A 237,081-nucleotide genomic window follows, 5' to 3' on the forward strand; every position below is an offset into this window, starting at 1 on the left:
TTAGAACAATACTTGATTTTGATTCATAAGACACTAGTGATAGAGTTAGTTCTGTGGTTCATTCTTTTTCATGTAGAAACATGCATATTAGATTTATCATGAATATTTCAGCCTCCAGGTTTGGCTTACTTATCTGCAAGACTGAATAGTTCTTTCTCTGACCTTCAGAGATCCCCAGCCCTTGAGAGCAAGTTAACCTCATCACCTCAGGCTAAGCTTGCTTTATATAGGGCCACACAGACACTCCTACAGTGACTTTCTCTGAGCTGACTGAAAGGAGCAGCTCTTGGCTTTCCTTCTGTAAGGAGACAACTTATATGAGGTTTTTCAGTGGTTCTTACTAGCCAAGTGAATGACAAAGAGATACCCCAACCAGCTTCCTATGAAGTTCATAAAGCTACTTTTATTTCAGGAAAAAAAAAAACAACCTAAAAACAAAGACCAATTGCAGCTTTCCAAGCTGGACTTCCTCTTAAATACATACCTTTATTTTTGTTGCCTTCTGCAACCATTAAGCACTGCCTTGCCTCCCTTAAAAAGAACTTTAATCTGCTAAGATCTTTCTCTTATGCAGTAGTAATGCTCTACATGAACCTGTTGACTGGGAGAGGAGACAGGCCAAACCCCCTCTCCCTCACACTTGTGCTTCTGTTCCCATCAGAATGGTTCCCTCAGTCTGGAATTGCTCAAAGGCGGCGGCTAGCAGGATAGGGTTAATGACAACAAATATGTGCAGCCCACTTACAAATGAATTGAACTCCTCGTAGAGTTACTAATTGTCAATGTCAGGAAGTAATTCAGTTTGCTCTGATTTCTCTGAAGAGGATTTTACTATGCTCTGCTCATCACTGCAGAGGCGTCTTTTCCTCCAGCAAGGAAAGAAAAGCAAATTACAATTTGATGGGAGAAATAGCTTGTCCTTCTAATGTCTTCTATACAGTTAGACTGCATCTTTGTCTTACTATCAACCCCCTTGGTGGTTGGATAAGGGAAAAAATACACATATGGAGAAGTAGTGTAGTGGAGAAGAGCTGGAAAGATGAAGTGCTGGAGACACTTAACAGAAGTAATTTAATATTTTTCCCACTTCATTTGTATCTCTGAAACAATGATCAGAAAAAGTTATTTACCTGTCCTCTTCTCCATCAGGGTGTCACTCTTACTACCTACAGTTATACAGGCCTTGCAAGTGATAGTTTACTGGAGAGATGTACAGGCTAGCTTGAAATAAGCTGGCTCAGGTTCTGAAAGTGTCCTCAGTATGTATGGACCTCAATGGTTAAATTCTGTGTCACCTACAAATATAAATCTAGAATAGCTTTACTGGAGTGAAAGGAGTCACATTGCTGTACATCTTTTATGTACCATTCGTGCTCCTGATGGAACTCCACCTACACTTTTATAGCTTCTCCTTGTTTAGAGACACCTTTCTAAATTTCTGTTGGTGTTTTAGGTTCCCAAGTAAACTTACTGGTTAAAAATGTGAATTATGGCTAAGAACAAAAAGAGAATGTTATTTAAAAGAAATGTGTGTGCCTGGGGCAATCCAGTCATTTCTTATCCTGCCACATCTCATCTACAAAACCTGGGAGAAACTCATTTTTCTGTATTGCTTTAATACCATGGTCTCCAAGCTGTGCCCTGTATTCTAAACTGGCACCTTTGTCACCTTCCCCCAAAGCAGGTGAGCTCAGTGAAGTGAGGTTCTCCTGCAGGCTCTGGTGGGAGCTTTGATGAAATCCATCCCTCTGTTTCTGGCTCGTGCCATGGGTGGCACTCTCAGGAGTCCAGGCTGGTCTGGAACTCCCTTGAGTGTGACTGTCAGGGCTCAGCTCATCCCAGGGCATTGCAGGGCTCTGCTCGGCCAGTGGTGCTCCCACAGCACCTGCACTACGCTATTGACAGAGAGGAACACACATTAGAGCTTGTATTTGTACACAGCAGAGCCTTCTATGTGCAGGACAAAGGTGCAAGTTCTACTACATGTCTTAGCCCTTAGTGAATGGCTCATTATCTAAGAAGTCTCACTCTGCTAAACGTTCACCTCCTTACTTGTTGGACGGATCCCTGGCTACTTTCCATCTTCTTTTTCTTGGAGATTGCTGGATTCCAGTGACACACCAGGCTGTCATTTTGGACACTGTAGTTCTTGTTACCAAGAAGCCAGTAGGTTTTCATTTTCCCTTTGCCCTGGGACAAGAAAAGGAGAGAGCAGAAAACAGCTATTTTCATGGGATATGAAGCAGAGCAGAGAATCACTATGGCCAGGGCTGCTACCTGTACTGCATTTGTTCTCTCTCCTTCTCTCATAAGTGGCAGCTGTTTGGGGAAAGAATTGTAATTTATATGCAGTTTGGGTGCTAATAATTCTTTCCGTTCAGAGAAAGGCATTTTGCTGGTCACTGGCAATGTTGCTAAGGGTTTAAAATCAGCCTTACACCCTATATATCTTGGTACCTGAATCCTAACACTTTCACCCATATTCATGTGGTTCCATGCAGGTGCAGACATAGCTGTATTTCAAAGCACACAGGAACACTTTTTTGTCAGTTAGGAGTAATGTATAGCCACTTCCAACTGAATTAGCAAAAGAACCTTGGGGCCGTGGTTAAAAATTGACTTGCAATTCACAGAAGAGCAATGGCCAAATCTATCATATCTCCTTCCGATCTCATTAAACACCTTTACTGTTGCAAAGTTACAGAAAAGCTGTTACCTTGACTTCAATTTCTCCTCTCAGTTCAATTTCATATGCATCGTCTGTGAGAAGGGCATCATATGTAGCAGAACTGATATGGATCTTCTGTGCTAGGATTCAGAAGAGAGCATTAGAAATGAATGATTCCCCTATTCCCAGAGACCACACACCAGCCCTCCTGCATTTATCAGCCCAGTGTTTCCACCTCTTCTTTGGAAAATGTCAGGTTGAGGAAGAAGCACAAAGAAGGGGAAGATGCCTTAAGCATTGGTTGAGGACTCTGTGACACTGCACACAGATGTGGGCTAAAACATAGAAGCAGTTAAGCAGGTTAACTGACGCACTGACACGACTGCACAGCGCTGCACTGGGTATATGCACAATGGCATTGTACAGCAGTAAAAATAGGTGGTATTGGTAGCAAAGGCAGTACAAAAGGCTGGACCAAGAAAACATGCACTGCCCTCTTCTATGTAGCTATGTTGTTTCTACCTAATGCCTTTGTGTTAAAGTCCTTAAAATCAAACTCAGCTTACCTTGTGCTATTTGGCTTTTGTCACCCTCTTTCTCCTCTTATTTCCAATCACTTTCCAGAAATGGCGTAAGGGATGTGACTCTACTTGCCCACATGAATACACAAGAGTTTGTCGTGCTTATTTGATAACAAGTGGATATACAGGGATAGTGCGGATTGCAGGTCATGCATGTGCTGGTTCTTTAGATCTATGGTAATTAGTTCTCTAGCCTGGTATATGCCACAGAGAATACTCCTTCTCCTGTACGAACCTTATTTCACACTTGGCCATGACCAATGTGGGGGGTGTTAGGGGTTTTCCTTTCACTGTAGTACTTAAGAGATGTAGAGTGCAGGTGTGAGCCCGACCGGTGCGTAAGGAACACACAGTTTGTGAACACACAGTCACTTACGCAAGCTGGTGGACTCCATGCGGGAGGCTGTGTTTACAGTGTCCCCAAAAAGGCAATAACGAGGCATTTTGTACCCCACAACTCCAGCTACACAGGGTCCTGAGAAAATACAAGGCAGAGAGACCCCGATAAGAAACAAGTGGAAAAAGGGCAGGGAGATGCCAAATGCAGACACCTTTGCTAGTCACTCTGGATCCTCAGAGAGCAATGGGAATTGGAAACACTCAGTGCATCTAGGGCCTGGCTGCACAGTATTTACTTAAGGAGAGAAGTCACGATTTGATTAGCTGAAGCTAATTGCTGCTGATATCACGGGAAGATGCATTTTGCCAATACTAAATTGTTTCACAGCCTTTTCCACACCAATACAAGCAGAAGTCATTTTACCCCACTGTTACTGCTGGAAGTGGGAGAAACGCTTATCCTGAGGTCCTGCAGGGAGACAAGGGCTTGTACAGAAATGCAGAATTATTTTCACACAATTAGACTGTGTTTATAGTCTCTTTCTCATGCCTCCACCTCAGCCCACGTACCTGTGTGTATCCCAGCCCGCAGCTGCAGTCTGCCCATTGGCATATGAGGGATCACAACCTGACGAACTGCTGCCACCAGATCCAGAGACATTTTGGCAATCTCGTCAGCATGTTTGGTGCCATTCCTCTCTGGCAGGCCGCTCACTACCATGTACGCGTCACCAATGGTTTCCACCTGATGGAAAGGGGCATGTGTCACTCAGTGGCAGGCACCAAGCTTTTCTTTCAAAAGGAGATCAGAATAAAATATATCTCAGCTGTCCACCACTTGCCAAGCTGCGGTGTAGTCCCTGTGCAATGGCAGGTCTTGGATTTCATGGCTTTTGGCCAGCTGGCCTGGCGTATTTAATATTCACTAGGGAACAAAGTAAGAAAGATTTCAGCAACTTCCAGATTCCTTGCCTGCAGGTTTGTACTTACCTTGTAAACATCGTAAGACTCAATCCTGCTGTCAAAGCAGATGTACAGATTGTTGAGCATCTCAACAACTTGCAAGGGAGTACAGGAGGCAGCAATGCTTGTGAACCCCACAATGTCCGAGAAAAAGATAGTCACCTGTCACAGGGAGAAGGAAAGTGTGAAGCTAAGGTCTCCAGGCAACAATGGCAGAGCCTTTGAAGAGTTTGGGGATTTGTGAAATTCTGAGCAGAACAGCCTAAGGCACAAGCTGCATATAGAACCAGTGTTGCAGAACTGAATAGATACAATCCTACATTAGCAAGCTTTAGCTCTGAATTGTTCTCTATTACTCTGACAGCTAAAATCATGCTTATCTCCGAAGTTTATCATCTGCACTTCTCTGAATACTTTGTGCTAGATGGGAGACTGAAAGTCAAATGCTTTGAATCTTGTGAGCAGTGATCAACAGACTTCTTACAGAAGCAGGGCCTGATTTTTCTTTTAAAGTGATTTTAAACTGTGGTAGAGATCAAAACTAGGTATCTGAACAAACTGCAAAATAAAAACTCAACTGCTGTCTCTGCTCTTGTTGAATTAGGAAATACTAACTAGATTTTGTTTCTCTTCAAATGATGTTTATCTTTGTTATGATTAAGTAATTTACAGAGAAATTAACTTTTTCAAAAAATCAAATTTATAAAAGAAAGAACAACAGAAACCATAATAAGTGAATTGAGGAAGGGAAATGTGAGTTATAGCTGTTGGCAAAAAATTAAGTGTTTCTTCTCTGTGCTGCCTGAACTGTGTGAGTGTTTAAACTAAAATTGCTCTTTTATTCGTCCTTGGTAATACCAATTAATCCAGAAGAGCCACCTTTTCACTCCCTGCCTTGGTTCAGCTACTTTTGATGTCATGGCTATTGTGAATTGTAATTAATTGTGCGATTACAGGTTGCTGTTTCGATAATGACACCTACAAATTAAATGCAAACATGTATTATTGTGTTTCACAGCTGAAAGTAACAGAGCATCCAGGGGAAAAAGAGTGAATAGAATTGCAATTACTGTAGCTTGAGGATTTTAGCTATGGGCTATGCAGCACAGCTGCTAAATTCAGCATTGACAGCAGCATGCATGCTGTGAGGCAGAGCTGTAAATACATGGGTGCCTGGCCAAACCCTGCCCTTGTTTTTACGTGAGCCAGCTTCGTTACAGTTAACACACTTGAGGCTACGAGATCATCTGTCCCCTTCGTCCTTCTCTAAGTCCCATGCTCTCTTTTCAGTTATGTTTATGGAATCATACTGACAAGTACAGACAGGGTTTGTCCTACATTGGTTTTTGGGGATTCTTCCCATTTTTCAAGGAGGAAACTAATTTCTTGCTCCTATGTACTCGCGATCTCATGATGTTGGCTGGCTTTCATGAGTAGGCTCTTAAACCTAAAGAAGACAACTTGCCAATATAGGATCTTTGACATCTAAAGCTACGCTTCTGGAAATGTCAGCTTTTCTTCCTTCCCCATCAGCCTAAGTGCTTCATGGCAGGTTGCACAGCTCTTTCCAAAACCCGTCATGAATATTTGGATTTCCATCCACACTCAACTATGGGTGCAAAACCAGGTTCCTCAAAACGGTGGCAAGGTAGGTGCTTTTTTAGGTGAATGCTTTATCCTTGGTGACAGCATCCTTTCCATTTGCTAACCTGATCATAGTTTTCTGCCTCAACTTTTTGGCATTTCCTTAGCTGCTTGGCCACAGATTTTGGCAACATCTGGTGTAAGAGGTCCTCAGCTAGCCGCCTCTCCCTTTTCAAGTCTTCTGTCTTTTTTTTGAGGTTCCTGGCATAATTGTGTATCCAATCTGTCATTTGCTTGAAGGATATCAGGATTATGGGGTAAATGAGGCAGGCTATCACTAACAAACTGATCTTAAGGCTCATTGTGGACAGGATTTCTGTAGATTTCTTGATGAGTTTTTCCTGTCCCTTCTGCAGTAGGCAGCTCTGTGCATAATGCAGTCCCTTTACCAAGGCTTCAATGGACACAAATTCATCTGAACCCAGGAATGGGATGAAAAAAGAGATTCCTTCATAGTGGGTGAAATGGAGTGATAGATTAACATTATCCATCCAGCACTTATGTACAATCTCCGATGAGAAGATAGCATAGTTCAGAATGGCAAAAAATTGATGCAATATTGTTTGAAAGCTTGTAGATGCTGGCATCCAATGAGCTTTAAGCATGGCTTCTCTTATTTGAAGGATGAGTTTAAAAGCTACTATGTCTGCCCAGTCAGGATTGTATCTCATAGTTTTGAGGTCTTCCTGGGGACTACTGAAACGCTCCAGCAGTTCAGAGATCACTCTGGATAGCACCTGCCTGCCTTCAGTATCCCCTGTGCTATTTAATTTTTGTCTCATGTCAAGGATGTAAAATCTGCAAATGGAGATTTTCTCCTTCTTGCATTGGCAATTCTCACAATACAGTTCTGCTTCACTTGCCTTACAGAGGGAGTTTAAATTCCCCAATAGCTGAGCATGAAACGATCTATTCCTCTTGTCTGTTGCTGGGAACAGCCAGCTGTGCCTTTCTTCCTGCAGGAGATAGATGAGGCGAACAGCCCAAAGGTTTTCACAGGAGGCAAGTTCCTGAAGGGCTTTCCCTGTGTTTCTCCATATTTCCAAGCTGTTGCTCAAATCAAAAGAAATGGCTCCAAGGAGGCTGCAGAGGGAGACCATGCATGCTGTCAAAATCCTTTGAACTGTTTTTCTACCACCACCATTGGAGGGGGGAGAACATCTAAAAAACCAAACAAATAAATAAATAAAGGTTTCCCTGGGGTGTTTCTCGCAGCTCCTGAAAACATAACTGGAACTATTAGTGATATTTAACAATTCACATGCATTTTGAAACAAAGTACAGGGAACATGCATTAGGTGAATGTTACTGAAAGACATATTTTATTATATTTTGTTCCACCTGACCTTTTATTTTAAAAGAAAAGGTGTAGTAAGGAGACTGTTTCCATGACTCACCCAGAGCTGCAAAAACACATGAATGAAATCATACAGTTTTTCTGTGAGTATTAAGACTGATAAAATCATTTGCTGTACTTTTTATTCTCTATGGTACTTCTATCCAAATCCTAAGGAAGCCCATAAAAAGATGGGTTACTTACTCCAGTGATCACAGACTGGAACTGTTGAATTTTTTTAATCAAACTTTTAGAATTTGTTCTTAATAGGAATTTGCAGATGATGAATAATTTGTGTTGATATGTTCAAATGAGCTCAGACGTTTCCACAATATTGTCTAAATATTTCAAAAGGAAAATTAATCAGATTTCAGTTTTGACAGAAGCATATGCATATCCAATTTTTACTGTTTGAGCTTCATGATTACCTTTTCTGTCCTTATCTTTTATGCTGCACATAACTGACATCCCTGCTCCATACAGCAAAGTAACATCTAGCAATTTTCATTTTCAGAACTATTAATCAATCATTTACAATCTTACATTAATAATACCCATGAAAACCACTCAGGATGTTATGATGAAGCTGGCAACTCCTGAATGACTGGGTAACCTTTATTTCCATGGATGAAGAACAAACCAGGGGACTGTGTTGCTGATCAGTCCATTCAGTTCAGTCCTTTTTTTTTTTTTTTTTCCTTTTTTCTTTTGCTCTGCTTAGTAGACGTGATTGAAAAAAGCCCTCCTCAGATCCTCTGCTCTTTCAGATAGGTGAAATTACATTTCTAACAAGATAAATAAAAACCCAGTAAAGCCTGCTATTTCTCAGCAGAGGCTGATATTAGGCAAAACAAGTTCCTGCTGAGCTCTTCGCAGCAGAATGGTGGTCAATGGTTGTAAAGTAGAAAAAAACAAAAGTACAGCCTCCAAAGTTGATAAACAGCCATGTTTTCTCTTATTTATTTAATACAATTTATGTTTAATAAAATATATATATTTATTTTCAATTCAAAGTTAACAACTGCAAAATGTCTGACTGAAAGAAATCGCAAGCCTAGAAAAATTTATTTCTGAACCCAGTTGCACTTATGTTCTCACAATGAACTTCCAATCTTTTCCTTGCTGTATCTACTGCTTACCTTTGAGTCACTTGTCCTCTGTTTTTAATCAATCATTTTACTCTTGAATATACCTAAATATGTGCCAGGAGGGAGAAGAAAAACACAACAAAAATCCACCTTGATTTTATACTGACTACCTTTTATTACAATGAAAGAAATATAAATAGGGGCTTTAATTTAGTACCAGGCTAAAAGGTGGTGATTCTGCTTGTGCTTTGCAAAAAATCCCCATCTGTTTCTGCGTGTCAGCCGACAGTGACAGTTCAGAGGTCTTCACCTGGCATCTGAATGACTTAAAAACGAGCAACAGGGACGTGAAGGAGATGGGTCTGCAGAGGTGTTGCTGGCAGTCGCTGCTGGATTTTACCCTTCCCCTTGCAAGGTCCCAAGATCACAGGGTGTTAAAAACCTCTCTATAAAAGCATTTTGCAGTGTTCCCACACTCACCTGCATGGACCTGCTTGCACCCGTGCTGCCTTCCCGCTGGGCATTGCCACTGCTTGCTCTGGTGAGTCCCGCTTGCAGACTTACGGGTCCCGACAGCTACCTGCTGCCTTCAGCCCCTGCCAGTGCCTCGCTTTCTCACCCCCTTGTTGCCCGGAGTTGTTCCTGTGGCTCTCTAACTCTTCCTACTGCCCAGCCTCTTCACAGCAGGCTCACATCTTCCCCCAGGTGAGGGTAGCAAGCCCCAGCCCAAGGCAGGGGAAAGGCTGTAAAAGGTCTCCAGCATTATCGCTAAATACAGGCTCTGGTCTTGACAATACCCGGGAAGAAGTGACAGGGACACGTGTTTTTCTTTCATCTTGTGAAAAATAGTGTTTATTGCGGTACGGTTAGGTATAATACTTGTGTTGTTAAAGGCATAATTTACCAGCTCTTTGTGATCAAAGGTGTCATGATTATGACTTTATTCAAACTGTTTTCCTTCTTGGCATCTATCATCCAGTTCTCTTTGGATTAGTTGGTTGCCATAACCTACAAAAATGTAAAACAAGTGAAAAATCAGATCGTGAGACCCAGGAATCTGTGGATAGTATATGTTGCATCCAAGATGCAGGAATTAAATAACTGAAATAAGATTTTTGCTTCACAGTCACTTTTTAGATTAAAGTTTATATTAAATTAAAAAAGTTTATATTAAATTAAAAATTGATGTTCCAGACTTGAGCAGCATGTGCTGCCTGCTAGGATGCAATTGCAACAGTCAGTATTATTGATGAATACAAAGTTGAGTAATTAATTCTGAAGTCATACCAGTAAAATCTTTATGACTGTACGTATAGCTCTAGTATAAAGGGAGAATGCATTCCTAAATATCAAGATTTATTTAAAAGTCAAAATAATTTGGATAATTATTTAAGAGGAGGATACTTTATTTTTGCTGCAGAGACTGCTTTTGCACTGGTAAGGGCTTGTCTACAGAAGTTACTTGTATGTAAAGCAGCATTTGAATCAAAGGTGATACAGCTCCCTGAGTAGGTGGCAGAAATCTCAATCAGAGAGAACATCAGAAATAGCTAAGTGACTCTATTCTCTAGCAGCAATACCTAGAACCTTACCTGCTCAATCCAGCTGTTATAACCAGAGACCCAAGTGAAGACAGAAGGCTTGTGATAATAGCTGCAGTCAAAAGCAGAGCCAAAGCTGATGGTACCATGTACTTCCCACCTGCCATCAGCACTTTGGCAGTTCACTGGGCCACCAGAGTCCCCCTGGGAGGAAGGGGGAACACAGTTAATGGCCGTCATAGTGTGAATAGCTCCTCCTTGTTTTGGTTTGGTTTTTTTTTAAGCTTTCCTTCCCATCAGGCCTGTTTGTGACTGAAACCAAGCTCTAAAAGCGGTGTTTTCTGGACTCACATTACAACTGCAGGTGACTCCATCCCCACTGGTGCAAGCTATGGTGGGTTTCACTGTGCTTCTCCACCAGCTAGGCTTGGAACAAGTTGCATAATCCACCACTAGCAAAAGGCCTTGCTGCAGGTCATCTGGAAGAGCTCCATTTCCTGGGAGGGAATAGAAACAAAGGAGTCATGGTACCAGCTGGCACTGAGGAAAGAACAAAACTGCATTGTGAAGTTTCTCCTGGGACCTGGGTACTCTCCTTCCAGGTAAGAAACTCCACAGGGGCTGTATTAAAGGAGAAGCTGTATAATCCATTCCTTAGCTCCATTCTTTTGTATTTATATTAAAAAAAAAAAAAAAAAAGGCCTTAACTGACTAACAATTTCCGTTCCATCTTAAAATGTCTCATTGTTAGAGGAATAAAGGGCTGCTCTTTGTTCAGGAGTTTGCAATTTACTTATCACTCTAGGAATTGCCTCTTGAGCCAAGCTGACACTTTTGCTGAAGTCTCTGAGATTTTATTCTCTTTACAACTATTCCCTTATGTGTCTCTTCAGTTATTCAGCAGAGTATGTTAGGATTAGCAAATTCATCAGCCTGCACAGTTAATATTTGTGTTACAATAGCTTCTAAAACCTTAGTACAGGGCCCTCTAGTGCATTACTGGCCCCATTACAAGCAAAATAAACTAGAAAGGCAGGGAAGAATACTGTGTGACTGAAGTGGGGCCTGATAAACTACCTCACTACATTGAGGTTGAGGGGATCTTGAGCACCATCAACAGCCTTTTTGCAATCGGTCTCAAAGGAGAAGTCAGTACTGAAAGATTTTGTTCCACAATTTTGCAAATGTCCAAGTACTTACTCTGCAGTCTTTCCCATTCTGTCACACAGCAGGCAGTGTTAGACGACAGGATGCTTCGTGCAGAATGGAGGCAGGCCAGCTTAATGTGGTCGCTTAAGGTGATGTGTTCAGTGAGTTTGATCAAAGCAATGTCATACCTGTGGTCAAATGCACACATTTGAGAGTGGGAAAGAGAAAGGGAAAGGTTTGCAAATAGATTAAGGCACACTAGCATGAATACTTAGCAGTTATACAGCACTTGGCCTATTCAAAAGAAATGCAAAGGAGCAAGGAGGCCAGTACATAAGCAGTGAAGATTCCTCCTCCCTCAAAGCAATGGGGAAATCCATGGACTGGAAGACTATTCCCTGCAGAACTGTCCACTTTCCTGCTGGCAGCTTTCTGGAAATTGCCTTTTACAGGTTCTTTTCACCAAAACCAAGCATATGTTAGGACTAACTCCGAGGACCTAAAAGTAGGTTTAAAAAAAGTCTGCAAGAGAGGTTTTGGTTTTTTTTTTAAATATAGACTGTGTTTGTACACAACATTTCAAGGTACAAATATGGGCTGTGATTTAATGTGGTACAAGTGAAGATCAGCCATCAGTCAAATGACCAATGTTATATAAAGCCTGTTTGAGAGGTTTCATTTTTCTGACAGATAATCAAATCAAGTTGGCTTAACCAAATCCTCATTTGTCAGCTGAGATACAACTCTTAGCCAATGCAACAATTTGATGTGGATTAACTGTATTTCAGTGTATTCAAGCTAAGTAAAATAACTTTGAAATTGCTAAAGGCTGAGAGCAGTTATGCTAATTGAGCCCCTATAATAAGAACAGAATAGCACAGAACTTAGTTACTGTCTTGAGAGAACTTTTTTATTAACTGCCTATGCTGTATCTCTTTCTGCTTTGTTGCAGAATGTCTGGTTTCACTAAAAAAGGAAAGTTGCTGTTAGATTTTAATTCATTTTTCCTTTAAAACTAATGCTGAAATTGGATACCTACCTGCAGCTGCCAGAGTCAACACAGCAAAGAGGACTCCAACCATGATGCTGGTTAGCTGTATGCTGCAGGCTCCGTTCTGCAAGCCATTTTAGATGTTATCATTTATCTCTGGGACACGTGACTTAAAATGCATTGCTATTCTGATACCAATGGAAAACTTGTGCAATTGTGGGATAATTTTTTATATGCACAAGTGCCTAAAAAAAACCCAGTTTAAATGAACCTTGGATCCAGGCTATATAAACAACTTGGTTAAAAAAAATTCCAACTGAGTTGCATATTATCTGCAGCAGCTGTTTGCTTTCCCATTGCCTTGAAAGTTCATCACAAAGGTGTTTTTGGAAGGAAAATGTTAAATGAATTATTCTAACACTTGGTGGTATGTCAGCAGTAACAGTGTCTGATATACTCAGGCAGTGATAGATTCAGACATGTCAGTGGGGTTGCATTAGACAATCTCCGGAAGCCCCCTCCCAGCTTTAATTATTGTATGACTCTACGATTGCTTGAAATTTTATTTCATTCTGGTTTGTTTTGTGACTGAATGGCAACTACCACTTTGTACTGACTGAAAACCTGTATCTTCTTTTCTAGATCAAGTTGTGTGTGTTTTAGCATGCCAACTTTCTTCAATAAAACAAACTGTAATCACTTTGAAGTGGAAGATGTTTCAAGCAACAGAAAGAACCAGCTGTCTGTGATGATGGAGAAACACTGGTGTAGTGCGGTGAGCCAGATTTAATTTCGTTCCTATTTACCTTTAATTGTTAGATCAGTAGCACATCCCTGGAAGAGAATAGGGTTCCTGTAGCATTGCAAATTAGCATTTTTACACCCCAAATCAGCATGCTGACCCGTGGTATAATGTAGTGTGTTTGTTAATGAAAAATGGCAAACCATTTTCACTGATAGGACAAACCAGGCAAGAGCTGGCATTTAGACCACTGCAGAGCTGCTGCCACAAAAGAAACTGTCCTAATTTATTACCAGACATTTGAGATCGATGAGTTGATATCAATACTTACCCTTGTGTCTCTTTCGTTTTTTTTCTTCTACTACTGGAATTTTCCATTCCCTGTCATGTTTCCATCTGCCTATGCTTCACCTGAAAAACTGTTACTGGTTATTTAAAAAACAAATTTCTCTATTGCATAAGCCAGGTCATGCATAGGGAGCAAACTTAATAGCATGGAAACAAATATCATAATGCCAGTTTTGTAAGCAGAGTTGCATTGTACATACAGACCAAACTAGAGGTTTCAAAAAAGCTGAAATAAATCTGTTGTCTAATGTCAGTATTAACAAGCAGCAAAATCCCTGATTTTTCATAGCTTCCATTCAGCAGTAGGTACTGATTTGGATGAAAGACGCCTGGAGCGCACATGTGGAAAGCAGAAATATATAATGCTTTGTTGTTTTGTCTGCTTCTCAAGAATGTATTATCCTACCCAAACAATAGTACTTGAGAAAGCTGCATTCTGAATTTCAAATGGAATAAACCAAACTCTGTTCTGGCATCTTGTATTTATTATCTGACAAAAGCATAAATCAGCATTAACTGAGTGCAGAATCGAGATTTTAAAATTTTTTTCCATTAATTAGTTGGCTCTCTTCTTAATATCTGAATTTACAAGTTAAACAACATACTATGCTTTTCAGGTTAACTTCCATGCCACTATCATTTTCATTGAATACCAACTAAAAATTAAGCAAAAATTTCGGATGTTCAGTTACTATTTCAACTTTCCTGTTTTATGGGTGTGCTCATAAACATGGAATTTTGTTTATTTTTTTAAGCATTTCTGCAATTTCACAAATATGACCTTCTGCTATCCTGCACACTAAAAACAGAAACCCTGTTCTTTCTTTCTTTTTCCCTTTCTTCTTTGTAAAGGAATTTTGAAACAGTTTTTATTATATGGGGGGAACGCTCATAAGAATTGTAACATTTTTAATGTAAAACACTCTCAAAGCTTTGGGTTTGTTTTTTTTGTTCCACTCCTGCTTTATGTAACGATTGCTTATCCATCTTTTCTAGGTCTGGTCTAAATAGTCTTTCTTGGACTCAGTGGGCATCATGCTGTTGGCAGTTCTGCAAGTGAACATCAAAAGGCTCAGCCTCCAGCTGATACCATGGTGGCTTGGAAACAGCACCCTGGAACCTCTTATCATCTTCATGCCAGATGTTTCACAGAAACTAAGCAGCTCATGGAACTTCAGTAAGAAAGAGCAGGAACTTCTGGTATGTTCTGTTAAAGCATAATAGCTAATCTCTCAATACACAATGTACTTAGTGTCCAGTTTATAACGTAGTCCATTGCCTCCCTACCTTTAGTTTATTCCCTTGTAGGGTAGTACTGTGCTAGACCAATTAGCAAGTGGAATGATCTGCAGCTAAGTAACAGACACTGAAATCTACTTTTCTGAGGAAGGTTTTTCATCTGAAACTAGACAGTAACCTATTTAAAAAATCAAAGTTAAATCTCTAGCTTTTCATTGGGACCACCAAATGTGCCAAATTCATTACTTGCTGAATGACCATTAAATCTGCTAATTGATTGCTCCCTGGATTTGTTTCTGTGTTCTTAAAACTAAAGCTTAGTCTGCATGCCTCAAGATGGAACAAGGTTATACAGAGCCAGGGAAATGGAGTTTAGCACCACCCTGTATGTTTGTGCCTCTTATTGTGCCTTCCAAATTGTCTGTTCCCAGCTTAGATCCATTTATGTATTATTTTCCACATTGTATTTCCTGTCAATCCAAGCACTTTTATAGTCAATACTGGCCACAGATGTAACATAAGGCTCCACTTCTTTTAACTGGGCGGGGAGCAAGGGGAGGAGAGAACAGGGACAAAAAAAACAACCAAACAAGAAAAACCAAACCAAAAACCACCAACCAGACTTTAGTGATCAGATTAGACTGAAAGATATTTATTTAGAAACAACAGCTTTGGTATTTTAAAACCAAATGACCTTTAAATCACTAGAAAGTGGGATATCTCCCCCCATAGCCAAAACAAATCAATGCACAAAGTCTCAATCTGCTTAGACTAGGAAACCTGCACATCAGCATTTCCAAGCATAAACCCAGAAAACAATTTCATTAAATTGGTTTTGCACTCTACAATAATAAAGGCTGAAAAACCTGTTACCAGCACTTGGATATCTACAGTTCAATTGACTGCCTTGTAACTGAAGTGGAGGCAAAATTATCAACATCCTCCCCCTCCCCCCAAGCAATAAATTAAAAAATGTATACCAGAAAGGAAGTTACACTAAAGTTTTCTAGTTAAGTTAACTCTCTGAAGGGAATCACCATACTTTATTTTCCTGTAAAATTAAAGAAAAAAAAAAATCAAAGTATCAAAGGACTTAGTCTATCTTCAAGTATTTTCACCAAATGGATTACTCTTAGGGAACTGAACAGCTTGCAAGAAAAAAGAAACATCTGTTACACAAGCTTCTGGGATAAACTCTTGAATAACCACACCTTCCAAGTCTCATTCCTCTCTTAACAAGGCACAAAAGGATTGTTGCTTTCAAAAGGTCCTTGTTCTCAGCTGCAAAATTGTCAGATGTCTTGTGCAAATGGAGGCTGAAAGCAGGACTAAGCTCACTTGGACACTGGGATGTTCCCATTCAATTAATGAAACAGGGTGTTATTTCAACGCCATCCATCTTGCTTACTGCTACAGAGATTTTGAGCTTCAGCTGGCTTCCACTTCATCCCTGTTTCTGTAATCAAGTTCTGTATCATCTTCATTTTAAGTAGGTCCAATTAAGACGAGGCAACAGACTTGTTTGCTCTACACTGCAAGGCTTTTTGCAGTGTCAAGAAGGAAGAGGTGTTGCATCAGCCCTGGTGTGTAGCTGTGAAGCTTCGCGGCATTTCAGAGACTAGTGTCAGGGACAGTTACCTGTAGTAATGGTTAACAAGTCATTTTGTAAAAGGCAGAAGGCAAGTCTTGTAGATGAAAAAGGCAACCAGATAGACAGCAGTGAAAAAAGGACATAATTTTATAATCTCAAGGACACATTTCAGGATGCATGTCAGGGCACAGCTGTATACACAGTAATTGAAATTACTTCCTGACCACTTCCTCCTTCTGCACTAAGGTTTTGATCGTGATCATAGGCTTATAACTGCAGTTGTCTTTGATATACATATCTATCCTACCTCTTCCTAGGTTAGTTTGTCGAGGCACAAGTACCTTGCACTCTCATTCTTTCCATGGATGACAGGTATTCAGACCTGCTTGGGATCAGGCCTGATTTCCAGTGCTCAACATTACAAATTGCCAAATCACTTTAAACACCCCTTACATACTGACTGTCAAGTTTGGTCCAGTACCTTCGGCCCAGCCTTAGCTATCTAAAATTGAATTTACTTTTATAATTTGGAAAAACAGGGCAATCTAAACCTAGAACTTTTCCTCCAACAGGGCTATTTAACTATGTCCTTTTTTATCTCCCCCCCCCCCCCCCCGCTTTTTTTTAATTTTATTTAAACACAAGCTACATTTAACTCTGTTCAACCCTAAGGAGGGATGCCTCTGAAGAATATGGCTAGCTCACACATCTTTCATTTCCACTCCGTATCAACACACAAACAGAAAGTACCAGTACTAAGAGCAGAAATCACTGTCTATTTTCTATTCTGTGCTAAGTTTTTACTAGCAACTAAGTTTTCTAAGGCAACTCAAAACAAGACTTTCAAATTCTTTACACCAAAGTGAGATGCAGTAGAGCTTGAAGTCAGAACCTCCAACTCACAGTAAAAAGCACTCGGTACTCTTCTTAACACAGCTATGTATTTTGTCTGAATGGGAGAAACGCTAACTCAGCACCTTCCCAAAATGATGGTGGTAGATGTGGTTTGACGGAGGACTGCACAGCATCTATAAATCTGTGAACACGTAGGAGTAGTCCGAACAAGTCAGCACCTTCACTTAAGAACACTAGCTTGCATTTGGGTGTTCTTGTATGACACATCACATGTTCAAACCAGGCAGACAAGCGTGCACGTCTCCCACACGGTAGTAAAGGCAAGTATAGCAGCCCACTCACAAGCATTCCAATACTGCATAACAAGAAACATCATCTCGTGACACAGCTGGAATTGTTGGCTTAAAAACAAGCAATGTCCTACACCAATGTGTGGAAAAAGGACTGTGCCCGCCTTGATCTGCAGCCTCACAAACGTTTAAGAAGGACAGATGTTGGATTTACCTTTTCTAACGTTTGTGAGCCCTACCGCTCCAACCCCTGCCCTAATCCTACTTCTTGCAAGAAGAGGTCACAGATCACTTAGTGCAAGAGAGACTGAAAATCCTCACAGTCCAAGACAGAACCTCCCTAGGCACAGCTGACAGAAAATCAGGTTGACAACACTCAGTGGACAGCAGCCAAAAGCAGCAGCCTTATACCTTACTCCTGAAGAGCGGCTTGGCTCCTGGCCCGCAATATTCATTGTAGATGAGTTTGAACAGAAACAAGTGAAACAATGTGATTAAGGAGGCCACGCTGAACCAGAACAGGAAGGGTAAGCCTGGGTATTGCTTGGCCATGTGCTCCTCATGAGCCAGAATAGCTTTTAGATGGAGCGTGTGTCTCAGGTCCTGCAAGTGGATCAAATCTGTTGATATATAAAGCAGTGGCGTGATGGGTTGAGTCACCATGACGGGGAATGTATGACCTCGTGCCTCTGAGGTCAGCTCCACAGGCTCATTCATACAGCCTGCCTCACAGGCATATAGTCTAACTGGCTTGTCTTGGAACTTCACAGACACATGCAAGAAGGGCTTTCCTTCAGCATCCAGCAGAACAGCTAGATTAATCAAGTCCTTGTTGTAATGGATCCCACGTAAGGAATAGCTGTTATGAAGTACATCAGGGTCAGCCTGAAACTGAAGATGGTTTTCTGTGAACTGCAGACCCCCAAAACTAAGCACCATTCCCTGCATAAGTCCATGGACTCCAGCTGCCACAAGACCCTTGCATCCCCGTTTCTGGAGAGTTAGCTTCCACAGGTCTGACAGTTGCAAGATCTGGGTGACACTGGTCAGCTTTGCTGGCCACAGGTTCTCTGCATGCATGGTCGCGTGGCCACTGAAGCAGTGGTCAGCATAGTTCAAGCTGGCTTCCATTTTTTCTCTGTCCTCACCACTAATGAGTGGATCTAGCAGAGGAGCTGGCATGCTTGATAGGACATAGTAGAGGGTCATGTTAACAGTCTCACTGGATGGTGTATGCAAATCTGTGATCTTTCTCATTTCAACCCCTGTAATAAAAGAAAACAACCAAGAGTCAGAGGATCACACACGAATATGATGCTAACTAGGAGAAAAAGAAGATCACATCCGCATGCCGTGGTTCAATACACAGGCATTCTTTGTAACATCTAAGAAACCTCTGCCTATAAAACACTGAAGTGCAAACGCTTCCTTGCATTTTCTTAGATGCTGTCTTTGCTACTTGAAGTTTGAAAGCCAAGCTCCTGCTAAAGGCAAAGCTCGTTTAACACGCGGATGCCTTATAGAGCTGTCACCATGACTCCGCAAGAATGATCTGTCAAAGGAACATTTATCTTTTTACTGGCTATAAAGTAGCAAGTTCTACCTTACTTGGGCAGCTGCTCTTTTATGCAAGGCCTTTAAAATCTTAAGAAAAAGCATCCTTGTAGGACAGTCCTTAACTTCCATGAAGAAAACTGTCCTTTATACTGTCACTAGAGGTCAACTCTATTTCCAACTTAGAGCTGATGTGCTGGGCAAATCAGCAAAGTTCCTGAAGACCAGCACATCCAGAGTTATGATTAGAAATGTTCTTCTACCATTTCCTTTATGCAGTAAGGAATAGTCCATTTTTGTAAAGGACGCTGGGTTCCAAACCAGGAACGCTGTTTTAATTATCCCATAATGTGCCTTCTGGCCCCTGAGAGAAACCCGTCAGGAAGAGTGGAGCCCCTGGAGACCTTACAGCAAGCGACCAGGTCACCGAGCTTTCAGCTGCCCTCTAAAGCAACCCTTCAGAAGTTGAGCATCACTCTCCTTACCCGAAATGAACAGGTCAGACCAGGTCTGTTGGTGCTCCTGGAAAAGATCTTCCACCCCCATCTGCATCACCTCCAGCATCTCCTTCTTGGCTGACTCCCTCAGCTTGCTGAAGGTCTCCTCCAGCCTGGAGACCTCGATGGGCTCCGAGGTGTACACCACAGAGAGCACGGTTTCGTCAAAGTGGGATTTGGGTGCCACCTGCACCCGGCTCACGAGCTTCTTGGCAGCCACCACCATAAGCACCACCTTGGGGCTCCCGGCCAGCAGCAGGCGACCGGAGGAGAGCAGGAACTGCCGCTCCTCCACCTTCTCCAGGCTGGTGGCGAAGCGGCCGCCCAGCGAGGGCGCAGAAGCCGGGGCCGAGGCCTCGAAGGCGGCCACCCGCTCGGTGGGGTTGGCGATGCGGATGCGCTGCAGGTAGAGATGCGGCCGGCTCCGGTGGGCCACCACCTCCTCCCGCACCGTCACGCAGTCCGCGGCGCCGGCCCCGGGCCCGGTCTGAACGCACCGCACCCTCCGCACGGCGCCGTCCCGCAACGCCGCCAGCGCCGCCCGCGCCTCGCCGCGCCCGCCCAGCGCCCTCAGCCGCACCAGCGCCGGGTACTCGGTGGCGAGCGCCGGGCCGCCGCCGGATCCCGCCGCCGACACCCAGAGGCGCCCGGCGGCCACGTCCAGCAGCAGGAAGCCGTTACCCGCCAGCGCCAGGCCCGGCCCCGGCCCGCCGCCGCCGCCCCCCGCCGCCTCCTCCGGCAGCGGCAGCGCATCGCCGCGCTCGGCCTGCGCCCGCCAGGCGCCCGTGGCCGCCTGCAGGCAGAGGGCGGCGGCGCCGCGGGGCTCGGTCCCCCGCCCCGCGCCCCGCCGCGCCCGCGCCGCCCCCAGGTACCAGTAGGCGACGAGCAGGAGGGCCAGCAGCAGCAGCAGCCGCCGCGCCCAGCTGCTGGAGAGCAGCCCCGGCAGCCCCTTCAGCCGCTGCTGCAGCCACATGGGCGGCGCGGGAGTCCCGTCCCGTCCCGTCCCGTCCCGCGGCCTAGCGGCGCCCACAGCGGCCGCTCCCCGGCCCCGACCTCGCCGCGGCGCAGCGACCCTCACGCCGCCATCATCGCCGCCGCCCGGAAGCGCCGCGCCGCGCCTTGCGGCAGCTCCGCCGCGCTTCGCGGCGTTTTGCGACAGCTCGGTCGTACCGCCCTCCCCTGAGGAGGTGCTTGGCGGGAAGCCACGGCCCGCCCACGGCTCCGGGCCTCCTCCTTCCCCGGCTCCGGGCCCCCGGCTCCGGCCCGCCGCTGCCCCTGCCCCGCTGCCGGCAGGGGGGGGGGCCGGGACGCCCCCGGCGCCGTAGCGGCGGGTGTCAGCCAGCAGCTCCAGCCTTAGGTCAGCACACGGCTGAGGTTTGGTCTCTGCCGCCCGGCTGACCGCACCGAGGGGAAAAAATAGTCTGGAGCGGGCCTGGAGGAGTTTTGCGTAATTCCAGTGGCATTTACTCCTGTTATCGTAGCAGAGCCGAGTGCGGGAAAGCAAGTTATACTCTACCAAACTTTATTCCACCGTGTACTAAATAGAGGAGCAAATTTTGTGGCGTGACTTCGATGTGCACATCGTGCCACGGAAAGCTTTGTACTCCCGTGCAGCTCTCCAAAGACAGTAGCGAGCCATGCAGGAACACTGTGAGCTAAAATCAAGTGTGAAATTCCTGACCAGATAGAGCCAGTGAACCAGCTTAGTGAAGGGGAGCAGACGAGGCACTTCCTTAACTTCTTCCTGCAAACGAGCTGATCGATTGGGCGGGGGGCACTGGAATCCGTAAAAACGGTGGGTGAGACCCTGTCCCTTGCACATTTCAGTGGGGATGCTGTTTTCTCAGACGGTCTGGTGTGTTTTAAGGCTGCTTTAAAAGCGGAGCTCCAATCGTTTCAGTTTTTAGGAAGTCGCTGCTTTGCTTGGAGCACGTGTTGCACGTACTCATTGGAACATCTGCATTGGCAGCTGCCTCTGTTTAAAAAGACAGGCAGCCGACTCCAGCCAGAGTGCACAAAGCAGTACAAACATAGAAACAGGAAAAAAAATATGCTTGCTGGGTTGGCATAGCTGCAGAATGCAAACAGAGCTGTCAAATATGGGCAGTCTGAGTACAGCAATATAAACAACGATGCATTCATGATTTCTCGCGTGCAAAACCCCTTTCATTTTAGAATGGAGAGGTTTAACTTTGTTAAAATGAGAAACTTGAAATTTCTAAAATTCTAGATTGAGTCACAGATCTCAGTCTCAGGTTTGAAGGTGAGGGCCTGAACACCTTTGCTGTGGCTCCAGGCTTAAAGTGTTGAGGCTGCTAAAGGTTGATCAGGGGCTTTGTCCAGGCCTGTAAAGCCTGAAGAATCTGAAGAAATCTAACATCAATATCTGTTTTATTTCTTTCTTTTTTTTTTTTCCTCTTTTTTTATTTAGTGAAACTGGCAGCTTTGCAAAAGGAAGTTTCCTGAAATCACTGTTTAGGGAGAACTAGTATTTCCTTGGATTGTTGCCTGTAGTACATCGTTTGAGCATGAGGACTATTCTGTTTGCCTGGTAATTATGAGGGAATTCCTGCTTCGGGGAGAGGGAATGGAAACAAAAGTGCTTTGAACACACTCAAGAATATTCTCAGTGAACAAACAAATAGTAATGGTAGTTTTTTGGGAGGGTGCTATTATGAAGCATGGAGAATATTAGTTAACTACAGTGTGGCCCTTCTAACGTGCTTATTTTTTTCTCCTCTGAGATCATACCTTCTTGATTTTATTTTGAAAATCTGAATCCTATAATATCGGTGATTTCTGTTAAAGAGGTGGTTTACTGACAGAAAATGGCAGACTTGGGCCTCAGAATTTTACACAGCCAATTTTTTTATTAAAACTGAACTCTGCATTGAGGGAGGCTTCTGTATTATCCTAATGCCTTTATGATGCCCTGTATGTTTCCAGCCGTGTATTCCATAGCCCCGGTCCAGCTGAGCGAAACATACTTCATTGAGGCATTGTGTTTCTTTGTTATCTCAATGTACGTGCCACACCATTGCTCAGCACACATCCTTCGCTTTTTGTGCCTCTGCTAAACCACTCAGTACTGCTCCTTTCTCCCAGACACCTTACCTTCGTATTGTAACGTGTGCTCCATGGGCCAAGCTCAGGTGTGGCTGAGGACTCAGTGCCTCTTTCAGTGATGGCTTCAGTAGTATACTGCAAGGTTTCTTTTCATCTACTTTATGTCTTACAGAATAGCACGTAACATTTATACAGCCCCTGTCATTCTGTGAGTTCTTTGCAGACAATTAAATTTTATTGTTCACACCTTACAAGAGAGAACATAAGTAGTCTCTTAATGTTGCTTTCAGTAATGGAAGCAAAGTTGGGTTTAATTATATACAGTGCCTAAGAAAATGGCACTGTAGCTTTTAGGTATTTGCTTCAGTAGTAACAATGTGTCGCTCAAGGCCTCACATAAGGTATGTGTCAGTGGTAGCTCCTCACCTGGTGTTCTGCAGGCTCAAAAGGGTTTCCCTGCATCTAAGTCTTAGATTCACTGCAGTATAAAAGTGACCCTAAACCCTTTTTTTTTTTTAAGTGTAATTTTATAAGACAGGTTTATTTTGCCCGTTCTCAAAGTTAGGCAGAATAAACTAGAAGATGCACGGGTAAGTCATCAGGGCTAGAGCAAGAAAACCCAGCGCAAGGACGAAGAGATAAATGTAAGACTTAAAGACATATATATGGCCAGAGAAAACCAGTTAGTATAGGAAGCAAGACCGCAGCAGATTTTGTGTTTGCCAAGGAAATACATGAGGTGAAATGACAGGTGGGAAGAAGGTATTTAATAAGGGCTTCCAGTTTCCGGAGCTGTGCATAATCCCTGTCTGTTTTGCTTTTTTTCACACTTAATGACTGTGTCAACCAGATGCAGCGCAGCACTAACTGAAGCTGGCCAGAAAGTGAGCCCCTTCCTCCTACACGTTTGCTTAACCCACGTTTCTTCCTCTGCAGATCCATTGCCCGGAGTCCCACGGCTGTGCTGTAACAGCCCCCCCGGCAGCAAGCCTTGCTGGACCCCGCACCCCAGGTAAAGTTGCTGCAGCTCCGGGATCAACCCCCACCGGCTTCGCGTCCCTGCCAAAGCCAGATGTTTCCTTGCTTTGCACAAGCCTCGGCCCCAGAGCTTCCTGCTCCCTCTCCCAGATCGGCCCCAGCTGCCTCCCCGCCTCTTGCGGGGGCCGGGGCCGCCCGGGAGGAGGAGCCGCCGCCTCCCCGCTTCCTCCGCCCGTCCCCGCCGGGCGGGTCTGGTGCGTGGCACAGGCTCCGGCAGCTCCGGAGCTTTCTAGAGCCGCCGTCCGCCGGGTCCCTGCGGAGCGGAGCGGCGCCCGGGTCCGTCCCGCAGGCAGCGGTCCCGGTCGGTATCGGCTCCCGGACCGGGATCCGGGCGGGGAAGTCGCCTCCATGGTGCCTCCGGCGGTGCTGCTGCCCTGGGTGGTGCTGGCGCTGCTCGGGGCGGAGGGCGGCGGTGCCTCCGAGCAGGAAGGTAAGGGGGGGTTCTGCTGCGGGGCAGAGGGTGGGGACCGGCAGCACGGGGAGCTGGTGGCCAGGCCGATGGACGGGCACGTCCGCGGTCGGGGCCACCACTGTCCTTAGCGCCCCGGTCCAGCTCAGAGGCATTTCCCGACCCGAGAGTAGTGCCCGCTGCAGAGCCCGAGCCCCTGGGCGGCATCTACTGCCTGCTGCCGAGTTCTGAGGCAGTGCACAGGCCGGCGTGGGTGTCCTCTGCACATGCTTCTTGGGCGCCTCAGTTACCAGACAGGCGCTCACAGCTCTGAGTTGTGTGAGACGAGCCTTGGACACCATTTCATCCCAATAAAGTGCTCGCAGTCCCTTGGGTAACATCCCACCTGGGTCAGCCCTTCCTGGTTTTGAACTGACACGGTTCAAGAGTTAGTTAACAGGCGGCATTTGATCCCAGAGCGGCCACACTGTGACCTGAGATCCGGGATGCTCCTGAAATAACATCAGTCTAGCCCCACATAAACAGTTGGTAGATGCTCTGAAGAGTAGTTGGTAGAGCAGTGGAGGATTAGGGCAGCCAGAGTGTCAGCCAGGCTGACAGAGAGGTTCACACACTGTCATTTTGCCAAGAAGTTTGGATAATTATCTCTCTCTTCATTACAGAAGTGGCAATTAAGAGGAGATTTCGTCTTCAGAATATTTCCCTTCACAATATGTGATTCTCATATAATTACCTTTACTATATATATTACTTAATAATAATAATACAGCTAATGTGTATCCATGGGAGTGTTGGAAGGGGAGTTCTTTAGCTGTAGTGGCATAACTAAAGCAAAATCTTTTCAGCATTTAGGATAACTATTAGACAAATACAAGTAAGAAATTAACTTCTGTGCTATCCTGCCTTCCTTACGCACCCCAAATCTTCCATGTTTTTAGTAAGGTTTTAGAGCGCACTAGAGATATAAAATTGCGTGCTAGGAAAAGAGAACAAGGTATGTTGGTTAGGAAGAGGGATTTGGAATTAACTGCTTTCTGAACACATCACTTCTGGCATGGCTCAAAGAAAAAATGCCTTACCTTTTCTGTGCCTCAGCTTCCCCAGAGTAACATGAGAATGATACCTACCTTCTCTCTTCTATGTTCTTTTACATCCCTGCAAAAGCTCTAAGCATAGTTATTTGTTGTTAATGGAATCTTTAAAAAAAACTTTCGTAAATGTAGATTTAATACAGAGATTATATTATCCACTATTAAATTGTGCACTGATTTTCTCTATTTGATCCTTGTATTAATGGTATTTTCTTGGACACTATCTTAACAGGAAGTGGCACAGTAAGATTTCCCAAAGCACAGCCTAGGGATAAATTCATTCCTTGTCCTAAAATGCAGCTGCAGCTGTGCTTTCCCTGTAGAGTCAGAGTGGAATTAAATAACTCTAAAATTTTTTGTGACTGATATCATCTTGTCACTGATTTTTACTGTTGGTACCCAGTCATTTCACTGCAATGTTGATATCAGAGTCCCTGTTCAGTGCTTTGTCCCTACAGGATCCTTTCCACCTATAGTGCTCAAAAACCCTCACAAAAGTGGTGCATGTCCTCTATTACAATTTTACAGATGGAAAAACAGAGGGATAGCAAGATTGACTCCATGTTCCATAGCAGAGCTAGCAGTACAGTCCAGCTCCCCTGGTTCCTACTCCATTGCTTGCTTCGTTAACCACGCTGTGTTTGTATTTTGCAGCCATACCATTATTAAATGTATTTGTACGATTTCTAATTGTCGGCATGGCCCAAGGGGTCTCTGGGCCCAGAAGGCCCAGCTTAATGGAATAGGCTACCCTTTCTACATAGGAAAAGTAACTGTGACATGAAAGTAGGGAAGCATAAATCTGCTTTTGGAGGTTTAAAATGCTGCATGTGATACTGAAATTAAAAGGGTTTACTGCTCTGTCTCTGGAAATACCTATCAGCTGCACCAATGTTCAGCAAAATCTCTGAGAAAGAGAAGAAAGGGTTAAAGGAGAAGGAGCGGAGGCAACATAGCTCAGCACAAGCTTCTAGTACTGGACTGAAGGAATGTCTCTTGGGATGGAAAGCTCTCGCTACTGCAGAGATTTCTCTGAACAGAAACTGAGCTTAATGTCTCTCACAGTCTTACCCCCACAGACCAGTAATGAGAGGGGAATCTGTAACTTGGAATTCTGCTGGGGAGGATAATTGTGCTGGCTTTTCCATGCTCCAGTGAGTTTGCACGGTGAAACCTTTTCTGTCTTAGAAATAGGACACCGCTTCCTGTTCATCCATGTGAGCCTTTAGCTCTCGCATCTTGTCCAGCAAACTTCTGGCACTCATATCATAAACAGTTTGTTGCTTTCTTGGGGTGACGGCATGAAAATGAGTTAGTGATTTATTTAATGTGAGATGCCTGAGAATTCAAGCTAAAATAATTGCACAGCAGTCAGGCTCTTTTCTTTCTTTCCTTCTTTTACCATTAACATATGCTTTCTCCTCTCCTTTCAGGTACTAGAATTTGATGTTTGTCTTTACATTCCTCTCTGGCAAGCCCACGTTTGCCACCCTCTTCATTGGCAGCATGATCTTCACCTTCTCAGAAACCATGAGCTCAAAGCTATCTAATAAAGCTGCCATGGTTTTCTGCATGCCGTCGTATGGCTAGAAACTTTAACGGCTTTAGCATATTCCTTGAGGAGATATCTATTTTACTAATTTGTTTGCACCCTCTGGCTGGACAGGACAAAAGGAACTGGAGCATGCTGGAGGAGCTGGATTAGGAATGCACTTTATACGTCTAAAAACCTGACTTTAAAAACTGCACAAATGCAGGATTCATGTTCTTTTATTCATCACTCCCTTTGCCTATCTGTGTGAATGTGTAAGAAATACAATTAGAGCTGACCTTCTATTGACTGTTCTCAATCTCTCCTCTCTTTTTATTCTGATGCAGGTAAAGGATTTTAGGGATTTCATTGGGAACATCCTCTTTCTTCCTACTTTGGAGTCTTACACTTGTTTTTTCACTTTTGGTGCCTTTTGGACTCCAGCTCCTAGATCCTTCCTCTCTAAGATCAGACAGAATATCAGTTTGGGTACACTAGTAAGATGCATCTGGTACATCCATTGAAAAAAATCATTGTTCCAAAAGAAGCCCGCTCAAGCCAAGAAAATGTGCTTTCAGTTTTTCCTGGTATTTTCTGATGTTAAAATCAAATGGCCAGGATTCGCATTTAAGCACTGTTGCCAGAGCCTATATAAATTCCTACTTAAGCAAAAGTGTTAGGGTGAAGTATAGCGTTTAATCATTACAATGAAGAAACCAGAGCTTCTGCATAAAAATCATATTCCAGTGGTAATATAGAGAAACTTCTGAGAGAGACCTTCAGGATTTAGCTTTGTCATTTTTAAGGGACTGGAAATGAAAAGCAAGTTTGGGAGGAGAATGTAAATGAAAATTATGGCAGAATTAAATTCACATTGTGTATGTCTGAAAAAATCTGGAAAACACCTCAGGAATGCAGTACAAAATTGGAGCAGCCATGGAGAGGGAATAAAAACATTCAGCCTAATTTTGGTCTTCCCTACACCCAGTCAATGCTGAGTGACAAAAAAGCAACTCTGTGGGGAACAGGAAGCCAATTACACTAAATGGCTGACTTCCAAATGGGCATTTTGTAGTAGTTCTATTTTTTATCTTCAAGTTTAATTTCCTTCACACTCTATGTGACAGAAGAGAATTGTAGCTTTCAATAGCAGGGCAAAAAAATCACTTAACACAATATATTTTCTTTTTCTAGCTCATAACTCAGGCAATGAAATTGTATCTTTACATAATCTCTCATTTTATACCCAGGACTGAGTTCTAATCTCTGCTGCAAAGGAAGTCCTGCTTTGCTGCAATTAGTTTTGGGTTCTTCAATCAAACCCTGAAATTTGTTGTTCTGTCCTGTGATAGTTCCTCCAGTAAAACACACTTTCATTTTCCCTCTACGAATCTTTGATGAGTTGGTGCCAAGAAAATCCAGGCAGCAAATAAGTAGGATTTGAAGCTGGTTTTCTTCCTGAGGTTGAAGCTTTGTGGGCAGTGAGAACACCTATAGTGCTTAACATTGTACAGTGTAGAGATAATTGAGTGAGGTGTAAGCAAGCTGTTTTCTTCTCAGCAGGATATGGTAGCTCCACAGCTAGACTACCTCCCTTGCCTGATTTAAAATGAACCTGAACATTTTTCAGTGTCATATAGAACAGACCTAACCTGTGTCCATGAACAGCAGTGACTGTTTGCACAAAAGTTGGGACTCCTGGATTCTATTGCTGGATTCATGATCAACTTAAAGAATGTACTGGGAAAGTAACTTTGCTTCTCAGTGGTTGGATTTTGACTTCCCTTTGTCAAATCTGTCAAGTACCTTTAAGACTATTGATCTCTACCTTGGCTCAGTATCTGATAGTAAAGCCTCTTCGTTAGGTGTGGTTGTGAAAACAATGCAAGTTGAATGTGTCTCTTTTGCTTTCTCCTGTATGCAGAAAACCTGCTGGTTCTTACTGTTGCCACCAAGCAGACTGAGGGATTCCAACGCTTTAGAAGATCAGCCCAGTTCTTCAACTACAAAGTCCAGGTGATGGCTAGCAGCCTCAGTAGTGGTTGGTCAAAGGGAATTTTGAACTGTGGAATGGGTAAGATTTAGCCACAAAGTGATTAAATAAAAGCTTAAGAGGGGACATACCTACTCAGCTGGCTGAAAAATCTTGTGACTGGGGCATTTCTGAAGCAGTGTCATTCCTTCCTGAGTGTTGGCTTGAGGTGAGATCCATAAGTTCTGCTCAAGGGAGCCCCATGGCACCTTTCCATCGCAATGCCAAAACACACAGTACAGAGTGTGCTGCTGTCCCTGTTGCTGAGAGTTACTGTGGTACATGTTACTCTGTCCATCCCAGAGAATGCTTCAAAGACTGGCATACCTAGTCCATCTGTCCTGATGCTGGTTTTTTCTGTTGTGATTTGCATTGGGAGTTATCAGGTCTAGCAAGGTTGTGGGTTCTGGTCCTTTCCTGTGAGTCTTCCTGGGAAAGTGACCTGTTCAGTAGACCCCGTGCCTTTTGTTCTTTAGGTGCTGGGGCTGGATGAGGAATGGCAGGGTGGAGATGACAAGAAGCCAGCAGGAGGTGGGCAGAAGGTCCGTCTCTTGAAATCAGCTTTGAAGCAGTATGTGGATAAGGAAGACCTGATCATCCTTTTCGTAGACAGGTAATGGGTTGGAAAATATTTGCCATGAACTGAATCATAAGGCTGTTTGGACAGGTTCTTACTAAGAAGAAATAAACTGTGAAGTAGATTGCTTTTGGAAGGTGTATCCAGATGTCCATTTTTTTTCCCCCTGAATTCTCTGCAGTTGCCTAAGAGTTGCTTAGAGCTGCATCCGTGGCAGCTGGGGAGGTCTGATCAGAATAGGCTGATTCCAACTCTTGCATAAAATTGATAGTGTTGTACCTGTATCTGCCAGGGTGGAATTTGGCTGCCTCTATCTGCAGAGAATGAGCAGACAATTTCTGTGGATCTAGGCAGGCCTTTCTTACCAGAACTCTTTGTTTTATAAGGTGAGGCAGGCTGCAACACAATCCTGAGAGCCAAGAATTAGTCTGCCAGAGAAATGTGAAGAGGGAAAAGGACGGTTTGGAGTCTCATTGTCTTTTCATATGCCCAGCAACAGGCAGGTCTGGGATCCCTGTATCTGTCTCTGGCTCCCATGGCAGAGAGATCATCTTTTGCAGCTTTGAGTGTCTACATGTGTTTAGAGAGGTCAGGAATGATTAATCTCTGGAATGAGCAACTTTTTCACTCACTAAAATGAGTTTGAAGTATGCAAATCCTCTTGCAGAAAATGTAAGTCTCATTCTGGGAGTGTCACCTGGTTATTAGTCAGTTCTACCCAGTACTGAAGAGACAGCGGCTGGAGTGCAGCATCCAGTGACTAGTGTCCAGTATAGGTTACTCCTGAAGATTTGCAGGGAGCTCAGTGGAGAGTTGCAGCAATGCCAAAATATGTAAAAAGCATGACCTGTGGGTTTGTTTAATCTAGAAAGGAATGGCAGCATAATTTTTCCTCCAATAAGTTAAAAATTGTTACAGTGAGAGCACCAGGGGTTCACAGTTCTAAATGGGGGCAAAACAAGAAGAGATCAGCTTGGAAGATTTGTTTTTGTCATCAGTGAAAACTTTGTAAAAATAAGAATGGGTGTAAGTTGCCCCAAGCCACTGTGGAATCTTCTGCAGTGGAAAGTAACATCTTCCATCCTGTGAATAAGATTGGACTTTAATTAGCTATAATTGTGACAAAAAATGTAATACTGTGAAGCAGAACTAAAAGAAAGGAATTCCTAAAGAATTAGCTGTTTCTAGAAACTTCACACTGACATGTTTTTCTGACTCCATTCCTTTTTGTCCCTTTCTTGTCTGTCTTTAGCTATGATGTACTCTTTGCTTCGGGCCCTGCAGAACTGCTGAAGAAGTTCAAACAAGCCAAGAGCAAGGTGGTCTTCTCAGCAGAGAACTACATCTATCCTGACAGAAAGTTGGAAGCCAAGTACCCTCAGGTGCGAGATGGAAAGCGCTTCCTGGGTTCTGGAGGTAAGATGCAGAACATCCTTTCAGCTGAGAACCTCTCTCAGCTTTTTCCTCCTATTAAAAGGCCTTTGGAAAAAGTAGCAAGGGACCAGGTTTGGAAAGCATCTTTATAGAAGATGGCGCAAATCGAAGTGTTGTGCATAACTGGCCGGAATGGAAAGATTAACAATGCTTCTGTCTTTTACCTGCAGGAGGGGACATAGCTATGAATTGCCTGTAGAAGGATAGGAACCTGCTCCCTATTCCTTCTCCCTTTTCAGTGAGACTTGTCATTCAGGGTGTGGGTATCTGAGCTTTTCTGATGCTGAAGATTACAGGTTTGATCCTGGTGTCATTCCATGTTGGGAAGTGCGGTCTAGACATGCCTTTGCTGAAAGCTGGTGTATCTCTGCAGTAACACAGGGTGGACTGAGACTGTGTGTGAAAGAAGTGAGAGTATGTGTATGCAGGAGTACTTCCCTTTTTTGGTTGTCTGGGTTGAAACACCTCTTCATACTTATTCCCACAGGCTTCATAGGTTATGCTCCAAACCTGAAGAAGCTTGTGGAGGAGTGGAAAGGACAGGATGATGACAGTGACCAGCTCTTCTATACGAATGTCTTCTTGGATCCAGAAAAAAGAGTAGGTGTAGCTAGATTTTGTGATTAGGAGGAGTCATCTGAGAAGCATTGCTGTTAATCCTCTATGCAGTATCCCTGTTGACAGTAAAAGAAGTTAATCACATACATATTGACTCTTAATTACTGCTCTGGCATCCTTACATGGAAAAGGCCAGTAGTATGTATAGTTACCCATTTCCATTCTGAAAATTTGCATTCCAGCCACTACCCCTTTGTTCAGTTATTAGCAGTTTTTATCTTTAAGCTTAAAATGTGAATGGGAAGATAGGTGTCTTAAAACAAGTCTGGAAACTCATACCAGTATCCGTATGTGCTGATGTTTAAAGCTATTGAGTGTGGCAGAACTAACCAGCCTCCTTCCGGGGGATGTGAAACCCAGACTTTAAGCACATTATCTTCCCTGCAGAGTACAGTGCTGACTTACAGATATCCAACCTAGCACTAAAGTACATTTTAAGTACAGGGGCAGATGAGACCCGAGCAGGTTTGAGGTGATGAAAGGGACAAAGGTTCACAGCCTTTTAGCCACTCTTGTGCCACAGGATAGGGACTGTAGACATCACAGTGGGTAGCCCTGCTGGAACAAAGAGGCTGCCACTGCCTTCAGCAAACACTTCCAGATCCTGGCCGACAAAATCTGCGTCAGCCTCTGTAGCATGCCACGTAACATCATACAGAAGCCTGGAATGGACCCTGGAAGCATCATTGCCATTCCAGCACCGTGTGGTGCACTGGCTGAATCATCCAGCCCACGGAGTGATTCTGCTTCTGTTGTCCCTGCCCAGTTCTGCATTACACAGTGCAGTCTGTCCCTGAGGGACACTTCTTAGCATGGGAGCTAAGAAGTCAAACTGTAACAGTGAAGTCAAGAGGAAACATTAGATATAGGAAACTGCTTTCAGACTGATTAGAGAAGGAGTTGCACTTTTTTACCAGCAGGACTGATAAAAAATTCAGAACAGCTGCACTTTTTTACTTCCCCAAATCTGATTATGGCCTGTGATATTTTGACATGACCAGTTCTTTTAATGTTCTCATCTGCAGTTCTGGTCCTGTGCCACACAAAGGCTGAGTAATTCCACTGACTTGGCATTCAGACAGCGGATGTTAGCACCCTGCTGTCCTTTCCAGTAATCAATCTTAATAGATGCCTGGAGGGACACCGAACTCTGTTAAGTCAGAGCTGGATTTTAGTTTGACAAAAACCCAGTCAGAGTGTGGCTTGCAGCAGGGGATAAAAACAAAGATTGCACAAGCTGGCCTTGCACCTTTACTGTGTTCTGGTTTGACACCGGTGTCTGGGACAACACTTGGGGTAACACTTGTCCTCTGGACAGATGGCAAGAAACCGTTGTCAGAGCAGATGTTTTTGCTATCTCGGCATTCCTGCATGTTATACATGGGTTTTATATGACTGTGCCGCAAGTGTACTTCATTAATATGCTGCGTATTATTATTGGCACACCCACAGCAGTTTTAAAATGTTTATTTGCATGGTTTTGCCTAATACAATATGTTTAAATTGTTTTAGAAAATGGCGAGTTGTCCCAGCTTCAAGTAAAAATGAGGGTTAGCTGGGAGTGGTTTAGATTTCAGAGCTTGGAGTGTATGGAAATGATTATAAGAATGTGATACAACTTTGCACAGCATAGGGTCTCTCACATGTAAAGAACTTGTGTTCTAATTAAGGTTATTTATCTCATTCTTTTAAAGGAAAGTATCAACATCAGTCTAGACCAAAGATGTTCTAATTAAGGTTATTTATCTCATTCTTTTAAAGGAAAGTATCAACATCAGTCTAGACCAAAGATGTTCTAATTAAGGTTATTTATCTCATTCTTTTAAAGGAAAGTATCAACATCAGTCTAGACCAAAGAAGCCGGATCTTCCAAAACCTAAATGGAGCATTAGGTGAGATGGAAGAAGGAAGCTCATTTCTCCTTGGAATGCAACTGCATGTTGACACCAGAAATAAAGTTGTGGCTGAGGGGATTAAATTTCAGAAATTCCTGTCCCTGCAGAATAAGCTTCAGTAAAAAGCCTCTGCCAGAGTTCTGAGCTTTATTTGCAATTCCACTGCGACCAGCTAGGTTCTCATTGCAATCCCCTCTTCACGTGGGGGAATGCAGGTCAGGTTTTCCATCTTACACCTCCTTGCCACTTTGATCTTCAAGCATGTCAGATTGCATTAGCCTTGGGGATTGAAACTGGGAGGGACTTTCAGTGCAAGTAGTAACACACAACCCTGCCTAGGGCTTGTCTGTCTTTCCGCTTCAGAACTGTGTCTGGAATGCCATAGAAGGTGAGATACAGCCAGATACTGCCTGTGAGCACTCACTGACCGTACCAGGCTTCTGATCTGACCTGCTGATTGATTGATTTTGCTAGTCCTGGCAAATGTGATTCACTTACTCTCCTGACACTACTGCCTAATGTTTTCAGTTTATAGTCTTGCACTACTCCATCTTTATTCCAGCCAGGTAAAAAATTATAATGGCAGTGTAGTTTTTGGCTCTTGTGCTCATTATAACAATGATAGACTGGAGCTTGGATCTGTACTAGTCTGTTTTCCAAAGGATTTTGTGTGGTTGTGTTGAGGAGACATCTTGGATGATCTCTGCCAGGAGGGTGGACTTTTGTCAGGGGTGAAAAAGAGAGGCAGCAGGTGCATAGAATGCTTAGGTGAGAAGGGCTGGAGTCCTCCCTGGCCATCAGTAGCTGTTCCTCCCTGCACAATTTGTCAATGCCAGTTTTGAAAGACTGTTTCAGTGTGGCTTCTGCCACTTCCTAGTAGAAGGCATATTTGTCAGCCCAGCAAGCTGCATTCTTTGTCTGACTTTCCAGCCATCCTCCTGTTACCTCATAGGATCATTCTGAACAGTTTTTCTCCTTTTCAGATGTGGTCTGTAGCCCTTAAACTGCTTGTGCATGGTTATCCGCATCCATGCTTTCATCTTTCAGCAGTTGTTCAGTAGAAATGAGGCATGGTGCTGCTAATTATCAATAAAAGCCTTCCTGTGATAACATGATGACAATGTCATTTCCAGATGAGGTAGTTCTGAAGTTTGAAAACTCACGAGTGAGAGCAAGAAACTTGTTATATGACACTCTGCCTGTGGTGATTCATGGAAATGGACCCACCAAGGTAAGTGGGCATCCTGAGAGAAAGATTTGGTATGTATTTGTTGCAAAGTGACCCTTTAGGCTAGAGTGTATCAAGTTACTGTCTTCCCATATATTGACTTTCCCTGTGTGCATTTATATTTGAGAAACAATAAGTGGTCCAGGTCCATAGCAGCAAGATGGGTCTGGCTCAAAGATCAGCATGTAGTTGGACTCTCGGGCTGTCATGCTTTTCAGATTCTTTAGTCCAAGAAAGGTAAACGAAGTTCTGATGAAAGGTGATCTTATACTGGGGGTGAATGCAAAGAAACTCCCCTGCCCTGTAACGTGTAACATGGCAAATTGCCTTTTGCAGCTGCAGCTAAACTACCTGGGAAACTACATTCCTCAAATATGGACGTTTGAGACCGGCTGCACTGTGTGTGATGAAGGTCTGCGAAGCCTCACAGGGTTCAAGGTAAGGCTGATGTCTGTTCAAAGCTCTCAAGACAAGTCTTGCAATTACTATGGGATCTTATGTGTCTGATGTGGTACATGAGCCGCGACTTCTCTCCTCTTCTCACTGAATGTAGGATGACGCATTGCCAATGATTCTGATTGGCATTTTCATCGAGCAGCCCACTCCATTCCTCTCCCAGTTTTTCTTGCGGCTTCGTAACCTTCATTACCCAAAGCAACGTATCCAGCTCTTTATTCACAACCACGTAAGTAAAGTTGTCCTGTGATGGTCTTGGCAAATGTGAGGAAAATGTTGCTCATCTGGTTTGGCATTTTCAAGAACAGGAGACTAAGCAGCCTGAGATGAGCCCATCTTATCTGTTTTTCTTTATTTTTCCTTTGGTATAGGAGCAACATCACTTGATGCAGGTGGAGTCTTTTGTTAAAGAGCATGGCAAAGAATATCTTGCTGTCAAAGTGATTGGACCAGATGATGAGGTGGAGAATGCTGAGGCGCGTAACTTGGGCATGTAAGTGAAGAGGCCATACATGATGGCTAGCAGAGTCAGCCTGTGTTCAAACTAAGGCAGTCTGTTTTTTCTGAGGATCATCACTGTCAAGTGGATGCTTCTCTTCTTTCAGTTGCCCTTTTCTTTCAATTTTGCTAGCATTAAGTCCCCATGCCCATTATATATTGGAAAAAAATCAGCTTCCGTACCAGCTCCCTTTCTCCAATTTCAGAAATGAAGTTCTCACTAGTCCTTTGCTCTGTTAGGATAGCCCGGTACCTCCCACCCTCATCAAGCAGTCTATATACCCAGTCATAGATCACAAAGAATTTGCACCTGTATCTCTGAAGAGGAGGACTGTAGTAGTAAAACTAAGAGCTAGTGGCAGAGTATCTCCCTGTCTGTGATCAGGAGGTGTGAGTTTGATCTCAGGTCTGGATTTGGGCCAACTGCAAATGGGAACCTCTTCAGTTTGAGCTGAGGGTACAGTTTGCTAAACGCGATTTTGGCTGTGTGTCAGTGTCTGCTATTGGATACTGAATCTGATGTGCTTGTACTATGCTAGCCCTCCGAGTTGTTACATTAAACTGAACTTTTCCGAGCACCCAGAAGGCAACCTTTAGACTACAAGGTGAAGGAATTCCTGGTCTTCTGTCCCTTGTCTTGCTCTGTTTTAGGAGGATTTTGGTGTGACTTTTCTTGTTCTCTGGCTATAGGGATTTGTGCAGAAAGGATCCTGACTGTGACTATTACTTCAGCCTGGATGCTGAGATAGTTCTGAAGAACACAGAGACTCTAAGAATCCTGATGGAACAGAACAAGTGAGTTCTTTGGTCTGAGCAATCCTTGCTGGTCATGTTTCGCACGAGGAATACAGTGAACTCTTTTATCACCGAGATGTATAAGGCACTAGGAGAACTGTGTCAGAGTTGGAATGTTAGACAAACACCTCTTATTTGGTCTTTTTTTTACTGTAGTTGTAATCCCTGGATTTTAGGCAGTGGATGTGAATCATCCCTAGTTTTGTCTTTATATAGTCGCTAGAACAAATCAGATTCTAAGAGACCTGCTGCAGGGTTCAGTTAGATAGGAGATTGTGACCATATTTGCCCTTTCTTATGTGGAATTTTATTCCAGCAGTTAACAGAAGCAGCAACTGTGTGAGGGAGGGGAAATCTAACTCTTACAGTCCTGTGATTTGTAAATCTTTTCCTTTTCTTCCTGTGGTAGCATCCTGTCCTGCAATTCCTTTTTATTTTGTGCTCGCAGGCTGGTGATTGCCCCACTGGTAAGCCGCCATGAGAAGTTGTGGTCAAATTTCTGGGGAGCGCTGAGCCCTGATGGATACTATGCCCGCTCAGAAGATTATGTGGATATTGTTCAAAGGCGGAGGGTGTGAGTATGCAAAGAGAGCTTCTTACTGATACAGTCCCTCAAATCTAAAGCTTGCTGCAGCACATTATCATCAAACTAGCTAATGTCAAATAACTAGAGCACAGCTGTCTTTGTGTACAGAAAAGGAAAAGAAGTCTGTACTCCTATTTGGAAGCTGCTCTATGTTCTCCCCTGAGCAGAGATGATAACGTACTTTGGACAGATTTTCTTATGATCAGAGTAAGGATTTGAGGGTACTGACTCCACTGAAACCACTTCATCTTACTCATGTCATGTTTTCCCACCTGTGGATTATAGTTAGTGTGATCCTTAAAATCCTGTAAAGTGCTGTTTAATCTTTATCAGATAGTCTTGATAAAATACCAGGTGATCCTTGAATGGAAGATTCACAAAATATAACTGTTGGTTCATTCATATTCTTGAGGGGCCCTCTTTTTTTTGAGGCCATTATGTGTGTGATAAATGCTGGAAATCAGCTTACGCACCTTTGGCTGGTTCAGGTTTTTTAAATCACTGGTAAAAAATATGTTGATCTCTCTGGGAAGAGATTCAAGCCATTAATTATGTCCCTAGCAAAAACACACAGTAGCAATTAATTGCTTGCTTTCACAGTGGACTAGCATTTGTGCAGCTTAAAAGCTCTGGACAATATAAGTGATTTTTTCTGGAATGACAATCCCTACTGGTATGGTTTCTCCCTACTGCTCTGAGTTGGCCCATTTAGGCAAGCCTGGCTGATACTGCAGTGCTGCCTGCCATCTCATCAAATCCAGCAGTTTCTGTCTTAGTGGTATTTCAAGTCTTACTCTTCTATCTCTGTGTTTCAGCGGGCTTTGGAACGTTCCCTACATCAGCAGCGTTTACATGGTGAAAGCCAAGGCTCTGCGATCAGAGCTTGATGAGGCAGATCTCTTCCACAGTGGCAAGCTGGATGCGGACATGGCTTTCTGCCACAACGTTCGGAATCAGGTCAGTCGAGGAGAGAGAGGCTGGCGGGGGAGAACTGCATGCCAGGGTGAGGTGACAAGATTAAGTAGTTTCAAGGCATTCAGCTCTGCCAGGGCATGGGACAGGATGAACTGGCATTATTCAATACTGTGTAGGCTTGGAACAGTGTGGGATTTCTATCTTGCTGTGAAACCGCACAGAGCCAGGGATCACTAAATGTAGATAACATTTTCGTTCTTGGGCCTATTCAGGGCTGTTCTAAATGGAATTGACAGGGTAGGAAGGAAGAACCTAATCTCACAGCAGCTGCTCTGCTCTGCTTCCAACCCTGGCTGACAAGAGGCACAGAATTACTGGCTCTGGCTATAACCTTTCAAAGTTCCTCATATCCAGCGTGGAAATTATACTGAGGGCCCACAGGAGAAAGAATGAGTAAATGAACAGCTTGGGCAGAGCCATCATCACTGGGGAACTGTCCAGTGCTTATATTTCATAGTGGCTCACAGAAATGTGAGGCCTGGAAACAAAGCTTGGTTGTTTCCCTCTGTCCTGCAGGGAGTCTTTATGTACCTGACAAATCGGCATCAGTTTGGACACATACTGTCCCTGGAGAATTATCAGACAACTCACCTGCACAATGACCTCTGGCAAATATTCAGCAATCCTGAGGTGAGATAACCTGCATGCACAGCAGGCTTTGCAGTGTGGCACGTGAAGATTTGATGACTAGCTTCACCAATAAGGAAGGTCCAGGCTTTGTAATAACGATGTCTCTCGGGTGGGATGAGGAGCGTAGTCATAGAATTTAAAGAGAGGGTGTTTATGTGATTTGCAACATCTGGATCTTCAAAGCCTGTGAAATACTGCTGCATGAGTGTCTGGCCTTTCATTGCCTCTTTAACCAGGCCCCACAGAAATGACTGGTTTGCTTATCTTTTAACTGCAGGACTGGAGAGAAAAGTACATCCATGAAAACTACACAGCAGCTCTGAAAGGAAAATTGGTAGAAGTGGTAAGGAAACATTGCTCTTATCCATCAGAATGGGAGATTAGCATCAGGACGATGCTTGTGTCATCACTATTGTCATTCTCAGGAATAAGCAGTTCAGCACAACCTTGTCTTTCAAATCCAGAGGAAACATGACCTTGAAAATATTTTTAGAGCCAAATCATCCTTCCAGAAGTACATCTCCAGCTCTCTTAAGTGGAAGTGGGCCACATAAATCAGAAGACAAATCTCTATCCTCAATATTTTCGTTACTTTCCACTTAAACTGACTCAATCTACAGTCAGTTTAGTCTTACTCCTTTTGCCTCAAGCACCTGTCCTTGTTCCTGCTATTCTCACCTGCCTACTCTCTGCAGCCCTGCCCAGATGTTTACTGGTTCCCCATATTCACTGACACTGCCTGTGATGAGCTGGTGGAAGAAATGGAACATTATGGCCAGTGGTCCACGGGTGACAACACGGTAAGAAAAAGCAGGAGCTTTTTGATTTCTGGGTCACACCATTATCCATGTGTAATTGGTGGCAGCAGGGCCTCCTGTAAGAAAGTGTTAGATCCCACAGTTAAACCAGGAAACTGGAGGCAGTACGATTTTGTTCCTGATTAACTCTGTGATTTTGCCCCTGTTTTTAATTGTGAAGTAATTTTTCTGAGTCCTCTTTACTGTCCTCTGAAGCTACAGCGTTCAGCCCTTCTGATGGTAATATTGTTTACCTTAAGTTTTAATTATTGTTTGAAATGAGTTTTCCATCCTGGAAATTCTGATAAATAAACGTCATATTGATTTGTAGTTACCAGAAATGAGTGCTTTTCATTCCTGAAGTCCAAGGTTCCCATCCTTATGGGTATTTTCATGATTCTATTTCAGGACAGCAGAATACAAGGAGGATATGAGAACGTCCCAACTATTGACATACACATGAACCAAATTGGCTTTGAAAGGGAATGGTACAAGTTTCTTCTGGACTATATTGCACCCATCACAGAGAAACTGTACCCAGGATACTATACCAAGGTATGTATACCCTAGCATCAAAACTCGTGGTCAGCTCAGCACCTGCTCCAGTTGCAACTTTGTGAAAAGACTGCTAGAGTCCTCTAGCAATACGCATACTATTTCCCAATATGGAGGAACTGACCCTGGAGTATGACGTAAGTATATGCATCAGAAAATATGCAATTTCCCAGTGACATTCTCCTGCCTTATTGTTGCCTTCCTCTCTTAGCAGTGGGATGCAATTTAAATATTACACCCTGCTCTGCAGCTCAGTAGCCATGGACTACTGTAGCCCTGTAACAGATGTGCACTTTGTTCTTCTCTCCTGCAGACTCAGTTTGAGCTCGCCTTTGTAGTTCGCTACAAACCTGACGAGCAGCCCTCTTTAATGCCCCATCATGATGCTTCCACCTTTACCATTAACATTGCTTTGAACCGAGTTGGAATAGACTATGAGGTAAGTGGTTGCGAGTGTGTCAAGAATGCAGTACAGCCTCTTGAGCAGTCCAGGCAGCTGAAAACCCTTTCCTTATCCATGTCTGGCTTCTTCACACTAAGGTTTGCAACTAATGACTGGGCTAGGGTAGAAAGAAGATTTTTTAATGCATCAGAACACAGGAGATTCCCCACGCACCTTCTCACGTTTTCAGAATGGCTGCCAGGAGAAGGCAGAGACCCTTTCCCTGAGGTGCTTTTACCAAGCTGATGTGTCTCTTGTTTTGTTTCCATCAGGGAGGAGGCTGCCGGTTTCTGCGCTACAATTGCTCCATTCGAGCTCCACGGAAAGGGTGGACCCTTATGCATCCAGGACGCCTGACCCACTATCATGAAGGTCTTCCAACCACCAAAGGGACCCGTTATATCGCAGTGTCCTTTCTTGATCCCTAGAGCCATGCTTCACAGGAAGGACCTTTCCCTGGCCCTGCTCACTGCTGACTTTGAGTGGAAACAGGGAATGCTGCTGAGAGTTTGTAAGGCATTGATCAAAGCTATTCGGATATTGATTTTTAATGATATTTTAAGACTCCACTACTGGAAGATCTCCCTCTCTGATACTGCAGGTAATATCTAGGAATATTGCTGTAGAATTTGGAAGGAGATTTTGTGCCTTCATTTTTGATTCTCCTCCTCATCCGCTGTTTCTTGGAAATGTGATTTACTTGAACCTTCACCGATTGGTTGACTTTACAAAAATGCTTTCTTGGACTGGAAATCCAGCTTTTTGGAGGCAAGTCACAAGCTCTCTCTCCAAGTAGCTGGAAGCCCATTTTCATCCACAGGATATACGAGACTGGACGTTAGACAATAATTCCTGGATACTATTCCAAATACCAACCAATCAGGGAGCTGACTCCAGGAGTCATAAACAGTTAAATGTCATACCAGATGAAACTCAGTAATAAGAGCCTGAAGATCATCTGATTCCTTACCTCTTTGCAGTCCTTGGAAGCATATCACAAAGTTCAAAGCAGCAGCAGTGGCAATATAGGTGCTTCCAGTTAGCTAAAGGAAGATCCGCTAATGATACTTTACCTCTGGGATTAGACTGAAGAGATGAACGGTAGCCTCTCTATCTTCTATTACTGCAGCTAAAAGGAGCATGCATACCCAGACAAATTCAGACCATGTTGGTATGCCTAGATCAGTCAGGAGGGCTTCACTGCTGAATTGTCTCTCTTCTATCCCATGTTAAGATTGTCAAAAACTCTAATCAATCTCTGGATAACAACCCAGAGGTCCCAGTGGTCTTTGGTGGCCTCATGGTAGTTCGCAGAGATTGTTTTGATAATCTTCTTTGCATCTAATTTGAATGAGCCATCAAAGAGCTCTTCTCTGGTACTTAGGGGAAATCATTATTCAGTGTTTCTATTATTTGAGATTCCAAACCAAAACACTCCACTGCCGACACTTCTCCGCTGGGGTCAAGGCTGGTAGAAATGAGTGGTTGGAAAGTGCTGAGATTGTGGTGAACTGGTAGCTGTAAAAATCTGTCTAGACTAGACCCATGGTTAGAGAGGGAAGGGGAGAAACCTTTTCTGCCGTTGCCTGTGAGATACCTGCTCTGCTTATCAGACACCGTTGAGCTCTGGGTCTGCCAGACTAGTATGTTTCACAAGCAGTAAATACACATCATGATTGTCCTTAGGAAAAAAAAATCTTCTTCTTAGTTCTCTGTGTTTCCAGGTTCTACGGTCTGTCAGGTGTAGAGCCCTGTCATCTAGGATGGGTCTTATTAGTGCAGGCAGAATAGCTTTAGACATGTAAATTCTGGGGGGGAACTTTATACAGTTTGAATGGACCTGAGGAAGGCGACACAGACCTTTTCCCGCTGCTTTCCATGTGCTTTACAGGTCTATTTCGAGGCTACACACTCACGCGTGCCCAAGGGAGAAAAATTCAGGCAGGGACAATCAGTTTGAAAAGTAAAACAGTAATAAACCTTGTTAGGTGAATTGCGGAACTATCTGTTACCAAATGAAGGGATGCGATAGGCCAATCGTTGAGAAGATGTCCAAAGGGTGTATGTATTTATTCAGCAGGTTGTTTGTTTTTTTTTTTCCACTTATTTTGTTGTGCCTTTCCCCTGCCCAGTGCGGTGATTGGAATTAACGAGGCGTCTGTCACACGCGATGTACCGTTTCAGCCAGGGGAACTCGCATTAAACCCTTGCCCCACCACGACGCCGTCAGTGCCTTTCATTGCTTGTGGGGCCGCCGGGGGCCGCGCTGCCCGCCCCCGCCTCCCGTGAGGCCTTTGCGGGGCGGTGCCCTCAGACTACCGCTCCCATGGTGCGGCGGGAGGGGGCCGGCCCGTCGCTCGGCGATGACACGCCGCGCTGTGCGCCTCCGTGGATGACGGTGCCGCGGGGGTAACATGGCGGCCGTGCGGGAGCGGTGGTGAAGGTGAGAGGTGGGGCGGTGACTGGCCATAGGGGAGGTGGGAGCCCCTCGAAGCCGGAGCGGACTCTCGGGGGTCGCCTCCCGGGCGGCAGGGACAGGGGCAGGGGAGGGGAGGACAGGACAGGACAGGACCCGCCGCGGCAGGGTCCTGCCGCCCCGCTGAGGTGCGCGCCGCCTTGTGGGAGCGGGAGAGGGGCGCTTCCCGCCCTTTGCGTCGCGCGCGCCGGCCATTACCTGGCCCGCCTGCCCCCTGAGGACTGAGGAGAAGGCGAGGGCGGCCGCTCGGAGCATCTGCCCAGTGCATCCCCCCGGCGCTGGGATGGCGGGGGAGCAGAGCCTGGCCGATCAGGGAGCTTGGCAGCGTGTGTCCCTCATCCCCTGGTCCCTCTGCCGCAGGGACGGGGACAGGCTGGACGTGGCGTCGCTGAAAGAGCTGCGGGACGGAGTCTCTCTAAGGCGAGGGAGAAGGCAGGAAAACTGCAGTCGTTCGTGTTCAAGAGGGACTCGAGCTGACCATGCCTCACTTGTGAAAACGTTACTCATCCTGAAAGTAAGCGGAGGAGTGATCGCTGGGGGCCTGTTTATTGGAAGGGAGAAGGAAAGATGTTTTGGGTTTTTTTTTATTTCTGATATATGAGTAATTTCTGATTGTAGAAAGTGGAATAATTTCCTTGTGAAGGAAAGAAGGTTGTTTTTAAAAATGTGTATTTATCTGGTTCTTGGTAGGATGCTTAGCTGGATAGCTGTTGGTGCTTGGTGAGCCACCTTTATTTACTGGATTTTTCCCTGTAGCGCAATGTCCCTGTTGTTTACTCGTTCCAAGTCAATAGTTGCAGTGAAGAAGGATAAAAGACACATGGCTGAGGTAAATGCTTCTCCGCTTAAGCATTTTGTCACTGCAAAGAAGAAGATCAATGGTATCTTTGAACAGCTGGCTGCATACATCAATGAGAGCTCCTCATTCCTGGAAGGTAAGCTGAACTCTTGAACTACAAGTGTGTAACAGTGGTTCGCCCACATACAATTCCCCCAAAGATTAAACCCCTCATTCAGTTAAATGGCGCTGCTAGACCTGTGCTTATTTATACATGCATGTCTGTTTATATATCATTTTTTAGAAGAAGAACAGAAAATGATTTTATTGAATTTGGGTGGAGTTCAGGGTTCATATTTTAAAGCTGACAAGTTCACACATGTTAGGAAACTGAGGTAGGTAGTGAGCTATGCTTGGTTTTTCTGTTGTTTGAGCGTTTTTTAATAACTTATGCAAGACCCTTTAGGTTTTTTTACTATAATTGTTTCAATATTCTTGCCTAGACATGTCATTGCTAGTGGCATGTAGCATATGCCAATAATTGGCTTTAACAGCTTAAGACACAGAGGTGATTTTTTTTTTTTTTTTTTGGAAGAGTGTTGGAGTGTTTGAGGTGTTGGCTGTGTTCCGTTTAAGGCAGTCCTAAGGATGAAAATGGTTATTAGACACATGAAAGAGACCAGCTGATAAATACTGATGCAAAATTGCCTCAGGGTGTAATTGCATGTGTCGAGACTACCCACATGGTGGGACACAGATAAACATTTAGTTATGTTTGTTACATCATGAAGAGGTGTTTCACCCAGTACTAAAGACAGATGACTTCTGGAATTCAAAGACATGATATATTTTGATTTTAGAAACACACAAGAACATAGAGCTTGATCCTGTCACCACAGAAGAGCAGGTGCTGGAAGTCAAAGGCTACCTGTCAAAAGTCAGTGGCATTAGTGAAGTGTTGGCAAGACGACACATGAAAGTTGCTTTTTTTGGAAGGTGAGTCACGTGCTTATGTTGCCTATGCTCCCCGCTCAGTAAAGCAACCGGCATCTTCAGGACTGTAGCCAGTAAAAAATATTTATAGAAACACTAGTGCTGTAGCTTTTGCTTGTAACATGCTTGTCCCTGGTACTAGTCCTCTTGTTTCCAATTTACAAATATTGTAGCACATAATTCTTTGATTTGGAAGAATTCTTCAAATAATAAAATAGGAAAGTCTTTCTGTAAGTTGCCTATGGCACCTAAATTGTTAATGCTTCTGATACTGCTTGGGTTTAGAGAACTTGCTTTCTGTAATATCAAAATGAGTATACCTGAATCTCAGAAGCCTAGCTATGCCATTCTTTAATCTGCCTTCAGGACAAGCAACGGGAAAAGCACTGTGATAAATGCCATGCTATGGGACAAAGTCCTTCCTTCAGGAATTGGACACACCACTAATTGTTTCTTGCGTGTAGAAGGGACAGATGGACATGAAGCTTTCCTGCTTACTGAAGGCTCAGAGGAAAAGAAGAGTGTTAAGGTACAATTTCCTTAACCGTAAGATAAAGGAGAAGAGCTCTTCAGAAGTGCCAGAGAAGGGAAGGAACAAGAAAATTAAAGTACTATGGATGAATTTCACAGTTAAGGATTTTAATCATTAAAGGAGTAGAGACAAAGAACAGGTTTTTGTTACATGTAGGAAGGGACGAATGGAGCAAGTTACAGGATGGAATTTGTTCATTTTATGAAAAAGATGATATGTTGTATTTGTTAGTGATAGCAGGGAACCAAAACGATGACTCAGGAATTTGTGAGCTCTGTATGACTGACAGAAGGCAGAGAGTTCCTGATAATTCCTCAGCAGCCTTTCTTGACAGGAAAATTTCTCAAAAACTCTCACTAGGCAGTTGCCTTTTGATTAGGAGACTCGAGCAAGTTTTATGTGGAAAATCTCCCAGGGAGAAAGTAATTTGGAATTGGGTTTTATCTTAAACTGTCTGTGAACAGCCCTGAAGGAGAGCTAATTGTGTTAATGGGTCTTAGCATACAGGAAATGTTATAAATTACCCATCTTTTTAATAGACAGTAAACCAGCTGGCTCATGCCCTTCATCAAGATGAACTTCTGAATGCTGGCAGCCTAGTCAGCGTAATGTGGCCCAATTCCAAATGTCCTCTCTTAAAGGATGACCTGGTGTTGATGGACAGGTGAGAAATACCTTTCTTTCCTTTCCTGCTTATCACAGATTAATCATAGAAATGCATTCAAATACAAATTTAACAAACATCAAGGAAATTGACCCTGTTCTAATCTATGACGGTGACTAAAGTCCTGTAGTTAGCAGTCAGAGTTCCTCTTGATTGGTACTTCCTTTTAGTCTGTACTCTGTTACCTCAGGAGAGTGTAGCTCAGACATGGGAAATTAATGCCCTGAAAAGGTGAAAGACATTTCTTACTAACTTTTTTAAATTCTATTTTTGCTGTTTCCACGGCATGGTAATGTCTCTTCTCTCTTTATTGCTAGCCCTGGCATTGATGTAACCACAGAGCTGGACAGTTGGATCGACAAGTTCTGTCTAGATGCTGACGTATTTGTTCTGGTGGCAAATTCTGAATCAACACTGATGCAAACTGTATGTTCAAGTCCACTTGTTCAGTGAGTTTGGCTAAAAGTTAAAAAATTTTGACATAGTAATCTTAAGAGGCTTTGTTCTGTTTTGCTTAGGAGAAGCAGTTCTTTCACAAGGTGAATGAACGTCTGTCTCGACCCAATATATTTATTTTAAATAACCGCTGGGATGCATCTGCCTCTGAACCAGAATACATGGAAGAGGTTTGTGATGTGTTTAAATTCCTTCTCTTTGCATGGATATTATAGAGTCCATTTTGACTGTGGTCCTTGTGGGTAGAATCATAGTGTTGTATGTGATTGTTTTACAGTTTGGATTTTTATTACCATAGTGTAGAGACTAGAGGGAGTATAGACTAGTGATCAGGACATGACTCTTGAAATTTCTGAGCTGGAAATCAAGAGTTTCACTGCAGCCTTTTGAAGTTAGATCACTCAGGTAACCTCTGGAAGATGCCATAAAACAGCAGTGTCTTTTCTTATTCTTTTGTATGGGTAGCTTACACCAGCAGAGGGCATCTGGTCTAACCTTTAAGAGATGGAGGGTAAAGTGGATTTAACTGCATGTGGGCTTTATCCTGTTTCTTCCTCAGGTGCGTCGACAACACATGGAGCGGTGTACCAGCTTCCTGGTAGATGAGCTGGGTGTTGTGGATCGAGCCCAGGCAGGGGATCGAATTTTCTTTGTGTCAGCGAAAGAAGTGCTGAATGCCAGGATTCAGAGGGCTCAAGGGATGCCAGAAGGAGGTGAGGAAAGCTAAAAGAAACTTTCCATTTCCTTATAGGGAAGAAAGTAGAGAATATATTGTTCTAACAAATGGATAAAGTTGGGGTGGGTCATATTATTAATAGAGCAGTCAAAAACTGGTGACTTGAAGCCAATGCAAACGTGCTGATAAAGGAAAACAGGAGCATTTCCTGATGTCCAACATCTGATTGCTTTCTTAAAATTTAAGTGGTTATTTTGTACTTTCCTTTTCTCAGGTGGAGCGTTGGCAGATGGATTTCAAGTAAGAATGTTTGAGTTTCAGAACTTCGAGAGAAGATTTGAGGTGAGCATTATGTGTACTAATCTTCTCTTTAGATTTCACTCCTGAAAGACTAGAGACTGGAGTTTGTAAACATGGAGTGGGACGATGTTTTGGAAATAGATTATATGGGAAGGAGAAGTTTTGTTAGTGTGCTTCTGCCTGCTGCTAATATTGGGCTGCCTTTTGTATACAGGAATGTATATCGCAGTCAGCAGTAAAAACAAAATTTGAGCAGCATACGGTGAGAGCAAAGCAGATTGCAGAAGATGTTCGTCTCATCATGGATTCTGTGCATATTGCTGCCCAGGAACAGCGGTGAGGAGAGCTGATGCTTGGTGCTTGCATAACTGAGGCTTGTATTCTGGGAGAAGGTTAAGGGAATATGAGCGTTTAAAATGCAAAGCAGACTACAGCATGTTTGGGAGTGGGAAGAACACGTACTGGTAGTCTTGCTGCTAGTGAATTGTGAAAGTATTGGGGGAAGAACCTCTCTTTTGTCCTGTGCTGTGTGTATGTAATGTATTGTAGATACTGACATGTTTTCTTCTTGGGCAGGAGAATCTGTTTTGTTTCTGAAATTCAAATTACATTTGTGGATCAAAAATGCCTTTGTCTGGCTTTTTGATGGGCACTTCTTTTTCACCAGAGTTTACTGTCTGGAAATGCGAGAGGAAAGACAGGAACGTTTAGGTTTTATTGACAAACAGCTGGAGCTCCTTACTCAAGACTACAAGCGGAAAATAAAACAGATCACAGAAGAAGTGGAGAGGCAGGTAAGGAGGAGTGGCTGCAGAAAAATAGATTGTCTGAAACAGCTACCAATATGGTGGGAGAAATGCAAAGTGCTGACAAAGGTTTGAAGTACTAGAAATGTGGGACCTAATGGATGGGAAAAGAAATGGTTTCAGAAGTCTCTTTTTTTTTCTTCTTTTTTTTTTTTTCTTTTCTTTTCTTTTCCCCTTGAGGTAATAAAATGAAAACTAGAATCCTTGGGGGAAGCTTTCAGAGAGACTCATATAAGATGCTTTAAAAAAACAATGAGACTTTGATTAATGTCTGAATTATTATTGCTACTATATTTCAGTCTTAAATGCTTTGTAAAGTACTAAAGTGTTTCAGATAAATTTCCTTATTATTTCAATCTAGAATAATGTCAGTCATCGTACTGTCCATAATAACATGCCATTTTTACTATTAAAAATGTGCAGAAAAGGCCTATTCATTTTTCAGAAGTCTTATATTGCCTCAGTCTTTTTCTGTCTGTGTTGTTATACAGAGCATAGATCTACATAATTCTCAGCCATCTTCTTTCTTTGCAAGTCACCAATATTGCATTTTGCAGTTGGCACACAATAGCTGCATGGCGCTACACAATCATAGTGCCTAGTGTTCAGTAGTGTTTGCTAAGAAATGCATGTCTTCAGTGGTGGTTTTCCATCTCTCCCTAGGACAGAATATATAGAAACTCTGTCCTGTGCTGTTTCCCTAGGTGTCAAATGCAATGGCAGAAGAAATCAGACGGCTTTCAGTATTGGTAGATGAATACCAAGCAGACTTCCATCCATCTCAAGTAGTTCTTAAAGTTTACAAGAGTGTAAGTGATGTTTGCTTCTTACAGGTTGCTTAAGCAATTTAAAGAGGCCTTTTTTTCGCTCTGAGTCAGTAATTATGCCAGCTCTTTGATGCTTAACATTCTTCCAACTAGGATATGTGCTAAGCTTTTCATATTGTGAGAGATCTTCTGTTAGAATGTCTCCTGCATTTGGATAGCTTCTGTAAAAAGTGAACATCTTAAAAAAACAAACAAACAAACAAAACCAAAAAGGGGGCGGGGGGAGAAGAAATAGGTTTTTTGGCTTTTTTAATAATCGCAGTGATAAATTCGTAATATAAATGATGTGTCACATTGTATAAATCAATCAGAACTTTTCCTAGACTACAGAGTACATGTGAGATATTTTGATTTGCTTTTTCCTCTCCTTCACTGAAGAAGGGGGGGGCAGAAAATGAAATTAATGTTAGAACATTGGACAGACAGAATGTGTGCTCCTGTTCTGGGAAGGTTTTTTTTAACTGGCAAGCTTTAGCACCTGCAGCCTACATCTTACGTATGTTTATTTTAAGCTTAATAACCCTTTCTTTGTTTGTCAGGAGCTGCATAAACACATTGAGGAAGGCCTGGGTCGTAACATGTCAGATCGTTGCTCCAATGCAATCACAGCTTCCCTGCAGACAATGCAGCAAGAAATGATAGGTCAGTTCAGCAGGCGGTATTTCCTTATATCTTTCCTTGAACTGTAATGCAGAATAACTAGGTAGATGTTCTGGGTTTCTCTTTAATCTGATGGCTGATGTGCAGCCGGCGTTGTCTTAGTTTCCATCTTGATCAGTAATGCTGTTGTGTAGAGGACTAGTTACTCCTGCTTTTTCCACTCCTGTGTCTGAACTCGTGCAGTGATTTGCTAATGAATGTATACAATCAGCTTAATCCTTGTGACAGAGAGGAACTGTGACTTTGGAAACTTGAGAGATTCTCAGACCAAGATCCTAATGAAATGTGAATGACTTGTAACTAGGTGCCTATCTGGATATAAGCTTTAACAGGAGTATGGTGCCTAAACACTTTTAGAACTGGCCTTCAGAGTCTGTTTTCCAAGCTATTGCTAAACTGTAAACTTCACCAGCTACCTGTAAGGATTTAGGAGGGTCCACAGAAAGATTTTGTTCTGAGTTGATCTGAAGAACTAAGAATTTAATAGTAATTCATGATGTATCTCTTGCTTTGCAACATGCTTGGCTTTAGGAAATTCCAGGTACTAAGAAAAATAGCTGTGGAGGATGGGATAACCACCCTAATTACAGAATACAAGTCCAATTAATTCTTGTGAACTCAATAGCCATTTTTTCAACATTTTTATTTTCTGTCTGTGCAGATGGGTTAAAACCCCTTCTCCCAGTCTCTTTGCGGGGCCAGATAGACATGTTAATTCCCCGCCAGTGCTTCATGCTCAGCTATGATCTGAACTGTGACAAGCTTTGTGCTGACTTCCAAGAGGACATAGAATTCCATTTCTCTCTTGGATGGACAATGCTGGTGAACAGGTTTTTGGGACCAAAGAATGGTCGTCGGGCCTTGATGGGCTATAATGACCAGGTAAGATAACACCTCATTGAGTGATCGGAGTAGATGAAATATTCATCGGTTCAGTGGCTGCTGAAGTTTTTTTGGTGGGAAGGGTAGCGGCTTGCCTTCTCTTATTCTGTTCTTTGTTTGTTTTCGTTTTGTTTTGTCACTGCTTTTCTAATTAGGTTCAACGCCCTTTAACACCAGCAAATCCCAGTCTGCCTCCTTTGCCTCAGGGCTCTATGACCCAGGAAGAGCTCATGGTGTCAATGGTGACTGGACTGGCCTCATTAACTTCCCGAACTTCCATGGGAATCATCGTGGTTGGTGGTGTGGTGCGTTGGCAATCTGAGCAGTATTTATATAAATAAAGTTGGAGCACTGACTTGAAAAGTGCTTGCGCTACTGGATCCTGTAGATGTTTGCTGTTCACAGATAGTGAAATACTTTCTTCTTTGATCTTCTATTTGAGTATAAATATTGAGCTTATTTTGCATAACATTAAGCTTGGAGCTGGTGTTGTAAATATAACCCTTCAAAGTGTGTTACAAAAGCATTAAATAGTCTCTCATTCTTCTGTGAGAATAAAAAAAAATTCAGTGTTTTTCTTTTCCCATTTACAGAGGAATCAGGACATAAATATCTACCAAGAGCCTTTGATCATGTGTATCTTCCTTCCTGGAAGGGGAGGAGAGCATGTAATTTGAGATACTATGCCTAATTTATTTCAGAGAAAATCAGCACTTGCTGCTTTTCTGTCTTTTGAAAATAATGAGTGTTTTGAATCTCAAATCTCCCCGAAATGTGGAGGCATAAGAGCTGTAACTGAAGTTGCATGGTAACTCTAGTTCCTGTTGCAGGAAGAATCTAAGTTTCTGTAGTGCCAGTTCCATACCTACACGCTATTCTAGTGTCACAGTGTCTAGGGGTGGATGATTTCTCAAAGGGGAGATGGTTGCTTAAAAATGTCTTTTACTTCAGAAACAGGGATTCTGTGAACCAGACGAAGTTTGTCTGCACTTGCAAATGTAATTTAAATGTGGTGGAAAGGTTAATTCATACAGAATCCGAGCAGTTTAGGTTAGGTATTTTTATTTTATAGACTGGACGTCAGTAGTAAGCTGTCTGACTAATGAAAGCACTTGCAAGTTAGGGTTACCTATCTGGCTTGTTTTCTTGTGCCTAGAATACGAGTGCAATGCTCTGGGCACCATTGTTAGGAGTTAGCATCATTCCTAGATGATGATTGTGTCATTTGTTTTTCCTTGTGCTTTTTCTAGGTCTGGAAGGCTGTGGGTTGGAGACTGATTGCTCTCTCTTTTGGCCTTTATGGGCTCCTTTATGTATATGAGCGCCTCACCTGGACCACAAAGGCGAAAGAGAGAGCTTTCAAACGGCAGTTTGTAGAGTATGCTGGTGAGAAATTGCAGCTCATCGTCAGTTACACGGGTTCCAACTGCAGCCATCAAGTCCAACAGTGAGTTGCCTATATTCAGCTAAAACCTTATCTAAATTCTGTTGTTTGTTGTTTTTTTTTTTTTAAATTATATTCCCTGTTTTAACAAGATAAGTCTGCATATTGAATTTCAGATTTAAAAATGTGTAACAATACATGTGTTTTAAAAGAATATTATGGGGTTTTGAATCACCAATGTAGTATTTGGGTGCTGTTAAGCATTAGCCTTAATGTACTTCCGTCTCTCAAATCAAATTGCTCTGATGCTCTGACGTATTCTTGTGCAGAAGTGGAAAGATGAACATCTGAGTCAGTATCATCATCACTATACAACAAAGAGTTTTATTCCTTGAATTTTGGTGCTTGATCTTACTTTTCGTCATAGCCAACTATTCTCCTTGTTCTATAGAGAGCTTGCTGGAACATTTGCTCATTTGTGTCAGCAAGTGGATGTCACACGGGAGAACCTTGAGCAGGAAATTTCTGCCATGAATAAAAAAATCGAAGTTCTGGATTCCTTGCAGAGCAAAGCAAAATTGCTCAGGTGAGACTTTATTATCCCATATACACAGACATTTGCGTACAATTGTTTTTCATGCAATTGCCCCAAGCTGTTCAGATTAGGGTGTACCTTTGAGTGCAGTCCTTGTTCAGTCATAGCATTTGATGTGCAGACGTCAGCATCTTTCCCTACCAGGTTGTGTTCCCTTTCATTATGTACTTTCCCATGTACTGTTGACAGTCATTTAAATCTTCTGTCTCACAAAACACCTTTTCCTTCTTGTTTTTGGTTTGTTGGAATTACAGTTCCTTTCCATTTATCAAAACATACAGTCCTCTAATCCTACAAACTCCTTCAGGTTATTATGAAATTATGCAAAAAGTCTCACCCTCGCCTTTGTACACAGTAGTCTGATGTTTTTCTTCACCCTGCAAAGGCCGTCAGGAAGAATTTTTCAAACATTCCTTATCTACACAATAAGATCACTGTGAAGTTGTGACCAAGATCTCGGTTTGAACCTCAAAGCCTAGGGACTGCTAGCAGGCAAGTCTTCCTGACCTGAGGAAGGGCAAGGAATGGTAGCAGCATTTTGGAAAGGACCTCTGGCATTCCTCTCTGTGCCTTGCTGTTTACTCGTTTTAGTCATGCTTCTTTCAGATTGGCTTGAGAAGAGCTATTTTACTCACCTGATGGAGACTTTCTGTCCTTGCAGGAATAAAGCGGGTTGGCTTGACAGTGAACTCAACATGTTCACACATCAATACCTGCAGCAAAGCAGATAGTGTGGGAAGAAGAGAAAAACAACGCTGTTTCCCTTCAGTGCTCTCTTAATTACTGCAGAGAACATGGTGGGTGATGGAATTCCCTAAAGGGAATGAGTGAAAACCTATTGCTATGTTTCCAGTTGCTGTGTGAACAACAGGATTCTGCTTCCCTGTTTTGTGTCCCACCTCTAAACACTAGCTGTTTATAACTCCTCTTTTTCCTTCTTGTGAGACCAGACTCCTTCAGAAGGAATGTGTGCTTCATACATTTATAGGGGGCTTTTTAAAGCAAAATCAAGTAGAGTAACAAATTTAAAACAAAACACCAAATGTATATCAGGTTAAAAGTTATTCTGACACCTCTTTATGGAGTCATTAATTTTACTACATGAAGATAGAACTTTTGACTTCCAAGCCCCAAGTTTATGTATGTGTGACAAGCAGCTGTGTCTAACACAGATCCTGTGCACACAGACGTAATGAGGGTTTCACAATGCATTTGTAGCCCATGCAGGCCTATCTTTTAGGATAATATTCTGTTATTGTAGAACATGACAGAGAATCACCGTGTCCCTTCATAGAAAGGTTTATTACTGTCAGTATATTTAAACCTATGAACAAAACTCAGTTCTCTTCCAGAGCAAGAGGGACTAAGATTTTTGCTTTGGTAAGCTTATTGTCTTTGGAGTTAGTTTCTTCCTCTTACAAGCTCTTTAATAATACAGTCTGGCCCATTTCATGTCATGGACAAATAGTTTGCCAAGACATAACTAGCTCCTGTGAAGGAGGTAGTGCTGATAATTTGGCAGCTTGTTGAGAAAGAAAAATAGGAAAGAAAAGCCAGTTGACAGAATGTAATGAACCGCCTTATGAAATAAGTTGATGAATGTGAGGTTTTTTTGGAAATGCACAGCTGTGTTTCTGGAAGCAGGCCTTTGGAATTCCATTACCACTATTTGGCCACAAGAACAGCATGCAGATTACAAACTGTAAGAGATTTTGCATCATGTAGAGTTCCCAAAGGCTGTTACAGTCCATGCAGTAATATGATTTGATATTGTTCCTCTTCTGTTAAAAGTATGAGAATGAACTGCCAAGTGCCGCTTCTCTGGGGCAGGGGGGAGACCTGTCCCTTGTGTTTCATGCCAGGGCAAGAATGGGTTAAGGCAACTTATTTTTTAAAGACATTCTTTATTTGCAAATAGATGAATTTAATCATTGAGTTTTGCCCTGAAGCAATTTTGAATTTGGAGTATAAGGTTTGGGAATTGTAAAGACTGGAGTCTCTTCCTGTTGGAATTGATAGAGGAGAAGTTCCCACTGATTTCAGTAGTACCAGGATTATGTTCCTATGTGGCAAAGTTTCTTTTCCACTTTGGTGGGTCAGTGTTTTGCCATGTGATGGGTATAGCCTTTCTGTTCCCCACAAAATATCTGAGGAATCCAGAATCGGATCCAGCAGTTCTGAAGTTAGTGACAACCTAAATCTGTTCAGCATCAGACTTCAGAGAATTTGGGCTGTCTTTGAGCAGGTCCTAGCTGAATTCAGGACTAGGAGGCAGTGGGGTGTTTTTTCTTATTAAAAATGAGACTTTTCACTTGAAAATGCTATCAGCTGGCCTTAGGATTTCTTGTTCATGCTAAGGTGTGAGTATATGTTGCTGTGACAAGTCTCCGGTTTCATGTGTCATGAAAGTTCCAGAAAGAAGCAGCTGCCTGATAATTGAGGGAATAAAAATAGTGAAATGTCAGTAAGTACTTTAGGCTGTGCTAAGCTTTGCAGTAAGACTTGAAGTTTCTTGATCATGTAGGAGCTGGCAGTGAGACTCTTGTTATATCCCTGGAATGCAGGAAGCAAACAAACCTTTCACTTCCAGTAGACAGCTTTGAATCCAACCCAAACTGAAAAGCCATTTTCATCAGAGGGCTTCATTGGCCGTGATTGGTTTCCTCAGGCAACCACCAGGACCTAAATATGGCTTGAGATCTGAGAATGAGTAAGAAAGAAATTTGAGTCCTTGCCTCTAGAAGTGTGTTCCCTGGGCTTGTGGTGAAGTATACTGGAATAAATGGAATCGTCCCCTGTTGCTCTGCTGTAGGTATGTGAATAAATTCGGATCTCTAGTCTCTCAGGCGAATTACATACACATGCATAATAGGCTATGGACTATGCTATTGAGTTAAAACATGAAGCACATCCCTAATACACCAGGAAATTGTCAGTTCTAGGTAGAGGGAGATGACAACGTACTACTGCTCAGCAGCTGTAGGCTACCTGAAATGCTGACCTTGCTTTTGAAGACGTGCGGTGTTAGCATCTCTTCAGCTGGCCTTTAGGGGAAATCTGATAAATGAGCTGATCTTTAAGCCAGTGTCTAATCTGTAAAGGAAAAAGAGATTGGTGCGTTCTTAGAATGTGGTGTCTTCCCAATGTGTGTGTTTCTGACACTGTTCAGATTTTGGTGATGTAGGCATTCTCACTGTATGCTGAAACCTAACCTATAGAACGGGGGAAAGAACCGCTTGAATTTTTTAAGAAGCAAAACCGCTAACATGGCAGGGAAGAATTTTTAAGTATGTGTGTAGCCCTTGTCCTTAGAAGCCTGAGTGATCACGAATCAAACTTTTAACAGAAGGCCTATGAGCTGGATTGCTCTTAAATAAAATACAGCTGTACTTCTTTAATTCAGAGTGGTGGAGGAATGAACGCTATCAGCAAGGAGGCTGTTCTCTTCTGATTTTCATAAAGAATGATAAACTAATCGTTAGAACACGTAATTCCAAAAACAATCTTCTCTGAACTCTTAAGAGTTAAAGAAGGTCAGCTAAATGCACTTTATCTTATTGCTGCTACTTATTTTTCTCATTGTGTTATGTTGGTGGAGCTCTTTGAAATACTCTTACCAGTGAGTTTTCTCTCTGCTGTATTTAAGGTGATAAATTTGCATGAATTATTCCTGTATCAATGCTGTAAACAATGGAAACCAAAATAAAAATGAATTGGAAAAATATTTCTCCTGATGTATACTGCGTGTCGTGATACAAAGTCTTCAAGTGTAAGTATAATATATTCAGATGATGATATGCTGCCGTGTTGTAGTAAATTGCATGTTTGAGAATAGTGACCTTTTATCTGTGTTCTTACTGTGGCAATTAACAAGGAGATCAGTGATACTGAATTATCTGATAGAAAGTTTGAGAGATTCCTTCTTAAGCTACACTAAAAATGTCAGTATTGAATCAGTGATTTCTTGAGAACATTGTAGCAAGTAATGGTCAGCAAATACTGCAGCAATAGACTGAACCTGTGGTGAACATCACATGGTGCCTCTTAGAAGAGAAAAGGGTAGCTTTCCCGTGATAAATTTCCAAAACGGCTTCCTTTTGGCTTCTTGGGGGAGTTGGGGGTACGCGGTCCGTTCAGACAATGAGCTGCGGCGATTTCAGGAACCCAAAAGGAGGAACTTGGAGGCCGCGTCCTGCCCTGCTCCAGCACCCTGCCTGGGCTTCGGGAGCGGCTCTCCCGCCTCCTCCGCGGCCCGGCCCGGGCCGGCTGCCGCCGCTGGGCGGCGCCTCGGGCCCCGCGCATGCCGGGAGCCGCGGGGCGGGCCCGTCCGCGGCGGGCGGCCGCTCGGCTGCGGGGACGGCCGGGCCGGGCCGGGCCGGGCCGGGGCCGCCCTGGGGAATCCCGGCGGGGGCTGGAGCGAGGGCGGGGATCTCCCAGCCGCGGGATCGCCTGGCGACCCGGCCGTTCGGAGCGGCGGGGTGCGGCGCAGGTGGGCCTGAAAACGCGGGGTCGGCGGGGGGAGAGCGCGGGGAGTTTGAACGCCCGCAGCGCTGGAGCCGCATGGCCTGGCGAGACCAGTTCTCTGTCGGCTGCCGGGCTGGTCTCTTGGAGGGGGGAGCGGAATTTTACAATGCTCGGGGCCGTCTTCCCTTCCTCGTGGGCATGGGAGAGCTGAACCAGCGCGTCTGCGCAGAAACGGCCCTGGAAAGCTCGGCTTAGGTGTTAGTCAACTTTCTTGCAGAGATGAGAGTTTTTAGCTCCCAAGACAACGTTATTTATTTTTAACTGCGAGAAGCTAAGCTCCTTTTCACAAAGGATTCAGACTAAAGCGGTTTCATAAGCTTGAGCCCCTGGGGTTGAGCATGAAGGACTAACAGCTTCTTGTAGATTATGCTGAGTGGATCTCATCTGGTAAAACCCTTCCAGAAAGTCCCTTGACTAATGTTATTTTCGGAGTATTTGCTTTCCGATGAGCAATGATGAGAGGATGCTGTTAGCTTTGTCCTGTGAATACTGTGAGAACTTCTGTTTTGTTCAAATGATCTCAAATTCAGTGCCTCAAGACTGGTATTTCTATTTTATGTTCAGTAGTGCACTTCTTGCTTATTCTTGTAACAAAAAGATATGCTGTAGTTTTTTCATTGTTAGCACTGCTCTTCGGTCGCCCCAGTGTTGTTGTACAGCATATGCATTCGATTCCTCCTGTCCAGTTGCCAAGGTAGCAGATGCAAAAACAAATCAGATGAGCTTTGGAGAAGGGCTTAGGGATCCTTTGGAAGAAAAGGTCCTAGAGAAGCACATAGTGTTCTTGAGAACACAGTTGAGCACTCTAGCCAAAAGCAAGGGGGGGGTTAGGTTTAGGGGTTTGTTTTGTTCTATTTAAAAAAAACACTTTCTGCAAATTTAGAGGAGCTTGTGATGTAAACATGTTGAACAGTGTGACAGCCTTCAAACTGAGCTTTATTTATTTATCTATTTATTTATTAACTCATTTTTCCCCCCTCTTGGAGTAAAATGGTAGTAACCCTTGGTGATTAATGTGTGGGATTGGAATTGTCTGAGCCCTAGTCCAGAGTCATAATTGAGCCTTTTGGAATATTCCCGCCTGGGGAATGTGGAGGACAGTTTTGACTCAATTTTTTTTTTTTTATGTAGTAAATACATTCGTATTCATTATTCATATTTTGAACTGATGAGCATCCTGGTATTATCACGATATAAATTTTGATGCTCAGAATGTTAAACCAGAATTAAATAATGTGGTCCTGAATATCAGCCTCTAAATCAAATGTCTCTTATTTGGCTTTTTTATGTGACTTTTTTCATGTTTATTGTTTCCTCTGTAAGAGTGCCTTGTCTCTATTCAGTGAGCTACCAGTTTCTGGGTGCAAAATATTTGACAGTACATCTGAGGGGAGAGAGGTATGCAGTGGTGCTAGTTCTTAGCATAAAGAGTTTTGAGACTGGCTGATTTCTCAGGAGCAATGATCAACATTCCAACAGCTGTAAGTGGTTTTTATGAAAAGTCCCCTGAAAGCGGTTTCTCATGAGTCTGTTTCTTTGCTTAATGCTTCCATTTATGTAGTTCACTCTTCTGGCTTTACAGGAAAATGTTTTCATAGAATGGACTTAGAGCACCTGAAGAGGCTACGTCAGGCCAACCAGGAACTTCTACAAAGGCTCAGAATGAAGCAGGAAGAGATCAGAAAAAGACTTCCCAGCAAGCCACTCTTTCCAGGATCTCTTCGTAATAGAACATCTACTGAAATATCTGTCCCTGTGGCCAAGAGAGGGGTATGTGTTGTGTCTGTGCTAGAAGTGCTGGCAAGCAAATGGGCCTTGTGTGATAGGCAGCAGCTCCGCCTATGAAGTCGTGTGGTAAAGGAGACATAGGGACATGGAGGAGCTGGTAGAAATTGGAATGTGGAATATGGAGTCTGTTAGAAAAGTAGCTAGACTTTGTTTATTGTTTATCCTGTGGTCTCCAATATGTTTTCCTTGCAAAGGGTTCAGACATCAGTTCCTGCCTAAGAAATGTAGGTTTCTTAATCTAAGATAGGAATGAACATTGTGGAACATAATCCTGTTATGTCTTCTAAGCACAAAGGCTGAAAGTTTAGCAATTCCTCAAATTGGGAAAAGCTGCATTTGGCTGGAAGTGGATCCCTTTCTTATCTTCTCCAACCACTTAACAATGTCTCATGAATAACACAAGGATATTGCTTTTTTCCCCAGAGGAATTTAAAGGGGTGAGCAGACTAGAATGAGAGGTTGATTTTTCTCTTACTGAGTGAAATGTCCTAATGAAAGGTAATTGTAAGCTGAATGATGCCATGTGGTATGAGAGTCTCTATCCTTACAGAAGGAAAGTCAGGTCAATGCTGTGATGTCTACAGCTGACCCTGCAATGTTGGTGTCTGTGGAACCCGGAGCTCACGCAGCCAGAGCAGCCCTCTGTTCATCTCTTAAACACAGCAGCAATGACAGAGGAGTACAGCAACAACAAGCGAAGATGCACGAAGCAGTAGGTTTGGATTCCAGCTTTCCTGGGAAAGAGAAGAATGTTATGCCAGTGTCTGCAATCATTATGTGTGGCAGAGAAACCTCCGGAGTGGATAGGGGTGGCTATGCTCGAGGAAGTCCAGAGAAAGAATCCTTCCTGCTGGGGCATGGAGAGAACAGGAAACAGTCCACTCTGCTACATGGTTTCCATGAGAAGAAACAGCTTAAGGGTCATCTGGACCCATCACTGAGCAGAATACAAAGTGAAGAGACCAGTAAGCAGCATGTGGTCATTAGAGAGCCCATAATCCCTAAATCAATATTGCTGACATCTCCGTCCAAAGAGTTGAAGGTAAATGGTGAAACCAATGCTTTGCTTATTTTTGTGAGTCAATAGAAGGATGGGGAGAAAGGGTCAGGAGAACATTACTTGCCCTGTTCCTACTGTGTGAATTGCAAATTGGGGTCAGAACTGTTCCTAGCCTTAGCAGCCAGGGGCTGTTGGCAGTTTGTTCAGGCCCTGCTTTCTTTAGCCCTTGAACCGAAGAAAACTTGAGCACTTCACTGTATGACTCCATGTCATTTGCACATGTGAGTCATATGCTCAGGGAGAAGAGCCTGGTGCAGTGCAGCTGCTACACAGATTGTTTCTTTAAGCATGAAGGGCAGGATATTGCCATGATCATCCTCCAAGGTAGCGCAGGTGGCCTGATGTTTGGGGATGTGTGATGCAGGGAAGTCAGCGTTTTGTTTAAAGCCCTGAAAAATACTGCCTTAGCCCAGGCAAGTCCCCTGCGTCCTCTCTCTGTTTTATGAATTGAGAAGACAACAGGCTGGTGAGCAAATTACTGGTAGAGGCATAGATAGAATCCAGCCTCAAACTAAGCCGCAGCTATCCCATCTGAACAGCCGCCAGTTGTCTCCTAAGCTGTACGTTTGAATGTCCTGCTAGATGTATAGGAAGTCTTTATGAATTGTTTTCTTCCCAGAAGGAAGCTGGTCATGTGACTTTTCAGTCTGACCCTGAAGACTATACCATACCTGTGAGCAGCTGGTCTGTGCGTCCTTTCCTGGGCTATGACTGGATTGCAGGTGAATCCCAAATCTGAAGCAAAGCTCTCAGCATGATGTGGTAATATAAAGAGTTAAAACACAGTTTATGACCCCTTTAAGTTGAGGTGTGACACAACTGCAGACCTAGAGCCCACATAGCAGGTCTCAGCAGAGGAGCTGCAGTTTTGTCAGGAGCCATTCCCTGTCCAAGCCAGAGGTGACCTGTGCTTCCCTGGAACAGTGAAGTGGCAGTGGTATGGGAATCCAGGCAGCAAACGGCAAAGCTGAGGGGATACCAAGTAGCCGAAATGAACAAATGCAGTAAGGGACACAAACCACGGAGTAAATCTCTGGCCTGACATGATGGCGTGTTCTTCTCATTATCCATTTTGGTGCTTCAGACCTTTGGTTGTTTTGACTGTTTTGTATGAGGCTTGCTTTGATGCCTTCCCAAATTTGGAAAATCCTTGAACTTTTCACTTTTCTTGGCGTTCTCAGGGCTCCTAGATACAAACTCTTCAGTAGTAGAAGAATCTGACCAATACTTTGCTGAGCTGCACGAGTTCCGACAGGCCAACAGAGAAGCGTGTGTTCATGAGCAGCACCTGGAGTAAGTGGGTGTGGGGGAAGGGCTGAAGCAGCAATGTATGCCTTTAGAGTAGTGAGAAGTATAGTCTGATTGGAGTGGGAAATTGTAAGAGTGGCTTTGTAGGCCTTTATTTATCTCCCACTCAGAAATGTATGCTTGGAAAAGGTGGGGCTGTTCACAGGGCCTGACCCGTCACTAACTGATTCGTTTGCATGTTTCTTTAGGCCTGAGGCTTTGGATGCCATAGTTCCTGAACAAGAACCAGATTTGATAACCAGTTTGCATAAGTGTAAGATCAGATTTCTTCCTAATCCACTTTCAGATAACTGAGCAGTCTTTGCCTGTCATTCTGAGAGTGCCCCACATCATGCAAGATAAGGAAGAATGTGTTACTTTTAGCTGCAGCTTCTGAACCAGATTCAAATTCCTACTCCAAAGATACTCGAGTCTTCTAGGGATCCTCTCTCAATCAGTGTCATATGATTTTGTCAGGGTTTCTTGTAGTTGGCTAATGTTCTCTTTTTAAGTTGAGGAGGTTCAAGTTTTGGTTTTGCTTTTTAGGAACTTATTTGGGGACTGGAAATGTAAAAGTGAAATATTTCAGGAAAAGCAGCTCTTTCTATAGAATGCATGTGTGGCCCTGTGGTAGAACACAGCTTTGTTGATTGGGTTGAGGAACCTTCTGACAGACTAGAAATACCATGATGGTTTGTTACTCTGTGGCAGGTGTTTACTGTTATCGATTAAACCAGCGCCTCTTCACTGTCCCTGTGGATTCAGAATCTGCCTGCCCCGTGTGTAAGATCCCACGTACTCAGCAGCCTGCAGAGACACTGGAAGAGCCAGCCTATGTCAGGTAGATAAGAATTACTGCTTTGTAATATGCAGAACTCAAGGAAACAGTAGGGAAGAAAAAGCTGATCATGTAAGGGAGAAAACAGCATCAGAATAGCTCTGTAGAAGGTTGCTGTTCTCAGGACAGAGGTATCTTGCTTAAAAATTCCCTACTGATCTTTTCCATAAGCAGAAACATTTTGAAGTCAGTGAGAAATGCATGTTTATCTGAATTTGGTCCAGAATCTGAATGTACATGTTAAGTGTCTAATACCCTAATCCAAAACTGGTTTGCTTGGTTTGCTTTGGGATTAGACCCTGGATTCTGAGTGGGGAAGGCATGCAAATTTCCTCTGCGTTGTTGAAGGTGTAGGCAGTTACTTCCTTTGTGTGGTTGCAGGGTCAGCATTCCCAGGTCTATCCTTATGCCTGCCTACAAATACAAAGCCCATCGCAGGAAGAGCTTTGAACCAGCAGACAATCTAGCGTTACCTTCGGTAAGTTGCTGTCTTCTTGCTGATAATGACGGCACAGCCCAGGCTGGGCATTGTTTTACAGCACAAGAAGGAAAGAGAATCTGGGACTCATCCCCCTGGCAGGGTTTCCACTAAAATTTCTGATCTGCGTCTCTGAGATAACAAGAAAAAACATTGGTGTGTACTTCTGTGTTCATACTTTTATATAACTGGCATAAAGTATATGGACATATCTCCAAATGCTTTACACTGAGAAAAAGAAAGTGCCATATGGAGCTGTATACTTCTGGGGCATGATTCAGCTGACTTATTTCAGGCATTGACCTTTCAACACAATGAACCATACCTGGGAGTACCTGTTTCTTTCCACAAAAGTTAGGGAGTCTAAAACATAAGCTTTTGTGAAGTATTCACAGAGTATACGGGCCAGGCAAAATCAAGAGTGGCAAGGGTGGATTTAAAACTGTTTTTGTAGAGTTGGTCCTGTATTCCAGCCACTAGGCAATGCTGCAGGCAGTATTACTAATCAGATTTAGCCGTGGCGTAGAGATTTCCAGGGAAGAGGTAGGAAGAGGCCTGGTTTTGAGGTTTAGGGAACTGGATGAGTCAGTTGAGACAGGTTCAGAGAGGTCGGGTGCTTGAGCTCACAAAGCAGGAGTTCAGTCTAGAAATAATTAGCCACTGAAAGGTGGAAGAGGAGACAGCTAAGCAGTTTTGTTTCATTAGAGATTTCTTCTCTTTCCTGTTAGTCCTATAAAACTCCTCAAAACTTAATTAATTACTGGCTAAAACCTCCCTGTGCAGAAGTTACTATTTACAGCTAACAGGTGACAGTAGGTTAAAAAGGTAAAGCACTCCAGTGCAGCATTCCCATCTCTTTTCACAGCATTGCCTGGCTGGCTGGGAAAATGTCATCCCTTCCAGCAATCCCAGGCTCAGCAGTTTGGATCTGCGAGCTTCACTGGAAGAGAAGCCTTCTCACCATCCTCGCCTGGTAAGAATAGCCTGTTAAGAGTCCCTGGAGGTGCTGGGAATTGCACAGCTGGGAATTGCAATCCTGTCTCTCTAAAGGGCATAATAATCATCGATGGCTCAGCAAATGAGAATGCCTGGAAGATTATCTCCTTATCTCCACAGGGAAACACTTTCCTTCCGCTGCTGTGTAACCTAGTGTGCACAGACACAAAAAAGCAAATGGAGCTGGATAACAGGGAAAAGCCTGTTCAGCTTGCCAATCTTCATCAAAATGGGAAAAGTCACTTTGGCTTTCTTTGATTAATATCCTCTTTATTTGGATTCCAGAACTCGGTGTCCACAGTGTCAGGAAGAACCAGAACTGACCAGCCTCTGAACCTGACCCACTTGACACACTTCAGATTTAGCAGTGCTTCTCAGCAGAGGGAGCAAAACAAACCGGGACACTACAGAGCAGCTCCAAATTTAAATCCGACTGCCTCAACTCTCTGAACCACTGACATGATTGCCCTGGGGAAGGGAAGGGCATAGGGTGTGGAAACAACTCTATTTGGATAAAAATAAATCTTTGAACAGATTTTTCCTAGTTTTCATAGTCGTGCACATACGTGAGCAACCAATGCACGTATATGAGAGTTTGTACATTCAACTATGTTTTTTCACTTTTCTTTTTTGCCTTTTGCAGCTACTTCTAAGCAGATGCATGAGCTTTCCCTCCTAGGGCTGGATAAAGCGATGTGTACAGGATGACTAGTACTGTTACCACTAGGACAGCCGTAGCAACAGCGTTCATCTGCCGCCTCAACTAAATAAACCAGAAGTGTAATGTAAACTCTGAATGCCAGGGTGAGGAATTGGCCTGTGAATGGTCTGTTTCAGTGGAATGCATACAAATACGTTAATTTCCAAATGTTTGAAACATGACACATAATTTGCTAGTGCCTTAAACTTGAGTTACTCAATAATTTAGTTAAAACCAAAAAAATCCAGTTTATTTTCAGTGCAATGTCTGTAGCTACAGGGTGCATGACATCAGAATGATTATGAATGTGAAAAAGCATGTTAAAGTGAAATGAGATTTTATTCATCAAAAAGCTAGATAATGCCTTAAAATGTTTGCAAATTATGCTTGCCTCTGCTTTTCCAAGTTTTTTGGAGACAAACCAAAAAACATTCTGGAGTTTTTGAGTTGTACCAAAACAAAATAAGTTATATAGTGTGATTTGTTTGAACTTTATAGACTGATCTTGCTTTCCTTGTCTAAAACCAGTGAAACTGATGTTTTATTTTGCCTTGAATGAGCCTGAAACAGAAATTCCTGCCTCAAGTTTATTTCTGGGAGCTAATTTGACAGAAGGAATTGGATTTGCACCAATGATATTTTCAGCTTCTTGGCATTCACTGTTATTTATGTATCAAATACATTATTTATTAAATCAAAAGTACAAATAGAATTTTTTTTAAGCAAGGAAAGAAATATTGCTAGTTTATGAAATCTTAATGTAAGGCTTAGAATGGAAAATGAAAAGCATGACTGATTGGTTTAGATTTGGGTTGTGCATATGTAGGGTAAAGTGAATGGAATTGGTCACGTTATTTCCATTACTGAAAATACTAATTTTAAAATAAATTAATCCAGTGAATATAAAACACTAGCCACCAAATGTTATGCTAAATAGGGCAAATTCAATATTTTTACTACCTTGCCTTCAAACCCAAAACATTAGAAGTCATAAACCTCTTCTTAATTTATCCTGAAATAAATTACAGCAAGCCTGCTCCACTTCATAAATAGAGAAAATGAAGCACTGTAAGATTAAGTAACTTACGTGAGGTCTATCTGGTGAATGCAGGATGGAACCAATGTTCAACTCAAAATGTTTCTTGATAGCTAGGAATACATTCTACCTTTTACACTTGTGAAAGTATTGAAAGTGTGATTATGACTCTCTTCCTCCACTAGAAACAGATGAAAGAAGTCAGTGACACTGCACCTCTTTACCCAAGTTAACCTCAATTTGTCTCTTTGTTGGTTCTGGCCTGCTTGATCCTGCCCTCGTTTGCAAGCTGAAACAGGCTGAAAATGCTACCTCTTTATGGAACCCCTTTTTTTTTTTCTTTTTTTTATTAATTCTTCATCTCCTTCCATGTCTCTCCACTGCAAGGCTAAGCCTTACAATGCCAGATCTTGTCCAGAGTCGCAAATCTTTAGAAAAGGTTCTTTTTTCCATGTGTGCACTTCAAGCTAGCTTTAACTCTCCCTTCGTACGCTTCCTCTTGTGTTCTCACATCCCCTTTCAGGTGGAGCTTCTCGCAAATGCTCTATCTCAAAATACTCTTTTTTTTTCTTTTTTTTTTTTTTATCTGAGCTATCCCATGTACCCTTTTTGCTAATAAAAAAAAATACATTCCACTTTCACATTAGCAGAACTGATCTCAATTTCCATGTTAAAATATTGGCACCTTCGTTCACTTTCTTGTCTGAACTGGTATAGGGAATTGTTTCCTTTTTGTTTATTACACTTTCAGAGCAGAAAATCTGATTTGCTTATTAACTTAGAGAGTGACCTGATGGTTCTATGTTGGTTTTATACTTATGTCTCCATATCAGTGCAGAATAAGCTTATATCATGATCCTTTTTGCATAGGGAATTTAACCAGTGTACCCAGGTTTTCCAGCAGAGCTTAAGCAGACTGTATGTTTTGAAATTTCTACTCTGAGTAGTGCCCAGTTTAGTTTGTAGTTGATAATATACAGAAACAGATTTTTCTGCTGGCCAACTTGGTCTTTTTTTTTCCATTCATAATTATCAAAGATTTTGCAGTTGGAGCTTGGTTAATATTGTTGATACATGATCCCGAATTTGGTCTTGAACCTTTCGTTTATAGCTGCACTGTTTCTCTGGAAGAGAGACAGGAGGTCTGAAAGTGAGTAAACCGATATTTTTTTAATTAGGACACCTGGCCATGTACATGCATGGAGGCCTCATCTTCTAGTAAGAAGGTGATTCATGTATAGTCAAACGTCTGATTATAATCTCACTACAAGGTAGAGTTACAAAAAAGATGTTTGCTCTAATTTCACGTGACCCGCAGCTGAGGTAAACATGTGTACCCCTTTCATCTGTTTTCTCGCAATCACTCTGCTGAGGTCTCTAAGGCTAGGTGCCGAGCAGTGTGGCTGCTGATTGCATTCAAGATGTCAGTTACAAATCCTGGTTAGTTTAGTTTGAACAGCAGTAATGCAAGGAATAACAACAGAAAAGTCATTTCTAGAAAGTGAGGTCATGCTTTTTTATGAGAAACCCCCCCCCTTTTTTTTTTTTTTTTGGTACTGAATATGTGACGAAATCTCAATGCAGAAGATGGGCAAAGAAGTTTTATTGAGCCTGGAGTAATGATAAGTAACAGCCCTGCACAAGATGCATTTGAACCGTGTGCTGCAAGGAGTAGTTTGGGTGTGGATACATGAATGAGTTACGGTGTAATAACAAGGTTTTGCACAGTGGCTTTCTGTTGCAGTAAGTGTTAGGGAATCCAAGATAATACACCCATTCGTGTAGGAGGTGTCTGAGGTGTCACCTGGGAGTACACTGTAAGGAATACATCTATTTACTGGTTGAAAAATTGCATTTCGTCCAGTGTTAAAGCAGCTTCTGCACTTGGACTGTGGACTCTGCAGCAACCTGAGCAGTGATGGAGCCAGTGCTGGCATCTGCAATTCCAGGGGAGAACAGAGGGTGGGGGTAGTGTGTGTGGGATGTCGGGATTGTGGGTTAGGAAAACGAGAACGTTTTCAGGCCGGGGATTTCTGGAGAGGAGGTGAAGCAGAGGTAAGACTGTGGTAATATATAGTAGGAAGCCAGAGTGGTGACAGGTGTGTTAGGAGGAGGCAGAGGACATGAAATACTGGGACTGTAGGGAGGAGGGCTGGATTGGGAAAGTAGGAATGTAAGATGTGGGGTGGGGAGAGATCTTTGCTGATCTGGGGTTCAAAATGGTGTGGTAAGGATGAGTTCTGAATTGTGTACCAATATCTCCAGGGCTATGTCCTTGTCCACAAAATAATACAAATACTGAACTTTGTTGTGTAGGCATGGGGCTCTAGGATAGCTTGTCTCCTGTTCCTGGAGGTAGTCATGGTGCTGCATGGCCTGTGGCCAAGATTTAGGGAGATATGTCTCCCTAATGCCTGAGATGCACAGTGATCCGTAAGGAGAAAGAATTCTCTACAACAGTTGGTGAGGAAGGATTTGCTTATGCCTGGCTTTGTTCATATTGCCATTATATTAGAGACTAGATGTTTGTCGTAATGGTTTTAAGATGAAATTTTTTTTCCTTAATCAGCTAGGGGTGGGAATAGAGAACTCAAATGTGCCTATAGAAGGATGGCAGTGTATTCCCAACTGTATTCTGCAATGGGGCCTAAAATTCCTCTGGGAGAAGACAGGGATCCTTCATTCCAGTGTGTGAGTGATATGTGTGATTGTGGTTAAAGAATTTACTGGGAGAATAACGTATGTATTTGGCAAAATTAGAAGCTACTAATTTGCTTACACTTTGATGCCACTAGAAGTTGGAATAGCCAAAGTGAAGTCCAGCATTCTTGACTTGACCTGGATTTTTTTTTTTTCTTTTTTCCATTCATAGTACTTGGGAACATGCTGGCTTAGTCTGTGCAGCTGTGTCTTCTGTTAATGGCTGGCTCCAGTGTGTGTGCCCATTTGTGTTGGTTCTGTTTTGGTATGAGTGATGACTGCCTGATGCTTTGGTAGTAAAGCCTGTGGTTTAGTTCCCCTTTCTCACTATATTGCATGTATGTAACACTGATTCATAAGACGGGAAATCCAGCTTTGCTTAATTAAACAAATTGGAGACAGTAAATAATGTATTTGTGATTGGTTTTAACAGAGGAGTGTAGTTCAGCCTTTAAAACATAGCTCCGTCTGCTCCTTAGTAACAGTGTTAGACTGCCATTAGTGTTTTGTCTATTTGCTTCCTCTAGGATTATCATCAGATAGTTTTGGTGATGTTGCAAGAATTAATATCAAGAGTCTTGAATTAATGTAGTCCTGATTTATTCATTCTGTTTAATTATCAGCATGTCAAAGAATGACTGTCTCCAGAACCCTCAGGTGGAACGTCTGCATGTGATTGCTTTTTGACTGATTTGCAAACTTTGATTTTGGGGGCTTTCATCTCTTTGGAACTTGACTTTTCAAAGCCCAGAAGAATTTGTTTTCAGTGTGTCAAATCTGAAAATGCAAGAGAAATTCTGCCCCCTCTCTTCAGAGTTGAAAACCTCAATTTCACCCGTTTCCTGGGTAATGGCAGGCCAAATGTAAGGACTTGGTTTTCTGCTTCAGCTGGTGTATTCCAGTGGTTTCTGCAGAGCAAAAACATGCTGCTAGGAAGAGGAAAATAAGACCCTAAATTGTCAGAGTTGAGATGCTCAGCTATAGTCATAGAAAAAAGTTGAAAAAGCTGTGTCCTGAAAATCTTCCCATTTGTTTCTTTCACAAAAATTATTTAATATTTCCCATCTTTCTTATGTTTGTGTCAGCAAAGGAAAGCTCATCTTGCTTCTGTTAATAAATAAACTTTATAACTCTCAGCTTTTAGGTGAGGAGAACCAGAGTACCAAGAAACAGTATGAGTTACCCAAAAAGTCTGTGACAGTACTGGGAACTAATGACTCCCACTCTTGTGTTTTAACCACATGGCCAGTCTTCCCCAAACATCTTTATTTTCGATTTTGGATTAAAATGTATAGAAATGGAACTCTTGGTGCTTTTTCAATTTCCTTGTTTTATTTCCCAAGCATATACATAGAGCATATTTCCGTTGCAACAACAGCATTAACGATTGCATATCAGTGAATGTATGTAAAATATTTGCACAAAAGGTAGTTTACAAGGAAAACTCAGGCATATCTGCTTATTATTTTGAACTTAATAAGATTCTTCGCCCTTCCAGTAATAGAGATCCAGAGTTACTCTTTTGAATTCACTAGGGTTTGTTTGGATTTATATTTGTGTAAATGCAAGCACAATTTCTTGTTATTAGAAGGAAGTGAAATGCTCATAATTCCAGTAATCTTCTAAGAGGGTGTATTTATTCCCAAAGTAAAAAAAAAAAAAAAAAAAAAAGTTAATATAGGGAGTGTAGTAAGATCATAAGTAATTTCCAGTAAATGACAGCGTAGTGTTTCATCCTGAAACAGCTGATTTATTTGGGAACTGTTTACTGACTTACAGATGAACTTCATGGGTTAAATGCTTTGCTGAAATAACTGAACCTGGCTACAAAAGACCTGTCTGTCAGTTCACACATATAAAATATCTGAAAGTATGGCTTTTGTGAAATGCCAAAAGCTCTGCAAAAGCTTCTTTTAGCTCTGACTTTGCTTCTGTCCTATGCTTGAATCTCTCACTTCATAGTACAGTACCTTTCAGTGAAGTTTTCTTCAGCATCTTCTGCCAAGAGTTTACAGACTGGAATTCTTGAGTGCCTGAGTATACTTTCTGGTTTGATTCTGTTCACAGTTGAACAGCATCTTCCAAAAACTGTAGGTGAAAACTGGATCTGATGGGTTAGATTTTAGTTTTAACGAGTCTCAAATAATTAACACCTAGACTGGAGTACAAGAACACCATTAAAAATGCTCAGTCTGATACTCAAAATTTAAGAAATGCTAGCATTAAAATTTCTTTACACCTGCCCACTCCCTCTAACACTGTTTTTATTTACAGTATCCAATCAGTCCAAGCTTCCCTCACCAGTTGTCTTCCTCCCTAGCGAGCTGGTCTCCTTCCTCTCCAGTCCTAGTCGTGAGTTTCGTCTACTCTAAGCTTTTTGATCCCTTCAGTTGATTCCTTGTCCTCTGTATGAATTATATGGCACTTTCTTTCCAAAACTTCACTTTGAAGCTCTCCTTGAAAGCAAAGGAGATAGTCTTCCTCTTTTCAGTTCCAGTTCCTGGTCATATGCTGATGAGGAGAAATTGCTATAGAGAAAGTCTGGTTTTGCTTCTGAAACTCCTTGTGGGAATTCAGTGATGTGAAGATACTGCACAACAGGCAACTTTGGGAGCTGTGAGTGGCTGGAGAATGCTTAGGGAGAATGAATTTATTAGAGATCTCCCCACTGAAAATCAAATGCATTCACCATCAAGTTTGTGCAAGGTTTGGACTTTTATGAGACTTCAGGTTGGTCAGTTTTTGGCAGACTTTCATGGCTTCTCAAAAGGCACATTCCTGATGTAAGAGTTACGTTGTAGTAGGGGAGTTCAAGAATTCAGACTGAGGCAAATGTCTGCCTTGACAATGTTCTGCTTTAACACTTCAGAGTTTGACTGGCTTGTAATTAACTGAAAAACAAGATCTCTTAAGTGCCAGATAGAGCTCAAGACCAGACTCGTGAAGAAAAACTATGCAGTCAAAATTAAATAATGTAAACCTTGAACATATTTCTTTGACTATAACTTAACTATTTCAAGTAGTCTTTCTACATGGGGGGAATTACTGTGAAATAAAAAAGGTGTGAATTTACTGCAAACTGGCTGCTGCTTATTAGCTCACTGCCTGGACATACTGTAGGTTTAGAAACTTGCTAGCTAAAGGCAACTATGTGCTTAGTTTCTTACCTTTTACCAGTCCTTTTATGTAACTGATGGCTTTATAGAAGCCTTCCTGCACTTTCTGGTTAGGTAGTGGGAACCATGAGCTTTCTAGAACTCCAGACAAAGACTTTGACATGAGGTAAGACTGAGCTAAAGTCAAAGCTGGTGCTCCTGGATTAATTTGTATCAAAGGCTAGGGGTGGGGAGAGGGGCCCAAAACAAATAGTGCTGTTGTGGGTCATTTAGATTTACAATATGATTACTCCAACAAACGAGCAGCAGAGGAGACTTCTGCTTTAAATTAAACCAGTGCTAGGGAGGTGTGAAGAAAGGGCATGAAGGATCTTTAGAATGCGTCAGCCTTTGCATGATATTACCTGTCCAACCTTTATTACCTACCACTTTCTTTACAGCTGTAATGACCAAGTGGCTATCCTGTTTGGACCGTGGAAGATTCACCCTTAAGCCTTTCCATTTCTAGTAAGGTATGGGAGGAAGGGCATAATACAAATGACATTGAAATAATAACATCTTTGTCAAGAGCTTTTTCTATGGAGAGTGACGATGTGTAAATCTACCACTCTTCCAGAAGCTGTATTAAGAATTATGAAAGTACAGACATGATGTGATCTTTCTTCTAAGGTCGTCTCTCTCTCTCAGCCAGCCTGTGGGCATAGTAATTCTGTGATATGGTTTTGGTTTCTTTCATGGAAGCCAAGTCTTTCCTGAGAGCACGGAGTTCTCTGTCAGCTCTTCTCATTTTTCAGTCTGACTCAAAATGCACTTTAGTTTTGAAGCTGCTATGCACCAGAAAAAGACATTTTATACAGATTCTTTTTTTGTTACATTAGTTATTTTATCACTCTATATAAGGTAGTAGTATTAGTTGAGATAACAAAAACAGAGTTAAGAGATTTTGTTATCCACATCAACTTTGTATAAATGACATCTGTAAAAGAAATCTAATTGAAAATTAAGCCATGTCGTCATTATCATTAACATGCTCAGTCTGACACATTTTTAGCAGCTTAAATTTTTGTTTTGATCAAAGTTCTGAATGACTTAACCCAATCAAAAAGTGAATAAAATGACAGAAATATCATCATATCTTGTTTTGCATATAAACACTGAATCCAAATCTGTGGTAGCAGAAATGCATGGTTACACTTCCAGAAAATTTGACTTTTTAAGCTTAACAATACTAAGAGTAACTTTGCTGCTTCTGGAAGGCCAGAGTGTAGCATTGGCATATATTGTACTATTTAAACTGAGGATATGTTCAGGTGGAAGTAATTGGGATGAAAACTAGGGAACATGAATGGAATCAATGGGCTTTGTGTGTGGTGATTTATAGATCTTGGCTGAAGCAAGACTTTTTGCAGTAAGACTAATACCAGCTGAGAAGATTCTTTTTTCCCAGTACATACTCTGCTGTCTGGAGAACTCTTCCAATAGCTACGTTGTGGCTCAGAGTCAGCAAAAACAATTACTGTTGACAGCGTTTCTGAGCCACCCACAGTCAGGAATTAGCTGTTTCACAGAAATACTTTTTGATGTTATATTCTGTAATTAAAAAAAAAAAGTAACCTTATCATTGCTTGGGACCAGACCAGGATGCATCTCCTTCCTTTGGTTGTTCATTAATTGCCAAGAAATTTTCTGTGTTCAGCAAGAAGACAGCTGGTTGACACAAAAGTCCCAAGTTGCAAACAAACAAGAACTAGTCTGTTCTTTCATTTTAGATTGCTGGTTTGTGTATGTATGAAACTTTATATAAAGCAAGGAAGCTGATTTCTTTTTCTATTATTTTTACTAGAGAACAGAAACACCTAATGAGAATGTCCATCTACTGAAACTACAGTTACTGAAATGACTTGGGATTTCCCCTGTGTATTGGGATTTTATTATGACCTTAGCTCATTATAACCATTTTTTTTCCTGCTGGGAACTCTTGTTTTGAGACATTGCTACATTTCAACATGTATTCAGTAAGAGCTTCATAACATCTTCCTTGTTGTTCACAGTGGACAAATATACCAAAGTAAATTGCTAAATCTGTATAGCTCTGCAGACCATGTTATCAAGAGCACCTACAAGGTATTTAACATATAGCAGAGTGCTTTGATTGATGGGGCATAACTAAATGGATTGACAAGTATTTAACACTAAGAATAAGAGATGTGTACGTGCCAGAAAGTAAGTATCAGTACCAGAGTGGCATAGAGGGACAGAATTTTGCCAGTCTGTGACATACTTGGCATAAATGAGATTTTATTCCTTTTCAAACGTTCAGACAAGTTCAAGTCCAGCTACAGCTAGTACAAACTCTGCTTGCTTGCTAAGTGATGTTTCTCAATGAGATCACATTGTACCAGTGTTGCCCTCCCTCCTGTCTGTCCTCTTTGGGCTACTGAAAGATTTCCAGAGAAGTTCTGTTATGTTGGCTTCACTTCCAACGCCTAAAATCATTGGGTGCCTGAATGCTCTACCTGTGTGTTGTTACCATAGTGTCGCCTTCCAAGATCCCCAGGGAGAGAACTCTCCAAAGGCTAAAATGCATAAATAGATGGAGAGAGGTGTGAAGAAAGTCATTCTTGGTGACTACTTGCTTTCCTTCCTTTAACCGTGAGATTCTTTCTTTTTTATTAATTGCCTTCATTTTTCTTTTCTTTTTTAATTTGTTAAGAATTCCACCTTTTATTTGTACCCCCTGTAGTATGTAGCATGTATCCCAATGAGCACTGCCTTTGGTACTACTGAGACTCCTAGTGAAGTTTTACGGTCTGGTGGTGTTTCATCTAGCTAAGTAGCAAAAGTTCAGTGATTTTTCATCAGCATACTGCAATGCTCTAAATAGCAACACTGACAGACACTGAAATACAGATTTTAGACAAGGTTATTTTAATATGTGTCCTTTTAAATTTCATCGTCTCCTTTATCTGTTTGACAGATGTTTAGAGATGATACTTCTCTCAGTGGTTTTTTTCACCAATACAGCTAGATATATATTAACCGAACGTACATATTTAAAAACACAAGGAACCATGCCAAAAATACAATATGAGACTAAAATCAGCCACTTCAAAATTAGAAAATGTCATGAGTACTTTTGCTTAAGCATGTGTGTAACAATGCTACTTCTACAGTATTCTATTACTACTTTCTTTACTAGGCTGTCACTGTTAGCAGCACAATGAATAGGCCATGCTGAAGGAACATCTTGGGCATGTGTCAAAGAGACTTTCCCTCGTGGCTTAGCTGGGTCTCTGCATTCTTTTGCTCCAGGTATCAACCGACCTTTGAATAACTGCTGACTTACAGGACCTTCTCTGATCCCCTCTGATCCCAGCTCCATGCAACACACAGAGATGATCAGCACTGATCAGATACACAGTGTAAAAATTACCTAAGCATTAGCTAAGTTTGGCATTCACTACATTAGTTAAAATAGAAAATGCCAAGCAACCTTGTCTTTGGGCATTGCTACCTTTAACACCTAAACCAAAAGGAGATTCAGATGTTACACACAGATGTTTGTAATCAAATAAACATTATAAATAATAATAGCATGCTCATAGGGGCTTTCTCTTTTTTTCTGATAGACATTGTCCTCTGAAGGAAGAGCAAAGAAATAGGGGTTGTTTGTTTGCTGCTATTTGTTCTGCTTTTTGCCTTTTTTTTTTTTTTTTTTTTTTTAATATTAACATAGAGGATTATTTTCTAGGAAATATAGGCAACATTTAGAGAACAATAGTGTGGGTTTGTTATAAAACGGAGGTGCTTCTTCCAGTTACTAATAGGGCTTCTTTTGGAAAGCCCCTTTCATTGTATTTGAAATCAAAACACACAAAGTCTGAAATTAATGCATTCAGTTAAAAGTGCATGCAGCTTGGAACATTCCTATTAAACACAACTTCTTCATTCTTTTCATTGCTGTTGCTTTTATTAGAGACTTGTAATAGCACTGTGTGATGTAATAGGCTTTCCAAAAAGGCAGCAGCAACAATAAGCACTTTCCACTTCCCATCCTTTTAAATATCTACTTCAATCAAGAATGATTTTAAGAATATGAAGTTCTAAGAAGGATGGCAGCTGGGAAGCCCGGTTTCATTTTGGATGTGTGAGGTGGATTCTCTCTTCTGAGGAACACTGGTCTCCCACTGCAGCCTTTCCCTCAGTGAGAGTGTTACTAGAATCTTTCCTCTTTATCCAAGTCATCTCCTTCCATGAAACTTTGTAAAACTTAATGACATTGCATCCTCAGCCAAATTTGATTGACGTTATCCAATGGATTAAAAAATTATTGATACCATTCATTAAAAAGGAACTGACATACATATATATACAAAATGCTCAGTATGCTCATTTCAGTCTTATTTTTTCTGGAAAACAGGCCAGAAAACTCTCCCTGTTGCCAGTCCTGGGAAAGTCTTTTCACACATGAGTTTTTGTACTTGGATACTGAGGTTTTGTATCAGATACATTGACCTCAGCAGTATAACTTACAGAGGCTAAAACTTTCCAGGCTGTGTCTTACGTTGGTTCCTGTCGTTTTGCTAGAAAAATCTTAGGTAGGAGCTGATAAGGAAAAAAAAAAGCCAAACAGAGCTCACCAATTGCCCTGACTACTGTGTCATTTGAAACCACACTCATAAATTGGGAGAATTGCCTAGAGGCATATTATTACACAAGATTAATATGTTTTCTAGCCCATTATTTAATTAGGAAAAACAAGAATGTAATATTTGGACATTCAAATGCTTAGTTGTCTCTAGACCTTAAAGGCATACCAACAACAATCAGCTTTTATAGCTAAGAGAGCTTAGAAACTGAGAAGTAACCTGCCAGAGTGAAGAAAGGAGGTTAGATTTATGTGTCAAATACACAGTATGCAATGTTTTGAAAATGCCTGGGTTTTATAAGATGGTATTCTAGAGAAAGAAATAGAGGCAGTTAGTTAAAAGAGTTACAGCTTTGGGTTAAAGAAAATAGTTACATCATCCCAGGGTCCCTGTGGAATGCTCTCATACTTGGTACACTGTTCGGATAGTAGTGAGGTAGCTGTGGGTCTTTAATAAAATAATCAATTATCTGACTTTCAATCTGTTGTAATTTCTTTTGGTTTTCTTTTTGCTGATAAGGGTGAGAAGCAAAAAAACCATGGGTGTGAGAATTCAAATTCTCATTCTTTTCCTGAGCACCTCAGAGATGTTTTCAAGGCAGTCTGCTCTTTTTTGAAGTGGCTAACTTTTACTTTTGACAAAACTTTTAGGGCAGATAAGAAAGCTTCATGACACCTTAAACCAACTGAAATCTTTCCGGGCACCAGAGCCAAAAAACATTATCCAGAGTAACAAATGGAAGTGAGTGAAATGCAAGTAGCAGTCCAAGGGATGATTGTCAGCAACAGGAATTGATTTCAAGTGGGATTGGAGGAAAGAGGAGGATTCTCAAGAGGATGGTATGTTGATGTTTAAATGGCAATGTGTAAAGCCTAAACCTTCGTGGAGTCACCCTGGTTGGCTGTGAATTTTCAAAAACTCGTCCAAACAGGAGTAAAATGACTGTACTGAAAAAATGAGTGTTTGTTACTGGGAACTCTCTTGAGGCTTGGTTGCAGCTCTTGAGAGCGTGGTGGATGGATGGGGCAGGGCTTGGACTCCTGCCTGGCCAAGGCTTTGGGGTGGTGAAGTGCTCTCTGAGGGCAGACTAGATGACTAAGGAGCCTGCGTTTCTGCACAGCCAGCCATGTACCTTGGGTGACAACCTTGATGCGTGCAACTGACTCAGAAACCCGACAGCTCTGGGACTGGTGATTAACGCGGTTTTGTTTTGTTCTTTTTTTACTTTTCTTTTTTGGGCAGCCCCCCCCTCCTCCTTCCTTCTAAATTGTTTCCTCAGCTTGCTTGAGTCTCACAGCCTGTCTCCTGCTTGTCTTGAACAGCTGGAATGGCTCTGGACTGAATGAACAGACACGGAGCAAGACTGGGCTGGACCCTGGGAGGATCTCAGCCTCCAGGAGGAGCAAGCTGGTTGTCTAACCTGCGATGCTGGGAGCTAGGGAGATTTAACACCACTGCAGATGGCTGCCTGCAGCCTGGTACTAGGACTGTGGCTTCTGCTGCTTCTCCAGGATATCCAGACAGCCCCGCAGGTAAGGCAGGGTGGCATCAGGATCCTGCAGCCCCTTAGGACGCAGGAGCCTGGAGAGGTCTGGGGGCACACTGGGCTACAGGGCTATCGTGCCCATAGGCTGGATGCTGGGTAGTGGGTGTCCACAGAAATAGGCTTTGTGCAACACAGGTTGATAAAGGCATAAAGCAGACCTGTAAGGAGAGTTTGCCCTCTCTGGGAGCTTTGCAGGCAGGAGCAGGGGATACAGGCTATGATCTGCATCTTTTTGTTGGCATTGCTAGTGTTACTGCACCTCCACGCACATCAGAACTAGAGAATGAGGAAAGATTTGACAGGGTGGGGGACTGTTGTCGTTTCTTAGGGTGAGTGGCTTTTATTTTTGCCTGGATGGCCAGGTGCTCTGTGACAGGCACATTCCTTGCAGAGCTTGGTTTGGAGGGCTTCTGCTCACTCTGCTGATATGAGTCAGGGCTGGCAGATTGAAAGGTGTAAAGGCAAATAAAACAATAAAATACCTTCCTCTTTACAACCGCCCACCCCTCTGACACCGACTTCCTCATGAATGGGCTATTATTTCTGCATCAAATTGACTTAAGATAGATATAGCCCACTAGTCACACTCAGCTGATGCTGTAAATGCAAGGTAGCTCCCTGTTCAGATAGTATCATCTCTTGTGGGTTTGCTCCCCACCCCCCCCAGCCACTTACCCCCTCCTCCCTAGTGCATCACGTGGCAACAAGCCCTCAGCACCTGGCATAAATCCAGGTAATTTCCCTGCCTGACACTTACACACATACACAGGTCAGTTGCAGAGGCTCTTTGCACAGGTAAAGTAAAGTAGGTGAGTAATTGCTCACTGTGTTGGATCCTGAAATTGGCTATTTTCCCTTGCAGTGGATATATTGTAGCCTAAGACACTTGTCTGTACATTGTAAATGAATGATATAGCACATCACTTCAGTTGTCAGGAAATTTTTTACAAGAAACTGACTCTGATTAGATCTCTGAATATAACCAAGTCCTGCATCCTCTTCATAAACTTTTGAAAAAGATCCTCCTGGCTCTTTTTGTAAGAGTAGGAGTTTGCCCTTGTGTCTTTAGTTGTAAATTCCCCTCCCACATTACAAGTTTGCTTTATTTTTCCCTGGTTGTCTGTCCTGCCACTGTCTCCTTCCTGAAATATAGAAGGATCACTGTTGTTCTGTAGGATTGGAGTCTGTAGTCCTTACCCACCTGAGGAATACTTAGGAGGGCATTCAGATAAGCTTGCCTGGTTCTGCTGAATGCAAACTGCTTTAGGAGAAAGGCAATAGAAAAAAGATGGTATTTTTGCTCTTTGACATCACTTTTGGTGTTTTGCTCACAAAATGAGAGGTGCAGAGAGAAAATTTGGGTTTCTGATACTCATTGTCAACATTCAGACTTGCTGCAAAATCATCAGTTACCCGGAATAAATATGTAGATCTTGCTGGGATAAGCAACTGGCTTGTCATTGTCTTTCTGCATTGCCTCCATCACAGTAACCTTTGCTTTTACTGCTACAGGAGTACAAGTAGTACTGTTTAATGTGAACAAATTACAGCTTATCAGTCATATTTTAAACCATATTCCACCTCACTTGAGTCCACAGTTTGGGTTTTGTTTGTTTTAATACTCAGTTAACTCTCACCTGTTAATAATGTCTTTATGATCAAGCAGATGAAGATTGACTACTTGAAGTCTTAGATTATCAGCTTCTTTTGTACTGTCAGAATTTGGATAGAAGCTTGAAAGGGAGTCAACTGTTTTGCTACAGCATTAGTCAGTTCTAGAATAGCCAATGCTGGTAGAAGATTTTTTTTTTTACCGTAATATGCTTTCTTCCTGACTTACAGCTCATTTGTAGCAAGCTGATTTCTTACTCTGCCTCACCATCACTTTTTCTCTATGAGCTCAAAAGACCATAAATAAATGAGTCAAACCTTGTCCTGACTGAACTGCAGAGTAACCCACTGAATTCAGCACCATCTTTACATTACCATTATTTAAATTGGAATAGCAAACGTGTTTGTAGATACAAGGAAAGTGAGAAGAGCTACAAAAAGCCTATTTTCTAAAACAAATTCTCAAAAGCAAGCACTGAAAACCCCAAATGCTTTGTATCAAATATGTTTGCTTTATTTAATTGGTCCTTGATCTGCAACACTTTAAAAAAAGAAAAAAATAGTTGGCCTGATAGGTCAATTAAAGCACTAAGCCAAGGGATCCCTGGCCATCCTGTTACAGAGCAGTCTGAAGAGGATATGAGTTGTGGTCTTTTCCTTTGCAAGATGTATTCCAGCTCCTGCTAAATCAGAAACCTTTATTTGAAGTGCATGCAGGAAAAGATTAATGAAATTAAGTCTCTGTCTCCCTCCAGTTGAACAGTACACTGAATCCAATTTAAGAACTCCTTGTATTAGAGCAAAAAAAGATGCAAATTACTAGTCTGATATAGACTCATGGCTTGTTCAAATTTGTTCAAAAATGTGGACAGATTAACTTTTTGTGGCAGGCTTTCTGCTACACTGGCAATTGTTTACTACACCAGCTTAGCTTCTTGTTAGTTTAAATATTTATCTGTTCCTCTACAGCTGGCCTAAAGCAGCATTAACTCTGCATTGTGTCTTCATGTCCAATCCAGAACAAATCAATTCTCATACAGTGTACAGATGCAGAAGTAAGGTCTGTGAGGTTTCCCATTACAGCTGTGCCTGTCAGCAGAGACCTGTCACACAAAGGGAAGGCCCTGCTCCTGGCTACACAGTGCCACCAACTTTCTTGCACTGAATTTAGGGCAAGTGACTGTGCAGCCACAGGGTGAGTTGTTTCAGTGCAATAACCCCCTGAAAACCTACTTCACAAACTCAGAAAGCAGAGTTTTCGGTCAAGTGAACTCCTGGAACTGATTCATCATCTGGAAACACAATTGCTCCGTCTTAAACAATCAAGGAGTTAGAGGGGAAGGAAAATGTGGGTGCAGGCAAGAGAGGGGAAGTGGGATTGCACCCTTGGATGGCAAAGAGCCACAGGATTAGCATAGCTCTAATAGACACATATTCTCACTTTGCTAATCCATTCTTGGTACAGACCCATCCATTCAGAATTTCCTCAGAATGACAGGGAAGGACAAAGACCTACTGTCTACCACAGCTGGATTCCTCACCCTTACCCACCAATACTTCTGTGATCTTCCTTGAATTTTAAATGTTTTTTTATAATACATATTAATGAACAGAACTGTTAAGTACTAATGGACAATACTACAAGTCATTGGGATAAAATTGGTATTTCTTCATTGAGACTGGATTATCTTTTGGAGAGGGGACAGGCAAATGTACAACGTCTCCTCTTTTCTTCAGGAAACACTAGGAAATGATGCCTTAAAAAGTGAAATTGTGCTAGAATTTTGAATTTCCCTGGCAGAACCTGAGTTCTGTTTCTGTCTCTTGAGATTCAGACAAGACTGGATAAGGAGGAGGGACAGTCAAAAGATGAAAGAAAAATGCTTTGAATGTTAATTAAACAGGATTTTGAGGTTACTGCATTTCATTCTGTTCCTTGCAAAGATGAGGAGAGTTTGTTCTGTAAAACTTACTGGAGGTTTCCTTGATGAAGCAAAGCCCCATGCTAGTTACTGCTGGGTATGGATTATACCACACTCTTCAGTGTTTCTAGGCATTCCAGGAAGAAGAGGAGGGAATGGGGCAGAACCGAAAGTTCTTACACACCAATCCTTCCCTACAAAATAAGTAGTAAGTGGCAAATATGATGAAGTGAATCTTCTCTCACTGGCTAATTGACAATTTCTGTAAGCATACTGGAGCCAGGAGAAATGGCCAACACTGTAAGTGAAGAATTTCTTAGCACATTCTTTTTTGTGGGCCTTTACACACAGGCACTGTGGAATCAAGAAGGTGAACCCCCCACCCCAACACTCACAGCTGATGCTTTTTGGTAAGAAGGTGATAGTGTTGAGGTTTTGTAATACAAAGCTGAAACTTCTTCCTGTCTCCTTTGCTTTATCCCTTCCTTTCATTTCAAGAGCTATTTATGAGCAACTAGGACCTGCTAAGTCAAACCTTAACCTTCAGCTTCTGTCTAACAAAGAGTCTTAATTTAAAGTGGTTTTGCTCTGGAAAAATGAGTTTTATTAGCGATACTCACACAATCGTGAGTCAAAGTAATTAAGTTCCTATTTTTTTCTGAGACAGTGTTAAATTCATCCTAGAATGTATTAAAAAAGGATTCTTTGACTTAAGTTCATACTAACAAATGGGATAATGGCACAAGGCAGAAGACTTTCACTATATTGTAGTTAAACCTTATGTGTCTTATTCAATATTTTATAATGCTTGGTTTTATCCAAGCACTCACAACCAGAAATATATTAGAAATGTCTCAATGCTGAGATTTTTGTTGCCAATGAGAGCAGTAAGAGCACATACGCTTTTCCTTCCTGCTGTGTTCTTCTTGAGCCCTATTATGATAAAGTACCACTTCTTACGTGAATTTTTCCCTTCTCTCCTCACTGCCCTTGTGATACCCTCCTTTCTTTTAGGTGATCCCCGTTCTGATTAAGGCTTGACAAGAGGGACATTTTCTTTCAAAACTTCCACTGTTGGCTACCATCATCTCAGTCACAATACCGAAAGCCCAGTACATAGCAGGCTCCCACAGTTGCAGCCGTTGGTAACGCAGCTCAAAACAGGTCTCTGCAGCTCAAAACAGTATGTATCTGTGCTGGGGAGATCAATGCTGCTACTGTTGGTGGGAATTTTTCTCAGAATTTCCCTCATTTAAACAGGATCATTCTGTGCTGTCACCAGATTCCTTTGTAGGCACAGTGTTAGAAGACAACTAGCTTTTCCCCCGCCTGTTTTGATTACAAATAGTGTATGATGCCCTCCTGACCAAACTGCTTACCCAAGTTTTTGAGTGGAAAGATGCTTTTATGTTTCACTGGAAAAGCTAGAGAGAATGTAAACTGTAAGTTCTGCTGTAGCAGACTAACCTATCCTGGTAGCAGTTGTCCTCCCCTTAGCAATTGAACTGATAGTGTTGGCAGGATAAGAAGTGTTTACAGCACCATTGGTGACAGTTTGGGCAAGATTTGGTAAAAGCAAGCAAATATGAAGTTGAGGACCCAGTGGGACTGGAAGGACAGTATGTCCCATATGCCCTTACAGAGCCTGTCTGGGGTTCCCTGGTGCTACCACCTCAAAAATACCCATATATGTAGATAGACATTAGACCCAGTACAGCAAGGACTTTAAAGTAACACATCTGAGGCTGAGCAATGATAAAGCCAGGAACAGAACCACCAACCCTGAATATTAAACTACGGGGCCTTTTCCTGCCCTCTGCCTTGTGGTGGCCTCACTATCACATTGCTGTGGGTTTATACAGAGTTGAGCCTCAAGGTCCAAGCTCGGTGCTGGACTGCTCAGACAACAGGAGTTCACCCAAGTCATTTTGATATTTACCAGGTGAGGATTAGAAATCCAGCTTGTGTTCCAGCTGCAGTTTGTAGTAGGCTTACCACTATATAGAAATGGTAAGTTGCTATTCAAAATAGACATGTTGGTTCAATAGCCTTAATTTCTGAGAAGTTATGCACATATGTTGTTTCCATAATTCTCTGGAAATCTAATGTTTTTTTTGGCCAAGACACTGAAATATTTTTTTGCTTTTTAACAGTATTGGTTAACCAGCATTAAAATATTTCGTAACTCCAGCACTCAGTCATCATTCTGTCCAGGAACAGCAAGACAAATATGCATTAAGTATTTTGCAGTCCCTCCAAATTTGGATGGACTTGATGGCTGATGTCTAGACTGCTGCTGTTAAAAAGGAGTAGCCAATAGTTGAGGAAAAAAGAAACCCAAACACATCAATCATATCACTTGGACTCTTCTTGCACACTGAGATCTAAGATGACGGTCAAATCAAGAAAAAGCATAAGGTATCTTTCCAGAAGCACTGAGTCAGGAAGGGACTGGGACTGGAAAATACAAAATCTAGAATTCCCTGTGTTTCTTGGTGAATTGCTTCCAGTGATCCCTTCCTAATTAGAAATACTGAGCTCATCAAAATGAAAGATCAAACAAGCCAATATTTTATTGTAAACTTGCACCCTAATTTCCCTAAATGTAGATGAAATGTCAGAGATGGTATTTTACATGTGGGAAGAGTAGTTACAGATGGTGAAACCGAGGTCATTTACATGTTCAGTCATTGAGTGGGTAAATTACCTCAGTTCAGGCCTATTGCTACCCACTAATAAAGCACATTTTTGTTCCCTTTTCACTTTGGCAGGTTATCTTTTGTTTTAGTTAACTTACTACCCTGATATTCATTACACACAGACAGAAAAATGAAAACTATATTATCCTTGTATAGCTGACTTTCCTTCACCCTTTTCCCAAAAGTAGCCTAGTCAAACGTCTGCAGAAAATGACTCGCCACCATCATTTTATGGAAGACTTCTAAACATTTTAAGACCTTGGCCCTTCACCTTTGCTGTTTCCTCAAGGCATGTTCTTTGCTTTTAGGTGCCAATTTCACTCCCCTAAAAACTCATGGAAGTTTTGGTGGGTTCTTAGTGCAAGATTTTTTATTCCAGATGCATCAAAACTTGAAATTTAGCTTAGAAAACACCTTGCATAAGTTAAGAAGCAGAGCCCATATAATTTTTAGTGACACTTGCCTTTCCATACTGCCAGTTTTGCTTATGTAATTTATTTTGTGCTTGTAAGCCTGAAGTACTAGAGGTGTGGGGGCTTGGTTTATACTCAGGTCCTTACCTTAAAGTATGCTATCTACAAAGGGCCAACCTTTCTCTTTAGTTTAAAAGCAGAATTTTGCATCATTGCATTGCTGTTACAGGTCACATTAGGAATCAAACAGCTTTAGGATTTAGAGGGAAAACAATGACAAGAATGGGGAGATGATGACTGATGCTGAGCATTGATGTTTACATTATTTATCATTGAAAGGATCTGTAGTAAGTTTCATACTCGTGAAACACCTCTACTGAACAGGTGGCAACTCTTAAAGACATTTTGCAGGTAGCCACAGATTAGAAGCGGTGGGGTCTTCAGAAGGTGGTTTCACAGCCATAGAAATCGTGTCACGATTTGTTAAAATGACTTCTTTTTACAGCAGAGCACCTTGGACTTGGCTTAGTAAATAGTAAAGGTGGCTACAAAGCTGTGCTCCTAACCGGATACATGAAAGTAGCATTTGTTGTGAAGCTCCGGATGTCATGTGTTATGTAGCTGCCATCTTGTGGGGGAAAAAAAAAAAAAAATTGTCGAGTACTCTCCTATGTATGTTTTCATAATTTGTTTAGTATGTGTGCATAGTTCATGCAGTAATTTATCACAGCACTAGCATCAGGTCAAATTCATAATCAGAATTTGCATTGCTGTAACTAAGAGCAGAATCTAATCCTAAACTCCTGATTCCAATATTTTAGACAAGGTAACTTTTCAAAAAGCAGCCCTTCCCTCACACTTTTACACAGACGCTATTCCTTTATTTAAACCCCAAAAGAAACAATTAAATAAGCTGTAAGCTTATGTGCTTCATAAATCATTCAAGAAATTTGTTCCCACCTGGATTTAAAATTCAATATCATTTGCAGCCAGAGTTGGTTGCCTGGGAGAACCAGGAAGAGAAGATCAGGTTTTTGTGGTAACTTGCCATAGCTCTTACAGAGAAACTAATCCAGGATTACTTAGCTACCACCAGGATGCTGTTGTTTCTTAAATTTTCTTTATAAAACTAGTTAATTCACTTCATATCACTGAAGTGACTCCTGAATGACCCTTTGTCTAGTGACTGGTGTAGTGTCATTTCCTGTTATTCAATTTAGTTGCAGAGTGGCCGGCTGACAAGGGTGCATCTCCACACAGATGCAAGGAAATTCCACTTCCTTTTCCTACAATCTAGGGCTTCCTCTTCAGAAAAGAAAAATACAGGGTGCACATTTGTAAACTTGATTTGAGTCAGGCTGAGCAAGCAGACATCTGCTATTTCCTCTATACCATAAGCTAGAAAAAATGCTTTGTAGGGAGGTGTGTGGCCCAGTGGTTAGTGCAGAAATGTGTCAGGCAGGATTTCTCAGTTCTGTTACTGGAGCTTGATGAAATGTAATATTTTCAATATATTTCTATTTTTTGTCCTTTTGTTAATTTCCTCCTTGACTGAAAGTTCCTGTTTTCTGATGTAACATGGGCCAAGTTAAATAACTTCTGTGTTTTATGGTCCTGCCGTGAAAAGAACAGCGTATTACACAGGAGAATACGGCTGTGAAATTAGGTAGTAAGATTCTGCACTGCATACAGAGGCAGTAGGATACAGTAGGTATTATTTCAAAGGCCAATGGGAAATTCATCTGCAGAAAGTGAGATGTAGTTTTTCTGAAATATTTAACTGCTCTACCAGTATCATGTGGGAAAATCTCTGGGGAATCTGCTGATTGAATCTTAACAAAAGATTGTCATTTATACCTTCTAGCAAATACAGAAAATGAAATTCAGATAACATTTTTAGGGGATTATTAAGGGAGATGCCAAATTCAAAGATCAGATTTTCTCATCAGAAAACTGGTAGCAGCGTAATTTCCCAGAGTATGTAGTAGCCCTGCCATACAAAAATGAAGTCTTATTATATGCTTCTTGATACAATTCATAGCTGAGTCTCATTTTCTAAGCTAATATTAGTACTATTGTATGGGGGTTTTTTAGCTAAACAAGTATCATTATGCAGTCAAACCAAAGGTTGCTCCTGAAAACTGTCACTCACAATAGAAGTGGGCTTAGTTATTTGAATAAGGGCTTCATTGTGTGAGTATTTGCAGCATTCTTTTCAAGGCAAAAACCTCTTGTTCTCAGTGTAGGATTTGTCCCTAAATGATAAGTAAATTGGTTTATAATAAACACATCTTTAGGTTGCTAAATTCAAGCATTATGACTGCATAAATTAACTGTACTGTAAGACTGGTTTTCTGCAAACAAGAATTATCATTGTGGATTACAGCCAATCTAGCTAGATTTAGATGATGCTGATTATGACACCACCTCTTATTCCAGTGCACACAGAGCTGGAAATCTGTTATGGATGTTAGGGATTCTTTTTTTTTTTATTTTCTAAAAAATCCTTATCTCATATTAACATGGGATCATTTCAGGACAGTGATTTTTAGCCTTTTTTTAATTTACTAACTACTACAAGATTTCTAAAGGAGGCGCAGACTAACAGACAAGCTTTTCTTAGTGATCTTACTGATCCTGCAGCTAGGTTTCAAAGGGTGTTCAGAGCATTGGCTGAAAAACATTTTTGTAGGGCAATGCCACTACCCTTTTTATTATATGAAACAAGGAGTTAGTTTCTGAGTGCTGAAATGCTTGATACACAGGGTGGGCTACAATATTCCATTCCTAGATTTAAATGACTTTCGATAAAAGAGCCTGCTGAGTGAACATACATATTGAATTATTGCTAAATATACTGAATATTGCAATCTTTGCTTAAGCATATGGGCAACAGTAATTGAGTTGCTTTGGGGATACTTGAACTTTCAAAAAGCTGTAGGCTTTTCCTTACAGTCTGCAACTACCATCACTTGAGACAGATAGCGGGATCTGCTCTAATACAGAACTAATTGTTTTCTAACTGTGTCTTTTGTCTGTTTCAATTTCAAGACATCATTAACCCCATCTCATTCCTGTGATACACTTGAGAATTGGTTCTATGATGAAACTTCACAAAGCTGCTGTTACCAGTGTCCCTCAGGTCAGTATGTTTATAATTCAGTCAAATTAACACGGAGCCTTTCTTGTAGAGATATTAGGAACCATGTCTGTCTGCGGAATTGCACTTTGACCCTGAAGAAAAGTGCAATTTCATGAATCACTGTCTAGTGTGGATCCAGATGTGAACTTGTTCTCCACTGCCCTGCTCTTGTTCAGTCTACATGCAAACAATCTGTAAATTGCAAACAAGATAACTTGCTAGGATTTTTTATGTGTTTTTTATCGGTTAACTTGACACTCTGAAGTAGCTAGAAGTAGGCAGGTCTAAGAATTCATTTCAACTTGCCTCAGGGTGTGAAATAGTGCGGTGAAATTAGGCTAAATAAGTTTCTGATCAGAGACAAAAAACATAAAATGAAGGTGTGGAAAATCTGTCATTACCCTCATAGTCAAAACAGTTTAGAAAGTGTCTCATGAGAAAGGGAACAGCCCCTTGTCAGGGGACACAGTGAGCTTTGCTGGAAGCTAGTTATGACTCAGAGGCAGGTGAGCTCAGAAGCAGGAAACACCTTGGTGAAACAAGAGTTCTGGAAATGTCTGAAACTCCCCCAATTGGCCAAGAAAACCCTCAGTGGGTGGGGCATTTTATGGTACTTCACCATCATCAATCTCTACTTATAGAAATGTTTTCTTTTTATTTTTCTTTTTTTTAAAGGAAATTTTTGACATTTATTTGTGCTCTAATAATAAAGAGAGGTTTAGCACTTGGTTGCAAGCATTTGCATGCAGTTACATCCAAGTTCCCACTGGGACACCTCGTACTCCTGGCAATACCACTAGAATCATTCAGAAGTTGTGTAAGTAAACAGGACCAAGGGATGGGGAAACTGGTCCTGTAAAAGAAGAAAAGGGGCGGGGATCTGACTCTGAGCCAGTCCCAAGAAAAGCTCTTTTCTCCCTCAAAACCATACTTTGCAAAAGCTCCCACAGTGACAGATGTCAGTGAGGTCTTGTGAAAAGCAAAGATCTGATTTACATCTGGCTGTAATGAGCCACCAGTCTCAATCACTCCATCTCTGCTTATTCTTGAAACTCATTTTGTTGCCACCTGCTCATGTCAGTCTTGGACATCACGTCCTCCAGGGCCTCCTTCACAACAGAAACTCATAACAATGCTTTTCATTTTAATCTTCCACTACTCCTTCAAGCAATAACCTGTTCGTATCTGCTACTAACTCAGCTGCTCACTGCAAAGAAAGGGAAGCTTTTAGAAAAGTGCATTTAATCAAAGTGGAGCATCTTGAACTCTTGATGCAGCCTGGCTTTACTTTCGTTGGTGTTCCAGCCCACAGATGTACAGCTTTCAGTCTGAACACACACTGGCCCACATGCAAGCCATCCTCTGTTTTAAAGTTAATTTCAAGATAAACTTCAAACCAAACCTCAAAAGATCATTCTAATCAATTTCTACAGTTGCCACATCTCTTCTCATGTACTTAATTCTTGTGCAGGTAAAATGAGACTTCTGGTACCTGGGATACCAGAAGAAAATTTTCTTTCTGTTATCACAGAACAAAGTATTTCCCTCCTATCAAGGGGAGGAACAGAGATTTTCATGGGAAATAATGGTATATGCTAGAACAGCTCATGTTATGCAGAAGTTGGTATTCCACTTCAGTTCTGTTTATTCTGTTTATGTTTTTTTACCTTTTTTGTTTGATTGTTTTTTTGTTTTAGACTCTAAATCCAGCTCCACAAGATAGTGCTGCAGTCAACACTCAGGATAATTTCCCACCCACAGTTAACAGCATAGCCTCAGGAGTGAATGAATGCACATACTCATGAAAGAAAAACACTTAAAACACTTATTTCATCTACTTACTTTCAGTACCTTTTTCAGTACAGGTGATTGCAGCTGGTATTCCTACTGCTCAGGCTTTTATCTGGTCGTTGAGCTGTGAACACAATCTGTGGAGAACAGCACCAGAAGACACTGTTAGGCAAGCTTCAAAGTTACTGCACCTGGGGCACACATCCCCCAAGGGAGGGACCCGTGTGTACAGGAAATCTCAAATAACTGAAGTTAAAGCTTTTGAGTTATTGGGGGAGGAAGGGGGAAATGACATACACGGGCAGGTACACATGTGTGCAGCCCGAGTGCTGAGGTTCAGCAGTCAGCCCCCACTTTGAAAGGAACAGTCTCAGACAAGTAGTTTTGAGAAGGTGAGAGTGACGTGGTTTGGGCTTGTCTGGTGCTTTTTAGTAGGCCAAATACAGCACAGCTGTTTTTACCTGCACTCCTATATCATGCTTGCCAAAATGCAGAGTAGGTGAGTTATTTCCCTGCCAGGTTCTCCCTTCCTGTGGTTAACTCTTTGTGTTTTGGTGATGCAGGCTGGATGCTGAAACTGGGATTTGTTTCTCTCCTTCTGTTTTCCACATGTGAAACATTCAACTCTTCCTATCTTTACGTTGCTGCTTTAGCTTTTCCTTTGGTAGTTATTTCCACCTCCTGGCAAGGCCACGAGGTCACAGCTGACCACTGTGCCTTCTGATTTCTTTGGCACTATGGCCAGCGGTAGAATACCTCATCTGTTGCTTCAGGAACTGAAACATTAGGAATGCCTCTGTCCCAGCCTTTCCCACACTCCTAGCTGGTTATTGTACCTAGCTTGCTAGATGGATGCTTTTAAAAGCTGGTCACTAGACAATGATTATCAGATATAAAGTCATATAATAGCTTAGGTTTGGCAAAGGCTTCCAGAGGTCATCTAATTCAGCTAGCTGCTCAACTTCATGCATGCTGCATGTACACAGAAGGTTCAAGAGATCCAGGGTGGGTAGTGTGCCTACAAACTGTGAGCAATGAGTCCAGGTGAGTTGGAAGTGTTGAGCAGAGAAAGTGTATAGCTTATGCATCCAGCATCAGAAAGACATAGATATGTAATTTGATTTGTTTAAAGGAAAACAACTGGAAAATCAAACCATCTCACAACTGCCAAGGCAACTGTAAAATTAGTAGGACTGCTCAGAAAGCAACCTACTGCAAATCTGCTAGGGGTATGTAGGGCACAGCTCAAAAAGTACCTACCATCTTGTAACCTCCCATTCTGAACATGGGAGATGGGGTTGTCCCTGCATGAATCCATGTACACCTAGGCGATTCTGTCAGCTTTTGAAAGAAAAAGCGATGATTTAGGTAGCAAAGTATGAGGACTCGATTGCTATAGTCAAGAAGAAAACATGAAAAACAATTGCCTGGGAACTTAGTAGTGGCAGGAAAATATTGCCCTCACTGCAGACTTCGCGGTCTTTTCTAACTGTCAGCAAATGGTCCTATGTGCCCATTTTGCAGCAATCCATACTGACACTGATAATACTATGCATAGTGTTGCTGTAACAGGACAGCTGTGATCCCCTCACACTTGAACAGGAAAGACAAAAATGTGCTAGAGAAACCAAATGACAGGCACAAAGAGAAGATGACTGTGGTAGTGTGTCTAACAGGTAAATGAGCATACAAGAACACTTCAGGATGGTTGCCTCCAGTGATTCTGAACAGGTATCCTGCATATTTTTTTTTTCTTTCTCCAGGCTATGTTAAGAAGAAAGCATGTCCTAGGGACCCAGATGAAGACTGCATGAGATGTGGACCCGAACAATATGTGAATGAAGCATTCCAAAAGCCACGATGTGACGCTTGTGTATCATGCACAAAAGGTTTGCTTTCCCTCACACATACCTCACAGTTATATTCTCTCTCTGTATTTTATTTACACTTTGTTTATATTTTATTCAGTTAGAATTTCCAGCAGCAAAATTATCCATCCTTGGCTACTGATTTAGAGAGCCAAATGCTACCTTGCACATAATCAGTATCGCTTTCTGTGTGACCTGGGACTACCTAAAAATTCTCTCATCCAGTGCTATCCAAGTCTGATTTCTGCTTTCTGTCTTATATTACAAGCCATTGTCTACAGGCTTCTCCAATTATTCGTGACTTAAGTTGCCATCACGAAGAGTGCCAGCAGCCTGTTCTGCTTCCTGAGCCTTTGAACTGATGTTGCTCAGCTTTGGCCCCAAATCTACGTTTTCATTGCAGGGTGATCCTTTGTTACCACATCTGTTTCTTCCCCACAGAATCTGACCTTGTGGAAAAAGAGCCCTGCTCCTTCAATTCTAGCCGTGTGTGTGAGTGCCGACCAGGCCTGTTCTGTCAAACCCCTGTTCTGAACACCTGTATACGATGCCAGCAGCACACTCTTTGCAAGCCTGGTTTTGGAGTCAAAGTCAGAGGTAGGAATTCCTACCTGTCTAGCTTACCTTTTCTGATCTTGGCCATAGGCCTGGACCTGATGCATTTTGGTTGGTTGGTCCTCAGTCGTTATTTTTATTCAGGCACCTCAACGAATGATGTTACTTGTGAAGAGTGCCCTTCTGGGACCTTCTCTGATCAAAATTCCAGCACCGACATCTGCAAGCCCCACACAAAGTAAGTCCATAGTTCTTTAAAGTGACTAACTAAAGCTAATAGAGGACTAAAAGGGACACCTGTCCCTTCTGGTGCAAAGTATACAAATTTATCTTTGAGGCAATGGGATCGCTTTGGGCCTATGTGCAGAGTTTAGAAGGCCTGTTTTTATACCTGTTGCACAGCTCTGTACTGGAGGAAGGAAACCCTCTTGCCTCATTTTTAGTTTACTAAGTACAGCAGAATTACATACGCGTGTGAGTATCAGGTTTGCATCCAGGTCAAGAATTAATGCCACAGGGGTGAGAAGAAGGTTAATGACTTTTTCACTGAAAGCAATAAATGCAGGTGGTAGAAAAATGACCAAAGAGATGTTTGCCACGAGGAAAATACTCTTATCTTGTACCACGGCATTTTCCTCTAGCGCTGATACACTCTTCTTTTTCATTCCCTAGCTGTGCCAAGTTAAACAAAATAGCACTAAGCAAAGGAAATGCCACACATGATCAGGTTTGCCTGGACCGATTGCCCACCTACCTCACCTCAAGCACTTTGTCCGTGCGATTCAGCAATGAAACAAATAACTCTGACCTAAGGACGGTTGAAGAGAAGCTGGTGACCATGGGTAGTATCCTTTTAAGTGCCATAACAACTGAAAACCCTAGTTCAACTCCTGAGGAGAAAGCTCTGGCTGGCACTTTTCCCACCTCAGCCAAGGGGGAGACGACAATGGGAGGTAATAAAGATAAAGCATTTACTCTGCCTAGCATGTTTTATTTAGATATATCTTTGGTAAATGCAATTTTTATGTGGGAGCTTCCTGCAAATCCCCTATGACTTGTGAAATGACGTCCATGGATCTATGTCCAAACACACAGATCTACTAATAGTTCTCCCTCTGCCTTTTCTTAGCCTTTCCTGTGCTCCCTTTCCCTTTCTGTGCTGTAGGTCTAGTTCTTTGGGCAGTGGTTCTCTCTGTGATAGTGCTACTTGTGGGCATGCTGTTAATTTGGAAATGGAAGGTGTGCAAGAAGCGGATCCTCATCCTCAAAGGAAAGCGTGAGTTTTTAAAGCTGTAATACATAGCATGCTGTTTGATCTCCAAGTATATGCCAACTGGGAGCTCAAATATCCCAAAATTTTGTGGAGGTCATTGGGGAAGAGAATGTTCACTACTGCCTGGTGCAGGTGGGCCAGATAAGGGTTTTAGGCAAACAGTTCATGCAGCATGTTGGAGAACATGAGAGAAAGATTGAAGCAGCTGTGAATTTATGGAGGAAGATGCTACAAGCTGGGTGGGGAAAAGGTAACCAGTGGTTTCTTCTCTCAGCACAGACACTAATATTAAATGATACCTGAAGTGTTTTGTGAGTATTTGTTGGTTCCAGGAATGGGGTTGGACTTTGAGCATGAGAGGAAGAGTGATTTTTACTCACACCGACTCTCTGTAGCTTTGCCTAGAGTTACATGTGGGGTGTTCCTGTGGAACCACATTCCCTCTTTTATAGAAAGCATGATGTGCATGTTGTAGGTTGGTTGTAGGCCTGTGGGTGTGGTAAAGCTGTTAGAGCCTGTATGCTTCACAATGAGTTTTGCTAAATGAATGGTTTCTTTTATTAGCACATCTGCGTTCCATCACTTCACATAAATCCAGACTCAAATCTCAAGGTGAGTGACCGATGGATGAGGAATTGTAATCCATATGTCTAAAGAATAAGTGGATAGTTTTAATATGGAACTTTATTTTATGGAATTTTCTTTTAAAACGTGGAACTTTTTCATGTCAAACGTGTATCTCTGCTGACATGCAAAAAGCCAATCCTGTTGTCTGTCCTGCGCAGGCAGGTGATGCTCTGGATGTGACAAGCCACTAGATGGCACTTTTTTCCCACTGCATCTGAATGGTTGGGCGAGGTGTCAGTGCAGGGAGGCTTTTCTGGAAAAACACCCAATTAATTTCTGGGCACTCAAATGTGAGAGACGTGTTCCAAAACAAGTGGGTGTTAGCCATACCACCTGTACAGATCCCCTAGAGTACACACATTTTGCCCAAGTAACTAATCCCTCTCGGCACTTCCATTTCCATTGACTAATCTATTCTCTTCTGTTGTGTTAGATTCTCCTCATCACCACACATCAGAGCTTTTTATACTCATTTATTCAGGAATACAATTTAAAACCTCTTGTGTGCAGCTTAATTTTCTCAAAATGGAATTTTTTGCTTCCTTACTTGCCTTACACAGGAGGAACTGTTACTGTGCAGCATTATAGAGCTGATGCATTGAAAATAAAGGTGGCTGCATGTTAGGGTGAAATTAGATAGCAGGCCTGAGCCTGTCTAGCTTCATGGTACTACAGAAGGATGCCGTACACTCCCTTCTTCTCACCTCTCTTCTTTTCCCAGTGTTCCCTTTCTCCATCCTTGCATAAAATCCCATCCCCTTAATAGTCGTCTGACCACCACATGATAAACTAATCCAACTTGTTAATCCAGTAGAAAGTTATTAACTTTTTTTTACTTTTTTCTTTTTAATAAGCCTGTCTTCTGCTTGCCTGTCTTCTGCTTATCAAGAAGGTTTAATCAGTTCATCATTTCATTAGATGAATACTATCTGTGGTGTGGGGAGAGTGATAGTGGTGGCCACAAAGGGCTTTGAGGAGAGCAGGACCTCACAGTATTGGCAGCAACATGTTGCCGGTTCACCTCAGCCGTGTCATGTAAGTGTGCCCTCAGTGGTTGGGCAGTAGAGTAGTTTAGGACATGGCTAGGTGATCTTTCAGAGTAAATATTAACATTCTTGTGATTGCTGTGAATTTTCTTCTGATAATTTTTCCTCTTTCCATTGCAGGTTCTGATTTAGTGAACAAATGCGCAGTAAGTGTGAACAATATTCCAAAACAGATCACTTTCCATTCCAATGTAAATAATGATATTTTTAAATGTCCTGTTAAAGAGTGCCAGCCTTTTTGTTTGGACTTCCCTCTGCAACGCATCATCCCCTAGGTGCAGTGATGAGATGTACTAGGATTTGGTACTTTCACATCTTGGGCTGTTTAATGTGGTGTTAAATAATGTGATGCTGCCAGTCTTGCTTGTGAAGGGAGTATTTGATTTGCTTTTTTGCCATTCATGTTGCATTCTATGGGACAAGATCCAAAATCACAGGATGAACATGCCTTTTCTACCTTCTGGGAGAACTTTGTCTGTCCCATTTTATCTTACTGCTCCAGTCACACCAATAGGATTTGTACTCTTCTGCCTCCCTCCATGTTACCTTCCATCTTTGTAGGATTTGGCATGAGTGTAATATGGGTACACAGTGGGTATTGTTTGTCTGGAAGACTTTCCAGCAGGACCAGCTTCTGGTTTAACAGTATGGTTTGCATACGAACAAGGCAAACATCAGTCAATATGGTAACAACAGAAAGCAGTTCCTCAGCTGTTGAAATCATCATAGCTCTGTTTGATTCCCCCACTTTCAGTGAAATTACAGCAACTTTCATCCTCTGAGTCTTCACAGTTTATTGTCTATATCTGCTAAAACACTCTCTAGACTCTTCCTTTTTTTTTTTCAAATCAGTTTGCTTTTAAATGTTGCACATCTGCACATACAAAATACTACTTATTCTAATGAATCTGGTTGCAATCAGCTATCATAATTTCAATGTGTCACTGCTAATTCCTGAATTGTGGGGAGCTTGCACTCTTGCTTTCATAGTCAGTCAGACATGAGCAAGAGTTTTAAACTGCACATTTCAAAATCTTACTATGTTGTGGTTTGTTGTTTTTTTTTCCTTTTCCAACCTTGTGGAAACAGAAACAGAGCTAGGAACCATCAGAAATTTGTGATGCAGGACCGTTAGCCTCTCTCAGATTCTGGCTCCTCTTTTAAAGGACTGTTGGTAATTCATTCTTCACATAATAGCTAGTCTGAGCTTTTTTCTTCTACCTGAGGTTCTGCTGAGGCAATTCCATTTTGAAGTTCAGCCAGTTCAACCTCTGGCTTGTTTTGTTTTTCCATAGGAGTGTGGTAGGTCTTTGCAAAATCTAAGAGGAAGGTAAACCATATATTTTCAGTTTTGACTGTTTGACTCTCTCACCATATGATTACACATCTGTACGTGTTTGTCCTCTGATACTTATCTCACAACTAAATATGAAAAATATCTTGAAGTTCTTTCTGAGCAAATCCCTTAAAATTTTTACCTCCAGCATCTATCTTTCTTACTGATGTTATACTTTTTGCTGGAAAGTGCTACTGAGCTTCAGCCCCCCAGAATGCAGCTGTTACTATATTACAGGACAGCAGACTCTGCAACAGAGTATACAGTATAAGACTTGTGGCAAAAAGTCAACATAACAAATAAGTGGATTTACAAAGGTTCATCGGCATCTAAATTGCGGACAAGGCAGTGGAACTTAGTAAAGCATCCAAGCAGGTCCAGGAAACTGGATTTCAGTGGAAGTGAGGTATATTCTTGCAAATATAATAAAAAAATCTGTGAATTTAGCTTAGAAATGCTATTTTTAAATACGGCCTTAAGTGATGCAGGAACCTAGTTCAAAGAAACTTATGTTTCTATATCAGTTAGGCACTTTCAGATTTTTTAGTCCCTGTGACAGTGGTGCCATGAAGTACATTATGTTATTCTGACTCCAATAGAAGGATTCTGTAGACCTATTGCAATCTTCACAGTGTTGCTTTTACATTCACCCCACTCCTACTCTCCTCTTTGTATTGGCAGAAGATCATACTGACTACTGACAGCGGGCCAGAAGAGAAAGAGTTAATTGACAGAATCTTCCCTTTGGAAACCAACAATAACTTGGTCTCCAGCACAGAAAAAGCATATAGTCCTGAACTGAGTCTGACTGATGTGACACAGAGCAATGGAAATGCTCCAGATTGCCCTATCAATTCTCGAGTGAGAGACCACACAAATAATCGAATTGGTAAGTCTTGCTTTTTTTCTTTTTTCCTTTTGTCATTTCAGTATTTCAACCATGGGCGCATAATGTCATTCTGAGATTATTAGTAAGCTGCAAAGTGTCCAAAGTGTCTAACAAAGGTTGGGGCTGAATCTCCAGAACTTTTGAAACACAAATTCTGGTATATCTATTCATTTGAATATAATGCTTTCTTATTTTCACATTTGCCTTAGTCACTTATGAACCTGACAGAAAAATGCTCTTGTTCCTCTTTTTCATTGCAGAAGATGTAAATTTGCAGAAGAAATTTGAAATCCAAAATATGTCAGCTGGAAAATGACGCTGTAATACTTAATGACAGTTGTACTTCACATGTCTCAAGCTATCATTTTCTTCTCTTGGTTTCACCAGTAATAGCTTGAAATGTGTCTCCCATATGTTCCCATAAAGTCTTCGACCATGGCACAGGGTAGGAGATAAAGTCAGGCAAGCAAGCTTACTCACAGGGCGAGAATTGTTACCTGAGACACAGTCTACATGAGACATTCTGGCAATGTTTCCAAACCCCATTTTGAGGTTATTTGAAGGGTTTTTTTGGTATTACTAGAGCTGATCTTCCCTTACTAAATGCCCTTTCTGTTTTTTCTGTGAGTGATGGACTTGGGATGCTTGTGAGGATTTGACTTACCATACCCAAATATCTCCAAGCAATTGTGAACAATAACCTACACTGTCTGATCTGCAGCATATGTCTGAATAAAATGTAGTGATCCAAGCCATAGCAAGGGCCTTATTTACCTTTTGTAAAGGAGTAGGGTCAACAAGTTGGACACAAGGTTCAAGTCTAACCCAGAAAATTTTGTAGTTGATTCTCTGCTGGAAAGAAACTAATTTCTTTGCAGGTCCTAAGACCCCAGATAATTACCCAGAATTTCTGTATAGTGCTGATCCTTGCCCAAAGGCTACTTTTAATGCAGGTATTGTTGCTTCTTGAAACAGCAGGAGTATAAAACTTGGATTCTCCATATCTGTCTTCCCCAGATCCTGATTAATTGGTTCTTCTAACAGACTCTTGTGAACATCTTACTGCCTTTTCTAATTTGTCTTTCTCCTGTAGTCCTAGCTATAGTGCAGCTGCTTCATCACACGGGAGTTAGATCTACGTGATCTAAAATGCCCAGAGCCCCATTGACAGTGGTCCAAAACCAGACAGTGTAGTACAAAATGTGCAGGCCTTCTTTATCACTTAGTATATTCAGTGGTTTGATTTCAAAATTTAAAACGCCTTATAAATAAACAATGAAATAGACAACTTATAATGTGTGAATTCGAAAAGCTTTAGTGGGTTAGTGAATTCTGTGTTTTCACAGTGACAGGCTTGATCTGCATGCCTCTGATTAAAAAAAGAACAAGGGGGCGGGGGGATAAGAAAAACCGAGTACCAAATAAAAATTCTGCATGAAAAAGAACCATCTCTAGGGTCAGCAGTGATTGTTAACTGCGCTCAGCACTATGTTTTTTCCTTCCTCAGAAAAAATATACATCATGAAGGCCGACACTGTTATTGTGGGGTCCATTTCAGAAGTGCCTAGTGGCAAGAACTGTGCTGCTAGAGGATGTGAAAGTAGTGTTGATGCCCAGGAAAACGTGGAAGAGGAACTGGCAATGCACTATCCAGAGCAGGAAACAGAGTCTTTTCGAGGGAATGATGTAACGGTTCCTGTGGAAGAAGAGGGAAAGGAATTTCATCACCCCACCACTGCCACTGAAAAGTGATAACCCACTGAGAAGATGTGTGAAGCTACAGAAACATCCAGTGTGACACTAAGCCTGAATCTATGACAAGGGAGGTAAACACATAGTGCCTTAGATTACCTGAAAACTCAGGTAAAACATTGAAACACATTCAAACAAGGAGTGCTAGAACCTATTTTATCTAACAAATGGGAGGATCATCCAAACTGTTGGCCTTCATAGCTGACGTCAAATATTTCTCTTTCCCTCTCTCTCCCTGTATCGTGCTGGAAACAAATTTGAATCAAAGCTACAAAATTCAGAGCACATCTGGATGCCAACTCAAGTTTCACAACTTGCTTTCTCTGCATGAAGGAATGGATGGAAAACTATGTCTGATTACTTCTATTATCATATGAAAATTCTGGCCAGAATTCTGAGTTAAGCTTGAGACTCAGCCATGTTTCATATGTTGTGTCTATTCCAGTATTATCAGTACTTCCAATTTTGTCATATATTTTGCAACATCTGGTATTTTTCTTAAGGCCTCAATTCTTGAATGAAAATAATGACAATTTCAGTTTTACCTAACACAAACAGAACTCTTAAGTTTGTGGACTTCGCATTTCTTGAGGAAATAGGATGAAAAGGTGCCACACAGGCTCAGAAAACAGAAGGTAAATAAAACTAGTTGAAGTCCACTGTACTTTAGGCCATTCTTTCTAATTCTTGAAGTCTGGTTCATGTTTTTTGACTACTTCAAATCATCGGTAGGTGTACAAAATGGCCTCTTCTGGTGGAAGCCAAACTGGCTGAAAATTTGGATATTGGCTGAACTATGGGTTTAGCCCAGTGTGGAGTCTGTAAAAAGGGTAAAGAAGAAAATAAACTAGTTTTCTACAAAAAGGAAGGACTGAAAAACAGGCACAGCAGTTATTTCCTATAACATTGTTAATCTTTCCTTGTTTAGAATTGCTCATAATCATCAGGCTGATACTGATTTGCATATCTAGTCTTTAAAAAAAAATCCGTTTTGTGGTCAACTGGCTTGCATTATGCTGTTTCTCAATCTCTCACACTGCTTGTTTGATAACTGTAAGTGTAATAGTGCTGACTATATTTTTGCACAGGACAATGGAAAATTAACAAGATGACAAAGTGTGCCTTAACAGTCAAAAAAAGGAACCACAAAACCAATTACTTGCTTTGTAGTTTTACCCTGGACAGAGTACTGCAATAACAGCTGTGCAACTTCAGTGTCTTTTGTCTTAGAACACACAAAAGGAACATAAGGGCATAAAAAACACCTTGGGCCAGACGAGTAGTACAAGCCCAACATTTTATCTCCGACAGCCACAGTAAGAGATGCTATTTAGGAAGAGCACATAAGCCTGGTTAATATCTGCTGCTTGCATTCCTCATAGTTCTGCAACATCAGCTGTAATTGGATTAAGGATGTTAAAAGAGTTTGTCCTAGCCTTTAGCGTTCATTCATACTGCCATTAATTTTTCTTCTTTCTTTTGAATTTCCTGGTACAGTCTGCCTCCATTAAGCACCTGTGGCAACAGATTACAGGTAGTTACTTTTCACTGTGTAAAGAAGTACTTTTACCACCTTTAAACTGACCTCTTATCTCAGTGAGTGCCACTGGTTTTCCTGTATTACAGCATGTAGTGCAATACTGAGTTGCTTTTACGATTCTTGATTGTATCCTCCTCAGCCTCCAAGCTGAGTTCCCATCTTTTTACGTTTCTCATGTAAGTTAGATGCTCCACTGCGTTGGTCATTTTAGTTGTCCTCTTCCACATCTTCTCTAACTTCACTACATTCTTCTGGACATCTGGAGGCCAGAACCATGCACTGCACTGAAGAAGAGGGGTGGGCCAAGATTTTAAAGAGCGGCAAAATGATACTCTATATTTTGTTCTCAATACCTCTCCAGAATATGCCCACCATTTTATTTGCTTTTTTTTGGCTGCCCCTGCACACTAAGCAGATGATTTCAGAGAACCATCAAGAATGACTCCAAGATCACTTTTCTGAGCAATAGCTGCTAGATGCGAATTCAGCACCATGTACGCCTGGTTTAGATTATTTTTCCCTAAATGTATTGCCTTGTGTTTATCTATGTAGAAGCTCATTTGCCTCCTTTTTATGAGCTCCTTCTGGCTTTACTTGCCTCTATATGTCATGTAAGTACCTGGAGAATTTTAGTATTACTTTCATTGTGTGGGTGCTCTTTTCTCCAGATCATTGATGAAGATATTGAACAGAACTGGCCCCACCAATCCTCCCTGCTAACTGTTCTCTGTCCTGAAAAATTACCATTATGTTGTGCTCTTTCCTTCCTGCCTTTTAAACAGCCATAACTTTTGTATCCTGTAAACTTTTACCAAATCCATAAACTTACCTTTCCTCCAATCCTGTGACAACTTTGTTTTTCTACCACCTTAGGTGTGGAACCTTATCAAAGGCTTTTTGAAAATCTCCATGTAGTAGATCCACTGGATCTTGTTTATCCATTAAGCCTCGCAATATATGGGAAGCTTTTTACTCAAGATTTTGTGACTGAAGAAATACATCAAGAGAAATTCATACTTTTCTGGAACCGCAGCCCCAGAGATGAAGTGGGAGAATCTCAGCATTATGGGATCTAGTCACTGGCTTTCATCAATGGATAATCTACCTGTAGTATATTTGAAAACTGGTTGTCATTTCAAGTGTTGTAAGTTCCAGTATTTACTTCTTGAATTCTACTCTTCTCTGCAAGTCCAGAACATTTATTTTAATAATTTCTAAAAACAACTGCTGCCACTGTATATTTTAGTTTGTCTATTGACTCTTGCAAGAGAGGCAATTAGTGAATCCTTTCTGTGTACTTCTGTGTTTGTTCTTGTTTTGTTTCATTCAGAAGATAAGCTGCTTCTAATGCTCGCATTGAAATTTCTTTTGGCTGTCAGTATCGCCATGTCAGTGGCAGTTACGTGGGATGAAGAAGGAAACAGAATGAACATTTTTTTGTTTAAGTGCTTGTTGTGCAACAGAAGGTCAAGTCACCAAGTATTGACATAAAACAGCAAGGCAAGGAAGAAGAAAAAACTGTGTAGGACAAATACTTGTCACCCTTTCCTCACTTCCAGTCAGCTTAGTTCATTGTTTTCCAGTGCATGCGCTTCATTCTAGAAAAATACAGGAACTTCTATTTCATTTTAGAGAACGCTAATTTGTGTATCCACAAATTGTGAATAACCATGGTCACCTGGCTGTGATTGTTAAAGGATGTTCTGTAATGACAGCTAATTGTATATTTCAGCTCTGTATATAATCTTTTTTACTGGAACACCTTTCTAGATGAATCATGTGCATTGCAACCTGCTAGATGTATTATAGTTGGTTAGTTTAATAATGCTGGTAATCTTTGAATTAAAAATTGCATGGGTTTTAGACCATAGCCACACTTTTCTTGTCTGGTACGTAAATGTTTAATTGTTGGTAATTTCAGTACATGTATCAGTTGCAGAAAGAATGTTTTTGCAAGAGAGCCTTTCAAAACTTACGAAGCTATTAGTTGACTGGAGTTTTTTCTCAAGAGCAGAGCAGGTCTGAATTCACATTAAGGTCTCTCTGTACCATCCCGGCAGCGTGTACAAGACACGAGTGAACGTGGCGTGGCGTGGCGGAACGGTGGGTATCGCAGAATGCTAGAACGTTGCAAAAGGCAAGTTCACACTTTGGGGCTAACGGAGCATAACCACGACTAGAGAAACCCTTTACACACGCAGAGAGTCCCTTCTAAGATACCTGCAATAACTTTCGTGTCCGGCCAGCAGCCAACGCCGTTATCCACCCTGGGCAACCGTGGCGAGGCGGACCACTAAGGCAACTCGGCGCCGCCGCCCGCCCCGGGGCGGTGCCCCCCGCTCCCCGCCTCGACCTCCCGGGGCCCGGGCGGCCGCCAGCTCCGCTCCGCTCCGCCCCGCGCCCTCACTCGGCGGCGGGATGGGGCCGCGCTGGGCGCTCCTCGCCGCGCTCCTCCACGCCGCGGGCGGCCGGGTGAGTGCGGGGAGCCTGTTACGGGGCCGGGGGGGCAGGCGGGAGGCCCGTCCGTCCGCCGCTCTGCGGTACCGAGCGGCCTTTATCGCTGTAGTGGTTGCAAAGCGGGAGTGCGCCTGGTGTGCAAGGTGTAAGGCAAGTGGGCATCGTTCTGCTGTCACGCTTGCAAGTCCCGTGAGTTACCGGTCTCCCTCTGCTTGTACCGAACTCGGTGCTAGTTCTGCAGGGGCCTCAAGTCCCACTTCTAGACTTCTTCAAAGCTCGTCCTGCTCCCTTTGGCTATGTCGTTATTTCCTGGCTTCCCAAAGCAATGACTAATCGTTTTTCCTGGATTTTCATTGGAAATGTGTTGATTTTTCATGCTTGTTTGCATATTTGCAGAAACTGTGAAGGTCCTGGCAAGTGCAGAGTGTAAATCTGTATGTATTTTACACCGTTGTTTAAACAGGAAGTGCTTGTTGTGCTCTGCTGGATCCCTCAAACTATTCCCTATTTACATAGAAAAGCCCTTTAATTTACATCTAAGACCTGATGTGATGCAGCTGTGACTGTTCTCTTTTATATCCAGCTGTACCACTGTTTGCCAATGAATGCTTTTAACTGTTTAAACCAAAGAGCTCGATGGGGTCTTTTTGACTTTTTGTGTATGCTATACTGGTATATTGATAGCACTTTTCTACCGGATTTTAATGTGTCCTGAATTGTGACGATAAATACAGAAATGCTGCTGAGATGTCCAGGTCATTGCTTTTTAATGGGATGTGGATGTTGTTTACATGTTTATTTAATCATATTAATTTAGCCTTGATAAGATAAAGGCTCAGTGAAACCACATGAGGATGTCAGAGTGTATATTGAACCTGGAATTACATAATGGTCTTTTAAGGAGTACCAGGTGCTATACTGGGTTGATAATTAATTCTTGAAATTAATTCTTTTAACTTCTTCTCACTCATTTTGAATTCAGCCCTGGTTTATAAGGTGATACTATTTTGAATCTGATTTACTGAACACCTTGGAGCGGATAAAAGCAGATAAAGAAGGGAGAGTCTCAGGATTCTGGCAGACCTTACCACCAAAATTTAAGTGTGAAGTTTTGTCATGCTTTTTGCTGAACAAAGGGTTTTGATTTGAAAGGAATTAACTCTCCTCTCACCCTAAATATAATGATGGAAATCATGAAGAAAACTTTCAGCATCACTTTTCACTTTGTGACAAACCAAAGAAAAGTCCATATATAAATTAGAAAAAAAACCCTAGTACTTTCAGAAATACCACATCTGCCACAGAGCTGGAAAAAACCTGCCTCTTATATCAATTTTTAAAAGTGATCAGTTAAAGAAAACTTACTTGATTTTTGAGGGAGAGAAACTGGCAAAGCAATAGCTCTTGAGTGACGCTATTTCTTGGTTTTTTTTCTCATTCAGGTAAAATTACCTGAAAGCTTCTAGCCTCAGTCCCAGTGTTACTTACAGGAATTGAACATAATTTTTGCCATTTTGAACAACTTGGTCACTAGATATGTTTAATAGAAACTTTCTCAATAGCCTCAAACCGAAATAACTGTCCTTTGCAAAGCAGTGCAGTGTGCTCTGCAGTTTAGTTGCTGATGCGTGCAGAGAAGGTCATCCTCTGGATGCTCCTGAGTGGTTGTAGGGGAATGCTGCTGGTACATGGAAGGTGTGTTGATAAGCATGCATATACTCTGAACTGCAAAAGGATGAGCATAAGGGAAATCTTTTGGAAAAATCCCGAAATAAAACTGAGCAGACTGCTCAGATGTCCATGCTTTTTTTGTGGTCAGAGCTAGGAGGGCTGTGGGTGACCTGCAGCTTTGTTGTTGTACATATCCACACCTGTGGTTGTTGCATCAAAGTTCATGGTGACAGTCTTAACAGAGCATTGCAAAAGCCATCTGTGATACAAGCAACATCATCCCAGGAAAATAATTTGTTTCAAAATATTAGAGAAATGCCAATTCTGGCATTTGGCCTAGGTAGAAGACAGTTATACCCTCTGGCAGTGTGTTTGGCTGGTATACCTGGGGCATCTTGGGGAGGTTCTTCATCTACCATCTTTACACTTAGGGCTCACATAACTTCTCATTTCCTGCTCTGTTCTCAATGTTAGGTATCACCCTGTCTCCCTTAGATGCATCTTCTAGGATGTCTGCACGTAAGGTCAAACCTAATGTGGCCAATCCTGACTTGCCAATCCTTTCTTGGGAACTTGCTCATCACCTGCCCTTCTCTGACAGGTGGTGAGGATACAACCTGTCCTCCTGCCTCTCACGCCTGCAATCTGTTATTCCTCTTGCTTTCACACCTTGTTTGCCTGAGTATCTTTGATTTCCACAGGGAAACTGTAGATTTTAAGACCCATCAGCTTTGACAGTGCCTGTTACTGTAAGTGTCAGATCTTGATTTAGTGGATAATATCTTTTATTAGGACAACCTTTGGGAAAACAGACCAACTTTCGGATACATAAGCCTGAAGTTTTGAAACAGAAGAGCTGGTATTCCTGAAAATGTGTATGTTTTTCCAAATACAGATTCACATAATGGACCCGTAATTTTAGGTATTTGCAGGAAAGCAGCTTTAAAGAAGCTTTATGGTTTGACTATAGTTGGTGCAGCCTGATACAACTCTAGCTGATTTTGGCGAGACTTGCTGTTATCTGATAACTAATCTTCAACAGAATTATTTTTGTAAATTACCAGTTTAAATATTTTAAACAGAATTCTGTTTTTTCCTGTCTTCAGCAGGTTTGGTAGCTCAGCAAACGGTATTTTTTATCTTCAAGTCCTTTCCGTAGCAACAGATTTTTACATCAGAGTCCTTGGTGACTTCATTGTGGTTTCATATGCGTAAAGAACATTACACGCCAGACGTAGTTCCTGTTCAGACTCCTTTGTTTGACGGCTTAAGTTTGAAGAAGGCAACTGTATGAAAAAGAGACCAATAAAAATGTAGACATGTGAGTTAGGATTGAAATATATGCTTAAATATCTTTGTTTAAATGGCCTCCTTGAGTGAAAATGAATGTTATGTGAATGGATTAATATATATATTCATCCATTATATTAACATATTTTATTTCTATTATTGAAGATACTTAAATTTAATTACATATAAAGTCCAAGAATATAGGAACAAGCTGTAAGGCAGGAATTGAAGGAAATTAGGTTCATTATAATTAATATTCAGCACATAGGGAATGCATTACATTGTGACATGCTGTGAGTAGTTGAGACCTGGATTTCCTCGCCAATAGGTAGAGCCAGGTTGGTGCGTTGGATCAAGCCCTTCTAATTTGACAGAAGTCTGTATCCAAATCTTGTTCAGTAGTTCATGACTTGGGCTCAGCTCTGGTACAGACATGGGGGTCTCAGTTGTGGCTGGCGTCTGTATGACTGTGTGGGAGGGGACAGCCTGCAGGACCTTTCCCTTCCCTTGTGCTGCTCCACACAGCACAGATAACAACTGCAGGCCTGAAAAATCATGAGATACAGGCATGTTCTCTGCTAGTTTTGTCTTCCAGTGGGTAGGGTATTGGGAATCTTGGAAACAATTGTGCTTGTGCATACGTATTTAGAAGAGTCTGTACAAACCTCTCAATTGGTATGGAGACTGCTGTTAGCCCACTCCTCTCCAGTGACAAATTAGGTAACCTATCTACTGGATGTCTGTAGTACAGATGGGAAAATTATTCAAACAGAGCGGGGACTCTGGAGAGAGAGTCTTGAGTCATTGACTTTTTGCATCTTAAGTTATTGCTTAATACACAGGCATTGCAAAAATCTCCCTGGTGAGTTGGGTAGTCAAAGGCAAGCATGGTTTACCCATTTCTGTGCCAGAATATATTGCTTAATTTGATGTGCATAGAGCTAGACTAAATTTCATGTTTAATAATGTTTGTGCCTCTGCTGCTAGATAGATGAGGCATTTTACTTCTACTTGTACCTGTCAAATTAAAAGAAGTCTTCCAAAGTCTTCATTTTGTCTGTATAAATATCTTAAAAGTCTGCTGCCATTAGACGCTACTAACTAATCTGAGAAGTTCTAAGGCTATAATGCAAAAGATGCAACATCAGGTTAATTTTCCTTCACACAATCTGCTTACAGAAAATTGAATCACAGTAAAAGCAGAAGACAAAATAAGGACTTAGGAGAGATACAAACTAACAAAATAGAAAGATTGTGGAATAGAATCTGACCCCTACTCATCAGTCTTTCAGCCCAAAGTAGCCAATGGATCTGGATGTCAGGTACAAATATTGTGCTGCCCAGCCTGGACCTTAAAATTGGCGAGATGGCTAGAAAAAGTGTGGTCTTCTTGTAGCCAAGAAATCCAGGAGTTTTATACCTAGTAAGAGGCCTACACTTCCTACAAAGTAGCAGATTTGACTGCTGGCCTTGACAGCTTTGATTAAGCTAGTTTACATTGGAAGTAACTACTAGAATTAATGGCATCCTTCCAGTGCAAACAAAGCTGAGCTCGTGTGTGTATATAAATTGTACTTAAGCGAGTTACAAGTCCCTTTTAGTTTCCCATAATGTTCTTTGAGGATAATTGGCAAGAAATTGTCAATTGTATGTCATTGAGAGCCACAGCTCATCAGATAAAATTTCACGGAGATTGTATCAGACAGTAGAGATATCCTTTCAAGCACAACTTAAAAGACACAGATGTGAACCCATCAACCAAGAGGTTTTCCTGTGTCTTTAACTTGCAGGGCAGTATTTACAACAGACAATACAGAGGATGAGATAAGAACATTTTTTGCCAGGAAGCCTCACTAGCAGGATAATTTGTGATGCTGTGTATTATATTTGCTCCTTTTTTTTTTTCCTGTGTCTGCTCTTGCAGTGAAATTTTATGTTTTAAAAAGACTCAAGTGCTTGTTTTAATGAGGTTGATCATAGTGACTACAAAAATGTGATGACAACACTTGATCTTTCTTCTTTTAATAAACAAGAAAGTAACTTAAATGACTTTTGATGAGAGCAGAGCCCTTTTCTTCTCCTTTATCAGATTTTATTGTCAGCTCACATTTGCAAATGGTGTGGTTTATTGTGGCCCATCCTATGAGGGTATAATACCAAGTCCAGCATTAACAGTTATTACTGAACCTAGAAGGTATTGAAAAGCCTTGTTTTTATTTTTTAATTATTATGGTTATTATTCTTATTAATAATGATGAAACTGATAATGTTGAAGCCAGCCTTCTTGTTTTGCTTTAAAGTCTTCAATCCTTGTGCAAGCACCCTTTAAATAAGCCTTCTTAACTGGAAAGCAAAAATGGAGGCCAAAGTAGGTTTCGAAGATATTTGAGGCTGCAGCATGGTTCCTGCAAAACTGGGTTTCTTCTCATCAAAAGACAAAGAGCAGTGTTTGAAAAATGCAGCTTGTGCTCAGCAGCTGTTTCTTACTTCACCTACTCTAGTGTTTAAGATGGAGAATCTTTTTTTTTTTTTGTCATCCTTCCCCACCCCATCACGGTTTCTAGCCTGTTAAAAGCATCTTTACAAATTTGTTCTTCAGTTTGCAACCTGACTGTTTCTCATTGATCTGGCTGTGAGAGAATGGGAATGGTATTGGTGAAACCCATCCTCAGTCTCCCTGGTTTTGAATCTTTAACTCAACTGACTGATCAGAAGACATCAGAATTGTCCTGATGTCTGGTCAGTGTTACCAGCTTTCACAGTGTTTCAAATGGGAGTGGTGAAACTTCTACTTAAATAGTTTGCTTTCCTTTTTTCTTTTCTGCAATGAATACTGAAACTTAAGAAGGCCTTTCTCTGCCTTCACATTCTCAGGAAATGTTCTTTTTGACACTGACCATTGAGTAGATGGCTATACAGCTAGATAAGAGGTAAATATTTCATGATAAGCTGTATGAGAAAACATCGGGTTCCCTTTAAGCAATTGTTGAGAATGGGAAGTTTTAGTCTACTTTGTCAGTAATATGAAGACACAATAGATAATCAACATGTTTTTTCAGTAAGAAGGAAGGATGTTTTCATTACCGGCCTCCAAAGAGTTTGTTCCTGTTTTGATTTCTCTTTTTAATAATACTTTTAAAGTACTTCTCTAAATATGTGTAGATTATACATGGAGCAATCTCTTCAGACTGCAGAAAACTAAGCAGTGTCACATACTTTTTGAACAGCATCTTTCTGATCTAGCAGGAAACTCCTACGCTTGTACTACCTAACATTAGCCTTTTTCTTTTGAGTGAGTATATTTTTCCCTTTGAAAACAGACGGCAGGTCCTCAAATATTTTGACACTTGTTCATTGAAGTCATTGAGCTGTGCTGAGTGGTGTGAGTTGAAAATTAGGTGCACTGTATTTCATGACTTTCTTATGCATTTGACCTGCCATATGAGGTAGGTTTTTTATTTTCATTTAAGTCTTGTAGACAGTTGCTCCTTTTCAGAAGCAGCAGTGCAGTTTTTGGAGACATCATTTTCAAAACATAAGGCCTTTCTCATTCAGAAAGGAATCACAAAGTATCTGGAATGATAAAAGCCTTTTTTCCTTTCCTTTGGTGAAACAGTTCTAATGGTACAGGTTCTTTGACTGACGGGATGGGTTATCTTAGCTGGATATTGCATGGGTGTAAGCGAGGACGAAATGAACGTAAGCACAATAGAGAATTGAGCTTAGTGTCCTATGTCCTTTGCACCCCCTGATGAAAACAGAAAGATTCCTTGAAGCACTGCAGTAGTGCTAGACCCACAGCTCCCTCTTCCACCAGCTTGAGAGGCCCAAAGGAATTAATAAGTGGCAAAATCAATCTTTTTGTTTTCAAATAGGGCTCTAAATGTGTATAGGAAGTTGACCTACTGAGTAAGAAGGTATCATTTTTAACGTAGCCACTTTGCAGAAGATGCTTCTCCCCACAAACCAACAGTAAGAATTCAGGTTTCACTGGCGTTTTGTTAAAGGTTGTTTGAATCATGGCAACTGAGAATAGATACTTAGCCCTTTGGTTTGGGGGGGTGCAGTAGTGACCAGGTGTGATGCTAATCCCATAGTTCCATTGCATTCTTTTGAACGTAAAACCTGGAGAAGTCACTTTCATTGTGACAGATCTTTGAAAAACAGAGTAACTTCTAAATGATCTCAAGTAGCTTATAAGATGTGCATTCTCCTTCAACTTTTTGGCATCTGCTGCTTTCTGTTTCATCAGGCCTACATCAGTGCCTTGGGAAGGAAGGTGGTTATAATTGCACTGATCTTTAAGTCTGTGTCTCTTTTGAATGTCTACTTTAGGGTCAGAATGGACTTGTGACTCATGATTTCCCATTAATTTCTCCTAGGAATATTCATTGCCTTATACACCACAGTTTGCACAATGCAAAGATCCCAGCACTGAATTCTATGAGGAAGGACTTAATAAATGTTGCAGCCAGTGCCCTCCAGGTAGGTTATAATTCAAACTATTGCTTTACGCAGCCAAATTCAGTCAATTTTCAGATGAGTGTAGTACATTTTGTTTATTTATACATCTGAAGAGCATTGCATTTTTGCTGTTGTAATGCACTCTAGCTGGAAGACAATAAAATGCTGTCACTGGGTGGGCAGCTACAGATTCTGTCCTGTGACTTAGTGCATGTTTGCTTCTGCACAAACCCTGTTTTTAAAACAAGAATAAAGCAAGATGTCATTAGCAACATTTAAATGATATAATGACAAGACTAAAAATATCTGCAAAAAAGAGACATTGTTCATCAGAATTGGAATTCTCTTACAAGGTTAACCTGGCTGGGGCTTATCGGGAGGTAGGCTGATGAGCTCTTGTAAGCACAGTTTTCTGCTGAGCTCTTGTAAGCACAGCTTTGCGTGGTGTTTAAAGTATTAAAGTATTTTTAAGTGAACATTGAGCGGGGAGCAACAGCTCACTAAGGGAATTATAAAAATTAGAGAATACATGTCAGACCCAGCCCACTAATAACAAATATATTGTAAAACAGGGCATGAGGTAGAGCTTAGTTTCTGTACTTTGATAATATCACTTATATAAGGGGCTTTCCATTGGACAGGTTGATCTATAATTGCTCATTAAGGGAGTTTTGTTGTCTTTTACTGTAAATCAGACACTGCAGACCACTGTCAGAGACTGAGTACAAGACCACAGAAACTGTCTGCTTTGAGTTGTCATGTCTTGCACTCCAGTGATAATTATTAGTGATCTTTTGCTAGCAAAAATTGTTGACTGCAGAAAGGTGGGTGTGTGGGTTTGGTTTTTGGGGGGAGGTAGTAGTGCCATTTGGATATTTTAATAATAGAGTTTTTTTAACAAGTTGTAATTATTTTATTATATTAACCCAGCAAAAAACTGCCTTTTTTTCTCATTACATGCTGAGCAAACGAAATCTGTCTCCAAAAATGCTGAGTTGCAGTCAGAGACATCCGGAAGTTTAAGCAGGAAATCAGTATATGCTGAAGCAGCCACAGTTGATTGAATTAACCGAAAATGTCTAGGTAGATCTGTCAAACTTCCTTTGTTAAAAACACAACGAATGAAAGATGATAATTCATAGGTAAAACCTTTTTCTGTTGTGGTATGTACTGTTCAGTCTATTTCTCCTTAATTTTAATTTTTCAGAATAACAAACTGGACAAGTTGTAGGAAGTATAAAATCTTTATTTTTCTTATGATGAATTTGAATTTTTTTACTATAATTTCTCAAAAATTGAAGCCTAAATCATTAGCAGGATGTGGGAGGCAGAATTTTAAGCTTCAAGTAAGTACATGATAAAACAAAGTCTTTGGGAAGAATTCCTATGGCTTACCTCCAGGGCCCCTTCTTTTGGTGAACAAAGATTCTCCAAGTAGCTCCAAAGACTTTCTCAGTGTTACTCCTGCTTTCTGAGTATATTTTCCAGGATATTTCTGTACAGGATATGAGACATTAACTTTAATCATCATCTTCCTTTCAAGCAAGGGGGAAATGGCAACTGAGGTGTTTTCCTTTCTCCAAAATGGATATGTTGGAGCTCATATTTACTTATTTCCACCACTGCACTGAACCCTGTTGTTGGTGAGAAGCATTGGAGAAACTACCTTTGATAGCTTTTGATTTTGTCTGGAATGCCAGTAGCTTTAGAAACTTCTTGGTTTGATCTGTTAGGGCTGGCTGATGATCTTAGGGCTGGCTGAAGACGTGAAGGAAAAAGGGTGCGCTCATGTCCCTTCAGGTTGTTTGTGATAATACCTTATTATGCCTTCTTCACTTGGTGCCTGTAACGGTAGTAAGGGCCTCACCTAGACACGTCATTCCAGCACATGCCTGACGTATGGCCTGAAACACCATCCTGTGTTTCACCACAAAACACAGCTTCTGTGAGGGTAAAAAGTTTGGTTTATGTGCTGTGGTAGCTGCATCTAAGGATATGCTGAGGGGTTTTGTTCAGGACTGAGGCTGCCTTGTTTTGAACATAGCTGGAATTCACTGAACTGAATGTAGGAATAGGGGTCAAACATGAATAATGTAAAAGAAATCAGAGTTTCTCTCTATATACTCGCAGTCCTCCTTTAAATCAATACTTACTTGGTATATGTTACCAACCTGATAGCGGCAATGAGGGGAAGGTGTTTCTACAGCTAAGAATGAAACTTACCTTAAACAATTCCTAGTGTTCTTTTCCAATGAGATGTTTTCTCTGTTTTGTTTTGTTTGGGTTTTGTTGTTTTGTTTTTTTTTTTAATAGGTCAATATAAGGCAGAGAGCTGCAGTCACACTGCGGACACAAAGTGCAGTCCCTGTAGACCTAACACATATACAGCAATCTGGAATCGGTCTCCTCAGTGCTTTGCCTGCTCACCACCCTGCAGGAAAGGTAGGCTTGAATTATTAAAAAGGCCTTTGTGAGTTTAACAGCGTGCTCAAAGAGTACGCTTGGTTTAACCTAGTCTTTTCTCCTAAGAAAACTGGGAGGTTTTGTCTATCACTTGTATAGTCCCATTCTCATGCTTTTGGTCCTCACAAGATTTGGGTACAGGAATCAGGGAAAAGTCTTGCAGGGGGCCCTGCCTCTTTTTACTCCCCAAGTCCTAAAAATGTGACACCAATCTTTTATTCTTGGAAACTAAGGCACTGCATCACTAAAATAGATCCAAATGTCATCGGTAGAATAACTTCCTGCTTATACTCTCCAGCCAAGGGAGCTTAAGACCTGATTTACATAGGGTTAAATGGATAAATTACATTTCCAGCATCCAGTCATTTCTCAGTTTGTCTGCTGACAACAGCAAACACCAGTTGTGATATTCTTATATTTTTTATATTTTTTTATTTCTTCTGCAAAGCAGCATAGTCAGTGAGAGCATGCTGGTTCAGTTTGTTAAAGCAGCTTAACAGTTTGTAAGGTAGTACATTGGACCAACATCTGTACGTTGGTCTAATAGATCATGTGCATTAACAAATTCAGTCATACTGCTGCCCATCACTTCTAATGGAAACTGGTGTAGAAAATTATCTACTTGACTCACTGGCAAGTAAGTTTTAAGGATACAGTCTAAGTTGTTCAAAGGACCTTTGATCTCCTCTAAATAGATAATCCTACAAAGCTGGTTAATTACAGTATGAAAATGTCTGTAATAAGGTCTCCAATCACTTTAAATACAGTTGCATGATCTGCATAGACTGCAAATCTTAGTATGGCCCTCAGATACCGTACTGGTGAACACAGGTAACACAAATGTGCATATTTATGGTTACGATACAATATAATGCAACTGCAGGTACAGAGTTTCAAGTGTGCATTCTACAAATGCAAATTTCTGCTTTCCTAGAGAGAGAGAGGAAACTCTTCTGAAAATGTAGATGTTGGGGCATATAATATATTTGTTTTATGATGGTATACTAGCCAGAAGCTGCAAAATTGTCTTCAGTTTGTGGTATGTGAACTTCACCTCATATTCAGCTGAAACATTGCAGGCTATGATTTTAAATGTTGCTAATGACATCTTGCTTTATTCTTGTTTTAAAAACAGGATTTGTGCAGAATCAAACGTGCACTACGTCACAGGACAGAATCTGTAGCTGCCCACCCAATGAGTACTGCATTTCAAAAATATATGACTCCTGCAAAATATGTAAAGTGCATAAAAAATGTGGAAAAGGTTACCGAGTTTCCAGAAGAGGTAATTTAATTCTGAACACTCTACACACAAAATAGCTTTACTGTATGAAGAGGGTTATTTTTTGCATTAATAGTCCATAAATATTTCTGAATCTGCCTCCAACTCAGTAAATTACAGGAATATAGTCCTTTAATTCCCTACAGTTAAGCATTCTTTTTAGTGCAAGCATTATCTTAGCAAGTAGGCAGTAACTACAGCAACAGTATTCTCAAGAGGCATAACCAAAGGGACAACATGTTGCATTATTTTACTACCATATATCAGAAAGTTCCCCAATCCAACTTAATCTTCCTTTGTTTTGCTCTACTGTGTGATTTATTCTATACAAGTGACTCAGATTCGAGACCACTTAATTCCTCCTTACATCCTTGAAACAGGGCTTCAGGTTGAATTTTGGTTACAGTAAATAATGATGACTCTATGCTGTCCTGCAGAATTAATCTGTTTTTATTAGATGATGAAATTCACCACTCTGATAATGTAGCTGTCTCAAGATGATAAATAATATTCAAAGAGGTGGAACACTGAGTATTTTTAAGAAATTAAGAATCATTTGAAAATATACAGAACTCCAACAGAATGGAATAGGGGGTCAATCTGTCAGGGACTAGTGAAAAAGCTCAACGTTGTCTGCAGTACCACATTTTAGCCTTTTTGTGGATTTTTACAGTCTTTGAGAAAGATGGACTATCAAGGGCACGAAACTAACAGCCAATTAATCTTCTGATTTGTGTTCAGGTTGGGTGTTTCAAATTAATCTCTTATATGACAGTTAAAGACTGTATTTTGTGTACTGCCTCTGTATCACTTCCAGGATCTGTACTGCAGACCTTGATTATTCATTCTTGTTTCTCGCTAGATGACTAACTGGAGTTTTTCTATTTGTTTAAAGGGACAGATAGCACAGATACAGAATGTAAACCTTGTCCTCCTGGCACTTTTTCACATGAGGAATCTTACGATACCAGCTGTATACCACATACGGTGTAAGCCAGAGTTTCTGTCTAATAGCAACCTTAACTGTGCACAGGGTTGCTTTCTTTCCTAACTTCTCTTTTTGTTTCTTGCAGTTGTAAATCAGTGGCTATTCCAGGAAACAGAATGAATGACACTGTTTGCAGTGACTCAGGAACAGCAGTTGCCACAGTTCTACCTCACACTATTTTGAACCTGCTCCTGACCCAAAGCTCAGCTTCCAGCAAACCTGAAATAATAACTCGACCTGTCATTTTAAACTCTGTACCTGAAATGTCTCACATAATCGGTGAGCTACTAACTCATTTAAAGTCATTTTTGTCTGGCTAGGAAGCAAGTTTTTATTTAGTTCTCAGTTTCTTTCCAACACCTGTACCCAAACAGAACCTCAGAAGACCTGAATTAATTCAGTATGACAATGTTTGTAGTGAGTTGTATAATATTTACCTATGTATCTGTGCTACCCTAGTGCATTCTACAGTCCTTGTAATTCTGGAAAGATTTCTAAAAAGTCCCAAACTAGATTATACAAGGCATTTCCTGAGAATTGCTACTATGAAGGAGCTGGGAGAAGGTTGTATCTTAGATTCTGGACTAGGCAAACTTGACTTCTTCATAAACCTCCTGGTGAGAGGTCTTTGGAGACTTCTGGCAGCCTTTCCTGCGATGGGAAGTCCTTATAGCATGCAGAAGTGCACATGTATTCTCTCCTGTTCACAACCTATCCAGAAGGCATATATGTATAGGAGCATTCTGGGCTGTCTGGCCTTGTATTTAACAAACTGTTGCTAGCCTAAAGAGATGTCTTTTGTGACTGAGGCCAAAAGTCTGTCCTCACTTTTCAGGACAGGAAAATTCAATTTTATGAAGAGGTGGAGACTGAAATGCGACCTTGGTATCTGACAATAGAGGCATCAAATGTGAATGTCAGACACACCTGATACTTGTCAATTTAGTTTTTGTAGCCATGGACAGAAACTACAAAACTACCTCTTTCTAATTATGTCCTTTGTCAGATCAACCTGCTAAATAATTCATCTTTTTTATTTATTTTCAGGATCAGTAGCAGGTCCATTGTTATTGGTCCTGATAATCAGTATTTTGGGGTATTGTTTAGTCTCCAAAAAAAAAGGTAAGATTCATGAAGTGAAAACAAGCAGATATGTAAATATTGGGAAAAGTGTCATCTCATTTCCTTCCAAGTTGAGCCTAGTGGTTGACTGACATTAGTGTCTTAGAAGATGCTAGCTCTCTTTGAAGCTTTTCTTGTGGCTGGACATGGATGAAATATCACTAATGTGGAGGTTCTTTGGTGTCTAATAATGCATGAGTTAATTTACATTTTTTTTAAGGGGACAAGGAGATGATTTACAGGTTTCTGCCTCACTAGCCGGCAACCTATAGCTTCTTGAAACCCTGAGGAGCTTTTGACACCATTCCTCTGTTACATTGGGGTGAAACTGGCAAAAAGGTTCAACGGTCAATAGAAGAGAGACTAAGAGAAAACTCATGCAGATAAGCTTGATCATATAAGATTTGTGGCTACAGAAAAATAGAATTACAATAATACTCCAGGAATTCCGTATATATTTAGAGTAAAAATATTGTTATTAAATCACATGGGGTGAAATTAATCTCAGTACAGGGGTACAGTGAGGCAAATGTCCCATTCAAATCTCTCTTGTTCCTCAGATTTTAGATAATTGTCTAAACATACAACATCCTAGTGCAGTTGGACAACTGTACAACAGTTGTGCTCCTTCTGGAGCTTGTTAAATATTTTGTACTTCATCATTTAAATATTAGACATTATAAAATGTTATCATTAAACAGTCACGACCGTAGTTTATTGTCATCCATACCTTTTCTCACTGACACTATACTAGAAAAATTATTAATTCATGCAGAAGGTCCTCTTTGCTTGCTGGCTAAATTTGTCACCTTACAAAATTAATATACTGTAGCTTTCAACTAATGTAGTATTAGGTGTAGGTGTAATAAATGTACATTTTGAGTTTATTCCAGGAGCAGGGGATATCACTCAGACAAGTTAAGAGAGCAGCTTTTGCAATTGAAACAAATTTGGGTGCTAATGAACTGTCTTTCCTCACTTGCAGCCCTTGTATACTCTCCAACAAGAACAGAAGCAGATTCGGTGAGTGTCACTCCTTCCTTTCCATCTTTTCCATTTCTTTAAAAGTTATATAGAAATCATGCAGTCTTACGTAATTACAAGTAGCAGAAAACTGCACAGCAGAAAGACAACTGGAGTGAGAATAGGATGCTTTGGTCCCCAAGCTAGATGGCAAGATGTACCTTACATAACCCACATAATGTACCACCCTCACTTTATGTTAGGCTGTATTAGCAATAAAACAGAGGTGTGGTTCAGAAGACCAGATTTTTGAGCCTTTGTTCCCTAGGTAATCAGTGAAGTACTGTAGGTGCCTTCAGGAGACAGGTTCATTTTGTTGAATGCCTAATGAACTGGTACGAATTTTACTTACTATGCAATCACTACGCAAATGGCAATTATCTGTGGTTTCTTTAGCTGCCTAAGTACTGACCAGTTCTTTTTTAGTGTTTTCTAAAAAGACTAATGTTTTGCATTTCTCTGCAAATCTTCCAGCCTTTTTCCCCTACAGAAAAGCAGTGTGACAAAAAAGTAAGAAATACAGGATCGCAAAACTCCAGCAGTTCTGAACAGGAGGAACAACATCTCTTGGAAACTTCTGAGTCCAGCAGTAGCTCCCTGAATAATCCAACTGGATCTGCAAGAGTCAGTGTGAGAAGTAACAAGAACAATGAAAAGAAAGAAACAGAAGGATTTCAGCAGCAACATTCAGCTGCAGAAGGTTGTAAGCTTTACAGCGGAGACAGACACAACTCTGCGAGTTCAGGTAAGAATGTATCAGAATGATCCAGAACCTCTTGGATTTTGATTATCAATTATGAGTCTTTTTAGAAGAAGTTTACGTGGCAGGGTAAAAGATCAGACTCTTGTTCAGCAGAGAGAGTATTTAGTAACTTTTGAAAAGAAAAAGCGATTGTGTTAAGTTGTCAGCCTGAGACAGTAAAGAGCGTCCTCAATGGAGAAAGAGTTATTTGCAGACTAGGCAGATCAGTGTGATGGTAGGCAGTTATCTGTGAGTGTAAGAGCCAAAAGGAGCAGTAAGAAAAGAACATAATCAAAAGCATCTGAAATGCCAACAGATGGACAGGAAGTTGGCTGTTATCCAGGGCTCTGTATTAATTTTTATGGCTTTTTTATTTCTGGGATGACACGTGGATTTTATGGTACCAAAAAACCCCTAAAATGTTACAGAACCAACTCCACAAGCTTGCCTAAATTAAGTGAAGCAAGAAGATATTTAGTGTCTATTTTAACTTTTAAGTCAAAGAACTGGATAAAGACTCCAACTGTCCTTTTCTGGATTTCATTCTTCCATGTTTAATGTGTTTTCTGTTTATTTGACAGAACATTCTGGTAACGGAGGAACACAGGTGAATGTGACTTGTATTGTTAAAGTATGTAGTCCAGACTGCAGTTCCCAGTTGCCAGAACAGACTAGTTCAACTAGCATGGATTATGGAAACGCTCCCTATTATTCCCCAACAAGGGAAGAAATTCCCCTTTCAAAAGAAGAAAACCCCTTGAAAAAAGGAACTGAAATTAAGAGCTCAGTGGAAAACGAGGACAATTTGCTTCAAGACTTACTTTCAGAAGAAAAGAAGTTTCCTCTGGGTATTCAAGATGCGGGGATGAAAACCAGTTAAAGGAAATTGCAGATCATATACTGATTGACTAATAAAATTAGCCAAACAACGCCATATCTTCTGAAATAAACATTACCTTAAATGTAGCATTCCTGCAGAGACTTGAAATTTCAGACGAATATAGACACTGATGCTTTAGAGGTTTTTAATCTCGGCAGCTTTGAGAGTCAAAGGATGATCTTTGCATTTTAAAAAAATTTGAATGCTTTTTCTTTTAAACTGAATGGCCAACTCCTCCCTTTCTTGTGTGGTACCGCAGAGAGACCTTTACCAGATTTGAAAAGGAACATTTTTCTAACTTTATGCCATCGATTTATCTGCTGAAACTTCTTGTGATGATAATTTGGGTTCAGGTATGCCACCTGTCAAGAACATGTCTGTGACTAGCTCTTCTGGAGTTAATTTACTGGAGATAATTATCTGGAGTTAAAACAGGAGTTAAATTATCATTCATTTGATGCTAATGAATTATCCATTTTATTTCCTATCCCCTATCTTCATGGACATACTTTCCCTCATCCTCATGGATATTTCTTTTATTATTACAGTTTGCTTTTGCTCGTTATTGGACCAAACTTCTCAAATCAACTTCTTAAGTACATGGAGGAGCGCAACCTTTTACAGGAGCTTTTTTTAGTAGATTACAACTATTATGTCTAAACAATAGCATCTCATTAGCTGTACATAGTTCATTTTATTTTAGAAAAGAAAATCTAGATTAAATAGTTGTTATCTTAGAGTAGGAAGTAAGTTCCTTTTATTGACAAAGTTTGTCATCTTTGTGTCCTGGTTGATTTAATATAGTTTCCTGATTGATTCTGACCTCATTTTTGAGGTTAACCACAACCCCAAAATATTTTTCTCTATGTTCCAGTGAATATTAGAGAAGATCCATGTCAGATATGCCAGATAGCTCATGCCTATTGACCTCAGGAAAAGGACTCTCTCTGGATGATTGCATAGCATAATCTGTAGAACGTGGAATTGACTCAAACCTCAGAACCAGAAAATCCTGTTGTCCTTCACTTCCTGCGCGATGCTGAACATCCAGCCACCTCTTACAGAAAATGAGTAGAGGTTTTCTTTGAATCAAGTGGGAGTCTTTTGTTTTGGAAGTCAATCTTTAGGATCCCATTTCCCATAATTATATTTTATGTGTGTGACTTAACTGACAATTGTGGTGTCTGTATTCAACCAGAATTTGCAATATGGTGTCTGAGTTACATTTGAGTGAAGTCATACAGTAGGCATAACTTTTTTCTTTCATGCCGTGAGAACATACTGTTGGACTAGATGATCACTGTACTTCCCTTCCAACTGAACTATTCTATTCTACCTCAAGAGAAACTAAATCTAGTAGTTATTTCTGAGGCCTTAGATTGAAAAAGGGTATTTTGGAATGGCATTTATTCTACAGCTACAGGAGATACAGATTTTAAAAATACAAATTTTAAAATTCTACAAAAGCTATGAGGTTTACTAATATTATTTCTGGAATGGAGAACTGGCAAACAGGTCTTTAATTCTACTATGAGAAACCTGTTACAACCGTGTATTAAACTTGTACTTGAAGGTAGTTTTCAGAAAAGACTTTGAAAATGGGCACACTGGAACTATTACAAAACTGAAGGATTTAGGCAAGAAAAGAACCTAATTTTATACAGCGCTTTGAACCTCTTGCACTGTAGTATTTTCATGTCTTGTTTGTCAGGTCCCAGTATTGGGACCAGATTGAAGCAGCGGTGGAAGATTTTTGAAGAAGTTTCAAAAAGGTTAAAAAGGAAGATCCTGTTACAGCATTTAATTTACTGGGTTTTCAAATTACAGAGCTGCGTGATGGAATGAAAATCCAAGTTTTATGTTGAAGTGGGAAAGACACACTTGTATTTGCTTATAAAAAGTAAAAGAAAAAAAAAAAAAAAAAAGGCGCCTGCATTTTTGCAAGTACATGTATCTTCCAAGTTCCCTGACCTCTTCATTAAACAAAATTCTAATTTCTAGAATGGGTTCTTTCGTTCCATAGGTTAAGCTGCTGCTTTCCAAGCAATTTTATTTCCTCCTGACGACAGGAGGACGGATCCCCTGCAGCCTGCGCCTGAAGAGGACTCTCATCAACAACCACCACTCTTTCGCTTCAGCGTCGCCGAATGCGCTCATCGTCTTGGCCTCCAGCCTGGGCAAACCGGCCTTTGACGCTTTTACGAGCCCAAAAGCTGTGCTTACAGCCCCCTACTCGACGCCACGGCGGCTGTGAGACCCCCCCCCCCCGAGGATCCCGGCCCGGGCTCCAGTCACGCAGCCGCCGGCGGGACGTCCGCCCCCCCTCAGCGCCGCGCTCCGGGGCGGGGCGAGAGCGGGATGGCGCCGCCCCGGCCCGCCTCCGCCTCGACGAGGCGAGGGAGGCGCACATCGATAGCTCGGCGTTCCCCTACCCAGGCGTCCCTCCGTCGGTTGGCTCGGGATCGATTGGCGTGCGGCCCGCCGACCCCGCGCACCATCGAGGAGGCGGCCGCCACCGGGAGCCCAGGTGGGTATCGGCGGGCTGGGGGCGCGGGGCGGCGCTCGGGCCCCGGTCGCCCTTTCCTCCTGCGTCAGCCTGCGCTCCGAACTCGACCGCGGCTGCACGGCGCGGGCCCGGCCCTGAGGGGCCCCTCCCTGCCTCACGCCCCTCGCGGGGCTCCGCCCCGCCGTCCCGGCCCCCGGAGGGGGGCGACGGGCAGCCGCGCAGTCCCTTGTCCCTTACGCCTCGGGGCCGGGGCCGCGGAGGGGAGCGCGTCTCCCCCACTCCCCGCGTGGGGGCTCCGCCCTCAGCCTCGCGGCCGGGCCTCGAGGCTGCCCCTCAGCCGCCCGCCCTGCCTGGCGCCCGCCGTTTGCCCCCGGCCTCTCCGTGGCTTCCTCCGGGCTCTCTGCGGCCGCCTGCGGGCAAGGTGACCTTTCGCTTCGTCTCCGACACGCGTTGCGTGCCAACAGGTCTCCTCGCTTGCCTGTCTCCTCCTCCTCCTCCGCGCGATATCTTTGCTTGCGTGGAGGGAGAGTGTCCTGAAGGCTTCTCCCCGCCCTTTTTTTGTGTAACCGGGCGCTGAGTAAAATGCCCCCCTCCGCCCTGCACGGGCAGGCAACATCATCGCAGGTCGCTTCCCTCCTTGCCGCGCAGCTTTCGAGCTGCCCCTGGCACCGCTCTTCAGGGCCTGCCTCGTCCTCCCTGTTGGAAAAATTGCATCTTTTTCCAGAAAAAGTGAGCCAGCTTTGAGCGAGGTCCCGGTTTGGGCTTTGGTTCTCATCCTGATAAGCGCTTACTGTTCCTTTTTCACTGTGTATGTTAAGGAAATAAAAACTGGCATGGAAAAGGAGTGTCTTGTTTTTCTTTCCAGTGGCACGGCAGTGGACTAGAAAGTTACAAATGTGAAAGCTTTAAAACATTTGAAAGATTCCTACAATAGTTATTTACGTTCCACAAGCTTAGGTTAAGCAGGTGATTTACTTTATTTACAGTTCTTATGATGACTTGCATGGAATTGTTCATGCGCTGGAGGTTTTCAGTCACTGGGCTGCTAACCTGTTCCGTGCTTCTGAATGTTTCCTCAAGATCTTTCCTCTGATTTGGTTTCTAACAGCTGTAGATTTCTTTCTTTAATTTACTTTTTTTTTTCAGGGTAACATGACAAGAATTACTGTATTTGCTTTTGTTTGAAGTCTATCTTTCTTGACAATTTTACTAGAATAAAAACCTATAATATAAGTTATATATAATATATATTATATATATATAATATAAGGTGGTGGCAGCCCCATTTGTATGAATGCTTGGTCTTCATTATGTGGAGTACTACTATTGTTTTTGAAAAATGTTGAGAAATTTTACAAAGATAAAAATGTTAAATGTGTTTAACGTGAAGATATGCTTTATTCGCATGTAACTTCCCTGTGTTGTTTATGATTGTGTTTCATTCTGCATGACAGCTTAGTTTTACTGTTCAGCCTTTAGAAGAAGCCTTTTCTTATTTGCTTAGTTCTGGTTATTTTATTTAACTGTATTAGTTAAATGTTTTCACTAGCTTTTTTTTTTAAGAAATAAAGGCTTAAATGTGGGTGCCTAAAATCAAGCAAACCTAATTAGGGGAAAATGCTGAATCTTAATATAAAAATTAAAAGGTAACTCTTGAAGTAATTTTTTCATTTTTTTCTTCTATTGTCAGCTGTAAATAAGTCTGACATATCTTGCTTTTCTGCTCTGTAGAACTCAATCTTACATACACTGGTTTGGGGAGGTATGTGGGATTGGGAGACTTTTCTAAACACAAAACTAATACGTTTGCTGTGTTCTACCCACAAGATACGACCTGTGTGCTTTTTTTTCCTTACTGTAATAACATGCTCGATCCTGCCCTTCCAGAAGCTAATGATGGTTTTGCAATTCACTGGTTAAAAACTTGAACAGGGACTTAGGGGTTTTGATGGTCTGATTGCCACATAAGTTGAAACAGAAATGGCTGGAGAAGAGTATGAAGGGAAGCGCTTACATGTATGACCAGTGTTGCTTCTCTAATGTAGCTTTTGTTCCCTCCTTGATGCAGTAATCTGTGCTATCTCTTTGAAAACCCTATTAGAGTAACTGTTGATGAGCTATTTATGGGGCTTGTATCTTATTACTTCCCACACATACACTTTTCCCAAAAAAGGGATTTGGGTAGTGTGAGTTGTTTCACAGATGTTATGTAAGAATTCTACAGAAATACAGTTGAAGACTCTGGGCTGTCACTTCAGACCAGGCTTCCAAAACCAGAATGCTGGCAGCTTGGAAGAAAATACTGGCAGCAGAAGTTGAGGAGGCCAGTGCAAAACGGCTTCAGTCAACATGGAATTTTAGTCTTCTCTTTTCTGGAAGAGGATTGTAGATAGACCTTGCTGATTATTGCAACAGAATGTGGTGTTTTGATTAGAAAAAGGATGGAAAGATGAACTTAATTTGCAAATGGGAGTGGTCTGTAATCATCAGAGATCTATATGAAACTGATTTGAGGCTTAAATGGTATAGCAGAAAGCATTTTTTAAGGTAGAAATCAAGCTTAGTGTTTTTCTGCTTTTTAGATGGATTACAGTGATAGCAGTATGTCAGCTCTGCTGAGAGTGTGTATTTCAGATAATAATTCTCTTCATGTTTTTTCTTTCAGAGCGAGACTGTAATTATGGGACAGAAATCCAGAAAATGACAGAAAAACATTAGTTGCCCTCTTCTAGGACAGTCATGTTGGAAGGATTGGTAGCCTGGGTCCTCAACACCTATTTGGGGAAATATGTCAATAACCTGAACACAGACCAACTGTCAGTCGCTCTTCTAAAGGGTGAGGCTTTGTGGTATTTTCTGTAGGGTTTTCGTACTGTGATTTTAAAAAAAACAAAAGTGTTACGTTTTTGTAATAACTGGAAGGTGGAATAGAAACAATATCGTGTTTAATGTTTATACAAACCATTTTGATATAGAGTTTTGTGGTAGCACTTTACAGTGAATAGTAAATTCTCTTGTGTTCCTATCTTTGTTGCTTTTTATCAACACTGTTAAACCAATTTATATGAAACTTTCAAAAGTATGCTTAGCATATCTTATCGGCACGTTTAATTTATATAATATTTGAGTGTCATTTTTCTTGATACCGTTCAGTAACCTTTCTGTTGAGGGACTATGGCAGGAAGTATTCTGTAGTATTTACCTCTTAAGTTTTGGTGCTAGTAGTTACTGCCCTGTAATTAAGACTTCTGGTTTATGTCATGTTGTGTTCACGAGTCTTATAATTTTACAGAGTCTTCAGATCAATGCTTTCTAATTTACCTTTTGCTGCTATTTGCTATTTTTGGAGACAGTATTTTATAACACTTCAAAGCTTTTCTGTGCGTGCTTGTTGTAATATTGAGAAAATACTCAAAGTATCTCTTTTGAAAAGACAAAGAGTAGAAGCTTTCTCCTTGGTTACAAGAAAGTTCAGATCTAAAACCTTGCAGAAGATTGCTTCTAGATTACCTCCTCAAATAGTTTGAGCACATGTCATTGAAAAATTAACAAGTATGTTAAATAACCACTGCAATTGTAACAAAACTTGAAGCGGTAGGTGGCTGTTCTCATGAAATCCTATTTGATTTTTTTTTTCTTTGAAACATGGTGCTGGTCATTTTAGGCTTATAATGTTCAAGTTAGCGTTCTTTAACATAATTTTGTTTAACAGACTTGTCTCTTTTTCTGCTTTGCATAGGTGCTGTTGAATTGGAAAACTTGCCACTAAAGAAAGATGCCTTGAAGGAACTGGAATTACCATTTGAAGTAAAGGCAGGTTTGTATTTTGCTTGGGTGTGCAGGACAAATATGTATAAACAGGAAGTATTGCATATTTTAGAAGAACCTTTACCCATGAGTCAGAGGCTTGAAGAAATGAGGTAGCCTGGTTTTCAGGTAATCCAATTCTATTTGAGCTTGTTTGTTTCTTACACCGCTTTTTCTTTTACGTTTTCTAAGGATGATAAAGTATGTTTACGCAGGAATCTGATAGCATCTCTGTTCTGTATATCTAGGTTTTATTGGCAAAATAACACTACAGATACCTTTTTATCGCCCACATGTGGATCCATGGGTGATATCTGTCTCAAAACTACACTTAATTGGTGCACCAGAAAAAAAAGAAGATTTTGATGAGGAAAGGGAGAAGTCTCAAGAAAGAGAACACAAGAAAGCCCTTCTTCTAGCACTTGAAGAAAAATGGAAAGTGAGTCACGCTTTTCTGTCATGGTGAAGAAACCACTATGGGATAAGAAACTAAATTAAAATTTGATTCATACATGCTAACATAGTGCAATTTCTGTGCTACCCCGCCCCCATCATGCTGTGTGTCCCCTATATATTGGAGACACTGAAATGGGTTTACTTTCTCTTTCTCTCTGTTCACAGTAATTGCAGTGTAACAAGGTACATTGTTTCCTGACCAGTTGTTACAGTGGTGGTTAATGCTTGTCCCTGTTTTCTCTTTTAGAAAGAACGACAACAGAAAGGGGAATCTTACTGGTACTCAGTTACTGCATCTGTAGTCACAAGAATTGTAGAAAACATTGAAGTAAGTGTTTGCATTGTAGAGCTTTTCCCACTTGTTAAGAATTACCTGTGCCCACTGTGCTTCACATTATGTAGTCCTCAGAGAAGAAATAACGTAAATCAAAGCTAGATGTTTGGCAGAGGACAGTCCCTTTTCAGATTGAACCTTCTTAACTTCAGTCTTAAACTAGTCCTGATGGGGACTTCTGGAAAGGAAAAACCCTCCATCCTGCTTTTACCAAGGGGAAAACATCATTTTTTTTTGGTTTGTAACAGTAGGTGAATAATGTATTTGCATGAAATCTGATGGTTTTTGCTCGCATTTGAATATTTAGTTATAAACCCAGCAAAATACTGAATTGTTGATGAAGCAGAAGAGCATGATTTGTTTTGATAAAAAGACAATTTGTAAACAAAAAAAGTCAGAGTTTCTGCTGATCTATGATTTTGATTATTTGACTGTGTGTCATCTCTCAAGTTCTTTATTCTTTTTCTGCTATTACTAAAAATCTACCATGTGTCTCCTAAGTTTCAAAATGACTCAAAAATGTGGCTGTTGTTCTCTGTTGCTTTTCCTCTTTGGAAGTCCTAATGTAGTTAATGACATTTTAGCAACATTTACATCATTAATTATTTGTCTTTAAGAACCAGAAGCTTTCTACATATTCATTGCTAAAGTTTGTCTGCTCACCTCCATGAAAGGACTATCCTTCTTTTTTTCCTTGTGTGACTGTATTATTTGGTTGTGTTTCAACTCAATAGAGGCAATTCAGAAGCAAGGCACCTCAGACTACTTGCTTTTCCTGATATGTTTGAGAAGAATGTATTTGGTGCAGGAAAGGCGAGAGTATCTATACTTTCGGCAGTCCTGGACTCTACATTCTCTGAGAAGCCACAGTATCTTGGTGTTCTCAAAGGTTTTACCAATGTAAAATTAGTTTGGGTCACCTCGTATTGTTATTAGTTTGTCATTCTGGCCCATGCTGAAGATTCTAGTGCATAAAACAAATTGGAGTCTTTGGTTGGCAACTGCGTATTTGCCTTTAAAATGGAGAATAATAGTAGGGTAGCAAAATAAAGTACGCTGTCTTGTGAAAGTGACTAGTTGATTTTGGGGAGAAGGGCAGGGACTAGTGGTATCTGAGAAGAAGATAGAACCAGAGAGTACAAAATCAGAAGTGAGGAATAGGATTTCTATGAGATCTAAAGAACTACCAGAAATTTGTTGGAGAATTGCAGAAATTAAATATTAAATTGCTTCAGTATTAATGAATAGTACGGCTGTCCACTCTAATATAGTTGTCTCTAGTAATGTTTTTTTTTCTGTCTAGTTAAAAATTCAGGATGTACATTTGAGATTTGAAGATGGTGTCACAAATCCTTTGCAGCCATTTGCATTTGGCATATGCATCAAAAATGTATCCATGCAAAATGCGGTATTTGAACCAGTAAGTATAACTTTTTGTACAAGAACTCATGGCAGCTAAGATATGATGCTGTATTTTATGGGTGCTAGTAAATATTTAGTAAAACATATGGCATTTTAATAATCTTCTCGTTATTGTAATAAATTGATTCCGGGCATTTCATATTGTTTATTGAGTATGTAGAACTAAAAACTGCATGGCACATGTTGTGTGATCTTGACTTTATTCCACTTTTTCTACTTCAGGTGGAAAAGCTGATGCGGAAAAAACAGTTGGATGTTGCCGACTTCAGTATTTATTGGGATACTAACTGCACATTATTGGGTGACCTGCCTCCTGGTCAGCTACAGGTACAAGAGAGATATTTTTGCATATGAAAGAGACATTGTTGCTGTTAGTCTCCTTTCTATATTGCAGACCTAATTGACTTAGAAATTAATGGATCTTGGCTTTTAAGAGCAACAGAAGTTTATGGTTAAGAGTTTTTTTTTTTAATGGACTGGCATGCTAATAGAGTGTATTCTAGTATGTGAAACCAGTGCATCCTAATAAGTATTGTACACACATTTCTTATAGAATAAGTTTGCTTGTAACCCACAGGAAGCAATGGATAAGAGTATGGAGAGTCGTGATCATAACTACATCATGGAACCTGTATGCACTTCTGCTCTTCTTAAGAGAAATTGTTCTAAGGAGCCTTTAAGATCACGCCAGACTCCGCGGCTTGAGTGTGACATCCAGCTTGAGACTATACCCTTGAAGCTTTCACAGGTAAATACCAGCCATCTTCATTTAACTCTCAGTGTCTGAAACAGACTGTTGAGAAGCGGGGTAAATGAGGCCATCATGAGCTCTGTGCTATGAACTATGTTAGGCTGTGTTGGGTGTCCAAACTAGTTAGTGTTCAAGATTGCTTTGGTATCTGTATGCCATATTGTGCACTGCTTTATGGTCAGTTTCGAACAAAATGACTGATCAAAGAAGATACTACTTTATGTTTTGGTTATCTCAATGTCTACAGATTCAAATTGGTAGTTTGACATAGAGTGTATTTTTTCCTTCCCACGTGCTGCAACTGTTGTTTGTATGTCAGTGCTTCTGAAGATTCTGCTGGTAAAATGACATCTTGAATTATCTGTCTCTAAGAAAACAGTTGCTGATTCAAACAGCGAAATACCTGTAGAGGTCATAAAACTGGTAGTGTTTGTAACAGCTTAAATGCCAATTATTGTAGCATAAAATTAATACTTCATTAAAGATTTAGTTTTAAAAGCAACTGAAAGGGATATACTAAAGAAGTTGTTTAAAACCAAGCATTCCAAATTATTTAATTATTTTGCTGCAAGTGATTATTGCAAAAAAATTACATTCTTGTTTGTTTATTAGAGTAATAGGAGGGATGCGTATGGGTTTTTTTTAGTCTATAGAATGTACAATAGCAGCTGATTTTAGGTCGATAATCTGACATGGAAGGAGATTTCATTCTGTGTGTTTGTAAATGAAGTCTGTAAATTGAATGTCACACAGTAACTACTAGCTACTGGGAGAAGATCTGTGATACTAGAGAAGCAAATTATGATTAACATTAATCTTAACTCTGAAGCCATATGCAGGCCGTTGATGCAGATAAACTAAGCCTGTGGTTGGGTTTTTTGTTTGTTTTTCCTCCCCTTTGCTTTGGAAAGCGCTACAATATTGCCTAATTGATCTGTGTATTGTTTTACTAAAAGATGCAGTATCAGCAGATCATGGGATTTTTAAAGGAACTGGCTAGAAAGGAACGACAGCTTAAATTCAGGAAGTGGAGACCAAAGGTTACAGTAACAGAGAAGTAAGTAGATCTACATATGTGGTGGTGTTAATATGGTATTAAAAACTATACTAGGCAGACTAGAATGAAGACAAATATAAAAAGGTAGATAATAATCATATATTAGAGTTTCAGTTTTCATGTTTTGTTCCCCTACCTCATAAATCAGTTTTAAATGTTCAGATGTAATTCAAACTTAAAATAAAATTATTCTTACCCGAGGCTTTAAATCCTTCTTTCACAGCTTCCAAGAACTGAAATTAAGTTGGAGGTTCTATTCTCATGCACACACTGTGGTGGTCTGAATTTTTCTTTGTGGAAAAAGCTCCTGTTAAGTTTCTTTTATTGATAAATAAGAAAGATGGTGTCAGTTCAGACTAGGGGTCTACGTAACTCTGCATTTTGTTGTCTGTGCCTGATATAACAGCTATAATAAATCCCACTAAAGTGGTGGGGACTTTGCAGGGCACTGTTCTGCACAATTTGTAAAACTAGCCAATGTATGCTGTCTCTAATACTGATGTTTTTTCTGACCAGTTGCCCTCTGTTTTTTCACTGAACCTCTTGGACCATTCACCAGTTTGATAGGCATTTCTGTTTTTTTTTTTTTAAATACTGGTAACACAGTAATTTAAAAATGTTTCAGCTGCCGAGAATGGTGGATCTTTGCTTTGAATGCCAATCTTTCGGAGATCAGGGAGCAGAGACAACGTTCTACCTGGGAGTTTGCATTACATCGAGCCCAAGATGCAGTGTCTTACACTGACATGTATTATAGCAAGTTGAAGGGGGAGCCACTGTCTACTGCAGAGCAGGTATTTAGATTTGAGTTTTCTACAGTGTCGATTAATCATCTTATATTTGATTTGTTTCATCTTCTCAAATTTAAAATCTGTTCCAGTTTAGAAACATCTTTAGTTTTACTGCAGGCTGTTTTCACTGAACAGACTGTCTTTTGACCACAACTGAGTTTTTAATGCTTGAAACCTGGGGTTGTGGGAGGTGTGTGTGCGGCAGGATCTCCTTGTGTTTTGCTATGCAAAAAGCTGTCTTTTTTTTTTTTTTTTTTTTTTTTTTTTGAGCTGTAACTGGTTTTCACCAAAAATAGCATTAACTCTCATAGAATGCTCATGTCAGTCTGTGACATCTTTCTTAACTCGTGTTCTCTATAGACTCAGAAAGTATTTAAATATCAGAAGTGTGTCAGGTCACCCATATGGGTGGGTAGATAAGCGAGAAAAATTATGGCTAGTTGACAGTGTGTTTGGGGGTACTTTGTTGTTTTTTTGGTTTTGTTTTTCCACAGTTGATTTTAGGATTAATTTAGAAGGAATAATGAATCTGTGTCCTACTTCAGAAAGAAAAAATCCTGTGAACTATAATTAGCTGCTTTTTATCTTTAGGTGTTTTGGGACTTTTTGATAAATCAGTTCAGAGCACCATGTACCTCACCTGTATTAATTACAGGTGTGATTCTATTGATACTTTAAGTTGTATGTAATCCTCACTTGTGTCATATAGGCATGAACTGTAAGAGTAGGTCAATGTACTGGAAATTTTATAGTACCTGGTAAAGCAGGAGACTTACTGTCATATAGCTTGTGTTGTATTCAGCAGAGCTGTGAAATGTGACAAGGGCAATGCCAGTGAACTAGAAAAATGTCTCTTGCTTTCTTGTTCCATGATACATTTTTTAGACTTGGGTGAATCATAGGCTTCCACAAATAACGTCTTAATGAGTACAAAGACGACGACATGTCTAAGTAACTGAATACGAATACTACATTGTCCTAATTTATGCAGTTCATTTCCTCTACCTTCTTTGCTCCAGACAGAAGCTTTTTTTGCTCCTGGCTAAGCTAGGCATTCTGTTAAATCAGGTTATTTTCCATGGCTTAAATTTTGTGCTGCAAACTTTACTGCTGATGCATGATAGGAGGATATAGTTAAGCAAGGAATTTTTACCATTAAAAGTATTAAAATAATGTATTTTACATTGCATATAAACTTTGTTTGTAATACAGGGTAATGTCAGCATTATGGTTGCCTACGTGACTTCTGGTTATTTTCATGTGCTTAGGCACTTGGATACTATCATTAATGCCGTGTTAGTTTTCTCTATGAATCTCTAACTTAGTGCAAAGATGTTTGACATGTTTGTGAACAAGATGCTATATTCTTCTAGTGCAGTTACTTAACCTTTTTTGTCTTTTCAGGCAGAAATGCATCGTATTGAGGATGAGCAAACTTACGAAGAGTTGAAGATACTGTATGAGATAGTTCATGATAAATTTCATGACTTAGCTGAGGTGAGGAACATTCTGCATACAGGGTAATATATGGAATCTTTAAGTGAATTATTCTAAGGTATTGTGTTCTGTTCTGCTGGAGACTGTTGGCACGTATTTGCTTTGATTTAGAAGTGTGGCATTAATGCTAAAATTGCAAAACAGTGCTCAGTTCCTGCAGTTTTTACTGTTGTGACACTTGCACAGTGAAATCTTTTGCATAGTCATATGATGATCTTCCTCAATAGTATCCTTGCCAGAATTCCTAGGGCAAGTACTCTTCATCTTAAAAGCAGAGAGTGGAAATAAGGACCTATAATGAGTATCTTCCCAGAATAAATATATGGCAGAAGTGAGCCTCGTGTAAATGGCTTTCTGAGCACAGTTCATAAAATATGAACTAATCTCTGTAACGGTACAATGTCGTCTCTCCTTCAAATACAGTTGCTAAAATTTAGAGTTGTGTTTTAAGCTGTCAAATGACTTCTTATTTGGTTTAGTGTTTCTAGACCAGGATTTAAATAATGCCATACAGCTTCATTCATATATGAATATGCAGCAGGTAACTGATGATACGTTTGTATTTCTTTGCTGCTGCTCTCCTAATAGGCTAATTATTGGCTAGAAATATCACTGCTGGTATACTGAAGAGTGCTGAGTAAATACTAGATGGAATTGTATTCTTATTGTGATGGTTTTTGTACGCTTGTGATATTCTTAACCAGCGGTAATGTGTACATCTTCAATGTTCAAACATAGAGTGTTAAAGAGCCACTGCCCGATTCCCCTGGAGGTTCCCCTACAGCAGAATCTGCACATGCCAGTAGCACTGGAATGCTGCAGTATCTTCAGTCTTGGTTTCCTGGTTGGGGAGGTTGGTATGGATATGCTCAGCAAACATATGAAGGTGAACCTTTTGAAGGGCTGCTGCCAGACCCAAAGGAACAGTGGAATCCAGAAGACATACTAGGTACAGAAATATAGGGTTTTCTGTTTCTTTTTGAGGCTGTTAATGCTACCAGAGTTAGATACCTGGTAAAGGTGAACAGAAACAACTCTTTGGTTCTCCACTGTTAAAAGATTACCTGTGTCCGCTGATGTACCTAGGCAGCAGAGCCTGTGTAAAGCTTAATAACCTGTTAAAAAATCTCAATACCTGGTATACCCGCTCATTTCTAAAGCAATATATGGAATAGAGTTGCTTCCTCTATTATACATATTTATGGCAAAGAGCTTTGGGACTTTTTCTGTTCAGGTGGGTGGCGGTCATGTGGTGTGCTGTGGCTGGGTATAACATTAACAGTACTGAGTTGTTGGGGTCTTTGTAAATTTTGGGTTGCATTACCTTAGTTGAGATAGAAGAGTTCTACGGAATATTCAGTTTTGTTAAGGAAGAAGGTATCTCTGCTTTGTTTTCTGTTTCTATTTTTCTTCCCTAGAGCTGGGGAAATCTTTATTTTTAAATTCAGAGAAACTTTTTTGTTCTTCAGTAGCCTTCCAGAAACTTGACTTATTTAATGCATTGGTTTGTGGTTTTGGTTTTTTTAATTAGGTGCAGATGAATTTTTTGATCCTGCTGCAGATGCTTCTAGCATGAATACCTTTACAAAGAGAGATCATGTTTTTGCTAAGTTAAATCTACAGTTGCAGGGTGGCTCTTTCACTCTGTTGCATAAGGAGAAGAAGGTGGTGCATGCTGAGGAGACTGGTTTTATGCAGCTGGAGTTTTCAGGTATTATGTTAATTTCTGTTCTTTCCCCAAAAAGACCAGAGCTTTGTCCACCTTCAGACCTTTGATTTTTGTTTTTAATTCTTTAAATTACTGTACTGAAACAAAGTTCAAAATGAAAATACGAAAACAGCTTGCGGAAATTGATATATCACGTGAAAATAAGTTTCTCTTTTCAGATGTTGTGAGTGATTTCAACACAGAAATCTAATTTTAGGCATTGTTATGTGTGAAAGGAGGACAACCGTAGAAATACATGCTTCACAATCATTGTAATGCATTCCAAATTTCTGTGTTTAATTTTTTTATTAGAAATAAATATACATAAGCACTTCCAAAAGACTTGTTTGGACGGTACTTGTTATCTATAAAATTTAGATAAAACCTGTGCTGTGTACTAAAAGTATTTTATGTACTTGTATTCCAGGTGTAAAGATCCTAGCAGAATCCCTTCCTCGCAGAAATTCTTCACTTCTCAAAGTTCAGCTTGGTGGTCTTTTTCTGAGGGATTTGGCAACAGAAGGGACCATATTTCCTGTTCTTGTTTTCCCGAATCCTGTAAGTTAAAAAACACTCTTTAAGTAACTATGTATGATGCATAGTGTGTGTGAAAATAGTTGTGTTCCAAAACTCAACGCATGTTTTTCTTTGTTTGTGTCTTAGCCCAGAAAGAGAACACAAAAGTCTTGAAGAAAAATTTCCACTTGTTGAACTTACTTTTCCCCTGCCTTTCCAAACATCACTCGTAGAACTCTTCATTGTTTGCTCTGTATGCTTGTAACTTTAACATAACAGTTATATGTGTTGGGAAGAAGATAATTTTTTGAATTAGATTTGATTTTTGGAACAATCGGCATTGCTGCTTAATCAGCGATTGTTCTTTTTCATACAGCTTTTTGGTCCAAGTAAGGTTTTATTTCACCTGTGTACTGTTCTGCAGTTCAGACTTCAGTGTGTCTGCTACATGAGTAGATAGTGTTAGCTTCTTAGTCATACTTCCTTCTCTTGTTTGACTACATCAAGAAAAAAATGCATATAATAATCTTAGACTATACATGTAATTCACATATAAAGTGGTGATAAGACTAATACAGAAAAGACTTCTATGCTTGTATCAGGTGGCTTGGTTGATTTTATCTAAACAATCTTTTTCTTTTAAATTCTTATCAGCAAAAAGAGGTTGGCTGCGTGTCTTCCTTTGGGCTCCAGAGTTTGTCCTCAGAAATGACTAATCAGAACACTGGTAAAGATTTCATTTGATGATAACAAGCATATGAGAATTCCTACAAACGAGAAATTTCAAAACTGAGTGCCTAGAGTTTGAATTAATGCAAATGCTTTTTGCAAATAGTAATGATAAAATCATAGAAGCTTTGTTCAGACATAAGGGTGCATGCAAGTTGACTTTAAAGAAAGCGAGTAAGAAAAAAATGTATTTCAAGACAATGGGAGTTGGACTTGCTCTTTGTCTTGGTTTAAAAAAAGAAACAAATCGGTAGTTCAACATTAGGACTCCAGTTCTGAAAATGTTTTTGTATGTACAAACATGTTGAATTCTGTCAATTGTAGAAGTTGATCATATTACTTGCTTTTCTGTTACTGAAGAATTTTCAAACAGGTACTACTTTCCTAGTACTACCAATTAAAATTACTTATTAAATTCTTTGGGGTTTGTTTTTTGCTTTTGTCCATTTGCTTGTTTTGTGGTTTTTTTTACAATTGCTTTTTGTAACTTATTTTTCATTCAGTTGCAGATCCTGATGCCCCAGTGTTTGAGATGCTTTACGAAAGAAATCCAATCCACAGCAATTTTGAGAGGCGCCTGGAAGTCAGTACCAGACCTCTAAATATTATTTACAATCCACAAGCCATTAAGAAAGTAGCTGACTTCTTCTACAAGGGAAGGGTTCATACCTCAGGTTAACCTTTAATGTGTTTTTTTTGGTGGGGTTGGGGGTTTTTTTGGTGGTATTACATCTTTTCTTACCTTTGATTTTTATTTTCATTCTTAGAAATATGAAGCACTAATCAAAGAACCTCTGTTCTAAATTCAAATTAAGCAATACTCTGAGTCTCTTCTGGATTTTTTTTTTGTTTGTTTCTTTGTTTAATTGAATCAGGGATTTCATTTGGGCAGACTCCTGAAAATTCTACTTTAAAATTGCAAATTGCTGCTATACCACATGGTGGATGTTCATGCTGCCTACATTAAAATGCATAAATAAGAATGCCTGTTTCTGTAATCTGTCCTGGAAACTGATGGATAACAACAGGTTTTTTGAGAGAACAGTTAAAAGCAGAATATTTTCTAGAGTAACAATAGAGGAGAAATTGTGTTCTAATTCCTGCAGTATCTCTTCTGTTGGTTAAATTAAGTCAGACCTTTGTTACAGCTGCTTGAAGTACCTTGTTTTTTATATGCTGAACATGCTGGTTCCCTAAGCTTCTAAGGACAGCAAGATTTAGGTATCTAGTACCTGAGCCTGTAGCATTATAAAGTGACTACCTTTGCAGTTTTAGTTATTAAAAGTTCAGTATCTGAGGAGATGAGAGGTGAAAATAAGGAACATCAAAATGTTCTTAAAGTACCAATTCTTTTTCTGTTAATTTTGGCAAATACCAAAAGGTTTAAACTACCTAGCATAAAGGTATGGATGATACTTACCTTTTCTCACAAGGTGAGAATACTCCATATATGTTAGAGGTAAAGTTTAATACAAACCAAACAAACAAAAAAGGACTGTCTACACATTCCGCAAACTTCTTAACATTTATTCAGAATTTCTTTTGTTGCCATACTTACCACCTTTTCTGTCTCCCTCAAATTTAGTAACTCAGGTTGAAGGTCTGTCAAATAAAGGTCAGAAAAAGGTTTGGGAAGTGTTTTTTTTGGTGGGATTATTTGTTTTGTGCTTAGATGCTTCCTTTTTTCTGTGAAGCAGCCTGGTGTGTAGGTACAGCCAATGGCTTTCAATTGCTGTGTTTTACAGCCAAAATTTAAAATCGATCTTCTCTTTTTTTTTTTTTATTTTTCTGATTCAGTAATAGGTAAACAAAATTATACCTAGTCAGTTTTGTATCTCTTGTGCAGGTTTTGGATATCAATCTGAGTTAGAGGCAAGAGTGGCTGAAGCTGCCAGAAGACAATACAACAAGCTGAAAATGCAGACAAAAGCTGAAATCAGGCAAACTATTGATCGTTTACTAGTGGGAGACTTCATTGTAAGTTTTTTTCCCCAAAAATGTTTATGTAGGCTTTTTTTCCATGTGTTTTAGGACTTGAAGCTCTAAAGAGTGGGGGGGTTTTGTTGTTCGTTTGTGTGGTGTTCTTTTTAAGAAAGTGGGGAGTTTTACATGTGGTATTGTAGTATTTCTTTTGCTGTCAAACAATCCATTTTTGTGGTGCAGACCTGCTGTGATTAATGGCAGAATAGTATTCTGTTCTTGACTCTGTTCTGAGATGAGCTCATGACAACTTGTTGGCTCCAGTGTGCACTGGAGCACAGTTACATCAAACTTAATAAATTTGTGTGTAACTTATTTAAATATTTTCTAAATTAAAAAGTAGTTCCACGTTTATTTGTTTTCTGCTCATTCTTCAGCTTTCAAGTAATATTAGTATATGTATTAGTATCATTAACCCCTAGCTTTGGAGTTAGCTATATTGATGCAAGATAGTTTTATACTGTTGTCAGTGAAATGAAAAAATACTTGTTCTGAAAAGCTTGATGTTTGATAAAACAGTCTAGTGCATGTTGTATTTATGGATAGCCTTGAAAAGGATTTATCTGATCCAGTATCATGTAAAAGGTAGATGCCTTCTCAGGTATGCAGGTAGATTCACTCTCCTCAGCTTGGAGATGGGGAGTCCCTCTGGAGAGGGACTCATTGCATCTCTGTTAGCATGGGATGTTTCATCTACTGAAAGTGTCTCTTCATTGACTGTAATGGGAGTCTGTGGTTTAACAAACTACCAAACTGTAGTATGGCTGCAGTTTGTGAAAGTTAGCTCTTCAGTTGATAGAAGTGGCTAACTAGATTGATTTGTTTGACATGGCTTTTTTTGTAGGTGAGGGGAAATTATTTCTTATGGGCTATTATATCTTCTTTCTTAACTTCCAGGAAAACAGCAAAAGCTGGACCGTGTGCCTTGATATTTCTGCCCCTCAGGTGATCTTTCCTGATGATTTTAAATTTGTGGATCCAGTGTTAGTTGTTGTAGATCTGGGAAGAATATTACTTACTAATTCTCAAGGTATGACCTAGAATTATTGCAGCTTTCCTTTTCCTTCCACTTTCTCCCAGAAACTCTTTTGTCTGTGTAGAAAGTAGAGATGTCTTAAGATTATTTCCCCTATATATGCATAGAGTTTCACATAATAATTCTGCTATTATCAATAAATTTTTAATTAAGATTGATATACAGTTTTAAAAATAATTGGGGGGGTGCAGGGTTTTTTTTTGGTTTGTTGGGGATTATCTTTTTAAATTAAAGTCTCCCCTGTGGAATCTTGCACCTCTTGAAGGCTGTGAACAGGTGTGAAGCTAGTGTGTCAGGCACTTTACCATGGATATGATTTTGGCTTAGAGTAGTATAAGATTTAGCTGTGAAACATTTTTTGGGGACAGTGCTCCCAGTGAAAGTATGCTTTGAAGAAGCCCTCCAATTTTGGAGTCACATGGATCTCTGTTCTTAGCATATGTGTCTATAGCTAGCCAAATAAAAGTGAAAGGAAAATTGGTATTTGTTTGTATCACAAGATCATTGGTTCTTAAACAAATCATTGCTTCTTTCCTGTTCCACTAGGAAATCAATGCAGGATAATTAAAATTAAAGTACAGTGGAACTTGTAAATAAAATTAGACCTACTTAAAATCTAGCTGAACTGTATGGCGTGTGAGGATATGTTAAAAAAAATTGGAACAGATATCTATGTGGTATTCATTTCCTTTTTTAAGAAGTACAGCTGTAGGATGAGCTTTTTGTGGTGTATTGGAAAGTTGAGGTGTCAAGCCCAAAATTGTCTACAGCGCAATGTTTGTACTCTGGATGTCTTTGAATCATTTAATCTTTTCTAGCACCAACCAATCTGTGCAAGGTTTTACTAGCTTCCTTTTTAGTAAATTCTGCCTTACGGCAAACTAGAAAAAGAACACAAATTGTTTATGCAAGATTGATTTGTATTTTCCTGTGAAATTGAGGCATTGGTCTGTTTAGAGTAGCTTGAGCTTAAAAAAAAAATGGTAAAAAAGTACAGGAAAGTTTTGGGGGGTGTTTCAGCTTTGTAGAGTAGAAAAAATCCTTTTCTTATGATAATAAAATGAAAGTTAATATTAGGCAATAAAGTTAATTGGACAAAAACTTCTGATCATAAATATATTGTAGTTAAGTAGCTCTTATCTTTCAGTTGGTTTTGAGGATCAAAAGAATTGCATAGGCGGAGTAACGGATTTTTTTTTTTTTAATTTTTATTTTTTAAAGTAAATCTTGTAGTAATAGTAAGTGGGTTAAAAAAATTGAAACAATAGTGTCTTTTAATAGATTCTACAATAAATTGTGACTGACATCTGCATGCATGTAAAAGAAGTGTAGTAGATTTCCTGTTGAGGAAAAAAAAAGTGACAGTGGAAGGAGGCAAGGACAGTTACCAGATATACTTTGTGTTTAAAAAAAAAAATACAACTTCAGACAGGATGATCAGGTAATTGATGGGAAACATCCAAGGAGGGAGGAGAATACTTTTTATCTATTTGTTTCTTTACTATTATTTTTTTAATCCACAGAAGAATCTAAAAGGAGTGCAGATACTTTTTCTTCAGAAGTCAATGAATTGAGTGATGAGGAATATAAAACACCTCTTGCAACTCCTCCCAATACTCCACCACCAGAATCTAACACTAATAGTGGCATCAAAATGTCTGAATTTACTGGAGTAGAAATAAGTGAAGAGCAGCTACAAGCACACTTAATGAGTAAAAAAATGTATGAGAGATACACACTTTCATTTATGGACCTTCAGATCATGGTGGGCCGAGTGAAAGACAACTGGAAACACGTTCAGGATAGTGATGTGGGTCCAACTCATGTGGTAGAAAAATTCAATGTTCACCTGCAGTTGGAGCGCAGATTGATATATACGTCTGACCCAAAATACCCAGGAGCTGTCTTGTCTGGCACTCTGCCAGACTTGAAAATTCATATCAATGAAGACAAAATATCAGCTCTGAAGAACTGTTGTACGCAGCTGAGTACATCTGAAACTAAGTCTTCTGATGCCCTACATTTAGGGAAAGACAAGATTTTTGCAGAGGTAGACCAACTTGGCAGTTTGCATGATTCTGTAATGAATCTAACACAGAGTGTTGTAATGCTAGAGCAACATACCAGGGAAGTTCTTGTTGAATCTCAGCTGCTTTTGGCTGAATTCAAAGTAAACTGTATGCAGTTGGGTGTTGAAAGTAATGGACGATATATCTCTGTACTCAAGGTTTTTGGCACCAATGCCCATTTTGTGAAAAGGCCGTATGATGTAGAAGTGTCCCTGACTGTTCATGGCCTGCTACTGGTTGATACTATGCAAACATATGGAACAGATTTTGATCTTTTGATGGCTTCTCATAAGAATCTGAGTTTTGATGTGCCAACAGGAAGTCTTCGAGACAGCAGGGCTCAGTCCCCAGTTTATGGACCATACAATGCACGTCCCATTGATGTAGCTAGTTTGGCAGAGAGATGCACTACAGTGTCAAATAATTCATCTGGTAACAATGGAAAAGATCAAGAGTCCTTGATAAAATTAGAGTATCAGTTTGTGAGTGCGGAATGCCCATCAATGAATTTGGATAGCAGTCTGCAGGTGATCTCTGTACAGGTGAACAACCTGGATATCATCCTTAATCCAGAGACTATTGTTGAACTGATTGGTTTTCTCCAGAAATCTTTCCCAAAGGAGAAAGAAGATTCTAGTCCCCAGCCTTTAATAACTGACTTGGAAAGAGATTGGAGGGAAGAAGAAACCTTTCAGTCTACTTATGTACAGAATACAGAGGTAGCAGTTGATATTCACTGGTTAAATATACTCCTCCTCAGGACAGTTGGCATGACAAATGGAGAAAAATACGGCAGAAAAATTGCAACAGCCAGTATTGGTGGCACCAAAGTCAATGTCTCCATGTGTAGTAAATTTGATGTAAATGGCTCTCTTGGATACCTTCACCTTATGGACCTAACACAAGATAGTGTTAAGAACCAGTATGTTGTCAGCATAGGGAATACAGTAAGGTATGAAAATCTCATTGGTGATGTAGATTACTTTGAATCTTTATTCTTTAGGCTTGATGATGGAAATAGCCTTCCAGATGCTTTAAGTTTCACTTTCACAGAAAAGTCAAAAGAGGAATGTTCTCTCAACCTCAAAATGGCCTCCTTACACTACAACCACTCAGCTAAATTTTTGAAAGAACTGACTTTGTCAATGGATGAATTGGAAGAGAATTTCCGCAGCATGCTGAAAAGTGCAGCTTCAAAAGTTACTACAGTTTTGGCAACTAAAACTGCTGAATACAGTGAAATGGTATCTTTGTTTGATCCGACACCACGATCAAGAGATGTTGCCAACTTAGAAGATAATGAAGGCTATGCATTTGGATCACAACCTCTCAAAACGGATACTATTAAGCTTATATTAAATGTAAACATTGAATCACCGATTGTCGCAATACCTCGAAAGCCTGGTAGCTCTGAACTGCTTGTAGGTCATCTAGGACAAATATCTATTCAGAATTTCGTACCAGGAGAAGGTGAATCTACAAGTGATAGACTGCAAGTTGAAATTAAAGATATTAAAATGTATTCTTTAAATAGCAGTCAATTTATGAGCAAGAAGGAGCCTGCGAGTGAAATTCATCATGGGCTGCATTCTTCTTCAGGTCCTGCCAGTATTAATAGCCAGGAAGAATCCCATTTTACTCGTCATGACTTCTTTGAATCGTTACATAAAGGCCATGGTATGTTAATCAGGGAACTCTTAATTATTTTAATATGAGAAACAGATGGTACTAAAAACGTGTATTGACCTGAGTCTGATTGTATACTGTCTCACCCGTCCTCCTGAAATACTGCTCAATTTTAATTACGATGGACAAGTTATTTATATCCATTTTTAGTCTCCTAAGCAAAAACTGAATAGTGCCTTTCATGCAGAAATTTAACAAAACATAGCCCTATATACTTACTTTAGCAGGGCTAAGAGATTCTGGGCAAGTTAAGTAGCTACTATGTTATCTCTGCTGTACAGTCTTTATAGGATAATGAGTTCACTTATTATAATGTTGTTTTAATTTCACTTTCTTAACAGCTTTCCACATTCTGAATAACACCACCATCCAGTTTAAATTGGAAAAGATACCACTAGAGAGGGATTTGGATTTAACTTTTCCTCTGAGTAATGAAGACTTTGGAATATCAAGCATTATGAAGATTGAAGGGAAATTTGTGAACCCTCTTCAGGTATAGTAATGTAGTATTTCCACTACCAGTCTAGAAGTATTTCCCTGCATAGAATATAAGTATTTTTCAGGCAAATGTCTTCAGGTTTAACGTGTTGATAGTTTAGAAATTGGATCCTTATGCATGCGGTTAGAAGAGACAGTCTTAAGTCATAATAACAATGACCAAAATTTAACCTTGTTTTGGGGCATTTTAGACATCTTTATGAATTAGTTTAACTTTTACTTACCCTGAACACCTGTCACAGAAGGAAAAATAAAGGTGCCACTGTCCAAATATGTTTATTTGCAGTTCTAGTAGAAACTAAGAATTAAAATGCCATTATCTTGAAAAAAATCTCTGTAGTGGCAGAGATTTTAAGTAGAGCAAACTGAAACTTCTAAAGCTAAGGAGACAAGCAGTGATGGCCAAGTAGAAAGTTTTTTCCATATATTACTGTATAATCTCAGCATGGTAAATTAAGGCTAGTTTGTATGGTGAATTATTTTTAACTAACTCTGTGGATGCTTTTTGCCTAGGAATACAAGGTATCCTGTTCTAGGATCCTATCCTATATGTTTCCAGATTGTGTCAACTTACAGAGCTAATACAGAAGAATTGTTTTGCTTCAGCTTTGCATTGTACCTTGTTCTGGATTATTTTTTTTATTTGTGGGCAAACTTAAAATTTGTCTGGTTTGAAATTCCACGCTTTCCACTTGTGAGATATAGAATGTATGTACTGATCTTATTAACATAGAGAGCTCTAACGTGATGATTGTTTTGTGTTTTTTTTTTTACATTGTAGGTGGTGTTAGCAAAACATGTGTATGAACAAGTCCTTCAGACTCTGGATAATTTGATTTACAGTGAAGACTTGAACAAATTTCCAACCACTTCTGTATCTTCAACTTGCCATAGTTCTCCTTCAGCATCACTTCATAGTACAGGCACAGAATTCTCAAGTGAACGGAAGGAAAATGGCTTATTCAGCCATTCTAGTTTTAATTCTGTTCCAAACAAGTCATTAGCTATGAGGGAAACAAAATCTTTTACTCAGATACAAGCAAACTTTCATATCTCAGAGCTCCAAGTTCAGTTAAGTGGTGATCTTACACTTGGTGCACAAGGCCTTGTCAGCCTTAAGTTTCAGGATTTTGATGTTGAGTTTGCTAAAGATCATCCTCAGACTTTGTCTATTCAGATTGCCTTGCGTTCTCTGCTGATGGAAGATCTTCTGGAAAAAAACCCAGACTCTATGTATAAGAATCTCATGGTGTCCCGTGGAGCACCCAAGCCATCCAGTTTAGCACATAAGGAATATCTTTCACAGTCTTGTCCCTCGGTATCCAATGTAGAATATCCAGATATGCCACGTTCCCTGCCTTCCCATATGGAAGAAGCACCTAATGTCTTTCAGCTATACCAAAGACCAGTTTGTGCCTCCCGTAAGAAGCAAAAAGAAGATGCTGATTCTGAGTATCCTCTGACTCCACCTCCTTCTCCAACAGCAGACAGATCCAAGTTGCCCTGTGGAAAAAGTAACTTTGATGATTCATTAGTTCATATCAATATATTTCTAGTGGATAGGAAACATCCTGAATTTTCTTCTCACTATAACAAAATTAACCGTAGTGTAGATGTTGATTTTAATTGTCTAGATGTCTTAATAACTTTGCAAACTTGGGTAGTGATACTGGATTTCTTTGGGATTGGATCCACTGCTGATAACCATGCTATGAAGCTGCAACCTGAAGATACTCAGCAGACAATCAAATCAGAAATAAATACCTTGTCAGCTTCTCAAGCCCAAGAGCCTGTAAACACTAAGCTGGATCTGAAGGTATACTTGAGATGCAAAATAGTAATTGGATTGTCTGTCATAAAACGTCTGGTTTATAGAAACTTAAGGTGACATTTAAATCAAATGTTTTATATTCTAGTGAAGAATGCGCATAAATTCAGAAACAGTAGATTTAAAGCATGCGTAGATGTAGTTTAAAAAAAAAAGTGCAGAAGTCACAGAAAAGCAAAACATGTGCAAAATTATTGGCTCCCTTGCTCTGTGACCCTGCTTAGAGGCATGTATATCATTTGAAGGGACGCTGAAGTAGAATGCTCCGTGTTCATCCAATGGAGCTTGCACGGGTAGAGTTTGACAACCACGCCCCTGACCCCATCCAGTCTACTCTATGCCTGAGAGTCTAAGGAAAGTGTAAGTCTTCTGGGCAGTGACTGTTAGTTCCCTGGGATAATGCAGGGCACAGACTAAATGTCAGTGATCTCTTAAATGATAAGGTTGCTTCAATATTAAAGACTCGACATACTGAAATTGGCACTGTGCTGTTCTAGGTACTATGGAGTTTATTAAAAAAAAAAGTATATACTTTTATAAATATATATATACATATATGTCTATACATATATATGTATAAACATACATTTTTAAAAAAAAAATTACGTGCGTGTGTGTGTATGTATATATATATATATATATAGTCTTTGCTCAGAGGCCCTGCAGTCTAACGTAAAAATTACAAGTGCTGGAAGAGACAAGGACAAAGATAACAGTGCTAGGATTTGTTGATGACTTGATCATTCTAAGTTGTTTGGGAGACCCATTAATATTTTCCAAACAAGAAAGTAAAAAGTTTGGTTCCCTCCAATGTCTCCCAACCAGATAATTCTTGTTTGCTATTTATGTGTTACAGTGCAGTTGTCTTGAAAAAAACTAACAAGATGTTCCAGCTGTGAAGTCGTGGTGTTTAATACCAGCCTGTACCTTTTTTGTTTGACCAGGTCCATTCTTTATCATTAGTACTGAATAAGACAACTAGTGAGCTTGCTAAAGCCAGTGTGTCAAAACTTGCAGCTCACTTGGAAGTGATCGGTGAGTAGATTGGAGGGCTAAGGTTGTATGCCATTTAAAATAAAAGGAGGCGTGCACAGGAGTTGTGATTGGAAATGCTTTTAGTTTGGTGCTCATTGGTTTTTTTTGTGTGTTTCCTGGGCACGATACACATTCTTTTCCTACTGTTTCTTCCTCTGCTTTTTCAGGCTTGATTTTAAATACTTGCACCCCTCCCAGCTGTCAAACCATTGATCATTTTAGCTGAGATTGGCTAGGATTTTAATACTTCACTTTCACAGAGCAGAACAACAGTGTATATTACTGTTTTAGAGAAAAAAAGAGTTACATCTAAGTTTTCATAAATCAAACTGGTGTGAACACATTATGTATGTATGTAAAGCATAGAGTTATGTTTGGGTTAATACAGTCTTTGTAGCAGAAAGACATGATTTTCTTTGAATATGAGGTTTAATGTTGAAGTGAATGTGATTTATTTAATTACTTGTAATGAGTTTATCCCACTAATAGAAACTTCTGGGTTTTAGTAACTTACCTGTGTTTGAGGATCCTAATTGTCTGGTTTTTGTTTTGCAGAGGGAGATTTAGCCCTGCAAGGAAGTATTGGCAGTCTGTCCTTAAGTGATCTTACAGCTCATGGAGAATTTTACAGAGAACGTTTTACTACAAGTGGTGAAGAAGCACTCATTTTCCAAGTCTATAAGTATGAATTTAAACTTCTTGTTACTCCCTATTAGCACCATTAACTCCCCTCCCCCCCTAGAAAAATCAAACCCCAAAAAACCAAACCCACAGCTGTCAGGTCTGCATGATTCTGCTTTGGATGCTTGTGACTTAAATGAGACTTTGAACATTATCAGTCATAAACTTAGGATTTTTAACTTTTCTTTGTCCTGCAGTGTACATGGCTTATCACGAAAAATAGGTTTTTATTTCCCTCTGAAGCTGTTCTTGAAAGTATTTAGGTAATAGTTTGTTCCTAGATAAAATAGTAGTTGTTTTTTACAAGTTGGAATCGGTTTTCAATGGATGAAATAGATTTTCTGTTGCTCCTTAATTTTGGAATTAAGGGTTTGCTTTTGTCATAGTGTACTCTTGAAGTTCTTCTGCTTTGTGTAAAGCAATAGTTCTTAGCCTGTGATCTTTCATGGTTTTCCACCACTTCCTCCACCCACCAGAATTAAGCAGATTAGAAATTATCCAAGTAATGTTATGGAATTAATTTCAAATGTAACAGCACACTGATTCAGAGTTGAATCTATGTATTATCATGGAGTAGAGTACTTACCTTGTAAGCCACTGTTCAGATGTATAAAATCACCAGAGGTGTATCTGTTAAATGTAGCGATTAGAGGTATGTTCCAAATGTAGAATTTTCCTGTTTGCTTAATTAAAACTAAGTAGCACTTAAATATACGTAATTTAGAAACAATTAATATAAAACCAGTTTTTCATATCTATAATAGAAATAGTTTAAATTATATACTGTGAACATCAGTTAAATCCACTATACTATGATTTTGAATGCAAAAAAATGCATAGCAGTATTTGTAAAATGTAGCTAAGATAGCTAAATTTTTCTTTCAACCTTTATCACAGATATGGGAGGCCAGATCCATTGCTACAGAGGGAGTGTGATATTCGTGTCACTCTGCGAATGGCATCTGTTCAGTATGTGCATACTCAGCGTTTCCAGGCAGAGGTGGTGTCTTTCATCCAACATTTTACTCAGCTTCAGGATGTCTTGGGGCGGCAAAGAGCAGCAATTGAAGGACAAACAGTATGTCTGGGTTTTTATCTGTCTTTCCTAGCCTATTTTTGGAAGTTGAAATGCAGTATGAAATTTATATTAATGCATCAACTTAGTGAGTTGAAGTGATGGGAGGTTTTAGAGTACTGATGTTAATGGAGATGGTTCATCCTCATCTTCTAGTTAAAAGACCTTGTTTAGGACCATTCTGCTGCTATTTGAAAGTGTAGAATACCAAATTTGCACATTACTTAAAATGTTGGCACCTGGATCCTGCAGTATGCACTGATACAGGTGTTTTTCTATCTTTGTGATGCTGGACAAAAAGGGCTCAAGATTTTATCTTGCCTTTTTCTCCACAGTTCACCAGGTAGTTGTAACACCTGAATAAAGAGAACCAAGTGAGAAGTCCTTCTGTTCTACTCAGGTGTATGTCTTTGATTAATTATGATGGCTGGTAGACTGAGAAAATCAGATGCTGAACTTCTGCATGATAGGGTATATAAATAATTATGATAGTCATAGCCTATTTTGTACAAAACCTAATGTGGCAGTGATTAATATAGTTAATAGTAGTAGTCTTGTTTAAAAAGTTGCTTCTCATAATTGGAAGAAAGACAGTTAATGCATATGTTAAAAAGCTTCATTGTGCGTCAGTTAGGAAGTTTGAATCTGATTTTGAAACATCTGTTCTAAATGATATTTTTTTCCTTTTGTAAATAATTTTTCTCAAGTAATCTTTTCTTTAAGTAGTGAGCTGAGGAGTGTCTGTTATGCCTCTTAGTTCAGTGGTGACAGTATGCTTCACTCTTGATTGCTGCACCTGTTGCACAGGTGTGTGCTGTTTGCATCATAGTGCTTTTTTAACTAGCTTTTATTCTCTGCCTAAAACAAAAGTTCAAGTTGGTTTGGGGTTTTTTGGTATAAAATTTTATCACATCTTAATTTTGTAAATCAAGGAATAGTGTTCCTGAATACAGTACTAATCAATGTGAAGTAATTACCCACTTCCTGTATATATATATTTTTATTTTTTTTAATCAATTTTTGCTCTTCCCAGGTAAGAGATAAAGCACAGCGAGCTTCCCGAGTTCTCCTCGATATTGAGGCTGGCGCTCCTGTTCTTCTTATACCTGAAAGCTCAAGGTCTAATAGTCTTATTGTGGCTAATCTTGGAAAACTGAAAGTCAAGAACAGATTTCTGTTTGCGGGTATGCCGGGTACTTTTTCATTAAAGAACAAGGTAAGAACATTACTTCTTAATTTAGCAGCTTGTGGGTTTGCTAGTTCTTGTCCGTTTTATTGCTATATCAAAATGGTAAATGATTCTTAGATTTTACTTTATATATATACTTTGTACTACTAGTAGTGAAACAGTCCATGCCAGTGTGCTGGGTAATCTTAATTGGATCTGGCCTGTTGCTGATTGTATCCAGCTGCTCCCTTCTGTGCCTGCACCTGGGCTTGCTTTCTGAGACCTTCAGGGCACAGGGGAGATGGTTCCATGGAATTCACTAGAACTGGCTTTATTAGGAAGCAGGACCCAGCTGGGTACACACCTGAACATGGGAGTGTAACAGGCTTTCAGCTAAACCTGTTTGGTAGCTTCTTCAACTCTTCACCAAACAAAATTTCAACAGCGTGAGCAGAGGAAAATAGAGATTTGTATTGGCTGAGACTTGCTGGAACACACTGGAGAACAGGATTGGTTTTAGTATTTTCTTTTTCTTTTCTGCTCTTAATGAAACTGAGAGTGTGTAGTTGCTTTGAGTAGGTGAAACATAAAGAAAGGTTTCCAGTGAATGCTTGAACCTAAGGCTAGACGCAGGACAGGGAATAATAGCTGGTGTTGCTGTTGAGAGGTACAGCCACAAAATTTGGGGTAAGGAAGATCTGTCTTGGATGGCTTTCTATATCTAACCTATGCAACAAAATAGGTAGCTGTTCTGGGAACCCCCTAATGTCATTTCAAAGGGGGACAGAAATTAGGTGGACTAAATTACTGCAGCAGTTCTGTGGTGTGTCTGTTTACCTCCATCTGTTCCATATCTACTAGTATCTTTACTGTAAGTAAATACTGGACTGTAATATTGAGTTGTCTTCAGTACTCTAGTGTACTGACATATTGAAAGGTTTGTAAGTGGTTGATTCCTAAATTAATGTTAGAAGTTAAAAGAAAGGATGTGTGCATAGTAATTCTATTTCAACTTAAAAATGCTGTGTTCTGTAGCACTGTAGAAATTTGGGGGTTTGAGGTGGGGTTTGGGGTGTTTTGTTTTGTTTTGTTTTCATTTTTTCTCTGTCCTGTGTTTATTTTTGAGGATCGGATTTTACAAGGCTATGCGTACAAGGATCCAGGTTTTTTTGAGGTATTTCAGATCTTTATAGTAGTGTTCAGGTGCTCCTCATGCATTTAAAAAAAAAAAAAGGAAATTTTCTTATGGAATTTAGCACTTTAAAAGTTCCTTCACATGTTAAAAATGGCGTTTCTATTCTAAAGACTTTGCTGAATTCTGTAAGAATTGGAATTAAATTTGTTGTGGTGTGCTCTTCCTGCATGTCTGAGGAGCTGTTAATTTGGATTTATTGCATAAATTAATAGATTTATAGATGATGTGATGATTTCTCTTTGCATGTACTTTTCAGTCTTGTCTTTAACAGTTAAATGTTAATGTCTTCAAATTTTTAATCTTAAAATCCTTGATCATGGCTGCAACAAGTTTTTCTAATGAATACTATTTAAAAAACATGTAAGGCAAGTAAGATTAATTATTAAAACCAGAAAGGAAAGTTTATGGGTAAGGATTGTGTGGTGACATCAGAAGGTGAATACAGAAAGAAGGTGGGAAATGATAGTAACAATACTGCAGTCACAGGTAAAGTGAGTGGTCCCAGAGTAAGTGGCAAGTGGATCACTAAAGACAGATGGTTGTTACTTGCTAGGGCATGTGAAGCTGAGTAAAATTGAAACATAAGGTTAATAAATTTAAATCAGGACAGACTAAATTAACCTTAAAATTGGCTTTGGAGTATAAAGGTAGTGTGTAAACCTGTTCCACCAGACATATGTTTTTAGGAGAATAAATTCCTAATGTTGATGTGACTATTTTACTAGAGAATGGCTTTGCAGATTTTTGGTGCTAGACTGCATCATGAAGGTGGAAAAGCTCATAAGATTTCCACTGGATGTGTGGTGGTAGGGAAATGTCTAAAATGTTATACATCAATATAAATGAGCTTTTCTTTTTTCATCTGTGGGGATTTTAACAACAAGGGTAGAGATTTACTCTATCTTAAACTTAGGTACTGCAGAAAAATTTTGGGACACGTTTCGGTGTGATGACTGAACTATTTTAAGTGCGTAAAATGGTAACTTCATGTATAGAAGTGTTTGTTCACATATTCTAATATGAAGTTGCTGACATGATTGTGCAGAAATAACGGCATATGTTGTTTTCATCATCTGAAGATGTTCTGAAAAACAGCTTTAAATATTTAACAAACTTTATTCTACAGAAATGCTTGATATCTTGACAATCTTAACCCTCTATTTTGTATTAATTTCATTTACATGGGCTTTTTTTTGGTTTTATGCAAAACCCACTGGTTTTGAATTAATTTCTCTTTGAAAAGATTTCACAGCTTTTTTGAAAATGTTGCTGAAATAAACTTTTTAAAAAAGAAAATGTTTTAATCTGCTGTTAAGGTTATAGGAAAAAAGTTTAGCCGTCTTTCTACAGTAAAAGATACCGGTATTCAAATAAAATACTTAGTTTTTTGACAGGAATTTGCTGCAGCTTGAAACTTGGTGTATTGGTTCCTTAGAATTTAAATTAAAAATCTATTGTTAATTACACAATTACTTTCCTTAGCAGGATTCAGTTCAATTTTCATCTCCTTTGGGAACCCCGAAACACAGCATGAAGAAAACAACAAGTGCTGACGAATCAAAAGTAGTGATGGAAGGATTATTCATGAAAAAATCATCAGGAACAAACATTTCTAGGCTGAAGAGTGAGCCTGTGCTAAATACATTGAGTAAGCAACAAGGGCAACAATCAAAGCTACCTATTGTACCAAACCCTGACAGCCCTGGTATGTGATAAACAGTAGAAACCCCATATAGCTCTTCTTTTTCCTTGTAAAATAATGCAGTGCAATTTTGCTTCTATCTTACATGACACTGAAAAAGTAAGGATCTTGGTCTAAAGATTGTAGTTTTAAAAAAGAAATTACTTCTTAGTTTCAAGGTAGATTTTTGCAGCTGAGAGGATTAAGGAATTGTAGTTCAGTTTCTGCAATCCTGCAATTTGGGCGTGTTTTGAGATGCGTATTGCAGACGTATAAGGAGTATAGTTGGACTCATAACTAAGAGTTTACATATACCTGTGAATGAACTTGGCATTTGGTAGTTACAGATACTGATGAGTGTGAATAAAAAAAATAAAAAAAGAATCAGAATAACTTCCAGGAGAAACTAAATTCCTTTCTAAAGTAAGTTGCACTAGTTTTGTATAGATTCTTTTTTTTCTTTCTAAATGTGTTATCTCCTGTGCACTTGCAGAAGATCACATCTGCCTCTTAGACTGCATTGTGGTTGATCTGCAGGACATGGACATATTTGCTGCAGAAAGGCATCAGAGAGAGTATTCAAAGGCTGTGGAAGATACTGGTGCGGACTTGAGCTTTCCATCCTACTTCGTGAGGCAGACAGGAGGAAGCCTATTAACAGAACCTTTCAGACTGAAGTTACAAGTAGAGAGAAACTTGGACAAGTGAGTTTATCTGAACAGGATCACTTCATGCTGTCAGCCTAAAACCAGTGTTTTAGATGCCTTTTATTGTATCTTAAAAGTATTGTCTGCTGTGTTATAGTGTCTTGAAACACTGAGGTTTTTTCCTTTGTTGTAGAGAGCTAAGTCATGCAGTTGCAGACATATCAATACATGGCAATCTGTCATCAGTCCATTGCTCTCTGGATTTGTATAAGTATAAACTGATACGTGGACTGCTGGAGAACAACCTTGGGGAGCCTATAGAAGAGTTCATGCGGCCTTACGATTTGCAGGATCCAAGAATTCATGTAAGAGGAAGTACATGCAGTTGAAATTCTGTCTTGAAATATCTGGGGGTTTTGCTGATTAGGCTCATTATCTGTTATTTTCTTGTAGTTTACCAGGTGGACTGGTAGATTTAAAAAAAAAAAAAAAAAAAGAAAATTTAGGTAGACAAACAGTGAAGGAACCTTTTTGTCTGTAGATACTCCTGTGAATTCAGGTTAATCTTGGCAATACTGTTGCCCTTTCAGGTGTGGCTTGCTTTTATGCTTCATGTTTCTGAGATTCTAATCTTAGAAGAGACAATGTGAGAGACCGCCATCATTGCTTGTATTTGTTAGTTCGTTTTACGTCTGCTGAAATATATATGTGGGGAAAAAGTTAACAAATCCATGAAAACTTCTTTTTTTTTTTCCTGAAGTATTTATGCTGAGCTGCTATTGCAGTGTATTTATTGGTACATTAATAAGCTTAAGATATTTGCATTTGAATTGAGCTTTTTGGAGGGACTTGAAGGTTATCACGTAATCATGTGCAGGGCGATGATTCCTTTCCCATGGTGTCTATGGCATTCCTAAAGACTTATGAGATTGTGGAATGTGTATTACTTTGTGTTAAAAGCCCTCTTTTTGTCCTATAAATCTAAAAGAACAACTTCAGTAATAAAAGCTTTACAGCAGAGCTGAGCCTTTTTTTTTTTTGAGCAGGTTCTCAAGTATCACCTATTTGGCTATTGTCAAATACTATCCTTTCAGGAAGAGTGTGGGCAGCACCTGAAAATAATCAATATTTATCCTTATTACTGGGAAGGGAAGTTGTTGAACAACATGTTTCCTCTTGATCTTGTGGGGCTTCTGAGCACAGGACTGTAATCTTTACTTAAGCAAATACATGACCACAGCAGGGGGGAAAATTGCTAGGAAGCATCTAGGATTCTTTTTAAGAGAGGAGAGAATGGGTAAAGTTCTCCTAATATAAGTATGCTCTTCATGTCAGGCTTTTCACCTAAAACTTTAAAAAAAAAATAAAAATCTGATTTAATAATAGATACCTGAAGTTACCTGAAGCAGTTTGAAAGAATTGTTGGCTGTTTGGTCATTTGGGGGGCTGGGGTGATGTCAATGTTTTGTTTAAGAACAAAGAAGCTATGGAACACTAGTGTCAAAATGGATTAATAGACATTTTTCAAGTTGAAGGCTGCACTGTTGTGAAATGTAATTCTTCCCAAGCAATGGTTAATGGAACTCTTTGAAGGAGAAAGACACTACAGCTGTTTGCATTTGTCCGAAATAACAAAATTTAATTCAGGAATGAAAGTTAAACAGATGCTCTTAAAAAGAATATTGGTGTGTTCCACTTTCAGACAGTTTTGAGTGGAGAAGTGTATACTTCTATGTCATTCCTCATTGACATGGTGAATGTGAGTCTGGAACTGGTGGATCCAAAAGGAAAAGATGGATGCAGCTCTTTAGCCAGGTATGAGTTTTCTCTTGTTACTGAGTACCTTATCCTAAATACTATGCTCATTTGAGAGATTATAGGACAGGAATTAACATAATACATGAAATTATGGTTTAATAATGCAATGAAATAGAATTTCTTATTTAGAGTCCAAATTGAGAGTTTCAGCTGATCTGAAAGATGAAAGGGAATGACACTGTTCAAAAGATACCATCTGTGTCTTTCAAGTTGTCCTTGAAATCATAGTACGGTAACCAGTTGTCTTGCCCAAGACAAATGGTATTCTAATTAAGGAAATGTTGAGGGAGAGGTAATTGTAAAAAACCAGATTTTTGCTATGTTGGTTTTGTTGGTTTTTTTTAATCCAGAAGGTTCTGTATCAGTGGAAAATATTACATAGATCTACTTTCTATCTCTGTTACGTGAGATGTTATTATAGTTGCTTTAGAAAATATGTAAGTGAAAGTGACTTGTAGAAATAAATGAGCTACAAGACTCTTAAATGTATTGGTTTTTTTTTATTCTCGTAGGTTTGATTTCAAGAAATCCAAGTTGCTCTTTGAAAGCTCTTCAAATGGAACAAAGTCTGTAAATTTGGTTTCTCATTCCATGATGGCATTTGACACACGCTATGCTGGACAGAAATCTACTGCAGGCATGCCAAATGTGTTTAATTGCATCTTTCAGTCATCAAAGAATACTAGTAGTCCAGGAGCAATCCAGATTGAATTGCACTTCAGGTTGGTAACTCTGGGATTTATTTGTTTGTTTTTAATAATGACATACTCGATCAGGATTGTCTTGTTTTTAATACAGCTGTTATTAAAGTAGATAAACTTTCTGGCATTGTATTTAAATCTGAAAACATTTTTGGGGTGGTCAGTGTTACTTGATAGATTGAAATCTGCAGTCATTAATTAACTGAAGGTTGTTGGATTCCCCCCCCCCCCCCGCCCCCTTCATTGCAGTAAAATTTAAGTGTGAATGTGTAATGAATTGGATGAAGTTCTGACCTAGTAAAATCAGTAGTGCTTAAAGCTTGATAAAGTTGGCCTATCACTTGTATGTTTGCATAAAACTGTGTGGTAGAATTTTTAATACATTGCGCAAAAGCTATTTTCCAGTAGGTGTCACACTTGTCTTTCTGAAAGAATCAAATGGATACAGAAACGGCACCTCTTTCAAAAAACAATCTCTACATTCCCTTCTGTATTCTATCCTACCCTGTTTGTTTTTCCTTATCCAAATCTCTTGGAATGCTTAAAGGCATCACAGTGGGTATTTGGTTTGTTCTAATTTAATATTGAAAACAGGTATGTAAAGTATAATGTCAATATTTACCTGTATCAGCACTGTTTTGTTGAGGGATGTTAACTAATAAAAAAGAGGGGGAAGTGAGAAGATGACTAGAGATGTGCTTTCACTTTTGATCAGGCTCACTGACCAAACTCAGCTTTCTAACTCTTTTATAAGTATGATGCCTTCTGAAGCATTTGCAGGAGTAATGTAGAAAAAAATCTGTGGAGTATTTTAGTGCAATAGAAAATCTTGAAGACATTTGTTCGTAAAAAAACCAACCAAACTAACTTTAGGCAATTGAGAGAAATTTGTGGTAAAGATTTGGATAATGCATGATGGTTTTAAGTACTTAATAAGTTTGTGTTCATACAGATACCATGATTTTGATTTGAATAAAACAAAAATGCCACAGGATTTACCAAAAAAAACCACCCAAACAACTCCCCTCCCCCCCAAAAAAACCAACCACCAAACAAATGGTTTTTGTGTAACTGGTGATCCATTATCTGCCTGGATTGGAGGTTAGTTTGCACAGTATAGCCTAATCTGGTGTATGAGTGATAGTTTCAGGAATTCTCTTCCCAACTGTTGTGCTTTTAAATTTTAGCCACATAAGCATGTGTTACGTTTTTACTGGTGAGAGCATCCTTGGCACTAGATGTAAGCTTTTGCAGAACTCAATGATAGTGTTATACTGGCTCGTGCCTTTTGGAAATATCCTGGAGAGCCAGGGAGGGTTAAAGGCTTTTACTATTGGAAGTGATGCAGGCAGGCTGCTTCTCACAAAGGAATTACAGTTCTTCAGAGATTTTATAGTTCAGAATGTGTTGGTTATAAAATTGTTTCATGGTATTTAAGCACTTAGATTATTTTCCAGTTAGCATGACCAAATATAATTGGTATTCCAGATCATGAAGCCAAACACTTCTATCCCTCCTAGCCAGATATTCAAACTGTGATGCTAAAAGTTCAGTAAGGCTAGCATTTTTTCTCAATGACAAAGAAGCTTCCTGTGCTGCAAAATGCTGTCAGGGTGTGAGAGGAAACACATTGTACGTCTAATCTTTTAGAAGGATATGGAGCCAGGTCCGTTTCACACGCAGTACGTTATGTTTGATACTGAACAGATGTAAAATAATAATAAAAAGATCACTTTTAAAATATGAGACTTTGCAAATTAATATCAATGATGTAAATGTAATAAAGGAGCTTTTATAAGTTAATTTCTTGTTACATAGTTTTTCAATTAATCTTTTTTATATTTACAGCTTAGAATTCATGCAGTTAAGATTGTTCGGTTTCTGTGGATAAAGCAACTTGATGAATTTCAATCTGTTTATATATATATTTATTTTAAAGGACAGACGCTCTGTAAACTAAGTGTGTCCCTATAAAGTTCCATATAGTTCTTACTTGCTAGATACTGATAGTTTTCTGCATCATTTTAAATATATGATAGATGTAAAGTTCATACGTATGCTTCTCTCTTCTTAAAAGGTCTACTAAGGATTCCTCCAGTTTCACAGTTGTTCTGAACAATCTTCGTGTATTTTTAATATTTGACTGGTTGTTACTTGTTCATGACTTTTTATATACTCCTGGAGATACCAAAAAGCGGGAAAATCACCTTTCTTGCCGGCAGCGAACTTACAGCAGTGAAACAACTGTAGTTCCAAAAACAGTGAAAAGTGGAGTAGTTACAAAACGTTCATCGCTACGTGTGTCTACAGAAAAACAACTGGAAGTTAAGGTTAATGTGACAGGTAAACGTATTCTTCTCTAGTGCTTTTTTAGGAGTTTTTCTGATTAAAAGCCATGTGCTAGTGGAAAAACAGGTCCGTTAAAGAACAGAAAATCAAGAAACCTGCTACAAATGCTTAAAATACCTTAATGGTATTTCCAATTACCCTATTTATTATTATTATTTTGTTTTGTTAAGGAACTGAATTTGTGGTTGTTGAAGACATGTCTTGTTTCGATACCAATGCAATTATTTTGAAGGGGACTACCGTTCTCACTTACAAGCCCAAGCTGTTAGATCGTCCTTTCTCTGGTAGTTTGTTTGGCATTGAGGTAAGAAGAAATAAATTTGCTTTTGTAAAATATCTAAAATTAGAGGAGCTTGTGAAGATGCTTTACTATAAATATATATACAACAGGAGTAGTCCACAGATGATTTTTTAAGTTTGTCAGTTCCTCATCAAATGCTCTCATTCTACAGCAGTTTTAAGAATGTTTTTATATTGTTTCTGTTAAGACATTGAAACACTTGACTATAATTTCAAAATATTGCTAGTTAGTAATCTAGTGTCCAGCCATAAACTGGCAAATTAATTGAAAGCTGAGAAATGACTGGGTAGGCAGAAGCTGACGTAGTCAGCAAAGGCCTGCAAGCTGTAATCATAACTGACTTCTGAGGTGAACAAGCAGTATCATGCCATTGGAATATGTAAGTAGGGATCTTATGCAAGTAGGAATTTTGAGTATCCAAAGTGATCCTTGCATCCTGTTTAGCAGAGCTGGAGTGCTGTGCCCAGTTTTGGGGAAACAGCTGAAGAAGCTCTGAACAATTGATAAGAGAGCAAGAACACTCAGAATTGAGGGTTACATAATATATTGAGAGAGGTTAAAAGAATGTGCTCAGAAGAAGAGGCTGTGCAGAGGTGTGGTAAATCCTAAATGGTTATTCTAGACCAAAGAACAAAGCGTTTCCTGTATCTGTGATAGGAGGAGTAGTGGAGTTAAGCTTAGCAGTAAAGGGAATATTTAGTTGCATATCAGAATCTCCTTTCCTGAACTTACAGCATACCTGGACACTGGAATAAATTGTCTGGAAAGATTTTTGGAATTTCTGTTGTCTTAAAGTTTACAAAGGAATTGTCTGTAGAAAACAGTTCATGGCTATAGTTCATGTTTTGTGATAGAGTCAGTCTTTGATTTCGAAGCTCTTGTCAGGCCTGTTCTCTTGGTTTCTAATTTTTTTAAACCATTTGTAATTTTTAGGTTTTTTCGTGCCGGTTAGGAAATGAGCAAGAGACCGCACTGTCTATTATTGATCCAGTACAAATTCAGATGGAACTTGTTGGGAATGCTTCCTACCCAAGTGGTTCTGGACTGTTGGATGCTTTCAATAGTGAGGATTTTCCTCCTATTCTAGAGGTAATATTAAATGCATGAATAAAACTGTATGCAATAGAGAATACTAGATCGTCATCTAGCACAGATTTTTTTATGCCCAAGGATTCAATAGAATACTTTCAAATACATAAGAAAAGAATAAGATGAATTTTTTCCTGAAGTGGAAGAGGCAAAGAAACAAGCATGCAGAAAATGCTCTTAGTGGTAACGGAGGAGTGATTTCTTGGGATATATTGTAGAGATTAATAGTGGGGAAAAAAGCGGGCTGATAAGGTAGACATGTTAGATGGTTACTGATACCTGCAAGAAAAAGGTTTATTTTATGTATCTCCTTGTTAGTGTATAGTAGAGGGGAAATCTATGTAGAGACTTCTTTTCACCATTATACTGAAGGAAACACCACCCCACCCACCCCCCCCGCCCCCGATAAATGCTTTTAATGCTTTTGATTGTTAGTAAATAATAAGAAGTTTGGTAATTTTATTAATGGAGCTTTAAAAAACTGTGGTCATTAGATTTTAATACTAAATTTTGTCTTCCTTTGGGAAAAGCTTTGCTAATATCCAAAGTATACAAGAAAAATATGTAGAAAAGGGTAACTGAATGCTATTTTTTAATTTTTCATTTAGATTCAGTTGCAAGCACTGGATATCAGACTGTCCTACAATGATGTTCAACTGTTCTTGGCAATTGCAAAGTCAATTCCTCAGCAGACTAGTGCAGCTATGCCTGACTCAACTGTATCGATTGCTGAAAATACTGCTAATCCTCCCAGTTTAGCACTGGTGAATGAGACTTCCTCCTTGACACATGAAAACAGAGATATATCCAAACGTGTGTTGGATCCTGTTCTTGGTACGTTTTTACCTGTTGGAGTGAAGCCATGTTTTATATCTGAAGGAGGTTCCTGCAGTGTGAAGCTGGACTATATACTTAACACAAAAGGTGTTGATATCTTCATCATGTAAAACCCTTTGTTGCTTTGAATTATCTGATGACAGCATTATACTGATGATACTATTAAAAAAAAAAGGGTTTTTTTTCTGCTTGTAGTATGGCAATGCATTGTTTCATAGTAAGTTTTATTTAGCATTGCTTGTCATTGTAAATCATGATGATGGAGTACTGCTTAGGTAGTAAACTTTTAAAGGGCGAGAGGGGCCACATCTTCAAACTCGTTAAACTGATAGTGAAATGAAAACCATCATAATTACTAGTTATCTCTTCATGTCTAGCAATCTTTTGTTTTGGTGACATTGCTTTTTACAAACTAAAAATTGTGTGTGGTTGGAACCACTGGCTGACAATAATGAGGAAATATGCACTAGTGAAAAAGGCTTTCTTCTCTGCTACTGCACTTGGAAGTCATGTGGGGAGTTCAAAGTAAATAAGTAATTGTGTTCTGAATGAAGGGTTGGTTTACAAAAAATTTAGTCCCAGCTGAAATTTGTGGAGTACGTTGGCTTCCCATAGGAGAGTAGAAGTAGCCTGTATATTCCAGAATGTAAATGTTATGGGTTGGGGGTTTGGTTTTCGGGGGGTTTTTTGGCGAAAGCAGTGCTGAATCATATGCTTTTTCTACAGTTGCAATCTTAAACAAACAAAACCCCATTTTTCAGACAGATATATCAGTTTTAGAAATGAGAACAAGCAGATAACTGTCAAGGATTTATGATTGGTTAACTGTTCAATTACAGAGGTACAGCTGGCTCGCCTCCAGGAGTTGGGATTCAGTATGGAAGATTGTCGTAAAGCTCTTTTGATCTGCCAAGGTAACCTCAAATATTCTTAGTTGGCCTTGCAGATTGTTCATTTTACCTAACTTGCAATTAAGTAAAAGCTTTCAGACTGTAAGGTAGCTGATGCACAGGCATTATTTCCTTCTCTTCATTACTTTGGCTGTGTGTTGGCATATAATCTTAAGCATTCTCATTTTTCTGTTCTACTACTGTGTAGAACCCACCCCCAAAGATTCTTCTTGCTTTTTGGCATGTTGTATGTGGGGCGTTTGAGTGTATTTTTGTTTAGGGGTTTGGGTGGTTGGGTCCTTTTCTTTTATGGTATACCTATTTCTTGCTACTATCCATCTCTTTCTCTTCAGAGCATATGTTTTCATCTCTCCCTTTTTGAATCATGTATTTCACCCAGTTCTACGTGCAATACGTGAAAAGAAGATGAAGCTTTAACACAAGTGTTTCTTTTTCTTTAGCACTGTCATGTTTCCCACCTTATTTACAGTCCTTCGTAGTATTAATATAGATTTATATTATGTACCCACTTGGTTTGCAAACTTCAAAACCCATTCCTTATTCTTAGAAAATACTACTGTACGTATAATCTTCTCATACTTTATGTTAGTAAACAGAACACGTTCAAGGTACTGTTGATGTCTTGCTACACTTGAGAGAGGGAATTAGTTTGCTTCCGTATGTTTTTTAAATAAGTACATTTAATTGAGAAAGTAGATGATGATTGATTGGTTGTTTGGTTTTATCTAAGGTGACTTGAAAAAAGCAGCAAGTTGGTTATTTAAGAATGCTGAACCTTTGAAATCCATTTCCCTGACCTCTTCTGGTCGAGATAGCCAAGGGATTGTGCCTTTTCAGTTCATCTCTGGAGTGGAAGTAAAAGCAGAAAGTATATGCATTTGCTTTATTGATGACTGCATGGACTGTGATGTTCCCCTTGCTGAGTTAACCTTTTCACGTGAGTATCTTGCTTTGCTGAGTGAGTTGCATAAAATTATTGTCAGTTACTGTGTATGTTCAGCACCATGCTTTAGTTTCTTAGGACTTGTGAAGTTTCAATTGATACTGTTTTGGTGGTGGTGGTGGTTGTGTGTGGGTTTGGTTTAGGGGTTTTGTTGTTTGGTTTTTTTTAGTTTCTTAGTTTTTGTTTGTTTGTTTGTTTTAAGTTTTGTTTTTTAAGATGACAGTCTTTGTAGGGTTAAGATTCTGGTTTCCCCTTTATACATCACATAACAAATGGAATCCGTCCTGAGCAGAACCCTAGGGAGGCTCCGTGTTGTAAAGCATGGTTGTCTATAAATGTTATTTGAAGAGTATTATGATAGCCTTTTTGTACCATTTCAATTTAAAAGGCAAGACAAAATCTTCCATTGCTTAGTTAACAGTTCACGAAATCAGGAGATTTAGTCGTTTTGCATTAGTATAACATTCACTTTTTTTTGCAGGTTTGAATTTTCTCCAACATTTGAGAGCCAACCCTGAAGGCTATGCTCATTTTACCCTCTCTGGAGACTATTACAATCGTGAGCTTTCAGGTGAAATACTGAGGGTTTGTTGTTTTCTTTATTTAAGTTTAGGAAAACAGCCTTGCCTACTACAGTAGTCTGAAATTCACCCAGCGTGAAATGCATATAAGGGAATGTGAAAGGCTGACTTTTGTGATCGTGTGTGTGTGTGTGAGAACATGTGATCCTAGATAAGATATCCTAATTTGGTATCAGATGGAGGGATGTGGAAAGTAGAGAGATGGCTGATATGAAAGTTGCACTGAAGTTTTCAGATATAATGGCATTAAAAAGTTATCCAAGAACATGACAGTTACATAACTAGCTGTCTCTCTATTCACTTCGCTTTTTTAGTATTTAATTGTTTTGATGCATTCAGTTTGTTACTTATTTCAGAAAGGAAAAGCACATGAGGGTAGGCGATTAGGCTGAAGACAACAGATTAACATAAGACAACCATCCTAATTTATATTTTAGATATAAAAAAGAAGTTATGCCTCAATATAGGTCAGACACTGACAAAAGAAATAATCTAGTTGTGTGTTTTCTCTGAATTGAGAAACTAATTTTTCTGTTATAAAATTGATGACAACAATCTTAGGAATTATCTGTCAATAACAAGGTAGGTTTTGTTTTTAAAAATATATAGGGCATTTTTCTTAAATAGCTTTTAGACCTTTGTCTTTTGTGATACTGAATAGTAGACCAACTTATGTATAATTGTGTGAAAATCATTTTCAAAACTATTTCAGAGAACTTAGTTCCAGCTAACTTCAATATGAAGATGTAATTGCCTTCTAATGCTTCCCTTGGAATTAAGATATTTCTGCAAGACCCTACATACAGTATACACTGGTTCAAATGGAGGAGCTGGAGCAACTTTGTATTAGCTAGAAAATTAAATCTGTAGGCTTACAAGTTCATCTTGAATGCAGATTGAAAGTAAAGAATCTTATTATTAAAGCTGCATTATTAAATACATAGGTATGTAAACAGAATTCCAATGTGGCCTTCAGATGTGTAATACATGTGACATTTTCTGTTTGTTCTCAGGCTGGGAGCCATTTATTGAGCCATGGCCGTGTTCAGTTTCTTGGCAACAACAAGCTTCGAGCCGCCTCCACCCTTCCCGACTGAAGCTGGAAGTAAAGGCTAAACACCGTTTGGATATAAACATTACCTCTGTCTTCATAGGTATGTAGGAATATTCCCTGAGAGCATCACTATACAGTCTAATTTTCAGTGGACTGAAAATGACAGACATTTCTAATTGAGTCCTGCTGGTGTCCCGAAGATGGAGGGTGGGAGATTTGGCACAAGTCCCTACGCACTTCACATGATATTGTACACAGGTGTGCGTTTAGGCAGCCTGTATTTTATCAGATATTGTGAAAGTGTAAAGACACGAGCTACATATTTTAGAGGTTAGTAGGAATTCTTTCTCTGGTCATGTGAGTTCTATAAAATTTATACGTTATTTGAAATTTATTTTTAATCAGAAACAGGCTTTTATCTAAAGCTTTCCATACTTTACAGTACTTAAAAATATTTTGATCAGCTCGTCATTTTTCAGTACATTGACAGGTGTAGTGGGGAGCTACTTATTTCAGGTCTGCAGTCTCTGAAAACCTGAGTGGTCGGTTCCCACTCCAGGAAGTCAAAATAGTTTGTTCATCATTAACTCAAACTTCATGTAAGCTTCTGTGTTGTGAGACTGTGTTTGTGTGTATTTCCCAGAAATATTGTTGCTTATTCTGTATGCAAATCTGAATAATTTGGTGGTCATAATAAAAAACTGTAAATGGCTGAGCTTGCAAATGTAACAGGAGAGCCTTCCTTGTTCCCTGAATATTCGTTCCTTTCTCCTGCGAGGCCTGTGGGGTTGGCAGAAAGAGGGAGCCAGGATGAGAGGAAAAGCAGCAAATCGATGATTCCTAAGAGTTCCCATCATGCTTTTAATACTAGTGATAACAAGTAGTAAGGCTAGTTTATGATTTATACTGTGCCAGGGGACTCCATTGCTGTCTTGATATTTATGCAGGAATGTGCATGTACCTCTTAAAAAGAAAAAAATATACTAGAAACTGCTTCTAACATGAAAATATTTAAGGTTAGTTGCCTCCTCAGGGAGAGCTGTTACATTGCTACAGGAGTATCTTAAGAACATGGAATTCCACTGAAAGTTAAAAAAAGCCCAAACAAAAAAAAAACCACCAAAAAACCTTAAGAATATAAAAATATTTGGTTTTGAAGACGCTGCTGTGATTTCATGAGCTGTTGTTTGTCTTCTGTAAGTGGCTCATAGAAAAAGCAGTGAAGTAAAACTTTTGCCATTAAAGTGGAATAACTTCAGTGTTATGAATTTAACATACTTTTCAATTACTTTGTTTACTGCCACCGTGGAGACATTTACTGTCTGTGCTTTTGTTCCTCTAGAACAATACACATGTACCAAACAGTCATGGATGGAAGATTACTGTAAACAAGAGAAAGAAGTGAATGTAATCAGTTCAGAAGACTGGATGGGTTCTTCGGTGGATCCACCGTGTTTTGGGCAGAGTATGATACTCATTAATCACACTTTATTTGAACTGGTCCTGACATACACAGTCATCTGTCTAATGTATTACAAACATAAGTATTTGGTCTTCATAGCATACAATGAATTGTTAGAGAAATTTGGCAAAAAAAGACAAAAATGCTGTCTTCTGTTCAATTGTGTTCAATTCTTTAAAAACAGAAACCTTTCTGGCTACTTAGTTTTGAGTGAGAACTTCGCACTGCTAGTTCTGCTTCCTTTTTTTGTCACGCTTTCTCGGTTAATGAGTGAATATCCTGTCAAAGATTTAGGGTGTGTGCAGTTCAGAGGTGATCTTTTTCATTCTGTACCCTCAAAGGCCCACATGACTGGGTTTCTGGAAAAAATGCTGTTACATTTGTGAAACAATTCTCTATATGTGGCAGGTCTTTTCAGCTTCTTTTCTCACAGTGTTAAAAACGGGTAGAGACTCATACACTGATTGCATGGTGCCAACTGTCTGTATCTTCCCTGATGCATGATGGGGAAGAGTCTACCTGTATTTGTGTGTTTTTTCTTACCTGCTAACTTTGTCTTTCCTGTCTGCCAGGCCTTCCTCTTGTCTACCTTAGAACTAGGAGTACAGCCAGTTTGACTAACCTAGAGCATCAAATCTATGCTAGAGGTACTGTATAGCAGAGAGAGACAAAAAGGTTTTTTTCTTCTTTGGAAAGCTCTTGTACAATACTGTGTTGTATATGTGACTTGCTGGTAGATTGGCCTCTATATTTAAAAAAAACCAATCAAACAAAAACCCCAAAACCAAACAACGTAACAGCTACTTTCCTGTTAGGCTGCTTAACTTAGTATCCTGTCTTATGTTCGTCTCTGGGCCCTTCAGGAAAGAAGTGAGAAGTATAACTAATAACTAATCCTAAGTAGGAGGACTTGTCTTTTTGAGGAAGGTTATATGAATTGTTGACTATTCAGTGTCCCTTTTCTAGAGAGACAGTAGAGTGTGATTAAAAATAGTGTAATAAAATCACAGTATTTTATTTTATATTCTAAAAATATCCACAGTATGTTCAATATACATACTTAACACTTGATTCAGCATGTATATTTAGCTACTTAAAACCTTAAGATGCCTTCAGAAGGAGCAATCTGTTTTCAATAAGACTTAGAAAATAAGGCATTCCTAATAAATACCTTGTTAATTTGTTTTATATTTGACAGTACAGTGTTTGGGCAAAACCATCCAGTTCAAAGTAAGATTTTGTTTAAATTTTTTTTACCTTATGGAAGACAAAACAGCACACTTGATGATAAATATGTTGCCCCTGTAGAAAAGTTGCTGAATGGGAGGACAGAAAGCTTTCGATAAATTTACATCTGTGGCCTGTTCAGACGGCCCCTTAGAGACATTTTCTCTGAATAGTTGCAGACAGTTCATAGATGTTAAAAAAAAAAAAAAAAATCCCCAAAACCAGAAAATGGTAGAAGGATTTATTTTTCTGAGGTAGTTTTCAAAATGTTTTTTTTTTTTTTTTTTGTGAAAAAATCAAACAGCAGAACCTCTGAATATTTATTGCTTGGCTTTTAGTGGGTGTTGCAACTAAATTACTTAATGAATTGCAAAAAAACCCCTCCTTGTAAAGGTAGTCTTTATTTTCAGGCAGTAGTCTCAAAATGCAACTTTTACGGTATGTTTTCTTTTGAAAATCAGGCCCCAAAATACTCTTTTAAAGTCTCAAAAAATAAATTGGCAATTGATTAAGTGCCAGAGTAAAAGTTCATTCGGCTTCTGGTCTGTAATTTTGTAGAACCTGGGCTAGCCAAAAAATTGTATAAAGTCAAGCTCAACACTAAAAAGACTGTTTTATTTGCAGTTGGCAAAAGTCACGGTTTTCATTTTCAAGAATTTCATCTTCTTGCCATTTAATTGGACAGAACTTTCTCTGTAAGCTTTAGAGAGATCAGATTTAAGTTTCCACTGACAATGTAAGGTATATAGGAATTTGTTGTCATTGATTTGGAAGAAAGTTGTATGCGATCATCAGTAAGTCCTTCTAAAACATACCTACCTACCCTGCATTACCCCTTCTTGCCTCTGTAAACCTGTGCTTAAATTATTCTTAGTTAGGCACTTTGCGGTGGAATGAATGGGTCTTGGAACATGAAGTACTTGAGCTTGATAGCAGTCAGCCTTTGGAGTGACTGCAGATAAATTCTGTGGAATAGATTTCATTTCTGTCTTACCTTTTCTTTAGCAGCTGATTTATTGTGTGCACCTTCTTTCTACTTCTCTCATACAGAAAGATGTATGTATTTAGGTAGCAGTCATTTATCTTCTTTTTTTAAGTAAGTTACTGGAATTTGACAGGGTTTTTTTCTGTCCAAATGTGGTAAGTATTTTCACAGATGTACTGCAGTATGGAAGATGAGAGTAACACTTGTGTGCTTGTTAGTAATGCATACTTGAAAAAAGTCAAACATGGTAGGTGAAGTTTCTTGTTGTGCGGTTTTGCTGTCCCAGCATTTTAACAAATCCAGATTACCTTGGGTTGCATTCAAATAATTTTTTATACTTTGCTTTAGTAGGCTTTATCCTGTATAGGAAAGTATTTCTACTTGTTCGGTTTTTGAGGATAAAAGTCCCATTTAAAGGGGGTACTGGATAATCCTGTATTCGTTACGTTAAATAGATCATAAATCTTAATTGTAAGTGATTAAGTGTTTAATACTTTATGAGCATTAGAATGTATGTGAAAAGTTACTGATTATGATTGAGTTTTTACTTAGGTTTTCTGCATGTTAGTTATAAACTGGAGGCATAGTATTGTGCAAGACTTGATAGGAAGAAACAAAAGAACATGTAGCTTAAGCTCAGTTCCTGGGGGGGGTTGATGTAGGGGAAGACTTTCTGTTTGCTTTGTGCCATTTCTGTAGTAGTTACTAAATTTTTTTAATTTTTAAGTAATCTGCTATCCTCTTTCTTCGATCTGTTTTAATTTAGTGCACGTTGTGGTTCTCCAGCCATTGTGTGTCATCCTACATTAGCATCTGATGAATGCTTCTCTCATAAGCACTTAGGCAAATCTTTGTTCTCTTTTATAGCTGAAATGAAGACTCCAAAACGGAGGCAGCCATTTGTCCCATTTGCTCTAAGAAATCATACTGGATGCACTCTGTGGTTTGCTACCCTGACTACAACACCTACCCGGTAAGAAGCTGTTGTGGGATCACTTTGACAATATTTGTCTGGCTTCTCTAACATGTCAGCCAAACCTGGCTGTTTTCAGTGCTTTTGCTTTCTTGCAGAGAAACATAGACAACTCCCAGTCTTTCTTAGATAGGAGCCTTTTCTTTGACAGTGAGATAGTTTTAATACTAAAAAAAGGTTTTGTGTGGGTTGTTTTTTTTTCCAAGAGGCCCAACAGAATTTGAAAACCAGTCAGATGCATTCCTGATGTATATGTGCAGGACTTCTGAAGACTGAGGCAGACTAAAAAGCACTTGTTACTTGAAGTAGTCATTTTGTCAGTCTGTAAAATGATGTGTTTCTCTTCACAGGGCTGCGCTGTCTCACAGTGGGAGTCCAGGTGTTGTTCCTGAGGAAAACGGGACATTGCTGGATGATGCCCATAATGTCAGTGAATGGCAAGAAGTTATCACTGGGGAAGAGATTCCATTCGAATTTGAAGCCAGAGGGAAACTCAGACACAGGTGAATGGACCAGGCTGAGAGATGTGTTTTGACACGCTTATATATGGAACTCATAGGATCATAGTTGTGAGGACACTAGCAGATGTTAAAAAGTGGACATTTTTTAAAATCTCTTGTTAATGTTTTGTTTTTAAATATTTAAACTCATGTATAGAGTGAAATGATCAGTTGTCTAGTAAGCAGCATGTATTGCTATTGGTGGCAGCCATTCTTAGATGTGAGTTGGATCATTATAAGCTTTTAGAAAGACTTAGGGTCCTCAATTACAAGTCATATGTCTTTTATTCTAAAGGACTTGGGAGGTGAGGGGAGTGTTGGTTGTTGAGCATAAGTATTATCAGTGTTAAGAACTAGAAGAACTTGTTAACAAACATATAGCATGCTTTTATTTTTGCTTTTATGACATAGTTGTACTTCTGTATGTTCATTAGGGAAGGTGGAACAATGGAACAGATGTAAAAGCAGGTCTCTTTATCCGTGAAATGGAAAAACTCTTAAGACTTTTTTTTTTTTTTAATGCTTCAGTGAGTTTCTTTTTTCAGAATGCAGAGGATGTTCTTGGTTTGGACTGTTTGTCATTTACACTGTATAATAATGCTTAATAGTAATTTAACTTGATCTAACCTGGTAGGAACACACATGATCTAAGAATTCATCAGTTGCAAGTGAGAGTAAATGGCTGGGAAGAAGTCAGTCCAGTATCTGTAGACAAAGTTGGAACATTTTTCCGATATGCTGCACCAGATAAGAACTCATCCTCTTCTACTGTAAGTTCTGATTTTGAGTGTTAGTTTTAATAGAATATGTAATTTGAGATCTCCAAGATTCTGATCTTAAAGCAGCTGCTGTATGAGATTGTCCTCTTTCCAGTTAGCTTGGATTGGGAGGGTTTGGAGATGCTGGGTTCCTAACTGGCAATTTTATGCATAATGAAAACACAGAGTAGTCGGCAGTTAGTCTGTGCGTAGCAGTCAGAGCTTCCAATGACAGAACTAATATATTAGTGACAGTGTCATGGACTCATGGAGATGGAGCTTTAAATCAGCACAGCATTTCAGCAGCTATTTTTATTTCTTCCATTGCAGGAATGCTTTTTCATGTGTTTAATTTACTTAAAATAAACAACACTGGCAATTTCCTGTAAGCCTAGAGATTGTTGAAATATGTGGCTGCTTAGACAAAATATACTTGTCATGAAGGAAAAATGCAATTGTAATAGTCAGCAGGCTGACAGTTGGTGGTTGAGACTCAATGATAAAAATGATCTCGTGGATTTCTAAACTAGCTAAGTTTTGAGACTAGCTACTGAAAATTATTGAGCACTGGAGAAATTGAAGTTGAGATCTTTTTGGTATAAAACAGGATTAGAATTTAGTTTCATGATACTACTGACAAGAGCCAGTAGTCTTGAACTGTTTCTGATATTTTCATATTGAAGCATAAAAAGCATCACCTCTTTCTCTAACTTGATTCTTGAAGGAAGAGGATGCAAATTAATGAGAATTGTTGTTCAGGCACATCTTCTGTAGCTTTTTTCCCTTTTTTTTTTTTTTTTTTTTCCCCCCCAACAAATCTTCCTTCAGCTTAATTTCTTTTTAAAGCACTATTACAAACAGGTTTTGCTGATATAGTTCTGACATGTTTTCCAAGCTGTATTGACGATCAGAAACACAAAGTGATGAAAGTATTTAGTTTATTCTTCTATAGTAATGTTCTGTATTACAACTGAGTGTAATATCTTAAAAGTTGAGCAACTTTAACTTTCCTGTTTATTTTTCTCTCAGCTTGGAAGCCCAATAAGTAGAACAAATATAATACATCCACAAGTCTACGTGAGTATATATTTTCATTTTCTGAGAGCAAAGCGTCTTAAGTAAGACTAGCATAATTCTACAAGTTAACTGACTTTTCCGTCCTTCTAGAATTTTTTCAATAGAAAGGAAACAAAAGTCAAGCAAACAATACGAACTTTCAAATCAGAACAAATATTTAACATGACTTACCATTTCTCACCAGTGTAAATGGTTGTTTGAAGAGTCTTAAATTTCAGTAGGTGAATTCCAGCCTGTGAGCCCATATGAAATGTGGTTTTCAGAATAGAAGTGGCATTGACTTTGTGTAATGTAGGAGATAAAACACTACAGTGGAAGGTCAGGTAGGAGTGAAAAAAGTAGGAATATTTTAAGAAAGCTCCACCTTATTTTTTTAGTTTTGACAAATAGGAATGATGAGTGACTGTTAATTATATGAGGCTTAGAATTCAAACTCCATGAATTTATAACGTAAGGTAATAGTGCAGTAGTGTATGAAGTGTTCTAGGATCTGTATTGCTATTACTTGAACTTGCATCGTTTTGAAAAAGATAATGGAGTTAGTATTTAGAATTGCTTTTTCATAGTTAATTTTACTGTGTTTTGAGGAGGAGGTACAGGATTATAAATCATTATTATGAAACTATATATAAACTTAGGTGTTGCATGTGGTCGGACTCAGTTGGCAAAGTTTTTACTCCAGCAGTTACTGCTTAAAAATTGAGGTGTCCCTCTTCTAGATATAATCATTACCTGAGCTTTTTAATGCTTTTAAATATCTTCCAGTTTTCTTCATTGCCTCCAGTTCGTGTGGTATTTGAAGTTACCATGGAAGGTAGCGCTCGGAAAGTGATAACAGTGCGCTCAGCCTTGATTGTGAAGAACAAGCTGGAAACACCAATGGAACTAAGACTAGATAGTCCTTCTGCTCCTGACAGTAAGCGTTGTATATTCCTTCCATACTATGGGGAATCTTTAGCTTCCTCCCCAAGAAGATTCACCACTGTCTCTAATGATTGACAACAAAGTAGTCCTCCCTGGAGGGAAAATGGGTAATGTTAAGATGAAAATGATCAGCAAGGTAAGCTAGAGAACCCAGTAGGATTTTTGCTTATTGTTCAGGAAAACAGGGAAAGCTGAAACTCTGCAAGGACTGAATCTTATTCCTGTAGGTAGCAACTTGTACCTTTTAGCAGTAGTCTAGAAAGTTTCAGGTGTTAGTTGCAAAGGTGCGGTCTAGAAATGTAGTGATATGCTGGTAACGTACCCAAAATGTAGTGAGTGAGATCTTTTTGAAATAAGTATTTTCACTAAAGCATCCAAGGAAAAAGAATTTGAATTTCAGCAAGTTTTTAGTCTTTCGCCAGTTTCAGATTTACACACCTAAATTTGTCTGCTGCCAGATTGTTAGTAGGATTTAAATCAACAGGTTGGTGTTTGAAACATACATTAGTAGCTAGTATTTTATGTTAAAACAAAACATGTTTCTTCATAATTTGAGAGTTAGTATTTGAAAATTTTACGCTTTTCAGTAAAGGGGCCTGTTTTGATATAAGTATTTTCTTCTCTGGTTGCAGAACCTGTAGTTCTTCCAGCAGTTATGCCAGGAGATTCCTTTGCTATTCCATTACATCTTACATCTTGGCGTTTGCAAGCCAGGCCAAAAGGAATGGGAGTCTTTTTCTGTAAGGCTCCAATTCATTGGACTAATGTTCAGAAGACAGCAGAAGTATGCAGCAGCAAGCGAGAGTGTCATTCAATGGAGTCTGAAAATAGCCGATTTTTTAGGTAATTAAAAACCTAATTATTTTTCTGTAAGCTGTGTTATCTTCTGGTAAATGAAATACTGTGAAAGTAAGTAACAGGAAAGAAAATACTGAGAGATGAAAGCTTTTGCAGTTTAATAGGATATTTTGTTTGGCTTGTTGGATAATGAGAAAGCATTGAAGCATAACTGCAATATTTCTGCAGGGCTCCTTGAAGCCCCTTTGACAGTGTCTGTTAGCAAATGTCTGAGAATACAAAGTAAGCACACTATTAATGTTTATTGTGAAAAAGAAAAGGTTAGATAATAGAACGTGGACTTAAGTTAAATTATCTCCTCTGTCTCACTGAGAATAATGAGTGGTTTACCATAGTGTGTTCACAAATACTCATTCCCTGAATGTCCTGTACTCTGTTCTAAGCCCCAAAATGTTGCTACATAGTGAGGACTTAATGGAATTTTGTAGTTATCTGATATGATGGATTTAGGGATGCTCTCAATTTATGAAATACTAGAGTAGAGATTATGGAAGTTGTTTCAGGAAATGACCTTTGCATACTATATAGTTACCACTGTCTGTCGGTTCTGTAGTTTGCCGCTTAATATGCAGGTTTTGAATGTATCAGAGGGAGGAAAATTAACAAATTATTTAAAATGAAGGTTTATGTACTCAATTTTTTACCTTAACTAATGAAAAACTGAAGTATCTTGTGACCAAAGCAAGGATACATCTACTGGGAAGAAGGACACATTCAGCATTTAAGTTTAAGAACACAATTATAGTTTAATAGTTAAAACCTCTTTTTAGTAATAGTTGATAACATGTTTCTGCAAGTTTATGGAAGTTGGTTTTAAAGTTGGTAAACTGTAAAAGTAATTTTATGTTAGGTCTCTGAACAGATGAGGGTTTTTTGAGTGATTAAATTAACTCTGATTAAAATCAGGAAACTCCTGTTGTCTTTATAGTAGGTATAAATACAAAATACCTTATAATCAAACTCCAAAGTGATTATATGGAGAACAATTCTAAATGCTGTTTTTGCTATCAGTCCTGAAGTTACCGCATGTTGTGGGATTTAGTGCAATACACAAAGTCAGGGTTCAATTATTCCATCAAGTTCATTGACTTCTTCTCACATACGTTGCCTTCACAGGTTTTGTGTGGCTATAAAGAAAGAAAATTACCCGGATTACATGCCTTCCAACATATTTTCTGACAGTGCTAAACAGATTTTCAGACAGCCTGGGCATACTATTTATCTATTGCCAACGGTGGTAATCTGTAACTTGCTACCCTGTGAACTCGAGTTCTATGTTAAAGGAATGCCAATTAATGGGACCTTAAAACCTGGCAAAGAGGCAGCATTGCACACAGCTGATACATCTCAGAACATTGAGCTTGGTAAGGTTCTTTTTCAGATACCACTTTCTGATCCTCCTAGAGGAGTACCTCAATATAACTGTTTCTTGTACAAGGCACTATCATGCAAGAATGGAAAAAAGAAAAAATGGAAAGCATTTGTATGATTATTTCATTGGGTTGCAGGGCTTCTTATAGGTAATAACCACGTGCATGCATCCGAAAAAAAATACTAATCTTGCCATCATTCCCATCATTCAAGTCTGTCAGCTGTCTTGGTCTGTTCCTTATTCGTCTCTTTTCTCGTTTTCCCAAGAGTGGAAACAGTAGAAACTGGAGAGAACAGTGATAAAGAAGGGAATAAATCAAATAAGTTCCCAGCATTTTGGGTGGTTTTGCTGTTTTCTTTCTGACAGAAAAAGTTGGTGTTGAGAGTATGTATGGAATTATTCAACACTGGCTGGACTTCTGATGCCTAAGGTAGTAGTTAGCCCTAAGCAGTGTTCTTTACAGAATGTTTTTTGCTGCTTGTGACTCAAATTGAGGCATTTCTTCATGAGGTCTGAGGTTACTACACTGGGCAAATTTAAAAGTTAATCTGGATAAGCTATATGAAATATTCAGAAAGATAAGCCATATGAAACACCAACCTGTATGCTTATCAGAAACTAGTGTTTCTGTGTGGGTAATGTTTGGTTTTCATTTGTTTTCTTTTGTTTTTGTAGGGGTATTGCTAGAAAATTTCCCAATCTGCAAAGAGCTGTTGATTCCTCCTGGGACACAAAACTATATGGTACGGATGCGATTGTATGATGTCAACAAACGACTGCTAAATTTGACCATAAGGATTGTATGTCGTGCTGAAGGTTCTCTAAAAATACTAATTTCAGCACCATATTGGTTAATCAACAAAACAGGTAAGTTTACAGTATTTTTTTCATGGCTGTAACCATGAACTGGGAAATAAAGATTTCATGCAGTGTTTTGATTTGCTTTCTAGCCAAATAGGGCTTTTAAACACTACTTAAGGGAATTAAAGTTGCAGAAATTTTGTTATTAATTTTTTTTTTTTCAGTGCCAGCAGCTATTGTTTGATGAATTTTACAGCAGGTAACTTAGACATTTTAGTTGCTATATTGCAGATTTTCAAACATGAGCTATTGTACGTCTAAATAAATCATCATAGATCAGATAACTGTTAAAATTATGGTTTTCAAAGACTGAAATACCTTGAGACAGCAATAGGTCTAAATTGCAGTTATTCTATGCTAATATCCATTGGCGCTTTCAGAGCCACAAGAACTCCTTTTCTGCATGGACCAGATTCCGTGGCTCGTAGCTGTTAATAGGTCTAGCTGTTAAACAGGTTAGAGAATGAGAGGGAAAATGCATGCAGACTGATGGCTGATATTACAACTGAAATATTTTAGGTTGTTCCTTAATTTGAAGTAGTTTTTACCATTCTCATTTTAATTTGTGCAAAGGTAAAGTGTATTTTGACACTCCATTTTTTGTGTTTACTTAAAGGATTACCACTTATCTTCAGACAAGATAATGCCAAAACAGATGCTGCAGGTCAGTTTGAAGAGCACGAGCTTGCTAGAAGCCTCAGCCCACTTCTATTCTGTTATGCTGATAAAGAACAGCCAAACTTGTAAGTAACACCACAAGAAGAGGAGACAGGAGGAACCTTACAAAGTATGAAAGTAATTCACAGAGGATTGGGCGCGGATATATTAGTATGAATATCATGTAGGAAAAGTCAGTCCCTATTAAGATGATCTATTACGTTTTTAAGAAATAAGCATATTGGATCTTTAGACATTTCCTACTGAAAACTCCTTGGTTGGCTGATTCTGTTGCGTCTGCATGCTGCTTTGGTTTTGTGTGGTTTGAACTCATGCTTCTTTTGTAAGAAAATCAAGAACTTTTTTGATGAGACTTACCAAGTTGTGTAAATTAGTTTGTTACCACTAAAAACACTCCAAACCCCTAATCCTAAACTTTAAATGTTAATAGAGAAGCAGTAGCAGTCACTTAGTGGGAAGCAGGAATGCAGTAGAGCTGTTGTGTTTCTGATGTGAAACTTTCAGCTACTTTGGCATCACGGAGAGAACTTGCTTTTTCCATGAAAATAAGAAATAAGAACACGATTTGAAGTAAACTTATCTGAAATGTTCTGGGATTTTTGCTCAAATGATCAACAGTTAAATTTATCACAAAAATTTATTCCATATTACTTTTCTCGTTTTCTTTTTCGAAGAAAAAAGACACACAAATGTTGTGGTTAATCAGTCTGAACATTACCAAGCCTTTTACAAGAAATGGTCGCTGAATCTTGACCAATATGTTAAAAACGCTTATGGCAGAAAAGCAGAATGAATTACTCAGAAAATGTATCATGGCTTCCAATGCTTTTATGTTAAAACACAGGTGTTCTTTGTGTGCCTGGGTATGTGTTTGATCATCAGCATTGTGTTGATACCTGATCCTTCATTTAAATGAGTAAATCTTTGTGTTCTTTTCTTACCCTTAGTTGTACGATGCGGGTTGGAAAAGGAATCCATCCTGAAGGTATGCCTGGCTGGTGCCAGGGTTTCTCCCTGGATGGTGGTAGTGGTGTCAGAGCCCTTAAAGTGATCCAACATGGAAACCGGCCAGGCCTCATTTATAACATTGGTATGTGTTGATAGGAACATTTGAGAAATACTGTAGAGCTTCGTAAGACATGATGTCAGTGACAGCAGAAACAGAACAATTACAGCAGGGAAACATATGTTGTTAAAGGCTTTTTGAGGGTTCGGAGAAAATTATTAAACAAAAATTACTATTCTAAGTATTTTTACATTTTTATTTTGAGTTTCATTAGCTTAAAAACCAGTTTTCAGTTATTTCTATTTTTTATATTTCATCATTGAGCATTTAATAACTGCATTTACAAACTGTTCTTTCTGTGTCTTTATTCCCCTTGTATGTTACTTCTAAGTACATTTGAAATCCCACTGCATTACTGTGTGTGATTATTTTGAGTGTCTATATACTGTAACCGTTAAGCTGTGTGCTGCTTCTGTAGTTTTTGCTTTGTGGTGCCTCTGTAGGTTGATGTGGAGGAGTGCAGCTTCTGTCTTCTTGTGCTCCTAGTGTACATAAAGTACAATTTCCTTGGAAGCTTTTAGTTTTTAATTAAACGACAGGATAGATTTTCAGAGTTTGGAAGTTACTCCACAGTGATTTGTGAGGAATTTTTCATATGTTTAAAAGTGGAATAATTACTTGCATGGATTTACTTGTGATTGGAAATAGTTTTTTTTTTTTTATCTTCAGTGCTTGCGATCTCTAAATAGTACTTGAGAAACAGAGGGTGACAGATGGCATAATTTTATGTTTACAGTTTAAAATAACATTCAAAGTATGGCTGTGGTATGGCAGAAACAGTGCATCTCAGGGACCCAAGAAAAAAAACTTTTGTTAGTGAAATATATTGTGGCAGATGTCTTCTGTTTTCTCTTGTAAATAATAGCTTTATTTTTAACTTGTTTTTATTACTAGGTATTGATGTTAAAAAAGGCAGAGGCCGTTATATTGATACGTGCATGGTAACATTTGCACCCCGTTACCTATTAGATAATAAATCAACCTACAAGCTTGCCTTTGTTCAGCGGGAATTTGCCAGAGGTCGGGTAAGATGCTTCGTTTTTTTTACTTGTTATTACAATACCTGTAGTTAGTCACAGCATCTTCTAACCAAAAAGAACACAAACATTATACTTGAAGGTATTGTTGGCTGGTTATGAGGATCTTTCTCATTATTCTAATACCAGCATCCACCTAACAGAATAATTGCTGTGTTCGTATGAGAGGTATATAGATTAATACTGCATTTTTTAATACCTATAGGATATGTATTTACCAATTTCTATTACTAGGGAACATCCAATCCTGATGGCTATATCTCCACACTTCCTGGTTCCAGCGTCGTGTTCCACTGGCCACGTAACGATTATGATCAACTATTGTGTGTGAGACTAATGGATGTCCCAAACTGCATTTGGTCTGGGGGCTTTGAGGTCAACAAAAATAACTCGTTCCATATTAATATGAGGTAGCTATTATATCTAAATCTTCTGTAGCATGCTTCCATTTTTGATAGAAGCAGCTGTTTAACACTTACGACTCCGGGTGACACAGATCAGAAGCCTACCTCTCTTGCACTTGTTTGTTCTTTTTCAGGGACACCCTGGGAAAATGTTACTTCTTAAGAGTAGAAATTACTCTTCAAGGAGCCACGTACCGCATTGCATTCAGTGACACAGATCAGTTACCACCACCTTTCCGCATAGACAATTTTTCCAAGGTAAAAGAGCAAAAAATCATATTTTTTTCTTTTATTTTTTGTTAAAAAAGAAAAGTATGAGTTCTTTTATATTTGTTAGAAGCAGGAGCTGACTAGCTTGTGTAATGAAATAAAATGAAAGTATGTGTAGCAAGAGGTATTTCTATATAATAATTGTAATTTTCTGAAGTTTTAGTAAAACTTGGTAGTACTCAACTACTTCATCTTGTTCAAATGATGGTGCTAACATTGTGGCTTTTGTGAATTGAAAGGAAGAGCATTATTACTGATGAGAAAATCGTGTTAGGGTGTTAGTTTGTAATCTGTTCTGTGTTATTTTCAGCACTTGAATAACCTGTAAAAAGAATTTGGGCTACTTCTGCCACTTCCTTTCTCTGTGTCTTTGGGTTTCCATGTCAGTGATTATAAAAATCAGAGAATTTACTTTGCATATTTTACAGTAACTTACTGACTTGTGATCAGACCAGCTGACAGAGCTCTTGATACTTACTGGTTCTTGTTCTGGATTTTGGTACTGAACTGTTAAATAAAGCTGGGCAAGTCTCCAAATTTTGATTAGGAGAGTTTGAGATACTGCTGTGGGACTAAAAACATTTTGAACCACGGATGACAGATAAAAGTAAAGATGACATTTCTCATCCTTTTGAGACTGTCTTTAATTGAGACCTGAATGGAAGAAAATGCATATGAAACCATTTGGGTGGGAGGGAAGGAAGTGAGCTGAACATGTTTCAGTGATCAACTCCTGAAAAATTAACAAATGATAGCAAAAAAATCTGTCCGATCAACAATTTCTCTGTGAAACCAAATCTTGTTTTGTAACTGTTACAGGTCCCAATTGTTTTTAATCAGCATGGTGTTGTCGAGCCAAGGCTGTACACTGAAGTGAAGCCCATGACCTCCCTGGATTATGCATGGGATGAACCTATTCTACCACCTTTTATAATGCTGACAGTTAAAGGAGCAGGCTCCTCAGAAATCGTCTGTAGCATGAATGACTTCCAAGATAGCAAGCAGCTTTACTATGAAAATTTCATTTATATTGCTGCCACATACACTTTCTCAGGGTAATTCTTTATATATTAGATGAAAATACTTTGTATAGTCATGGTGTTCTTTAGGCTTTACATTAATATTCTCTCAATGGTTGCCATTTGAAAGTTTTTCAAATGCAGCTAAACTTTTGTCAACCTTGTAGCTAGCAGAAGAAATACCAAAATTCAGAAGTTGAGTCTGGCAGTCGGTAAGCTGTGTATCCTACCTCATTTGGTCATGGTAACTTACCTTTATAGGTGCAGCTTGCCATTGTTTATTTTATCACGTAGTGAGAAAGATTTCGATTGTGCCATCTGCTGTGACCCCACTGTCTGATCATAGAAGAGCAGGGATGTTTAGGGTCATGTCTGGGGGCTTAATTTCATTTGGTGTATAAAGAACACTTGATTACAGGACATACCTATTTATGACATGCCTATGAATTTTAAACTTGTACTAGTTTATATGCTATTGAAAACAGCTATGGGAGATTGAAAATGCTTTGTTGCTTTCCTCATTAGAAAGTTTTCTTGGGAATTCTTCTGCTTTGCCTGTGAAGTTCCTAGTCACAGTGAGAAATCGAAGTCCCTTTTAAGAATGTACCCAAATTGACAGCTTACACTGGTAACTCCAAAAATAACAAGAGGAGAAAAAACCCAACATAAATTATTGTTTGATTGGCTATATTGGAAGTATAAGCTTCCCTGATTGGACTTTGGTACAGATCTAATTTATTCTACAGAAGAAGCAGCTACTCTGAATAAACATGATGATGTTTTCTTGGTGTTCTAGTTTACAGGAGCCAAGTGTAAGACCTGTTGCTTCGAATAAGGATGCTGCGTATGCAGAGCTTGTCCTTGATGTTTCTCCAAAGACTCAACGAGTTGTCCTGAAAAAGAAGGTACCAAGACACATTTGATTTTATTAAAATGCTGTTGCTATGTGCTGAGGTAAAATCATATGCTGGGAGAAGGAAAAAATAAAAACATTTTTATGGTAACTTTTAAAGAGTGGAGACAGACTCCATTGAAAGCGACAGGTTATTGCAATTCAGGTTGCTTGAATTATGGTGGTGCTTCCATTTAAGACTTTTATGGGGGTAAGGGTGACAGAAAAGGGAATTGGAGTAAAAGTAGTAGTAACGAACATTGTAAATGCCTCTAAGACAACCAAGTGTGGTAATTGTATATTGGATGTTCTAATGAAGTTACAAGGTAGGGCCTGCTTCCTTTTTGATTGCATTGTAAGCTAAGTCTTCTATTTCTGGACCTCTTAAGAAATAGAAACTGTACTTAAATATTGCTGAGATGAAAAATAGCTTGTAAATACAGCTCTCATCTAACAGTGCTAATGTAGCATGCTTATTCATTGAATACAGAGTTGAATTAGAAGTTTTTTATACAAACTAGTTCCTAATTCCAGTTCAGGGCTCTGAAGTTAAATCTATACAAGTCATTCCAAGAATTATAATTCAAAGCATCTGATAGCAAAATGGAACAGAAATACTTGCTCTGTACTGTTGTGTTCATTTAAATGTTGAGGTTTTATGCAACAGGAGCCAGGAAAACGATCCCAGCTTTGGAGAATGACGGGCACAGGAATGCTTTGTCATGAAGGTTCTTCAGTTCCTCATAACCCCCATAAACCTTCTCCTCGGTCTGTGGACTCTTGCATGATTTTAGATATTGCAGGCCTGGCAGCTGTCACAGATAACAGGTATTGCAAATACAATTTCTCAGGAAACTGATTATAACCATGTCTTTGAAAGCATACTTAACATGATATTCTCTGCATAAGAAAATAAGTTATTCCGAAGGCATGTGGAAGAGCTAGATTTTATCTGTCTTTGTGAACAGACCTCATGATCACTTTTGTGACTTGGAAATATTTTTAAAAGCATGGCTAGTGTATTTTCAGCAGCAGATTGTTAAAAGAGCATTTCAGAAGTAAGATTAGGAGAATGAGCTTGAACAAAATTAGAGTAAGTGTTCGCCATTAATACATCTCCAGAGTAAAACTGACAAGTTCTAATCCTCTAAGTACTGGGTGGCATGCTTTTGCTGCAGGTATGAGCCCCTGATGTTGAGAAAGCCTGATCGACGGCGCAGTACTACGCAGACATGGAGTTTTCGTGACGGAAAGCTGACCTGTGGTATTCACGGACTTGTTGTCCAGGTCAGTAGTGATTATATGTTGAACTTGTTTTGACTGTTGCTGATACAGATGACAAAGTCATTTAGGCTTAGTATTGAAGTGAACAAAAAAGCTTTGAGGCCAAAGTTCAGAATACAGAGGAAACCAGACTTGCACAAACAGCTTGTGTGGCTTAAATTCATGTTTGAATATTCTTATCAATTTCAAATAATGAGGCATCTTGCACTATTAATTTGAAAGTAAATAATTAGAAAATTAATAGGACATCATCGTTGAAAATGAAGAGTGTAGTGATAAATAGAGCCTTGATATTCTCACACATGCCAAATGTGAAAATGCTGCAGGTTGTGTCAATTAACGTCACTTATGAAAGTCAAGATTTGTGTATAACCAAGCACTTCTCAGAATCATGTTGCTAACATTTTAGTAATAAGAATTTTAAAAGCAGTTTGAACTGTTTGCTCTTTCTTTGTGTTCCAGGAAACTCTGACTTGCAGACAGCTAACACTTGCAAACTATTTGATAATTCTGCCTGCTGATGGTAGAATTTGTAAGCACAGAAACCTGGATTGCTTTTACAAATTCTAGAACTAAACATCAAAAGAATTTTGATGCTCTTTTTTGTTTATTTTTAAGTGTTTCAACCACATTTATCCATTGCTTACAAACAAATTTCAGTGTTACCCTGCATATTGTTGAAATAGCAAGTATGTTTGTAATAAATAATGTTGTTATTTCTAATGTTTTATTTTCAAAAAAATAAATTGTGCTAGCTATGTCAATGGAAAACAACGTCAATTCAGTGGAAAAAGTACTGTCATAGGGAATATGTCAGCTCTGTGATGAAAGGGAGTCTTTTATGAGCACAATAAATCTGGAATGGATCTGTAAGGTACAAACTGATAACATCACTTTGAAAATCCTGCAGATAGGATACTATCATGTTCTGTTGGGGATATCGCCCCCTTCTGCCCCCTTTCTTTTCTTGTTTCTAAATTCCTTGTAATTTGTTGGGGTTTTGTTTGGGTTTTTTTCCCCCCCAAAATGTGTGCTTCGGTTATTTCTTCATTTTAAAACAGGACAGGAATGACAGAAAACAAGCATCTCAGTCATTTTGCTCACTCTATAATAGCAGGACAGTATGTATGTCATCTGTGAAACTAGAAATACTCTGCCAAAACCGATTTTGAAGTTTCAGATGCTTGTTCTGATGTAAGCAAAGAAGAAAAAGTATGGAAAATACTCCTAAAGCTTCACAATAACCTTTTAAGACTGTATTTGTAGTTCTGGTCTGATTAATTTTAAAGGAATGTAGTAGCCATAAGAGAGGACTCCAGCAGCAATGTAGTGTTCCTTTGCCACCTTTGATGCTATGTTTCAATTCTAATACCAAAAAACAGATCTAGAGAAGAATATTTGACTTAGTCCCATGATGTTGCATTGATCATTTTGTGATCAGATTACTGTAGCTTAGTAACTTACTACTTGTCACTTTGAAGCAGCCAAAAAAGCCCTGCATTGCTGTTTGAAGATGTTGGCTCAGTAAGGATTCACATTCTCATCTGCAGATCCAGAATTGATCTTTTAGAAAGCTTTCTATCATTTTGAAAATATTTTCAGGAAGGACTTCCCGTGTTTGATCATGATAATGATAGCTTCAGTTTCTGAACATCCAGTGGGAATACTTTAATAATTAATCTTGGCTGTTTCTTTTAGCTGCCAAGCTGGTTAAACATGAGTTACCAGAAGCTTTAGTAATACCAAGTAAAATGCTGCTGGAGTACTTTTCTTTTAGTTCTGAAGAGTAAGGAGAGGAAAGTAAAATACACTTTTAAATTAATGCATGTAAACAGTTATCTGAAGCCTTTACCTATCAATTTTTTTTTCCTTACTCTTCTTTCTTTCTCCAGGCAAAGGGAGGAATACTAGGTCTTCATGATGGAGCAGAAGTTGTTCTTGGTCCTGATACTTCACTTGAACTTTTGGGGCCAGTTCCACCTGAGCAGCAGTTCATAAACCAAAAGATGAGGCCTGGATCAGGAGTACTAGCTGTTAGAGTCATCCCAGATGGGCCAACTAGAGTTCTGCAGGTGAAAGTCCTTCATTAACTAGAATCTAGTTTCATTATTTGCTTGTACTTGAAACACCTTTTTCTATATTGCATCTCTAAATTCTTACAAAAAGTTACCTTTATAATGATATGCAAGCGGAGGGGAATATCATAAAACAGAAATAGTTAGAACAAAAGTTTTCATTGTATTTATTTTTTAAAAAAGATAATTTTATAAGGTAGGACAATGTAGCTGTTATTTATAAATAGGAAAGTGATCATTGTAGTAATGTATTTGTTTATCAGATAACGGATTTTAACCAACGTAGAAATGATCGTTTATCCAGTGAAGGAGATGAACTTCCAGTTACGGAACAAGATCTACGCAAGTTAAAAAATCCAGATACAGAGCAGGAATTAGAAGTAAGATATTGTAACTAGTATCTGTCTCTTATTTATCATTTTCCTTTCTAGATTTTGGGAGGGGGGCTGGGGAAGTTGGTCATTAACTTTTCCCTATGATGACCTCTTGTTATGAACTTGTAGATTTTCCTGTTAAAACTCCTCATTCTTAGCAGTTGGGTTTATATGTCTTAACACCTCTTTATTCGAAGACTAATTGTTAATGAGCGGTTCAGCCTCTCTGGAGATGAGTCTAGAAAAAATAACTTCTTTGCAGAAGTATATATTCAGTATCACGCGTTTTTTCAGTGTTGGTTTGTTAGTAGTGGGGGTTTTTTCCTCCTTCAAATATTTTTTTTCTCAGGTGCTTGTAAAACTGGAAGGTGGAATAGGATTGTCTTTGGTCAACAAAGTTCCTGAAGAGCTAATATTTGCAAGCCTCACAAGAATTAATATCCACTACACACAACTGTCGACAAGTCAGGTGCTAGAGCTCAGTGTGCAAGACATACAGGTATTTGCCATTTTGAAAAAAATTTGTTCATGGGTCTCTTGCAGTTTTTGTTGTCATAATAGGTTTGAAAAAGGTTTAGAGCTGTTACTGAGATTTCAATTCCTAAATATCATAGAAGTTTTGATTAGCATCAGTGTTTCCTTTTCATTGTTCTCTGCTTAGTAATAGTTGATACAATTATATATTTATGCCGTTGATTTCTGTTAGGCAAGTTAGAATCTTTTTTATTTTGTAAACAGGTCAGATTAAGATTTTTCTCCCTTCCTAGTTCTTGGTTCTTTGTCATTACGTAATGAAAAAGCAGCCATTGAAAGCAGGAGTCCTAATGCTGGTAGTACCGCAGTATATGTTTTTGACTTTGCAGAGTTTTGCCTTAACCTTTGTTTTCAGTTCAGTCTTTGAAATTCAGAAGTTAACAGTTTTTACAGTCTTCAGTTTTTTATTCTACTACTAAGTTCCTCTAAATTATTAGAATTCTGATCCCAATGTGTAAGATTTCCTTGGAAGGGGAATTGTGGATACCGATGTAGATTACGGGAGATAAATGGATACTTAGAGGCATCAATCAAATGCAGTAGATTAACTCTGCTGTTGTTTAGTATTTTTGGCTATGTTTTTTGAAAAAAGAAAAAAAAACACAGAGAACATAGCAATATTGTTCTAGGTTTTTTTGTTGGTAGCTATAACCGCTTTTTTAAGTGGAGGACACTTGTATTTTTTTGGTATGATCTCAGTGGTGATCAATAACCAAGTATATTCAGTATCTCCCTGGCTCAAGGACCATGTACTTCTGACAGCTTTTAAGTCCTCAGTTAAAGAGGATCAGTTATGCTGTTTATTGTCACATACTGAGATTTTGTTGTCTGTCTTGTCCACTCTGTAGGTGGACAACCAGCTTATTGGCACCACACAGCCATTTATGCTCTTTCTGACGCCTAAGATGAGTGAAAACGAACCTGTGGAGACTGGTCCTGCTGTGCAAGTAAATGCAATGAAATTTCCCAGTAAAAACGCACTGACTGATATATACAAGGTAAACTGCAATGTTTTGATTGTGCCATGCATATATTAATCTGTTCAAATGACCTTTCCTGTTCCTAATTTTTACTAGTAATCTGAATTCAGATTACTGTTCCTAATTTTTACTAGTAATCTGTATTTCACTAACGAGTGAAATACTCTTTGTTGAATTAATACTTAGGCTTAAAGGATGCTATATCCACCTTCGCATGTTCATAGTGTTTAAAGCTACAGTACAGTGATGAACAGGATAATAAATATGTGTAAAAATACAACAAATTAGGCCAGATCCCTGTTTGTTTGTGTCTGTGGCCTTGCTTCTCAATCCAGTTATTCTCCCCTCAGAATTGATGGGTACCATTGTAGCATGGTGAACCAGCAAATCTATGCTATCCTTCTCACGAGTTGTGTACAAGGTTATTACTTCTCTCTGATAAGCTGTTATCTTGCAGGACATACCTTGTTCTGTGTACTGCCGCTGTTTGGAAATGTTGTTTGGAAATTTATCCACCAACTGTGGTATGCATTGTGAGGGCAAAACTGAGCTGGTTATCAAGACCTATTTTCTCACTTGGAATCTTCACCCTTGTATTCTGATGCTGTTTTTCAAAACAGCCGATTTCGGTGTTGGAAAACAGCTAAACATCAGATTCTGAAGTGTTAGTATTAGGTAATGAAGCACAACACCTTCCAAAAAAATTGAAACAGTCATCACTAGTTGTCGATAACTTTAAGTGAAGAAAACTACCGAAGACATTTTGAAGGTAGGAATCTTACTACAGATCCATTCCAGTGAAAATATTCTGTTGAAATAGAACTCATTGTCCTATTTAATGGCTTACATGGATTATATTTTAGGTGTTAATACTGTAAACTGAGACTTGCTTATCTTTGTAGCATCTGATGATCACTGCTCGAAAGTTCACAGTTCAAATTGAGGAGAAGCTACTTCTGAAGCTATTGAGTTTCTTTGGCTATGATCAGTCTGAATCAGGTATAGTATAAAATTACAAAGATCAGTTTTACAGTGTACAGAGGTATTATGATCGTTGCATATGAAGTAAGTTCAAATGCCTAGCAAACTTAGCTGCTTGGAAGCTTCTACTGTTGAACAGAAAGCTGGAAAGCTGATGTCTCAATGGCACTTATAAAGCTGTTCATGTATACTGTGCTTGTTACAGTATTCAGGTAATGACCCATGTAACATGCTGTTGTCCAGTACATGGTGGCTGAGCTGAGCCTCTATGGGAAGGAGTTTAGTAATCATCTTAAGTTCCTGTATCTGGATTGATCTAAATTGGGATAAAAGAAATTGTGTTTTTAATTTAGCAAACCACTTTGTTTAGTACTGTTTGTTTATTTAAAGCCAAGGCAGAAATGGGATGTCTGTTCATTTGTTCCTTGGGCAGTTCCTCTTGCTTAACTGAAGGAAAACTTTGGCTGTCTGACCTTTTAGTTGTGACATCCATACCCCTGGCTTTAATCGTAATGTAAGTTTTCTTCATTCAGTGAGGCAAGACAGAGCTATTGAGTCTTCTAATCTCATAGATGTTGTTCTAATCCTTCTATTGTAGGGTTTATCTGTACTTCAGAAACTTTCTGAAATGTCTGTTTTGGAGTGGCAGTTGAAAAAGTCATTTTTATTATGCAGTAAAGTGTGTAGGGTTATATAATAAAATAACTTGCAGGAAAAAAACTATTTTTGGCATGATTCCAAATGAGGGCAAACCTACCAATGATGCTCAAGAGTTCTGTGTCTTGCTAATCCACAGTATCTTGTGAATTGTCTCTGAAAAAACATGAGTATTACATTTCCTGGTTTCACAGAGGACTTAGACTTAGGTTTGTAGTGATGAGGAAGAAATAAAGATTTTGAGTTCTGCTCTTACACTGTTCGCTAATCTGTCCTTTGTTTTGGTTTACATTGATGCTTTTGCTGTTTTTTTGTTTCCTTATTTAATTGTATGCTCTTTGTAGTTTATCCACTGATGTTGATGATGTCATCCAAGATTCAGACAAAAATTATTGTCATTTACATTCAACATGTTTAATTGTTCAACCTGAGTTCATAAGACTTTGTCATCTTTCCTCTTTCCCCCTGCCTTCTCATACCATCAAGATGCTCTTACAAACAACATATGAACCTGTTAGTGTCAACCAAATTTGGCTCACTCTGTACATAAATTGATGTACTGAATGTCATCCATGTAGGCATTTTGTCCATTCTGTAGTGATAATTGGAAGGATTTGTCAGCTTTGCTTGCCTTGTACATTATACCGATAGTTGACCGTGTAAGGAATTATAAAGAAAGTAGAGAGAGACCATGACTACGCAGTAGGAAACATTGCATAGTTGTTTGTATCTCCTTGTTTCTATATGCTGACAAAGATAAATTAGAAGGGAGATTAAAAGCTCAAATAACTTAAACTGTGCACTTGGATGAGCTTTTTTTTTATCTAGCTATAAATACATTCAGGTTTTAGAGATGCAGGCAGGTCTGAAAAAAAATTCTCGAGCCTCAAAGGTCAACTTCATGTCACAAGGCATGAGTAATTTTGCTGGCTACATTAGCATTGCGCATACTTTTTATTTGTACTGAGAAACTATTAACTCTTCACAGAGTATGCATTCATAAACCCATATTTACTTACATATACTCTATTCTGATTCCTATGTTTTGTCTGGATGCAGAGGTTGAAAAGTATGATGAAAACCTCCATGAAAAGGTTGTTGAACAAGGTGGAGGACAAAAGCGATACTACTTTGAAAATCTGAAAATTAGCGTGCCTCAAATAAAGCTGAGTGTCTTCACTTCCAACAAGCTACCTTTGGATCTCAAGGTATGCCAATGCATTCACAGAGTATGCTTCCAAGTAAAGAGGTTCTATTGGAGGAAGAAAAGGGAACAGAAGCCTTAACTTATTACTGTTAATTTCTATTTACTCTTCCATTATGTAAGTTACAAATAATAGAAGTTCCAGTAACTTCTGTGATTTAATTTGCATAATTTCCAGTCTCTTCTGTAATATTCTTTCTTTTCTGTAATTTTGTTGAAGCACAGCCAACTTCACCTAGTAACTCACTACTTTACAAAGGTTCTTGGTTACGTTAATGGTAGTGTCAAGAGCTTAAATGGGGTGACCATCCTATGGGAGGGCTGAGGTAAGGGTTAAGAAAAGAAGTTACTCGACGTAAGGAGCAGAAATACAGGACAGCTCTGAGTGTTTTCATCCAAAAAATGTTATCTTACTGGAGTTGGAGGGTTTGCATGAGCACTGTGCATTTTGGTTCAATACTATAGTGAATTCAGATTGAGTATGAACTTAGGTGGAAAATCTGGTCCATTTCATGTGGTTAATAAATGTTTTGGCACAGTTGTTAAAGTGAACCAGGGATCCCAAATTATCGCAAGACAATAATCTCATCTAGTGTTCCCAACTTATGTGTGGGGACCTTCCTAGGTATAATAAAGTGGTAACGGTTAGCAATATTGTAGTTCCCTCTGAGCTAATACAACTGATTTCCTCCAACGTGGGCAGGTTGAAACAAAACCAACCAACCAAACGATTAAAAAATCCTCCCCACTGTGGAGGAACTGAGCTGCTGCCTGTTTGACTTGTGTGCTCAAAAAACAAAATTGAGACACTGACCAGGCTTTTTTGTGCCCTTGATATTATGGACATTAGGATGTGCAAGCTTTTAAAGAAGTTTAGTGGAATAAGCGTATAGAGTCCTACCAGAATATCATCAGTCATGCATTCTTGTATTGCTTTTACCACATCATTGTGCAAAGGAGGACAACTCAATAGCTAGCTGTAATATTCCTCACCATTCAACATCATCAGCAGTGTCTTGAATGTGTTTGCACTTTAGCTTCAACATGAAAATGCTTATCATCTGATTATCTCAAATTTAGAGAGAGAAAACAGTGTTAGTAGTGAGTGCCTTTAAGAAACTAGTAATGTGCACTGTTCTGTTTGGATTTCCTACCACCTTTGGTATATGATTGCATATGGATATATCTTGGCAGCTGCCAGCATTGTTCCCAAGAGAAAACTTGGTGTATACATTCCCCCCCCAATGATAACAGTTACTGGCTGTATTCTGTATGTGAACTTTCACAGAAAGAGTTCCATTCAGTTTTGTAGCACAGGAGAGTTCAGGGTAGGAGGGAGAGAGAAATCACAGTAGAGCCTTTGTAGAAGTTGTTCTAACTACCTTTAATGTTTCTGGCTTGGACATTGCTGTCTGGTAATTTGGTGTAGACAGATTATTTTTATTAGGTACCAGTATTAACAAAGTTGCCTTCTATAATATCTGATAGTTAAACAGGAAATTACTTCCTACCCAAGTGAATAATGAGGACTACTCTAGTTAGTCATCCATTTACTGAAAAAATAAATAGGTCCTTTCTTACTTGCAAACTTAAATCAGACCTGTAATTTACCTTAATTGCCTGCAGATGGCAGAAAAACTCACATTACTTACTACCAAGTGTGCTTAGTGATTAATGTAGAATGATATAGCAGGAGTATCAGGCTTCTTGCTTTCTTCACATTTTTCTGATGTTGGTGACTGTGCAGATGCCCTTATCAAGACCTGAAATAGAAGGGATCTCTTTCATAAAAGACTAGTTTTCTTGTAAAATTTTTCCAAAATTATTTTATTTATGTGTATGTATATAGAGATGTATAGCTTGTCCACCTTAAATATGTTTTTTTAATGTATAGATTGTACAGGTTACAGATGGCCCATGGGCTAATTACTGTCTTAGTTTTCTTCCTTGAAAATAATTGAAAAAGCTGGTTTAAAGAATTTCAGTACACCACATAACGTTAAGAAATGAGCCTCAGGCTTGCAGGAAATTATGTATGTTGTTCCAGCTCATCCTGACATTTAATCCCTTCATAAAACTTCAGCAGGGTGGAAAATACCCAGTTTTGTCCTCACTAAGTATGAAGGAAATTAATTTAGGGTTCAGTTTAATTGAACATTAGATCAATTATAGCAAAGTGCTAAGCATGAAATCTTAAACACATTTTGTTTTGAAATATTCCTATCAACTGTAGGAAACAGATTGCATTGGGGGGGTGTTTAATGACTATCTAGTTATTGAAGAAATGCAGTTCTAATAATTGATCATTGCTTACAAGTAAAAGGTTTATGGAGTGATTGCCCTCTGTATCAAAGCATCTACATGGCAGTGGCAAACTACTCTAGCCGCTTCAGATAATTTTGGTTTGTTACCCATTTAAAGATTTATTCATTTGGGTGCTGTGTATGACAAGTAGAGATGAAAATTAAAGTAGTAATATCTTTTATTTAATTAGGCATTGAAAAGTACGCTGGGATTTCCTCTAATCCGATTTGAAGATGCTGTGATTAATCTGGATCCTTTCACTAGGGTCCATCCATATGAAACTCAGGAGTTTATCATGAATGACATTCTGAAACACTTTCAAGAGGTAAGTGTCATACAGATTTTACCGTGGCAAAGGCTGAACTTCTCTTGATTGACAAGCTCTCTACTGAGGGTGCGGGAACTCTTTCTTGACTATTTACTTAAGCTTTAGTGCTGTATTGCTTCTTTGGTGTGTGGAGAAATAGCATCACGTGCTTCTAAGAATGCACTGAATTTTAAGATGAAAATATTGTTGATCTTACTGGTATTTCTGTGTTCATTTCTTCAGTAAAACTATCTGGTCTTGTATATGCTTTTGCTGTGGGTGGGACTTTTTTTTTTTTTTCCCCTTTTAATCAACCTTGCTGGTGTTAATGTGATCCATAAGTGATACTTCATTATTCCTGTTGATTTTACAGGAGCTGCTTAGTCAGGCAGCAAGGATTCTAGGTTCTGTGGATTTCCTTGGCAACCCTATGGGTCTTTTGAATGATGTTTCAGAAGGTGTTACTGGACTTATAAAATACGGCAATGTTGGTGGTCTCATAAGAAATGTCACACATGGAGTATCAAACTCTGCTGCGAAGGTAATTATTATGATATTGAAGTCTGCTAAAACAATAAACAAAAAATAGTTAGGAAACAAGTCAAATAGAATTATTGACCATCTCTAAATAGCTGTATGTCCTGTTTGTTTTGTAAAAATTGTGTTTGTAGTGTAGATTTTTTTTTTTTTTTAAATGCTTTATATATACACTGCAGGGATGCCAGAAACCCTGCAGGAGTCAATGAAAGCACTCAAGGCTTTATTATTGATATACGTATTTTTTGCAAATTGAATGCAGTAGTTAACCAAAGTGAGAACTAAAATGTTGCTCAAGTGTGGCATCATCTCCTATGTGCAAATGAACGAAGTTATATTATGTTATGTATAGAATTTATATAGAGAGAACACTAGAGAAATTTGGAGTATTTAAAGGTTTATTTAGTGTAACAGGAGCTGTTAACTTTTGTTTTTTAAAAGCTGATGTGAATGTCAATTATTATGCTAATGCTTGAGTTTGGGGGTTTTTTTTCTATGCCACATCGCACCAAACTAAGGAATTCCTGGATTGCTATGCATTTATCTCTAGTTTAATTCCAAAGTCTCTGCATGGTGAATGTTCTTTTGTTCTTCTGATAATGATTGAGAGAATTCAATTATATCAGTGTTATCAGTGAAAATAACTATCTTCAGTGCCTGAGAGAGGTATGATCTGACACAGCAGCCGAAAATAGGCAGTGGTTTTGATCATGGTCAATACTGTGCTTGATACTGAACAAACATATGTTTGTTTGGATAAAAAAAATCATGAAATATTCTCATTACGTACACAGTGTGTCAACATGTACTGTGAATTAACTTTGTGATCATGGGTAGAGTTGGAATAATCCTTTCTCCACCCTAAGAAGGAGGCACCTAAGGACGTGTTGTTAAAATTTGGTTTTGTGAAAATTCTTCACTTCCTATTATTTTTACTTTCCAAACTGGTAGGTTTGTCCATATGTATTATCATGGTTCATCCTTTCACAGCCTATTCCACTTATCTGTATACAAGGAAACCTACTTTTTTCCCCACATTAGTGGGAAAAGGTAATTCAGAAGATGAGAAAGGTGAAATGTAGAGCTTGCATAATTACAGATGGCTCAGGACTAAAGTTCTCAAACCTAGTTAAACTGCCATAGAGATCCCCAGTCCATCACCGTGCATAGTTGTGAGCATATCTAACCCAGATAGTTGAACCATGAGGAAAGGTGACATCCACCTTCTATATCATAATTATCTTGTGGCCAGCATTAGCCCATTTGGGACAATTTCAAGCAATTCAGACAAAATACCATGTGTTGATATTCCTGTCTTCATCAGCGCTGCAAATACAAGCTTATCCAAGCAATCTGTAGAAGACTTACTGAGCTTCTGTAAGGCAGTATCCATCTGTGCAAATAAGTATTTTTGTCCATACTTTCTACTTGTGGTTCTAGTCTCTTGTGACCCATCCACTCCACCCAATAGAGTATGTTTCTTTAGAGTTTCCTTTCTATAAAGTGTTGTTTCCTCATTGCAGTCACATCTGCAGCAACAGTCTCATAAATCTTTCTTTAAAAGGCACGAGCCTTCCTACGTTTCCCACAAGGGCAAGGTCATTCTTTGAACTTTGGAGTCATTTGTAACCAAGGGTTTTGTGAAGGAAGATTTTCAAAGGCAGAAGGGCAGTTGGATGCTGAACTCCTTTCAAAATTCAACAGGAGCTGAGTGCCTGCTTCCCATTTATACCTTTGAAAATCACCCCATGTACTATTTATCTGTCTTCCCAGGTATTTTTTTTTCTTTCTCCTTGATATATCCGAAACGTCTGTGATGCAAGTCTCACACAGTTCCCTTTTAAAAACTTTTTATATGGATTATGTATTTGTCCTTTCAGAACAAGGAGAGAATTACATCTTTTAGGAAGGCTTAATAGTATGTTACGGAATTCCTTGATGAATCCTCTTTCCAAACGATGCATCTGAATTCTGCTACAGAGAAGATCACAGTAAAAAAGGCTCAAATAATCAGGATAAATTCTTCCCTATATGTTGCACTGCTTTTAGGCATCTAAATCTGCTAGAAAACTAAGTCAGGAGTGTCCATGTATATAAAAATATTACATTTCAAGTACAATTTGTGACACATTATGTACATGGTACTGTCTTTCTACTATCATGTATATGCCTTATGATTGTGTCTAGGATATGTGAAGTTTTGGTAGAGGAAAAAAAATGGTGGGGGTGGGAGGATTCCAATTACTCAAGAAAAACCTGACTGAAACAATAGATCATTTTCATCTTGCTAATGGTGCTCTCTGTAGGGAAAGTATTTTAAAGCATATTTTCACTGCATAACTCTTCACCTGATTCAGCTGTGCCATAGAGGTCCTCAGCTTTGCAGCTTATTCTGTGGAGCTGATAATCAATGCAGCTGAATACTAGATGAGCCTGTGTTCTGCATAGAAACTGATGGCTGGGAAAAATATCCATTTTGGTTGTTTTGAGTATGTGACTTTTAAAGCATCTTAAATAAAAATCTATCCTAGATTTTAAGATGAGTTAGCTTTTAAGGTGTGAGTAGATGGATAAGTGAACTTTAATACTATAATCATCACTTTAAAAGTAACACTGCTTGACTGAATTGAAAAGTAAGCTATTTGAGTTGTATCTGGTTTTGTCATTTTATTGCTTTTCTATTTTATAGTTCTGTTGATTATCCCTGTAATGGCTTTTCCATGCATTTCAGAACACGCAGTGGGTAATGCCTTCTTTCAAGTGGAGAGCTGCAGTGTATTTAAGTTGGCACAAAACCTTAGGTTAAATAAAGTTCACTACAGACAGTTTTGTAGTTTTTATCCCTTGGAGACTCTGAGTTCTGTATTTTAAAAAGTTCTTTGATCCTAAATATAGACACCTGAGGGAATTTCATTCCCTCTGAATGGAGGCTTCTATAGTTGCCATATGCGTAGAAATGTCTTGGATTCTTGGCATCCATGCTTTTTTTTTTTATTTCCCCTGTTAGGCATGATAATACTAAATCCTAAATTTCTGTTTCAGAGGTGTTTCAATTAGAAGTTAATATTGAACACTGAAATTAGCATCCAAACACAAATGTTCTGTAGCTTGTGTTCTCCAAATGGAAAATTAAGTGTGGTTGTATCTATTACTGGCAAATAGGTGTTGTGCTGACATAACGAAATTCCTGGTAGTAAAGGATTGAAAAGATTAATCAAGCTTGTCAGTACTGTATTTCACTTGTCTGATTCTTTCAACCCTTATAAGGAATTCTGTTACCTTTTATCAATTATGAGCACGTAGTAACGTAGTTGTTATGACTCTGTAGCTAGGCGTAGTTTCTGGAGATACATATATTGGATGGAAATAATGGTTGTGTCCCTCCCCCCAAAAAAATTTAATGAACTTCTTGAAAGAACTTAATTTTAATATTGAACTTTGAAGTTTCCAGTGAGAAATTGAATTAGGAAAGTAAACAATCAGCCACAGTTGCATTTCCTTGTTAGGTTTTTGTGGAAGCTTGCAGAGTTCTGAGAGGCAGACTTCCTTAGGCTTGGGAGCAGGCACCTGAGGTGCCAAAACTTTACATATAGAGGAGTTGCAACAGATTGTATTGTGGGTGTTTGTTTTCTTTTATGGCTGAGGAAGAGGCACAAAGGAACTTCTGCCCTGGACTTTCATTCCATGTATTTTATTTTAATTCAGTTCAGAGTGATGGCAGAGGTGTTTTAAGTGCTTAACAGAGATAGGAAGAGAGGTAGGGTGTTGGAACCAGATAAGAAAATTGTAAGACTGTTTAATAAGGATACGAATATTGCTCCAGGTGACTGACATGGAGGCATTTGTAGAAAAGGAGCATGAAAGCAACATGAAGGGAAATAGGAGTTTTAACCCTCGTTGGAAGATAAATCAAAGCAGAATCTCAAGTGGTTGGCAGTGACAGGAAAATAAAGATGACTGAATGGAAAATGAAGAGGATGTAATAAAGGGATTATTTAAAAACAAATCATGAACAAGTGTTTGACTTGTATGAACGTTAACCCTAACAAAACTGGCAATAAATAAGATGAGAAGTGGATATAGCAGAGCACAGAAGGTGGGTACAACTTAAGCAGGTTCTACCCAGGAGCAGACGGAAATGTTTCTAAAGCAATCACAGCTGGTGGTTCCCTTTTGTTTAAAGTTTCTTAGTTGATGTAACCAACCACTCTTACTTGATACCATTCAGAAGCAAGAACAACTGGCATTCTTGCATCTTTGGAGACACTGTGTTCAGTAGTTCTAGGAATATTAGATCAAAATGCAACTCAAGTAGCTGAAAAAAAATCCTATCTTGGTGACAGGGAGCTTCTGGCAAAAGCCTTTGTATATGAAGCCTGAGAAAGAAGTACACGGTGGCATTTTCCTCAGGAGAGCATTAAACAAGATAGTCAACTGATAATGTAGAAAGATCATGGTGGCATTCAGGTTCTGATTTTCCTAACGTTCTATATTTTCACAATTTTCTTTTGACTGCCTGCTCTTCTGTTTCACTGTTAACAGCAGAATGTGTATGATTACTGGCAGAAAAATGAGGGAGGCTGGAATACATGTCATCTTTTTGAGCAGCTTTACAGATTTGAATTTGGGTTTTGCTTCGGAAAAGGTGATGGTCATCCTTTACAAGGGTAGTCTAGGTATTGAAGTTGAGGGATTTGCCAGCAATTGCCATAAATAGTTTTTTCTGTTCCTAGAAGTGATTTATACAGTTCAGGTCAAATGCAGCAATTTTCCCTCTGTTTTCTTTAGTGTAATCTTAAGATTTTTCTCCTTGTCTTTTCCCCAGTATTGTGTAGGGGTACTGCAGCTTGATCAGGTAGTGCATCCAGGTGGCACTCCAGATTATCTTCAGTTTAACTTGAATTTCATTCAAAGATTAGCAGTTCATGTGCAGGTTCAAGTGCTGAGTAGTGAGAATCTGTATGAAGATGTGCAGATTATGAGATGGAAAGTAATTGAAATTTCCAGGCAGAAATTTTCAGTGCTGGGAGGAGCATTATAGATGAGGCCATTTCCCCATTTCCTGGCAGTTTTAAAAGACAGCAAGTTTTATGGCCAATTAGTGACAATCAGAAGCCATGGAAAGTGTCACTTTTTATGTGCAGAACATCTGGTATCTGTAGTCAGTATCTTTGAAAGAGGTTTGGGGATAAAGGATTGTCTTTGAGAAGTTTGAAGTATTATTTTGTTCTTCCTGTTTTTTATTTGCACCATGGGATAAATTGTGTGTGGCCAGCATCCTGGTTGAAAGTTTTCTTCACAATTCAGGTTAAATTCAGCCTTTCTTTTACAAAGCTGCTTATACAGAGTGTTTGTGAACATGCTTTGACTACAGTGTGGAGATGTGGGCATGGGTAGGATCAAACAAAAATGGTGATGTATTCTGTGGGAAGAACTGTTTTCATCTGGACTTAACGTGCACATTCAGAATCAAACTGACACATTGGTGGTAGCTTTGAATGAGGCTTTTCCAGGAGAAATTTTTCAGTCGACAATGAGAATCCTGCAACAGTGCAACAACTGCAAACAGGGAGATGCTTAGCTGTATATAGAAATCTACAAGTGGCCATCTTGACAATTAAAAAAAAAAAGGGGGGTGGTTAGAAAGCTTTATGTTTTACACCTGCTCTAGAGCTTTATTTTGAGGGGTTTTACCAGCTGATTTTCTTGCAAAATAAATACAGTGTTCCTGTTTTGCTGACTCATTGCAGAATTAAGTGAAAAAAGGAGAATTGAAAATGTGGTATGCAAAATGTTGCCAAATCATAAACCATGAAATTAGAAATAAACATTTATCATAGACATGAAATGAAATTTGATCTTAACCTGCAGTTTTTGAATGGTTAGCACGTCATGAAAATAGGCACATATATCCCATATATCACCATTAGCATCTGAAGGAGAAAAAATGGGGTGTAGGTTTGAAATGAATGACTTCAGTCTTGACGAAAGGCTAACTACACCTCCCTGATGTGTATATATAAAGTTATATAGTTGTGTAGAATATGTTAAATAGTACAGATTTAGACTTGGAATTCCTTGGCTTTGTATCCCTGAGGAGGGAAAACAGTGTTTTTATGTCCACAGGAGACGGGCAGGATACCTTCTGAAGCTGTAACAATAGATGATTGGCATCAGTTCAACAGATCCGAACATGTCATCCCTCGATTGTTGTTTGCTGTTTACACTGTACACATGATGGCAGGCGGAATTAATGTGTTTGCATTAGGTTTTCTTCAAAAATCTTATGGAACACAGAAAACCTGAGGGTTTTTAAATAGGAGGTTCTTTCAGATCCCCAGTTTGGTCACAGGTGACCATGGCAGAAAATGAAACTGGCTGGAAAGAGACTGACTGCTGGGGTGTATTGCCGGAAGGAAATGTCCTGTGAAAATAAAAATCAACAGAGTTGGTAAAGATTATGTTAAAAAGCAAGCTTCATCAGCCGCCCTCTGAATATGTTGTTGTTACGTTTTAATTCAAGGAACTGGGCTCTTCAGCGTTTTTCTCAGGTTTTTAGTACATGGAGGGGTTTTTAAGGAGGGGGGTGGAGGAGGGCAAATAATTCCGTTCCCAAAAAATAAACAAACAGGAAGACCCTAAAGCTTCGTAAGAGTTAAAGCAGGGGGGGAGGGGAATTATCTGTTAAGAGTATTAGTTGTTTAATAAAGCGCAGTTGTCCTCCAGATGAACCCGCCAGTGACTCTGCAATTGGGGTCATTCCAAGTTCATGCTGTGGACTTTTGACTGCCTTCTGTGTCTGTGAAAACAGCCGGCGGTTCCTGCAGGGATCACTCATTCAACCCGGTAACACAAAACTATTGCCAACGGGCACCTGCTGGGGCAGCTTCCCAGGGGGTCCCGGAGGGAAGGTGCCCACCTCCACGGGCGGCTGGGGAGGGAAACGCCGCGGGGGGGGCTCCCCTGGGATACCCACCTCATCGGGCATCCTTCCCGGGGGCTTCACGGATTAGCCGGCCAACATGCCGCTGTCAGGATGCATTAGGAAGCTTAGTTAACGATGGGATGTGAGCTAATTAAAGCTCCTTTACTTGGGCTCTGTGACATCAATAGGGGTGGAGAACACTGCACAGCATCTCAAGAAATGTACGGTTGTTCAGTGGGAAAAGCCGTTGCCTCCTCTTGGTTGTCAGTAATTTAGAGAGGGTCAAAGTTTATGTCTCTCTCAAACCGAGAAGCTGATTATAGCATTTTGCTGATTTAGTGTTTTCTAAATTAAGAGTGTGTCAGTTCTATTCATAGTTCCACTACACGTTTCTCTCTGCACAATTTGACTTGGTTATAAACACATTTTGGGCTTAGCCTGAACCATCCTTTCTGTTTAGGATTGTATTTAACAGTTGACCTGGGTATCTATTAATGTGTAAAGGAAAGCATAGGAGTCTGTAGCATATAAATTTAACTGAATTGAGAGACTTTCCTGCTTAAATATCTGAGTAATTCTTAAGAGACTGACGGAAGCCGTGGTAAAAGTGTTTTGCAGAACAACTTCAGATAGCTCGTCCTTTTAAATCTGACAAATAAACACCTGCTATTTTTTAAACATACTTAAAGCATTTCATTTTTTAGTCCCAGTATAACGCACAGTTGACCACAGTGATGTGAAGGGAGGAAGCTGTGTTGTCTGTCTGCTTTCTGATGTCCAGTTTGTAAAATTAAATATGTAGTGATTCCATTCCATAACTATGTATGTATTGATTAGTAAAGAAGCTGCTCTAAAAGTTATTTTTATGCTAAGTCAAGAAATGTATTAAATATCAATCTTGAGACATTGCAATAAAAGCAAGGAAACTTGGGCTGAAGGATTTACCAGACAACTTTCTCTCTCCCACTGCACCTAGTCATTATGTATATCCAAGAATACTGCTTGTCTTTTTCCTCTTTACACTTTCAAAATAATAAGAGTAAGACCTGAGGATGGCTAAGTGCTCTAAAAATTTTTTTAACCACAAATCCTAGCAGCATGTATATATGTCTGCTTAGCCTAAAACATGTACGCTGTGAAGATTTTTGCCTCCATATAGCAAAATAAATGCTTCATTTTGAACTGTTGTATTTTACTATCAGAAGTCAGCATAAAAATTGGCTTCCTCTAAAATACCTGTAACAGGTTGGAAAGATGTAGGAAATAAAGGTGATTTTTAGTGATACTGCTAGAAGGCAAGTAACCACAGGGGATTAAACTGAGAGATATGTATTAAACATTTAGACATAGTCCATTGTATTTAATCACTTGGCTGAACAGTACTTCCAAAACTTCTGTTCAGCAGGGAAGGGAGTGGATGTGGGTTTTTTTAAAAAAAAACAAAAAAAAACCCAAAAAAACCACACAAAAGAAAGTAGCCTTTTGTTTCTAATGCTATCAGTCTACTTGAGTTTATTATATAATTTATATATATGTCTTATGTTAACCGTTTTAATATACATAAAATAAGCATTGACATTTTATTTTAAATGCATTTAGATAGTATCTGAAGAAACATCATTGTTTCATGGTAAAAAGCTTATTAGTGTTTTTTTTTAAAAACTTGTAAAAATAATGTTCTGAGTAAAACATTTTGTATTATATAAGAATATACATTTCAGGGCAGGGGGGTGTCAGTGTTTTCCAGCTAATATGTATTGTGTATATATTTATTAGGGTTTTATTGTTAGGTTCATGGTATGCACTGATTTGAGATGTTTATTCCTTTCAAGCCGTCTGTGCTGTGATGCCTCTTGCTTCTGTTGGTAGTACATGAGAAAAAAGGTAAATGTCAAGGTAGCAGAGGGGAGGAAGATGGTGTTCCAAAACCAGTGTTCCTGCTTAGGGCTGTAAGGAAGAATGTATTTAACAGAACTCACATTCAGAAACCTGCTAATCACGGTTTTTTCTTTACCTATACACCCTTTGTTTCCTGCGATAACCAGCTCTTCTCTTTCACGTGGACAGTTACTGTATTTATGGGAGTTACTGTTGAAACTGTGGAATGACTTTTAATCATCATGACTAGGGATTTTCATGTTTTGGAAAATGTAAGAGTGTGTGTGAGAACTGAAGATGACATAATTCTCAGTTTACATTAGACTTTCTAACTTAAATAAATTTTAAATACTCTTTCCTACCTTGCTGAAATAACATACTTAAATCTGTGCTTTGGTCTCTGAGAACCAGGTTTTGTTATTGGAGATAAAAGTATGAACATCATCAGTGTGTGGTGTTCAAGGTTTTTTTGAAAGGTGGTGGTTTGGGGCGAGAGCTGAATGGAGTTCAACAAAGAATTCCTTTTTAAATGAGTTCTGCAAAGCAAAGATGAGAACTGAGTAAACCCTGTGATTTCTAATTTAAATGCAGTTCATTGTGAGGTTTGGACAGAAGTTATAACTGACCTGTATATAATTTCATCGCTTTCTCCCTTAAAATTCCACCTTGGCATGTTCTACTTTGCTCAGTCAATAATATTTGTAAATGTACCGTTCTCTGATGCTAGAATTACAATGGAATGTTTGGACTAAAGTCATAATTGTGTATTTATCCTTTTGGGATGTCCTTAGAGAACCAGGCAGTGCCAAGAGCTTAAAAGGACTTTAAAAGATTACTTAAACCTTATTTCCATGCTGTGTGCTTCATGCATCTGGCTTAGAGGGAACATGCAGTACAAAGTCTAGAATTAGTTTTCATTTGCTTTGAATTCTTCTTGTGCCCCATAAGCCTTATTGTTTGGCACCAGCTTTGATTCACAAACACTCTATATGGGTGGTTTTGTTTCTCTTCTGTTGCTTGAAACAGCGAAGGATACATAGTCGGTGGTAAAAGTTTTTGTGGCAAAACTCCCTTAATTATTGGGCCTTTAAAAAGAAAAACACACCCAAAACCCCCCCAAACCTGAGTAGATTAGTTTCTTGTACAGATACTATTTCAACTGCTTTTGCAGATCTTGGTAGATAGATTGTATTGATTGGTGACACTACATAAAGGTAAAACAAGAAGAGGTGAGTCATCTGTTCTCTTGAGTCTACAGAGGAGGAGGCTAGGGCCAGCGTGCCCCAGGCTTATGGAAGGGTAATAACATTTTCAATAATCATGAAGTGCTGAGAGTGGTTTACGTGTTGCCCCAAAGATACTGTTCACAGTAGCATAATGTACTGGAATTTGGCGGGAAATGTGAAAGTCGTCGTATTTCGCCCTCCTTGGGAGGATCAGGTTATGTTAGACCACATAGGCTTAAGTTAATGAAGTAGCGGGTCATAGTTCCTGCTTGCAGTATGTTACCAGTTGGTAGCTTCACATCATATATGAACCTGTGTGGGATGAAAACCAGGGATCAAGGGTCTTCAGAATGTAGACCTGGAAGAAAAGGTCAGTGTCCCTCTGTAGAGGGGCAATGCCAGAAGTACCATCTGCTTTGGGGACAAAAGGAGAGCAGAAATAGGGTATCTGTGACTGAAGGTGGATGAATGTTCAGATGACTGGAGCTTTTTGGAGAGGTTCTCTTTTTTTGGTCCAGGCAGAGTGGATAAGGCATTAAACAAAGCACATTAATGATAAGTTGAAATATTTTTGGTACCTGAAATGACAGGACTTTTACTTAATAGTCTGGAAAACCCATACTTCGCTTTGTTTGGAGATGCCAGGTTGACAAGTAAAATACCCTCCCTCTTACACGTACCTAATGTGTAGACTGGCTTCATTCAGTAAGACTTTGGTGCCTTTTGGGTAGGAAGCAGGTAACTTAGCTGATACTGATGTATCGTGTTGCAATTCTGTTTCAAGGAAAAGGATATCTGAAATGGGGAAAAATGCAGAGATGGAAGACAGAGTTACTAATTTCTTTTTTTAATTGGCAAGTAGACAAAGAACTCATTATGAAAATCAGGATAGAGAAGGAGGGGGACTGGTTTTTAGAAGTCCCTTGATTAGCTTCATGTTTGTTCCACAGACTGTTGTATTTCGTTATGTTGGCATTTACATGGTCTTACATAGGCTTTGAAGTTATCAGGTCACAGCTTATTAACAAAGCTAAGGAAGACAAGGGTGGATCGTGCTTTTGTTGTCACCTTTGTTTATCTGGAGACTATTTTCTGCATGACTGGGTTAACAGCTCAGTAAACCACCATCACTGCTCTTCCACAAGTCCGAATATCTTAATCTCAGTATCCAATATTGCACTTCTCGAAGGAGGCATCTAAAAGCAAGGTAGTTGGGGGGGAAAAGGCAAGTCTGCTGTTGTGCTTTAACTTGTTCAAATCTCCCTTCAAAGTTTAAGCTGGACTTAAACCACTTAAATTTCCTATGCTTACTCAAGTTTCTGATCCTGAAGTAACTTGCCACTGCTAAGTAACTTTTTGTAATACAATGATTGTAATCTACACAGACTGGGCGTAAGGTGTTTTGCGGGTGTTTGGTTGGTTGGGTTTTTTTTTTATGTTGGAAATCTTTATTTTTCCTTTTTTTTATATATAAAGGTAGATACAGTCCTGTTTGCTGACATAGGCTTCAGAAACCATTTCAGGGGGACTATTTCTGAGATGCACAGAAAAGGATGGTTAAAAATTTGTGATACCCAGCAGTTATTTCACTCACATGGTATTATCTATATTGGGTAATACAAGAGATGATGTAGGTCTTGTTCAGATCACGAATCAGGATAATGCTGACACTGCAGTCTGAACCTTCATTGCTAACACAAATCTAAACTTCACAGCAGAAAATGGCGAGTCGCTCACTTGCCTAGCAGACCTTAACATGACTTGCTAATGCCTGTGAAATGTCTCAGTTGTTTTATCTTCACTGGCCTTTTACCTCTCATTGGCAAACTTGATCATGTTATGTTCTGTACCTCAGAGCAGGAAAAGTGCCACAATAGTCCCCAGCGGGGAAAGTGTTCCGAAGAGACCTATTCAGGTGTGTTCGTTGAGGTAATCCATTGTTTAGGTACAAGTGGTACAGATGGCTACAAAAGTTTGGCTTTAGTCTTTGTTAAATGAGGCCAGAAAACAAACAGTACCCGGGGAAGGGGGGGGCGGGGAGGGGGAGAGGAGGTGTGTCAGAAAGTAATTTAACGTGAAGTTCATGTTTTGTAATTAACCTGTGTTGAGTTTAGCTTTTGTCACCTGAGTCAGGGCAAAATGGAAACATTTCATGGTACATTTGGTACATCAGAATCCTTAAATTTCTATTTAATGTTCTATTTACAGCTGTAATTCAGTGTTATTTTCTAAACAACACCAAGAAAAACGTCCCCATTTAACTTTGGTTTTACAGTTAATGGAGACTAACTTTCAAACTGTGTGCATGTAATGTTTTTTTTCTTCCTTACTAAGAGAATAATTTACTATTACATTAAAATTCTTTCTATACGCTAAACCAGAATTGTTATTGACTATTAGGTGTCAGATTCTGCTTCACAGAGGAAGGAAAATCTGAGGAAAGACTGGATTGTAATCATCAGGAAAGCTGGTATAGTGGAGCTGGCCAATTTAAAGCAGGCAGGGAGGGGGGGAAGCCGAAGCTGTCAGGAGAGCTTACCCATTTTGATCAATATTAATAAGTTGGTTTATTCTTGCTGGCTGGTTGTCTGATCATACACTAATGTAACTTAGAAAATGTGTTCTTGAAAAATAATTTTCAGGCCTTGACAGATTCCTTAATGAGGTTTGAATTTCGAAGGCCTATTGAGCCTTTTAATTTTTATAGCGACTACTCTAATCCTCTTAAAGCAAAGTATTTGTCCAGGAAAAAACCCCAACCTTAAACACGGCTAATAGACAGCTTCAGGTTGGTTTGTATTTCTAGGCTAATTTAAAAAAAAAATAACATCTACATTAAGTTCACAAAGAGGTCAGAAGTAGTTCAGTCGGTGATCACTAGGCTCTGTTTAGTGTCCATATGATCAAGTCACAAGAAGGGTCATGGGATTTAATTTTTGTTCATGTTGTTAAAGTCTACTTGTTTAGATAATTGGAGCCACTGGTCTAGTTTGTCTTTGAGCTGGAGAGACGTATCTAAAACTAGGACATCATGTCATTAGTGAAAAAGAAACGTAGCCTTGGAAAAAATGACAGAAAAAGGAGAGAAACTTAACCATTGCATCAAGCACATAAATTAACTGTTGGTCTATTTCTTTTTTAATCTTTAGTGTATTAGAATCAGAATTTCATACCAGGTTTTAGTTGTCTTCTGGTGCATACCTTAATCCCAGAGGTTTTTTTGAATATAACTAATACGGATGCAAAGGAGATGGTACATGCAACAAAGCGGAGCTGAGCAGTGGAAAGGGCAGTGTCCATATACAGTTCTTAAACAATGAAATGCTTGTCATAGAGGAGCTGTGATCATGCAGGACAGCAAGGATTTCACCATTGCTGCAGCCATCGGGTATCTTTGACATTCCTGGGTCAGCTGGTACATTCCCCAGCCCTAGTCTAAGACACAACAAAGCATTAAATTATCTTTCCTTTGGCAGGAAGTTTGTTTGTTTATTGAAAGGAGAAGATTGTAAGAATGCTGATGCTAGTTGAGGGAGGTACAGATGACCAACTACACATAACCAAAAACCAGCTAGTTTTTGGAGGTTATTCCAGGAAAATGCCTGCTAGGAGGCCTTTTCTATAATAATATCTTTTAATATGAGGTAAGGTTTCAGGGGTTTTTTCTCCTTTTCTTGCTTCCCTCCACCAGGCTTCTGTTTTTTATCTGATGACGTCAAACTAAAGGTCAACAGATCACAATAGATCATTTTTATTTGGTGCTTTTTCATTGACTCGTACTCGGTAACGGTCAGAGTTCTCAGAACAAATCCTGTTTGGACTTAAATGTCCTCTTTTATCTCTAAGTACCTCTCAAGTCTTCCCCCATACAGTTAAAGGTAAGTGTAAGGGGTAAAAAAGCTCCATACACGTTTAGGGTTCCCCTTAGACTTTTTGTTTAGGGTGTATAGTACTTGTGGACAGTTACCAACATAGCTGGCTTTCAGCGGATCACCCCATGTGCTGAAATGAACGTGGCGTGGCTCCCCCAGCAACTCTTTTCACAATAGAGCCATTTCTACATTGTGTTACTAAAAAGAATTTAATTAACTCTCGCAAACGTTTTAGTTTCATGACAGGCATATTTGCCTTGAAGCTTTTCACATATCTTTGCAGAAGAAAAGCTTTGTATCTAAATAACATTCTTGTGAGTTTTTGAAAGGTTACAGTTGGGTCACTAGCACTTCTTTTGGTACATCTTTCACAGACTTCATTTATTTTGGCTTGACCACTGCAGTTGGGCACCTACTTGGTTTTTGACTGTCACCTCAGGATTTAAGTTGCACCAATGGAAAGCACACATTAATGCACTTCAGAGCTTTCTTCATGGCAAAAAGCTGGAGTGACTGTGTACATGTAACAAAATGAGTTGTATAAATCTGTATTTCACAACTAGAATCTGGGAGTTTTCTTCAGTAAATCTACATAAGAGAAACACCTTTTGTTCTTTTAATAACAGAGAAAGTTGCTCTCTTACAGTTTGCTGGGACCTTGTCAGATGGTTTGGGAAAGACAATGGATAACAGACACCAGACCGAACGAGAATACATTCGATACCATGCTGCAACTAGTGGAGAACATCTTGTAGCTGGAATCCATGGACTTGCACATGGTAACCCTTAGCTGTAATTTTAACTCATCTGTCTCTTAAAAGTAATGACCACATTGAAAAGTACAGTTTGTATTACACTTGGGTAATTATTTGAAGCCAGGGAAGTGGAGCTATCACAGGCTTTATATTTAAATTTGAATGCTTGCAGGTCGGGGTGGGGGAATTGTTTGGTTTTTAAGTTGATGGAAACTACATTTAAGAATAAGGTCTTTTCACATGTAACTCTAAGTAAAAGCTTTTTTACAAATTAAAATGAAATCACAAAGAAAGTTCATGCAAAACTTCTGTTTTCTTTGTGGAGGCATAAAATATCCATGCAAACAGTCTTTTTGAGGGCCAGACATTAAAATAAAAATGAGTATGGCTGGATTGTAGCTTTCTTGTGTTTGCTTTCAGTTCCAGAAACCTGAGTTTCCTCAGAATCAGTACATCAGTTTAAAGTAACGTTTCACCAGTTGGGTTATTTTGTGGTTTTGTTTTGGTTTTTTTAAGTCTACTAGTAACTAAAGGAATGAATTTGTGTAAAAGGCAGTGGACTAATCTTAATTTGGCCAGAATCTCACATCAATTTAGCTCATGATTTATCTGTTGAAGAAAGTTAAATCAATACAAGCCAAGATTAAATCAAATATTTATATTTTGCATCATCTTGTCTCAGTTTGTTTAAATGTCATTCTTTTAGTGCAACTGTTGCAGCCTGTGTAAAGATAATGTGGCTTTCACTAAAACAGCAATCTTTTCTGTGCTGAGCAAAAGTCTTTATGCTGGACTTTTGTCATAAAGAGTCACTGTAGGTATTTAAATGGATCATGAGAGGGGTTTCTCTCACACCAATGTGCTGTAAAGTCTGATACAAATTATGTTGGTAGAAATGCAGGAAGTCTGAAATGTGTGTGTCTGCTGAAAAGTCAATTATAAAAGCACTTCATTGTGCTGTATTATCCAGTAATTAGCGGGACTGTTTTAGTCTTAATTCTGTTGAGTTTTTAAATGCTTCCCACTCAGGGTTTGGGGTTCTTTGTTTTTTGTTTTTTCAAAAAAGCAAATAACTGTTAAATTCTATCTGTTGAAATGTAGGAATTAACCATAAACTATAGTTACTCAAAAGAAGTAATTTAAATACTTTGTGCTTCTCGAGTTTGGAAGTTAAGATGCTGCCTGGTCTGTACTTCAATTACAGACCTTGAATAGAGTACCTGGCTGCCAAAAGCTGATGAGCCAAATGGTGGGAAGCATTTTTAAATGAGCACTCAAGCCAGTTCACTAAAAATTGTGATTTTTCTTATGGTGGAGATGTGAAATCTGTAAAGCATGTTCTCAGATAATAACAAACTACTCCAAGTCTGTAGAAGCTTCAGCAGGTTCTTGATTTCTCCAGAGCATTCAGATTCTCAGCAATGGAAACAGGCACAGAAATGTCTGTTCGCAGCATCATGGTTAAAATCACACAAAGCCAGTTTAAAATAATTGACTTTTTCCAGTGGAGAAATGTACTTACCTGTTTTCTGTCTCAAACTGTAAAAGCTTTTCTGGTAATAGAATTTTGTCACATTATAAGTAACCACTTCGCCTTAGGAAGAGATGAGGACTGTTTGTGTAAATACAGCTGGGAAATCAAACACTATGGAAATGTTTTTTTTTAAATACGTATTTAATAATGAATTAAATCTTTTTCTGTGGGATATTGTCTGTGCATATGTGTGTGTATGTATACTACATATACAAAGTATAAAGTTACTTGCTATCATAATCAGTTTTGAAACAGGTTTTGTATTATTAAATGCACAGTACATTTCTGTCAAGCTTGACAGTTAATCATTTAGGCAGACAGAATCGGTCGGCTGTGACAAGGTTCTACAATTTTGAGAGGCAATACTTCTGGCCTACTTTGCTGTTCTTGTCTTTGCTAGGTATCATTGGAGGATTGACAAGTGTAATAACTTCAACAGTTGAAGGTGTGAAAACTGAAGGAGGTGTCAGTGGTTTCATATCAGGCCTTGGGAAAGGGCTGGTTGGCACAGTAACCAAACCTGTGGCTGGAGCTCTGGATTTCGCATCGGAAACTGCACAGGCAGTGAGGGACACTGCAACTCTAAGTGGCCCCAGGTCAGTAAGCAGTTTATATTTCTGATCAATAATACTGTAAAAATGTGTATTAATGCCTGCTGCAATTTCTGATCTGATTATCTTTCCTTACCCAAAGGAACAAGTAGCCCATTTCATTCAATTTGCTTTTTCTTTAATAGATGGCATTTGTTGATACTATAACAAGAGTGAAATTTGCACAGAAAAGCTACAACATAAAACAGGAATTATTAAGCTACAGCATTAGATTAAAGCAAAATTTTTAAAAGGCTATATGTAACGAGATTAAACTTCTACCATGGAATCCTTACACAGAGTTGAAATGGAAGAGTTCTTCTCCCTGCTCTACCTCCAGCTTCCATATGTCTGTGTAGAAAAACAACTCTTCAAAGGTTTGAAGAGTTCTGGCATCAACATAGTGTCATTATCTTCTAATTTTCATTTGGTACAATAGTTCTCACATAAAGTGTGGATATATGCCCTTAAGTCCACATGCTTATTTGTTTACCCATACATATGTGGATGTGAATTGTTAGCACATGAGGACAGATGCTTTGGCTTCCTTCCTGTGTTCAGTTACTAGCGTAACGTGGTCTCTACAAAATAATGATGATTATGTTTAAAGTAAATGAATGTTCATTAGCACTGACTATGACTTTGGAAGAGGGAAGGGCTAAGTTCTAAAAATGCTGCTCCAAGAGAAGATTCTTTTTACTTTTTCTGGCCAGGAGTTTGCTTTATACGCTAGTGCTATGCCAAGAAGTCCTTTTGTACGTACGTGAGATCCTGCATGCTGAAGAAGTGAAAGAAAATCCGAAGTAAATTTTATTGTCAGAAAGCTTAGAGAAGAATGTTTGCAAAATGTTGGGTTTTGTCTTCCCATTTGGCTTTTCCATTTCCTGTGTTTTATTGTGCCACGCTTGGAATCCTGAAGTGTCTACCATCAGTGTTTCAATAAAGAATGAGCTTGATGAAGTGTGAGTGAGGTGCAGGAAACTTTGAAGAATGAACCTAGGTGTACTTTGTTGTGAGAATGGAAGTGTTTACATGTATCTATCTTATGTATCTGGTACTTAGCTTGATTTGTAGAACGCAGAGGTCAGGGATTACAATTTGGTAAGTACGTGTGCATACACAGAATTACGTAAGAACTCTTAAGTGCATCCCTGAGAAAACACATCTACTGTTTTGCTTGTATGTGTCTTAATTTTGTGACTGTACAGATTGATTTATTTATTTAAAGGTGGGGAGAAACACAGCTGGCTATACTGTTAGTTGTCTTACTAGCTGAGCTGTGGTTTTATTCTAGTTTGTTTCAAGATACACATACACTTAAAATTCATGTTTTGACATACTTCTATGAGATGCAGCCTATAGACAGTAGCGATTATGTTATCAACAGTTGACAAACTAGAGAGCAACTGGGAAAGGGAGGGCCTCCGACCAACCTTATCTCTAGCTTCTCTTTGCCTATGTGACATACTTCCCTTTAACTTGTTAACTGTCAGTTAAGAGATGAGGGTAAAACAGATGACCTGAACCAGATTTTTGCTTCCACGGGATTCTGAAATACTATTGTCATAGACAAGCACTCTGAAATGATTTTAGTGTCTACACACACTCTGCAAAAAGTTTGACCCAGCAACCTTCTACAAGGTGGGGAAGAAAAACCTTTCTCAATTACTACACTTCTCCAGTCTACAAAATCCGATCAAAACTTTTTTTTTAGATAAACAAATGTATTTGAGAATATGTAGACAATGTAGGAGGGGAAAACCCCCCCAAAACACCACCACCACCTATAAGCAGCCTTGCACTCATGTTTTCTTTGGTAAGGGATTTTTTTTTTATGTGCTTATATAATGAAGCAACCAAATTGTTCTTTTGGGGGGGTATTAAAAAAACAAAACAAAACAACAACAACAGCAAAGTATTTGTACATTTTTTAGACTGCTGTGTACCAATATCCCCCTGCCGCATTTGTTAACTGTTCAAATATGTGTGGTTTGGAATTAAAGTAGAACAGTGTTCCAAACGCAAGTTGCTGGCTCCAGTTGAATATTCTGTTTAAGCATGCTGGGCCATGTAGACTCTCCCAAGCTAAATACACAAAAACAGCTAACCCTGATGAATGTAAGTTTATGGCAGTAACTGATCTCAAGTGTAGTTGTGAACAATTGAAGAATGTTAGTTAATAAGCATGGTAAGAGCCACCTCAATCTTATCTTGAGACTGACAGTGTATGTGCAAGTTTCCAGTAGTGGTGCAAAGTTGAGTCAACCAGTTAATTACAGTTGCATTTAAATAGCATGATACATAACCATAAATTATAGGCCCCTTGCAATTCTCTAATTACATGGTTGAATATTTTAAAAGCCCTGAATTTAAGCTGCGCCTGACTTTAACCATTGGATCAGTTTTAAGCAAGATGAAGAATCGTAATTGAGGTTGTAGGTTTTCCTAAAAGGCATAGTCTAATTCCAGCAAAGTTACTGAACTGAATAGAACACTGAGGAAGACTCTGTACCTTGTGTTACTGTGATCATGCTACATGGACGGAAGTCTCTTTTGGCTTCAAAAGGTACTGATTTGTATTGGGACTCCTGCAGCTAGCACAAACCACGCGTTTGGAACGTGGAGCCAAACTAACATGGCTGAGATGCAGACGATGGCTTTATAGCTTATGGTGGTAGTTTAAAAGGTGATGCGTTTAAAGTACAAGAAAATATTTTTTTTAATCGGACTTTAAGCTGGACTTTTTTAAAGCTAATGTTATAACTTATTATGTAATCATATAATTCATTATGCTTGTTATTCATTAATAAAGCTGCCTTAATACTTTTAAATTTTAATGCAGAGGAGAGCATAAAATAGTTGTTGACAATGCAGCATACATCTAATTTATAAACAGTTAATGCCTGTGACTTGATACCTTTTTTTGAGTGGTTTTTATGTGTTCCAAGTACTCTAGTGTCACATACAAGAGTTCTGATTATTTCCATATTTGTCATATTCTGCCAAAAGTCTTAAAGACCAGTTCAAAACAGGAAAGCTGTTATGTCTCTGTGCTTGGAAAGCTCTCTCCTAGAAACGTGTTTTAAGTCCTAGTGCAGCACAAATAAAGAACATTTATATTTAGATGTGTGTCTAACTTAACAAGTAGTGCAGGAAACTGCCATTATGGCTTGCTCTCAGGCTTCTGCCAGGTCAGTGCAAGTTTAAGATTATTCTTGAACTGCTGCTACAAGCGTTTGTGTTCTTTTCTGATAGTTGAAATGTGAAACTTGGAAGTAAGGAGATAACTTCATGACCTACCCTGTTCTAATTCTGTTGGGGAACTAGACTGTATTAGTTAAGAATAGTTTGAGATTGGCAAGCCATTAATGGTCACAGAAAATTCTTATGTAAATACTTCATTCTTTTCAATGTACTTAACTTTGAAAGAAGCAGCCTGTGCTAGTTGTTTTTGTTCACCACTTTCATGCCATCAGTTGGAAATGTGCAGTGAGGTTGCAAAGTTTGAGACCATGTCAACAGCAGGGGGTTTTTTTTGGTTTTTTGCCTTTGTGCGTCCATCTCTCTGTTAGCTATGATTTCGATTGTAAGGTCAAAAGCAGTAGACTTGAGAGCATGAGTATCACACCTAGAAGAGGCAGTAGAATATATGTACCTAATTGTATGGAATGCCAACTCAGCTCATATACTGCAAAGAGCATATTCTCCAGGTTCTCAAGTTCTAAACATAAATATTGCCTGCACCTTAACACCTCTGTATGTGTCCCAGACTTTGTCCTGACCTTGGACTTGATCTAGATCTGACTTCAAGAATCCTTACAGTGATGTCAGTCACATATAGGCCACGACTCTGGTGAATGAGACGTTATTCTTCTCCTAGTAGGCCCTTCCTAAGATCTCCCTAGAAGCCAGAGAGAAAATTTATTTATTGGCTAGTATTCATTGTGTTGTGTAAATCTTGAAGTGTTGCATACAGGACAGTTAAGCTGATTTATCGGTCTGATCTGTAAATGACTTGGGCAGTGTGATTTCCTTCATATCCTCTTTCCTCTTTTTTCCCAGTGGGTTAACAGGTCTTTATAATGAACTGTTTTCTCAGATGATCTGTTTTCTTTTGAGCACATTTGTCCATTTTACTCCTGTGGCACCCTGTTAAATGGCTGTAGACATTGGGTTTCCTCCGTGTTAGCCCTACCTCCCATCTTCAGTCACTGCTGAACTTGATTTTATGGGTTTACATTCTTCTGTCATTAGTTTATCCAGATTCTTGCATTGCAGTTGTTGAGTTACTTTGAAATCCCCCCAGTCTGTAAGTTCCCATCAGTATTGTGTGAAGAAGGACCGTTATATCCCTGTTCTGTGACAAGCTGTGCTCTGCAAGTCATCCAAAATTGTGTTGGCTGGTTTTACTGCCATATCACATTGCAAATTGATATCCAGTTTTCTGCTTGCTGTTTTCCCCCAAGAGGGGTTTTTTTTATGTTTTGTTTTATTTTACTGCTTTGCAAATATCTCCTCGTCATTTAATATTTGTGTTCTGGATTATTTTTCCCCAGATGAACCAGGTTGCAATTTTCTAGGTTGAATCCCATTTCATTTCCTGCCATATTTCTGACCTCTTCAGGTTCTTTAGTACTTCACTGTCCTCACTGGAGTTTTAAACGCCTCTTAGTTTGTCCTCTCCAAATATAATTTTACATGCTGCTTTTACTAGATCCTTCAAGTTAAGCAAGCCTGGTTTTGTGCCCACACATTTTGCAGCACCTCAGCAGACGCTTCTCCTTGCATTAATCATTTTCTGTTACCAGTCTCACCTGCTCAGTATTCTTCCGTCAGGTGTTAATTTACCACTGGTAACTTTGTGTAGTTCTGCTGGAGATCCTATTCTGTTCTTCAGATGTCTACTCTTGCTTGTTGTGTAAGTGAATGTAGATTGGAGGGGCGCAGGGAGTAGGTCTTTCAAACTGCAGCCCTGTACCTCTTCGGTATGGATAATTTCATCTTGAAACCTTAGGTTTTTTCCTGAAAATGCACCTCAGCTATTTTAGTTTCTTAACTAGAAAGAGACAATAATCCACTATGTAAGACCTAAAATGATTTCTAAATAAATGAAGCTACCCTTAAGAATTAACAGAAAACAGTTGTCTGTTCTTTTTGCCTATTCAAAGAATGCTTCTTACTGCCATGAGACGCTTCTGGCTTGTAGTTGTGACTATGGTTTTCTTTTCTACAGCTTTCTGCAAGAATGATTTTTTTTTTTTTTCTTGCCCTTACCCAGAATTATTTTCCAAAGGAATGACTGAGATTACAAAAAAGTGTAGTCTTTCCTAGACTACACAGAAATGTCTCGCATGCTGTACATCAACAAACTAATAGGGCTTTTTGTCAGGAAAGTCTCAAGTAATGATTATATTTGACTGTGAGTGGAATCCTGTCAAGATTGCTTTGCATATTCGCTTCACCAGTCTACTTCGCTTTAAAGCTCTGTGGCAGGAATTCAAGCAGTTGAGGCATGTGGTTACTCTTCCGGAGTGCCTAAAATCGTGAGAATTGAGGATGGAGTGCACTGCCATCCCACGCTTCACTGCACTTCTGAATCTCTATGTACTCATACAGTGACTAATCCTAAAGAAGTCAGTCTTCAATTAATAAAACTTACTATTTCAAGAAATAAAAATATAATTTTCAAAGTGATCTGACTTAAGAAATAAAGTATAGTAGAGTTAAGCCCAAGACCTTCTGTGTGTTAGAAAGAAATATGGGCAGGGACAGATTTTTTTTCTTTTTCTTTTTTTTTTCATGCCCTCCTCCAGGAGGAGGAGTCCAGGACTGACAGGCTGGGCATCTCACAGTTTTTTCCCTTTGCCTTCCCGCTGAAGGACAATTACTTCAGAGCACAGCCTCTATTCTCCGCAGTAAAGCAGAATTTGCTATGCATAGTTGAAGGAAATAACTCTGATGCATGTAGTTTCTGTGATTTTCATAATCCACAGGATATAGTAAAAGATGAACCTTTAAAACATTCAGTTTGCTTAATCATATTTTATTGCAGTCTATAATTCTAGAGCTGCAAGTATAATAATGTCACAATTTCCAGAATAATACATTGTTCACTGTAGGAAAGCACTGTTAGCGGCTTAGCACCCAAGAGAAGTCCAGATGACTTGGAGAATCCAAACTCTGTGCTAACCTATCCCTCTCCGTTTCCTTTTTAGAGGGTTGAATGGACATAAATCGGTACCTGCTGTAAAACTGAACTATAATGCCTTTTTCTGCATTACTGCAAATACCTTGCTTTATGTCTGAATACTGTTTCCAGGAGGTTATTGCTAGGTGTCTGCATTACTAGATACCATTTATATTTGGAACATTTGTTTAATCAGTTGTCTTTACAGTTGGTTGTCTCTGTCCCCTTTTTTGAACTTGACTCAATTTAACTATCTGGAAAGTGTGGAAGAAAAAACCCACAGCATTTGGACCTACAGCAGCAACGTAATACTTAATACTGTATATATGTGGTTACTTTCACATCTGCTGTATATGAATGTTTTTAAGTAATAGGAGATTTTAGAAAAAAATAAGCAATTACTGGCTTGCATTAGGCAATGTTTAATCATACAGGTCTTACATTTTACACATATTACATCTGATTGGCCTTTGGAGCTTACAAGTTAGACTTTGAGTAGCAGGGTCTGAGATAGGAAAACCTGAAACAAACAGCTTGCTTATTTGTAAAAAGACACTTTTTGAAGGCCAAGGGTTACGGTTGCTGAGGCTGTTCATTAGAGCTCCCCTTTGCGTTTTACTTCTGTTTTTTTATGCACCCTACACATTAGCAAAGAAGTTGTAGATGGTTTAAATTCCAAGAGGGAATGCTAAACCTTTAGTTAAAACTTGTGTAACTCTTTTTGTTTAAAGCCTTTTTGCTTTCCCATGACAGAATGTATTCCTACTGTTAAAACTGAAGAAAAGCCTAGTTTAAAACTCTGTGGTCACTGGGTTCACCATTGGTAACATGTCTGTTAATGTGAAAAAGGGAAACTTTATGAGGGACTGACCTGTCATTCTAAATACCAGCATCTATTTTGTAAGTAAAAGATTTTCCACTAAAATATTAGTGTTTAACTTGACACTTGCGGGCAGAAAGATACCCTGGATGCATTCAGACTGTTGCTTAAGGGACAGAAAAGGACAGACGCACTGGAAGGGAATGTTGCGAGGGGAGGACAGAGGAGTGAAGATGGAAAGCCTTAAATTGAATAATGCTGAGTAGTTAGCCAAGCACAAAATGTGGAATTACATTTTTCTTTAAATGTCCATTCATTATTAGCAACAAATAATTTCAAAAAGATGAATGAATACAGAGTTCTTACTGTGATAGTCTCCACAAACCCAAAATACTTACTAGTGCCTTGGTAAGTTACAACTAGAGGCAAGTGTGTTTGCGTCACTGGTTAAATGGTACTGCATGGAGGGAAACTTGCACAGGTTTTGCATTAAACAAAAGACTGCTGCTACGGCTGGGTTCAGAACAGAAACCAGATTAAGCTCAATTTCATTGCGTACAGTAACTGGTTTGGAAGATTTGGTGCAAGTTTGTGAGGAAGAGGCATTCTGTTGTATTAGGCTAGTCTGGTACAAAAAGAGAGATGGCTGAACAAGGACATCACGGGTACACCATTTGCTCACTTCCAAATGCAACACTTATGAAGGCATGGGGAAGCTGCTAAGATCTTGTTGGGACAGGCAGACATTTGCGATAGCTAACTAATGTTCACGGTCGTGTACGCCTGGCATAGTCCATCAGAAATATAAGCAATTACGAATTTCCTTCTGAAAAGAGCTGATAAATCCTTTGTTGGATTTACCAATTTATTCTACTACTTACACTTTACGTTACAATTAAGAGGACTGCATTTGCTCCACAAAATGGAATTCTTATACTGTGTGCCCGCTACAGTATTTAGCTATTAACTAAAAGGAAAATTTTATTTCCTTAGGAAATACTTGTATTTCTAGAGCCTGCATGTTTTGTCTAATTATCTTATATTTCAGCAAAAGCTTTTGGACACCAAGGCCGAAAAGTAGAAGGAACGCCTTTTACTGAGTTGTACATTTCCTGGTTTCTGGTATTCATGTGTTTTTTAGATCCTTTCTTACTCAGAAAACACTCTGCTAAATGCTGTTGCTGTTTCAGTGTATTCTATGTAATAGTTTTCTTGGGTTGAAACAATTGCAGAGAGCTACAGATGTAACTAGTCTGCAATGGTATGGCCTAGAATGGAATTGGAGAGACTTTGAAAAAGTAAAAAATTGCATTCGTGTGTTAGCATCAGCAGAACAAACTAAAGAGTCATCGAAGACCAGGCAATAAAGTATTCACAATTTCCATTCACAAATCTACTTGCTTAGAATTAGGTGGGATAAGTTGAAAGCGTACGCGCACCAGAAACGAACAAAAGCTTTATTCAAAACAGACGTGTCTGTTGGAATGTACCAGGACAAATCATCAGACTGCATTAAACCAGTCAGACTTGATCCCCAGAATTCAAAAAAATTTAATCCACATTCTGTGGGTTTTTATAATATCTTTTGGCTCTCTTACTTAGTATTTTCAGTTCATAAAAATAGTAGGAAAGATGAAACTGGTGTAGTGCAATAGGAATATAGCATTTGTTTATTTACTTATTTCTAAAGCACAAATGGCATGAACTGCTCGCCAATGCAGCGGCTGTATGATCTCATGTCCTGAAACATCTGCTTGTTGTGCCAAAGGGGTGAAGTCTGGTACAGTAGGTCTAGGGCAGCTTTCTGGGAATAATTTTTACTAGTCTTCATAGCGATGAAGGTAAGCACAGGTATTTTCTGTACCAAAGAATGAGTATGCGGCTACTTTGTATTGCATGCCTAATCATTAAGAGTCCTGGTGGTTTTCCGTGTATGTATTTATTTTCCTGTGTGTATTTGGAATACCGTCTTTAAAGTTGTCTTTCCATTTGCTTTCACTCCACGTTGTTTTGCCTTGAGATCACGTTAAAGGTTTCTTTACATCCTTAATTTCGTGACCCGTATCAAGAAGTGGTCTTTAATTACCACAGTAATAAAGCTTTGAGTAGCGAGTATCTGAGCATACCCAAAAGTGGACTTTTAGCCATTCTGAGACCAGATACAAAGATGCAGGAAGTGCCTGTTATATATACAAAATGAAAATTCTTTCTAGATACTGTTTTCCCAGTAGTTTTTTGCCTTACTAGAATGACTTGCTAGGTCCTCCTCCCAAGCATAAATATCACAGCATCAGGTTCTCTGGGGTTACTCCGCATGTTTAAAATGGTACAAATATTAAACCATGCAGCTGGACAGGTAGTAGTGTTTGTACTGACAGGTTTTATTTTCAAATTAAAAGATACACCATTGCTTTAAAACTAATACCACTTCTAAGCAGTGTTTTAAGCCAGATTAGTTGAGGTTCATATTTATGTGGTAATTACAGGCTTACTTGAAAGCAAGGGACCTTGCGGCAAGGTATGTGCGAACGTACTGCTTGGCTGTTTACCTGTTACTAGACAGATTTTTTTTCCTTTGTCATTAACAGCAAGGTTTTCTGTGCAGTCCTAGTCCGGAGTCTGTAGATGGGAGCCCAGGGCCTGCTGGGATGGGGTTTTACACTTGTGCTGTCCTTTTGCCCTTCCACTGAACTCTTTTCATTTCAGTCATGAGCAAACAGTCAGTGCCTGAACTAACAACCCTGCAATCCTCCAAAGCACGCCTCGCTTACAGTACCAAACAAAGGGAGGCCCGCGTGGGCCGGCCCAAGCCAAGGAATGCAGCTTCGGGGTTCTGCTCCATAAATTTAACCAGCACGACAAAAAGGAGATAATATGAGCCTTCGTGATGATCTGAAAGGGGGAGGTTTGTGTCCCATTGATTGCGGTCTGGCCTATTGCCAGGCCCCGAGCCTGACCGACAGTTGAACCATATCGTTAAGGCGTGTAATACAGCTCAAGTCTTGTACAGCAGCCAATGAGTACATATCCAGAGGGCAAAAGTTTATAAAGAGTTGAGGCTGTCCTGTTTAACCCTCTCACACTGCATGTAATATATACTGCTGCCATTCAGAAATAGTCACATTGCTGTTAAAAATTTAAACCTTCAACTTTCTTTACTTGGAAAAAATACATGTGTGTCTGATTTCTAATGTGCAGCAGATTTATAAAGTGATGGGAGAAAAATATGTAAAACTGATTTTTTTTCTTTTTTTCTTAAACAAAAAAATCCTCCAGCCCACTTTTTTTTGCAGTACTACTTTATCCATAGTTACTTTTTTGTTCAGAGATGTCTTCTGGGTTGTTCTACAAACTCTTTCATACAGATGGAGCTATTTATTGCCTTGATGTCACCTCATTTAGCATGTGGCTGGTATTTTTATAGATAATTTTTTCACCTAATGTTGCTGTTAACATGTGGAACTCTCTTTATCAGTTCTGTAAGTACAGACAGTTGATGTGAATTGTTCTTGCAACTGCTAAATTGAAAAAATCAATGAGTAGCTTTTCGTTAGGTGAAGTTTGTGCTAGAAGACTTTGCCATGCCTGTTGCAGCCCTAGTTGTACTAACAGAAAAGTATATAAAGGAGGGTCTGAAGACAAAACACATACAGTCATCACAGTTCATTTCACACAGCTCTTCATGCACACCTAGCAGTTAATGTCCTGGTGCTGGGCAGGGGCCCCTGCTTTGCTTTCTTCCCTGAAATGGATTTGCTTTCCTGGAAAGGTAGGAGTACAATATGGAAACATTTCTGTTACACTTAAATACAGCGACCATGTTTGCATTTACAACAAATGGCCATTGCTTGGCCAGCACTGATGGTTTTTGATGGGACCATTATAAACATGAGCACAGAAATAAGACTAATGCTCCATCTACTGCACTGCCCTGCGTCAGCACACTGTATTCAGAAGTTTTAAGACCTCGCCATGTGCTCTGAGGCAGAGTAACTTTATGGCCCTGGGCACTTTAATCTTCACTAAGGCATGTTCAGTTCATGTTTTTCAGATAGATGTTTGCAAGAAATCCCTGCTAAGAACTGTATCTTTTACATTGAATCAGAAGGTGAATAGGAGCATTTTTCAACACATTGGAGAGACAGGAAACTTTAAGGTGACAACTCTAGTCATCACCCTGTGATCAGTACAGGAAGACTCTGGGAAAAATTGGAAACTGAGATGGCAGTGTTAAATTTTGTTAACTTCTAAAGCTTGATGATATCAAAGTGCTTGAAAAACTGTTCGTTTGCTGCACAGCTATTATAGTCAGAGGTGGAGCAAGTGCTGAAGGTTGAACACTGCTTGATGCACAGAGTATGACTGGTGTAAGTGCCATGGTGTTGTTTAGTATGCAAGCACACCCACCTTATGCAGATCTTGGATTTGTAATATAGATGTCATAAGAATGTGCCATTTTGGTGAGTACATCCACGGCTCTGCTGGTTTTAAAGTGAATCTTGATGTCTTAATTAAGCTCTTCTCACTTCCTTTTGAACTTGGAGCCTGAAGAGGTTGTATACAATCATAAACCCAATGAATAGTTTTCAATTTTGTTTTGACCTTGTATACAAAAGAAAGGCGAAGGGGGGAGAAGAGCTACATCTCCAAGAAGTTGGCAGGAATGGCCTACATGATAAACGGTTGCTTCTTCAGCATGCTGTAGTTCTCCTAGAAGTATACTGGGTCAGATAAAGGTCTGCAGCATCTGAGCTGGTAGATCCCTCAGAAGAGGAGGGATTTGACTGTAAGTGGGAGGTTTTAACCCTAGGCACCATTTATTTGCATGTTTCTGCCTGAAACTAGCATTTTGGGAACACATTTAACAAGCACAATATATTCCATGCATTTGCTGGAATAAACGGTGCATATAAGCTTCCTCAGATATGCAGTCAGCAGGGAGCTGTCTGGCTCATGATTTTACACATTCTTGCATCTAACTGAGACATTCTAATGCCAAATCCAACACTCAGACTGACTGCACTGCGTGTGCATTTTTAACACACCTTAAAAGCATCTGTCTCTGAATCGGTGAATGAATTCCATCACAGAGCTGTGCCAGATCTCTGGGTTCAGGCATCCAGTCTTCAAAAAATTATCTGCCTGTTGGGAACTGCACCCCCAAAGGCCAACACTGGGAAGCAGGCAACTGTACTTACCCTTTGAAACACAGCATTACCTTCTGCCAGTAGAGTCACAACAGAACATGAAATCTAGATTGCCATAGATTTTTCTGAAATTAGGGCCAAGTCATTTAATGTTCTCAGACGCAGAGAACTAGCACATGAAAAATAATGCTGTCTGTCCCTTTATGCTCAGTAAATGCCAGGGGACATTCCTGCTTATTGCAAGGGTTCAACATTTGAAACAAAGTTCCATCAGTGAGGAAAGAATCATGGAAATAGTGGATTTTTAGTATTTTGCAAAGGTGCGATACAAAATACAGACCATATCAGAAATGTTTGTTTTCATTTGTTAATCCTTATGATGCTGTGGTACGACTGCATCATCTGTAGTTTGTTGCTGTGATGGCTGAACTTTTAGGTTAATTTCTAAGGTATACATTGTTTATTTAGATTTTAATTCATTCCAGCACTTTGGGGTATGCTTTATACTGTGTCCTCCCATTACACGTCTATGAGCCAAGTACTGTCTTCGTTCTGTGTTTTGTGGAAATTGGGTGCATGGGATGATGATGCTTACAGAAGGCTGCAGGTGCAATTCAGTATTGAACTTGAGCAACTCGAGCAGGTATTTTAGTTGTGGCATATTTTATGATAGAATATGTAAGGCTATTCCTCCTTGAATTTATCAGATTAGGTCACTTCTTAATGTCTGAAATGCACTAAAGCCTCCTTAGACAAAGCCCTGTATTTATGAAGCAGACTTTTTCCAGAGCCAAGTAAGTAACAGGTTTGATATTATTTCTTCAAAATACTAGCAGCAATTGAATTGTTTCATAGGCTTATATTACCTGCCAATTTTCCTTTGTTTGAACTAAGGTTGTTTTATAATTATTTCAAGGGGATAAAAATTGTTCCCAGGCTGAAAGTCAGTGTGCCAAGTTACAGCCCAGAGCAGACTTTTATCAATAAACTTTATGCAAACCTGAAAAAACAAGTTTACAATGGAAACACTGACAGAATTTGAGCTATACCAGAACCAGTAAGTTACTGCTTTAAGTGGGTTGGAATGATGAGGTTGTTAAATTGGAACACCTTTATGAATGCGACACACTGATGACAGCTGCTGGAAGTTTTGGCAGCAAGAACTAGGTCTAGCTGAAGAGAATTGTTACTCGAGAGCATGGGGGAGAGCCCTGTGGCCAGAGAGATCTCTCTGGAGGACTTGCATGGCTAATTTGCACGCCAGTGTTTGTCACCGAGAACGGACCTGGGGTTTTGGTGACAGGCAGGCAGTACAGCAGGTGAAGTCTCTGTGAAGAGCCTCCTCCATTACATACTGGTTTCGGATGCCAGAATTGCGTCTCCTTGCACTGGTGTCTGTGCAGGAATTGGGGTGGCCTTGTACTCTTCCCATTATAGATCAAAATCTGTACACATGCTCAAGTTGGGCTTTTTGAACAGATTTGTAGTTGCCAGTGCTGCTCGCTTACCAAGAAGACAGATCAGAAATTCCATAGATACACATTTTAAATGAAAAGTTGTAGTGATTACTGTGTCAGTCATAGGGTTTTTCCTTGTTGCTGTTTTTCTATCAGGAGAAGTTGCTAAATTTCCTAAAGCTGTTTTATTCTGAGTAATTATTCCGGGTGTGATACTGAGGAATCTGAAAGATGTGAATTTGTATATAATTTTAGAAGTGCAATGTTTTGTTTTCACAGACTATCATCTGTTGATGTACAAAGTTTGATACCTTCTGATTTTTTATTTTTTTAATGTTTTTGTGAAAGCAATCTAGGTACACTTCAAGGAGACTTTTTTTAAGTCTAAAAGACACTCAAAGATGAGTAACAGTTACTGTTCTCAAAACCACTGTATACTTATGGACCTCAGCAAAAATCACATCTATGTACCTGATAATGTAAACCTGACAGGGGCAAACATGTAGTGAACGAACAAGGATAAGTAGTTCTGTAAAACACATGTCTCTTGAAGAGTTTTTTCAATGTAAGTTGGCAAGTAATGATCACCACTAATAACAGAACAACTTCCTTACATCAGTGGGTTGGTGATCTGTTTGATTACAAAACTTCTGGCTTAAAACTGGTCAACTGAATCACAAGAATTCTGTGAACTGTTAAGCAAAAGCCAACCAATTAACACTGTTAACTGTTTTTAGTGTGCATACAGTCATCTGAAATGAGATTCTCCAGTGTTCAGCTTTGTCTGAACAGTGAAGAACTGGAGTGTGTGCCTCAACCTTCTGACACCATTTCCAATCTCTTTGTGTCTTCATTCAGCAGCACTCTTCCCTGCTGTGACTAGTAGACGTGAGGGCATTTCTGTCTTGTATTGCCTTTGTGTGCTTATTAAAAAAGAATCAGCAAATCTGTTGAGTGCATGTTTAATGTAACACAGATGTGGGCACACCACCGTTGATTCTGCTTTACAAATCTTCAGCTTTTTGTATTTCATCAGTGTTGCTTATTATTTACAGAATGTAACTTGAGACAGTAGAACAAATTTTTAGATTAAAAAAATCAAGTTGTGTGGAATGTTTTTAGCTGTCCAGACCAAACAGACCAGTTTGCCAAGGGGTGATGGACTAAATCAGTGCAACTTATGCTACCACTAGTGGCACTTAGTTGAAAAGCAGCTGACCTTCTTCACACCGAGACGAGAATTATCTTTTATAACCAGGATGAACATTTTAGCACAGAGGAGCAGTGAAGACAGTAAGGACTGTACTTCCTCCATTTAAAAACAAAAACAAAGCCTAAAAACAACCAGAACCGAACCCACAACTCGGAAATTACCAAGTCTTCCAGAAATTCATTATGGTGCCTAGTACTTTTGTAGTAATAGTACTTTATCTCTGACCTGCTTCTAAGCCAGACATGAGAACCCAGTGTTCACTGATGTTTCTATGGAATAGGTCTGATTAAAAGGCCCTATTCTTTCCTCATTTTTACAGCAGTCTTCCTTGCAATACTTAGATACCTCTTCTCACGGTACTACAGAGTATTAGAGAAAATAGCACAGTTGAACGTTTATCTGAAAGATGGTTAATCTGAAAACCATTATGCAGTGTTGTTGCTCACTCCCATATGGATGGTTATCTAACTTTCCTGAATGCACAACAGGAAGGTGTCTCAGTAAAAAGTTATTGATTGGCCAATAGTTAATTAAAAACTACATTATGCTTCAGACATTCACTCTTTAAACTGGTCAATGGAAGTTACGGGTGCTGTAGAGAGGTTTAACAGCCAATGAGGGTTTCCTGGTTAAGTGAAATTTTGCCATTTTACTGCTTTTGGAAGTTAGGAAGTAGGACAAGCAGCAAGATGTGAATTACACTGGTTGGAACCCTTTAATTTCTTTGGAACTTTGCCTCAACATTTTGTATTTCATGAAGACGAACGCATACTTCTGTTTACTACTCTGTAAGAATCTAATATGTAAAAACAGGCACTTATTTGTTCACCTGGTGTAGGTTCAGAAAGATAATAATACTGTCATACAACTGTACCTGGTACAGATGAATCCTGTTTATATCTAAAAAATCTAACAGGCAGGAGAGGTGACTTGCTCCAGAGTCATAGTATTTAATAGTGAAGTTCTAACTGCTGTACGCAGCTGTTATTCAGTGGAATAATTTTAAGTCATATATAGGTTGTGGAAGTCATCTGTTTACCTAGTGTTTAGGTTATTCTGATTCGGAGAAATGCTACCAATGGAAGAATACAGTTTTAAGACATTGCACTTTTTGTAGATGAGGAAAACAAACTACCTTTATGTAGCAAATTCCAATTTTCATACTGGCATTTTTTAGCTTGGATGCGTAACACTGTAATTAACTAATGAATGTCTAACTAAAAGTGAAAGCAGGGCAGCAGGACAGGTAAAGCAGTAAGAACATCTGACAGCAGAAGTAAAACTGAGTATTTGACTGTTAACGTTTTACTGGCGCTTTCAACGATAACATTTGTTAAGGTTTCTTAAGCCCCTGCTCTGTTTCGCATTCTTTTAGTTGGAGATTTTCTACTCTTCGTTTCATCCTTCCTGCTGACAAACTGACTTTCCATCTTCACGTAACCATAGTTCAGCTGAAGTGAAGTCAAGAGCTTTTTGTCTTCTGAAGTTTCTCTCAAAGAGGAGCAGTGACAAGCAGTACTTCTGAGCCTCAGTAATTTATTATGCAGGTCCAGGGATGTAATAATCTCATTAACAAAATCAGAACTTACCAGCTAGTCATCATATATTAACAATATAAATTGGCTGATGTTTTTCTCTGCTGTGCTGGAAAGCAAGTATCTTTGGCTTCTATACCTTGTATGCAAAATACATTGCTGATAAGCACACCGAGAGGCCAGTCACCCAAGGGGAGAGCAGCAAAGATGATATTAAGTCATGAATGACATGTAAGAGATTCTATTCTAGTAACATCTAGTGCAGCCAAGAAGGGAAGGGACAAAAAAAAAGTATGTCTGTCAACATTAAAAGGCAAGGATGTCAAAGACTTGAAGGAAAAAGAGTTTTAAAAGGGTGCATGGGTTTCAAGTCTGGGACAGGACTGGTGAAAGGGAAAGGTAACGGAGGAACAAGGCTCCAGAGAAAACATCTGCAGAAAGTAAAGTTTAGAAGGCAAGTACTCTTGTGTGCTATTGCCAAGCAGCTTAAAAAGAAAACGCGTTGTTACATGGGATTTTTTTCCTGTCTTTTTGATCAAAAAGGATAGAAGCGGTTCATTGTACAGCATCTTTACAAAGAGTCAAGATGGGAAGTGGAGAGTACTAATCATAAATGGTGTATTTGGCTTGGAAAATTAGTAACAGCAGTAGCCTGAAAGAGATATGAAAAAGCATGCAGCAGACCCAGAGTGATGCTGTTGGGAAAGGACAGAGAATAAAGCAGGGCTAGGCAGCCTGTAACACAACTCTTCAGGGGTAGGGCGTTCCAAAAGCTTAACGGAATTCAGAATATTATTTTTTAACAAAATACTGCTAAGGGAGGAACCAAGCATGCAGTTCTTTAGCACTGTGGCCAGTATCAACCTCTGATGTCTGTTAGGCCACACGTGTCTTTTTTATTATTGTCATTTTTTAATAGACACTCAAGAAAGGTAAAGTATGCTAAATCTTACTATGGAGACTCTATCTAACCATGGATTTTTCTTTTGTCTTGTCTTAACTGTGTATTCCTATTTCTGTAACCCTTCAATTTTCAAACTACTGACACTGTCCATCAATGTGAGCTCTATCTAGGTTGATGCAGTCTTATTTTCTGTAGAGAGGTGACAAGAAACAGTCAAATCAGTAAAACTCTGCTGGTAAATAGATCCCAAAATCACAGACAGTATCCTCAGTTCAGGTTGCTTCTTCCTGTTAATTTAGCACATTGCCCCTTAATTGTAGAAGAAAACTGGGAGATGTTTCTTTGACATGTAAAACCATATGAATAGACACCATGTCTTCCAGAGCAAGTATTAGAGAATCTATATGCTGTATTTGTGAAGACCTTGTGTTTTTAAAGGCTTTGTTACTCCTCATACTTCAAATAAAACTTTGTGTGCTGACAGGTTTAAGTGGAAGGAAAAGCGCTGCTGTTGCACTAAGTCATTTTTCTGCATCCATTTTGCATGTAGGACACAAGCAGAGAGAGTGAGGAAGCCACGCTGCTGTAGAGGACCTCAAGGGCTCTTGCCCCGCTATTTAGAAAGTCAAGCGGAAGGACAAGAACAGCTGTTCAGATTGACTGACAACATCCAAGATGAGTTGTAAGTACTGACTTAAGCAGTTACTTTAAGTAGTTCTGTTTGCTGCCATTGTATCTTCATGTCTTTGGGGAAGAGGGACTAAAACTGTTTTACATACACATGCATGAACATACATTTTGTTTGTTTTCTTACTGTACCAATTAGTAGCACAGCATGAGTACCTGATGACTTACAAAGTGGCCTGTCTGCTGGTCATAGACAAACATCATTACAGGTGCCACAGGGCTCCTTTGGTTCACTTGTTGCTAACTGCCATTGATCACACATCACACACAGGCTGTGGAAGAACTGGAGCCTTGGTCTGTTGACTCCGGCTCCTATTTATGTCCCTGATTGCCTTCAATCATTACAAAAGATGAAATCTTAGTAAGTTTCTAAGTAATCAATAATCCATTTAACATACATGTCCAACCCTCCATGTGCAGTGATAAAACAAGTGCATGTTTAAAGCCTGTAGTTGTCTTCCTCTGTAACACCCATACAGGCAGAACTAGTATCTCTTCCCTTATCTGTCCCTTATCTTCCATTTCACACAGCCCAAAGCCTAGGGAGTGGCTAGTGATTCCATGACAGCAATATGTGAACCTCCACTGACAGGCACTCTGAGGTGGCTCTGGTTTAGATTTGAGAGAAGCTAACTTGGATGCCTGTGGTACATGTTATTCCTAAGCTATGGCTGTTAACAATTAATGACCAAAATAACCTGCAAAATTTGTTTTTCTCCAGAAAAGTCAATACTGAATAATTTGAATGGGTAGTACACTAAAGGCACATCTATGTTTGAATGCCCTGGATATGGGTTCATGAAAGCAAGTGAAAACAGTGTATAAATGTTACTAGTGGTCAGGTTTGAGAGCATGAAAAAAAATGCATACAGAGCGAATGCATGGAAAGATAGCTGTACATTTGTTTCTGCCCCTGAAACTCAGCACTGGTGAGGCCACACCTTTAATACTGTATTCAGTTTTGGGCCCTTCGCTACAAGAAAGCCACTGAGGTGCTGGAGCGTGTCCAAAGAAGGGCAGTGAAGCTGGTGAAGGGTCTAGAGCACAAGTCTTATCAAGAGCGGCTGAGGGAACCTGGAGAAAAGGAGGCTGAGGGGAGACCTTATCGCTGTCTACAACTACCTGAAAGGGGGTTGTAGTGAGGTGGGTGCTGGTCTCTTCTGTCAAGGGGCTGGAGATAGGACGAGAGGAAATGGCCTCAAGTTGCGGCAAGGGAAGTTTAGGTTGGATATTAGGAAAAATTTCTTTACTGAAAGGGTTGTCAGGTATTGGAACAGGCTGCCCAGGGAAGTGGTGGAGTTACCATCCCTGGAGGTACTCAAAAAGCATGTAGACAAGGCACTTCAGAATATGGTTTAGTGGGCATGGTTGATGGTTGGACTCAATGATCTTGAAGGTCTTTTCCAACCTAAATGATTCTATGAACTTAAAGGTCTTTTCTGACCTAAAGAATTCTATGATTCTACAGGAGGTGTCAGTTTGTTGGATTGGGGTCTTAAGACATAATTCATTACTTAACCCGATCTCTACCAGTTACATGAACAGCTGTTTTCAGTGGAGAGTGTAAGATACTGTGTTTTGCATCTACCACCCATCAAGAGTATCTGCCAAGGCAAAGCAGTTAAAATGGCTGATGGTGAAGCTCGTAGAGGGAGGTACCAATTCAGCAGGGTATCTTAATTTCACCAGTGTCAATGATCAGGCTCTGAAAGCCATGTACCACTCTAGAATCGACCCTCGGTTGCCTGTAAGGAAGTTTGTATTCTGCCACTTGCTTGTGGCCCTGTGATCTTACACTCTTGTTATCCCGTTTTCATCTCATTTAAGGGCCTTTATCCATATGCAGTCTGGCTTTTAGATAGGGAGAATTGAAAGAGAGCAATTTGTGACCAAAATATTGTCAGCTTTTTCCAAGTGTACCCCATAAGCAGATCAGTGGGCTTTTGTCAAGTCACACTGTTCATTCACTGTGACTTTCACCATTAGGAACATCACTCAACAAGAAAACAGTGTTTCTTGTCATGGAAAATAAGTGCAAAATTATGCCTCTGACTTTTATCCTAGTATCATAATCAGAAACACATTTAAAGACCTGATTATTTGCATATTTTCCTTCAGAGTTAAATCCATAAAAGGGGGTTTAATACCTTGCTCTACTGTTCTAACTAAATGTTTCCACATTTTTTTCCAGTTAGGCTCACTGTTTCACTTCTGGAAAATATTGTGTAATTACTTCCTGATGTTGTTAAAAAACCCACAAATTCTCCAGAGATCTGGTTGCTTCTACTTTGTTCTACTGGATCATGTTTCATTTAATTTTTCATTTTATTAATTTGAGATCTTTTTAATAGTGTAGAAGTATGGGTCTAAAAAAAAAGTAGTATCTTCAAGTAGTATCTTAAAAGGTTAAATACCCATTTTGAGAACTAGACACTGAGAAGAAAGTAACACTTGGCAAGAGAAAATGGGTAATGATGCATGACTCAAACTTAGAACAAAATGTAGAGCTTGAACTACAAATTAGCTAATGTTTCTTTGCTTCACCATTAAATCACTGTCCTCTCTTTCCATTCCTCAAAATACATACATGACACCAGTAAAAATCTTGTATGGAAAATTAAGATATATAATCTGTTGTTCTTGTGCAGAAAATACAAACCTGTAGTCTGATTACCTAATTGCTTCCACTGAACTTTACAGTAGCTTTTAGTCCTTCAGTTCTCTCCATGGATGCCCCCATACAGCGGGCTGTAATACCATACATCAGGAAAACAGCTGTTCTGCTTTTGTGGGTGTACAAAACCTTCTCAAGTTTCTCAACTTTGCTGTGACAATTGCAAAGGACAGTGCCACAGTATTAGGGGTTTCTGATAATTGCCTTCTAATCTTCTTTCCCCGCTGGAAAAGCAGCAAAGAAAGCCAGTGTGCCAGCAAGTTTCCTCTGGTTCCGCTTCTAGTGGAAGTCTGACCTGAGTCAAAGCTCAGGTCTCTGTAAAATACTGTACTTACTTGCTTTTATGTGCCTGTTCTAAGCAAAAAGGCTATTATTCTGCAGGCTATAATGCTGCTCTATTTTAAAATTGTTTTCTATGACACTTCATAAAAAATATCCCTCTCCATCCTAATTAACTTATTTCAAAGACAAAACCTTACCCTTAGGTGTTTGAACTCTGATGGAAAACTGAGAGGCAATTGCTAGTTTCAGTAACTGTTAACATTGTCTTTCACCTAGGTTTTCTGAAGCTGAAATACACATTTTTGTCCAATTGTTCTACTTAAAGGAACACAACTCAATTATCCTATCCTGTAGTTTCACCCAAGGTTAGGGCTGGGCAAAGTGCATTGCAGGCCTTTTTTTTAATAGGATGGCTGTGCTCTTTTTAGCACTTAAACAAAAATGTAAGTTGTTAACTTGAGTAAGCATGTATGCCTTTCTCAAGCTTATGGAAGCAAGAGCATTTGTCAGCTGACATGGCTAGGAGGCATAGGGCAGAGAAAAGATAAGTTCACTGCAGAATACCGTCTTTCAGAGGAGTATTAATAGAAAATTACTGGAACTATTCTTTTATACCACAAAAAGAAACAGTGATCTGACCTCGTGAAATATTTTTGGTTATTAAAATTCTATTTATAGCTATGGGTTTATTTGGATATAGCTCAGAGTATTTGTGCAAAGTGTTACGTAAATGGTAGAGCTGACGGTGGTGTTGGAGACGGTAAGCTTTTCTGATCTACCAAAAACTCTCAGGACTGACAATCTTCCTTGATTTCAAAGACAGTGGAGTATTTTGCAGAATGTATTAGGACACCAGCAGACACATTTGTACAAGCAATCGTTCAGAAAACAGTAATTTCGAACCTACCCGAGAGCTTGAGAATCATAGTTTTACAGATACGCTTCTACTGCTGCTGGTTGTTAACAGAGCATAATTACTCTATTTAGCACCTTTTCTTAGATAGGATTTTGTATTTAATTTTCTGAGTTTTTCAGCATTTAAAAAAAAACACTAATGAGGTTCATTTCAGTAGTAAATCAGAAGTGGGGGAGAAGTATTTCTGTGTGAAATATCTTACTTCACTTTGGCATTCCTTACTGCTATTTTTTACCCATCAACCTTTTAAGCCATCATAATTCTCAATATTCTTAACTCACTCTTTTCTACCTCTACTATTCATCACTCAGACTAATCTCTCTGGGGAAACCTGCTTGCTGCTTAACCTTTCACCCCTGTGTTAAACAGCTAATTTCTCTTTTCTAGCTACTGATCCAGGCAGCAGGTTAAACTTTTTGTTTTCAAAGGCAAGGGAGGTGTGTGGTAAAAGAAAGCCCAGTAGGTTTACAGTGTGTAGAAGGATAATGCTCTTGTCAAAAATGTCTGCAAACCTTTCATATATCAGCAATGGAACTGAACTTACAATTAAACAAGTATTAGGACTTGTGGTGTTCCAATGCAAGGAAATTACTCTTCTTAAGCCTTGTTAAAGGATATTTTTATATGCCCTTTTAATGTCCAAAGCTAGAAGCCAGGCATTTAGCACTAATATTTGATTTGCAGCATGATCTTTTTTAACTGGGTGAGAGCGTACTTCATCAGCTTAATTTTTAGAACAGTTTAAATTAAATACAGATGAATTGTATGTGTTACACTATTAATTTTTCTGAAAGACTTCTAAAGGTCACTCAAAACGTAACAGGTGAAGACATTTGTTAGTTTACTATTTTTAGCTTCAAGTGAATAATTTTTCTTTTTTTCTTTTTTGCAGCTTCATAGCAGTAGAAAACATAGACAGCTATTGCGTTCTCATTTCATCGAAAGCTGTTTATTTCCTCAAGAGTGGTGATTACACAGATCGTGAGGCCATCTTCCTAGAAGTCAAGTATGATGATCTCTACCACTGCCTTGTTTCAAAAGACCATGGGAACGTGTATATACAGTTGACAAAGAAAGCCGTTAATACAAGTAGTGGTGTAGCAATGCCAGGCCCATCACAACAAAAACCAATGGTAAGGATCTAGCACCTATTGTTCCGTTCTTTTCCCCTTTATGCGTGGCCTGGTGCTGAAAGTGTTGTAGTTATTAGTGTTTCGTTTCCTGTGCTGCGTAACAGTGAAAACTTTGTTCTGTCAGCAGTGAAAATAGCTGCTGCAGAAAAGGTTTAGGTGACAACAGAACTTGCTCCCTAAACTCCTGAGAAAAGCTCAAGGCAAAACCTAAAATACTCTGGCAGGCAGTAACGTTACAGTAGGAAGTGTGTATTTACCTGAGAAAGGCTTTTAACTTTACAATGCATACATGAAACTTAAGTTCTATTTACTCTAGTCTTCTCATCCTATACATGGTATTTTTTTTTACTGCAAGGTATCTAAGTTTGGAAAGAGTATTTCTGTCATGCATGTAAAAGTTTATCAGAACTCTCACTTCTAAAACCCATTACAGGTTTTTTTTTTTGCTTCATTACAGTAGTTGCTCAGGGGTCTGTTTTACAGGCAAGGTTATAAGCTCACCCCTGACCCAAGTGAGTTTACATTCCAAACAGATATACCAGATAGAAGGTAGGAGGGGAAGCAAAGGAAGTAACTTCAAATATTGCGAGACGTTTCTGTTCTCATCCTAAAATAACTATCTCTCTTTACCTGTCCCTCCTCCTCTCACTTCTTTATTTCAGCCTCAGCACTGAGAAGAAATCTTCACTGAAACATTTCTGTTCCTTACAGGAGACTTCAAAACTAATCCTTTCAGTTAGTGAAGTATTGATAACAAACAAATACATTCTGCTTTAGATGACAGCAGTACCACATTAAGAAAAATCACATTTCTTTTTGCAGGTGAAAGTGAAATCTGAAGTTCTTGCAGTAAAGCTATCTCAAGAAATAAACTATGCAAAGAGCCTTTATTACGAACAACAGCTTATGTTAAGACTCAGTGAAAATCAAGAACAATTAGAGCTGGACTCTTGAAACCTCTTCCTTACTGCCAGAGTGAATTGCAAGTATCAGCCTGGAGCCAATGGTATTCTGTAACTAGAGAAAGTACTACGTGGGAAGGAAATAATTTTAGTTTTTAGCTAAATGGAATCATTGTGCATAAGAAAACAAGTAAGGTGAGCTTTTTTTTTTTAAGCATTAGTTGTATAACAAAGATATAGCTGAAATGCATTTGGTTCTGGGAGAAGCCCTGTATTTTGCTAACATGTACATATGTAAAAGTGTTTCATGTAAATAAGAAAGTACAGACTGGGGTGTTGGTATAAACAGAAGTCTGTTTACTGTGTAAAGAAATTAAAGGAGCTATACTGAGTCTCACTGCACTACCTGAACCTAGCCATTCTCTCTCCTTTTTTCCTTGAGGAAGCTGATTTTTCAGAGTCCAGGAATGTAGATAAAAGTTTTAAAAAAAAATAAAGAATTAGGATTTAATTGTAGCTGTTGGAGCACAGACATCCTGTATTTTGGAGCTTTAACACTGTGATCAGGGTGCATTGTTCGGGGTTGTTCGTTGGGGTTGGCTTTGGTTTTTTCTTAAATCACTAGTACAGCTAAATGTAGGTATACCTAGTGTTCTGCTGAAATTTCATCCTCGTTTTTAACAAAAATAATTGCATTCTGTTAAATATTGCAGTGAGGACTCACTAATTCAATTACATTTCCAAAATATTAGAAAACAAGCAGCTGATTCTGTTCCGAATACAGCACTCAAACCTAGTAAAGTCTGCATCGCTGAAGGCCCCTGCTTCTAAGTTGTTTTTAAAGTTAAGTGAGTGGCCTTGGAAATGGAAAACAAGTTTAAAGTTCTTTCCTTCACTCAGATTGAGTAAGCGTGTATAGTTGGCCGGTTAGTATGGACTTCTGCTAGCATTGGAAATGCTGGGAGGAGAGGAAATCACTGCATTATTTGTCTTAACGACAACCTCTTCAAAATTAAACTTCTTGAAATAATAAAAACAACATGCTTTTTCAAATGTTGTACATCAAATCAGTATTTGTCTCATCAACTTTAACCAAGCTGAAAATTGAGGAAGGAGTGTACTTACAAACCTTTATTCACAGAAACTAGGAGATCTCATTTTCATGTTTGCTCCCTTGAGATAGCTCAGCAACTGTGCTGAATGGCTGCATGCACTACGGCATTTTGCCATGCAAGGTTTACGTGTGAATATAGAACTTTACTGAAACTGCTGAATAACCTATGTTCTAAAAGTGTTACTTCGTAAACCTTTGACTAAAAGTAAGGAGCCCACTATAGCTTTACTATCAACTTAGTTTACCTTTTAATATCCTTTCATAAAGGCATACAGGAATATTTTTAAACTGAAGGTTAGAATTAAACCAGTTCTCAACTCCTGTAAAGTGAAAGGCAGAGGATTATTGCATAAGGAGAAAACATGGTATCAGTTGATGTGTGTATGGTCTGTGACTGGAAATCAAAATCCATAAAGGTCCATTACGCAAATGAAACTGATTTAATGCATCACTTTTGTATATTTCTCTGTATAATTTTTAAGTAAAATGTAGAATTCAACAAGTGCATTGGCTCAACAGTGCTTTAACATGTCAGTCCTGTTGGACTCTGCTACCAAGACTCCCTGCTTCTCTCCCCTGTAAAGTTCTTTTTTAATGCAGCAAATATCTAGCTGCTAAAGATGGTAAGTAGATGGGGAAGGAAAATAAAAAGTAGTTCACTGCGCTTGGTTGAGAATTTACAGGAGAATGGCTTGAATACTTAAGTTTTGTAACAATTATACAAGGAGCTGACATGCAAGCACCCGAAAAAGTAGTTTGATAGTACACCCTCTGAGGTATCTGAACACAGGGAGCCACAGTAGGTAATTGATCTAATTTGTGTGTTTATTTCTTTTGGACTATGTTTAACCTGTTGACTGTTGATAATGATTAAACAGAACATTATTTAAACCTTTGAAAAGTGTACCTACTAGCCTAGATGTGTATGAGTACCATGGACCATAACTGGCTGAGGTTATTCCAGTATGTTACCATAGTGTTCCTGATACTGGGCTCCTCTTGAGTATGGTGGCTGAAGTTGCTCACTCATCTATAGGCAAGGCCAAATTTTCTCCTAAGGGTACATACACAGTGCTGATTACTAGGAGTGATGTACAGACATAGCTGAAAGAAGCATATTGCCTCATTTAGCATTCCAAAATAAATTGAATCAGAACTTTTTTTTTTTTAAGTGCAAATGATGTTATTTATTGCTGTAACCCAACTATTTTTATATAATTTCAGAACTCTTACTGTGGACTTCCTATTGCTATTGGCACCACTAACATTATTACTCAGTGAATAAATATAACAACTCAGATTACAGGAGCCATACTCAAAAATAGTTTTCACAGGATGGGGAGAGTAAGTGCAAGTCTCCAGCTTTCACTCAAATTCTTAACAACTCAAACACAAGCTGTAAGCAGACAAGACAACATAATAGTGCTATTTACCAAATTCTGCACTGTTCTTCAGCTTATGAGCCTTATGAAGACAGTATGCTTACCACACTTAGCCTGGTTTCATTGGAGGAGGTGTGACTGCTGCAGCAATGAAGGCAGATTCACTTTTCAAATTTCAGAAGCTGGGGAGGAAGAAAATTCACTGATGAGAGACAACAGTAACACAGCTTTCTTCCCCCTGCTCACTGTCTTTAGCACTTAGCCAGTACAACTCAGGGAAGACAATGCTTTTTCATGCCTCTGCTCAAGTCGTTTTAAAAAGCTGTTCACCTTCACCCTCTAATAAAGATTAAATAATATATCAACAATGCAGGTAGTAGTTCAAAAATTCTACAGCCCATGCAGTGATATGCTGAGGTAGAAATACTTTGCTTCAGCCTATTAGCTTTGATTTTACCTCTGTTTTGCTGAGAACTGTACAACTTCTCTGCCTACCCTGACCAACTTTGTTTTGTTGCTGGAGTTGCTACTGAAGAAATGTAAAATAAAGATTATTGACATAACAGTTATTTCACAGTAATTCCGGAGAAGTGCAATAAATTTATTCCACCCACACTCTTCCTGTGCCCTTGCTTGCAAAACCATTAATTATGTGCAGGAATAGAAAATGACTGTAGATGACAGGAATGAGTAATTCTCCAACTTAGACATGTGCTTCTTGGAGTGGCAGAACAGCCCTCAAGACTGTTCTTACATCACACAATTCTGATGCTGGAGGTAAAACTTGGACAACCCCCTGGAACGTTGGTTGTCACTGCAGGTCAAACCCAGACTTACACTGCATTTCTCTGACCCAGAAACTGAGATAATTATGTCTGAGAGTCTAATTTTCAAAAAGTCATTTAAGAGTGAGAAATCAAGATGCTAAGTTACTTAAACTTAGAAAAAAAGCACATCTTGTAAAATAAAATCCAGGTGTCTTGCTTACACATCAGATAACCAGCAGGGCTGATATTTAAATGCTTCTGTGTGATAGTGGCACCTCAGAGTACATGTCACCTACCCAAGCTATACAATGCCAGAGTTAAGTCAAACAATACACTTTCAAAAAACCAGCACTTTAGGTATTAATACAATTTTATAGGGGAAAAATGCATCCTAATATTTCTAGCACTTATCGAGACTCATGTGTTCTGCTGTCACTAAAATGAGACAGATTTGTGACTGCATTAGGTAAGCAAGTTTTTAATGTGCAAGATATGCAGAACACCACAGATGGCGATGTCATTTTATTCTAGAAGCAATTCTGGACAAGCAGAACTACAAAAGTCCTTTCTGTTCTGACCTAAGTCCACAGCTGTGCCTGCAATCTTCTGTTGTGCTGCCCTGTATCTGACAAAGCAATCAAAACACAGAGAATTACTATTTTGGATCATATTGGTTTAAGCTTTATGATGCACTCATCGCTAACAGGAGTGTGACAAGGCCACTAAGAGACATTTTTGCTAAGGAAACAGTATTACTGGTAAACAAGCTGGTAACGCAGAAGTATAAAGATACAGGGAACATCTGCATAATATGGCTGCTAAAAGAGGCAAACCCCACACCACTCACCAACAGATGATTTTTGTAACCAAATTTAATTCCTGGAGACAGTCCTCAGCTGGTAGCAGGATCTAGCACAATACAGGTGGGATGAGAAGATAAGGTGTCTGCCTGCTTGCTGCCTCTGGAAGAAGAGAAATTAATCACTTTCTGAAGTCACAGAACAAACTGGAAAAAAAGTTCATTAACTTTTAGATACTTTACTCAAACCAGGGGTGAGGTTCTACATGTACTTATGTATCTTACTATGGTATGATCAGGCTGAAAACAGACTTTTTGTTATAGTCATTACTAGATCATAAACCATTCTGTTACCTACTTAAACTTAGCCATTTATAACTAAAGTCTAGGCAGTGCAACAGGAAATACAAAATGAGGTATGCCTGAAATGAGGTAAACAGCATGCAAGATGTGACCAACATCTTTCCCTTCCTTCTGCTCCTGACTAGATTTCCAATAAATCAGCTAGATAATACTTACTAGCTGAACAGCTTGTCATGAATGCTGTTTACCAAAAAAGTGCAGTGCTTACATTTTTGTGGAGAGAATTTAAGTGGCTAAATGGTCCACATCTCAAAACAGAAAAATAATCATCACATTTCCCTATGACAAGGTGGTTTTGATCTATTTGGTATCCCATTTCCTAGACTGCATGCTGGTTTTCAGCATTTATCTATTTTCTCACCAATAGAATACTTACACTTTCTAGGATCCTAGGCCAACTATATGTATTTTTAACAACTTCTTTTTCTCTGTAATACAGCTTAGTACTGACCTGTTTTCTACAGCATGCAAACCACTAGATGATGACTCCTCTAGGAATAACCTTGCTTGCTCTGCCTCTCTTCTGAGAAGAATGTGCCTCTATTTGCTAATCACAATGATTTCACCTCTGGTACCTGACTCTGAAAAAGCAGGTTTGGAGGAGTATACTCTCTTCAGGTTACAGGCTGCTGCAAAGACACTAAAAAAACCAAAACAAAACCACCAAACAAAAAAATACATTTTAATTAAGTCAACAGTTGCTCAAAATCCACTTACACAACTTGGTTTCTTACAAAGAGTAACACTTTGTGTGTGTATGCTTAAATACTTTTTTAATATATACACCCCACCCCCCACCCCCCAAATGTATGTATATACATCCATACTCATACTTTTTTTTTTAACTTATGTTGAAAAGTGGTGGCCATACTCCAAACTCCTCTATTTTTAAAAGTATGGTTCTTACAAAGAAGGAACACATAGTCTTTTTTTTTTTTTTTTTTTTTTTTTTGGGGGGGGTGGGGGAAGTAATTCAAAACTATGCCCAGAACTTTGGATTTCAGTCCGGACTTGTGTAAAATTCAGGCTTGATAGTAGGCTCTTCATCAGTACACATTATGATGCTTAGTTTTATCAAATGTAGGGCTAGGACCAAAACACTTCCAATTCCCCACTTGTATTATTGGTTCAACTTTATTACAGCCTACTGGTAGTTGGCCCAGTGCTCCAACAGCCTTAAAAAAGCAATCAATCAGCACAGGGTAAAGCCATCTGCCTCAGTAATACCATAAAATTACCTAGGTTTCATTAACAGAGGGAAACAGATCAGTTTGACTGAACCGTGTGCTTTTCATAGCTCTCTATCAGCAGATTTTTCTGAAGTGGGAGAATGTGAGGAAAAAACAGCACCAGATGTGTACATAAGGCTGGGTCCTCGCACTGTGACTGGCTTTGCACGTGTCTCGTGGATGTAAGAAAAAGACTGCAGTGTTAATCATATGAAAGGAGGCTTGCCAAAAAGAATAACAAAGGTTACTCATTAACCACTGACAAACACTGGGGAAAAAAGGTTTTTTTTGCTATTTTCCTCAGTAGAACTACAGCATATTCTAGTATAGAAATAAAAATAATCTTGGAGCAAACTGCAGTTACATAAGAGATGCATGCCTACTGCATTATATCAATTCTATTAATGGCCTGTTATACACTTCTGTTGCCTCGATGCAGTCAGACTCCAGTATCACAAGGGTTTTTTGTCGGGTGTCCCTCCCCCGCTGTAGCTGACACACTATTGCCCAAGCAATGTGCCCAGCCAGCACAAAGAGTTCTCTTGGTGGATAAGAATAACCTTGCACCTCAGTCCTACTCTGGTCTGACTCAAAGGACTAAAAGGCCATGAGAGAAGTAAACAGCTTTCATGTGCATTTACAAATTGGATAAATGGATGGGTCACCCAAAGGTCAAGGATTGTGTATGGGAGCTACAGAACAATTGTTTCTGCACACTGAAAATACCAGCAAAAAAAGTCCCCTGGATGCTGCAGCTGTAGAGAAATTTTAACGAATAAAGAGAACTCTATCATACCAACTATCCCTCAACCTTCCAGACATAGCAACAGCAAACATTTGCTTTGACCTGGGAGGTGATTCACCATTCCTAATGACTGCTGCTTCAAGGCCCCTGGCGAACAATCGACAACCAGCAGTACAAACCACTGGGTATCAAAATAATAATGTGGCAAAAAATTTGTGCCTGCATATAGTTTGGGGTGGGGGGAGCAAACCACCATTTGGAGGACCAGACTCCCCTCCCAGCCTTATTTTGGTAGGATCAAGCCCCTGACACAGCAACTCAAATACCAGGGAGAACACCGCCAATAATGTTTTCCTTTCCTTCTGCCAGTGTGCAATTCTAGGCCCTTTGAATATTCCTTTGTGTGCCAATGAATTTTTCAGGATTTCTTTTAATCTCCAAGTAAGAAGGGAATAGTATTTGAAGTAAACATCCCAGAAATGTGAAGACTGTATTTAGCACTACCTTCTGTGCTAGAATACATCTTTATTTGTGGTATAACAGCAGTTGCACTATGAGTCTTCAGAAAATTATGCAGAGACAGCATCCTTGCACCCTGAGTTAAGACAGGTGTATGCAGAACACAAGAACACAATACTGTATATAAATGGATAGAATTATTCTTTCTGACTTAGCTCAGTATAAAGCTGATCTCCAATCATGCTATTTACTTGCTACCTGTATTAGTTTCCTCTAATGCTTCTGAAGGGCTTCTCTAATCTGTACCAGCCTCAATATGCAATAGTATGTCAATTTGAAATTTCACCACCTTCTTAGTTTTGTGGCAAGAGAATCTGTTACGCGCAGTGCTTACTCTTAGGTCCTGTAACATGACACTAGTTATTACTTGAACATTTTGCTTCACTGACACTAATCCCAAATGCTCATCCTAGCCATTAAAAAACCCCAGCTTTTTAAACCAAACCAATACCCACCTGGAGAAACTGTCTGCTGATAAAATGTTGTGAGCAAAAATAAACAGCTGCCAAGTTCATAATCACACCAAGATCACAGCAAGAGCTGACATTCATAAGCAGGTTTAAGGGCTAACTCCCCAGCTTTGAGCTTCCTGATTTCAAATGACAAACCCACATAACACACAGACCTTCACCCACCTTTCTTTCTTTTCAGTAGCTACCTTTTTGCCCTCTCCTTTAAGCACACACCAGAGGGAAGTTGACATGCAGAAGAACATGTATTTATACACCCAAAACCCAGAATGCATCACAGGACATACAGAAATTCCCACAGCACTGGATGCACTCAGAATTGCAGCATCTGTTGTCAAAGCAGAGGTTACATGCCTATCTGAAATACTAACCATCAAAGACAGGCAGCTTATTCACTGCATGTGTGCCTGAGCCTTAGCTGTATACTCATCCAAAGATTACGGTATTACTGCAGGATCTATTTGCTGTGGATTCCTGTGGAAGTCTGAAATAACCCCCACACTGCTCAAGAATCCACTTTCGCACCCTGCACACACAAGCAAGCCTTCTAGACTCACATTGGTAATTGGACTGCTATGGAGAGAAAGCAGGTTTCTCTGCATCTTTCACGCACAAATGCTGAAATATGAGCAATCATTTGCAACAGAAACCATGACACTGACTGACTGATGATCAACGCAAGCACAGCACAGTGCCTGCATGTTCCACAGAACAAGCATCTGCACCCTTCCTGGGTTGCATTCAGCAACACCTCTTCCCACTACCTGCACTGAACAAGTAGTAGCAAGCAACAGGTTTCCACTGCAAATGAGACACCCAGAAGAGCCTCAGCACTTGCTCTCAGAGAGACAAGCAAAGAGGAGGTATTTCTGGAGGTCTGGCTCCTATTCAGAAGAGAAATGTTTCCCTTGGCTTGTGAAAGTTGCTCAGACTGAGAGCAGTAACAGGCTGAAGAAGCCAGCTTTCCAATTCCCTGTTCCATTACTCTTTTTGATTGGCACTTTAATGAGGGCGCTAGGGGTCGACCCCCTGCCAGGGGGCCGGTTCATGCCCCGTT

At 39.4% G+C, this 237,081-nt stretch overlaps 8 protein-coding genes across 33 annotated transcripts; 6 read left to right on the forward strand and 2 right to left on the reverse strand.

Annotated features, from left to right (window-relative positions):
• Window positions 1–8,679: 8,679 nt before the first annotated feature.
• Window positions 8,680–13,760, reverse strand: LOC142030925 (chymotrypsin-like elastase family member 2A). 2 transcript variants are annotated; one of them, XM_075027475.1, is made up of 5 exons: window positions 13,374–13,760; window positions 11,361–11,497; window positions 10,512–10,657; window positions 10,212–10,364; window positions 8,680–9,627 (listed from the first exon to the last, which is right to left on the reverse strand). In XM_075027475.1, exons 1-5 carry the CDS (start codon window positions 13,418–13,420, stop codon window positions 9,610–9,612), a joined length of 501 nt encoding a protein of 166 aa, XP_074883576.1. In that variant the 5' UTR covers window positions 13,421–13,760; the 3' UTR covers window positions 8,680–9,609. The 2 variants fall into 2 exon arrangements, with proteins under 2 accessions (XP_074883576.1, XP_074883575.1); XM_075027474.1 differs by lacking the exon at window positions 13,374–13,760 and having other exon boundaries at window positions 11,361–11,836.
• On the forward strand, window positions 10,603–42,287 carry PLOD1 (procollagen-lysine,2-oxoglutarate 5-dioxygenase 1). Of its 3 annotated transcripts, XM_075027454.1 has the most exons (22): window positions 10,603–10,762; window positions 12,943–13,075; window positions 14,387–14,590; window positions 23,419–23,494; window positions 28,476–28,567; window positions 29,060–29,196; window positions 30,413–30,576; window positions 31,082–31,194; window positions 33,041–33,104; window positions 34,241–34,338; window positions 34,672–34,773; window positions 34,889–35,020; window positions 35,163–35,284; window positions 35,980–36,084; window positions 36,533–36,658; window positions 37,486–37,627; window positions 38,162–38,275; window positions 38,553–38,618; window positions 38,971–39,075; window positions 39,481–39,627; window positions 39,941–40,066; window positions 40,342–42,287. In XM_075027454.1, the coding sequence occupies exons 3-22, from the start codon at window positions 14,426–14,428 to the stop codon at window positions 40,495–40,497; spliced, it is 2,352 nt and encodes a 783-aa protein (XP_074883555.1). In that variant the 5' UTR covers window positions 10,603–10,762; window positions 12,943–13,075; window positions 14,387–14,425; the 3' UTR covers window positions 40,498–42,287. The 3 variants fall into 3 exon arrangements, with proteins under 3 accessions (XP_074883555.1, XP_074883556.1, XP_074883557.1); XM_075027455.1 differs by lacking the exon at window positions 10,603–10,762 and having other exon boundaries at window positions 12,724–13,075; XM_075027456.1 differs by lacking the exons at window positions 10,603–10,762; window positions 12,943–13,075; window positions 14,387–14,590; window positions 23,419–23,494 and adding an exon at window positions 23,727–23,950.
• Window positions 15,261–20,505, reverse strand: KIAA2013 (KIAA2013 ortholog). Its single transcript, XM_075027459.1, has 3 exons — window positions 19,405–20,505; window positions 17,777–18,630; window positions 15,261–16,267 (listed from the first exon to the last, which is right to left on the reverse strand). The coding sequence occupies exons 1-3, from the start codon at window positions 20,387–20,389 to the stop codon at window positions 16,241–16,243; spliced, it is 1,866 nt and encodes a 621-aa protein (XP_074883560.1). The 5' UTR covers window positions 20,390–20,505; the 3' UTR covers window positions 15,261–16,240.
• Window positions 42,288–42,407: 120 nt separating the features above from the next.
• On the forward strand, window positions 42,408–55,822 carry MFN2 (mitofusin 2). 2 transcript variants are annotated; one of them, XM_075027457.1, is made up of 19 exons: window positions 42,408–42,512; window positions 42,906–43,059; window positions 43,302–43,480; window positions 44,184–44,319; window positions 44,683–44,845; window positions 45,388–45,512; window positions 45,830–45,938; window positions 46,031–46,138; window positions 46,528–46,681; window positions 46,919–46,986; window positions 47,159–47,280; window positions 47,612–47,738; window positions 48,455–48,559; window positions 49,117–49,219; window positions 49,899–50,119; window positions 50,275–50,424; window positions 51,370–51,566; window positions 51,955–52,089; window positions 52,760–55,822. In XM_075027457.1, the coding sequence occupies exons 3-19, from the start codon at window positions 43,306–43,308 to the stop codon at window positions 52,827–52,829; spliced, it is 2,268 nt and encodes a 755-aa protein (XP_074883558.1). In that variant the 5' UTR covers window positions 42,408–42,512; window positions 42,906–43,059; window positions 43,302–43,305; the 3' UTR covers window positions 52,830–55,822. The 2 variants fall into 2 exon arrangements, with proteins under 2 accessions (XP_074883558.1, XP_074883559.1); XM_075027458.1 differs by lacking the exons at window positions 42,408–42,512; window positions 42,906–43,059 and adding an exon at window positions 43,628–43,718 and having other exon boundaries at window positions 43,357–43,480.
• On the forward strand, window positions 52,766–68,868 carry MIIP (migration and invasion inhibitory protein). 4 transcript variants are annotated; one of them, XM_075027463.1, is made up of 10 exons: window positions 52,766–52,895; window positions 58,205–58,392; window positions 58,961–59,452; window positions 60,090–60,192; window positions 60,652–60,763; window positions 60,967–61,031; window positions 61,469–61,598; window positions 61,977–62,073; window positions 62,939–63,046; window positions 63,355–68,868. In XM_075027463.1, the coding sequence occupies exons 2-10, from the start codon at window positions 58,222–58,224 to the stop codon at window positions 63,517–63,519; spliced, it is 1,443 nt and encodes a 480-aa protein (XP_074883564.1). In that variant the 5' UTR covers window positions 52,766–52,895; window positions 58,205–58,221; the 3' UTR covers window positions 63,520–68,868. The 4 variants fall into 4 exon arrangements, with proteins under 4 accessions (XP_074883564.1, XP_074883563.1, XP_074883561.1 ...); XM_075027462.1 differs by lacking the exon at window positions 52,766–52,895 and adding an exon at window positions 55,744–55,867; XM_075027460.1 differs by lacking the exon at window positions 52,766–52,895 and adding an exon at window positions 56,224–56,587.
• Window positions 68,869–72,117: 3,249 nt separating this feature from the next.
• Window positions 72,118–101,170, forward strand: TNFRSF8 (TNF receptor superfamily member 8). Of its 5 annotated transcripts, none has more exons than XR_012650358.1 (13): window positions 72,118–76,109; window positions 76,593–76,802; window positions 86,513–86,603; window positions 90,158–90,283; window positions 90,704–90,859; window positions 90,962–91,055; window positions 91,490–91,770; window positions 91,983–92,093; window positions 92,655–92,702; window positions 93,884–93,909; window positions 95,781–95,988; window positions 97,496–98,375; window positions 100,154–101,170. XR_012650358.1 is itself a non-coding variant. In XM_075027466.1 (13 exons), exons 3-13 carry the CDS (start codon window positions 76,731–76,733, stop codon window positions 97,738–97,740), a joined length of 1,458 nt encoding a protein of 485 aa, XP_074883567.1. In that variant the 5' UTR covers window positions 72,118–73,933; window positions 75,921–76,109; window positions 76,593–76,730; the 3' UTR covers window positions 97,741–99,193. The 5 variants fall into 5 exon arrangements, 4 of the variants coding, with proteins under 4 accessions (XP_074883567.1, XP_074883568.1, XP_074883566.1 ...); XM_075027466.1 differs by lacking the exon at window positions 100,154–101,170 and having other exon boundaries at window positions 72,118–73,933; window positions 75,921–76,109; window positions 97,496–99,193; XM_075027467.1 differs by lacking the exon at window positions 100,154–101,170 and having other exon boundaries at window positions 72,118–72,636; window positions 75,921–76,109; window positions 97,496–99,193.
• A 472-nt stretch (window positions 101,171–101,642) lies between these two features.
• On the forward strand, window positions 101,643–119,588 carry LOC142030924 (tumor necrosis factor receptor superfamily member 1B-like). 5 transcript variants are annotated; one of them, XR_012650359.1, is made up of 11 exons: window positions 101,649–101,752; window positions 109,081–109,183; window positions 111,476–111,604; window positions 112,761–112,910; window positions 113,803–113,896; window positions 113,981–114,174; window positions 114,943–115,017; window positions 116,003–116,040; window positions 116,515–116,785; window positions 117,364–118,015; window positions 118,537–118,595. XR_012650359.1 is itself a non-coding variant. In XM_075027473.1 (10 exons), the coding sequence occupies exons 1-10, from the start codon at window positions 101,699–101,701 to the stop codon at window positions 118,587–118,589; spliced, it is 1,161 nt and encodes a 386-aa protein (XP_074883574.1). In that variant the 5' UTR covers window positions 101,643–101,698; the 3' UTR covers window positions 118,590–119,588. The 5 variants fall into 5 exon arrangements, 4 of the variants coding, with proteins under 4 accessions (XP_074883574.1, XP_074883570.1, XP_074883573.1 ...); XM_075027473.1 differs by lacking the exon at window positions 117,364–118,015 and having other exon boundaries at window positions 101,643–101,752; window positions 118,537–119,588; XM_075027469.1 differs by having other exon boundaries at window positions 117,364–119,588.
• Window positions 119,589–120,049: 461 nt separating this feature from the next.
• On the forward strand, window positions 120,050–230,255 carry VPS13D (vacuolar protein sorting 13 homolog D). Of its 11 annotated transcripts, none has more exons than XM_075027444.1 (70): window positions 120,050–120,189; window positions 122,834–123,004; window positions 123,908–123,985; window positions 124,224–124,414; window positions 124,679–124,759; window positions 126,069–126,185; window positions 126,410–126,514; window positions 126,765–126,935; window positions 127,895–127,995; window positions 128,621–128,789; window positions 130,191–130,283; window positions 131,022–131,232; window positions 131,815–131,994; window positions 132,419–132,549; window positions 133,162–133,234; window positions 133,740–133,910; window positions 135,083–135,213; window positions 136,114–136,246; window positions 137,776–139,998; window positions 140,349–140,500; window positions 141,287–142,321; window positions 143,278–143,368; window positions 143,924–144,050; window positions 144,947–145,127; window positions 146,158–146,340; window positions 147,419–147,466; window positions 148,970–149,192; window positions 149,662–149,872; window positions 150,009–150,180; window positions 151,518–151,630; window positions 152,146–152,355; window positions 154,412–154,677; window positions 154,854–154,987; window positions 155,918–156,073; window positions 156,682–156,907; window positions 157,750–157,824; window positions 158,552–158,758; window positions 159,246–159,335; window positions 160,359–160,499; window positions 161,742–161,864; window positions 164,941–165,046; window positions 165,397–165,549; window positions 166,181–166,316; window positions 167,334–167,381; window positions 168,147–168,297; window positions 168,938–169,148; window positions 170,280–170,527; window positions 171,211–171,402; window positions 172,013–172,139; window positions 173,022–173,164; window positions 174,035–174,165; window positions 174,412–174,587; window positions 174,716–174,839; window positions 175,671–175,906; window positions 176,667–176,775; window positions 177,430–177,590; window positions 177,941–178,049; window positions 179,939–180,118; window positions 180,385–180,501; window positions 180,845–180,994; window positions 181,878–182,027; window positions 182,912–183,008; window positions 184,707–184,855; window positions 187,346–187,480; window positions 187,836–188,003; window positions 202,547–202,679; window positions 204,590–204,785; window positions 222,593–222,724; window positions 227,494–227,734; window positions 228,557–230,255. In XM_075027444.1, the coding sequence occupies exons 2-70, from the start codon at window positions 122,908–122,910 to the stop codon at window positions 228,686–228,688; spliced, it is 13,161 nt and encodes a 4,386-aa protein (XP_074883545.1). In that variant the 5' UTR covers window positions 120,050–120,189; window positions 122,834–122,907; the 3' UTR covers window positions 228,689–230,255. The 11 variants fall into 11 exon arrangements, 10 of the variants coding, with proteins under 10 accessions (XP_074883545.1, XP_074883548.1, XP_074883546.1 ...); XM_075027447.1 differs by having other exon boundaries at window positions 148,970–149,135; XM_075027445.1 differs by lacking the exon at window positions 147,419–147,466.
• Window positions 230,256–237,081: the final 6,826 nt, after the last annotated feature.

This window comes from Buteo buteo, chromosome 5 (assembly GCF_964188355.1).
Source record: "Buteo buteo chromosome 5, bButBut1.hap1.1, whole genome shotgun sequence".
In the NCBI taxonomy this organism is placed as follows: domain Eukaryota; kingdom Metazoa; phylum Chordata; class Aves; order Accipitriformes; family Accipitridae; genus Buteo; species Buteo buteo.

What these genes read in the sequence shown, in the direction of transcription:
- KIAA2013 (XM_075027459.1), bottom strand. Translation starts at nt 20,389, where the DNA reads ATGTGGCTGCAGCAGCGGCTGAAGGGGCTGCCGGGGCTGCTCTCCAGC. An exon ending in GTCTGACCTGTTCATTTCGG is followed by an intron (nt 18,631 to 19,404) that starts GTAAGGAGAGTG and finishes CTTTTATTACAG; the next exon opens with GGGTTGAAATGAGAAAGATC. An exon ending in AGCCGCTCTTCAGGAGTAAG is followed by an intron (nt 16,268 to 17,776) that starts GTATAAGGCTGC and finishes CCATTACTACAG; the next exon opens with GTAACTGTCCCTGACACTAG.
- MIIP (XM_075027460.1), top strand. Translation starts at nt 56,239, where the DNA reads ATGAGCTGCGGCGATTTCAGGAACCCAAAAGGAGGAACTTGGAGGCCG. An exon ending in GAAGAGCCAGCCTATGTCAG is followed by an intron (nt 61,599 to 61,976) that starts GTAGATAAGAAT and finishes GTGTGGTTGCAG; the next exon opens with GGTCAGCATTCCCAGGTCTA. An exon ending in CTTCTCACCATCCTCGCCTG is followed by an intron (nt 63,047 to 63,354) that starts GTAAGAATAGCC and finishes TTTGGATTCCAG; the next exon opens with AACTCGGTGTCCACAGTGTC.
- LOC142030924 (XM_075027469.1), top strand. Translation starts at nt 101,699, where the DNA reads ATGGGGCCGCGCTGGGCGCTCCTCGCCGCGCTCCTCCACGCCGCGGGC. An exon ending in TGAAATGTCTCACATAATCG is followed by an intron (nt 114,175 to 114,942) that starts GTGAGCTACTAA and finishes ATTTATTTTCAG; the next exon opens with GATCAGTAGCAGGTCCATTG. An exon ending in CAAGAACAGAAGCAGATTCG is followed by an intron (nt 116,041 to 116,514) that starts GTGAGTGTCACT and finishes CAAATCTTCCAG; the next exon opens with CCTTTTTCCCCTACAGAAAA.
- TNFRSF8 (XM_075027465.1), top strand. Translation starts at nt 76,731, where the DNA reads ATGGCTGCCTGCAGCCTGGTACTAGGACTGTGGCTTCTGCTGCTTCTC. An exon ending in TTGTGTATCATGCACAAAAG is followed by an intron (nt 90,284 to 90,703) that starts GTTTGCTTTCCC and finishes TCTTCCCCACAG; the next exon opens with AATCTGACCTTGTGGAAAAA. An exon ending in ATTTAGTGAACAAATGCGCA is followed by an intron (nt 93,910 to 95,780) that starts GTAAGTGTGAAC and finishes TTGTATTGGCAG; the next exon opens with AAGATCATACTGACTACTGA.
- VPS13D (XM_075027444.1), top strand. Translation starts at nt 122,908, where the DNA reads ATGTTGGAAGGATTGGTAGCCTGGGTCCTCAACACCTATTTGGGGAAA. An exon ending in ATTTTCCTCCTATTCTAGAG is followed by an intron (nt 156,074 to 156,681) that starts GTAATATTAAAT and finishes TTTTTCATTTAG; the next exon opens with ATTCAGTTGCAAGCACTGGA. An exon ending in GCAGCTGTCACAGATAACAG is followed by an intron (nt 177,591 to 177,940) that starts GTATTGCAAATA and finishes CTTTTGCTGCAG; the next exon opens with GTATGAGCCCCTGATGTTGA.
- PLOD1 (XM_075027454.1), top strand. Translation starts at nt 14,426, where the DNA reads ATGCTGTTGGCAGTTCTGCAAGTGAACATCAAAAGGCTCAGCCTCCAG. An exon ending in GGTCCACGGGTGACAACACG is followed by an intron (nt 39,076 to 39,480) that starts GTAAGAAAAAGC and finishes ATTCTATTTCAG; the next exon opens with GACAGCAGAATACAAGGAGG. An exon ending in ACCCAGGATACTATACCAAG is followed by an intron (nt 39,628 to 39,940) that starts GTATGTATACCC and finishes TCTCTCCTGCAG; the next exon opens with ACTCAGTTTGAGCTCGCCTT.
- LOC142030925 (XM_075027474.1), bottom strand. Translation starts at nt 11,574, where the DNA reads ATGCTAGTGTGCCTTAATCTATTTGCAAACCTTTCCCTTTCTCTTTCC. An exon ending in AGAATGGGAAAGACTGCAGA is followed by an intron (nt 10,658 to 11,360) that starts GTAAGTACTTGG and finishes ATTCCCTCCCAG; the next exon opens with GAAATGGAGCTCTTCCAGAT. An exon ending in GAGTCACCTGCAGTTGTAAT is followed by an intron (nt 10,365 to 10,511) that starts GTGAGTCCAGAA and finishes CCTTCCTCCCAG; the next exon opens with GGGGACTCTGGTGGCCCAGT.
- MFN2 (XM_075027457.1), top strand. Translation starts at nt 43,306, where the DNA reads ATGTCCCTGTTGTTTACTCGTTCCAAGTCAATAGTTGCAGTGAAGAAG. An exon ending in TGCAGCCATCAAGTCCAACA is followed by an intron (nt 51,567 to 51,954) that starts GTGAGTTGCCTA and finishes CTTGTTCTATAG; the next exon opens with AGAGCTTGCTGGAACATTTG. An exon ending in AGCAAAGCAAAATTGCTCAG is followed by an intron (nt 52,090 to 52,759) that starts GTGAGACTTTAT and finishes CTGTCCTTGCAG; the next exon opens with GAATAAAGCGGGTTGGCTTG.